Genomic DNA, 235756 nt, shown 5'->3' on the forward strand with positions numbered 1-235756 from the left:
TTTCACATTACGTTATTTTGTGGGGGTAGGAGAATTAACGAAGAGGCAACTCGAATGAACTTTGATAGCTTTTCTTAGAATTTTTACATTGCAAAAAAATACTTTTTCAGGCCATGAGATTTATCCGGCCAAATAAGTTCCGGAACAAAACACTCCAAAACGGAGAGGTGCCGGATCCGGCTCAAATTAAGCACTGGAATGCTGTAGATATAGTTATTTCTCAACTCTCAATAGCAACTATTTTACAACCAAGATATTTGATATGGCTTTGAGATATGGAGCGGCGCTCAAGCGAAATATGCACCGGCCATTGCGAGGACATAGGCCTAATAAGTCTCATGGGTAGTACCCTGCAACTGCAAAGGTTTTTTAGGACATTACATTACTGTTGGATGAATATATAGCTACTACTTCCAGTATCCCGATATTTATTACACGGCAAAAATGAAAACACGAAGCATATCAAACTTTTTGGTCCTTTAAAAACCTGCTGTATGTAACATATTGTGTACTATAGCTTGGAAAATAAATGTGACTCTGGATGACAACATAATGATGTTTGTTTCCAACCATTAGGGCTGTTTTCCTAAATAAGTTAAATCCACTTCATGTTTTGTTTCCTTGCCACGATACTACCGAGTATCTTGATGCTGGTATCATCACGGCCCTAACCAGCAGTGGGTATTATTTAGAGTTAGCATTCTAGTTAATGTGTTTTGAGTTTCCACTTCCTCAGGTGTTGAACTCCAATTAGCCTATGATATTAGTTTGTGCACATAAAGATGTATGTAAAACAAACAAACCTCCAAACGAGCTTCAATGCCATACAACACTCCTTCCGTAGCCTCCAACTGCTCTTAAACACAAGTAAAACTAGATGCATGCTCTTCAACCGAACGCTGCTGGCACCCGCCCACCCGACTAGAATCACTACTCTCGACGGGTCTGACTTAGAGTATGTGGACAACTACAAATAGGCCCTACCTAGGTGTCTGGTTAGACTGTAAACTCTCCTTCCAGACTCACATTAAGCATCTCCAATCCAAAGTAAAATCTAGAATCCGCTTCCTATTTCGCAACAAAGCCTCCTTCACTCATGCTGCCAAACATGCCCTCGTAAAACTGACTATCCTACAGATCCTTGACTTCGGCGATGTCATTTACAAAATAGCCTCCAACACTCTACTCAGCAAATTGGATGTAGTCTATCACAGTGCCATCCGTTTTGTCACCAAAGCCCCATATACTACCCACCACTGTGACCTGTACGCTCTTGTTGGCTGGTCCTCACTACATATTCGTCGCCAAACCCACTGGCTCCAGGCCATCTATAAATCACTGCTAGGCAAATCCCCGCCTTATCTTAGCTCACTGGTCACCATAGCAACACCCACCCGTAGTATGAGCTCCAGCAGGTATATCTCACTGGTCATCCCCAAAGCCAACACCTCCTTTGGCCGCCATTCCTTCCAGTTCTCTGCTGCCAATGACTGGAACAAACTGCAAAAATCTCTGAAGCTGGAGACTCTTATCTCCCTCACTAACTTTAAGCATCAGATGTCAGAGCACCTTACCGATCACTGCACCTGTACACAGCCCATCTGAAATTAGCCCACCCAACTACCTCATCCCCATATTGTTATTTATTTTGCTCATTTGTACCCCAGTATCTCTATTTGCACATCATCTCTTGCACATCTATCATTCCAGTGTTAATACTAATTGTAATTATTTTGCACTATGGCCTATTTATTGCCTTACCTCCATAACTTGCTACATTTGCACACACTGTATATATATCTTCTGTTGTATTTTTTGACTTTATGTTTTGTTTTACCCCATATGTAACTCTGTGTTGTTGTTTTTATCGCACTGCTTTGCTTTACCTTGGCCAGGTCGCAGTTGTAAATGAGAACTTGTTCTCAACTGGCTTACCTGGTTAAATAAAGGTGAAATAAAAAATAAAATAAAAATATGTGTCAGCACTGTTGCATGTGTCTAAGTAGGGTGTGTAGGGTCATTGTGTAGGGTGTATGTTTGAGGATGGGGTGTGTGGGGGGTGAGTTGGCGGCGCGCACAGTGATGTGGGCTGGTGTGGATGAAATGCCAGGGCCAAATTCTTGTCCCAGTCTGCCCCTGCCACCCATTGTTTATGGTCATGCAGTTCGAGGACAGGATCAAAGCAGGAGTTGCCACTATTATATTTCTGTTACATTATTCACATACGGTTCACGGTTGCAAAGACGGAATGAAAGTAACTCATTATTGTATCAGCAGTATTTTAACTGTAACTGTAATAGGGGCATTAGCTCGATGAGACTAAGGCTAAGGAGACATCTATCCATCACTCTATGTTGTATGTATCCTAAAGTGCACTGTCCCCACTGCAGTGAAGGATCGTAGTATGGGACAGTGACCCTTCAAGGTCTCTGATTAGGCACAAAAAGGTCCTTGAATAGGCTCTCTACACATCCGTTTATTATATCCAAGAGGCAGAAAACAAACATTGAGCCCACTGTCAGGACGGAGTGATGAGGAGGAGGATGAGGGCCCGCCGTTGCAGACACCAGGCCAGGCCTCTTGTCAATGAATCACAGAAATATGGCCTATCTAATGTTTTTCTCCAGCACTCTTTTGTTTTGCAAGTGTGCTGTGGCTACAGGTCAATGGTGCCCCAGCATCAGAAGCGCTCTGTCTCTGTCTCAGAGATATATTAGTATAATAAATAAAGAGCAGGATTGGGGCTGGGATATTGTTTTGACTTCAACATTTATATTTTGCTCATTGTGCCCTCTGCAACTATTTTCTGCTAAAACAGCAGAATCTCTGCGATAAAAAATGATAAGAAAACAATTGCTTTATAGGTGAAAGTGCATTCATGTTAATCTGTTTTACATGTAATACATCAAAAAAATGAAGAGTAAATATGTCACAAAAAAAGTTAAAGTATTATTTTTTGAGAACATTTAATTGAATGCATTCATGATATTAGTATGCTATAGAAAAGACATGCTGTCTGATGGTTCAGACAAGGATGGAATTACAGTAGGACAGACTGACTGGATGTACACCCTTTGACTTTTTCCGCATTTTGTTGTGTTACAGCCTAAATTGAAAATGTACTACATTTAGATTTTTTTGTCACTGGACTACACAAAATACCCCATAATGTCAAAGTGGAATTATGTTTTTCGAAATGTTTACAAATTCATAAAAAATGAAATGCTGAAATGTCTTGAGTCATTAAGTATTCAACCCCTTTTTTTATGGCAAGCCTAAATAAGTTCAGGAGTAAACATGTGCTTAACAAGTCACATAATAAGTTGCATGGACTCACTCTGTGTGCAATAATAGTGTTTAACATGATTTTTGAATGACTACTTCATCTCTGTACCCCACACATACAATTATGTGTAAAGTCCCTCAGTCAAGCAGTGAAATTTAAACACAGATTCAACCACAAAGACCAAGGAGGTTTTCCAATGCCTCGCAAAGAAGGGCACTCATTGGTAGATGGGTAAAAATGTAAAAAGCAGACATTAAATATCCCTTTGAGCATGGTGAAATTATTAATTACACTTTGGATGGCGTATCAATACACCCAGTCACTACAAAGATACAGGGGTTATTCCTTACTCAGTTGCCAGAGAGGAAGGTAACCGCTCAGGGATTTCACCATGAGGACAATGGTGACTTTAAACAGTTACAGAGATTTTATTTTAATTTAATTTTTTTAAATCTTTATTTTAACAGGGAAAAACAGACTGAGACCTGGATCTCTTTTACGGCTGTGCCCTGTGTAAACATGTTGACATGTACAGTTTTAGACATACAGACAATAACATTTCAAACATACAAAACAAAAAACACAATTCAACAGAAACAATCACAGACAACATCATATTGATCCTCCATAACATTTTTTAAATGGGCAAGGGACACCAGAGTGTCTAACTTAAGTTGGATCTGCAGTTTATTCCATAAATAAGGTGCAAAGGAACTGAAGGCAGTCCTACCCAACTCTGTGGAGACCACAGAAGTCTCTAATGTAATCCACATCTGTGATCTGGTTTTAAAATTAGTATATCTAGTGGAAATTAATGATGATATATATGGAGGTAGTTTTAAAAGAAGTGCTTTATAAATAAACAAGAGAGCATGTTGCTCTCGCCTCACAGATAGAGAGGCCCAACCCACATGTTGATATAGGATACAGTGATGAGTTTTGTAACTATCACCCGTGATAAACCTGAGTGCACAATGGTAAATAGCATCCAGTGGTTTTAATGTGTTTGCCGATGCATGCATATAGATAATATCACCATAATCTAAAACGGACATAAAAGTAGCCTGCACAATTTGTTTTCTATTTACGGAGGACAGACAAGCCCTGTTTCTGTAAAGGAACCCTATCTTGAATTTGAGCTTTTTTCCCAATTCAGTAACATGTTTTTTAAAAGAAAGCCTATCATCTAACCATACCCCTAAGTTATTTATATGCAGAGACCTGTTTGATTTGAGTACCATCCAAGCTAGTGTTTACAAAAGTGTTTCTAATTGAGAGTTTAGACCTAGAAAAAAACATGACATTTGTTTTCTTAGCGTTTAAAACAAGTTTAAGCTGTAAAAGAGACCCCTGTAGTATCCTAAAATCAGACTCCAACTGCATTAAAGCTTGGTCCGCTATTGGAGCAATAGAGTACATCACTGTGTCATCTGCATATAAATGGAATTTACAATATCTGACATCATCACCAATGTTGTTTATATAAAGTGAGAACAATAGTGGGCCAATTATTGAACCCTGAGGGACCCCTTTAAGTAACTGTAAGGGGTCAGACATGACCCCGTCGACCATGACGGCCTGAGTTCTATCTTTAAAATAGTCATAAAACCATCGACAGGCATCAGTGCCCAGTCCTATAGATGACAGCTTACTCAAAAGGATAGCATGGTCTACAGTGTCAAAAGCTTTTGACAAATCTACAAACAACGCAGCACAGTGCTTTCTATCATCTAAGGCATTTGCAATATCATTTACAACAAGCATAGTGGCCGATGTGGTACTGTGTTTAGATCTAAAACCAGATTGATTGGGGCTAAAAATACTGTTAACAGAAAGAAACGATTGTAACTGTTTGTTGACTATAGATTCTAGGATCTTTGCCAGACAAGGGAGCCTAGAGATGGGTCGATAGTTATCCAAATCACTACCGTCACCTCCCTTATGTAATGGCAGAACAAAAGCTGCTTTCCACACCTTAGGGATATTTCCTGTGCTTAATGTTAGATTAAAAATGTGTGTCACTGAACCAGCAATGACAGGTGCAGCACACTTAAGTAAGTACGGGTCTAAATTGTCAGCGCCTAAGGATTTCTTAGTATCAATGGCACACAGGGCAGCTAGAACCTCTGCTTCAGTTATTTTCTGGAAACTAAAAACAGGGTTACCATTTTTCAGAGTAACAGTTGAAAAGCAAGACGAAAAATCAACTAACTGGCCAGTACCACAATGGCCACTTTTCTTTTCAAATAAAAAACCAGCAGTGATGAAATGCTTATTAAAAGCATCACAAATATCATTTTTTTTCACTTAGAATACAGGAGTCTGAGATAATTTGCTTAGGAAGAGAAACAGCAGAATTCCCCCGTTTCAGTGAATTAACGGTTTTCCAGAATTTTGCAGGATCTCCTGCAGAATCTGTCATAGCATTAAGGAAGTTATTTGATTTTGCCTTTTTGACAGCTGCAGTACATTTATTTCTCAATTGCCTAAAAAACAGCCAATCAGCTGGAGTACCTGTTTTCCTCGCCAAGGCCCAGGCCCGATTCTTTTGCAGAAAAAGACCTGACAATTCAGGAGAGAACCAAGAACTGGTTCGGTTTCTTACTCTGTGCTTCTTAAGCGGGGCATGTTTATCAGACATAGAGGTAACAATAGAAGAGAAAAAAGCAAGGGCTAAAACCAGGTCCAGAAAGCAGCAAGTGGATAAAAGCTCAGAGTGATATAAGTAAAGGATAAAAGCTTGCTGTGAGAAATGTTTATAATTTCTCTTAGAGATTATACAGGGATCAGAGTGTTTCAGCCTGGTATCTCTAATATAAGCAATAGAGCAGTGGTCACTGATATCATTTGAAAAAAAAACACTGGCTGTGTATTTATGGGGGGTATTTGTTAGAATAATGTCTAGTAGAGTAGATTTGACTGGATTCTTAAAGTTGGGACGGGTTGGTTTAGTTATCAGCTGAGTTAGATTTAGCTCAGTACAAATATCTTTTAATTTATCGGATACTGGTGAAAGCCAATCCAGGTTAAAATCTCCCAAAATCAGTAATTCAGAGTTTGCATAGTTAGACAGTATATCAGATAATTTGCATAGAGTACAAGGAGGAGCTGAGGGGGGGGGGCGATATACCCCTGCTAGAGTTAAATGAGCATTATTACCAAGTACCACATTTAAAACTAGACATTCATATTGCTTAGGGACAGAGGTTGATATGGACACAGAAACATTTAAGCAGCATTTTACATAAATCGCGATACCACCACCTCTACCAACTCTATCAGCTCTATAAATATTGTACCCAATCAACTGAACATCTGAATCAGGCACAGAATCACACAGCCACGATTCAGATACAATCAGTACGTCAACATTTGATTGTGAGACCAAGATTTCAATAAAGTCCAACTTTTGGATCAGGCTTCTAGCATTCAAATGAATTATTCCAATGCCATTGCTACGGGAATTCATATCAGATGGAGTATCCAAGGTAGCACCTGAAGCTGCACTGAATGAGCAATAAACCATTTTCGGGCTATTGACAGAGCTCCATTTTATGGGGACAAGATTACTACTAACAATACCTGTGGCTGTGATAGGAGAAAACTGAGGATGGATCAACAATATTGTAGTTACTTCACAATACTAAGCTAATTGACTGAGTGAAAAGAAGGAAGCCTGTACAGAAACGGAATGGAGTTAAGCACAGGCAAATTCCTAGAGGAAAACCTGGTTTAGTCTGCTTTCCACCAGACACTGGGAGATGAATTCACCTTTCAGCAGGACAATAACCTAAAACACAAGGCCAAATCTACACTGGAGTTGCTTACCAAGAAGACAGTGAATGTTCCTGAATGGTCGAGTTACAGTTTTTACTTAAATCTACTAGAAAATCTATGGCCAGACCTGAAAATGGTTGTCTAGCAATGATCAACAACCAATTTGACAGAGCTTGAATAATCTTTTAAAGAATAATGGGCAAATGTTGCACAATCCACTCGTGGAAAGCTCTTAAATACTTAACCAGAAAGACTCACAGCTGTAATCGCTGCCAAAGGTGTTTCTACAAAGTATTGACTCAAACGTGTGAATACTTATGTAAATAAGATATTTCTTTTTTAAATTTTCAATACATTTATTAAAAAATCTAAAAACATGCATTCATTTTGTCATTATGGGGTATTGTGTGTAGATGGGTGATTCTTATATATTTTTTATCAATTTTGAATTCAGCCTGTAACACAACAAAATGTGGAATAAGTCAAGGGGTATGAATACTTTCTGGAGGCACTGTAACATGTAGAACATCAGTCCACGTGTAACCATCTCAACCCATGGTGTAACAACCTTTACAAGTTATTGATTGGATCAATTTTGCCTCAATGAGGAGCTTTTGGAACATTACAGAAGAAAGTGTAAGGAGATTGCTTTCTCAGAAGAAAGTGGAGACTGCATTCGAAGAAGAACATATATGGAGCAACTGCATTTTCTACTTGACAATAACAAATCACAAAGAAAGCATGAACAGTATAGGATAACCTCTGGCTCAATACATATGTCAGTGTCTTCCATCTGTCCTTGGGGTAAGAGTACTGCACAAACAAAACAAAACAAAACACTTGAAGGAGGAAAATAGATGGTTTAACTACAATAGCATCTTAAGAAAGCAAGCGTGCAAGGGGTTTCCCCCAGTGTGCAAGACACAAGGTCAAAGACGAAAACCATACACACTTTTCTAAGAGCTATATTTACTTTGGAACTAAAATAATTGTTTCATATATCAGTATGAATTACATTTAGAATAGACCATGAGGTTTGTTGAAATGTGATGGATTAGATGAATATGTGTATCTGAATTATGCCCTCTGCTGGTCTACTCTATAGTTTGTATTGTGATGCATATATACTACCAAGGACTACAAAACCATACAATCTTTCAGTAATGGTTGAAGCATGGACAGCAGGCCTACGGTAAGCATACAGGATTGTATTAGTTATTTATTATTATTATAAGGTAGTAAGTAAGTAGTAATAATAAGGTAGGAGAAGGTAGAAGGAATAGGCTAATTGTGAGAAACCAATAAAACAATGCAGCGCTTTCAGTATTTGTAAAATGCTTATCCTCATTTATGCTCAGAGCTGGGAGATGTAGGCCTACATCATAGATGGAGGAGCACCACAATACATTACACCATTCCTTGGCCTTGACTTATTCCTGAAATTTAACAGCTGTTTTCCAGTTAGTGCTCTTTTGAGAAGTCAGCTTTGTGTTCAACAACAATAGAAAAATGTTGTTAGACTCTCACAAGGTTATCCTCAATTGCAACCTTGCACGCAATTAAATATATCCCCATTTTTTTTGTATGATAATCCATTATAGCAGTCAAAGTAATTTCACGCAGTAGAAACTTGGTATGCATCAATAGGTCCTATATATACAGTACATTGTAACATCTCTATTCAAAATGTTATTCTTCTGTCACTTCAGTCCAGAAATTCTTCATCCTTCATAAAGAATTGCCACAAATCTTTAGATTATTACAATAACAGTTGTTTGGCAAAACATTCAGTATTAGAGACAGGAGCAGCTCAGTTGCCCAGAACAGTGTATGGAGGTCTGTGGTGGGCCTGTCAATATAGACTCCACTCTCTGGACAGTAAAGCCACTTTAGGGTGGCAGGTAGCCTAGTGGTTAGAGCGTTAGCCAGTAACCGCAAGGTTGCTAGTTAGAATCCCTGAGCCGACAACGGGGAAAATCTGTTGATGTGTCCTTGAGCAAGACACTTAACCCTAAATTCTCCAGTGTTGCCGTTGATAATGGCAGACCCTGGCCGTGACCCCACTCTCCAAGGGTATCTCAGGGAGAGTGGGATATACAAAACATTTATTTCCAATTAAGTCATACATGTGTGAAATAGGACAAGCATAAGCACCCATCTAATTATTATTTTATTATAATATGTACAATACAAATATTACTGTTACTTCCTGGCAAACCTCCTGGAGTTGTCCTTGACCAAATCTCTCCTCTCACAATCTCTTTTGCCTCCAAATTATTATAGACACATAGACAAAACTTTAAACAAATTCTCATTTGTTTTCCCTCAATTTCATTTCCTGGCCCTGAGAATCATGGTTATATCGCTCAATGTTTGATATGAGAATTTATTAAAATGCTGTTGCCATTTATGAGCATGCTTTAGTGAAGGGAATCAGGTTGAAGTGGTCATGTTCTAGAGCAGAAATACCATAATATGTCATGGGTAAATTGTGACTGACTGACCTACAAATATTAATGAGTAGTTATTTATGATGTAAGGTGATTTGTAGATCAGTCAGTTGGCAGCCGCCTGCACTATCAGCTGAAATGTCGAACAAGCCTATTAATTGGACAAGCAGATATTCAAATGTTGGCATCTGCCAGAAACACATTCACATTCAAGGTTACAACAGCCTGGTAGGTAGCCTATTCATTAGGGTGCTGATTCAGACTTAGGAAACGTGTGCCTTTCTTACACCTTTTGATTGAAGCACTTCTCAGTATTTGGTATTCAGACTTACCCTATGCATGTGCTTAACAAGGTTTGCGGTGTGGCTCCCTCAGCAACAACCACACAGACGTGACAGTGATTACAGAGGAAGCAAATGAAGGTAAACAAAACAATGTAAAGAAATGGAATGATGTGAACTGTAGGTTATACTGAAGGGAAGTAACAGTAAATATGGCAGTTAAATATGTGTGTTTATAACTGACGGTCGATACTGATAGTGACTAATATTTAACATATAATATTTAACACACCAACTGACACTCAGAAGTGCCTGATTAACTGACTTTGTTAGCCAAACAATGTTTTATGTCTATCTCCGATAAGCTACCCAGGAAAGGGATAAGAATAGCCCATATTGGGCCTCCCGAGTGGCGCAGCAGTGCTTGAGGCGTCACTACAGATCCGGGTTCGATCCCAGGCTGTGTCGCAGCTGGCCGCGACCGGGAGACCCATGAGGCGACACACAATTGGCCCAGCGTCGTCCGGGTTAGGGGAGGGTTTGGCCGGCCAGGATGTTCTTGTCCCATCGCGCTCTAGCGACTCCTGTGGCGGGCCGGGCACATGCACGCTGACACGGTCGTCAGTTGTACGGTGTTTCCTCCAACACACTGGTGCGGCTGGATTCCGGGTTAAGCGAGCAGTGTGTCAAGAAGCAGTGTGGCTTGGCAGGGTCATGTTTTGGAGGATTCATGGCTCTCGACCTTCGCCTCTCCCGAGTCCGTACGGGACAAGACTGTAACTACCAATTGGATATCACGAAATTGGGGAGAAAAAGGGGTACATTTTTTTATAAAAGAATAGCCCATATTAATATACTGTATGTAGCTTTAGAAATAAGGTTCATGAAATCAATAACTTGCTAACATCGGAAAACATTCATATACTGGCCATCTCTGAAATTCAGATAATTCCTTTGATGATACAGCAGTAGCAATACAAGGATATAACATCTACAGAAAAGACAGGAATGCCTATGGGAGAGGTGTTACTGTATATGTTCAGAGTCATAATGCTGTAAAGCTTAGAGAGGATCTCATGTCAAATGTTGTTGAAGTGTTGTGGTTGCAAGTTCACATGCCTCATCTACCAAGTGCTAACAGCCAGTATTTGGATAATATGTGTGCAATGCTTGATAGTGTGTGTGTGAGGTTAACATAGAGGTCTATTTTCTGGGTGACCTGAACATTGACTGGTTAGCAACTAGCTGCCCTCTCAAGAGGAAGCTTCTAACTGTGGCTAATGTATGTAATATGACCCAGGTTATCACTCAACCAACTATAGTGCATACAAATAGTGTTGGATCTGTGACATCCACTTGTATTGATCATATCTTCACTTATGCTGCAGAGCTTTGCTCTAAATCAATATTAGTTCCCATTGGCTGTAGTGACCATAACATTGTGGCAATAACAAGGAAAGCCAAAGTGCCAATGGTTGGGCTCAAGTAATTTATAAGAGATCATACAAAATGTTTTCTCAGGACTCTTTTGTGCAAAATGTAAAAAATATATGTTGGTATGATGTGTATGAGGAAGTGAATCCAGATGCAGCACTGGAAGTATGTGTACAATTATTCATGTCAATTGTTGACAAGCATGCACCTGTTAACAAATTCACAGTGAGAACTGTTAGAGTCCCCTGGATTGATGATGAATTGAAAAATGTTATGGTTCAAATAAACGATGTAAAAGAGATAGCAAACAAGTAATGCTGCTCAGCTGATTGGTTGACATATTATAAATTGAGACATTTTGTGAATAAACTTAACAAAAAGAAGAAGAAATTATATTACCAAACCAATATAAATGACATAAAACACAATGGAAAAATACTTTGGAGTACCTTCAATAATATCATGGGCAGAAAACCGAATTCACCTCCATCGTTCATTGAAGTTGATCGGTCATTTATAACAAAACCTTTCGATATTGCCAATCATTTCAATTACTATTTTACTAGTAAAGTGGAAAAACTCAGAAGTTAAATGAACATTGAAGAGTGAAACATCATATTTTTGTACAAAATATCTAATAATAAAAGAGAAGGATTGCTGTTTTGAATTTGGTCAATTTAGTGTGAGAGAGGTGGAAAAACGATTGTTAACCATGAATAATGATAAGCCACCGGGTATAGATAACCTTGATGGGAAACTATTGAGAATGTCAGCAGAATGTATTGTCATCCCTATTGGCCATGTCTTTAACCAACCAAAGCCTAAATGACTGTGTGTGTCCACAGGTGTGGAAGGAAGCTACATCTGTTTCTGGTTTGGGTACTGTGAAGAAACCCATAGTGGTGTGTCTGGTGGGGAATGTATGTCTGTTTGAAGTGTATGCAAATAGATTATATAATTGGTTAGGCATTTTCAACACACAAATGTTTCTCAAACAGACTAGAAGAGATGTAATCAATTTCCCCCTCAACCCTCAACCATGAAAGACTATCATGCATATTGTTGATGTTAGTTCTGTGTGTGCAGTTAAGGGCAAGGCGTGCTGCTTTGCGAACAAGAGAACAAGTTAACTACTGACTTTCAGCATGCATATCGAGAAGGGCACTCAACTTGTCCTGCACTGACTCATATGACTGATGAGTGGTTAAAATAAATGGATAATAATATGATAGTTGGAGCTGTATTGTTAGATTTCAGTGCAGCCTTTGATCATAAATTGTTGTAGAAAAACTCACTTGCAATGGCTTTACATCACCTGCCATCACATGGTGGGAGAGTTCCAGACGGCATCCCTAGCCGCATCCTCAGAGCATGCACAGACCAGCTGGCTGGAGTGTTTACGGACATATTCAATCTCTATCCCAGTCTGCTGTCCCCACTTGCTTGAAGATGTCCACCATTGTTCCTGTACCCAAGAAAGCAAAGATAACTGAACTAAATAACTATCGCCCCATAGCACTCACTTCTGTCATCATGAAGTGCTTTGAGAGGCTAGTTAAGGATCCTATCACCTCCACCTTACCTGACATCCTAGACCCACTTCAAATTGCATACCGCCCCAATAGATTCACAGATGATGCACTCGCCATCGCACTGCACACTGCCAAAGCCCATCTGGACAAAAGGAATACCTACAGTATGTAAGAATGCTGTTCATTGACTACAGCTCAGCCTTCAACACCGTAGTACCCTTCAAGCTCATCATTAAGCTCGGGCCCTGGGTCTGAACTCCGCCCTGTACAACTGGGTCCTGGACTTCCTGACGGGCCGCCCCCAGGTGGTGAAGGCAGGAAACAACACCTCCACTACGCTGATCCTCAACACAGGGGCCCCACAAGGGTGCGTGCTTAGCCCCTTCCTGTACTCCCTGTTCACCCATGGCTGCGTGGCCACGCATGCCTCCAACTCAATCATCAAGTGTGCAGACGACACAACAGTAGTAGGCTTGATTACCAACAATGACGAGACAGCCTAAATGGAGGAGGTGAGGGTTCTGGTGGAGGGAAAATAACCTCTCCCTCAATGTCAAAAAAAATGGAAGGAGCTGATCGTGGACTTCAGGAGACAGCAGAGGGAGCACGCCCCCATCCACATTGACAGGGCCGCAGTGGAGAAGGTGAAAAGCTTCAAGTTCCTTGGCGTACACATCACTGACAATCTGAAATGGTCCACCAACACAGACAGTGTGGTGAACAACGCGCAACCTCAGGAGACTGAAGAAATTCCTAATACCCTCACAAACTTTTACAGATGCACCATTGAGAGAATCCTGTCGGGCTGTATCACCGCCTGGTATGGCAACTGCACCACCCACAACCGCAGGGCTCTCCAGAGGGTGATGCGGTCTGCCCAACACATCACTGGGGGCACACTGCCTGCCCTCCAGGACATCTACAGCACCCGATGTCACAGGAAGGCCAAAAAGATAATCAACCACCGGAGCCATGTCCTGTTCACCCCGCTATCATCCAGAAGGCGAGGTCAGTACAGGTGCATCAAAGCTGGGGCCGAGATACTGAAAACAGCTTCTATCTCAAGGCCATCAGACTGTTAAGTAGCCATCACTATCACTATATATATATATATATATATATACAATTGAAGTCGGAAGTTTACATACACCTTAGCCAAATACATTTAAACTCAGTTTGTCACAATTCCTGACATTTAATCCTAGTAAAAATTCCCTGTCTTAGGTCAGTTAGGATCACCACTTTATTTTAAGAATGTGAAATGTCAGAATAATAGTATAGAGAATTATTTATTTAAACTTTTATTTCTTTCATTACATTCCCAGTAGGTCAGAAGTGTACATACACTCAATTAGTATTTGGTAGCATTGCCTTTAAATTGTTTAACTTGGATCAAACATTTCGGGTAGCCTTCCACAAGCTTCCCACAATAAGTTGGGTGAATTTTGGCCCATTCCTCCTGACAGAGCTGGTGTAACTGAATCAGGTTTGTAGGCCTCCTTGCTCGCACATGCTTTTTCAGTTCTGCCCACACATTTTCTGTAGGATTGAGGTCAGGGCTTTGTGATGGCCACTCCAATACCTTGACTTTGTTGTCCTTAAGCCATTTTGCCAGAACTTTGGAAATATACTTGGGGTCATTGTCCATTTGGAAGACCCATTTGCGACCAATCTTTAACTTCCTGACTGATGTCTTGAGATGTTGCTTCAATATATCCACATAATTGTCCTTCCTCATGATGCCATCTATTTTTTGAAGTGCACCAGTCCCTCCTGCAGCAAAGCACCCCCACAGCATGATGCTGCCACCCCCGTGCTTCACGGTTGGGATGGTGTTCTTCGGCTTGCAAGCCACCCCCCTTTTCCTCCAAACATAACGATGGTCATTATGGCCAAACAATTCTATTTCTGTTTCATCAGACCAAAGGACATTTCTCCAAAAAGTATGATCTTTTCTTTTTTTTTTTTTTTTTTTTGTAATTTAGCAGACGCTCTTATCCAGAGCGACTTACAGTTAGTGAATACATATTTTTTTTATACTGGCCCCCCGTGGGAATCGAACCCACAACCCTGGCGTTGCAAATGCCATGCTCTATCAACTGAGCTACATCCCTGCCGGCCATCTTTGTCCCCATGTGCAGTTGCAAACCGTAGTCTGGCTTTTTTATGGCGGTTTTGGAGCAGTGGCTTCTTCCTTGCTGAGCGGCCTTTCAGGTTATGTCGATATAGGACTCATTTTATTGTGGATATAGATACTTTTGTACCTGTTTCCTCCAGCATCTTCACAAGGTATTTTGCTGTTGTTCTGGGATTAATTTGCACTTTTTGCACCAAAGTACGTTCATCTCTAGGAGACAGAACGGGTCTCCTTCCTGAACGGTATGACGGCTGCGTGGTCCCATGGTGTTTATACTATTGTACTATTGTTTGTACAGATGAACGTGGTACCTTCAGGCGTTTGGAAATTGCTCCCAAGGATGAACCAGACTTGTGGAGGTCTACAATTGTTTTTCTGAGGTCTTGTCTGATTTCTTTTGATTATTCTCATGATGTCAAGCAAAGAGGGCCCGAGTTTGAAGGTAGGCCTTGAAATACATCCACAGGTACACCTCCAATTGACTCAAATGATGTCAATTAGCCTATCAGAAGCTTCTAAAGCCATGACATCATTTTCTGGAATTTTCCAAGCTGTTTAAAGGCACAGTCAACTTAGTGTATGTAAACTTCTGATTCACTGGAATTGTGATACAGTGAATTATAAGTGAAATAATCTGTCTGTAAACAATTGTTGGAAAAATTACTTGTGTCATGCACAAAGTAGATGTCCTAACCGACTTGCCAAAACTATAGTTTGTTAACAAGAAATGTGCGGAGTGGTTGAAAAACGAGTTTTAATGACTCCAACCTAAGTGTATGTAAACTTCCGACTTCAACTGTATATATATTTATACTCCGGACACCGACATTGCACGTCCTAATATTTATTCCATTCTTTTACTTTTAGATTTGTTTGTATTGTTGTGAATTGTTATATATTACTGTGCTGTTGGAGCTAGGAACACAAGCATTTCGCTACACCCGCAATAACATCTGCTAAATATGTGAATGTGACCAATAAAATTAGATTTGATATGAGTTGTTTATCCAATATAATCGAGAGAGTGTTCTTCAATGGAAGATTCTCTAACATCATATATGTACAGTGCGGTGTCCCTCAGGGCAGTTGCCTTGGGCCGTTACTCTTCTCTATTTTTACTGATGATTTGCTTCTGGTCATATATGAAGCTAGAATGAGTATGTGTGCCGATGATTCCACACTCTACATGTCAGCACCCAAAGCCAGTGAGCTCACTGAAATTCTAAATAAGGAGTTACAGTCAGTATCAGAATGGGTGATTAATAATAAACTTGTCACATCTAAAACTAAAAGCATTTTATTTGGTTCAAAACATTCTCTAAGACCTAAACCTCAACTGGAGTTGTGTGACGACTGAGCAAGTTGAGAAAGCTAAATTCCTAGGTATAACATTGGAGGGTAAATTATCATAGTCAAGTCATACTGACAAAATTGTTGTGAAGATGCGGAGGGGTATGTTTGTTATAGGTGTGAACTTTTAAGGGATCCTTAACGTTCACAAATATCAAGAGGCTCGAAGTAGAGCAGCAGCTCAAATTTGACTGATGAGGGGAGCAGGGAGGGGAACAGCGATAGCAACCAATTCGACTTGTGCTATTAGACTCAATTAGTGTTAGTTATGTATCATGTCATCTCATTACATAGTACCTGTTACCTTGACTCCATCAAACCGAGAGAAGCTAGTTGAGGTAGCTAGCTAGCCAACTAGCTAGCTAACGTTAGCTAGGCTAATTGAGACTAAATAACTTGAACTGTGCGCTTTCTCTCCTTCTGAATCCTACAGTAAATAACAACAACTCCATTCAGATTATTAAGTAGTAGCCTACCTGTTGGTTCTTGATGTTGTAGCCTGTCCTTCTCATTTAACTTTTAGTTCTATCATTTTAATTCCATCTTCAATTGATTAGCCTACATATCTCCTAATAACTAGCCACACGGAGGCTCTAGCTCTATGACTGTAGCTTAGTGCCGGTTTGATGACTTGTGATTGGACAACAACAACAAGCTACACGCGCCACTCTCGTGAAAAGCAAGAGGGCCAGCAAAATAAATGACACAATTTTCTCTCTCCAAGGGAAGTGTGATGTAGACCATCCATCTGCATTGTGAATTCACGTGGAATTCTAATAATTTTTTGTTATCTGTCTATGAATTTGACAGAGGTTACATTTCTCGAGCCCGATCCCTCAGCCTTTTACCAAAACAGTGTTTCAACTGCAGAATGCCCCTTTAACAACCAGAAGAAAATTATGGAGATGAAAGGATCTTCCAGCCTTGATTGTACAGGCCTATCAGTGTCCACTTGGCTTTATTGGTCTGTGTCCTTTCTGCCACGCTCCTGAATCGTGCCTTCTCCAGGTGTGGTCCTCTCCCCCTCTCTCTCTCGTCTCCCCCCTCTCCACCCCTCTCATTTTGTTCCCCTTGACCCTGGAGCACTCCAGACCCGCTGCCTGCTGATAACAGTCCCACCATTCCTCACCCTCCGCCAACTGACACACTTCCAGAAGGATTTAACCTTGTTCCCTCACATTTCTCTAATGCCTCTGCCATTTCCTACAGTCCATGCCCCATGGTCCTGAAATGATCTCTCTCTCTCGCTCTCTCTCTCTCTCTCTCTCTCTCTCTCTCTCTCTCTCTCTCTCTCGCTCTCTCTCTCTCTCTCTCTCTCGCTCTCTCTCTCTCTCGCTCTCTCTCTCTCTCTCTCTCTCTCTCTCTCTCTCTCTCTCTCTCTCTCTCTCTCTCTCTCTCTAATCTATGTCTTTATCCACAAATAATTTTTTTTACCTCACTTTCTCCACCCACCTCTCTCTCTCTTCGCTTGTATCTCTCACATTTTGACATGTCTCCAAGTGTGAGATAAATGAGCCTAACCTAAAGCACAGGCAGGTGTAATGGGGGTGGTTAAATTAAACACCAACACCACCACTGATACCATCAAATTCATATTACGGTAAAATAATACATCGTCAAGGCATTGAGCTAACAAAATTAACAAATGATAATGCAGTTGCAGAAGGAATAAGTGTGTGGCAAAACAAGTAAAGGTGTGTCATTTGCCCAAGGTTGTCTTTACATCTCAATCAAAGCAGTAACCCTCCCCCTAAGTCTGTGGTACCGAGCTCTTCTATATCAGCTCTAACTCTGTGTTTATCAAACCTCTGGGTGTTATCAAAGAGAGAGGATATTCGACTTTTAATTCTGATAAGAGAACATGTCTCAGAGGGTGGCATTTCTAAAGGGCAGCTTCCGCTACGGTGGGCCAAGCAAAACCTAATTCTGCCAGGGCCTGAAATTAACCCCCCACTCTCTAATTAACATATCTCTCCCCTCTCCTGAATGTTACTATATTATAACTCAGGAGCTGCACAACAAAAATCTAAAACTATATTTGGTTCTGAATATTTTGGTCTTGACATTGTTGATGATTTTGTGGATTTTATAGTGTCATCATAATGCATTGAATTGTGTTTACTGCATTTGTCATGGTATGACCCATTTCTCTATTGTGAGTGGTAGATGCAAATGGTAGTATTGATGAAAGATGTTATTATGTTAGGTATACACTTAATCTCCCCCTCTAAGGGCCTCATTACACTACACTACTTACACGACACATACTAGTCCCAGGAAAGATACTTGTGTAGTATAAAGAGGCAGATCTGTGGTCCTCTGTAGCTCAGCTGGTAGAGCACGGCGCTTGTAACGCCAGGGTAGTGGGTTCGATCCCCTACACAAAAAAATTTATGCACGCATGACTGTAAGTCGCTTTGGATAAAAGTGTCTGCTAAATGGCATATTATCTAGATTAAAATCTCTCTTCAAGAGATGTCTCCCACACTACCTCTGGGTTTTTAGGGTGGATTTACATTAGTAAAATATGTTTAGTAAGATCTATAACCCTCTTCAGATTTGCTACTTTTCTGTTTACACTATCCTTACTTTAGCCTTGGATGTGGTGTGGCCTTTAATCCACATTCCTGCTTCGTGTGTGTGCGCCTTTTAGCCTACCGTAAATACCCTAGTATTTAGACAAACAAAATAAGGATAGCAATTCAAACTATGCAAGAGCTTCTCATCTAAACCATATTGCACATGGAACGATTCACAAATGTGTGGATATTTTAAAAGCCTTTAATTTTCAATTTGGCTAACAGAGCAAAAATGTTGTCTACTGGTATTAAGATCATTAAGGTAATTCTTGCAGGGACGTGGTGTGGGAGACCATTGTCTCTACACTATACCACTAAGAGGGGGTTATGTGGTGTAGATGTCTCCCACATTACCTCCGGAGGTAGAATCTAGATCTGTCTCTTTACACTATAAAAGTATCTTTCCTTGGACTCGTATGAGTCGTCGAAGTAGTGCAGTGTAAAGAGGCCCATAGTGTGGGGGACATCGACACCACATACCTACCTCTGAGTGGTATAGTGTAAAGACAATGGCTCTCCCACACCACATATCCCTGCAAGAATTACATTACATTACATTTTAGTCATTTAGCAGACGCTCTTATCCAGAGCGACTTACAGTTAGTGAGTGCATACATTATTTTCGAACCCACAACCCTGGCGTTGCAAACGTCATGCTCTACCAACTGAGCTACATCCCTGCCGGCCATTCCCTCCCCTACCCTGGACGACGCTGGGCCAATTGTGCGCCGCCCCATGGGTCTCCCGGTCGCGACCGGCTACGACAGAGCCTGGATACGAACCAGGATCTCTAGTGGCACAGCTAGCACTGCGATGCAGTGCCTTAGACCACTGCGCCACTCGGGACAGGGCTGACCTTAATACCAGTAGACAAAATGTTTGCTCTTCCACATGTGCCTGCAATAATTACTTAATTACCTTAACCTGTAGACAGCATTTTTGCTCTGTTAGCCAAATTGAAAATTAAAGGGTAGGAAGCAAGAGTTGGTCAATGCCTTAGTAACTTAGTTGTGGTCATGATCTGGTCACCTATAACTACAATCTGTCACGCTCGTCTAAGGAGGAGGACCAATGCGCAGCGTTGAAGGTGAACATATTTCTATTTATTAGGGTATGATCACACGATCAAAATAACAGACGAAAACGTGATGTCTCTGGTTACATAAACAAACCAAATAAGAACAAGAAACCACAAACACAAAGTGAAAGACAGACAGTTAAATATGGCTCCCAATCAGAGACAACCAGCTGACACTCGTTGCCTCTGATTGGGAGTCACTCAGGCCAACATAGAAATACAAACATAGAATTACACACCCTGGCTCAACATAACAGTGTCCCCAGAGCCAGGGCGTGACAGTACCCCCCCCCTAAAGGCGCGGACTCCGACCGCGCCAACTAAATACCACAGGGGAGGGACCGGGTGGGCACTCCGCCTTGGCGGCGGATGGATCAGGCTCCGGGCCTGATCCCCACTCCCTCTCCAACCCCCCAAAGTACCCCTGGTCCGGTCTGGCCCCGCTGGCCGGAGCTGGACTGCACACTGATGGAGCGGATTGCTCTAGCTCCGGCGTAACGCATCTGACCGGTGCCGGACCAGGCACCAGTGGAACAGGCACGGGCCGTGCCGGACCGACGACGCACACCACTGGCTTGGTGTGGGGAACAGGCACGGGCCGTGCTGGACTGACGACGCACACCACAGGCTTGGTGTGGGGAGCAGGAGCGGGCCGGACAGGGCTGACGAAACGCACCACTGACTTGGTGCGGAGAGCAGGAACGGGCCGAGCCGGGCTGACGAAACGCACCACAGACTTGGTGCGGGGAGCAGGAATGGGCCGGACTGGGCTGGCGACGCGCACCACCGACTTGGTGCGGAGAGCAGGAACGGGCCGGACAGGGCTGACGAAACGCACCACAGACTTGGTGCGGGGAGCAGGAATGGGCCGGACTGGGCTGGCGAAACGCACCACAGACTTGGTGCGGGGAGCAGGAATGGGCCGAGCCGGGCTGACGAAGCGCACCACTGACTTGGTGCGGGGAGCAGGAACGGACCGAGCCGGGCTGACGAAACGCACCACAGACTTGGTGCGGGGAGCAGGAATGGGCCGGACTGGGCTGGCGACGCGCACCACTGACTTGGTGCGGGGAGCAGGAACAGACCGGACCGTACTGGGGACACACACCACTGGCCCTACACCGGGATCTGGAACGGGCCGGACCGGACTGGTAACACACGCCAGTACCTCTCGCCGTGCCTCTACATCCTCCATCCCCTCTTCGACCAGTGGCCCCCGTAACCTGGCGGCCTCATCTGGCAACCCGCTGGGCCGCTCTATCGCGGCCTCCTATTTGTCCGACGTCGTGAGCCCCCCCCCTAAAAAATTTCTGGGAGTCTCTCTTCCCCGTGGGCCAGGCCTCGATAATTCTCACCCAACTCTCGCTCTTCTGCTTCCAATCTCCGCCATTCAGCTCCTCATTCGGCTTGACCCAGTCGAAGCTCTTCCTCCACTGTTGCCAAGTCCACCCACTCTGCTCCTCACTAGGCTGCTTGGTCCAGTTCTGGTGGTTTCTTCTGTCACGCTCGTCTAAGGAGGAGGACCAATGCGCAGCGTTGAAGGTGAACATATTTCTATTTATTAGGGTATGATCACACGATCAAAATAACAGACGAAAACGTGATGTCTCTGGTTACATAAACAAACCAAATAAGAACAAGAAACCACAAACACAAAGTGAAAGACAGACAGTTAAATATGGCTCCCAATCAGAGACAACCAGCTGACACTCGTTGCCTCTGATTGGGAGTCACTCAGGCCAACATAGAAATACAAACATAGAATTACACACCCTGGCTCAACATAACAGTGTCCCCAGAGCCAGGGCGTGACACAAACATAGTTTTGTTTAGGGGTTTTTACATATTTATTAACTTATTTCCGGATATCTTCTAAACTACCCACAATGCTCTATTTCTCAACGTCATATGGAGAATCTACTATGTGTTAACTAGCTCGAGCTGGCTAACGTTAGCCACTAGTCATGCAGACCGAGTGTTGGCAGTGGTGTGCTACAATCCACCAATTACGAGGAGGTGTGATGTAAACAACCAATCAGATTCTCCACACATCAGGGCTCCGTGAAGTAGGCTACCAGCGTTTTTCAACCTTAGCACGCTACAGTAGCTGACTGACTGTGCTGTTGTGATCATTTCCATCTGCCTGGAGCTTCCCTCCGAAGCGCCTCTCTCCTTGGCTTTTCTTTGGTAGCTAACTCAGCCGTCAATCCTGTCAGGGGAGAGAAGAGAGGTTGCTGTTAGAACAGCCTGTCAAAAGCCCCTCATCTCACCTTGCAAGCAGTAGCTCCATTGGCAAATAAGTCTGGCAGCACAACCGACTGGCAAACATACTGCAAATTGAAAACTCATGTGACTAAACTGAATAAAAAGAAGAAGAAACTATACTATGAAACTAAGATAAATGATATAAAGAATGATAGTAAAAAGCTTTGGAGCACCTTAAATGAAAATTGGGGCAAAAAGGCATACTCAGCTCCACCATTCATTGAATTAGATGACTCATTCATCACAAAACCCATTGATATCCAACTACTTCAATGATTTTTTCATTGGCAAGATTAGCAAACTTAGGCATGACATGCCAGCAACAAACGTTGACACTACACATCTAAGGATATCTGATCAAATTATGAAAGACAATCATCGTAATTTTGAATTCCGTAAAGTGAGTGTGGAAGAGGTGAAAAAATGATTGCTGTCTATCAACAATGACAAGCCACCAGGGTCTGACAACTTGGATAGAAAATGACTGAAGATAATAGTGGACGATATTGCCCCTCCTATTTGCCATATCTTCAATTTAAGCCTACTAGAAAGTGTGTGCGCTCAGACCTAGAGGGAAGCAGAAGTCATTCTGCTACCTAAGAATAGTAAAGCCCCCTTTACTGGCTCAAATAGCCGACCAATCAGCCTGTTACCAACCCTTAGTGAACCTTTGGAAAAAATTGTGTTTGACCAGATACAAATCTATTTTAAAGTAAACAAATTGACAACAGACTGTCAGCACGCTTATAGGGAAGGACATTCAACAAGCACAGCACTTACACAAATGACTGATGATTGGCTGAGAGAAATTGATTATGGGCTGTTTTGTTAGACTTCAGTGTGACTTTTGACATTATCGATCATAGTATGCTGCTGGAAAAACATATGTGGTATGGCTTTACACCCCCTGCTATATTGTGGATAACAATACCTGTCTAACAGAACACAGATGGTGTCCTTTAATGGAGGCCTCTCCAATATAATCCAGGTAGAATCAGGAATTCCCCAGTGCAGCTGTCTAGGCCCCTTGCTTTTTTCAATCTTTACCACTGGCATGCCACTGGCTTTTAGTCTATGTATGCAGATGACTCAACACTATACACATCAGCTACTACAGCAACTGAAATGACTGCAACACTTAACAAAGAGCTGCAGATAGTTTCAGAATGGGTGGCAATTAATAAGTTAGTCCTAAATATTTCAGAAACTAAAAGCACTGTATTTGGGACAAATCATTCACTAAACCCTAAACCTCAACTAAACCTTGTAATGAATAATGTGGAAATTGAGCATGTTGAGGTGACTAAACTGCTTGGAGTAACCCTGGATTGTAAACTGTCATGGTCAAAACATATTGACACAACAGTAGCTAAGATGGGGAGAAGTCTGTCCATAATAAAGCACTGCTCTGCATTCTTAACAGCACTATCAACAAGGCAAGTCCTACAGGCCCTAGTTTTGTCGCACCTGGACTACTGTTCAGTCGTGTGGTCAGGTGCCACAAAGAGACATGTCACCAGAAGTCTCTTCACAGTCCCCAAGTCCAGAACAGACTATGGGAGGCGCACAGTACTACATAGAGCCATGACTTCATGGAACTCTATTCCACATTAAGTAACTCATGCAAGCAGTAAAACAGATAAAAATGCATCTTATGGAACAGCGGGGACTGTGAAGAGACACAAACACAGGCACAGACACATGTATACACACAATAACATACGCACTATACACACATGTACACATGGAGTTTGTGTTGTAGATATGTGGTAGTAGAGTAGTGGCCTGAGGGCACACACTTAATGAGTTGTGAACTCTGTTGTGAATGTATTGTAATGTTGTTACAATTGTAGAGCTGCCTTAATTTTGCTGGACCCCCCAGAAAGAGTAGCTGCTGCCAAGGCAGCACCTAATGGGGATCCATAATCCATAATACAAACGCAAACTATCGATCAACATCGTAAACTGGACCATGTTACTGCCGATCATGTGTGTTTCTCCTCTCTCCTCCTCTTCCCTGACTATAGTAAGGACAACTTATACCTATTATAGTAGATATGAATTGCTTAACATTTGAATATGCATTGCATTGTTCCCTATAGCTTTAGCATTTAGGTTCTACTAAAGGTACAGTATACTGTGGCCCTGTCCCTACACTTTAGCTACAACCTAAATGTAGATTATCGTAATTCATGTTGTCTAGATACAAATCTTTCTCTCTCTGATTTGACATGCAGGAACAGTTTGTTTTTGTGTGTGTGAATAATAGGCTTTTTCAGTCGCAAAACAGGATGGATGTTGGGGTATGGATCAGGGACACACAGATTAGGCCCATCCAAAATCTGCTGACTGGCTTCAAATGCCAGAGAGTGTGTGTCACTAAAACCCTACACTATTAGAAAAAAAAGTTCCAAAAGGGTTATTCAGCTGTCACCATAGGAGAACCCTCTGGTTTCAGGTAGAACTCGTTTGTGTTCCATGAAGAACCCTCTGTGTAAATGGTTCTACATGGCACTCAAAAGGGTTCAACCTGGAACCAAAATAGTTATACCTGGAACCAAAAAGGGTTCTCCTATGGGGACAGCCGAATAACCCTTTTAGGTTGTAGATAGCACCTTTTTTTCTAAGAGTGTAGATGTACATGTATTGATAAGATTAGTACCATCAGACAGAATTATCAAATAGCAACTGTTATCTTTTATATCAAGTAAGCATCAAACACATAAGTGAAGCATATCTTGACAATGTTCACTATCAGTTAAATAATGCTTGACATGACAACAATGTCACAGTTGCATAACGTTCACATTTATTTGGTTTCAAATCCTAACACATTCTAAACATGCATTTAACACGTATGGATCACATTCATCACAGGTAGTAACACGAGCAGAGGAGAAAGGTTTTTCAAAAGATTTAAGAAACAAAAAACATGGCAGATAAAAATGTCATGTATTTCATCTGCATATCTAGTGGCATCTTCACATTCAATGGAAATACATTAAAACGTTGTCCCCAGAGATATGCTATGATTATATCTGCTCTTCTAGTTGCCTTGGACATTCCCCATTGTGGGGTCGCTGATGAGTAGCCTCCGTGAATGAATTGTTATAACACTGAATAAGCTCGTTATAACACTGTTATAACACAAAGCTCATTCATCAGTTATTGTTGAGAGGAGTGAGGAAAAACATGTAAACAACAGTAAATGGCAGTTTGGCCAGTTACATTCTAATTGATAATCACTCACAAGCAGCATTATAAATATCAAACATGATACTGATCATTTCACTCTTTACACTTCACAAGTAGATTGTTTGGTACATCATAACACCTATATCAATATAGTAAAGGAACACAATATATTGATTGGAATACAGTACTTAGTAATATGACAGTGTACAAAGAAAACTGATTCAAGTTGAGAATCCAGTCGAAATTCTTTGGTATGGTAATCATGACAAGGTGGTAGATAAGGTCAGTTTTCATTGATCAGTGAGGTATGATGTTGTAAATTACATAATCGATCATGCTGTTGGAAAATACATGATTGATCACAGAAAACCAGTGGTCAGAGTAAATGTAAAGTGGCAAGGTGGTCAAACTAACTCCCACCCACTAAGGCCAAGGCTACAGCTTGTCCTGAGGTAGCACGGAATAGCGTATGAGGCAACATTTACATGCACAATAAGTAACAGTGAGAGGTAACTGGATAAAATAAGAGACACAAAATAAAGAACATTGGTGCAATAACCACGTTTCCATTCAAATTCTTTACGCGAGTAAAGTCATACGGTATAACAAAAAAATCACGACAGCTGTGATGGAAACAGGACATTTCGGTACAATTGTATAAATGCCGACAGATAATTTGTTAGTTCGACATGGTGGGATCTTTTCGTGTCAGTAATATTCATTATGCAAGAAATGGAGGTGGAAACGCCTTTATGCGCAAATATTGATATAATAACCATCATATCGAAGTAAACTTTGAGTCACACGATGATATGATGTATGGTCCTCACACTACGACTCGGGAAAGCATGCAGTTTATTAGCCTACAGATTAAATAACATGATGAACTTCACAGGGTAGTGAATGTTAAAGGTGATGAGCATGATGCTCCTTTCCAATAAATATTGAGGGTCTTATTCTGGTGACATGATGAGCGATGCTTCACTGCCGTTTGACAAATACCATAATAATCTCATCATGTAGACTAGCCTACCCACACAGCCTTCCTACACTGTATGTACGAGCTGTTGGCTTGAGCGCACATGCCAAGGCCAGAGTATGAACATCTGCTATTTAACGCAACAGTATTTGTGACAAAACTATCCGTACTGTTGAAAATGCGATGGAAACACATTGAACATTAGATTTTCATTTGGTACATGAAAACTTAAGCGAAAAATTACATTTTCTTTGCACTACTGTAACAAGTCTGTTTGGTGGAAACACCACTGGTGGGAAAATGTGCATATTGTCTTCATGCAGATTTTTTAATATTTGCATGAAAATCTGTTGCCAATTGGATGGAAACCGAGCTATTGAAACCCATGAATATGATTTTAAAAAGCATTACCTGTGTTAAAGTAAGATACGTGATGACACAAAAAAGAGGTAGTTTCAGTATAGAAATTGCAAATGACATATCCATTATCGGTGAAAACACATTCTAGAAAAAAAGAGTAATAATAATGAGATTGTAATACATGTATTTCAAAACATGAAAGTGGCAAACAGAGGTGGTTGTAAGGTAGCAATGTGATGTTAGATTTTAAAAGCCACTGCAAGTAAGAATCTGTCACTAAGGGTCTCTATATTCACGTATGATAGCCAAAGTGACACTGTAGGGGGGAAGCAGCACTGGGCTAGGGTCTCACACACATGTCCCCTAAGAAGTTCTGATCCCTGAGTTTAGGCGTGCCATGTGTACTGAGTCCCCCAGACCAGTGGCTGGCTGCTCCCCACCATTACTGGAACACCTCAATGTTCTCTGCTTTGTTTACTGATGGTAAACTCAAAGAAAAGTAGGAAGCCACAGTGTGTGACTCCCTTCTAATATCTGAGGTGAAACCTTATCACTTCTGTCCCAAAGGACACTGGGGAATACAGTAAAGTCTTTGCATATGGAAAGATCATGCATAAATATGGATATATATTTACCGGTTTCACAGTTGCCTGCCATCGCTTAATTCACTGTCTGCAGATATCATTCTATTCATCAAATCAGTGTTTTTGGTAGTAGTAAAAGTTATCAATCCGTAAACACTTTAGAATTGTAATATCAATACCATAAACATTATATTCCTTTGGAACTGTGACATCAAGTTGATAGAATCACATCCAACATCCATCAGAAAGATTTCAAAATAAAACAAATGATAGGGGTCTTTTTCACTCCAAAACAAAAAAATACATGAAATGTATAAAAACAAAACATGGAAAGGTGGCTAATTGAAACTACTGAAACAAAGAACACTGCATTGGTGAAAGTATTCAAAGCGTGGTTGAGGGCATGAGATGGTAGTCCTAGTGATGGAGGCAGCGATAGTAAGCCCACCTGTTGGTTGAGGTTATCTTGGTTATGCTCAGAGTGAAAAAGGGACCTCTCTGGCCTTACTGATTTCTGTCCCGTCTCTGACCACCTTCAGCCAAACAAGCTAAACACTGAACTGGGAGCAACAGTTAAATCTGTTCTGCAAGTCTTAAAACATGCCCTTAAACCACATCCACTTTCATAAAACAGAAAAATTGTTGAAAAATAAAACACTTTCTAAAAGGACCTACAATGTCCAGAATCCTATAACTACGAATCCTAGAAGTACATCAGCATGGTGATCACTGAGTAACTCCTGAATGCAATACATAACACTCACTTTACCCTGTTTAAATACCGGTCCACAAGGACCTGAGAGAGAGGAGCATGCGGGGTGGGCACTTTGCCAAGGTCATGGTCAAAGAATGTCTCCTGCCTCACCACAGCATGCATAAAAGAGAGTCATTGCAAGGACTGCATTGCTCCAAAGTTTTAAACAATGGTTGTTATGAAACGGTTAACGGCTGGTTGAAATTATCGTCTCATACTTAAAAAATAAAGAACCTATTTCTCTGTATAGCTTTTTTAAACAATGTGTGCAAGCCAGAAGTAACCTCTAGTCTGTCAACCCAGACCAGATTAATAGACACGCCCCTAATGTCTCCAACTCTCCTGAGCATTCTAAACCCAACACTGTCTACAGACGTAGTAGTAAAAATGAACAAGCCAGCATTTCCTTGTAGCCTAACTGTGCGGATCGGATCACCAACCCAGTGAGCATGTGCAGATGCTCAGGTTTGGGCAAGGAAGTATCAGTGGAGGGCTGAAAGCCAAGATGGGTTGTATGTCTGGAGGAATAGATGGGTGCAACAGGAACTAGGAGAGAAGACAGTGGGGCCCTTGTCTGTGGTGTCTCAGCATTAGGGGTTAGGATGAGAACGAGCTACACTGTCTGTCTGTCTGTCTGGCCAGCAGAAGGTCTCCCCTTCAGCTCCGACACAGATTGATTCATTTCTTATCCTGGTCCTTCATTGATAAGAAATCATTACATTGAGCTATCGGCTTATCACCCTTCTATGGGTGATGCTTGAAAAAGCTTTGCATAACACTTTGGTCAAAAACATTAATCATTAAAGCTAATAAACTTCCCCTACCCCATGGAATTACATTTGCTCCGCAGTCTATGATTGTAGAAAATACCCGTATGCTTGTTTTCTAAGAAGATCCCACAATCCCACTAAATTTCACCTCATTGAAAGACTAGGAATGTTACATTGACCAGCCCATCCCTACACGATGTCTGTTTATGGATTATGTATGAAAGAGTGTACAAAAATACTACAAGAAGTGGGAAAATACACCAGTAGCAGTGGGAAATTCAGGACATTCATTTGTTGATTGCAGGGGTGAATGCTATTCTATCTTTGGTTCAAATTAATATGCAGAAATGCCTTTGGTCAATGTCATGGTAAAGGCCTACTTATCATCTATGATTCAGGAGTTTACAGCATTTACAGGGATTTGATTTAGACTGGGCAACCTCTTCATTTCAAAACAGCGAGAAAAAGGTACCTGAAAATAGCAACAACATCTTCCTGAGGTAGTCTCAAAACACTTGTCAACACATTTATACCCGCCCCCATTCCGAATAAAATACATCTTTAAAATCTAGTTCTAACAATGGCAACACCGACACGTTGAGCAATCGGATACACACTTGTAAACTCCAAAGACCAATGCATCTATGTGCATTTAGTTTGTACAGAAGCATGTGCACAGCGTAAATCAGCATACATTCAGCTCTGTCGTGTAATAAATATATAGAGAACAAAAGTTGCTTGTCACATTCACAGGAAGGAGGACCAGTCCCTTGCCCCACCCCCCAGGCAAGATCCTTGTAAAGGGACGGTCCTGAGGCCAGGGGGGCGGGACTCAGTTCCCGGGGCAGGTACCCATAGTAGTCAGACAGGGGGAACTTCCTGTCCTGTTGCTGATGAAGCTGGATTTGCAGGAGTGCAAGACTGCTTTGAACAAGAGGGGGAGCTGTTCCAGGGGAACGTTCACCAGCTTCCCTGGAAAGAAACACGTTTTACAGGGTGTGAGTACAGAACAATTATCCTATCGCCTACCTTGCTATGGACCTTTATATTAGCATGTCATAATACACCGCCTGCCATGCCAATCCCCATGCCCCAACTTACCTGCCATGAAACGGACCTCTGGCAGACACATCATGATCTCAGGGAAGCGTTTGGGCTGGTGAGGGTACTTGTACTCAGTGTAGTCCTGACACATGTACCAGTAACGCTTGTTCAGCTGCTCCAACTGGGAGACGTTAGTCAGACCGCGGATATCTGCACGACAGACAGGAACACATTGAGGAGAGGACCTTAGCTATATGTACAGTATGTGTGGCATTTTCATACTTTTTATTCAATAAAGCATCTGAGCAGCAGAGCAGTTTTTTAAGTCCTGTTGGAACAGTGCTGTGTCTGGCTGGCTGTGCATGTGTGTGTTACCTTGGTTCAAGAAGTTGATGGCTTTCATGCAGGCGTACTCCTCGTTGCTGACCTTCAACTGGTGGAACTTGCGGAACAGATAGATCAACCTCTCCATCACCTCCATGCTATCCTCACTGAACCTGGCGGGGACGCATACAAAAACATGGTGAGATTGTGAAATGTGACACACACAAAAACATAACACACACGAAACACACAAAATCAACAAGACTACCAGCTCTCATACACACTTGCATACGCTACAGAAGTGGAAGATTTCAAGGAAGAAAAAGTTAAAAGAGAGTAGAATCATGATAATGTGAGAGTTGATTCATGACCATAATAAGTAAATAAGGAAATTAAAGGGGGAGAAGTGGATTATGCCTGATCCACTACAAGTGATTAGGGCCATTCATCTCACTGACTAAACATTTCCTTTAGCTTTAAGCAGGGGCGCAACTTTGGTTTTAGAAGTGGGGGGGACATAATGTGTTATTATTTAATTTTTTATCCAGTCAGATAAACACTCCAAACAGCCTACCCGACTGCTCGGAGGCGTCCACATGGTCCTAAAGCACACCGTTGCCTCGTTTTGTATCACATTCCAATGATAAAACGGGGGGGGGGGGGACAAAAATGCAATTTTAGAATGTGGGGGGACATGTCTCCCTGTCCCCAGTGAAAGTTGCGCCCCTGGCTTTAAGGAGCAGGTACTAAAACATGTCAAACTGAATAACTGAACTCATCAATCTCCATGCCTTTCTCTACACTAAAGCTCCCCTTAGATCTGGGTCTCTTTAACTTATATCTTTAGTACATGTGCCTACACACCGTTTAGCACTTCCATAGTTAATCAGACACCTTCTCCTTGAATGGGCAAACTGCAGGCAAATGGGCTATTGCAACACAACCCAGCTGTAAATTCAATTGAAAATTAGGAGCAAGTGTACCATAAGGTCAGATAACTCTGGTTTGATTTACACACTACTAAGCCCCCACAGTATTATGGCCAATCTAAGACGGACCTGTATTTCATAATGGCCCAGACTGTGCTAGCCACAGTCCAGAGGAGTTTTCTGCTTCACAGGACAGTTCATTTGGCACACGTCCAATGCCAATATACCCGTATGTAATGGTAGAGACATCACAGCCTTTAGAGATAGTGAACTGACAGTGTGGAATGGTGGTCTCTATAGGAGGCTGTTGTTGCAGAAGGAAACACAACTCAACTTTTGACATGATCCCCTCTCTTTAGAGCCATATTCAGCCACCACACCTCCGAAGAATACTACAATAACATAAGCCTAGGTGAGCGAACAATATGGCATTGTAACCTCTGATGCATGAACGCCAATACAAAATAAGAGTAGGGTCTCTCAGCTAAATGGTCTCTTTCCATACATTGATAGCAGAATAAACCTATGAACACATGGCCGGCAGGTTGGTTAACCCTAGTATCAATGTTTAACCCTGACAGTGATCCCACTGCCTGGCAGTACTTACCCCTGCAGCTCCTCATCAGAGGGAGTGTACTTTGCGGTGACGTCGGCCAGGTCTCCAAAGATCTGTGCGCTGTAGATGGTAAGGCAGGACAGCAGGATCAGCTCCTGCCAGGTGGAGCTGAGTAAACAGGTGTAGTCCTCGATGGACAGCTCACAGAAGAATGGCAGCTTCTTGATCCACGAGATCTGACGGAACAGCAGCTCGTCGGCCAGACGACACAGCAGTGCAAACAACTCCACCTGAGTCACCTTGTACCTGACACACATAACAAGGAGACAGAGAGGCCTGGCTATGAATATCAACAGGATTCATAACAGCATGCTGTTCATATTATTGTATTAGGCCAGGAGCTTTGGCTGACCTGGTCACATGGTCAGAAAATTAATATTGTATAATGGAACACACGTTTCTAAAACACATTTCCGAATAGATGTCTGCTGAAATTGTTATGTGAAATACATGCCACAGTTTCATTGCTCAGCAGATATGTCAGGTTAAGCAGGCCTACTCACCCGTCCTCTATCAGCATGGGGGTGGCCAGTGGAGTCAGGTCCTCTGCAGCTACTAGCTGCAGCACCAGGGGGTGTGACTGGGGGTAGAGGCTGCAGGGCTGGGGGGCCAGCAGGCCTGACTGGGCAGCGTAGCTAAAGAGGTGAGGTAGCAGCTGGTAGGGGGTGTTCATGGGGGTGTTGATATACTGGTCCCTGACAGCAGCCGTGTAGCCGCCATTCATCTCTATAGAACGACTGGACAGAGAAAACACAATGGTCAGACACTTCACTCACAATACTCCTTCAAATAAATACTGTACTTACACTAAATGCCATCAATTATGCTCTGGTATCTCATACAGTGGGGAAAAAAAGTATTTAGTCAGCCACCAATTGTGCAAGTTCTCCCACTTAAAAAGATGAGAGAGGCCTGTAATTTTCATCATAGGTACACGTCAACTATGACAGACAAATTGAGAAAACAAATTCCAGAAAATCACATTGTAGGATTTTTAATGAATTTATTTGCAAATTATGGTGGAAAATAAGTATTTGGTCACCTACAAACAAGCAAGATTTCTGGCTCTCATAGACCTGTAACTTCTTCTTTAAGAGGCTCTTCTGTCCTCCACTTGTTACCTGTATTAATGGCACCTGTTTGAACTTGTTATCAGTATAAAAGACACCTGTCCACAACCTCAAACAGTCACACTCCAAACTCCACTATGGCCAAGACCAAAGAGCTGTCAAAGGACACCAGAAACAAAATTGTAGACCTGCACCAGGCTGGGAAGACTGAATCTGCAATAGGTAAGCAGCTTGGTTTGAAGAAATCAACTGTGGGAGCAAATATTAGGAAATGGAAGACATACAAGACCACTGATAATCTCCCTCGATCTGGGGCTCCACGCAAGATCTCACCCCGTGGGGTCAAAATGATCACAAGAACGGTGAGCAAAAATCCCAGAACCACACGGGGGGACCTAGTGAATGACCTGCAGAGAGCTGGGACCAAAGTAACAAAGCCTACCATCAGTAACACACTACGCCGCCAGGGACTCAAATCATGCAGTGCCAGACGTGTCCCCCTGCTTAAGCCAGTACATGTCCAGGCCCGTCTGAAGTTTGCTAGAGTGCATTTGGATGATCCAGAAGAGGATTGGGAGAATGTCATATGAAACCAAAATAGAACTTTTTGGTAAAAACTCAACTCGTCGTGTTTGGAGGACAAAGAATGCTGAGTTGCATCCAAAGAACACCATACCTACTGTGAAGCATGGGGGTGGAAACATCATGCTTTGGGGCTGTTTTTCTGCAAATGGACCAGGACGACTGATTCGTGTAAAGGAAAGAATGAATGGGGCCATGTATCGTGAGATTTTGAGTGAAAACCTCCTTCCATCAGCAAGGGCATTGAAGATGAAACGTGGCTGGGTCTTTCAGCATGACAATGATCCCAAACAAACCGCCCGGGTAACGAAGGAGTGGCTTCGTAAGAAGCATTTCAAGGTCCTGGAGTGGCCTAGCCAGTCTCCAGATCTCAACCCCATAGAAAATCTTTGGAGGGAGTTGAAAGTCTGTGTTGCCCAGCGACAGCCCCAAAACATCACTGCTCTAGAGGAGATCTGCATGGAGGAATGGGCCAAAATACCAGCAACAGTGTATGAAAACCTTGTGAAGACATACAGAAAACATTTGACCTGTGTCATTGCCAACAAAGGGTATATAACAAAGTATTGAGAAACTTTTGTTATTGACCAAATACTTATTTTCCACCATAATTTGCAAATAAATTCATAAAAAATCCTACAATGTGATTTTCTGGATTTTTTTTTCTCATTTTGTCTGTCATAGTTGACGTGTACCTATGATTAAATTTACAGGCCTCTCTCATCTTTTTAAGTGGGAGAACTTGCACAATTGGTGGCTGACTAAATACTTTTTTGCCCCACTGTAAGTGTGCCTCTGTTGTTGAGATTTGATGAGTAATTGTTTCTATGCATTTCTAACATAATCAGAGTACATGGTTGATATAGATAAGTTGATGGTTACACAGAGAGATGTAAATACATACCACTGCACTATGTAGACTATGTTTGGCATGTCTCCAAGAACAGCAGATAATGGGCTGAATTCAATCTACAGATATCGCTGCTAAGTCTGAATAGATTGCATTCAGACATTCTTTTTGTGGCAAACTTGGCCAAAACTTGGCAAAAACTAGGCTATGAGGTGTTACAATGTGAGGGGCAGTTAATTATCTCATTCATGGACTAACTGCTGAAAATGGTTAAGATGCTCCCTCATGTAGACGAGTTGCTAACTCACTTGGATGATAGAGTGGAAGCAGGTGATGGCTGGTTGCCCTCGGAGGCGCCGTTGCTAGGAGAACTGTGGTCACTACTGTCACCGTTGTTGCTCCAGGTGTGCTCCGGGAGACTGGCTTCCTCCTTGAACTCCTGTCCCGACATGATCCGCTCAATCTCTTCATCTGTGATCTGAGAGAGAGAGAATGAGAGGGAGAGAGAGAGAGCAGAGAGAGAGAAGGAGAAAGATAAAGAGAGAGAGAGAGAGAGACATCTGAATGGATTAACATAACACTGTTATCCAGGGTGTAATTATCCTAGGACAAGTTGTTCCACAGAGGCACAAGGAAACACACACACACACACACCACAAACACACACACAAACACACACACACACGTTTGTTTTACTGTTCTTGTGGGAATCCTATTTTCCCTAACCCCTAACCCTAACCCTTAACCTAACCCTAACCTTAACCCCAAATCCTAACCCTAATTGTAACCCTAAACCTAAGCCCTAAGCCTAAAATATAATTTTTCCCTTGTGGGGAGTATCAAAATGTCCCCACTTGTCAGAATGTTCCTTGTTTTACTATTCTTTTGAGGACTTCTCGTCCTCACAAGCATAGTAAAACCAAAAACACACACACACAAGGCTAAAGTACCAACAATAGAGGACCATGGCTGTCCTTACCACCTCATAAACACTATACAGAGAACATCATCTACAAAGCCATTTGCAGAGCATTAGCATATCAAGACTAAGAGCCTCTTCACACTTACTACACTTTTCGTAAAAATACCGTAAGCTACACATATTAGTCAGATGTAAACTTGCGTACTTGCTACGTCTCAACCGCTACCTCTGAATGTAGCGCACAACACTAGCCCAACAGTTGCCCCCCTTAAAGCAGGGCAGTGTAAACACAATTGTCTCGTTGAGCCAAAACTCCTACAGTATAAATGGTAATAGCAGAGCAATGTTTTTGAAACAGCTGAAATGTATAGACATTTTCTTAATGTTTCAGACTTGTTTTATTGAGTTTTTGCCTGAAATTTCAGTAACAGCCTGTTACATTCTGAAATTGTCACAGTAGGTTCCGGCTTCACTGAGCCACGTAAAACTATGGAAGCCTATCCCCACCACCAAAAACATGTAAAATGTAGATCATCCAAATAGGATATGTTTTTTCATTTGTAACATTTGTTTTCCTGGGGCCCAGAGTTTTTCCTGATCTGGTAGTAGGCTAACCTAACCAACTCCGGACCCTAGTTGTAGTGTATTAAAAAGGTACCCATACAGTATGTCATCACTATTGTGGTGATTGATTAATTCCAGTCAATAAATGTGGATTAAAAAGGTAGGTAGGTAGCCTAGCCACCCGAAGTTTGAATATAAACCAAATTTGATCACATTCACATTTTCTCAGAACACAAATAAATGGGCCTATTTTAGGCTATAAATGCATAGCTTAGGCTATAAAAACAGGATAAAAATTAAACCTGGTTTGTTGTAATGTTGTAAGGTAGGCCTACTGTACTTTTATATCCATATGAGAGGGTTAATCGTTCATTTCTAATAGGCTAACGTGACTTGATGAAGACATGCTGTTATACCAACTCTGTGCTTTTGTCTTGAAGCTAAAATGTATTTAGATTAGCCTACCGACAAGAAGATAAACCCTTTCATTGTCTGCACATTGTTGCCTTATTCAACAGTGTAATATGGTTTGGTTGCATTATTCAATAGTGTAACATGTTTTAGAAGAAAAGTTTCTGTCATTGTTAAATAGTTTGTGCTTACTGGCTAGTGGCTACTGTGACATTTGAGGTGAATTTGAGCTGTGGAACAAGAATGTCGCGTTGCCAGCCACAACGAAAGGTAAGGTAAGGATGAAATGTGAATTGAAAAGTAGTATTCTCTTTCGCCACCCCGCTCCTCTCCTTCATATCTCCTTCAAGGCATTTTCCCTGATATGAGATTTGACAATCAACCCACACCAACACGCATTCTTTCACACACTCACTACTTTACATGCATGCATTTCAAAACAATATAATTTAGTCTTAAAGGCAATTACTCTATCTTGGCTATGCCAAAATTACTATTGAAAAGCATGGCTAATTCTCCATCTAATGTTAATAGCATAGATGGAACATTGTAAATAATGACTGGTGCTGCAAGCAATAAGGGATGCTGATTTTCCCAATTACCTTGTTCAAAGCCAGCTAATGAAATTATATGTGAATATGAGCATAAAATCACTGTCAACAATGGGTTCTAAGCAAATTCAATTGAAAAGGAACGGATTCAAATTCTGAAATCTCAAAGGCACTGTTGGAAACTGATAGTTAGCTGTAGTTGAGTGCGCAGTGACTATTTACCTGGACAGGCCCAATGCTTTTGTTTCTCCCTCCTGGCATCCCATCTTCCCTGATTGCTGGAAAACACAAAGAACAGCCATAAGCACCCCAACAAAATATATGGGGAAGAGGTGCAGGGCATACACAACACAAAGTACAATTAAAATAGTATGTTTGGGTTTCAAAACGCAAAGTCCAATTCCTTGGGGGTTGCGATAGCAACGTCGGTACTATGGCTCTCCCTGGTGGTGGCTGCTCTGATTGTGCCACAGGAGAAAATCAGGAAATAGTACAATGAAATTAGAACGTTCACTTACACAGTCAATCCAGCAGAGGGCACTAGCTACATACCTACAGAGCTAATTGAGCGCTGACAGCTGTTGGAGCTCTTATAATGTAATCTGTGGTTCTAGAACAATCTAGGACTCTGCATGTGTGGCTCTCATCTGCTTGTCACTCTGCCTCTTTGGTCTCCCCTTACCTTTGCGGTTCATTCCCATCTGTAGACACTTGAGCAGACGGCAGTATTGGCAGCGGTTGCGTTGCTTGCGCGACATTTCGCAGTTCTTGTCCCGGCTGCAGCGGTACACGCGCTTGTTGCAGATGCTGCGCTTGAAGAAGCCCTTGCAGCCCTCGCAGGAGATGATGCCATAGTGCAGGCCTGTGGCACGGTCTCCACAGATAAGGCAAACACGCGGGTCAGCTGCATCATCTAACAAAAGAGACAGAATGACTGGTTAGAGCAGAAGACAGAACAGATATCTGCCACATACACTACATGAATTGGTCCCCCCTTTGCTGCTATAACAGCCTCCACTCTTCTGGGAAGACTGTCCACTTGATGTTGGAACATTGCTGCGGGGACTTGCTTTCATTCAGCCACAAGAGCATTAGCAAAGTCGGGCACTGATGTTGGGCGATTAGGCCTGGCTCGCAGTCGGCGTTCCAATTCATCCCAAACGTGTTCGATGGGGTTGAGGTCAGGGCTCTGTGCAGGCCAGTCAAGTTCTTCCACACCGACCTCGACAAACCATTTCTGTATGGACCTCGCTTTGTGCATGGGGGCATTGTCATGCTGAAACAGGAAAGGGCCTTTCCCAAACTGTTGCCACAAATTTGGAAGCACAGAATCGTCTAGAATGTAATTGTATGCTGTAGCGTTAAGCTTTCCCTTCACTGGAACTAAGGGAGCCTAGCCCGAATCATGAAAAACAGCTCCAGACCATTATTTACATTTACGTCATTTAGCAGACGCTCTTATCCAGAGCGATTTACAGGAGCAATTAGGGTTAAGTGCCTTGCTCAAGGGCACATCGACAGATTTTTCACCTAGTTGGCTCGGGGTTTAGAACCAGCGACCTTTCAGTTACTGGCACAACGCTCTTAACCACTAAGCTACCTGCCGCCCCATCAAATCTAATCACATTTTATTTGTCACAGGCGCCGAATACAACAGGTGTAGACCTTACCGTGAAATGCTTACTTACAAGCCCTTAACCAACAATGCAGTTCAAGAAATAGAGTTAAGAAAATATTTACTAAATAAAGTAAAGTAAAAAAATACAATTATTCCTCCTCCACCAAACTTTACAGTTGGCACTTTGCATTCGGGCAGGTAGCATTTCCACTTCACAATAACAGCACTTAGATTTGACCGGGGCAGCTCTAACAGGTCAGAAATGTGATGAACTGACTTGTTGGAAAGGTGGCATCCTATGATGGTGCCACGTTGAAAGTCAGTGAGCTCTTCAGTAAGGCCATTCTACTGCCAATGTTTGTCTATGGAAATTGCATGGCTGTGTGCTCGATTTTATACACGTGTCAGCAACAGGTGTGGCTGAAATAGCCAAATCCACTCATTTGAAGGAGTGTCCACATACTTTTGTACAGTCGTGGTCAAAAGTTTTGAGAATGACACAAATATTAATTTTCACAAAGTCTGCTGCCTCAGTTTTTATGATGGCAATTTCCATATACTCCAGAATGTTATGAAGAGTGATCAGATGAATTGCAATTAATTGCAAAGTCCCTCTTTGCCATGAAAATGAACTTAATCCCCCAAAAACATTTCCACTGCATTTCAGCCCTGCCACAAAAGGACCAGCTGTCATCATGTCAGTGATTCTCTCGTTAACACAGGTAAGAGTGTTGACGAGGACAAGGCTGGAGATCACTCTGTCATGCTGATTGAGTTAGAATAACAGACTGGAAGCTTTAAAAGGAGGGTGGTGCTTGAAATCATTGTTCTTCCTCTGTTAACCATGGTTACCTGCAAGGAAACACGTGCCATCATCATTGCTTTGCACAAAAAGTGCTTCACAGGCAAGGATATTGCTGCTAGTAAGATTGCAACTAAATCAACCATTTATCGGATCATCAAGAACTTCAAGGAGAGAGGTTCAATTGTTGTGAAGAAGGCTTCAGGGCGCCAAAGAAAGTCCAGCAAGCGCCAGGACCATCTCCTAAAGTTGATTCAGCTGCGGGATCGGGGCACCACCAGTGCAGAGCTTGCTCAGGAATGGCAGCAGGCAGGTGTGAGTGCATCTGCACGCACAGTGAGGCGAATACTTTTGGAGATGGCCTGGTGTCAAGAAGGGCAGCGAGGAAGCCACTTCTCTCCAGGAAAAACATCAGGGACAGACTGATATTCTGCAAAAGGTACAGGGATTGGACTGCTGAGGACTGGGTTAAAGTCATTTTCTCTGATGAATCCCCTTTCCGATTGTTTGGGGCATCTGGAAAAAAGCTTGTCCGGAGAAGACAAGGTGAGCGCTACCATCAGTCCTGTGTCATGCCAACAGTAAAGCATCCTGACACCATTCATGTGTGGGGTTGCTTCTCAGCCAAGGGAGTGGGCTCACTCACAATGTTGCCTAAGAACACAGCCATGAATAAAGAATGGTACCAACACATCCTCCGAGAGCAACCTCTCCCAACCATCCAAGAACAGTTTAGTGACGAACAATGCCTTTTCCAGCATGTTGGAGCACCTTGCCATGAGGCAAAAGTGATAACTAAGTGGCTCGGGGAACAAAACATCGACATTTTGGTTCCATGGCCAGGACTCCTCAGACCTTAATCCCATTGAGAACTTGTGGTCAATCCTCAAGAGGCGGGTGGACAAACAAAAACCCACAAATTCTGACAAACTCCAAGCATTGATTATGCAAGAATGGGCTGCCATCAGTCAGGATGTGGCCCAGAAGTTAATTGACAGCATGCCAGGGCAGATTGCAGAGGTCTTGAAAAAGAAGGGTCAACACTGCAAATATTGACTCTTTGCATAAACTTAATGTAATTGTCAATAAAAGCCTTTGACACTTATGGAATGCTTGTAATTATACTTCAGTATACCATAGTAACATCTGACAAAAATATCTAAAAACACTGAAGCAGCAAACTTTATAAAGACCAATACTTCTGTCATTCTCAAAACTCTTGACCACAACTGTACATATAGTGTATCATATCCACACATCATCACATTCAAGAACATCAATGACAATTTTGTCTAAATAAAGAGCAATTTCTAAGGAGAAAATGCAGCACGATCAAAATTGTGCTCAGATCTGAAAAGAAAAGCATTGCTATAAATCCTCACCCCTCACCATTTGTCGATAACTTCTTTATTGAGGAAGAATGTACTTCCTACGACTGTGATATGTGGTTGTGGCCTCTTGCTATCTTAAGACGAATGCACTAATAACTAAGTCGCTCTGGATAAGAGTGTCTGCTAAATGACTAAAATGTAAATGTAAAATGTCCTCACAAAGCATATTCAGATGTGTCATATAGCTCTAACCATCATACTGTAACTTAGGGTAGCCAACCAGTGTGTAACCAGCTGAATGTGAGGAAGAATGGGCACAGAGAGTGCAGACATCGTGAATGTTTTATTTAGTTTGTCTGAGAAGAGAAAGGACCAGGCTAAAGTGACACAAGCTGGTCTGCCTGGTGACTACTTTACAGGCTCTCCTTTCCCTCAGATGGACACAGTGACGGCATTCTTTAGAAGACAAACACAGTGCAGACCATTAACAGAGCCTTCACATTTCAGACTTGAACTTGTTTCCTCAAAGGGTAAATGGAGCAGCTTTTTTGCTGAGTGTTTCAAAATGGGAAATGTTGTAAAGACAGGGCCAAGTGAGGGCAGTAATTTGGAACACATGTTGGAGGATATTTGGGGGCTTGGGTAGAGGTTAGAGGGAGAGGCTGCCATCAAGGAAGTAGTGGAACAGGATGTCCCAAATGAAGCACATTCAAAAATAGTAGGTTAAATTACACAGTGCTCTGAGTTTAACGTTAGCCAGCAACTTAACAACATGTGGTGGCCATGAGAGACCCAGATGTGAAAACAGAATAAAGACAATACACCTACACTACATGAACAAAAAGTATGTGGACACCTGCTCGTCAAACATTTCATTCCAAAATCATGGGCACTAATATGGAGTTGGTCCCCTTTGCTGCTATAACAGCCTCCACTCTTCTGGGAAGGCTTTCCACTTGATGTTGGAACATTGCTGCGGGGACTTGCTTCCATTCAGCCACAAGAGCATTAGTGAGGTCGGGCACTGATGTTGGACTATTAGGCCTGGCTCACAGTCGGCGTTCCAATTCATCCCAAAGGTGTTCGATGGGGTTGTGGTCAGGGCTCTGTGCAGGCCAGTCAAGTTCTTCCACACCGATCTCGACAAACCATTTCTGTATTGACCTCGCTTTGTGCACAGAGGCATTGTCATGCTAAAACAGGAAAGGGCCTTCGCCAAACTGTTGCCAAAAAGTTGGAAGCACAGAATCGTCTAGAATGTCATTGTGTGCTGTAGCATTAAGATTTCCCTTCACTGGAACTAAGGGACCTAGCCCGAACCATGAACAACAGCCCCAGACCATTATTCCTCCTCCACCAAACTTTACAGTTGCCACAATGCATTCGGGCAGGTAGCGTTCTCCTGGCATCCACCAAACCCAGATTAGTCCGTAGGACTGCCAGATGGCGAAGCGTGATTAATCACTCCAGAGAACACGTTTCCACTGCTCCAGAGTCCAACGGCAGCGAGCTTTACACCACTCCAGCCGACACTTGGCATTGCGCATGGTGATCTTAGGCTTGTGTGCGGCTGCTCGGCCATGGGAACCCATTTCATGAAGCTCCCGACGAACAGTTATTGTGCTGACAATGCTTCCAGACGCAGTTTGGAACTCGGTAGTGAGTGTTGCAACCGAGGAAAGGTGATTTTTACGCACTACGCGCTTCAGCATTCGACGGTCCCTTGTGTGGCCTACCACTTCGCGGCTATAACAGCACTTACAGTTGACCGGGGCAGCTCTAGCAGGGCAGAAATTTGACGAACTGACTTGTTGGAAAGGTGGCATCCTATGATGGTGCCACGTTGAAAGTCACTGAGCTCTTCAGTAAGGCCATTCTACTGCCAGTGTTTGTCTTTGGAGATTGCATGGCTGCGTGCTCAATTTTATACACCTGTCAGCAACGGGTGTGGCTGAAATAGCCGAATCCACTCATTTGAAGGTGTGTCCACATACTTTTTTATATATAGTGTATCTTACTATAGTAGCCCTTAGCCCCAAATGCCAATACCACTGATGCTAAATAGCTTTTGGCTTCACATTCATCTCTATATAATGACAATAGGTGTGTGTATGTGCATACATGCATGCATTCTTGCTTGCATGTGTCTGTGTGTGCATATGTTCCAGTGGGTGTGTGTGTTGGAGTTTGGATCGTAGAGAGGTATACTTAAAGCTAGAATCCTTAGTTGCTACATCTATTTTTGACCTATAAATTAATGATATATACCCATTGATTCTTGAATAATATAACTTATAAATGCCTCATGAGCTTAGTTCAACTGTCGTACCCTATCAGAACCCATAATATTAGCTTGTTTTACTCCAATGTTTGTAAACAATGTAAATGTAAACAAACACTGTATAGCCTCAAAACATGGTTAAAACTATAATTTTGATATCATGTATGGTCAGTCCTTGCATCCATAGCTCTGTCTATGAATTTTAGTAGTTCCATTTCCCCAGGCCCATCCCTCAGCTTTTTACCAAAACAGAGGCGTCCCCGCTCCTGTTTCGCGAAAAAGCTAAGGGATGGGGCTGGAGAAATGTAACCACTCTCAAATTCATAGACAGAGCTGATGATATCAAAATTCCAAAGAATTATAGAGATTATATACAAATTATAGTTTTAACCATGTTTTGAGGTTATATGCAGTGTTTGATTACATCTACGTTGTTTTCATCTTATGTTTTGGGTTCTGATGGGGAATGACAGTTGAACTAAGCTCATGAGGCATTTAGAAATTAAATTATTCAAGAATCAATGGGTATATATTATTAATTTGTGCTACCCTATCCACCAATACCTGTCCAAAAATTGATGTAGCAACTAAGGATTCTAGCTTTAAATGTAAGACTTACAATCCTCTGGGAACTCCTGACATTCTTAGTTACTTTGCTAATCATCATAGAAACTGCACAATCTGCAGACCAGCACACGTTGAGGACACCAAAAAAGCTGTTTAAAATATTAACTGGCAAAATCCTCATCTACCTCTAGGCTAGATGATGAAACTCACTATGCTGGCAGAGAATAAATTAACCTAAATTCCCTACTCTCTGCTGTCCACATTGTTAGTGCTACCCTAGCCCAATAATGGACTAAAGGAGCCTAATGTTACTCCTTATTGTCCAAGGACCTTACACGTTCTGTTTAGAGGCCAATTGGCTCTGGATGCCAAAACAACAAAATACTCCATCTAAACGTCAATCGATTCTTAGATGCGGTAGGGTTCTAGAAAAATAAAACCACTACTTTCATATTACATCAAAATAATTTCACAAATGCAAAATATACACTTACTGTACACTGCAGCCGACAGTATTTTTCAGTGACAACACGTTTGTGGTGTCAGTCTTCCAAATCAAATCAAATCAAATTGTATTTGTCACATACACGTGTTTAGCAGATGTTATTGCGGGTGTAGCGAAATGCTTGTGCTTCTAGCTCCGACAGTGCAGTAATATCTAACAAGTAATATCTAACAATTTCACAACATATACCCAATACACACAAATCTAGTAAGGAATGGAATTTAAGAATATATAAATATATGGACAAGCAATGACAGAGTGGCATGGACTAAGATACAGTAGAATATTATAGAATATAATACAGTATATACATATGAGATGAGTAGTGCAAGATATGTAAACATTATTAAAGTGACTAGTGTTCCATTTCTTAAAGTGGCCAGTGATTTTAATAGGCAGCAGCAGCCTCTAATGTGCTAGTGATGGCTATTTAACAGTCTGATGGCCTTGAGATAGAAGCTGTTTTTCATTCTCTCGGTCCTAGCTTTGATGCACCTGTACTGACCTCGCCTTCTGGATGATAGCGGGGTGAACAGGCAGTGGCTCGGGTGGTTGATGTCCTTGATGATCTGTTTGGCGTTCCTGTGACATTGGGTGCTGTAAGTGTCTTGGAGGGCGGGTAGTTTGCCCCCAGTAATGCGTTTGGCAGACCGCACCATCCTCTGGAGAGCCCTGCGGTTGCGGGCTGTGCAGTTGCCGTACAAGGCGGAGATACAGCCCGACAGGATGCTCTCAATTGTGCATCTGTAAAAGTTTGTGAGGGTTTTAGGTGCCAAGCCACATTTCTTCAGCCTCCTGAGGTTGAAGAGGCTCTGTTGCGCCTTCTTCACCACACTGTCTGCGTGGGTGGACCATTTCAGTTTGTCAGTGATGTGTACGCCAAGGAACTTGAAGCTTTCCACCTTCTCCACTGCGTTCCCGTCGATGTGGATAGGGGGGTGCACCCTCTGCTGTTTCCTGAAGTCCACGATCATCTCCTTTGTTTTGTTGACATTGAGTGAGAGGTTATTTTCCTGGCACCACACTCCCAGAGCCCTCATCTGCTCCCTGTAGGTGGTCTCGTCATTGTTTGTAATCAAACCTACTACTGTTGTGTCGTCTGCAAACTTGATGATTGTTGGAGGCGTGCGTGGCCACGCATTCATGGGTGAACAGGGAGTACAGGAGGGGGCTGAGCACGCACCCTTGTGGGGCCCCATTGTTGAGGATCAGCGAAGTGGAGATGTTGTTTCCGACCTTCACCACCTGGGGGCGGCCCATCAGGAAGTCCAGGACCCAGTTGCACAGGGCGGGGTTCAGACCCAGGGCATCGAGCTTAATGATGAGCTTGGAGGGTACTATGGTGTTGAATGCTGAGCTATAGTCAATGAACAGCATTCTTACATAGGTATTCCTCTTGTCCAGATGGGATAGGGCAGAGTGCAGTGTGATGGCGATTGCATCGTCTGTGGATCTATTGGGGCGGTAAGCAAATTGAAGTGGGTCTAGGGTGGCAGGTAAGGTAGAGGTGATATGATCATTGACTAGTCTCTTAAAGCACTTCATGACAGAGGTGAGTGCTACGGGGCGATAGTCATTTAGTTCAGTTACCTTTGCTTTCTTGGGTACAGGAACAATGGTGGCCAACGTGAAGCATGTGGGAACAGCAGACTGGGAAAGGGAGAGATTGAATATGTCCGTAAACACACCAGCCAGCTGGTCTGCGCATGGTCTGAGGACACGGCTAGGGATGCCGTCTGGGCCGGCAGCCTTGCGGGGGTTGACATGCTTCAATGTCTTACTCACGTCAGCCATGGAGAAGGAGAGGCCACAGTCCTTGGTAGTGGGCCTTGTCGGTGGCACTGTGTTATCCTCAAAGCGGGCGAAGAAGGTGTTTAACTTGTCTGGAAGCGAGACGTCGGTGTCGGCAACATGGATGTTTTTATTTTTGTAGTCTGTGATTGTCTGTAGACCCTGCCACATACGTCTCGTGTCTGAGCCGTTGAATTGTGACTCCACTTTGTCTCTATACTGATGTTTTGCCAGTTTAATTGCCTTGCGGAGTGAGTAGCTACACTGTTTGTATTCAGCCATATTCCCAGTCACCTTGCCATGGTTAAATGCTTTCAGTTTTGCGCGAATGCTGCCATCTATCCACAGTTTCCGTTTATACACAGGTGTTCGGAGACGCAGATAGCTAATTAGCACAGGTAGTTAACTCTGTTTTTCCATAAACAAGTACTGTAACATGGAAATATGGCTGAGTGGGAACCCTAACCCTATAAAGGTGTGTAGTAATTTAACCTTTTGTTTTTAGAAAATTATTTCTCACTGATATGAAAGATACATTCCTTATGTTTCCAAAACCGCACCACAAGCGACGCGTGTTAACGTTTAGAGCAAGCGTTGGGGCTCTTAACAAAACTCCCCCAGCCAGAAGATACTATCGTCGATAGGCGCTAAAGGTAGTTAACGTCTATGAATGGGTTAGCGCTACCCTATCCACCAACACCCGTCCACCAACACACAACACACCCCTCAACCCCCGCATCATCCCCCCTCATAAAAGCTCTGAACAGATGGGTTGATGCCATGGTTACAGTGAATAGCCCAGCGAAGCAAAGGCTGCCTCCAGTTGGAATGTGTCAATGTGCTGATCTGTAGCATGCCTGGCTGAGCCCACGAGATAACACACAACAACCCCACCCTCACTGGCTTAGCTTCCTAATTATGATATCAGTTAACAAGACAGCCCATCCCAATTTCTGTTGGTCAATTATCAATCACATGGGGGTTTGTTTCAAACAGAATTCCCAAAATAAAGTAACATGAACTGGTTCCATCCTGAAAAACAGATGACCACTACTGGAAAAAATATGAATAGTCAACCTATTAATGTGAATGTTTACAGATCAACGTGGGAGACTGCATTATGACATTTTGTAAGGATATAGAGAGAAACAACCACAACTCTGGTCTTCAGCGCCATTCTCAACTATTACACCATGACTAGCACAGAGTCCATAGTCAGTGAGCATACAGTACTGAGAGAAGACTCTCTAATGCTTTCACTGGTATCTACCAACACTGCACTGAGTGCTGGGTGGTTGGTTGTTGGTCCCATAACCCAGTCCTGAAGGAGCCTGGTGAGACCTCAGCTATAGTGGGCCTGGTTAATGCTACCTCCTCCTGAACCTGAGCTAAGTCTCTTACTGACGGCCTTTGGTCAACCTGCACATCACATAGCCGTGAACTTTGCCCTCATACAGCCTCGTCCAGTTATGGGAAACCTTTGTGAAACGTGGTCAAGACCCTGTCCCTGGACTAACTCATCATATATAAGAGGGAAAATGGGTGCAGTGATCTGGATTATATTAAAGCAACAAGGTCATCAAATCCATGCCAACCCATACAGTGCAATGGCTTCCTTTGCCTTACACATGTTTTTATCATGAAGGTATGACATTGGCCAAAAGCTAATAAAATGCAGATAGTATATGTTAGCCATTTATAGTATAAAGCAAAACCTGTTCTGTCTAAAAGGGCACACCCAATGATTAAACTTTAAACTGACTAATGAGTTCTGACACCTTCATTTGAAAAGGATTCACCTCATCTCCAATGTCACATTACAGCACTGCAACCAGGGATGTGTTCGAGACCACCTAAAGCATTATCGATTCAAGACCAAGACCGGAGCAAATCTAGTCCGAGTCAAGACCGAGACCGGGACAAGGGGTCAGAGATGAGTCAAGACCGAGACCAGAAAAGTCTAATTCAAGACCATGATTGTAATTTTGTCAAATCACCACCATAATAAGAATTCAAAATGTCCAGTATTTCTGTTAGCATATTTCAGAACAACATATGGATTATTTAGACTTACAGAATAGTAAAGAAATGCATGCTGAGGGAAAATAGAACCAAATTATTACTAACCCAAACACAGTGGGGATCAATGGGCCTTCTACACCTTCAGAGAAGGGCTAAAGATTTATAAAATAATGATTCTAATAATATAATAATAATTATAATTATATTATTATTTTCAATTATGTTCTGATTCAATCTCTTCAGTTTTGTTGGAAAGGAAAGGGTTAACACTGAAGCGAAAAAAAGATTATTTGCTGGTCTCTGGGAAGATAAATCTAGCTAGCTATGTCAGCAATTGGCTAGGCCATCAGAAGCTAGATAAAGGCATCTGCCATTCAACTGTATTAGGGTAAAATTTTGGAGTGACAGTGGAATCAACCAGTCACATTTTGGCTTAATGGGTGGGACAACTAATGCTAGCCAGAGCAAGATGAGCTAAAATCGAATGAAGGAACATTAAATAAACCCTCTCAAACTTTTTCAGCTAGATGGCCATCAAAATTGCACTGATAAACGATGGGGAATTGTAGTGTCCTCGTCCTTCTGCGGCTTGCCTGCCAATGCATGCTTGTCCCAACCAAGCATCCAAGCTAACTGGCTAAGGTTGGCTAGCTTGCTAGCTAGCTACTTCCACACATAAATGAGAGAACACCTCACTCTGACCAGAGTTGGTTAGGTTGTTTACATGTTATCTAGAGCGTTCTTGACTAACTATAACTTTTTTTTGCCTATGTTTACTGACACCGGTCATATTCAGCGGGTGTTGCACGTTCGGAAATTAATCAGTGGTTCTGTGCTCTGGCACACTCAAACGAGAGTGCTCTGAAATCGGATAGCCAGAGTGAATTTGCGAACGCAAGAGATATGCTAACTGGATAACAGTCGTTGAAGTTCTTGCTAGCTAACCAAATGACACCTGCATCGAAAAACGATATGAGGGGGAAAAGTAAGTCACTCACCCACTCCTCCAATGGCATGACATTACATCCTCCTAGCAGCTAGCTAGCTAGCTTGCTACATAAATAGATACGCTAGCCTATTAGCCACATTATGACTGATTTGTGGTCATTGCCCTTGCTAGTTTCATTGTATTGACATTCCCAGTGTTAGTTACATTCGTCCGTTCTTGTCCAGAATATTGAGTCATCGAAACTAAAACCGTGCATCCCGAATGGAGGCAGCAACAATGTACCAGACCAGCTGTGATTTACAACCTGATAGCAATATTTTTTGGACTACCAAGAAATGTATTGGTGAATTATATTAATCATGCATTGAACTGCATCCATCTATTCTGCCTACAATACCTTAGTGTAAGTTATGGAATGTTGAGTCAAATAGAACCTATTTTTAAAATATCTTATTAAGTTGGTTTTGTAGCATAAACTGGGAATTTGGTATTTTTGACTGATATTATGATTGTCTGTTTGTTTCATATCTACAAAGTAGTTAAAACGCTGTCATTCCCACTTTAAACTTTAGGTCAAACTTTGTGTGCTAAAGTGAAAAGCTTTTTGCAATGGGAAGTAATAGTTGTACATTTAGATTGGGAAATGCTTAATGGTTGTGTTTTTGTATTCTTATGATTGGGACCTACTTGCTTATTGTGTCTGAGTTTATGGACTGTTTATCCTTTAACATCATGCTGTGTGTAACTGCTGTCTTTCCATCGGCCCTATGCAGTGGTGTAGTGGTGCCTGGAGAAGTGGGTATACTCTAATTTTGCCAAAAAGTTCCCAAACAGCCCGCCCAGCAAAGAAAAGGCACCCTGTGTCAAAAAATCATGTTTTCCTAGGATTCCGCTGAAACTAGGCTATGTGTGCGGCGCGCATGTGAATATATTTCACGTGCTTTGCGATTGTGTAGGCTACTTTGTAAATTATTTCTCTATTTTACTACATAATTGATTTAAAAAATAAAATAATGAAATATCACATTTACATAAGTATTCAGACCCTTTATTCAGTACTTTGTTGAAGCACCTTTGGCAGTGATTACAGCCTTGAGTCTTCTTGGGTATGATGCTACAAACACCTGTATTTGTGGAGTTTCTCCCATTCTTCTCTGCAGATCCTCTCAAGCTCTGTCAGGTTGGATGTGGAGCGTCGCTGCACAGCTATTTTCAGGTCTCTCCAGAGATGTTCGATCGGGTTCAAGTCCGGGCTTTGGCTGGGCCACTCAAGGACATTCAGAGACTTGTCCCGAAGCCTCTCCTGCGTTGTCTTGGCTGTGTGCTTAGGGTCGTTGTCCTGTTGGAAGGTGAACCTTCGCCCCAGTCTGAGGTCCTGAGTGCTCTGGAGCAGGTTTTCATCAAGGATCTCTCTGTACTTTGCTCCGTTAATCTTTCCCTCTATCCTGACTAGTCTCCCAGTCCCTGCTGCTGAAAAACATCCCCACAGCATGATGCTGCCACCACCATGCTTCACCGTAGGGATGGTGCCAGGTTTCCTCCAGACGTGACACTTGGCATTCAGGCCAAAGAGTTCAATCTTGGTTTCATCAGACCAGAGAATCTTGTTTCTCATGGTCTGACAGTCATTGAAGTGCCTTTTGGCAAACTCCAAGCGGGCTGTCATGTGCCTTTTACTGAGGAGTGGCTTCCGTCTGGCCACTCTACCATAAAGGCCTGATTGGTGGAGAGCTGCAGAGATGGCTGTCCTTCTGGAAGGTTCTCCCATCTCCACAGAGGAACTCTGGAGCTCTGCCAGAGTGACCAACGAGTTCTTGGTCACCTCCCTGACTAAGGGCCTTCTCCCCCGATTGCGCAGTTTGGCCGGGCGGCCAGCTCTAGGAAGAGTCTTGGTGGTTCCAAACGTCTTCCATTTAAGAATGATGGAGGCCACTGTGTTCTTGGGGACCTTCAATGCTGCAGACATTTTTTGGCACCATTCCCCAGATCTGTGCCTCGACACAATCCTGTCTCAGAGCTCTACGGACAATTCCTTCGACCTCATGGCTTGGTTTTTGCTCTGACATGCACTACTACTACTACTACTGCTACTACTACTACACTACTTCTTCTTCTTCTTCTTCTTCTTCTTCTTCTTCTATGACATAATGGTGGTCCCCAAACCAACGTTAAAGGTGCATGTTGCCACCTACTGTGCTGGAGTGTGTTTACAACATTTCTAAATCCTTCTACATAACTCAGTACTACTGAAAAAAAAGAGCCCTACTAACTTCTAATAGACCCTCCCCCATTCCCAAAATCCCTTCCAAACTCCCCCAACCCCGTCCAACCTCAATGACCCTACACTTCAATCTTTCCCTCTCTTCAACATACTTACAACAATATAACAACACAAGCTCCACCATTTCATCGACCATACACTCCAGACACAAACCATTCCCATGCTTGCCAACCAGATGTAATGACGAGTTCAATGTACAATGTTCTAAGCGCAATCAAGCAAACACCACCTCTTCCTTCCTAATCTGACCTTTGAATCTTGGTCCACCAACCTTTCTTTGGAGGGCATATAAATGCCGGCCCTTGGACTCAGAGTCCCATCTCTTCTGCAACACATCTATCAAAATGGCTCTGATCTTACATTTGGCCTCACCTCTACCCAGTGGAACATTAATATCAATTATATCTTGTTTCAAAGCTTTTTTGGCTAACTGGTCTACAATTTCCTTTCTGACATGCACTGTCAACTGTGGGACCTTATATAGACAGGTGTGTGCCTTTTCAAATAATGTCCAATCAATTGAATTTACCATAGGTGGACTCCAATCAAGTTGTAGAAACATCTCAAGGATGGTCAATGGAAACAGGATGCACCTGAGCTCAATTTCGAGTCTCATAGCAAAGGGTCTGAATACTTATGTAAATAAGGTATTTCTGTTTTTTATTTTTAATACATTTGCAAAGATTTCTAAAAACCTGTTTTCGCTTTGTCATTATGGGGTATTGTGTGTAGATTGATGAAAAATTATTTAATCCATTTAAGAATAAGGAAAAATGTGGAAAAAGGAAAGGGGTCTGAATACTTTCCGAATGCACTGTACCTGCGTATAGCCGCCACTACACCACTGGCCCTTTGTGTTTTACAAAAAGTGCTCTCTCCTACATGAGTGCGCTGGTGTTACGGTTGCTGTCCTTTCAGAATCACAAACCTGTCACACACTGAAGGCCTATAGGTTCACCACTGCGCAAACATGTCTATAATAGATATAAAGGCTGTTAAGATAATGTTTCAAGAAAGGAGTGTATATGTTTGGCCTGGCGAAGCGGTTTTATGCGCTGACTGAATGGAAGCTGATAATTATTAAGTCCTCACTGTCTAAGACCGAGTCAAGACCGAGTAGAAATGTATCCGACACAAGACCGAGACACTCAATATGTTGTCTCGAGACCAGACTACAACACTGACTGCAACGTAATCAGAATCCAGCTATACAGATGTAGGATCTTAATTTGAGCCAGTTTGCTACAGCAGGAAAATAATTCTGCAGCAACAGGAAATGTGAATTATTATAATAATTAATTGGCATTTTTGTAGGGGTTGATACATTTTTTGGAAGGGTAAATCAAGTCTGAAATGTCAAAGTGGAAATTACAAATTTCAGATGCCTTTTTAAACCTCAAATACACCACAAGTTTTAAATGTCCTGCATTGCATCAAATTAAGATCCTACATACAGTGGGGGAAAAAAGTATTTAGTCAGCCACCAATTGTGCAAGTTCTCCCACTTAAAAAGATGAGAGAGGCATGTAATTTTCATCATATGTACACGTCAACTATGACAGACAAAATGAGATTTTTTTTCTCCAGAAAATCACATTGTAGGATTTTTAATGAATTTATTTGCAAATTATGGTGGAAAATAAGTATTTGGTCAATAACAAAAGTTTCTCAATACTTTGTTATATACCCTTTGTTGGCAATGACACAGGTCAAACGTTTTCTGTAAGTCTTCACAAGGTGTTCACACACTGTTGCTGGTATTTTGGCCCATTCCTCCATGCAGATCTCCTCTAGAGCAGTGATGTTTTGGGGCTGTTGCTGGGCAACACAGACTTTCAACTCCCTCCAAAGATTTTCTATGGGGTTGAGATCTGGAGACTGGCTAGGCCACTCCAGGACCTTGAAATGCTTCTTACGAAGCCACTCCTTCGTTGCCCGGGCGGTGTGTTTGGGATCATTGTCATGCTGAAAGACCCAGCCACGTTTCATCTTCAATGCCCTTGCTGATGGAAGGAGGTTTTCACTCAAAATCTCACGATACATGGCCCCATTCATTCTTTCCTTTACACGGATCAGTCGTCCTGGTCCCTTTGCAGAAAAACAGCCCCAAAGCATGATGTTTCCACCCCCATGCTTCACAGTAGATATGGTGTTCTTTGGATGCAACTCAGCATTCTTTGTCCTCCAAACACGACGAGTTGAGTTTTTACCAAAATGTTATATTTTGGTTTCCTCTGACCATATGACATTCTCCCAATCCTCTTCTGGATCATCCAAATGCACTCTAGCAAACTTCAGACGGGCCTGGACATGTACTGGCTTAAGCAGGGGGACACGTCTTGCACTGCAGGGTTTGAGTCCTTGGCGGCGTAGTGTGTTACTGATGGTAGGCTTTGTTACTTTGGTCCCAGCTCTCTTCAGGTCATTCACTAGGTCCCCCCGTGTGGTTCTGGGATTTTTGCTCACCGTTCTTGTGATCATTTTGACCCCACGTGATGAGATCTTGCGTGGAGCCCCAGATCGAGGGAGATTATCAGTGGTCTTGTATGTCTTCCATTTCCTAATAATTGCTCCCACAGTTGATTTCTTCAAACCAAGCTGCTTACCTATTGCAGATTCAGTCTTCCCAGCCTGGTGCAGGTCTACAATTTTGTTTCTGGTGTCCTTTGACAGCTCTCTTGGCCATAGTGGAGTTTGGAGTGTGACTGTTTGAGGTTGTGGACAGGTGTCTTTTATACTGATAACAAGTTCAAACAGGTGCCATTAATACAGGTAACGAGTGGAGGACAGAGGAGCCTCTTAAAGAAGAAGTTACAGGTCTGTGAGAGCCAGAAATCTTCTTGTTTGTAGGTGACCAAATACGTATTTTCCACCATAATTTGCAAATAAATTCATTAAAAATCCTACAATGTGATTTTCTGGATTTTTTTCTCAATTTGTCTGTCATAGTTGACGTGTACCTATGATGAAAATTACAGGCCTCTCTCGTCTTTTTAAGTGGGAGAACTTGCACAATTGGTGGCTGACTAAATACTTTTTTCCCCCACTGTATGTGTAAGAGGTGCTATCTGTCCAGCTTTGCTCCAAGCCTACTATAAGAAGTAGAGTGGGCTTTCAGAGCCCAGAGTAAGGTTTATGTACTAGAGCTAATTAGCCAGAGCAGGAGGAATGTAAAGGAGGATAAATCATCTCCCAGATCTACTGAATGGTGAATTGAAGACCTCTAAAACCCAGTGGGATTACCATTTACATAGTATGAGGTTTAAATTCTCTCTCCTCAGGAAGCTCTTCTGAGGTTGTCATACTGTACACACACACACACACACAATAGGGTCACTCGGGTCCTGCCAGCAGATTATAATTTAATAATTAGTTAATAACGTGAACACCACCACCCTGAGAACAGTGAGGAGCTCTTACTCAACACAAGCGTTGTTGAAGTGTGCAATTTATTTTTCTGTGACACCACTCCTATTTTAGGTCTTCTACATGGAACTCTCATGTAATGACTGTCTTTCACACTGTCATACAGATAACAATGTAGTACAGAGAGACTCAGTTGGATAAAAAAACAAGTCCTGTCAGAAGTAACTCCAGCAACATAGTCAGCTTGGGGATTCGAACCAGTGACCATTCGGTTACTGGCCCAACTCTCTTAACCACTAGGCTACCTGCATACATTTATGAGGATCATCAAAATGCTTTCACACACTACTACATATTGCAGCATGTAAGCGCTTTATGTCCAGAAAATGTTGATGTCCTATATAATGATTCCATATGAAGTGACTTTAGCCTGATTAAAATGGGCTCTTGGAGCACAATGAGGACAGAAGCCTGTGGCTGAAGGAAGGGTGGAGGTATCAGTGAAGGTTCAGCTTGAGGTCTAAATCAAGAGCCGTTCAGTCATTAAGCCCCTGTGCTGTGTGCTAAATAGAACAAAACTTCCACTAAGCCTGTCAGAAAAGAGGACAGGACCCACATACTTTCCCCCTTTGTTTCAACTGAGAGAGCTCTCTTTATTCTCTTTCTCAAATTGGCCGCCACCAAAAGGTGCTCTTTTTACTGTATAAGGATCTTCCTCTCCATTGTCTTGCTTATAAGTTATAGATTGCCAACACCATGTTCTGTTTTGCTATTTTACTTCAACACAAGCTGTGAGAGCATGTGAAATATTTAATTGCCTTAAAGCATGTCTAAGATCACATAGGTTTACACTATGGATCCTCTCCTCCTCAATAAGCCATTTGTCTGTCTTACTTTAGCACATGAATGCATCAAAACCATATATTTCATTGAGCATCCCATGTGAAATGCCTGACTTCCTTCAATGAGAAAAAACACAATGACCGTTAGTTTCCTTAATTCACGCCAGCAGAGGCTTATTTGCCAGATATGTCACCCTCTCTTTCAAGTGCATGGCCACCATATAAACAGCCTGCTTCACACCTTCACACACTTGATCTCAATGTGTCACGTCAAACTCTGGCTCCGCCTTACACCCGAGTGGCGCAGCGGTCTAAGGCACTGCATCTCAGTGCTTGAGGCGTCACTACAGAGCCCCTGGTTTGATTCCAGGCTGTATCACAACCGGCCGTGATTGGAAGTCCCATAGGGAAGCGCACAATTGGCCTAAGGCACTGCATCTCAGTGCTTCAGGCGTCACTACAGACCCCCTGGTTCGATTCCAGGCTGTATCACAACCGGCCGTGATTGGGAGTCCCATAGGGCAGCGCACAATTGGCCCAGCGTCGTCCGGGTTTGGCCGGTGTAGGCCGTCATTGTAATTAAGAATTTGTTCTTAACTGACTTGCCTAGTTAAATAAAGGTTAAATATTTGTTGTTGTTGAAAAAACACACCCCTGTATGGTAGCAAGTGCTCCAATATGTCAGACTGGTTCCGTCCTGGTTCTGGTCACCCTCCCCTGGCTCCTCCTGGATCATGTGACCGGGTTGATAAATCCACAGTGACGGGACAAGTCGAAGAGTTGTAAAGTCAGGCCTTTGCTTCATCTTGAACTCCACCCTCTCTCTCTGCAGCCTGTGTCCTGGGACCCCTACCTCTCCCTGCCTACCTCCCCTCCCTCACCCAGTCCTCCCGCTGGGCCCATTAAAGCCTGCATTGTTTCCCAGGGGTCAGGCTGGGTTTCCTTTCAAACTTTAACGCAAACCAGGAAATGCAACTCAAGCATTTTAAACCAGAGTCAATGGACAAGAGACATTCCCAAACACCACTCCTGTTTCACACTGATCCAATAATGGTATTGGCCTACTTACAACTATATTAGTGAACTAGATGCACAATATAATGTTTGGCGTTAACCCTTTCAGTAATCTTATTTCAGCAATTAAAACAATACTCCTTATCAACAGGTTTGTTCATCCTGCTGGAATAAAATTGAAATTCAAAAAATGGAACCACCACCATTTGGTCAATTTGTTAATGAACTGAGCCTCTCTTTTGATTTAGCTCCATGGTTTCTCTCCCCATGTCCTATTATCAGTGCCATACTGAGAAAAGAGACATAGTGGCAACATCTTCCTTTTGTCAGATTCCCAGTCAGACAAAGGTCGATGGAGAAGCCTTTGAGTGGGTGACAGTGGGACAAGGCCTGCTGAAGGGTATTTCACTCAGCAGTTTTGTCTTGTGTTTCCATCACAATCATGCCCAGCTGAAAGGGAGCGGGGGTTGAATGGATCTCCTGTACTTTTCCACTGTTCCCTCCCTCCCTCCCTCTTTACATCTCTCTCTACCATACTCACTCCTTTATGTGAGCAAAGGGTGCATACTTTCTCCTAACTAAGTACAGTACACAACGACTCTTTCTCTCTCCAACTCTTTCTCTCTATCTCTATGAGACAGTAAGAAGATATAACAAATATGCACATTTCCAACAGTCAGCCACCATGCTGTTTGGTCTCTCCTGTCTCCATAGTGTTATGTTAATTTATGCAGTTGCAGATTTGGCTCATAGTCATGACAATGGTGGCCTGTTGACATCGCATACTATACTGGATAACATTTAACCCCCCTCACACAGTACTGTCTCAGGGAAGCAGGCTGAGATCTTACCAGGGATTACAGCCTGGGTCATTAGCATTGGGTAATTACACTCTTTTTATTTATTTTACCTTTATTTAACTAGGCAAGTCAGTTAAGAACAAATGTTTATTTACAATGACGGCCTACACCGGCCAAACCTGGACGACACTGGGTCAATTGTGCGCCACCCTTTGGGACTCCCAATCACGGCCGGTTGTGATACAGCCTGGAATCAAACCAGGGGGTCTGTAGTGACGCCTCAAGCACTGAGATGCAGTGCCTTAGACCACTGCGCCACTCGGGAGCTCTAGCCAGATACCATGTTAATTCTATGCTAATTAATACTATATTAGTCAGTAGTTTGTTAGATATTTCAGAGATAACATTCAACATTATTAAAGTGAATCCAGCTCATTCCTAAAATATGGATTAAGTACACAAATGAGCCAAATGTTTAGAGTTTCTGTAACAGCATAAAGGGTAATGTTGTCTTGCATTCTCTTTTGTCCTAAACAGCAACAAGTCTTGAGACAGCAAATACTGAGCTCTGCTGTTCTTATTTCTATGTTTTCTCCTGGCAACTTAGACATACGGCCGTAACACAAACACATTCCATTGAGTTCCTTGATGAATACATCTAAAGGTACATTTAATAATAAAATAAATAACATGTTTTATTATCACATACACCAGATAGGTGCAGTGAAATATATAGTCGTACAGCACCCTTTGAGCAAATTAGGGTTAAGTGTCTGACAGATTTTTTCACCAATATTCATTGACGTGTTTGGTTATTTCTCTGTATAGCTCCTTGGGTTCTCAGAAGTTGCTACAGTTACAAATCCTTCCCTAAAAAACCACCAAGAAAAAGCCACTCATCTAATTTCAAAATTTAACATAACCAGTGACCCAAATCTAATTGATTCTCTTCACAGACTGGGGCACATTATGTCTGAGCGATTATATAATTGCTATAGTGTTCAATAAAAGCAAACGTAGGACATTTTGCATTTTTAAATATCATTGCTTTGTTGTCAAACATGAGCATGCTGGCTGAAGTCCAGTGCAGCAGTTTGATAATGTGCTTGTTAATGTGGAGCCTAAACAGTCAGCACAACCTGATATGAACCAAATGGTGGTATTTAACAACACAGGCGCTTGTAACACTGGGTCATATAAACCCCCTCTTTAATAAAAGCCTGTTTTCCCCAGCACTTCTAGGTATTGCTGGGGGCTTCCCAGAGGCTAACAGGCTCAGCAGGCTAACAGGCTCAGCAGGCTAACAGGCTCAGCAGGCTAACAGCCTCAGCAGGCTAACAGGCTCAGCAGGCTAACAGGCTCAGCAGGCTAACAGGCTCAGCAGGCTAGCAGGCTAACAGGCTCAGAAGGCTAACAGGCTCAGCAAGTTAACAGGCTAACTCCCACCCAATTTCCCTTACTGTGTCAGGAAATACAAACTATAATGCAATCAAGCACTTGCTATTATTTCTATGTGTGTGTAGGGGGGCTTGACTATCTAAATAGACTTGATCTAACAAAAATAATATCCATACTATGCATAGGAACAAATGATTCATCAGAGTGGGATTAAGAACAATCAATAAAGTGATCCGGCCCTTTTTTCATAGGGGGTATCAGATGGTGTTTTGTGTGTGTTAGATTTAAAGTATGTATGCATCGGGGGGTGGGTACTGGCAGTTGAAATAACACTCCCCTTGGAGACAAAGGTATGAGATATGGTGGACTTGATGGTTTGGTTTGGCTGGATCAGAACTCACATAAAGGTTTAAATGAAATGAGGGAAAAGGCCCTAGAAGGCCAGGCGTTGGCTATATTTAGCCTGCATTACAGAAGCCACAGTTCCTGACCTCCCCCACTGTTATTGATCTTCACACACACAGCCTCTATCCCACTACCCCTGCATCCACAGGCACACACATAGGCACACACACTCCCCCCACCCAGAATTTGTAAGAAAAGGGACTTCCTGCTTGGATGAGCCATGGCAGGAGTGACGTGGTGTGTTGAGAGACAGAGAGAGGCATCAGCGGGCTCCTTTACATGATGAAAGACTGAGTGGATTTAACCCTCCTTCAGCTGGAGAAGAAACACAACTTCCAGAGCTGACAGGATAGGATTAGCATGCGGAAAGGGAGTGGATACAGTAACCCCTCCCTTCCCTTAAAAGACAACACAAGAAATGTTCCCAGAGAATTCGTAAACGGAACAACTCAGGTGGAGCTTGCTGATGGCTATGTTATGTTATGGTTAAACCACTAGACAAACGATCACAATGACTATCACATGCTAAGATAACCATTATCAAACAAATAGTGCTCAGCAAAGAGCTCTTGATCTGGTTGTCCATTCAACACTGTGTCTCTAGATAGCAGGGCCGGCTCCAGGCATAAGCAATATAAACGGTCGCTTAGGGCCCCCATCCGCTAGGTGGCCCCCAACCAAACATAAAAACCAAATAAAAAATGTAACTCAGTCAGGGTCTCAACTTACTGTTGAGAGTTAGAATAGTAGAACATAAAAGGTGCAAGTTCGAAATGTGTTTGTGCATCAGCAGTTTTTCTCTTGTTTTGTCAGTCACTGACAGTCACTCAATTAGCCATGTCAGCTAACAATTTTTTGATTGGTAAGTTAGTCTAGCCAGTTATCTAAAATTGTAGTAATCATGGACGAATACTGACCGGGCACGTGCCCAGGGGCCCTGACCTCCAATGATTCTGTTAGTCACTCTCACTCAGATATCATTAACATGGTATAAGTCATGTGTAGAATTGCAGGAAATTAGCAGCTTTAAAACTGACAAAACATTATCGCCACCCCTTGGCAAAATAGGTAGAATTGCATGAAATGTGTTATAACATTTTAAATTTTCTCTCCGCCCCATGGCAAAATCTGTATAACTGCAAAAAACTTGCATTAATACTGCCAAATATTCTCTACACCCATGGCAAAATATGTAAACTTACAAATGTACATTTTTCTATCCGTTGTCAAGAGGGATGCCACTAAAAAATATTGCCCGCTTAGGGCCCTCAAAAGGCTAGATAGAACACTGCCTGGTGGAAACCATGGTAGCACTGAGTGATGAGTCATACAGGTGTAGTATCTTAATCACTATTTTGTTGCTGAGAATTGTCCTACACCACAGGAAATGCAGATGAGCTTCGTGTTTTACATAAATTCAATGAAAACCCACACTAACACATGGTTATATTAACAGTATTGCACTTTTCATGCAGCCTACTTTTGGCCAGCTAATAGCCTAATCACCAATAATGCAACATTATGTACTAAACATTCAAATCCTGTTGCTGCATTATTTTGCTGTGACAATATAGGTCAAATTAAGATCCCACATCTGTATACTACTCATTAATCAAGAGGTTTGGGGTTTCAAAGGAAACTAATAGCGGACCACAATCAGTGTATGGAGGCTTTTGCCGTTGAATGAAGAACAACTGAATTCACATTGAAAAAACATACCATAGCAAAAAAAACTCCCCACTGTGTCCCAAAAAACACTACATTGATTTGTAACTCACCTGGGAAAGAGAAATGTGACTATCCCATTGACTGAGAACATTGCAAAGGTCTGAGTAATCTACAAAGTCCAAGGACATGATAGTTAGTAGGACTGACTGAATGGATTGGTTTGGGTCTGTAAATGAACAACTACAATTTCCTTCACCATTAACTTACATTTCAAAAAAATCTAAAGGGATTTGTATCAAAATGAAACACTGAAGACACTTGCATGGCACATATAATCTCAAATATTAATTGAAAGGAGTACATACTCTGATACGGTACATACTCTGGTATGAATTAAAATGAGGTGAAATCAAATGAAACTGTGTTAGGTTTGGAAAGGTAGTCAAAGCTTGGCTAACCCAGGGGGTTAACACTGCCCAGTGGAGTAATCCTAACCTCTCCTCTATCAGATAAACAATGCTGACTGGAGACAAAACCTTTTCCAGATGGGCCACAGACCCAGACCACAGATCAATACATATGTAACCCCACTCAGCATTACACAACAGCATTCAACTATACATAAAAATTCACACTCTACTACACTCAAATTAACACACATATTGAAATATGTCGAAATACGCTGAAAAGATGTGAACAGTACTCAAATATGTATTCACTAATTAATGAAAATGAATTGATTATTCAACAAAATACACAAACATATTTGCAATAACAAATATAAGCACACAATCCCCTATAACTAGCAAGTCGATTATTTTATCACATACATGTATATCTTGGAAAGTATAGCTTCAACAAAAGTGACAAACTGGTCACAATATCATTACATAATGGGTTTGTAACTTTCTTTCCCAAGAAGAACATACGAAACTAAGAAAATTATTTGACAAAACCATTGATTAGCCCTTCAACTAAATGCTAGTCTGTTCTCTCATTTATACATGCAGATGTAAGGTTGCTTAAAGTATGGGCTATAAAGGCAATAGACCCAACCCCTTTCACTCTCCCATCCCATCTTCCCTTACCTTCCCATTTATCCATTTCATGCTTCTCCCAGTTTGCCGGGACGCCATTCATGCACAGATTCCGCTAAAGAAAAGCCACAGGGCATTGGAGCCTCATGACTCTTGTCTTTCTCTCTCTCTCTGTCTCTCTGTCTCGCTGTCTCGCTGTCTCTCTGTCTCTCTCTCTCTCTGACCGACAACCTCCTCCGTCTACAGCCTGTCCTCTCTCTGAGCATAGACTACTAAGCCAACACCACTGGTCACTTTACTGCCTGGTCACATGACCACATAGTTCAAGCCCTGGGGTCACGGCTTGGCTTGAGGTTCAATGATGGTTAGGGGTTATCTGAGTGGAACTGATGGTCCTATTTTCTCTGCTGTTGAACAATGCGCCCCCTGCCCAAATTAGCCTCCCCTCCCTCTGCCTCTGGCACTTTTCACAGAGGACCAAAGAGCACGTCCAAGCATAAACACAGGTTCAAATTGACAACACACTGACATTAACTAATTGAGTCATTTTGTCAATAGAAGGCAAATCGAGTTAACCAAGGTGTAGTCCCGTGTAGCTCAGTTGGTAGAGCATGGTGTTTGCAACGCCAGGGTTGTGGGTTCGTTTCCCCCGGTGGACCAGTATGGGGGGAAAAAAATACAAATGTATGCACTCACTAACTGTAAGTCGCTCTGGATAAGAGCGTCTGCTAAATAACAAAAATGTGTCAGTGCTAGGTAACGGAACAGTGCACTGGAAAAAAACAAAGCCTCTAGATATGGCTTAACAAGTATAAGATATTAATGATAATTATGTGTCCCTGCAGGCAATCACAATAATGGTCCACCATTTAATGTCACAAAATGAACCCACAGAGCAACATCACAACATACAGCCAATCATACAGTTCACTAATTAATTGCTTGGTATAGTGTACTCCTATAACTAGTTCTTAGTGAATTATTTAGTCATGCCTTACCATCCAATGGATTTTCCTCCTTCATTCCCTCCAGTGTCCTCTCTAGGAAGCCATGTTATGAAGTGTCCAGTTCTGAACCAGTGGACCACGTTCTCTACTGTTACCCTAATGATACTCTATCCTGTACCCTCCGCTCCTGGGGACCTCACACTACCGGTCACCCTTGTCCTGTCCAGTCAGGTCTCACCCCACCCTCCTGAGCTCCACCCTGCTAATGCTGCAGCCACTTGTTCACGCTCCCACAGCCCCACAGGCTCACAGACCCACAGCCCACCCCCAATGTCGATGCTAATGACCTACCTCAGTAAGTCACACATAAGAGGCTTAACACATTCAAATGCCATGGAGGATAGGGAGAGACTGAGAGAGAGAGAGAGAGAGAGAGAGAAGGAGAGAGAGAGAAGACAGGCTATGTGCACACTGCCCACAAAATGAGGTGGAAACTGAGCTGCACTTCCTAACCTCCTGCCAAATGTATGACCATATTAGAGACACATATTTCCCTCAGATTACACAGATCCACAAAGAATTCGAAAACAAACCCAATTTTGATAAACTCCCTTATCTACTGGGTGAACTACCACAGTGTGCCATCACAGCAGAAAGATTTGTGACCTGTTGCCACAAGAAAAGGGCAACCAGTGAAGAACAAACACCATTGTAAATACAACCCATATTTATGTTTATTTATTTTCGCATTTGTACTTTAACTATTTGCACATTGTTACAACACTGTATATTTACATAATATGACATTTGAAATGTCTTTACTCTTTTGGTACTTCTGAGTGTAATGTTTACTGTTAATATTTATTGTTTATTTCACTTTTGTTTACTATCTACTTCACTTGCTTTGGCAAAGTTAACATACGTTTCCCATGCCAATAAAGCCCTTAAATTGAATTGAGAGCGAGCGAGCGAGAGAGAGAGAGAGAGAGAGAGAGAGAGAGAGAGAAAGAGCAATTCAGATGTTATCATGTGTAGGTGGGGTGGTTAGTGACCATTGTTAGTAGTAGTACTAGTATCAGTCATAGTAGTAGTAAAATAGCAGATTGCCGATCCATTGACAGACCTGCTCTAGTAGTGTAGTAGCCAAAGACAAGTCTTGCCGTCTCCCAGATTACAGTAATACCCTAAAGAATCTCATGCCATACTGTATGTCACTGTGTCAAGGTTCCTCCACAGGGACCTTACTAGGTAATACATCTATGGTTTATGTCAGTGGAGGCTCCTCAGAGGAGGAAGGGTAGTACCATCCTACTCAGTAAATTTAATTAAAATGTAAATAGTGAAACATTAAAAAAGTTATCCTTTTTAGATAAAACTATACTAAATATATTCACATGTCACCAAATGAAGGTCTACAGTAGCCTCCACTGCACCCTCTAGGATAGCACCATGGTGTAGCTGGAGGACAGCTATTTTCCGTCCTCCTCTGGGTACATTGACATCAATACAAAACCTAGGAGGCTCATGGTTCTCACCCCCCTTCCATAGACTTACACAGGAATTATGACGACCTCCAACCTAACATCTTGTCTATCCAATCAAAGGATCAGATAATTAATCTAGTACTGAAAGCATAAGCTACAGCTAGCTAGCACTGCAGTGCATAAAGTGTGGTGAGAGAGAGTATGCTGTGTAGCGGTTAGCGGTTATGGTATGAAGGTTTGGCTTGGAGAGGTTTTTGCACCTGGTCATAGACAGCTGTTGTGTTGCGCACTGAAGTCCACAAGCAAAGGGAAAAGGTGAGAGGATGAGAGTGTATAGATGCGAGAAGGAATTATACAACAAGCAAAGTGATGATGCGGCTATGAAAGTGAACTGTGTATGTGTGTGATCAGGTTTGTATTCATTCCGCCGATTCCGTTTCTTAAACGGAAGCAAATGGAACGAAACGGGGAGGGACCTACCAGAATTTGTTTAGTTGCAAAATGGAAGGTTTTGCAACTGTTTGGACTAATGATTACACCCCAGATCAGCTAGATGCAGGCAAGAGTGTGCAAGGCGGTATTGAATGTGTCACTGTCTGTCACCTTGATTACTCCAATTTGTCGCTCGACCTATGTTATAAACTTTCATTTGTAGGCTAGGTTGTAGCAACCTCATAATGAGTCTAGGGCAAATTCGAGAATCATGTAGTAAAAATTGCTCTCCCTAATCTTGAACGGCACCAATCGCCACTAGTTTATATGCACTAATCACAACACAACTCCTATTCAGTAAAATAGTGGTTGTTTGTGTTATTGCACTATTATTTCATATGATAGAAATACAGAGATTGTAAGTCATGCTGTCAGTGCACCATTCTACACTTTAATAGGATATGCACGGGACAGACAGATGCCATACTAATGTTTTAGCAAGTCTGTACCCCTGAAGGAAATGTAATGTTTTGAAGGGCATAACCTCAGTTTGTCAATGCTAATAGGAAACCAAGCCTGATGATGAGGAGTGGGGAGCTCGGCCATGGGATCTGGCCATATGTCACCCTTGACCTTAGCACCTTCATCCCCCCATGCACACGGCGACGATAAACCGCAAAATCTGCCATTTTGCCTTTAACCTTGAAGTCACAGGAGACGATGCTGCCTGAAATGACCTTGGTTAGTTATCAGGGTGATGTGGAGAGGCATTATGGATGTTCTACAACAAACCCTGAGGCCCAGGTCAGGTCAGGTAGAGGCTACCTCTACACGTCTCATGGATATCCCAGGCCTTGTGTAGTTGGTCATCTAAATCCCAAACAACCCTGCTCTATCTGGCTAAACACTGAGGCAGATTATATACAGTGAGATCTACACACTCTACAAACTTGTTGGATGCATTTACTGTTTGTTTTGGTTGTGTTTCAGGTTATTTTGTGCCCAATAGAACTGAATGGTAAATAATGTATTTTGTAATTTGGAGTCACTTTTATTGTAAATAAGAATAGACTATGTTTCTAAACACTCCTACATTAATGTGGATGCCACCATGATTACGGATAAATCTGAATGAATTGTGAATAATGATGAGTGAGAAAGTTACAGATGCACCAATATCATAACCCCAAGACATGCTAACCTCCCCTGTTATTGTATTGGTGAGAGGTTAGCATGTCTGAGGGTATGATGTTGGTGCGTCTGTAACTTTCTCACTCATCATTACTCACGATTCATTCAGGATTATCCGTAATCATGGTAGCATCCACATTAATGTAGAAGTGTTTAGAAACATATTCTATTCTTGGTCCTTTGTAGCTCAGTTGGTAGAGCATGGCGCTTGTAATGCCAGGGTAGTGGGTTCGATTTACGGGACCACCTATACGTAAAATGTACGCATGCATGATTGTAAGTCGCTTTGGATAAAAGCATCTGCTAAATGGCATATATTATTATTATTATTATGAATACAAATAACCATATTTCCCAAAATATATTAAATGTTTCAGGGAATAGAAAGTGGCAAAAGTCAAATCAAGGAGTTGGTAGAGCATGGCGCTTGCAACGCCAGGGTTGTGGGATCGATTCCCACGGGGGACCAGTATGAAAAAAAAAAAAATGTATGCACTCACTAACTGTAAGTCGCTCTGGATAAATGCTAAATGACAAAAAATATATATATATACATATATGAGATACATGTATCAATTTAAGGGTGATACCACTAAACAAAGGTCAAGACACAACAATAGTGATCATCAAGTTGTTTACTGAAATGTTCATTTAAACCAATGTCAATTGGAAAGACCTTATATATATATATATATTTAGCATTTCCCTAAACATTAGAGTAACAAAGGGATGTCATTTGTTTATTGCTCCCCCCCCTCCCTCCCTCCCCTCCCCCTCCCTCCCCTCCCCACTACCCCCCCTCCCTCCCTGCCCCTCCCCCTCCCAAAACAGAGCATCTTTAGAATCCATTCATCATCCATTTAACAAGACTTACACTAATATCTTCAATATATTCTGTTTCATCCCAAGCAAAATATCAAATCAATCATAGAACACATGGCCTTTTACAGAACTTAGTGAGTTTATATACTACTGCAAACAAAACTCTCTTTTCGAGCTGTAAAGTCATAGACAACCATTTGGTGTCACTCAAGTAATGGATGAAGATACACTACCCCTAACTTCCTAGCCAGCTGAACCCTTACAGTAGAAGAAGGCTTGTCTCGTAGACACACACGCACGCACGCACACATTCCACAGTGTCCAGCTGGCAGTCAGTCAATGGTGGTGAAACGCACACATTATTTATCAGCGTAATTCTAGCTAACGCAAGTTAAGTGGTAACACACTGGCTTTGGGAACACTGCAATACTAAACAGTATTGAGTGACAGACACTTATATCCTGTTACAGTAACTAACACATACTGTGTGTCAACAATTATCAATATGTTTCTCATAGAGGAAAATCCATATGCCTATAGCTATGTGGAGATAGGTGTGTAAAAACATAACTGGTTTTTACACACTTACCTCTTAAATAACCAAGAAAATAAAAACCTCCTTTTTCAAATATCCATACTACTAGTCTTCCACAATGTGGGAAACAAAATCTGTATTTGGGTGTTAACCCTAAACACAGTAAAGAAAACAACAACATGATGTCATTTACATAAGCAGAGGAAGAGAGGGAAGGGCCATTTACCGCTGCAGGGAACCCAACACAGTGGGATGGTCTTTACAGCCTCAACATGACCAGACTTCAGAGGATTCACCAGCAGATGGAGACAACAGAAACTAGTGACCCCTCTCAGGTCCACTCACACACTCAGGGGACCAAGAGACAGATAACTCTAACGTGAACCAACTCGCTCTTATACAAACAAAGACGTGCACAGGCACCACCAATATACAATCTCTTCCACCTGTGATCACCTACAGCAGACAGGTATAATTTGCTAGAGAGACAGAACCTATGATCACCTACAGCAGACAGGTATACCTTGCTAGAGAGACAGATGATGACAGGGAATGTGTCCAGCTCACAGACACAGTGTTTGAGGGTTTTAGTCTGGCTTTTACCATAAGCCTTGGATCAAACAACAGACACTGCTTATTTCAGAGAGGAGCATTGCTGTCTCTATTATAGGGAATCACTATAATAGTATCACTAGTATAAAATAATATCACCTCACTAAATGTGTGGTTTTGGAGCTTGATTGGTAAAACTAGATGGAAAGCTATTGGCTTCCCCCATGATGTGATAAACAATCTTCTGATGGTTCAATTTCTATATGTTAAACCAGGATGGACTAGTCTTGATCCTAACCTACACCACATTCAGTAGGGTTAGGCCTATAACACTGTGTTCTGTAAATAAAGCAAGGCCCCCCACCCAAACCACTAAAAGACAGAAATAGTCTCGACATCAAGCGTCTGGGCTGTCTGGGGTTTAGGAGCAAAGGGGTTTGTGTGTTTTTAAGGATGAGACATCAAGACGTTGTATTCTTCTCTCAGCCAACATGATAATGACAGGTTTCACAGACAAAGATCTCTGTCTGCTACTCCTCCTCCTCCAAAAGGAGCCTGCTGTAGACTGTGGTCCTGGAGCCTGCCAAATTACAGTGTGATCCTCCCTCCCTCGCTTCCCTGTCCCTCTCTTCTCTTTTTCTGTCTGTTTTGCTTGCTTTCTTGTTCCTTTTCTCTCACTCTGTCTCTCCCTCACTTGCCATGTCTCTTTTCTCTGTCTCTATAATCCTCATTAGCATTGGGAAGCTGTCTTGCCCCTCTATTCTCAGTCTGTCTATCCCTCACCCATAGTTCTTTCCATTTTCTCTCCATCTTCAGTTTCCAGCCCTACAAGTATTCCCAGCATTCTATGAAATGACCGTGTTCACCTCTGTTAGAAATCTCCTAGCCAGGGGGCCTCCCGAGTGGCGCAGTGGTCTAAGGCACTGCATCGCAGTGCTAGCTGTGCCACTAGAGATCCTGGTTCGAGTCCAGGCTCTGTCGCACCCGGCCGCGACCGGGAGACCCATGGGCACAATTGGCCCAGCATCATCCAGGTTAGGGGAGGGTTTGGCCGGCAGGGATGTTCTTGTCCCATCGCGCACCAGCGACTCCTGTGCCGGGTGCAGTGCACGCTGACACTGTCGCCAGGTGTACGGTATTTCCTCCGACACATTGGTCCGGGTTAAGCGGGCATTGTGTCAAGAGGAGGACGCACAGCTCTCGACCTTCACCTCTCCAGAGTCCGTACGGGAGTTTCAATTGGGGAGAAAAAGGGGTAAAAAAAAAAATACAAATCTCCTAGACTGAACCCACCTGGGGACTTATCATAGGAATCCTCTTAGAGGCTAAATTTCAGAATGACCGGATAGTATTCAATCTGGCCTTAGCTAAATCACACTGGATTTGCTTGACTGTGTGATAAAATGTTGGAATGTCTCAGAGCATTGCAAACATGCCTGTTAAGCCAGCATGCATTGGAGTTCAATTCCAGTCTACCGTTCATGTGTCTTCTTGATAACATCTATAGAGCCCATATGACATTCTTTGTGGAGGTTCCTTCAGTATCTAGTTCATTCCTGCTCCCTCCCCCTCTCTAGCCTATGCCCTCTCTTCCCCCATCTTGCTCATCCCTTATTTCCCTGTCTCCCTCATGTACTCTCCTCCCTTCCCCTTCTCCATCCATCCATCTCTCCTCTATCTCTTCTCACACCCCCTCTCCTCTCCCTTTCCTCCTTTTCCGTCCAGCCCTCCTCTTCTTGCTCCAGAACTGTCAGATGGCATTAGTTCCTTTCACGCTCATCGCCTGTAGGAATAACAGCCGTGAACCTCGCCGAACAGCGCCATTCTCCTGCTCCAGTTAGCTCTATACTCAGCACAGCCTGCCTGCCTCGCAAATACCAACATTATTCATGTTGTAGCCCTTACTTACACAACATGCCCCACTAAAGGGCAAAGTTAAGCTGTCACGAATCTTAGTGGAAGAGGTCATGTTCTTTATATTAAAAAAAGAAACAAATGTAAATTGTACAATCAGGCCCTGCACCTTCATTATTAGCTGGTGTCACCAACTGTAGCGTGGACCTTCAACTAAAGTAAAGCAAATATTGTACGAAATAAGGAGCCATACAGATGTAAAATCTTAATGTGACAGTTTTTTTGTAAAATATTTCTGGATTTTATTATTATTCATTTTTTTAAATACTAAATTTTTTCTAACACGAAATTATATTTTGATAGGCTACAGTAGGCTATAGTTAAGGTGCAGCCTACTGCTGCATTTCGGATACACTTCTACGTCGTAGTGGAGACCAAATCACAAGGCTCATTTGAATTTCCTGCGGCGCAGGAAAATTCTCAGCAACAACAGTGATCAAATTAAGATCATACACCTGTATATTTACTATTATGATAGAAATATTAAGCTACATTTTGAAATAGCTCTTGAAAGCTCCAAGTGTAGCATTGTATTTATGTTCCTCCTATGAAGCCAACAGAGTGAACATATAAAAGGCTATAAAATATACACTATATATACAAAAGTATGTGGACACCCCTTCAAATTAGTGGATTCGGCTATTTCAGGCACACCCATTGCTATTTCAGCCACACCCGCTGATAGGTGTATAAAATCGAGCACACAGCCATGCAATCTCCATAGACAAACATTGGCAGTAGAATGGCCTTACTGAAGAGTTCAGTGAATTTCAACGTGGCACCGTCATAGGATGCCACTTTTCCAACAAGTCAGTTCGTCAAATTTCTGCCCTGCTAGAGCTGCCCTGGCCAACTGTAAATGCTGTTATTGTGAAGTGGAAATGGGTTTTAATGGCCGAGCAGCCGCACACAAGCCTAAGATCACCATGCGCAATGCCAAGCGTTGGCTGGAGTGGTGTAAAGCTCGCCGCCATTGGACTCTGGAGCAGTGGACTATGAAGTGGCAGTCCGACGGACAAATCTGGGTTTGGCGGATGCCAGGTGAACGCTACCTGCCCGAATGCATAGTGCCAACTGTAAAGTTTGGTGGAGGAGGAATAATGGTCTGGGGCTGTTTGTCATGGTTCGGGCTAGGCCCCTTAGTTCCATTGAAGGGAAATCTTACATGACATTGTAGACGATTCTGTGCTTCTAACTTTGTGGCAACAGTTTGGAGAAGGCCCTTTCCTGTTTCAGCATGACAATGCCCACGTGCACAAAGTGAGGTCCATACAGAAATGGTTTTCGAGATCGGTGTGGAAGAACTTGATTGGCCTGCACATAGCCCTGACCTCAACACCTTTGGGATGAATTAGAACGTTGACTGCAAGCCAGGCCTAATCGCCCAACATCAGTGCTCGACCTCACTAATGCTCTTGTGGCTGAATGGAAGCAAGTCCCCACAGCAATGTTCCAACATCTAGTGGAAAGCCTTCCCAGAAGAGTAGAGGCTGTTATAGCAACTAAGGGGGGGCCAACTCCATGTTAATGCCCATGATTTTGGTATGAGATGTTCGACGAGCAGGTGTCGACATGCAGTATATAAAAGGTCCTTTGTGATCAATATGGACTAGAATGTTTGACAACTGCATAGTAGCTTTTGCTATGTGAAGTCCATGAGAGCATACAGCTTTTGCTATGACATAGCCTATGCACATCATTGAAGGAATCCTGCATGTCTGCGACTCATGTGAGGACACAGTTTTGTACCATAGGGAGGATCCAAACCAATGGCAGTGTAATTACTAGTTTGACAAGCAATTCCAAACAAATAAGCAAAACTCTGAGTGGAGAATAGTTTCTCATCACTCAGTCCTTCCTTCCCAATCCTGACGTAGAGGGCTTAGGCTAATCAGAGTAGATTAGTGGGAGCCCTGATGGATGCTGAGCTAGCCTGTTAATCATCCGTGTGATGATAGCCATAAATCATCTAATAATTATTATAATATTATTAGCAATATATTTTTTCCAATCACAGTTAGATGAAATGATCACAGTAGGCCAATATCAGCCAGTATAACAGTTTTGCCTCGTTGACATCTGTTCGCCTCTGTTTCATCAATGTCACAGTAATTCCGCTGTGTTAATACAGTATGTATAAGCTCTGCATATTAAGTGAGCGAGGGGTAGGCGGTTACATGAGCGATTTAGAGTTGCTGTGATCTCCAGAGAGCCCTGTGATTTAGCTGTGAAATGACAGAGCTGCTGCCTCTCATTGGGCTACGAGTGGGGAGCTAATGACATGCTGCGCCAGGCTAGCGTGACTATAAGCCCAGCCGGGGCAGCAGGAAGTGACAAGAACATAATTCTCTCATTACACCCTGGCTGGCTGGGAGAAACCTCTAATCAGGTGGGCAGGGACGCAGGCTTTATCCAAGCCAGGCTGGTCCGACTGGTTTCAGTCCCCCCAAACCCCTCTCCTCGGTGGTGACACACCCCTGGTAGTACATCCCTGACTGGGCCTGGAGGCGGAGGCTGAGGGGCTGATGTGGATGATGTCCCAGACCCAGTCACATTTCTGCGTTCAGCACGTGGAATGGAGGAATGTAAAAAGCCTCCATGCCTGGTTGGTGGTAGGCTATCCCAGAGTCTGTATCACTGTGATAATCACACAGCCTCATCTATACAGGCACATACATACCTGTCTGAAGTGACCTGACTGACTGAGTTACACAACAACCTGAGAGAGAACAACATATGGACTGAGCTGAGTTTACCTGCTGTTTGCACTGAATCACTCTGAGACAAACTGTGCTGGGGTTTACTTTACCAGATGGGAGCTATATCTGATGAGTTGCGTGCAGAAGATGAATCCTGGCAGTTTCTAACATGGATATATCATTCTCATATACTTCTAGTGTGTTCAGTGTTCAGGATGATTACTTGTTCAAATGTCAAGTGCAAATATATTAAATTAAAAAGTGTTTGTGCCACTTACCAAGATTACTGCCATTAACTTCATCTGTAAAACAGACAGAGAAACAGAACACATATTAATATACAGTAATTAGTATCAATACCATCAACTCCAATATAAAGGATCACTAAGCCTATTTTATAACTACAATCAAATCAATAGTCTTTCTTGCCAAGACCCATATACACTTTCATTGTCAAACTCTACATCTCCTGGCCCCCCCAATCCCAGTTGATTGGCCATGTTGTGTCTAGCTACCTCTTGGGCAGACAGGCTGGGGCCTGCATGGTCTGAGAGCACATGTATGCTATGCATGCATTCACAACACACAGGTATGCTATGTCCTGGAGCAGTCAGGACTCAAAAGCACAAATTAGTAATAAGTGTTCTCACGTTTTACACTTTACGACGAAGACGTATCGAAAACCTAGGCTCTACACAGTCTACACAACAGATCCGACGGACATTCGTTTGCGTAGCTCTCTACATAGTTGTATGTTCTTTTGTGCGGCTGAATTTTTGGAACGCGATGCAAACAGATCTTCGTAGCGCCGTTTGCGTTGACTGTGAAATCACTGTGGAGAGCCCTTTACACAGGCCTGCTGTCCCTGCCCTTCCTCCTCCATCAGCAGTCCAGAGAAATGCTACTGACATCTTCACACTGACCACTGAGGACAGGTCAGCCTTACAAGGCAGATATGGTGACATCACCCACCGGAACACAGCACAATAAAATAGGCCACAGCTGTTTAGTTCTTTAGGCTACAAATTAGACTCAATATGTCACAGAGCATCAAATCAGACAAAGAGGCCTATGGAAATGAGAGCTGACTGATCTCCATCGGACTGCACTGACTTCCTCTCTCTTCTTTATGCTTGTTTGGTTTGTTCTGTTTTTGTTGGAGGGACAAAGATGTTTTGCTAATTTGCATGAAAAATAAGGGATTGGGGAAGTATTTCTACAGCTGCACCATTGAGAGCATCTTGAATGGCTGCATCACCGCTTGGTATGACAACTGCTCGGCCTCCGACCGCAAGGCACTACAGAGGGTAGCGCGTACGGCCCAGTACATCACTGGGGCCAAGCTTCCTGCCATCCAGGACATCTATACCAGGCGGTGTCAGAGGAAGGCCCTCAAAATTGTCAGACTCCAGCCATCCTAGTCATAGACTGTTCTCTCTGCTACTGCATGGCAAGCGGTACCGAAGCGCCAAGTCTAGGTCCCAAAAGGCTTCTCAACAGCTTCTACCCCCAAGCCATAAGACTCCTGAACAGCTAATCATGGCTACCCGGACTATTTGCACTGCCCCCCCACCCCCACCCCATCCCCCTCTTTTAAGTGCAAATCAACCCCAGAACAACAGCAAAGGACCTTGTGAAGATGCTGGAGGAAACAGGTACAAAAGTATCTATATCCACAGTAAAACAAGTCCTATATCGACATAACCTGAAAGGCCGCTCAGCAAGGAAAAAGCCACTGCTCCAAAACCGCCATAAAAAAGCCAGACTATGGTTTGCAACTGTACATGGGGACAAAGATCGTACTTTCTGGAGAAATGTCCTCTGGTCTGATGAAACAAAAATAGAACTGTTTGGCCATAATAACCATCGTTATGTTTGGAGGAAAAAGGGGGTTCTTGCAAGCCGAAGAACACCATCCCAACTGTAAAGCACGGGGGTGGCAGCATCATGCTGTGGGGGTGCTTTGCAGAGAGAGAGAAAGAAAGAAAGAAAGAGAGAGAGAGAGAGAGAGAGAGAGAGAGAGAGAGAGAGAGAGAGAGAGAGAGAGAGAGAGAGAGAGAGAGAGAGAGAGAGAGAGAGAGAGAGAGAGAGAGAGAGAGAGAAATACTCTAAAAATTGTACCTAACCACTTCTATTATCCCTTATCAAAGCATCAATGAATTATTCCAAGGGCCTCTTGTGAGCATTTCCATTGCAAGTTTAACAGCTCCTCTTCCATACAAAGAGGCACAGGCAGAATAGGGAGACTCCCAATAATGCTAACGTTATGTATCCATGAGTAGAGAGGAACACCTTGGAGGATTACTGTCACCATTATGATTCAAGGTTTTCAGATTTGAAATATTTCATTGTTTTATAGCTTGAAGAACTCTATTCATTCCACACAAGATGCATATATTCTGATATCAGGGGCGGCAGGTAGCTTAGTGGGTAAGAGCGTTGTGCCAGTAACCGAAAGGTCGCTGGTTCTAATCCCCGAGCCGACTAGGTAAAAAATCTGTTGATGTGCCCTTGAGCAAGGCACTTAACCCTAATTGCTTCTGTAAGTCGCTCTGGATAAGAGCGTCTGCTAAATGACTAAAATGTAAAATGTAAATATCAGAACACCACTTCTTCCATTTGACCCTCTCGTTTGAAACAAATAATAGTTTGAACATTTGAGAAAAGAGAAGAGGAGAGGGAGAAAGAAAGAAAGAATGCCAGAGATGGGAGTACACTCTTAGAAAAAAGGGTTCCAAAAGGGTTCTTCGGCTGTCCCCATAGGAGAACCCTTTTTGGTTCCAGGTAGAACCCTTTTTAGTTCCAGGTAGAACCCTTTTGGGTTCCATGTAGAACCTGGAACCAAGAGGGTTCTACCTGGAACCAAAAATGGTTCTTCAAAAGGGTTATCCTATGGGGACAGCCAAACAACCATTTTAGGTTCTAGATATCACCTTTTTTTGTAAGACTGTAGGGGTAGGAAGAGAATGGGAGGGATGAAAAGAAGAGTGGGGGTGAGTATGGAAGAGAGAATGGAGAGAAAGTGGAGTGTCCCCCCTTAAGACCTCTTTCTCAGACCTCCATTAAGTGACTAGAGGCTAAAAATATACTCCTCATGTTGAGCCACCTTGCTTTCTCAAACCAGCTCAATAATTCACAGGCTGCATGAGGGGAGGATTTCTGTAACACAATACAGTGCAATAACCCTGGGAACAAACAAAGACTTTACACAATGACCAACCATCTAATTACTGAACTTACTGAACTAACAGTGAAGGGAATGCGTATTTCATTTGTTGGGTTGGCTTCCGTTTCTTGGGCCTCTGAATTTGCACGATGGAAGACTTAGCTCAACCACATTAAGCAAGCCCAGCCAGAATATCTCCTCCCATTCTGAAGTCAACCATGCAGTGACTAAATGCGTGCTGCTGAAGGGGTGAAAAATATCTGTTTTATTATTTTCAGCTTTTGGTAGATCTATGGAGAAGGGAAGTGAAGCGCTTATGCTGTGGATCAGCTATGGGGCCAGAGTAAGGCAGGTATGGGGCCAGAGTAAGGCAGGTATAGGGCCAGAGTAAGGCAGGTATAGGGCCAGAGTAAGACAGGTATAGGGCCAGAGTAAGGCAGGTATGGGGCCAGAGTAAGGCAGGTATAGGGCCAGAGTAAGACAGGTATAGGGCCAGAGTAAGGCAGGTATGGGGCCAGAGTAAGGCAGGTATAGGGCCAGAGTAAGGCAGGTATGGTGCCAGAGTAAGGCAGGTATAGGGCCAGAGTAAGGCAGGTATAGGGCCAGAGTAAGACAGGTATAGGGCCAGAATAAGGCAGGTATGGGGCCAGAGTAAGACAGGTATAGGGCCAGAGTAAGACAGGTATAGGGCCAGAGTAAGGCAGGTATAGGGCCAGAGTAAGGCAGGTATAGGGCCAGAGTAAGACTGGTATAGGGCCAGAATAAGGCAGGTATGGGGCCAGAGTAAGACAGGTATAGGGCCAGAGTAAGACAGGTATAGGGCCAGCGTAAAACAGGTATGGGTCCAGATTAGGGATGTTATCTTTTCACAGTCCCCAGGTCCATAACAAATTCAAGGAAACGTACAGTATTATACAGAGCCATGAGTGCATAGAACTCCCTTCCATCTTATATAGCGCAAGTGAACAGCAAACCTGGTTTGAAAAAACAAATAAAGCAATTCCAGGGTTTTTCTTTATATTTACTATTTTCTACATTGTAGAATAATAGTGAAGACATCAAAACTATGAAATAACACATATGGAATCATGTAGTAACCAAAAAAGTGTATATATTTTATATTTGAGAAAGTAGCCACCCTTTGCCTTGATGACAGTTTTGCACACTCTTGGCATTCTCTCAACTAGCTTCATGAGGTAGTCACCTGGAATGCTTTTCCAACTGTCTTGAAGGAGTTCCCACATATGCTGAGCACTTATTGGCTGCTTTTCCTTCACTCTGAGGTCCAACTCATCACAAACCATCTCAATTGGGTTGAGATCGGGTGATTGTGGAGGCCAGGTCATCTGATGCAGCACTCCATCACTCTCCTTGGTCAAATAGCCCTCACACAGCCTGGAGGTGTTATTGGCTTCGGCTAATGGGGATCCTGATAAATCAAATAAAATTACTGCCACACCGGCGGTCACGAGTCATGACCGCAGTCACATTCCATGTGACCGTTTAGTCACGGCAATTAGATATCTCCAAGCTCTGATGCTGCTGATGGTCATTAGTAGCCTACCAAACTTGCTAACTGCCTGGTACTCAGCACTCTATTGTCCCTCTAATCACTCTGACATCAATGCAAATGCAATCAAAAATCAAATCAAACACTTCATCAGCCCATGAGCTCATGTTGCGCAACATTTCTATAGGCTATGCAATTGTGTGAGAAAAGTAAGTTTTGATGGCCTCTATTACAGTGAGGGAAAAAAATATTTGATCCCCTGCTGATTTTGTACGTTTGCCCACTGACAAAGACATGATCAGTCTATAATTTTTATGGTAGGATTATTTGAACAGTGAGAGACAGAATAACGACAAAAAACTCCAGAAAAACGCATGTCAAAAATGTTATAAATTGATTCGCATTTTAATGAGGGAAATAAGTATTTGACCCCTCTGCAAAACATGACTTAGTACTTGGTGGCAAAACCCTTGTTGGCAATCACAGAGGACAGATGTTTCTTGTAGTTGGCCACCAGGATTGCACACATCTCAGGAGGGATTTTGTTCCACTCCTCTTTGCAGATCTTCTCCAAGTCATTAAGGTTTCGAGGCTGACGTTTGGCAACTCGAACCTTGAGCTCCCTCCACAGATTTTCTATGGGATTAAGGTCTGGAGACTGGCTAGGCCACTCCAGGACCTTAATGTGCTTCTTCTTGAGCCACTCCTTTGTTGCCTTGGCCGTGTGTTTTGGGTCATTGTCATGCTGGAATACCCATCCATGACCCATTTTCAATGCCCTGGCTGAGGGAAGGAGGTTCTCACCCAAGATTTGACGGTACATGGCCCCGTCTATCGTCCCTTTGATGCGGTGAAGTTGTCCTGTCCCCTTAGCAGAAAAACACCCCCAAAGCATAATGTTTCCACCTCCATGTTTGACGGTGGGGATGGTGTTCTTGGGGTCATAGGCAGCATTCCTCCTCCTCCAAATCCGGCAAGTTGAGTTGATGCCAAAGAGCTCGATTTTGGTCTCATCTGACCACAACACTTTCACCCAGTTCTCCTCTGAATCATTCAGATGTTCATTGGCAAACTTCAGACAGGCCTGTATATGTCCTTTCTTGAGCAGGGAGACCTTGCGGGCGCTGCAGGATTTCAGTCCTTCACGGCGTAGTGTGTTACCAATTGTTTTCTTGGTGACTATGGTCCCAGCTGCCTTGAAATCATTGACAAGATCCTCCCATGTAGTTCTGGGCTGATTCCTCACCGTTCTCATGATCATTGCAACTCCACGAGGTGAGATCTTGCATGGAGCCCCAGGCCGAGGGAGACTGACAGTTATTTTGAGTTTCTTCCATTTGCGAATAATCGCACCAACTGTTTTCACCTTCTCACCAAGCTGCTTGGCGATGGTCTTGTAGCCCATTTCAGCCTTGTGTAGGTCTACAATCTTGTCCCTGACATCCTTGGAGAGCTCTTTGGTCTTGGCCATGGTGGAGAGTTTGGAATCTGATTGATTGATTGCTTCTGTGGACAGGTGTCTTTTATACAGGTAACAAGCTGAGATTAGGAGCACTCCCTTTAAGAGTGTGCTCCTATTCTCAGCTCGTTACCTGTATAAAAGACACCTGGGAGCCAGAAATCTTTCTGATTGAGAGGGGGTCAAATACTTATTTCCCTCATTAAAATGCAAATCAATTTATAACAATTTTGACATGCGTTTTTTCTGGACTTGTTTGTTGTTATTCTGTCTCTCACTGTTCAAATAAACCTACCATTAAAACTATAGACTGATCATTTCTTTGTCAGTGGGCAAACGTACAAAATCAGCAGGGGATCAAATACTTTTTTCCCTCACTGTAAAAAGAGGAGGATCCCATCAGCTTTCTATAGGCTAGGCCTACTATATTTCTCAACTTTCTTAATATTAAGCATATTGCTTCTCTTTACAACAGGAGAATAGCCTACCTGGCTGGCATGAAAATGAACCACGGGAAAAGTATCCTCCATAGATTGCATGTGCATAGATTACATGTATTCTTTCCCCCCTGACCCTGTTCTGAGACAGCTATTTCAGCCACACCCATTATTGACAGGTGTATAAAATTGAGCACATAGCCATGCAATCTCCATAGACAAACATTTGCAGTAGAATGGCCTTACTGAAGATCTCAGTGATTTTCAACGTAGCACCGTTTCCAACAAGTTAGTGCGTCACATTTCTGCCCTACTAGAGCTGCCCCGGTTAACTGTAAGTGCTGTTATTGTGAAGTGGAAACGTCTAGGAGCAACAACAGCTCAGCCGCGAAGTGGTAGACCACACAAGCTCACAGAATGGGACAGCCGAGTGCTCAAGCACGCAGCACGTAAAAATTGTCTGTGCTCGATTGCAACACTCACTCCCGAATTCCAAACTGCCTCTGGAAGCAACGTCAGCACAAGAACTGTTCGTCGGGAGCTTAATGAAAGCAGCCGCACACAAGCCTAAGATCACCATGCGCAATGCCAAGCGTCGGCTGGAGTGGTGTAAAGCTTGCCGCCATTGGACTCTAGAGCAGTGGAAATGCGTTCTCTGGAGTGATGAATCACACCATCGGACGAATCTGGGTTTGGCGGATGCCAGGAGAACGCTACCTGCCCGAATGCATAGTGCCAACTGTACATTTTGGTGGAGGAGGAATAATGGTCTCTGGCTGTTTTTCATGGTTTGGGCTAGGCCCCTTAGTTCCAGTGAAGGGAAATCTTAATGCTACAGCATACAATGACATTCTAGACAATTCTGTGCTTCCAACCTTGTGGCAACAGTTTGGGGAAGGCCCTTTCCTGTTTCAGCATGACAATGCCCCTGTGCATAAAGCGAGGTCCATACAGAAATGGTTTATCGAGATCGGTGTGGAAGAACTTGACTGGCCTGCACAGAGCCCTGACCTCAACCCCATCGAACACCTTTGGGATGAATTGGAACGCCGACTCCGAGCCAGGCCTAATTGCCCAACCTCACTGATACTCGTGTGGCTGAATGGAAGCAAGTCCCCGCAGCAATGTTCCAAAATCTAGTGGAAAGCCTTCCCAGAAGAGTGGAGGCTGTTATATCAGCAAAAGGGGGACCAACTCCCTATTAATGCCCATGATTTTGGAACGAGATGTTCGACGAGCAGGTGTCCACATACTTTTGGTCATGTAGTGTATATTATTTAGTATGTAAAGACAATATTAAACTAAGAATAGTCTGATGGGTGACAATATTAGCCTATCACTTGTGAATGATGCCCTGCGTGTGCAGTAAGGCAAGAAACAGCGTATGTTTTGATAAGGTTTGTATCACAACTAAAGTGGCCAAATAACGTCTTAAAATGAAGAACATGAATCCGCTTTACAACTGGTGTTTTATTTTAGGTCATTTAGCAGACGCTCTTATCCAGAGCGACTTACAGGAGCAATTAGGGTTAAGTGCCTTGCTCAAGGGCACATCGACAGATTTTTCACCTAGTCGGCTCGGGGATTAGAACCAGCGACCTTTCGGTTACTGGCACAATGCTCTTACCCACTAAGCTACCTGCCGCCCTGGTGTAGAGTCTAACTGGCATACATAGGCAGCGTGTGAGTTTCAAGTTTGGGGAAGATCATTTTCACCATAAAAATACACCTTTGTAATAAAGCCTTACATGCATAATCGCATTTGCGGTCACTTTTGAGAATAGTGATTTCCTGCTAATTGATTGCATTTTGGAACATTCACACTTATAGCCTACTGCCGTGTGCGTATTGCTGCGCTTATAATGTGAAGAAAAAGCTACATTTTCTGATCTGTTGCATCAGCCTCATTGCTTGTAAAAGTTTTTTTGATGCGAGTGGTTGTATTAATTTAGGATCTATCACATCCCACAACTGTCCCAGAGTATGTTTTGAATATTTATTTCTCGCACAGAAGGACAAGTTGACCAATAGAATAGGTCAGCTTTTGTACTGTGGGGGATAGTAGATTGACATAGGCTAGTGCTTTTGCTGTTCGTAAGGCCTACTCATCTTGTTGGCTGACGAAAAGTACATGTGGACAGTTCTTCTATCATCTTCAATATGCACCTCGGAATTCGATAAGAGGGACGCGCGCAGTCACGTCCCCGATGTCGCATCATGCAGCCTTAGAATCTATAAAAAATCTAAACATATAGCCCAACGTTTGTATCACAACTAAAGTTGCATTAATAACTCTAAATTAAGCATATAGGAGGAACTGTTTCTTTGTTAACCACTCAACACAGAATAGCCGCATGTGCGCACTCCCTCGGAAATCGTTTGGAGAAAATATCCTTGTCACGGTTTCGGCCGAGGCTGCTCCTCCACCTTGTTCGGGCAGGTTTCGGCGGTCGTCGTCCCCGGAGTACTAGCTGCCACAGATCTATGTTTCATGTTCGTTTGGTTTTGTCTTGATGTTGTACACCTGTGTCTAGTTAGTCCTCATTAGTGTCCTATTTAGTTCTCGTTGTGTGTGTATGGTGTTGTGTGTGATTGCTCTTCTGTTTTGGTGTTCTGAGCTACGTACTTCCCTCCGTTGTTTGGAGAGGTTTTCGCACATGTTAGTGCGCCTTTTGTTTGACGCCTGTGTGCGCCTTTATTTCGCCTCCGGGCTATTTGTGCTCGTGTACTACGTGAATAATTCACTAAAGTCTTTTGGACTTAGCTTCTGCATCCTGCGCTTGATTCCTGCACCACACCCACCTTCAGCACCCCTGACAGAATCACACACCATATGAATGGAATCAGCAGGAGTAACAGTCACCCCTGAGTCGCTGGAGGAGCATGTCCGCGGCCAGGACGACCAGATCAGACAACTGGGGACCGCTCTACAGGACGTCATCGACACCCTGCACCGATGGGAGTCCAGAGGGGTACCCACACCTCCACCTACCCTGCCACCCCCATCGGCCGGTCCACCAGTCCCAGGTCCGGAACCCAGTGGGATTCGGCTCTCGCTCCCGAGGGCGTATGACGGAACAGCTGCCAGGTGTCAGGGGTTCCTCCTGCAGGTGGAGCTCTACCTGGCCACTGTACACCCGGTGCCCTCGGGACACGAGAGCGTTTCCGCCCTCATCTCCTGTCTCACGGGCAAGGCGTTGGAATGGGCCAACGCCGAGTGGAGGAGGATGGACGCCACCACCATCTCCTACGCCGAGTTCTCCCGTCGCTTCAAGGCCGTGTTCGACCATCCACCTGAGGGCAAAGCGGCGGGGGAGCGTCTATTCCACCTGAGACAGGGGAGGAGGAGCGCACAGGCGTTCGCGCTGGAGTTCCGGACTCTAGCGGCAGACGCAGGGTGGAATGAACGGGCCCTCATCGACCATTTTCGATGTAGCCTACGGGAGGACGTTCAACGTGAGTTGGCCTGCAGGGACACCAATTTCACCTTCGACCAGTTGGTCGATATGTCCATCCGTCTGGACACCCTGCTGGCCACCCGTGGACGTCCCGAGTGGGGTCCGTCCATTCCACCCTCCGGCACCTCCGAGCCGAGCCCTATGGAGCTCGGGGGTGCTGGCGCTAGAGAAAGGAGGAGGAGGAGCCCGAGGGGGCCTGTCCCCTGCACCAAGTGCGGTCGTGGAGGGCACACTGCGGCAGGTGCTGGGGAGGGTTCCCCGAGGGAGGAGACAACAGGCCCCGCACTGGGGAGCCTTCCCAGGTGAGTAGACGCCCCACTTACCCAGAGCTCTCTGTTGCGCACTTTTGTATACCTGTTTGTTTTCCACAGGTTGCACCTCATTCCCAGCATAAGGCGCTAGTAGATTCAGGCGCAGCTGGGAATTTTGTTGATCGGAAGTTTTGTTTAGATTTAGGGATCCCTCTCCTGCCTGTTGACAAGCCTTTTCCCGTTCATGCTTTAGATAGCCGCTCGTTGGGGTCGGGGTTGATTAGGGAAGTCACAGCGCCACTTAGGATGTGTGCGCAGGGGGGTCATGAGGAGACTATACAGTTGTATCTGATCGACTCTCCTGCGTACCCGGTGGTGCTGGGAATTCCCTGGTTAAGCACCCATAACCCTGCTATTTCGTGGCAACAGAGGGCTCTCAATGGGGTGGTCTGCTCAGTGTGAGGGGCGATGTCTGGGTGTTTCCGTAGGGGCGACTTCGGTGGAAAGTCCAAACCAAGTGCCCGCACTGCACATTCCGCCTGAATATGGTGATTTAGCTCTCGTGTTTAGTAAAGCTAGGGCGACGCAGTTGCCTCCTCATAGACAGGGGGATTGTGCGATTGATCTCCAGGAAGGAGCAGCGCTCCCACGGAGCCACGTGTATCCTTTGTCTCAAGAGGAGAGAAAAGCTATGGAAACTTACATAGCCGAATCTTTGAGACAGGGATACATACGGCCCTCCACTTCTCCCGCCGCCTCGAGCTTCTTTTTTGTGAAGAAAAAAGATGGAGGGTTGCGCCCGTGCATAGATTACCGTGGTCTCAATCAGATTACTGTGAAATACAGTTATCCACTCCCTCTGATTGCGACCATGACGGAGTCATTGCATGGAGCGCGGTTTTTCACAAAACTGGATCTCAGGAGCGCGTATAACTTGGTGTGCATTAAGGAGGGCGACGAATGGAAAACAGCGTTTAGTACCACGTCAGGTCATTTCGAGTATCTCGTCATGCCATATGGGTTGATGAATGCTCCATCAGTCTTCCAATCCTTCGTAGATGACATTTTCCGGGATATGCAGGGGCAAGGGGTGGTCGTGTACATTGATGACATTCTAGTGTACTCGTCTACCCGAGCCGAGCATATAGCCCTGGTACGTCGTGTATTGAGGAGGCTGTTGGAGCACGACCTATATGTCAAGGCAGAGAAATGTCTGTTTTTCCAGGAGTCGGTCTCCTTTTTGGGTTATCGGTTGTCCGCGTCAGGGGTGAGAATGGAGGTGGATCGTGTGTCAGCTGTGCGTAACTGGCAAACCCCAACCACTGTCAAAGAGGTGCAGCAGTTCTTGGGCTTTGCGAATTACTACCGGAGGTTTATCCGGGGTTTTGGACAGGTGGCAGCTCCCATCACGTCCCTTCTGAAAGGAGGTCCGGTGCGCCTGCAGTGGTCAGCTGATGCGGACAGGGCCTTTAGGAGACTGAAGGACCTGTTTACGTCGGCTCCGGTGCTGGCGCATCCGGACCCCGCATTACCCTTTCAGGTCGAGGTGGACGCGTCTGAGGCCGGTATAGGGGCCGTACTCTCTCAACGGTCCGGCACGCCACCTAAACTCCGCCCCTGTGCTTTTTACTCTAAAAAGCTCAGCCCGGCGGAGCGAAATTATGACGTCGGGTACAGGGAGCTGTTAGCTGTAGTTCAGGCCCTTAAGGTGTGGAGGCATTGGCTTGAGGGGGCTCAACACCCTTTCCTCATTTTGACTGACCATCGGAACCTGGAGTACATCCGGGCAGCGAGGAGACTGAACCCTCGCCAGGCTCGATGGAGTATGTTTCTCGCCAGGTTCGTATTTAAAATCACGTACATCCCTGGGTCCCAGAATGGTAAGGCAGATGCGCTGTCCCGGCGGTATGACACGGAGGAGAGGTCCGTTGAGCCTACTCCCATACTACCGGAGTCTTGTCTTGTGGCACCGGTGGTGTGGGAGGTCGATGCTGAAATCGAGCGAGCGTTGCGTACCGACCCCAGCCCTCCACAGTGTCCTGAGGGTCGGAAGTACGTTCCACTCGAGATTCGGGATCGACTCATTTACTGGGCTCACACGTCACCCTCCTCTGGACATCCGGGTATTGGCCGGACAGTGCATTGTCTTAGCACTAAATACTGGTGGCCCACGTTAGCCAGGGATGTGAGGGTTTATGTCTCCTCCTGCTCGGTGTGCGCCCAGTGTAAGGCGCCCAGACACCTGCCCAGGGGTAAGTTACAACCCCTGCCAGCTCCACAACGACCATGGTCCCAACTCTCGGTGGATTTTATAACAGACCTTCCCCTCTCTCAGGGGAATACCACCATCCTGGTCGTTGTGGACCGGTTCTCTAAGGCCTGTCGTCTTCTCCCTATGTCGGGTCTTCCTACTGCCCTACAAACCGCAGAGGCACTATTTACCCACGTCTTCCGGCATTACGGGGTACCCGAGGATATAGTGTCTGATCGAGGCCCCCAGTTTACCTCCCGAGTATGGAGAGCGTTCATGGAGCGTTTGGGGGTCTCGGTGAGCCTTACCTCAGGGTACCACCCGGAGAGTAACGGGCAGGTAGAACGAGTCAACCAGGATGTGGGTAGGTTTCTGAGGTCGTATTGCCAGGACCGGCCTGAGGAGTGGGCTCGGTACATTCTGTGGGCCGAGATGGCCCAGAACTCTCTCCGCCACTCCTCTACCAACCTAACCCCCTTCCAATGTGTGTTAGGTTACCAGCCGGTTCTGGCACCTTGGCAGCAGAGCCAGATCGAGGCCCCTGCGGTGGATGATTGGATGAGGCGCTCGGAGGAGACGTGGAACGCTGCACACGTCCACCTGCAGCGGGCCATCCGTCGTCACAAGGCGAGCGCCGATCTCCAACGCAGTGAGGGGCCGGTGTACGCACCCGGAGATCGAGTCTGGCTCTCTACCAGAAACCTACCCGGTCCACTCCAGGACAATGAGATAGGAGAGACTCCTCCGCCCCCACTGGACATCGAGGGGGCTCCGGTGTACACCGTTCGGTCCATCTTGGACTCAAGACGCCGGATGGGGGGTCTCCAGTATCTCGTGGAGTGGGAGGGGTACGGCCCGGAGGAGCGGTGCTGGGTGCCGCGGAGGGACATCCTAGACCCATCTCTCCTGTCGGAGTTCCACCGGGACCATCCCGCGCCCTGCTCCGCGCCCTCCTGGTCGTCCCCGAGGCCGGGGTCGGCGCACGGTCAAGGGGGGGGTACTGTCACGGTTTCGGCCGAGGCTGCTCCTCCTCCTTGTTCGGGCAGGTTTCGGCGGTCGTCGTCCCCGGAGTACTAGCTGCCACAGATCTATGTTTCATGTTCGTTTGGTTTTGTCTTGATGTTGTACACCTGTGTCTAGTTAGTCCTCATTAGTGTCCTATTTAGTTCTCGTTGTGTGTGTATGGTGTTGTGTGTGATTGCTCTTCTGTTTTGGTGTTCTGAGCTACGTACTTCCCTCTGTTGTTTGGAGAGGTTTTCGCACATGTTAGTGCGCCTTTTGTTTGACGCCTGTGTGCGCCTTTATTTCGCCTCCGGGCTATTTGTGCTCGTGTACTACGTGAATAATTCACTAAAGTCTTTTGGACTTAGCTTCTGCGTCCTGCGCTTGATTCCTGCACCACACCCACCTTCAGCACCCCTGACAATCCTTTCTATTTTATTCAGCTATGTTCAATTCTATTCTTCATATTATAAAATAATATAAAATAATGCCACAGAATTCTAAGCAAATCTTGTCTGCTAAACGAACTAGTGTAGCCCACAGCCATATGGCATAGCCAGATCAGGGCCTAACATAAGGACATTTCAGAGTATGCTATTCTGTTCTTCTGAAATAGACTACAGTTTCTTTAGACCTGTGTAAAATAAATAATGCATTTATTGTAATGGTGTAGGCTATATTACCTGGATTTATTATACTTTTTGTATTAAATTAATATGTAGATGTTCCAAAGGTCTACATCAGTGGCTTGTAGGCTATGCTTGGAAGCCAGGAGATGCTAAACATGCTTATGTTAATTAACGGTAAATTATTGTGAGACCAGCAGTTATTTGCTTCACAAAATTTAATCACCACAGCCCTAGGCCAGAGTAAGGCAGGTATAGGGCCAGAGTATTTTGATTTTTGATTTTAAGACAGATTAATTTATTTTATTTTTTAGGCAGGTATGGGGCCAGAGTAAGGCAGCTATTGGGGCCAGAGTAAGGCAGGGGCCGGGTGAGTGAGTGAGTACATGTCCTTGGACAGGCCGAGCATGTTCAAACACCTCTGGGAGGTCTGCAGTGTTTGGTCTGGCGCTGCTCTGTTGCACATCCACAACACCGTGCAACAGGATCTGAGGGCTAAAGGCCTGGCCTGTCACTCCTCAGCCAGCTCCTCAGGGACATCCTGTCACGGTGCTCCCCTCGGGCCCCTGGGGACGTTCAGTCATCTTGACCCCTCTCGTTGGGTCCTGTAGGGTGGGGGGAGGTCCTCTCTCTGTACCCCTTTTCACCCCACTGTGAGTGAACCCACCAGGCCAGGACTCATGGAATAGCTCTATCCTGACACCCAGCCCCAGCCACTCATAAGAAGCCAAGAGCCCAAAGTGAAGTTCAAAGAGCCGAGCAGGACACACCAACACAGCAGATCAAAGGGTTGCACCACCTCGACATCCAGCCCTGCAATTTGAGCCCTGCCTCGTTTTTAACCTCATCAGTCCCAGGGACCCCATCAAAAATAGGTGTGTTTTCACTAATGTCATTTATCTGCATGTTTAGCCTCACAATTAAGTGTTTTACCATTTTCTTTCCAGGACACCCAGAGCTAAAGTAGAACACAAAGCAATTTTACATAAACAGTTGCATTCAGGAGTTTTATTGACAAATGTCAATAAAAAAATAAGGTCCGCCAAGCAAAAACCTGAAAAAAATGCATTTATAAGAATGCTGCAAGTACAGAAATTGTTTGTTCAGTGACAACTGAGTGGAGTTTGGGTTCGTGACAGCAGCAACTATGTGAGCTTATTACAGTATTATAGACACTCTGTCCAGGGACTTCCTATGATCCTCTATGTAGAAGAAACCCTTACCTTCTAACAACTCTTGTGTGGCTTGTCAGTGTCATAGAACAAAACAGATTATGTGTGTGTACCTGAGTCTCATCTTTTCATAGTGGGGTCACAATAGTTTGTACCTTTGGACTTTACAAACGTTTCTGTGAGAATAAACGTTTTTGGGATTCGCCCTTGTCTCACAAACACTGCTCTAGCTCGGCCCCCGTTAACCGCGCAGGCTAATGGTTGGTATCGGTGGATGCAGAAGAAATAGACGAACCAGAGTCGGTAGCTCAAACACACAATGTTTAAGAGGGGTTAGAAGCACTAAATTATACCGGCGTGATTGTGGGGCTCAAATCTGTGAAGGTCCGTCACTGCCCTAACGTCAACATCCCCCAAGACAAGTCTTCTCCTTCAATTCCCATTCCAAGAGAGGGCTAGTGACTGTTACTAAATTGACTGAAAGATTATTACCAAACAAGTGAGAGGTAAGACAAAGTGGGTAGATATTGGGGAAAAAAAGTGAAACTATTCAATCAAACACTATGGCGAAATAGTCAATTGCTGATTACTGTGTGAGACAGAAAAGTGTAAAAGGGATCTATGAAAAAGGACAGATTATGGACTGTGACTTTTCTATGCTATATTTGGACATGGATTCCTATAACTCTGTGCTCATTGTTCTGTTGGTCTCTTTAGATTTACAATGACACACAAATGAATGACACTTCCTGGAAATGAGGGAAAGTTTTCATCTAAAAGAGGTGGAGAGTTTCATATTATTTCTCACATGAAGGTTTTTAATGCCACTGCAATGATAAGAGATGCCCCTTATCAGTGCCCCCTCAAACACTTGGAATTTGAATGGAAAATATACTTCAAAGGCCAGAAGCATCTAATCTCCTCCACTCTCTCTCCACGCTGCACATTCCCTAGGATAATAAGATTCTGCTTTTCTGACATTCTTAGGGATCTCAACCAAGGATGATAATTTCATCTCTCTCTCTCTCATTAGGTTGTTGTACTGCACTGTGAGATAATCTCTGCAACAGCACTACTGTATATCTGTGGAACCCATCCCACTCTTATGTAAAAGCCCTATTTTACGGCATTATACACATACACACACACACACACACACACACACACACACACACACACACACACACACACACACACACACACACACACACACACACACACACACACACACTCACGGCCATAACTGACATCCCAGTGGTCTAGTTTCCATAACTGACATCCCAGTGGCCTAGTTTCCATAACTGACATTCCAGTGGCCTAGTTTCCATAACTGACATCCCAGTGGTCTAGTTTCCATAACTGACATCCCAGTGGTCTAGTTTCCATAACTGACATCCCAGTGGCCTAGTTTCCATAACTGACATCCCAGTGGCCTAGTTTCCATAAATGACATCCCAGTGGCCTAGTTTCCATAACTGACATCCCAGTGGCCTAGTTTCCATAACTGACATCCCAGTGGCCTAGTTTCCATAAATGACATCCCAGTGGCCTAGTTTCCATAAATGACATCCCAGTGGCCTAGTTTCCATAAATGACATCCCAGTGGCCTAGTTTCCATAAATGACATCCCAGTGGCCTAGTTTCCCGGTGGCCCAGAAAGAGCAAGCATGACTCTCTCAGATCTGCTGTGGTCACAAAATCCTGCTGGGACCATCCATTCAGATGGCCAATGGATACACAGAGGACCCGTCCACTATCTGAATCAACAGAGATGTACTGCACCTTTCCCTGAAACACACAACTCAATGTGACGCAACACTAACCCATATCCTCATATGTGTGTGTGTGTGTGTGTGTGTATGTATGTGTGCTAGCGTGTGTGTGTGTGCATACTATAGGTTCCATGTGAGCTGTAGGATGGCGTGTAGCAGTAAGCAGCTAGGGCCAGGCAGCACAGAGAGCCCCTACAGGTAAAGGTCTGTGTTTAGTCTGACGAAGGGCAGGTTGAGGACAGGCCTGTCATCAGAGGCACAGCTGCAGGACATGATCCCCCTCCCCCCATCCTCCCCATCGGCCCCCACACCTCAGCTCTGCACCAGAGGTTATCTGAACATGTGGAGATCATACACTATCTCATCAAAGGAACATAAGAGAAAAACAGATAAATAGCATAGATAGCAAACAACAGAGGTATAATCATATCAATGTAGAGGATGGGATATGTTAATGTGGGTAACAGAAAGAACACTGATGCTCATAAAACCACTGTGCTGAACTATTTCATTATCGTTGGGATGTAGTGCTGTCTCAGAAGTCACTGATGTCAGGCAGGTGCCTTACAGACACACACACACACACTCGCACCCACAAACACACACACACACACAGCCATGAATCCTTTATAGCTTAGCTACCTACACAGTATACATATTCCACTTCAAATTACATGAAATACTGTACAATAATCCCCATTGTAAGATATTCTATCAAATCTTCTCTCAAGCGCACATTCTCCCCTCTCACATCTTTAGACATTTCTACTTTAATATCACCTCCATCTAATTCGGCGTGGATTCGTGCAGACACAGTATTTTCTCAACCCAAAACAAAAGTATTGTGTGCCAGTGTGGCGCAGTGCGTGGAGCAGAGTGATGTTATCGAGGTCACTCTGATCTAATCAGGTGTGAATGAAAGCTCTTGGCAGCGCTCCCGGGCCCAGCCTGTCGTCATCACTGGGAAGGGAGAGGGGGAGAGAGAGGAGAGAGGGGGAGAGAGAGGGAGAAAGAGAGGAGAGAGGGGGAAGGAGTGTGGGGCTGCATCGTAGGGAGACATATAGATGTCCGGCTCTGTGGGACACTAGGGGTTTAGCCAGCCTCTACTCTGCATGACTGGGTGGTGGATGGTAGAGAGAGAAATTGCCATCCGTAGTGAAACTAGACAAAAGCAGAGGAGACTGTCCCCTGTAGCTCAGTTGGTAGAGCATGGCGCTTGCAATGCCAGGGTTGTGGGTTCGTTTCCCACGGGGGACCAGTATGAAAAATGTATGCACTCAATTGTAAGTCGCTCTGGATAAGAGTGTCTGCTAAATGACTAAAATGTAAAATGAGACTCAAATTAATCATTTTTCAACTATTATGAGATCAGAATTTGGCATTTGTATGTACCATCAATGATGCAAAAGATCTTGTATTATTTAAAAAAAAAATAAAGTTGGGTAAGACATTGTGGCTGATATTCTTCATTGTATACTCCTAAGTGTGTCATAAAAAAAGAGATTATATTTCAATTATAAAACTGCATACTGGTGAGAAGATTCCTTTGTTTCACAAATACTAAACATTACACCTCTTCTCTGTATAGGCTGCTCTGGCTGGCAGAGTAGCAGAACTCTCAGGATGTTTTTTTCACAGCCAGCCTGTCACCCAAACACAGCCCCCGCCCACACCAGCAGCCATTCAATAGAGAGGGGCTCTACTTTCAATGGTCTGAACACTGCCCAATCACTGAGCCCTAGCCTCTGGCTCTCAAAGGCTCAGCCAATAACTGCTCTTCCTCTTCCACACATGACTAAATGTGCTCCTGTCCATCAACTGGTTCATATATATATAGTTCATGTAAGAAAATGTGGAGCAGTTCAATAACTTGCGTAGTCAAGCTCCTTTGTGTGTATGTGTGTGTTTGTATGTGTCTGTGTGTATGAGAGGGAGAGAAACAGAGTGAGAGAGAATGGAGGGAGAAAGAGGGAGAGAGAGAGCGAGAGAGAGAGATTGGGGGATTTGTAAGGCATTTATATTAGCTAACTTCTGGCTGAATTCAATTTGGAACAGGCAGAAGATCAGATAGACAGACAGCGTTTGTTAGCGTGTGTGATTGTGTGAATGTGTTTTAGTATGTGTGTTTGTGTGTGTGGGACAGAGACAGGGATAGAGGGACAGAGGGAGGGAGGGAGGGAGAAGAACCCGTTCCCCTCAGTTCCACACTAATCTCGTTCCCAGCAATAGCCTGGGGACGAGGTTAGTTCCACACTAAATGTGTTCACTTGAGGGAAGTTATGGAAGCTTTTTTTCTTTCCTTTTTTCCCACCTATACACTCTTCAACATTCTGCAATAACATTGACGAGACAAGAAGAGAACTGAATAACTTTCCACTATTATTTAGGTGAGTATCCTTTATTTCTCTAACTCTTCCTCTCCCCCCCCAGTGTCTATTCATTTACAATCTATGTTTTGTAATAGTTCACCTCTGGCCAACTGTGCCAGTCTCTCTCCTCTGCATGGTTTCTGCATGGCTCGGAATATAGAACACATTCTCCCCATTATACGCCTGATTCAATCTTTTCTGCTTTAGTTCTAGAAATTCTTTCTGAGTGAAGGCTTTCCTGTATTTGTTCACTGATGGCTTAGTTGAGTGTACTATAACTGCAATTAATGACCCTATTTTCCACCTACCTTTTAGTAAAATGACTGTTTATAAAGAAGATGATAGTATAAATGTAAAAGACAGAGCCTATTTGTGTGGTTATTATGACGTGTGTATATGCGTGTGAGAGTATGCGTGCTAGGCACAGTTTGTCTTAAAGAGAGCATGTGTGCTCTAAACAGAGGGTATGTGTGCTCTAAACAGAGGGTATGTGTGCTCTAAACAGAGGGTATGTGTGCTCTAAACAGAGGGTATGTGTGTGAGACACTTTTTAAAAGGATGAATGTGTGAAAGAGAGAGACAGAGAGATTGTGTACAGTAGACGAAGTATGTGTGTGTGTGCATGTGTGCATCCGTGCACGTTTCCCTGTGTGTGTTTCATAACGCTGGTTCCTGGGAATGTTGGCTGCGCCCAGTAGCAGTAGCAGGAGTAGTTGTTGTTTGACTGGGAGGAACTGAGCCAGACAGTGGACAAAAGCATCCAGCCCCATCCAGACAAAGACAGCCAGGGCAGGTCAGCCATTAGAGCAGTGGCTGGGGAGAGGATAGGTCAACCAGCTGCTGCTCAGTGTGCTGGAGGAGGGGACGCCTGGCCCGGGGTTAGAGGGGACACCTGGCCCGGGGTTAGAGGGGGCGCCTGGCCCGGAGTTAGAGGGGGCCATGGTTCACTTTGAGACCGGCTTCTTAAAGAGCAAACCACTTCTCTCCCTCTCTTCTCCCCCCCTGACTCTAGTTGTACACAGAAAACATGAATGTGCTGTGAAGTAGTAATGTGAAGTAAGAAATGCAGCATAGAAGAAAGAAGATGTATAAACAGCAGTGAAAGAGGAAGAGAGAGAAGAGTTTATTTATGAGAAAGGCTGGTGTTTGTTTTTTCAGCGGCTTGTGTGTGTGTGGGGGGTGGATATGTTGAGTTACAGGAAATACAGCCGGTCCCTAACTATCTTTTTTGTCGTGTCTGCTTTTGACCAAAGCCCTTAATCCACTACAAAAGATGTCTGAGAGAGGGACTAGTAACACCAAAAACATTGCCTAAATCACATGAACAAACCGGCAGTGACACAGAGAAAGGCTTATGACAACAACAACAAAATACCACAACAAGTATTAAAAAAACATCTACAATAATACCTGGACACTACACTGATGACACTAGAAAAGCAGCTTTAAAAACAGCTTTAAAAACAAATGTTATAGCTGCACAGCTGTGAACTACAGACAGGCAGCACACTTTTGACTCCATAGGCATTGTTAAAAACAGCTATGAATTTGGAGAACGTCAACAGAAAAAAAGCATTTGATGTGCATGTGTGTACCACATCCCCAGGATATAGACTCTCTGATTCAGACAGACATGCTGAAAGGCCCAGTACAAGTAGTCCTTTGAGATGCCTTTACATGTAGAGTCTTGTTACTCTGAGTCACATGTCACTTGTTGATCTTTGAGTACTGGCGACTGAGATATGAGTGTATGTTTCGGGTGTCTGGGTGTAGTATGGCCTACCCTGCACAGGAACTAGACTTTGCTCTGAGGCTGGAGCTTAAGCCCGTAGCACCAGCTCCCTCTCGGGCCCCTTTACCTGGATTTGAATAGAAACCAGACAGCGATTCCCCCCTCTCTGTCACCACTCCCGCGCTGGACAATGAGGATTTGTTAGCGCTCAGCCGTGAATCATGCTGAAACAAAGCACATAGCCACGCAGCCCAGCCCAGCATAGCACAGAGCAGAGCAGAGTGGGGCGGGCAGGCAGGGCGCCAGCAGGGGGGCCAGGGGGTTTGCGGGGGTGGGATTAGCAGACGAGGGCTCAGGGTAGGGGGATGGGGGTTGAAATGGACAGGAAATGACTGGCTTTGATGAAGCAGTGGCAGATTCTCGCTCCCTAAAACGGGACACAGAGGCTCTTCCAGGCCCTTTCCACAGCTGTAAAAACCTGTCTGAGCAGAAAATGTCACCACACCTCAAGGCCTCGTCTGTCACCTCCCTCTGGTTAAGACCCTACACAGGTGCTGTACAAACACTCACAAAAATCTCCTATTTAGTGCATCTCTCTCTCTCTCACTCACTCACTCACTCACGCACTCACGCACTCACACACTCACACTCACACTCACACTCACACTCACAATCTCCATCCCTGATCACACCGTTGGAATCCGGTTAGTGTAGATGACCCATTTCCACTTGACATCAGCACCCTGCATAGACATCTTACTGTAGCAAAACCGCAGACTTCACTATTCAAATTTAGAAATTGTGCATAAACATTTTAAAACCAAAAAGACAGTGGAGAATGTTCCGACCAGTACGGTTCTTACATCAAAGTAAAAGGGGCCCAGATGATGAGATAACTCTGAAGTGTGAAATCTGAATTTGGCATGCTTACAGTGAATAGTAATTTGTCGTGGTAAGTGTAACCGAAATTGGCTTTTCAGTTTCCTGAAAGGAACTCTGTGTGGATAAGAAGGGTTACTTGTCATCGCTCTGTGCCTGATCGGAGATCACAGAAGGAAAAGGGAGGATTCTCAACTTCCTATTCTACTCCTACAGGGTTCCAGTCTGTCTACCTACTCTAAAATCCATGTTTTAATGATTATTAGGCTGTTTTACAAGAAATGGATGGGGTCTGGATTATTTCCTTTGAAGTTGAATCATTTTGTTGTTGCACTGAGAATTACTCATCATTGTATTATCAGGAAACATAAATCAGTTAAATAATAGAAATGCTGTATATCACAAACTGAGGCTCCATCCTACAGCCTCCTTCCTCCTCCGCTATGCTGAAGCAGAGAGCAGAGAGCGTAATGTGTGTTTGTGTGTTCAGTGAATATCAGGGTGGATTAGGAGTCCCGTCTGGCTGTGTTAGCGCAGACCAGACAGGGGCAGCAGATACAGGCCGCAGGCTGGTCATCTGCCTCTCAGACCCACATTGCTCTGATGTGCACGTCTCTTCCCATTACAATCAGACGCCACATTACATCAGCTGAGAGGCCAGGGAGCCGCTGTCTGCATATACATTCCCTCTCCACAGACTCTTCTCCCAATAACCTAACACTGTCACACCACCACCATCACCATCCTCCTGGCATCCATCGCCTGGTTCAAGGTAATACTATTCAACTATCACCTTAGGTAACATTCACTGAGGTCAAGTCCCTATATCAAACCATAACTCTTCTATTCCCGGTGTACTGATAAGCTATAACATGTATTTCCGAGCTCTCCATCAGTTTGCAGCTGGCTGACAGACCAGGTCTGTTTGCAGGCCGTCAGGCCAGGCCGGTATATCATTGGCTATGGAGTGAAAAGCAGGCTCAGCAACAGACAAGGGCTGTGGGGAAAGCTCTATAATCAGCATGGATTAGCAGATGATAAATCATGTGTTCACAGAAGTATACTGTCAGTGCTTTGAGGGAGCGAGAGACAGAGAGAGAAAGGGGTGGGAGGGAGGGAGATAGAGGAAGAGAGAGGGGGGAGAGGGAGAGAGAGAGAGAGAGGAAGAGAGAGGGGGGGAGAGGGAGAGAGAGAGGAAGAGAGAGGGGGGGAGAGGGAGAGAAGGATCATGAGAGAGCGAGGGAGAGAGAGAGAGAGAGTGAGAGAGAGATGAGGGAGAGGGGGAGAATGAGAGAGGGAAAACGAAAGGTAGAAAGGGAGAGAAGGATAGAAAAAGTGGAAGAGAAAGACACATTACGGATGTTTTTGCTGTAATTTAAAATGGAAAAATACAATAATGCTGTCTACCACGTCAGCGAAAAGGAGAGAGAAAGGGGAGAGTAAAATTCAAAGCTCTGCCAACACTCTAGTTAATACAATCTTCTGCCTGTCAGATTACCTACTTTAATCCAGAAAGGTTAAACGCCTCTTAGAAATATGAAAGGAGACATGAATTCAGTTGAGATTTCCTCTTGCAGCAAGAGGAGGAAAGTGCCTGGAAGAGGGGTTAAGACTCATGCAACTAACTCACTCTCTGGATCAATGCTGTCAACTCTGCTCCCTTGACTGGTTACACCTCAACAGATAGCTACATGTACTATATGAGCCAAAAGGAGCCTTGCATTTATCTAATGCCTGGCATGGAGGTTTATTAATGGCACAGGACATCAGAGCTGTAATGTGCTATTTTAATTCAATAAAATCAGTGATATTATGAGTGACACTGATTGAGCCTTGGCTTGCCAATAGGCGTGCCAATCCCTGACTATGCATACACTCAGCTATGCATACATAGAATGGTAGAGACTAAGTTATCAGGGCAGAGTGGACTGTGATGAGGCGAGGGCCTCAATGTCATCAGTGTGCTGCTGGGACTGGAGCTCACGTTGTGACACAGAGACAGACTACTGAGGAATAGAGATGCTTAGCTCTCTGAGTGGTCCTTACACTGACTGATGGGTACAGTTTGTCCTCTTAGTTTTACACAGGATGATGTGGCAATTTCTAAGCTCAGACGATAAGATGCCAATGGGTCAGAGCAGAGGCCCACACGTGAACTACTGACATGCAGAGAAGACAAAAGGGTTCCTGGCAACATCTACAGTCATCATGCTCATCCCTGGGCAGCAGATAGCCTAGCGGTTAAGAGCGTTGGGCCAGTAACTGAAAGGTCACTAGTTCAAATCCCTGAGGTGGAAAAATATGGAAAAATATGCCTGGGCAAGACACTTAACCTGAAACAACAACTGCTCCACGGGCGCCGATTACGTTGATTAAGACAGCCCCCCACACCTCTCTGATTCAAAAGGGTTGAGTTAAATGTGGAAGACACATTTCGGTTGAATGCATTCAGTTGTGCAACTGACTAGGTAACTGTGGAATAACCAAGCCCATTCTACTGAGAATGAGGATAGACTTGGCGTGCCAATACCTGCCATGAGGAAACACAGCTCCAAGATTAAAAAAAGTCGATCTATATTCAGGTCATTCCCATGCTGGCTCACCCCACTGGCTCCCAGTGATAACAGAAACATGAAATCAGCAATCCCTCCCTGCTATTTTAAATCTCACTGTGTGAGACATCCCTCCTTGAGCCACCAGCGGGGGGTGGAGAGGCAGGTGGGAGGGGAGGAGGAGAGTAGAGAGGGTGGGGAAGGAGAGATGGCGGGCGGCTGCATGCTTTATTTATTGTGATCCAGAGTGCAGTGAGTGCAAACAGTCAGCAGAGGAAAAATGCTAATCCTCTGGGCTTGGAGATGATGCCATGACTGCACTGCGTCTACACGGCATCTTAAAGATGGATTATGCACCGTAAACAAGTGTTGTGTAACCTTTTGTTTGAGTCAGCCTTGAGGGAAAAAGTAAGAAAAAGTAGTATGAAAATGTATGCACTGACTACTGTAAGTCACTCTTCGATAAGAGCGTCTGCTAATTGACTAAAATGTAAATGTAGGAAACATTTTTCTGTGTTCAGAGAAATAAATCAAATCAAATCAAATTATATTTGCTACATGCGCCGAATACAACAGGTGTAGACATTACAGTGAAATGCTTACTTACAAGCCCTTAACCATTAAAGCATTTATTTATTTTTCAATAAAAAAGTAAAATAAAAAAAGTGTTAAGTAAAAAACTAAAAGCAAATAACTAAAGAGCAGCAGTAAAATAAAATAACAGTAGGGAGGCTATATACAGGGGGTACCGGTGCAGAGTCAATGTGCGGGGGCACCGGCTAGTCGAGGTAATTGAGGTAATATGTACATGTGGGTAGAGTTAAATATGTCTGTTATGCATTCGATAACAACTTAATTAACACATCTTCAAATAAACTGTCCATAAACTGTCCCTTTATGTTAGTAATCTTCAAAACTGCTCAGAGAAAGAGATTCAAATACATATTCATCAGCTTAACCACTCCTGATTAACACGAGCCAGTGCTGCTTCACATCTGAAAGTGGACAGTGACATATTCTGAACTCTACTCAGTGGATCACTCTAGCAGAGCCAGTCTGAGGTGACAGGACCTATCCAGTAGATCACTGTGGGGTCAAAGGTGAACAGATGATATGAGATGAAAGACAGTGGGAGTGATCAAATCAAATCAAACTTTATTTGTCACATGCACTGAATACAACAGGTGCAGACCTTACCATGAAATGCTTACTTACAAGCCCTTAACCAACAATGCAGTTCAAGAAAGAGTTAAGAAAATATTTACCAAATAAACTAAAGTAAAAAATAATCAAAAGTATCACAATAAAATAACAATAACAAGGCTATATACAGGGGGTACCGGTACCGAGTCAATGTGCGGGGGTACAGGTTAGTCGAGGTAATTTGTACATGTAGGTAGGGGTAAAGTGAATATGTATAGATAATAGACAGTGGGTAGCAGCAGTGTAAAAACAAATGGAGGGGGGGGGTCAATGTAAATAGTCCGGGTGGCCATTTGATTAATTGTTCAGCAGTCTTATGGCTTGGGGGTAGAAGCTGTTAAGGAGCCTTTTGGTACCGCTTGCCGTGCGGTAGCAGAGAGAACAGCCTATGACTTGGGTGACTGGAGTCTTTGACAATTTTTTGGGCCTTCCTCTGACACCGCCTAGTATATAGGTCCTGGATGGCAGGAAGCTTGACCCCAGTGATGTACTGGGCCGTACGCACTACCCTCTGTAGCGCCTTACGGTCAGATGCCGAGCAGTTGCCATACCAAGCGGTGATGCAACCGGTCAGGATGCTCTCGATGGTGCAGCTGTATAACTTTTTGAGGATCTGGGGACCCATGCCAAATCTTTTCAGTCACCTGAGGGGGAAAAGGTGTTGTCGTTCCCTCTTTACGACTGTCTTGGTGTGTTTGGACCATGATAGTTTGTTGGTGATGTGGACACCAAGGAACTTGAAACTCTCGACCCGCTCCAATACAGCCCCGTCCTGTAGTCCACGATCAGCTCCTTTGTCTTGCTCACATTGAGGGAGAGGTTGTTGTCCTGGCACCACACTGACAGGTCTCTGACCTCCTCCCTATAGGCTGTCTCATCGTTGTCGGTGATCAGGCCTACCAATGTTGTGTCGTCAGCAAACTTCTGGTTGGGATATGTACATACGGTCACTGTGGGGTCGATGCCGTCGATGCACTTATTGATGAAGCCGATGACTGAAGTGGTATACTCCTCAATGCCATTGGATGAATCCCGGAACATATTCCAGTCTGTGCTAGCAAAACAGTCCTGTAGCGTAGCATCCGCGTCATCTAACCACTTCCGTATTGAGCGAGTCACTGGTACTTCCTTCTTTAGTTTTTGTTTGTAAGCAGGAATCAGGAGGATAGAATTATGGTCAGATTTGGCAAATGGAGGGCGAGGGAGAGCTTTGTATGCGTCTCTGTGTGTGGCGTAAAGGTGGTCTAGAGTTTTTTTTCCTCTGGTTGCACATGTGACATGCTGGTATAAATGAAGTAAAATGGATGTAAGTTTGCCTGCATTAAAGTCCCCAGCCACTAAGAGCGCTGCTTCTGGATGAGCATTTTCTTGTTTGCTTATGGCCTTCTACAGCCATTATCTCACTAGATCAGTAGAGAGAAAGGTAGAGAGAGAGAGAGAGAGAGAGAGAGAGAGAGAGATGATGATGATGTCCGATCCCAACACATTGACAACTGCTTTTACACAATAGAGCATTCCAGTCTGTGAGAAGGGAGAATGATAGCCAGCTGCAGTGGATGTGTGAGGAGAGAGAAATTGAACCGTAAAAGAAACAGCCCAGTATACGGACTGAGGGAAGTGATCTAGTACCATTTTATAAAACTAAGACACTCTCTCTGTAAATAGTTATGTCTTCTTACAGTACTAGCTAAGCTCTTCCCTTTGTGTGAAGGAAGAGGTTAACTGTGACAGCATGAAGTGTTAAATAGCGCTGCCTGAGAACGTTGAGGGTTAACTCTAAGTATGCTTTTTGGCATTAAAGATAAAAAATTTCTCTGGCTGGCACGCTTAGCGATGGAAATGAAACACCCAGAGCCTTGGCAGCGTCAGTGGTGGCACGTGGAGGGTTCTGGAGGCTTGGCGTGGCGGACTGGGGCTTGGCGCTCTGCCTGGGAGAGATCTCCAAGTAGTAGTCCCTCAGCGCTGGGGGTGGTCCTTCCTTCCACCTGAGCCTCAGAGTATCACACCATATCATATAATACTACACCCAGTTGCTACAACTGTGCAGCTAGCTAGCCACTAGCTACTCCACTACGAAACTATAACAGACATCAAGTATCACTACACCATAGCGTGACACTTAACATGATACTACCCCACTTCACCACTAAATCAAATTAAAAATATGTAATTTAGAAGAGGGATGTCCAATTCTGCAAGTTAATAACTTGTTAGATCTGACTGAAGAGCACAAGCTCTGACTGGCATGGCAATTAAGGCATATTTGTTGGATTTTATTTGAGTTTTCTAACAAAATTCAGACCACTTCATTAAATGTGTCTTTAAGAAGCTATAAAATTAAATGACAGTGTCCAAGGTCATTGTGTAATGCTGACAGACAGTCAGAGATGTAGTGGGATGTGTATGTCAGAGCATGTCGTAGGCCGGTAGAGACTCAGGAGAGGATTTTTGAACTGGCATGTAAACAGTGTCAGATTAAAGGGATACTTCGGGATTTTGACAATGAGGCCCTTTATCTACCCCAGAGTCAGATACCCATAGACTTCCAGTCATTGCGCTAACGCTAGTTAGCATTGGCTCGCAAAACTACCTCTAACTTCCTTCATACTGGACAGAGACATAAAAATGGTATCCATGAGCTCATCTGACTCTGGGGAAGTAGATAAAATCCTGAATTATCCCGTTAAAAGCAGGTAGAGTATGTGACAAAGTGCTCTCACACATTCCCACTGTCAAATATATGTGTTTAAATGCAGTCTCCTCATGTCTACTGTAGATTGTTTTAGATCAAATGTTAATAAGACACAGATTGCCTGGCCTTGTTTCTTAGTGTCAGATAGGTAGAATCCAGGATCCTGTTTATGGACTTGAGCACCATGACGTCAGCCAGTCAGAGAGTACACTGTGTGCCATTCTCATTGTCTGACCTCTGGAATGTGCTGACAGTGCAGGGTTCACGTTGGTTCAGTGAGTGTTACAGATAAATCCAGTTCACTCTGTGACTGTGGCTCTCTCTCTCTCTCTCTCTCTCTCTCTCTCTCTCTCTCTCTCTCTCTCTCTCTCTCTCTCTCTCTCTCTCTCTCTCTCTCTCTCTCTCTCTCTCTCTCTCTCTCTCTCTCTCTCTCTCTCTCTCTCTCTCTCTCTCTCTCTCTCTCTCTATTTATAAGTAAGTATGTGTGGATTTTGGGATTCTGTGTTCTGTATGCAAACAGGACAGGTCAGTCAAATGAAAAGAGAGGAAAGAGATATTCCTAAATGAAAAGCCCCTGTGTGTCTGGGGCAAACAGCCAACGTGTACAAGTGCATAGGAAGGTAGGGAACCACAGCCAACCCAAAGCCAGGATCATTTTGGGAGTGGGCCTCAATCTCTGACCAGGCTGAAAAACAATCACTGCTTATTTTGAAACTCAAGATCCTCTCTAGGAAATGAGGATGACATGAGAGAAAAATGCTTTTCCAACCATTTTTGGTTAATCATCAAAATTGCTACAGAAAATAACTTTCATGGGATATATGAAATTAGATTGAATGACAACATAATACTGTAAAGTGATAGTGAAGTCTCAGTGAATTGTGTCAGAATGCTAAATATTAATAGTCTATTAATTCAACCAACTGAGCACTTCATTCTTTCTGCACAGTATGGGTGATGGTGGGTCTCTTAAAGCAGCCTGAAGGTGTAGAGACAAGGCTACTGTATCAAACCCTGAGGTCTGGAGAACCAATCAATTATATCATTATTTTATGTTTGATAGAACGAACAGAGACAGGAAGCCTGTAATCCACTGCTCTATACCGAGACATATTCTAAAACCAAAAATATCCCTCTAATTAGTTGCATTATATTCCATCATTTTTGTATTTCCCACCCATCCTAAATACCAGATGTGTGTGCCAAAAGAATAGAAAAAAAATACAAATGCAAGAGAAGTGTCTCAAATCCCTGCTGCATGTTACACAGTTAAGAGGAGCAGCCCAATGGGAGAGTCCGTTAAGAAAACATGACTGCATGAGTCTCCAACCTCAAAGAGGCTAACACAGTAAGATGCTGCGTTCCCTTTGCAGTGCAGAGCAGGGGCTGGGGTTAGGAGCAGGGTAGCGGGAACAGCCGTCAAACTACTAACAACGCTGCAGTGCAATGGTTTAGGCTGTAAAGGATTTTTCTTCAAATAACCATCATGCTATAATCCCATTTCTCCAAGTAATTTTTTGAGGATTGATTGGCTTGATGTATTGGATTTTATATTCATGCTCTTTCTTCTTCTCTGTCTGTTTTCCCCACATCACAGCTGACTGGGATGTGTGAGGAGGAGAGGTGTGTGAGGAGGAGAGGAGTGTGAGGATGGAAGATGCTGGGGGAGAGAGGAGCGCTGCTCTGGGCTCAGTGAGAGTGAGAGGTGAGAGTCTTGTTCACAGCAGAAGAGGAAGATGATAATAGAATTCTCCACAGCTGCAGGAACGAGGAAACCCAACACCATGACTCTCCACTCCTCTCCTGCTGGCACCCTATCAACACCAGCATGGGTGGTAACAAACTGGGAATCCACATTGTAATGAGCAGCCTCCTACAGTGGGGGGAAAAGTATTTAGTCAGCCACCAATTGTGCAAGTTCTCCCACTTAAAAAGATGAGAGAGGCCTGTAATTTTCATCAGAAAATCCAGAAAATCACATTGTAGGATTTTAATGAATTTATTTGCAAATTATGGTGGAAAATAAGTATTTGGTCAATAACAAAAGTTTCTCAATACTTTGTTATATACCCTTTGTTGGCAATGACACAGGTCAAACGTTTTCTGTAAGTCTTCACAAGGTTTTCACACACTGTTGCTGGTATTTTGGCCCATTCCTCCATGCAGATCTCCTCTAGAGCAGTGATGTTTTGGGGCTGTCGCTGGGCAACACGGACTTTCAACTCCCTCCAAAGATTTTCTATGGGGTTGAGATCTGGAGACTGGCTAGGCCACTCCAGGACCTTGAAATGCTTCTTACGAAGCCACTCCTTCGTTGCCCGGGCGGTGTGTTTGGGATCATTGTCAAGCTGAAAGACCCAGCCATGTTTCATCTTCAATGCCCTTGCTGATGGAAGGAGGTTTTCACTCAAAATCTCACGATACATGGCCCCATTCATTCTTTCCTTTACATGGATCAGTCGTCCTGGTCCCTTTGCAGAAAAACAGCCCCAAAGCATGATGTTTCCACCCCCATGCTTCACAGTAGGTATGGTGTTCTTTGGATGCAACTCAGCATTCTTTGTCCTCCAAACACGACGAGTTGAGTTTTTACCAAAAAGTTATATTTTGGTTTCATCTGACCATATGACATTCTCCCAATCCTCTTCTGGATCATCCAAATGCACTCTAGCAAACTTCAGACGGGCCTGGACATGTACTGGCTTAAGCAGGGGGACATGTCTGGCACTGCAGGATTTGAGTCCCTGGCGGCGTAGTGTGTTACTGATGGTAGGCTTTGTTACTTTGGTCCCAGCTCTCTGCAGGTCATTCACTAGGCCCCCCCGTGTGGTTCTGGGATTTTTGCTCACCGTTCTTGTGATCATTTTGACCCCACGGGGTGAGATCTTGCGTGGAGCCCCAGATCGAGGGAGATTATCAGTGGTCTTGTATGTCTTCCATTTCCTAATAATTGCTCCCACAGTAGATTTCTTCAAACCAAGCTGCTTACCTATTGCAGATTCAGTCTTCCCAGCCTGGTGCAGGTCTACAATTTTGTTTCTGGTGTTCTTTGACAGCTCTTTGGTCTTGGCCATAGTGGAGTTTGGAGTGTGACTGTTTGAGGTTGTGGACAGGTGTCTTTTATACTGATAACAAGTTCAAACAGGTGCCATTAATACAGGTAACGAGTGGAGGACAGAGGAGCCTCTTAAAGAAGAAGTTACAGGTCTGTGAGAGCCAGAAATCTTGCTTGTTTGTAGGTGACCAAATACTTATTTTCCACCATTATTTGCAAATAAATTCATTAAAAATCCTACAATGTGATTTTCTGGATTTTTGATGAAAATTACAGGCCTCTCTCATCTTTTTAAGTGGGAGAACTTGCACAATTGTGGCTGACTAAATACTTTTTTTCCCCACTGTATATCTGCTGGGCTGGAAACAGCAGCCTATATTGTGTGATGTAGTGGTTGCTGATCTAAGGACATGAGAGTGAAAACTAAAGGATGAGAACTTTCTCCTGGTGCCCTCGGTAAACATTCAACGCTGTCGGTGAGTTTGAGCATCTGTCCAAAACCATCGACCGTTAAATGTACCCTGAGGGCCACCGTTAAAGAGACACCTGGCAAGAAGAGAGAGATGAAGACACTTCCTTTAAATCTTCCCTGCTCCCATGGTGAACAGAATCTTCAGTTACTTCCCATACTGGACTAGTTAAGAGGCCCAACTCTTAAGGCTGCAATAAACATTCATTGCTGTCGGTGGGTTTACATGAGAACAACTCACTGATCAATGAATGCAGACTGCGGTACAAACACCTCGAGGCCTTTATTTCAGCAGCGAGTGATGGGATAGCAGAACGGATAACATGTACAGTGCCTTCAGAAAGTATTAGCCCTTGACTTATTTCACATTTTGTTGTGTTACGGCCCGAATTCAAAATGGATTAAATACTTTTTTTCTCTCACCCATTTCTACACAATACCCTATAATGACAAAGTGAAAACATGTTTTTAGAAATGTTTGCACATTTATTGAAAATGAAATACAGAAATATCTCATTTCACAATACTTGGTAGAAGCAACTTTGACAGCAATTACAGCTGTGAGTCTTTGTGGGTAAATCTCTAAGAGCTTTCCACACCTTGATTGTGCAACATTTGCCCATTATTCTTTTCAAAATTATTCAAGCTCTGTCAAATTCGTTGTTGATCATTGCTACACAACCATTTCCAGGTCTTGCCGTAGATTTAAGTCAAAACTGTAACTCGGACACTAAGGAACATTCACTGTCTTCTTCGTAAGCAACTCCAGTGTAGATTTGGCCTTGTGTTTTAGGTTATTGTCCTGCTGAAAGGTGAATTCATCTCCCAGTGTCTGGTGGAAAGCAGACTGAACCAGGTTTACCTCTAGGATATTACCTGTGCTTAGGTTCAGTTTATTTTTTATCATGAAGAACTCCCCAGTCCTTAACGATTACAAGCATACCCATAACATAATGCAGCCACCACTATGCTTGAAAATATGGAGAGTGGTATTCAGTAATGTGTATCGTATTGGATTTGCCCCCAAACATAACATTTTGTGTGAATTGCTTTGCCACATGTTTTGCAGTATTACTTTAGTGCCTTGTTGCAAACAGGATGCATGTTTTGGAATATGTTTTATTCTGTACAGGCTTCGTTCTTTTCACTCTGTCAATTAGGTTAGTAATGTGGAGTAACTACAATGTTGTTGATCCATCCTCAGTTTTCTACTATCACAGCCATTAAACTCTGTAACTGTTTTAAAGTCACCATTTATAGAATAACTATTTTAAAAGTAATGATGTTGGTTATAAGATGAAAGCTTATTTTTATCAAATCAAATCAAATCTTATTTGTCACATACACGTGTTTAGCAGATGTTATTGCGGGTGTAGCGAAATGCTTGTGCTTCTAGCTCCGACAATGCAGTAATATCTAACAAGTAATATCTAACAATTTCACAACATATACCCAATAGACAAAAATCTAGTAAGGAATGGAATTTAAGAATATATACACACAGCTGAAGTCGGAAGTTTACATACACCTTAGCCATATACGTTTAAACAGTTTTTCACAATTCCTGGTCTTAGGTCAGTTAGAGTCACCACTTTATTTTAAGAATGTGAAATGTCAGAATAACAGCAGAGAGAATGATTATTTCAGCTTTTATTTCTTTCATCACATTCCCAGTGGGTCAGAAGTTTACATACACTCAATTAGTATTTGGTAGCATTGCCTTTAAAAAATTTTTACTTGGGTCAAACGTTTCGGGTAGCCATCCACAAGCTTCCCACAATAAGTTGGGTGAATTTTGGCCCATTCCTCCTGACAGAGCTGGTATAACTGAGTCAGGTATTGTAGGCCTCCTTGCTCTCACACGCTTTTTTAGTTCTGCCCACAAATGTTCTATAGGATTGAGGTCAGGGCTTTGTGATGGCCACTCCAATACCTTGACTTTGTTGTCCTTAAGCTATTTTGCCACAACTTTGGAAGTGTGCTTGGGGTCATTGTCCATTTGGAAGACCCATTTGTGATCAAGCTTTAACTTCCTGACTGATGTCTTGAGATGTTGCTTCAATATATCCACATAATTTTCCTTCCTCATCATGCCATCTATTTTGTGAAGTGCACCAGTCCCTCCTGCAGCAAAGCACCCCCACAGCATGATGCTGCCACCCCCGTGCTTCACAATTGGGATGGTGTTCTTCGGCTTGCAAGTCCCCCCTTTTTCCTCCAAACATAACGATGGTCATTATGGCCAAACAGTTATATTTCTGTTTCATCAGACCAGAGGGCATTTCTCCAAAACGTACGATCTTTGTCCCCATGTGCAGTTGCAAACCGTAGTCTGCTTTTTTATGGCGCTTTTGGAGCAGTGGCTTCTTCCTTGCTGAGCGGCCTTTCAGGTTATGTCGATATAGGACTCGTTTTACTGTGGATATAGATACTTTTGTACCCGTTTCCTCCAGCATCTTCACAAGGTCCTTTGCTGTTGTTCTGGGATTGATTTGCACTTTTCGCACCTAAGTACATTCATCTCTAGGAGACAGAACGCGTCTCCTTCCTGAGCGGTATGACGGCTGCGTGGTCCCATGGTGTTAATACTTGCGTACTATTGTTTGTACAGATGAACGTGGTACCGTCAGGCATTTGGAAATTGCTCCCAAGGATGAACCAGACTTGTGGAGGTCTACAATTCTTTTTCTGAGGTCTTTGCTGATTTCGTTTGATTTTCCCATGATGTCAAGCAAAGAGGCACTGAGTTTGAAGGTAGGCCTTGAAATACATCCACAGGTACACCTCCAATTGACTCAAATGATGTCAATTAGCCTATCAGAAGCTTCTAAAGCCATGACATCATTTTCTGGAATTTTCCAAACTGTTTAAAGGCACAGTCAACTTAGTGTATGTAAACTTCTGACCCACTGGAATTGTGATACAGTGAATTATAAAGTGAAATAATCTGTCTGTAAACAATTGTTGGAAAAATTACTTGTGTCATGCACAAAGTAAATGTCCTAATCGACTTGCCAAAACTATAGTTTGTTAACAAGAAATTTGTGGAATGGTTGAAAAACAAATTTTAATGACTCCAACCTAAGTGTATGTAAACTTCCGACTTCAACTGTATATGGACAAGCAATGACAGAGCGGCATGGACTAAGATACAGTATAATATTATAGAATAGAATACAGTATATACATATGAGATGAGTAGTGCAAAGATATGTAAACATTATTAAAGTGGCTAGTGATTTCAATAGGCAGCAGCAGCCTCTAATGTGCTAGTGATGGCTATTTAACAGTCTGATGGCCTTGAGATAGAAGCTGTTTTTCATTCTCTCAGTCCCAGCTTTGATGCACCTGTACTGACCTCGCCTTCTGGATGATAGCGGGGTGAACAGGCAGTGGCTCGGGTGGTTGATGTCCTTGATGATCTTTTTGGCCTTCCTGTGACATCGGGTGCTGTAGGTGTCTTGGAGGGCGGGTAGGTTGCCCCCGGTAATGCGTTCGGCAGACCGCACCCTGCGGAGCCCTGCGGACCGCACCCTGCAGAGCCCTGCGGTTGCGGGTGGTGCAGTTGCCGTACCAGGCAGTGATACAGCCCGACAGGATGCTCTCAATTGTGCATCTGTAAAAGTTAGTGAGGGTTTTAGGTGCTAAGCCAAATTTCTTCACCCTCCTGAGGTTGAAGAGAGGCTCTGTTGCGCCTTCTTCTCCACACTGTCTGCGTGGGTGGACCATTTCAGTTTGTCAGTGATGTGTACGCCAAGGAACTTGAAGCTTTCCACCTTCTCCACTGCGGTCCCTTCGATGTGGATGGGGGGGGGGGGTGCACCCTCTGCTGTTTCCTGAAGTCCACGATCATCTCCTTTTGTTTTGCTGACGTTGAGTGAGAGGTTATTTTCCTGGCACCACACTCCCAGAGCCCTCACTTCCTCCCTGTAGGCGGTCTCGTCATTGTTGGTAATCAAGCCTACTACTGTTGTGTCATTTGCAAACTTGATGATTGAGTTGGAGGCATGCGTGGCCACACAGTCATGGGTGAACAGGGAGTACAGGAGGGGGCTGAGCACGCACACTTGTGGGGCCCCAGTGTTGAGGATCAGCGAAGTGGAGATGTTGTTTCGTACCTTCACCACCTGGGGGCGGCCCATCAGGAAGTCCAGGACCCAGTTGCACAGGGCGGGGTTCAGACCCAGGACCTCGAGCTTAATGATGAGCTTGGAGGGTACTATGGTGTTGAATGCTGAGCTATAGTCAATGAACAGCATTCTTACATAGGTATTCCTCTTGTCCAGATGGGATAGGGCAGTGTGCAGTGTGATGGCAATTGCATCGTCTGTGGATCTATTGGGGCGGTAAGCAAATTGAAGTGGGTCTAGGGTGACAGGTAAGGTAGAGGTGATATGATCCTTTACTAGTCTCTCAAAGCACTTCATGATGACAGTTGTGGGTGCTACGGGGCGATAGTCATTTAGTTCAGTTACCTTTGCTTTCTTGGGTACAGGAACAATGGTGGCCATCTTGAAGCATGTGGGAACAGCAGACTGGGAAAGGGAGAGATTGAATATGTCCGTAAACACACCAGCCAGCTGGTCTGCGCATGCTCTGAGGACATGGCTAGGGATGCCGTCTGGGCCGGCAGCCTTGCGGGGGTTGACATGCTTCAATGTCTTACTCACGTCAGCCACGGAGAAGGAGAGGCCACAGTCCTTGGTAGTGGGCCTCGTCGGTGGCGCTGTGTTATCCTCAAAGCAGGCGAAGAAGGTGTTTAGCTTGTCTGGAAGCGAGACGTCAGTGTCGGCGACGTGGCTGGTTTTCCTTTTGTAGTCCGATATTGTCTGTAGACCCTGCCACATACGTCTCGTGTCTGAGCCGTTGAATTGCGACTTTGTCTCTATACTGATGTTTTGCCAGTTTAATTGCCTTGCGGAGTGAGTAGCTACACTGTTTGTATTCTGCCATATTCCCAGTCACCTTGCCCTGTATAAGAGCGTCTGCTAAATGACTGAAATGTAAATGTAAATGTTAAATGCAGTGGTTCACGCTTTCAGTTTCGCGCGAATGCTGCCATCTATCCACAGTTTCTGGTTAGTAAAGGTTTTAATAGTCACAGCTGGCACAACATCACCTATACACTTCCTGATAAACTCAGTCACCGTATCCGTGTATTCGTCGATGTTATTCTCGGAGGCGACCCGAAACATATCTCAGTCCGTGTGATCAAAACAATCTTGAAGCATGGATTCCGATTGGTCAGACCAGTGTTGAATAGTCCTTAGCATGGGTACTTCCTGTTTGAGTTTCTGCCTATAGGAAGGAAGGAGCAAAATGGAGTCGTGGTCAGATTTGCCGAAAGGAGGGCGGGGGAGGGCCTTATAACCATCCCGGAAGTTCGAATAGCAATGGTCGAGGATTTTAGCAGCGCGGGTACAACGGTCGATATGTTGATATGACTTCGGCAGCCTAGTCCTTAAATTTGCTTTGTTAAAATCCCCGGCTACAGTAAATGCAGCCTCAGGATATGTGGTTTCCAGTTTGCATAAAGTCCAGTGAAGTTCTTTGAGGGCCGTCGCGGTATCGGCTTGAGGGGGGATATACACGGCCATGACTATAACCGAAGACAATTCTCTTGGGAGATAATATGGTCGGCATTTGATTGTGAGGTATTCTAGCTTGGGTGAACAGAAGGACTCAAGTTCCTGTATGTTACTACAATTACACCATGAGTCGTTAATCATGAAACACACACCTCCACCCGTCTGCTTCCCGGAGAGATATTTATTCCTGTCTGCGCGATGAACTGAGAACCCATCTGGCTGGACCGATTTCGACAGAATATCCTCAGAGAGCCATGTTTCCGTGAAACAAAGTATGTTACAGGCCTTGGTGTCTCTCTGGAAATAAATCCTTGCCCGGAGCTCGTCGAGCTTGTTAACCAGAGCAAACAAAGGATCTGCTTCGGGAAAGTCGTATTCCTGGTCATAATGCTGGTGAATTACCGCCAATCTGATATCCAATAGTTTTTCCCAGCTGTATGTAATGATACAAAACACTTTCTGAGCTAATAATGTAAAAAATAATACATAAAAAAACAAAATACCACAAAGTTTCGTAAGAGCTAGTCGCGAGGCCGCCATCATCGTCGGCGCCAGACTCTTATAGTAATAATATAATAATAATAATAATAATATGCCATTTAGCAGACGCTTTTATCCAAAGCGACTTACAGTGATGCGTGCATACATTTTTGTGTATGGGTGGTCCCGGGGATCGAACCCACTACCTTGGCGTTACAAGCGCCGTGCTCTACCAGCTGAGCTAGAGGACCACATAGTAATAATACTTGTTCACGTTAAATTTTACCACTTCAGATTCTACAAAATAATTAAAGAAAGTTTCTAGCAAAAGCCAGGATAATCACTTCTCACCTGTACATAACTGGAACGTTCTCGTTCGTTTGTTCTTACTTCCTGTTGCAAGGCATTTTGGTACTTGTAGTCAATAGTCAATAGCGTAATCCAATACTAACCAATTCAACAGAAATATGTACTTAGTTCTCTCAATCTTCATCACATGAATTCTAATACAATTACACTACCGGTCAAAGGTTTTAGAACACCTACTCATTCAAGGGTTTTTCTTTATTTTTACTATTTTCTACATTGTAAAATAATAGTGAAGACATCAATATTATGAAATCACACATATGGAATCATGTAGTAACACAAAAAGTGTTAAACAAATCAAAATATATTTTATATTTGAGATTCTTCAAATAGCCACCCTTTGACTTGATGACAGCTTTGCACACTCTTGGCATTCTCTCAACCAGCTTCATGAGGTAGTCACCTGGAATGCATTTCAATTAACAGGTGTGCCTTCTTAAAAGTTAATTTGTGGAATTTCTTTCCTTCTTTATGTGTTTGAGACAATCAGTTGTGTTGTGACAAGGTAGGGGGGTATACAGAAGATAGCCCTATTTGGTAAAAGACCAAGTCCATATTATGGCAAGAACAGCTCAAATAAGCAAAGAGAAATGACAGTCCATCATTACCTTAAGACATGAAGGTCAGTCAATACGGAACATTTCAAAAACTTTGAAAGTTTCTTCAAGTGCAGTCGCAAAAACCATCAAGCGCTATGATGAAACTGGCACTCATGAGGACCGCCACAGGAATGGAAGACCCAGAGTTACCTCTGCTGCAGGGGATAAGTTCATTAGAGCTACCAGCCTCAGAAATTAAAGCCCAAATAAATGCTTCACAGAGTTCAAGTAAAAAACACATCTCAACATCAACTGTTCAGAGGAGACTGTGTGAATCAGGCCTTCATGGTCAAATTGCTGCAAAGACACCACTACTAAAGGACACCAATAAGAAGAAGAGACTTTCTTGGGTCAAGAAACACGAGCAATGGACATTAGACCGGTGGAAATGTGTCCTTTGGTCTGATGAGTCCAAATTTGAGATTTCTGGTTCCAACCGCCGTGTCTTTTTGAGACGCCGAGTAGGTGAACAGATGATATCCGCATGTGTGGTTCCCACTGTGAAGCATGGAGGAGATGGTGTGATGGTGTGGGGGTGCTTTGCTGGTGACACTGTCTGTGATCTATTTAGAATTCAAGGCACACTTAACCAGCATGGCTACCACAGCATTCTGCAACGATACGCCATCCCATCTGGTTTGCGGTTAGTGGGACTATAATTTGTTTTTCAACAGGACAATGACCCAAAACACACCTCCAGGCTGTGTAAGGGCTATTTGACCAAGAAGGAGAGTGATGGAGTGCTGCATCAGATGACCTGGCCTCCACATCCCCCGACCTCAACCAAATTGAGATGGTTTGGGATGAGTTGGACCGCAAAGTGAAGGAAAAGCAGCCAACAAGTGCTCAGCATATGTGGGAACTCCTTCAAGACTGTTGGAAAAGCATTCCAGGTGAAGCTGGTTGAGGGAATGCCAAGAGTGTGCAAACCTGTCATCAAGGCAAAGGGTGGCTACTTTGAAGAATCTCAAATATAACATATATTTTGATTTGTTTACACTTTTTTGGTCACATAAAAAACTGAGGGAGATTTTACTGAAATTCTGTTACCAAACTTTGCAACTGCACAATTCTTCCAGTTAGGGCTGACCCCATTTAGTCGACTGGTCGATTGTTTGGTCGATAGGCTGTTGGTCGACTGAGATTTCTTTAGTCAAGCAGTAGCAAAGAAATGTATAATAATCATGGTGTCCAAGACACCTGTCTGAGTGGACTGATCCATTGTGGAGGCCGTGGGGATGGTACAGTCCATCACTCTAAGACATGTGCTACTGAAACTGTATATGGTTATAATACATAAGAAGGAATGGTGCAGCACGTATAAAAAATAATATTATTTCATAACAAATGCGCTTTCTTCCGCGTTGGATAGCAGTCGCTGTCCGCGGTTCTGAAACATCAGCGCGCTGTCGATTTGGCACCTTTTCCTAGACCATGTTGCTATGTGCATAATAGCAAAGTTACCCAGCATATTGGTGTTGAGAACAATGCAGCGGAGGCAGCAGTGGAGTCAGGAGACGAGAAAACAGCCCTGCACTTAATTGTCTAAGAAAAGTGAGGAGAGAGGAAACCCCAACTTAATTAGGTCTATCATTAACAGCCTAACTGTCAAATGTGCCTGCCTTTTTAGCCTACTTTAATAGCCTACTGATTCCATGGGCACCAAGCCTCACGCAACCACAACATGTCAGATAAATTATTTCACAAATTCGGCTGTTTTTAATCTTTGCTATGATGGCTTTACACTTTTTTGTCATTAGAACATTCTCTCTGGTATTACTTATAACTTATTTAGGGTTGAGTTCAGGTGGGCCCTGGTGCTTCAGCAAACAAAGGAAAGGAGGGCTGCTCAACAACAATGACAAAAATCATGAGAAGGGATAACCAAGAAAAATGTCCAAAATGACTAATTCGAGGTAAAAAGAAGTTGGACCACTCAACAAAAAAGATTGATTTCTTATTGCTCACTTTAATCCATTGTACAGGATGCGGACAGGTGACTGTCAAGGACAGGTGACTGACGCTTGACGTCTTTCTCAGAGTGACCTGACCATTGCACTTAGCTCATATTTATAGCCTATTGGCTCATCGTGAGACAACAATATAAGAAAATTATAATATGTTTTAAGGTAAATGGTAAATTATAGGACAAAATAAAAAGAGAAATAGTGTGTCTCGTTAATCAATAGGCCATGTAAAAATATACATAGGTGATATTTGGGTGTCTGTGAATCCGGAGACACAGAGACCCAAAACATCAAGGCAACAACAATATAGAAACCATGACAGTAAAAATAAATCATAGTTTAGCCCCTACGGATCCACAGTGTCTAAGGCAGGGGTGTCAAACTCATTTTAGCTCAGGGGCCACATGGAGGAAAATCTATTCCCAAGTGGGCCGGACCGGTAAAATCATGGTATATATAACTTAAAAACAACAACTTCAGATTGTTTTCTTTGTTTTAATACTATCAACATAAAACATAAAGCTGGAGCCTGAGGACAGTGTGTCCAAAATAGTACAAGCACAACATCACTATTAATCATAAAACACCTGAAGTTTATTTGAAAATTCTAAAGAAAAAGAACACACAAACACACAATGCCTCAGTGATTCACATAACTGTTTCACAGATCACAGAACTATATCAGGGTGTCATTTCTCAGGCAGAAATGTAGATACAAATAATGAAATCCTGTTCCCCAAACAAGTGCAAGAACCACAGAGTCAAGAATAGGTTAAATATACAAATAAAATAAAATCAATTAAAAACAATAGCACATCAACATAAAAACATATAACCATAAAGCTGGAGCCTGAGGACAGTGTGTCCAAAAGCACAACATCACTATTAATCATAAAACACCTCAAGTTATTTGAAATTCTGAGGACAAACAACACACACACACACAATGCCTCAGTGATTCACAGAAGTATATCACAGATCACAGAACTATATCAGGGTGTCTCATGCAGTACTTTAAGTGGGGTTGCATAGTTTATTTGACTCCTGATACCTGGCATCTTTTAGCTTTCACCAGCGCATCAATATCAGGCGTCACATCCTGAGTGGCAGCCAACTTCAGGATGTGATTCAAGTGCTTGTGCGTGAGCCTTGAGCGCAGCTTTGTTTTATTTATGCTCATTACAGAGAACTTGCTCACAAAGATATGTGGTTCCAAACATACACAACAGTTTTGCAGCGAGGGCTGTCAAGTTGGGGTAACCTGGCAAGAGATTCTGATAAAATGTGTCCAAGCCAGCTGCGGCAAATTTGCCCTTCAAATCCGAGTCACACTGCAAGTCTATTATTTCAAGTTGGATGCTGACGGGCAGATGAGAGGGATTCACGGTGAATGGCGAACAAAAAACTTTGAAGTCTTTCTCCAGTTCACCAAAAATCTGAAAGCGTTGCTCAAACTCCCTTAACAGTCCCGTTATTTTATCTTTGAACCGCTTCATGTCTGCCACATGTTGGGTCGCGCACACATTTTTCAGACAGGGGAAGTGAGCTGCATCACCACCGGCGAGTTGCGTCTCCGACAATGACAGCTTCAACTTGAAAGAACGTATGCTGTCATAATACTGCGTGGCAACTTTGTTGCGCCCTTGCAGCTGTTTGTTCAAGTTATTCAGGTGCTCTGTAACATCCACCATAAATGCAAGGTCCTGCATCCATTCTGCGGAATTAAATTCTAACACTGGTTTGCCCTTTTCTTCCATGAACTGTTCAATTTATTCTCGTAAATCAAAGAAACGCCTCAGCACAGCACCTCGGCTTAACCATCTTACCTCAGTGTGGTATGGCAGGCCATAGATGTGGTCTTTCTCTCTGAGAAGGCTGTCAAACTGACGGTGATTCAGGCTTCTGGATCGGATGAAATTAACAGTTTGGATGACCACCTTCATGACGTTATCCATCTTTAATGACTTGCAACACAAAGCCTCCTGGTGCAAAATACAGTGAAAAGTCCAAAAATCACGTCCTCCATTTGCAGATTGCACTTTCTCTCTGAACTTTGTCACAACGCCTGCTTTTTTCCCGATAATTGAGGGCGCACCATCTGTAGCCAGGCTGACAGCGCGGGACCAGTCCACTACGACCCTGTCCAGCGCGCCGACGAGTGCAGTGAAAATATCAGCTGCTGTCGTTGTATCTGTCATCGGCACCAACTCCACGAACTCCTCGGTGACGGTCAATGTGTCATCAACTCCGCGGATGAAAATGGCCAGTTGTGCAACATCTGTAATGTCCGTGCTTTCATCAATTGCAACCGAAAACGCAATAAATGACTTTACTTTTTGCTTCAACTGGCTGTCCAAATCCACTGAAAGATCGGAAATCCTGTCTGCAACTGTGTTTCTTGTCAGGCTGATATTTGCAAAAGCCTGGTGCTTTTCAGGGCACACAATCTCTGCTGCCTTCATCATGCATGTTTTTACAAATTCACCCTCACTAAATGGTTTTGAAGCCACTGCGATTTCATTAGCAATGAGGTAGCTAGCTTTCACTGCAGCGTCACTGATGTCTCGGCTGTGAGTAAACACAGACTGCTGTTTCTTCAGACCCACCAACAGTTCATTCACCTTCTCTCTTCTCCGCTGTCCTTGAAAGTTGTCATATTTGTCGGCATGAAGACTCACATAGTGCCGACGAAGGTTATATTCTTTCAGCACTGCAACATGCTGTGAACACACCAAACATACAGCTTTCCCATTCAATTCCGTGAATAAATAGAAGGATGACAATTTTTCTTGGAACACTCTGCTCTCTGCGTCCACTTTTCTCTTTTTTGACAGAGACATATTGGGGCAATGAGGGTGCCAAAGCACATAATTTTAAAAGTAGAAGCCGTAATAAATATCGCGGGCAAAACAAAGTAGCTCATCCGGACTGGCTGCACTTGCTTGACCTATTTGCTCTGCCCCGGTATAAACAGCTTGCTTGCTTAACACAATTGCTATTGCGCCATCCAGTGGACACAATTGGAACAGCAGTTTCTTTTATTGAAAAATTGCAGCTCATTTTTATACTTTACAAAATGATCTCGCGGGCCGGATTAAACCCGTTTGCGGGCCTAATCCGGCCCGCGGGCCGGACGTTTGACACCCCTGGTCTAAGGAGTACTGCCAGAATGCCTCTCTTTGGTTTAGTTTACATACAATATCACCTCCTCTTGGTGAAATGTGGACGTGTTCTATGGCTACAAAGAGCAGGGAGGAAGGTGAGTAATGGTTGGCTTCGATGCAGTGCCGCTCAATAGCATAGTCTGTGTTTTTATTTCAAATAGCAGCCTTATGTTCTGCAATGTGAAGTTCCAATGCTTGTTTATTTTGACCAATATAAGCAGCACTGCATCTGCATTTGAGCATGTATATGACATTTGTGGTGCTACAATTAATGAAGCTTTGGATTTTGTATTCTTTACCTGTTCTTGTGTGGTAAAAAACATTAGTATTGGTCGCGGTGTCACAATGTACACAGTGGCCACACTTGTAACTGCCATTGGGCGGGCCTGGGAGCCAAGTGTCACGCTTCTTGGGTAGCTGCATGCTGTGTGTAATGGAATCGGCTAGATTGCGCACACGGCGAAAACAAATGCGAGGGGGCAATATTGTGAACTCTTGTGATGCGACCGGCACATGGGCTGTACTCCGTGGAAAAACACAAATGTGGGGGCGTTTTGTCCTGGTTTCTAATTAGCGCCAGTGAGTAGGCTTTGACATTCAGTCTCTCTAGCACGAGTATAGGCCTGTTTAATGACAACCTTATCATATCCGTGTTGAAGTAACCTGGTGTGAATATCATTAACTTTGCACTTGTAATCTATGTCTGTACTACAGTTATGTCAGAGTCATAAGAATTGACCCACCGGTATGTTCCACTTAAGGTGTACTTGTTTTCATTATTTTTGTGGATTGTAAGATCCAAGAAGTCTACTTTCTCCCGACTTCTCTCTGCTGTGAATTTGAGATTGGTGTCAGATAAATTAATATAAGAAATTAACTCTGAGAGGAGAGTGTCAGTACCGTTCCATACAAGTAGATGTCGTCTATGTATCTTTTCCAAAGGGCGACATTCTGGAAATATAGTGTCACGACTTCCTCCGAAGCTGCCACCTCTCCTTGTTCGGGCAGGCTTCGGCGTTCGTCGTCACCAGCCTTCTAGCCACTGCCGCTCTTCATCTCATCATTCCATTTGTTTTGTCTTGTTTATTACACACACCTGGTTCATATCCCCACATCGGTGCCTGTATAAGTGTTCCCTCTGCCCCCTTGTCTTTGTGTGTGATTGTTTATTATGGAGGATAGCTAAGCTCTGTGGAGCTCCGTGTATTTTGTGTCGCCGGGATATTTCCCCGTGTGCCTTGTATTTTCCAGGGCGCCTGTTTTGCGCACTAGAGTGTTTTACGCATTTCTGCGTAACTCTGTATTTGCGGAATAAAGACTGTTATTCTGTGATTTACCCTCCTGCGCCTGACTCCTTCGACATTCCCTCATCACATATAGGTTTTTCTGGACATCATAAATGAAGGTCTCCTCCCAGTGTCCCATAAATACATTTGCATAGATAGGAGTGAATGCAGCTCCCGTCACTGTACGCCGAATCTGTTTGTAGAAATTGCCCGCATATTGGAAGTAATTTCTTGTGAGGGCTTTTTCAGTGAGACAGAATAAAGTTAGACAGAGGTAAGATACCCTCTGGTCTAGTGTTGAGATAGCGAGAGAGGGCTCGTAGACCTGCGTCATGCGGGATATTAGTGTAGAGAGACTGAACGTCAAGTGTAACCAACATGCTTTCGGTGTGGCATCTATAGGTTTTGATGATCTTAAGCACATCCCTGGTATCTCCTAAAAAGGCTGGCAATGCTGGCACAAATTTAGAGATGAAGAAATCAACATACTGAGATAGGGGTTCAATAGGGCTACTGTTACCTGATACTATGGGACGTAAAGGAGGTTTATCCACGTTTTTATGTATTTTCGGTAAGCCATAATAAACTGGACAGGCTAGGTGTGGCGTAATAAGAAAGTCCTTCTTTGTTTCCGTTATCCAACCCACTGTCACGGTCGTTGAAGAACGGGTCAGACCAAGGCGCAGCGTGAAATGCATACATGTTTATTAAACTGAATAAACATACAAAAACAACAAAAGGCAACGAAACTTGACGTCGGAAGGCTATACACTAACAAGCCAAACTCACCGAGCACAAACAAGATCCCACAACCCAGGCAGGAAAACTGGCTGCCTAAGTATGATCCCCAATCAGAGACAACGAGCGACAGCTGCCTCTGATTGGGAATCACACCCGGCCAAACATAGAAATACAACCATAGACTGTCCACATAGAAAAACACACACATGATATTCACACCCTGACCAAACTAACTAGAGTTCTATAGGTCAGGGCGTGACACCCTCTGAAAGAGCGTCATCAATGAAGCTATTTATATCCTTTTTTATTCTACCTGTGGGGTTGAAACGGAGAGGGACATAGAACTTAATGTCAGAGAGTTGAGCATAGACCTCACTCCCTTATCAGCATTTTTTATCACAATATCTGGATTGTCTTTCAGTTCCTTCAAAGCATTTTGTTCACCATTACTGAGATTAGCTGCTTGTTTAGGGGTGTTGCGGGCCTATTTAGCAAAATCATGTTCTATCAGCCTACTGTAGGGACTGAAATTAGCATAAGGCACAAAATTTGACATTACACAATGGTTGCCTATTAGCACAGAATAAATTATTTAAATGTCATTGGCGAACAAATCTGAAAGTGTCAACTTTTCATGCAAAAGGTGCCATCCTATTAGAAGGTGAGAAAGAGAGTCCTTCACTCAGGTCTGACACTTGGGCATCCGTGAGAGGCCATGGTGATATGTTGATCACCGAAAGTTATTGTTGCGGTTCCGACTGGACCTCCTCAGGTGGGCTGTGGGCGGATGTCTTCCCCCTCGAGCCCCGCCTCGTCTTCCTGCAGGTTGGCGCTGGTTGCCTCGCGCCCCTAAAACAGCGGGGTTGGTTCGAGAGGTATCAGAGTCACTATGCTTTGAAGCTTCTTGCTCACTGGCAGAGGACAGGTGAGCGTCATCTCATCTGGTCACAGGGGGGCGGAACCTGGAGTTGAATCTCACTCGTCTGCCTTGACAGTCATAGATGGTGACATCTCGGTAGTCCCTTGTGTCTCATCGGTATTTCTGTAGCTTGTGTCGCTTTAGGTGAGAGATGTGAATATCTCATTGGAGAATGTGTTGTTTACACTGTTCCAAATTGTAATAATAATAATAATAATAACCCTCCTTTTTCTTGATCTCCTTCTTATTGTTATTATTACTATTATTATTATGATCATCATTATAATAAGTAACGTCATTATCATTAGAATGCTTAGTAGCCTATAGCAGCCTTGTATAACCACCATTGAGTTGTAGGCCTATGAGCGCATCCTGTTTATTCTTAATACAGTAACTTACTTAGGCCTATATTTCAATACTTACTGTATACAGGCTACTGTGTCAATCAATCAATCATTCATTCGTTCATGTCATCAAACAGCATAGGAGTCATTCATGATTTGAAATGCAATCAAGCATTTTAGTTTTAAAATAAAATAACAAAGTGACCCTTGAATAATTAGCATAAACAATAAATAAACCGGTCCATGTTGGCAATTGCATTCACAAATGCATGTGACCATTTTTAGTCTTTGCTGTAATAAAGGCTTTCCAAAAAAAATTAAATAAAGTTACAACAGACTCTCTGGTACGCTTATAATTTATTTAGTGTTGTTTACATTGTTCCAAACGGTCAGAAAAATTATATTCTAATCTAACAGCACCTGTTTGGCACACAGGCTTGCTCCTTATCTTATTTTTCTTGATCTCCAGTATTTTCCACAACTAGTGACATTTATTCCACACATCTGACTTCCCGTTTACCTCCTGATTAACCAGTAAACATTCCCCCGTTTCAAGTTTATTTGTCACGTCATCTGCATCCATTTTGCTGTCACGTGTTACGGTGTTTGGAGTTTGTTAACCAATTTATTAATGTGATTATGATATGCTATAGGTCAGGCCCTATTGGTCATGTGCATGTGATGCATACGTAAAGAGAGCAAGGGTTGAGGGAATAGGGAATGTTTTTTCTAAACAAATGAGGGATTTCGGTAACATAACTTCTCTGTCAGAAATGGCTGTAATTATGTTGCAGATTCAGCCACACAGACAGAGCAATAAACACTGTTGATGTACTGTGGTGGTCGCTGCAGCAGGGAGGAGAGAGACAACGGGTGCTAGTCACACAGTCACTCACTGTAATTTTTTTTAACACAATCAAATCAATTGCGGTCAAACTCCCTCTAGTCATCTGTGTGTTTTTAATTATTTAATCAAACAGTGCACTTAAAGCATCAGACAAGCTCAGTGCATATAGTTGATTTGATTAAAACACATAGGATGTGTCTATGTATAGAAAGATACGTTTTAAAATGTAAACCAATCGATTGGTCGAAAGAATAGATGACTCTTGGTCGACCAAGATTTCTTTTTAGTCGGGGACGGCTAAACAGTTAATGTGTTTTTGTAAAATGTTCAGTGTAAATTGTTAAAAGTTGTCATTGTGCATAGAGTTGTATGGTTAGTTAAACTTTTAAATGAATTTTTTTTGTTTGGCATACTTTTTAATTGACAAATCTCAGCGCAATTCTGTTTCCGTAGAATTGGCCAGTACTTTTATTTCATAATGATTTCACCTTCTGTAAAAAGAAGCTGAGGACCGTGAGACCCTATTTCACAGGATTGACTGTTTAATGGACACTTTTGTTCCATTTTTAATGTAACCTTTATTTAAACCAGGAAGTTCCTTTGAGATAAAGAATCTCTTTTTCAGAGACCTGTGGCCAAGAAGAGAGCTCCAGTATTGGAAGGCCGGCTGCAGCACTCACCAAACAGTTGGGAGTGTTCACGCTTTCATTATGCCAAAACAAAAGAGCCTGATATAGAGTTTAAACTCAGCAGATTCACTGTGGCAAGAACAATCACAGGGCTGAAACAGAGCAACACTTTTTCACGTTTTTCAGTTTCGGTTCAATTCGACCTTCTCAAATAAAAAATGAAACAATCAGCATGCTTGATTCTTGGAAAGTTAATTTCCCCTTTTCTTTCTGTAATTAGAGGAGATACAGACATATGAAAATAATATGCCAGTAATTGCCCTGTAAGGTTATGTTAACGTGCTGGTAAATCTCAAACACATTGATGTTTTCCAGCCAGGCCCAATGCATATTTGATAATTTATTTACACTGGGAAAATGTCTGGAGAACAATGGAAACCAGCCTGAGTTTCTTCTGTCTCTCAACTGGCTTTTTAAAACACATAGCACACCACTATGGCAACTCTATAGTACATTATTTCACTCTGTCCACCTTTCATGTACTCTAATAACAGTGTGGCAAATTATTTATTGAAAATAAAATGCCTCTCACTGTTTTAAAATATGGGATACACATTACAAACATAAATGACAGTAAATGCACTGTCATCAGAGGCTGGTGTCCTTTAAGTAGAGTAGACTGTCTCTACTCAGAAGGGACAGTTTGTGACATACATTAGTCACCCACACAAAGGCCTGCCTGTTTATCCCGCTGGAGTTGGGCTTTGTCATCACACACAGTGAAGTTATAGGGACTGACACTGGGAACAGCATGACCCACTTCTGGGTGACCTGGAAACACTCCGCAGGCTTGACCCCCCAGTCTCACGCCAACGCAAGTTGCATCAAGCAAAGGCTAAACGAAATTGGGAATGAATCAAATCTGGGCTGATCATAAGTTATTAAATGTGAAAATTAAGAGATGGAACAGAGGTCCGCACTCAGGTGCTTTACACATTCACACCAAGACTGCTGAGTAAAATGGCTGGCACAAACATACATTACATTGACAAAGATACATTATTTCAATTACGGTGCACTTGTAAAAGACTTCTAACACAAACTGTTTTAAAGATAACATGAGCTCACTGTGTGAGAGGAAAAAAAGACGCTCAACAACCAAATGCAAAAAGAATCTCACAAAAGTAAAGAAAGTGAAATTCACAGAGCTACATTTACTTTCACTTCCTCTTTCAGTCTGTTCTTCAGCACACAGATTTCACATACGAATACCTCACTTCCAAATACACTGCTCAGGGATCAGTCTTTTCTCACTGTAAATCAACTCCATTTCATGAAGGGATAAAATTCAAAGGAATAAAGGAATGAATCTGAAACAACAGTAAGGGTTGGGCTGTATTCTGATATGAAGTAAAGGTATGGAAATGAAAAACGTCTGTTCTTAAATTACTTTTGGAAAAGAACATCAAACTTTAGCCCAGTTATGTGAGGACAAAGGAAAAGCATGTTTTGGGACAAGGCCAAGTATTTCCATAGGAGTTTTGAGCTCACCGAGTCATAGATCCTTTGAAAACAATATGATGTGACTCCTACCCCCTTGTGGATAGAACTCCACATTACACAATGATGGACAGGCCGTGTAATGCACTGAACACAATGCACTATAAATCAATAAAATAACGTGTTTTTTATGCCCACCTAAACATATAATGGAAATGGTATTTTCCAAAATATCAAATCATAAGTTAAACATATAGTATTATTATGTTATTAAATATATTTTGGCTGTTCCTGCACTGTGATGTCACATCAAACCATTGAGGGGTTGATGAGTGACAAAAGCCATCAATGTAACAATACAACCATGAAATGGACACAAAACCCCAGTTGCAGCTCCTGAGGTAAGCAGAGCACCCTGCTCAGAGAGTAGAACAACCAGTCAGGTCTAAGCTGTAACACTAGGCTTCATCCCACTTGCTGACACCTCTCACTCATAATCCAACTGGTCACGCCAGTACTGGGGGCTGACATTACCATACAAACACAGGTATCCGTGGAAACCGCTGGAATGGCACAGTGAGCTGACAGAACAGGCAACTCAGATTAAGTGGAGACATAAATAGGTAGGTCTTACTTAAATACACTGTCAGGATGGCACCTAAATCCTCAGGGACGCTGTCTCAAAGTCTTAAAACTAAGAACATCTGTCCCTGTGAGATTCAGGGATCTTTCATAATCTTTCCTCGTATTCAGGGAGGACAAGTACTTAAAGCCACTACTGATCCTACATAGCACACTTCAATATTCTGCTTCTACAGCTATAAAATGAATTCTACAATGTATTTCATCCTTATCATGGATATTGCCAATATTAAATACCTATCTGTTCAGTCATCTCTAAGCTGTATTGAAGTAGCTACAATGAGTGGTAGTGTAATGATCAATGCGACCAACTGACAAATCAGTGGCACCCTTTCAGGGCAAAGTTAAACAATGAAAGTCCTCCTGGCCAGATTTCATTGTAATGAATGGACACCTGGTAATGATTGACCATAGGACAGAGGGAGACACTCTAAGCCACTGATAACCTCGGAAATGGCTGAATCAGCTGTGATTGGTCAATTGTGTCCATTGGGCCGAGTACGGAGGGTGAGGGGTCTGACCCTTGGACCCTTGGACAGAGGCAGGTCAGAGTAGAGGTGACCAGGGGGTGGAGCCATCCCTGCTGCTTTGAGTGACACGCGAGGTACCCACCCATAGACAAGCTCATGGTTGTAAACACTTTCCCATCAGAAAGGGACAACCACATTTCCACCTTTTCAATAAAACGTCTAACAAATTGAGGCAATATGACTACACAATTCCACATTCCACAATATGACTACACAATTCCACATATACAGTAATTATCTACAAGAAAGCTTGACACCACCTTTTACAGGTTCACATAGATGATGACGGCAGCTTTTACAAGGAAATAGAGAGATCACAGCTTCTAAATTCCTCAATTTACATTCTAATTCTCTGCTGTTTTAGGGGACTTTGAGCGGTGGCAAGATTAGGACTTCATCTACTGCATAGTGTTGAAAACAGCTGTTGTCAACTCAGCTATTTGCCCCCTGACCTGTGTTTTGGTCCCTGAATGGGGGTCTCTGGATTCCCATCCCTGTCACAGCATTTACAAGCTCTGGATTCCCACCCCCCCCGCCCTCCCTCCCTCCACAGCCCCTTGACCCCACATTACCCCTGCCCACTCCATGCACGAGGCATCCTGGGACTTGAATAGGCCAAGGGAGGGTAGTGTTGTCCATGGGTACTCTCTGATCCCGCCTCCTCAAGTTTACAACCCAATCAGGTTTTGCCTCATAAATCCATGCCTCCTCCCTTAGTGGGGGCGACAATGCCAGTCTTTCTCTGTGCACTGGTTTAATAGTTCCCCCAAGCTTCCTTCCACTTATTACTGACTCCCACAGGTTTATAGAGGCCAGGACACAGAGGATGCTGAGAAAGTCCAGTCCAGAGGAGAGCTGCAACAATCAGGCCAGCATGGAGTCACAACGAGGTCAGGAGTTTCTGAACTGAGTCTAACCTCTGACATCTGGATGGTGCCACCAGCCTGTTGCCCCACGGTGAGAGGCGAGAGGGCCTGCAACCACGTGGTACCACAGCAGCCAACAACCACACAAACACAGTCATAGGGGGGACTGAGAAATGCCTGACTAGATCCCTTACAAAACTGGGCGGATGTTTAATTTACTGTATGTGTGTAAGTGTGAGTGGATCATTAACATGTATCTGTTCAACAGACACATTGAGACTATTCTCTGCAAATATTATATTCCATCCCATATCTTGCTGTCTCTGTGAGACAGAGGCTGTACACAAACAGTGATCATGTTGTGGGCCAGCTTCTGTTCTATTTTCAGTTGAACATGTCCCCCTGGTGGAGATGGAAGGAGTCACATGCTACATTGAAGACATGGTTATTATGCCATTCCAAGTAATGGGAAAGGCAAGAGGAACAGCAAAACCTGTATCAATTATTTTCTCCTGAACTTTGAATGATGGAGAGCTGGACATAGGCTGACATTTTACATTTCAGGGGGAACTGGGATGCCAGCAAATGGAGATATTTGCACTAGTAAAAAAATGGCCATATGAACCATAAAGCTTTTTTCTCATTTTTCAGAATGTTTTTTTTCTTTTCATATAAATATATTTTTCTTCATTGTATTTTTTATTTTATTGATTAACTCCATGTACAACCTTATACATAGGAACAACAACTTACAGACGCACACAAACAATGACTACATCTCATCTTCCCAGACCCGCATGCTCACACCCCCATCCCTAGTACCTGCATTATTGTTTGCCACTTGGCCTTAAATTGTATCAATTTGTTTTTCTCGGCCACCCATGCCATTTCAATATTTCAATAATAAATCATTAGATGTTTTCATTGTGTTAATGATGGCGGATTGATTGATTTCCACGTTTTTAATAGATGTTTTTCCAAGATGAGTGATGAGAAGAGAATCGTCCAGCACATTTGGGTATCTCACTACACCCCCATATGCAGACAGACGGATTAAAATTACGTTTACATTGTAATACTTCTGACAGCCAATTTTCTAGCTCCGTAGAATTTGTGAATTTTGTCTCTTGTATAATACATTCTATACATTAGTTTATACTGGATTAAGCGTACATTTTCGTTAACTGTAATTTTGTTAGTTTTGCTCCAACTTTCCCTCCATCTTGTGCCAACATCAGTTCTTTTTAAGTCTTGGTTCCAATAGTTTATATATTTTTTCTACGAGATTGCCAGTTAGATATGTCTCTGTAAGTTTTTGTATACTGTATCCTATCATATGAACATCCTTTTCTGATTCAAATAACATTCCCTCAAGGTTGCTCTGATGTTCAAAAGATGTCAAATCTAAATGTTGTGATATATAACTTTTAAGTTGCATGTATTTGAAACTATCTACATTGGTCAGTCCAAAATTACTTTCTAATTCTGTCATGGAAATAAATGTACTTCCTGTTACCAAGTCATTTACAGTTTCTATGCCTTTAGTTTTCCACGTGGACCAATTTATTGGTGAATTCTGAAAAGCTATCCAAGGATTGTTCCATAAGGTTGTGTATTAGGGAGTGATATTGGTTCTTGTTGAAAGCATTTCATTTTCTTCCATATTGTTATAGTGGTCTTAACTATGAAGTTGTTAATGTTCTTAGCTTTATCCTTTGAAAATAGACACGTAAAAATATTCTGTGGATGAGCATGTGCATCTTCAATATGTACCCATTGTTCCTCTTTAGTGCATTTAACTATATTTCGCAAGTAAAAGCCTTGGGTAGCAAATTTATACAATTCCAAGTCTCAAAGGTTAAACCACCCTCAGACCTAGGAAGATATAAACTTTCCTTTTTATTCTATGAATGTTATTTGTCCAAATAAAGTCTGTTATGACCGAGTATACTTTTTTAAAGAATGTCTTCAGTTGGGTAATTGGTATTACCGAATATAAATACAAAAACTTTGGCAGCCATGCTATTCTAAAGAGGTAAGATTTATGGGAAGATTATTCAATTTAATCAGATCTGCTTTCATATAGTTGAGTAATGGAATCATCTTTATATATTTGTTGTTTGTTGTCACTTATTAAGCATCCTAAGTATTTAATATTTTTTATGGTCCAGTTAAAGGATTGCTGTAGATCGTAAGTTATTCTTTTTATTTTTCCTATTGCCATTATAAATAAAAAAGTCCACGTACATTTTATATCCTGAGATTTTTGAGTGGTCTGAAAATATTTTAAGCAAAGGGGGCATTGAGTTTTCAATATTTATCATGTACACTACCGTTCAAAAGTTTGGGGTCACTTAGAAATGTCCTTGTTTTCTAAAGAAAAGCAATTTTTCTGTCCATTAAAATAACATCAAATTGATCAGAAATACCGTGTTTTGCAGGTATTTTTTAAATGTATTTTTATCCATTTGCAAAAAAATCAAAAAATCTGTTTTTACTTTGACATTATGGGTTATTTTGTGTAGATTCAGTAGATAGTACCCGCAAAACACCAGTCTCAACGTCAACAGTGAAGAGGCGACTCCGGGATGCTGACCTAGGCAGAGTTGTAAAGAAAAAGCCATATCTCAGACTGGCCAATAAAAATAAAAAATTAAGATGGACAAAAGAACACTGGACTTTTTCTTTGCAACTCTGCCTAGGTCAGCATCCCGGAGTCGCCTCTTCACTGTTGACGTTGAGACTGGTGTTTTGCGGGTACTATTTAATGAAGCTGCCAGTTGAGGACCTGTGAGGCGTCTGTTTCTCAAACTAGACACTCTAATGTATTTGTCCTCTTGCTCAGGTGGGGGGAGAGGGGACATCCCTGTCTTGTGCCCCTTTCTAAAGCAATTTCATCAGATAATGTATTATTTGTGTATATTTTTGCTTTAGGAAATGTACAGTGCATTCTGAAAGTATTCAGACCCCTTGACTTTTTCCACATTTTGTTACGTTACAGCCTTATTCTAAAATGGATTAAATAAATAAATAAATCCTCAATCTACACACAATACCCCATAATGACAAAGCGAAAACAGGTTTTTTGATTATTTTGCAAATGGATAAAAATACATTTAAAAAATACCTTATTTACATAAAAGTATTCAGACCCTTCGCTATGAGACTCGAAATTGAGCTCAGGTGCATCCTGTTTCCATTTATCATCCTTGAGATGTTTCTACAACTTGATTGGAGTCCACCTGTGGTAAATTCAATTGATTGGACATTATTTGGAAAGGCACACACCTGTCTACATAAGGTCCCACCGTTGACAGTGCATGTCAGAGAAAAAACCAAGCCATGAGGTCAAAGGAATTGTCCGTAGACATGATTGTGTCGAGGCACAGATCTGGGGAAGGGTACCAAAAAATGTCTGCAGCATTGAAGGTCCCCAAGAACACAGTGGCCTCCATCATTCTTAAATAAAAGAAGTTTGGAACCACCAAGACTCTTCCTAGAGCTGGCCGCCTGGCCAAACTGAGCAATCAGGGGAGAAGGGCCCTGGTCAGGGAGGTGACCAAGAACCCGATGGTCACTCTGACAGAGCTCCAGAGTTCCTCTGTGGAAATGGGAGAACCTTCCAGAAGGACATCCATCTCTGCAAAACTCCACCAATCAGCCCTTTATGGTAGAGTGGCCAAACGGAAGCCACTCCTCAGTAAAAGGAGTTTGCCAAAAGGCACCCAAAGGACTCAGACCATGAGAAACAAGATTCTCTGGTCTGATGAATCCAAGATGTAACTATTGGCCTGAATGCCAAGCGTCACATCTGGAGGAAACCTGGCAACATCCCTACAGTGAAGCATGGTGGTGGCAGCATCATGCTGTGGGGGTGTTTTTCAGCGGCAGGGACTGGGAGACTAGTCAGGATCGAAGGAAAGATGAACGGAGCAAAATACAGTGAGATCCTTGATGAAAACCTGCTGCAGAGATCTCAGGACCTCAGACTGGGGGAAAGGTTCACCTTCCAACAGGACAATGACCCTAAGCACACAGCCAAGACAACGCAGAAGTGGCTTCAGAACAAGTCTCTGAATGTCCTTGAGTGGCCCAGCCAGAGATTGGACTTGAACCTGATCGAACCTGAAAATAGCTGTGCAGCGACGCTCCCCATACAACCTGACAGAGCTTGAGAGGATCTGCAGAGAAGAATGGGAGAAACTTCCCAAATACAGGTGTGCCAAGCTTGTAGCGTCATACAAAAGAAGATTTGAGTCTGTAATCATGGCCAAAGGTGCTTCAACAAAGTTTTTTTGTTTGTTCGTTTTTAAAAATTATTTTCTTATTTTTTTTACTTTTATTTAACAAGGTAAGCCAGTTGAGAACAAGTTCTCATTTACAAATGTGACCTGGCCAAGATAAAGCAAAGCAGTGCGATAAAAACAACAACAACACAGAGTTACACATGGGATAAACAAAATGTACAGTCAATAACACAATTGAAAATCTATATACAGTGTGTGCAAATAGGCCATAGTGCAAAATAATTACAATTTAGTAATAACACTGGAATGATACATGTGCAGAAGATGATGTGCAAATAGAGATACTGGGGTGCAAATGAACAAAATAAATAACAATATGGGGATGAGGTAGTTGGGTGGGCTAATTACAGATGGGCTGTGTACAGGTGCAGTGATCGGTAAGATGCTCTGACAACCGATGCTTAAAGTTAGTGAGGGAGATAAGAGTCTCCAGCTTCAGAGATTTTTGCAGTTCATTCCAGTCATTGGCAGCAGAGAACTGGAAGGAATGGCGGCCAAAGGAGGTGTTGGCTTTGGGGATGACCATTGAGATATACCTGCTGGAGCACATGCTACGGGTGGATGTTGCTATGGTGACCAATGAGCTAAGATAAGGCGGGGATTTGCCTAGCAGTGATTTATAGATGACCTGGAGCCAGTGGGTTTGGCAACGAATATGTAGTGAGGGCCAGCCAACGAGAGCGTACAGGTCACAATGGTGGGTAGTATATGGGGCTTTGGTGACAAAACGGATGGCACTGTGATAGACTACATCCAATTTGCTGAGTAGAGTGTTGGAGGCTATTTTGTAAATGACATCGCCGAAGGATCGGTAGGATAGTCCGTTTTACGAGGGCATGTTTGGCAGCATGAGTGAAGGAGGCTTTGTTGCGAAATAGGAAGCCGATTCTAGATTTAACTTTGGATTGGAGATGCTTAATGTGAGTCTGGAAGGAGAGTTTACGGTCTAACCAGACACCTAGGTATTTGTAGTTGTCCACATATTCTAAGTCAGACCCGCCGGGAGTAGTGATTCTAGTCGGGCGGGCGGGTGCAAGCAGCGTTCGAAGAGCATGCATTTAGTTTTACTAGCGTTTAAGAGCAGTTAGAGGTTACGGAAGGAGTGCTGTATGGCATTGAAGCTCGTTTGGAGGTTTGTTAACACAGTGTCCAATGAAGGGCCAAATGTATACAAAATGGTGACGTCTGCGTAGAGGTGTATCTGAGAGTCACCAGCAGCAAGAGCGACATCATTGATATACACAGAGAATAGAGTCGGCCCGAGAATTGAACCCTGTGGCACCCCCATAGAGACTGCCACAGGTCCAGATAACAGGCCCTCCGATTTTAAACATTGAACTCTTTCTGAGAAGTAGTTGGTGAACCAGGCGAGGCAGTCATTTGAGAAACCAAGGCTATTTAGTCTGCCAATAAGAATGCGGTGATTGACGGAGTCGAAAGCCTTGGCCAGGTCGATGAAGATGGCTGCACAGTACTGTCTTTTATCGATCGCGATTATAATATTGTTTAGGACCTTGAGCGTGGCTGAGGTGCACCCATGACCAGCTCGGAAACCAGATTGCATAGCGGAGAAGGTACGGTGGGATTCGAAATGGTCGGTGATCTGTTTGTTAACTTGGCATTCAAATACTTTCGAAAGGCAGGGCAGGATGGATATAGGTCTGTAACAGTTTGGATCTAGAGTGTCACCCCCTTTGAAGAGGGGGATGACCGCGGCAGCTTTCCAATCTCTGGGGATCTCAGACGATACGAAAGAGAGGTTGAACAGGCTGGTAATAGGGGTTGCGACAATTTTGGCGGCAAATTTTAGAAAGGGTCCAGATTTTGCAGCTCTTTCAGAACATCAGCTATCTGAATTTGGGTGAAGTGGGGCATGGGCAAGTTGCAGCGGAGGGTGCAGAGCTGGTGGCCGGGGTAGGGGTAGCCAGGTGGAAAGCATGGCCAGCCGTAGCAAAATGCTTGTTGAAATCTTCGATTATCGTAGATTTATCGGTAGTGACAGTGTTTCCTAGCTTCAGTGCAGTGGGCAGCTGGGAGGAGGTGCTCTTATTCTCCATGAACTTACAGTGTCCCACAACTTTTTGGAGTTAGTGCTACAGGATGCAAATTTCTGTTTGAAAAAGTTAGCCTTTGCTTTCCTAACTGATTGTGTATATTGGTTCCTGACTTCCCTGAAAAGTTGCATATCGCGGGGCTGTTCGATGCTAATGCAGTACACCACAGGATGTTTTTGTGCTGGTCAAGGGTAGTCAAGTCTGGGGTGAACCAGGGGCTATATCTGTTCTTAGTTCTGAATTTTTTGAATGGGGCATGCTTATTTAAGATGGAGAGGAAAGCACTTTTAAAGAACAACCAGGCATCCTCTACTGACGGAATGAGGTCAATATCCATCCAGGACACCCAGGCCAGGTCAATTAGAAAGGCCTGCTTGCTGAAGTGTTTTAGGGAGCGTTTGACAGTGATGAGGGGTGGTCATTTGACCGCGGACTCATTACGGATGCAGGCAATGAGGCAGTGTTCGCTGAGATCCTGGTTGAAGACAGCGGAGGTGTCAATTCAATTCACATTTGGTGTCCAGGGCACAGCTGGGGGCTGAGGGGGGTCTGTAGCAAGCGGCAACAGTGAGAAACTTATTTCTGGAAAGGTGAATTTTTTGAAGTAGAAGCTCAAACTGTTTGGGCACAGACCTGGATAGTATGATAGAGCTCTGCAGGCTATCTCTACAGTAGATTGCAACTCCGCCCCCTTTGGCAGTTTTATCTAGACGGAAAATGTTGTAGTTGGGAATGGCAATTTCTGAATCTTCAATTTCTGAATCTTTGGTGGCCTTCCTAAGCCAGGATTCAGACACTGCTAGAACATCAGGGTTGGCGGATTGTGCTAACGCAGTGAATAACTCAAATTTAGGGAGGAGGCTTCTGATGTTAACATGCAAAAAACCAAGGCTTTTGCGGTTACAGAAGTCAACAAATGATAGCGCCTGGGGAGTAGGAGTGATACTGGGGGCTACAGGGCCTGGGTTAACCTCTACATCACCAGAGGAACAGAGGAGGAATAGAATAAGGATACGGCTAAAGGCTTTAAGAACTGGTCTTCTAGTGCGTTGGGTACAGAGAATAAAAGGGGCAGATTTCCAGCCGTTGTAGAATAGATTCAGGGCATTATGTACAGACAAGGATATGGAAGGATATGAGTACAGTGGAGGTAAACCTAAGCGTTGGGTAACGATGAAAGAGATAGCATCACTGGAGGCACCGATTGAGCCGGTCTCCGCGTGTGTGGGGGGTGGGACAAAGGAGCTATCTGAGGCAGGTTGAGCGGGACTGGGGGCTCTACAGTGAAAAAGAACAGTAAGAACTAACCGAAACAGCAATAGGCAAGGCATATTGACATGGGAGAGAGGCATTAAGCAATCACAGGTGTTATTCTAGAGAGCTAAGACAACAGCTGGTAATGGAGGAGGCACGGCTGTTGATTGTGTGTGCTAGCGGGCCGGGGCTAGCAGATGGATCTTCATGGTCGTCGCAACAGGAAGCCTGTTGAAACCACATCAGACGATTACGTCGGCAGACCAGTCGTAATGGATCGGCGGGGCTCCGTGTCAACACTAGGAGGTCCCGTCCGGTTGACAGAGAGGTAGATAGCCGGGAGATGGGCCTGGCTCGAGGCTAGCTCAAGGCTAACTGGGGCTTGCATTCGGGACAGTGGTGATTGGCCAACAACAACAACAGCCATTCGGTTGCAGCTAGCTAGTTGCGATGATCCGGTGTTAAGGTCCAGTGATTCAGTGATTCCAGCAGAAAATCCGATATGCTCTGGCTCGATAGCGCGATGTGCAGACTGTGCAGACTGGCCGATAATTGTCCAGGCTAGAGCTGGCTGGTAGGTAGTGCAGGCCACGGACAATGGTGAAGACCGCTAACGGTGGCTAATAGCAAGTAGCTAGTTAGCTGGCTAGCTGGCTAGTTTCAGCCAGAGGTTTTAGATAAAATAATAGAATCCGTTCCACATTGGGTGAGGCGGGTTGCAGGAAAGAATATTTAGTTATAGGATGAAAAGTGAGATTGAGAAATATATAAAAATAAAAAATAAAAAATAAAAAAAAATAAAAAAAAGCTGGCTATTTACATGAGGACACTACAGAAAACACGACCGCACTGCTACGCCATCTTGGAAAGTACTGAGTAAAGGGTCTGAATGCTTATGTAAATGTCATATTTAAGTTTTTTATTTTCAATACATTTGCACAAAAATTTAAAAACAGTTTTTGCTTTGTCATCATTGGGTATTGTGTCTAGATTGATGAGGCAAAAAACTATTTCATCCAAGGCTGTGACGTAACAAAAGTTATTGTATTTGTTTGTAAGTGTCTATTTTTAAGAAACCCTGTTTGACCCTGGTAAGACTTTTGCCATTGTATTGCTTATAAGCTTTGTTATTATTTTATTGTCACAATTTCTTAAACTTATGAGTCTATAATCAGCATGGGACTCACCAGATTTTTCTGGTTTTAATATAACTGAAATAACTGTTTTATACATGGAACTAGGAAGTGCTGAATTGAGTGACATGTATGTTGTCATTTGTGTAAATAGTGGGGCTACTTTGTCCCAAAATGTTAAATAGAATTCTATGGGAAAGCCATCCATTCCTGGTGCTTTTCTCCGTGCTAATGTTTTAACAGTGTCTAATATTTATTCTTGGGTGATCTCTGTTTTTAGTGATCATTTTTGGTCTGCTGATAATTGCTTCAAGAGTTGTTGAGTCTAAGAACGCTATAGGATCCGTCCCAACTGTTGTTTAATTCTGATTGATATACATTTTCATAGAACCATGTTTTTTAAGCAGGCACTGTGTACTGACAGAGTGTTGTATAAAGGCAAACATTTAAAAAGAGATCCACCAGGGCCAAAATCAATGAGGTCAAAGGATGTCGTGATGTAAGGCAGCAACAGAACATTGCTCCCAATCAGTTCCAGTTTATAGGTCTAATACAGTGTTGTTGTCTTTTTAAATCCACATATCCTAAACTATGGGTTAGATTTAACACAATATTGACAGTGATTCATGTTTATTCAGAAACTGGGGGAATAGTGGCATCCTGGCCAGGTAACTCCGTACACAACATGTGTCAAACTCATTCCACCAAGGGCCGAGTGTCTACGGGTTTTTGCTCCTCCCTTGTACTTGATTGATGAATTAAGGTCACTAATTAGTAACAACCTCACCTGGTTGTCTATGTCTTAATTAAAAGAAAAAACCCAAACCCTGCATACACTAGACCAGGGGTGTCAAACTCATTCCATGGAGGGCCTAGTGTCTGCAGGTTTTTGGTTTTTCCTTTCAATTAAGCCCTAGACAACCAGGTGTGGGGAGTTCTTTACTAATTAGTGACCTTAATTCATCAATCAAGGACAAGGGAGGAGTGAAAACCCGCAGCCACTAGGCCCTCCGTGGAATGAGTTTGACACATGTGCACTAGACCCTCCATGGAACGAGTTTGACACCCCTGCCCTACACCTAGGACCAGTGGATGTACTATTCTATCTCACCACTAGAGAGCATTATTAAGCCAATTTTCACTGCCATCCCCACTGTATTGCTGCTGGGTGAATGTTGCAGGCCTGACATAAGATGATGTGTGGAATTAATATCACCACTCACAATTAGACATTAACGTTGCACTATCACAAACAAATTGTTCACGATAAACTCAAAACTCAAATCTTCAACTGAAAATTAACAGAAGAACAGGAAAATACATGAATGACTTTATCACTAATAATAGTGGTTAGACGTGTATTTGTCCTAGCATGATGTATAAATACATAACAAGTAAACTCACCTATGCCATCATTCTGTTCAACTTCCAAGGGATGGTCACCATAGAAGCCTGAAAAACAAAGGAGACATGTGAAGACAGAAGGACAATCATAGAACTATATATACAAAAGTATGTGGACAACCCTTCAAATTAGTGGATTCGGCTATTTCAGCAACACCCGTTGCTGACAGGTGTATAAAATCAAGCACACCGCCATGCAATCTCCATAGACAAACATTGGCAGTAGAATAGCCTTACTGAAGAGCTCAGTGACTTTCAACGTGGCACTTTCATAGGATGTCACCTTTCCAAAAAGCCAGTTTGTCAAATTTCTGCCCTGCTAGAGCTGCCCCAGTCAACTGTTAGTGCTGTTATTGTAAAGTGGAAATGTCTAGGAGCAACAGCGGCTCAGCCGTGAAGTGGTAGGCCACACAAGTTCACAGAACGGGACCGGCGAGCGCTGAAGCACGTAGCGTGTACAAATCGTCTGTCCTCGGGTTGCAACACTCACTACCGAGTTCCAAACTGCCTCTGGAAGCAACGTCAACACAATAACTGTTCGTCGGGAACTTCATGAAATGGGTTTCCATGGCCGAGCTGCCGCACACAAGCTTAAGATCACCATGCACAATGCTAAGCGCCGGCTGGAGTGGTGTAAAGCTCGTCGCCATTGGACTCTGGAGCAGTGGAAACGTGTTCTCTGGAGTGATGAATCACGCTTCCCCATCTGGCAGTCCGACTGACAAATCTGGGTTTGGCGGATGCCAGAAGAACGCTACCTGCCCGAATGCATAGTGCCAACTGTAAAGTTTGGTGGAGAAGGAATAATGGTCCGGGGCTGTTTTTCATGGTTTGGGCTAGGCCCCTTAGTTCCAGTGAACTCTTAACGCTACAGCATACAATAACATTCTAGACGATTCTGTGCTTCCAACTTTGTGGCAACAATTTGGGGAAGGCCCTTTCCTGTTTCAGCATGACAATTCCCATGTGCACAAAGCGAGGTCCAGACAGAAATGATTTGTCGAGATCAGTGTGGAAGAACTTGACTGGCCTGCACAGAGCCCTGACCTCAACCCCATCGAACACCTTTGGGATGAATTGGAACACCGACTGCGAGCCAGGCCTAATTGCCCAACATCAGTGCCCGACATCAGTAATGATCTTGTGGCTGAATGGAAGCAAGTCCCCACAGCAATGTTCCAACATCTAGTGAAAAGCCTTCCCAGAAGAGTGGAGGCTGTTATAGCAGCAAAGGGGGGACCAACTCCAGATTAATGCCCATGATTTTGGAATGAGATGTTCGACGAGCAGGTGTCCACATACTTTTGGTCATGTAGTGGAGCTTTTGCTGTAGCCACTAATTCCTCATGTGGACTATGAAGTGAGACCCTTTCTGAGTCCATCAGTGCCATACCAGGGGCCAGGGTTCCAGTCTAGAAGCACGGTTTCTACAGTTTTGCTTCGCACCTCTCTGATTCAGAGGGGTTGGGTTAAATGCGGAAGACACATTTCAATTGAATGCATTTAGTTGTGCAACTGACTAGGTATCTCCTTTCCCTTTAACTGACGCCCGGCACAGAGAGACAATTTCCATAGACGGCCACATAGAGAAGTCAGATTAGAACATTCCTAATAAGACACTTTGGTCATCATCTTTGTGCACATAACATCCATAGAATTATTCAAATAAATGTCACTCAGTCCGATTTTTATCCATAGCCAAAGATATTCAAATGTTATATTCATCCAATGTCTGCCATGTTTTTGGATTACGTGATGACGTCGTTGCTGCTCACGCTGCTCCCTGTGCGCATTGAGCATTAGTGCGCATGTGATGTTGGTCCGTATAAACCAGATGCAACCCGAATATACAGCCCATGAATCGGCGTATGCAAACATGAGTAGATTACCTTGGAAACAACGGTCGGACATCTTGGACAGTCTCCAGTTCTTATTACACCTCAGTGGTCTAGACCAATGATTGACAATGAGAGGGGGCAGTCATTCTTCCCTGGTCTAGACGCCAGTCCACTTCTCACTTACACACTCTATGACAAGCCATCATTCAAACACAGCACAGTAGTGCCCTGTCAGTATACTATATAAACCACCCCACCATTATAGTACACCCCAACCCCGCTCGTGTCAGCACACCGCCCTGCTATCAACAGCTGTAGACCCCTGACCCGACACACGCCAGTCGCCCCCTGTACCCTCCACTGAACACACTGGCATATGGTGTCCCTTGAGCAAACACACTGCACCAACACAGACACACACACATGCCCAGCTCAGACTCACAGACACACAGTCACATATGCCAGGCTCAGACACACAAACACTCTCTCTCACACACAAACACACACACACACACACACACACACACAGCACTGAATTACAGAATTAACTCATTCAAACTCATTCTCACTCCATACATTGCCAACAGTTAATAGAATTAATAATAATAATAATATTAATACTATATTGCATTTGTAGAGCGCTTTTCATTTACATACATAAATCACAAAGCTCTTTACATTGTGAGCATTAAAAGAAAAAAGCTTCAATAAAAAGGGCTAAAAACATAATATAAGAAAAAGATTGGCTAAAACTTCAATGACAAATTCTAAAACACTTCTGTTTTAGCTAAGAATGGGATAGTCCCAGAGAATAGAAAAGAATGGAGCTCCAGTGTGTGGTCCCTTTGCTAATCCTCCTGACACCCGATTGACCGCTATAGCCTGGGGCTGTGAGGGCTTCAGCAGCAGCATATACTATGCAGCTTGAGCCTCCTCCACTGCAGCCCATTGTGTGTTGACAAAGAAGGGCCACATCTTTAACCTCTAAAACCTCTGCAACCTTGGCACAATCAGCACACAATCAAAATAACATACTGGCTCTTGTGCTTTCTCTTCCCTCCACAAGGATAAGAGCTCTCAAACCAGTAATCGAAATACTGTAAAAATCTTTCAGTACTTCTTTAGGGACCTTAGCTCCGAAATAACTCATAAGAACAGCATGCTGTAGTCCAGAGGGTGTACCTGTGCATATTACCGTGACCAAGTCAATTTATGATTCCTACTGTAGTTTATACATTATAATAAACATGTCCTCCTATAGAGAGAGATAACTACTTATTCCACAAATCTTTCACCTCTAGCTCTAGTATTCCTGTGAGTTCAGGGATTAAAGGATCCCCTCCAGGGCATGTTTTGTCTACCACCATCAGTACACATGCTGATTGGCTGCTCAGCTCTGGCAACCAGCTCCATGACTCCAGCAGGGCCAATGCTAAAGTTAATCACATTAACCAAGCTACAGGCTACAGGCTACAGGCTACAGGCTACAGGCTACAGGCTACAGGCTACAGGCTACAGGCTACAGGCTACAGGCTACAGGCTACAGGCTACAGGCTACAGGCTACAGGCTACAGGCTACAGGCTACAGGCTACAGGCTACAGGCTACAGGCTGGGGAACAAAAGCTAACCCATGGCTTCAGTCCCCACTAAAGGAAATATAGTACAACCTTTTGAACAACCTCTTGGTACCATACTCAACTCAAAAACGTAAACAATGACAATTGGGAATATGTGCAATAAAAACATTATGATATTACCTCTCCACCTACTGTAAATCAAATTTGAAACAAATTTGAGAGACCTTACATTCCTTTTCAACAGGAGCCATATGGTGAGGGTAAGTGTGTGAGGCCATGGTGGTGCAGAGGTAATATGATAATGTACATGCAACAGAGTGTAACAGTAAGTGTCACGCAGCAATTCCCCCTTCTACCCCCACCCATTAGTATGGCCCCCATGTCAGTCCATCCCATCTCAGCACCCTGCCTCTCCCCACTAACATCCACCTAACCCCCATGTCAGTCCATCACTGTCCCATCTCAGCACCCTGCCTCTCCCCACTAACATCCACCTAGCCCCTAGATCACTCCATCACTGTCCCAGATCGTCTGTCCCAGATGGCCAGTGTTCCGCTTGGCCAGTGGAGGGGCACGCCACCCTGTCATCTGAGTAGAGTGGCCTGGCCCCTACCTACCTGTCAGCCTGGCCCTGGTTATCTCACCAACACACACAATCACATCTATCACATGTCACACTGGGAGCCCTGACACAGAGGGAGGGAGGGAGGGAGGGAGGGAGGGAGGGAGGGAGGGAGGGAGGGAGGGAGGGAGGGAGGGTGGGAGGGAGGGAGGGAGGGAGGGAGGGAGGGAGGGAGGGAGGGAGGGAGGGAGGGATAGGAAGAAAGGATGGAGGAAGTGAAAGAGTGATTGACTGATCATGTCAGTTGCAAAATGAGGGAGGTAGGCCTAGATTTGACTAAGCAAATTCAGTCATGAACACATTATTTAAAACCCCTTACAAATTGTTTGGCGCGATCATGTTTTCCCCTAACCCATTCATAGACACTAACTTTAATGCCTATTGATGATAGTATCTTCTGGTCGGGGGAGTTTTGTTAAGAACCCTGATGCTCGGTCTGAACATTAAAACGCATCGCTTGCGGTACGGTTTTGGAAACATAAGGAACGTATCTTTCATATCAGTGAGAAATAATTTTCAAAAAACAAAAAGGTTCAATTACAACACACCTTTATAGGGTTAGGGTTGGTGTTCCCACACGGCCATATAGTCATGTTACATTGCTAGCATGCTCCAAACACCTTTGTGTAAGCGTAACCGGAGAGGAAGTGTAGTTCGTCAACTGGAGGCACACACAGCTTGTGGATCTGTGCAAAACTGCTACATTAAGTGTATATTTTTATTTAAAATATTATTTCTCGCTGATATGAAAGATAAGCGGCATATCAGCATATGTTTCGAAAACCGGTTTGAAAGCGTTGATTATTGACGTTTTTAAGCGTTAAAGTAGTGTCGGAATTTTAGTTCACATGGAGCCAACCATGGGCGAAGCTAACTGCTGAAAACCCTACATACAGAGAAGAAGGGTTTTCGAGTGCTAGTTTTCCCCATATACAGTATTTTGTCATTCATTTCTCCTCAATTTATATATTATTGTTCTTAACCTATTTTGCCAGGATCATGAATAGGGCCATTTTACTGTGCACAAGGTTAAGCATCTATCAAGGACATTTTTGGTCAAGTTATTGATGCATTTCGGTTTCATTCAATTGAGTAATTTACCCGTTTGCAATCCTTCAAGTGGATGCGATGTTCAGGTGCACATGAACACTTGCTGTTTATAGTAATGTTTCGTTTGTTTGTAATTCACGTGTCTCGGAGCTCCATGTCACTGCGTGTCTGTCATGTCTGTGCGTAATGGCTCCATGCACACGTTCCATTTAGCAATATGTTTTGCCACCTATTGGCCTGCAATATTATTAGGAAATGTAGCCTACATTCATTCATTAAAACTGTTTCCACTTTGAATTTAAGCCAGTAATATTTCAGATGTCTTTTTAAACTGAATATGTAAATTTGGGTATAGCCCAATGAAGATAATTGTTTAGTTTTTTATGAAGATGCCAGTTTTTGGAATAAGAGAGCACAGTTAATGGTATGGTCCATAGGAACGGCCATTTGTATAAAGGCATCTGTTTTTCTTGTGAGCCTCACTGTGGGGAGGCTGTCACTGGCCTAGTATACAGTTGTGGTCAAAAGTTTTGAGAATGACAAGTATTGGTCTTCACAAAGTTTTCTGCTTCAGTGTTTTTAGATATTTTTGTCAGATGTTACTTTGGTATACTGAAGTATAATTACAAGCATTCCATGCGTGTCAAAGGCTTTTATTGACAATACATTAAGTTTATGCAAAGAGTCAATATTTGCAGTGTTGACCCTTATTTTTCAAGACCTCTGCAATCCGCCCTGGCATGCTGTCAATTAACTTCTGGGCCACATCCTGACTGATGGCAGCCCATTCTTGCATAATCAATGCTTGGAGTTTGTCAGAATTTGTGGGGTTTTGTTTGTCCACCCACCTCTTGAGGATTGACCACAAGTTCTCAATGGGATTAAGGTCTGGGGAGTTTCCTGGCCATGGACCCAAAATGTCGATGTTTTGTTCCCCGAGCCACTTAGTTATCACTTTTGCCTTATGGCAAGGTGCTCCATCATGCTGAAAAAGGCATTGTTCATCACCAAACTGTTCTTGGATGGTTGGGAGAAGTTTCTCTCGGAGGATGTGTTAGTACCATTCTTTATTCATGGCTGTGTTCTTAGGCAGAATTGTGAGTGAGCCCACTCCCTTGGCTGAGAAGCAACCCCACACATGAATGGTCTCAGGATGCTTTACTGTTGGCATGACACAGGACTGATGGTAGCGTTCACCTTGTCTTCTCCGGACAAGCTTTTTTCCGGATGCCCCAAACAATCGGAAAGGGAATTCATCAGAGATAAATGACTTTACCCCAGTCCTCAGCAGTCCAATCCCTGTACCTTTTGCAGAATATCAGTCTGTCCCTGATGTTTTTCCTGGAGAGAAGTGGCTTCCTCGCTGCCCTTCTTGACACCAGGCCATCCTCCAAAAGTCTTCGCCTCACTGTGCATGCAGATGCATTCACGCCTGCCTGATGCCATTCCTGAGCAAGCTCTGCACTGGTGGTGCCCTGATCCCGCAGCTGAATCAACTTTAGGAGACGGTTCTGGCGCTTGCTGGACTTTCTTGGGCGCCCTGAAGCCTTCTTCACAACAATTGAACCTCTCTCCTTGAAGTTCTTGATGATCCGATAAATGGTTGATTTAGGTGCAATCTTACTAGCAGCAATATCCTTGCCTGTGAAGCCCTTTTTGTGCAAAGCAATGATGACGGCACGTGTTTCCTTGCAGGTAACCATGGTTAACAGAGGAAGAACAATGATTTCAAGCACCACCCTCCTTTTAAAGCTTCCAGTCTGTTATTCTAACTCAATCAGCATGACAGAGTGATCTCCAGCCTTGTCCTCGTCAACACTCTCACCTGTGTTAATAAGAGAATCACTGACATGATGTCAGCTGGTCCTTTTGTGTCAGGGCTCAAATGCAGTGGAAATGTTTTTTTGGGATTAAGTTCATTTTCATGGCAAAGAGGGACTTTGCAATTAATTACAATTCATCTGATCACTCTTCATAACATTCTGGAGTATATGCAAATTGCCATGATAAAAACTGAGGCAGCAGACTTTGTGGAAATTAATATTTGTGTCATTCTCAAAACTTCTGACCACGACTGTACATGCTATAGTAACTATAACATGTTAGGTTATACCAGGCTAGTGACAGCCTCCCCACAGCTCACATTCCTGAGCTAAAACAGAAGTGAGGCTCACATGAAAAACAGATACCTTCTACTAAAATTCGACTTAAATTCTACCAACTATAGTACAGTTGGTAGAATTACGATTGGTAGAATTTAAGTCGAATTTGGTAGAATTTATTTATTTATGTCTTTATTTATTTAGTAGAATTGAACCTAATTTAATTCCTATCAAATAAGTTGCCTACAAATAGTTGTGTGCTTTAGTTACATGGCCAACTTGGAATGCTAGAAAGGGATGGAGAATAAATATTTCCCTATGTACAGTAAAATGTCTTGAGTTTCTAACAAATTATCTTCCTCAAGCTGAATGTTTGATATGAGTGATATCCGTCGGCCCACAGTGACAGGAGAATGATGGGAGGAAGCAGCCACAGATCATTGTTTCCACTACATTACAGGTGCAAATGAATCACCTGCTATGTGTAGTGTCACAGACCAATAGCCTGTATGCAGTGTTCAATTAATCCTGTTCCTAGAGACAGAGAAGCATGTATTTAAGGAGAGTTTCAGTTTGCCCTCAGCTCCCTGCTATAGAAAGCCTTGAAGAAGCAGATGGGTAACTGTATAGGGGAAGCGTGATACACTGTTACCTGATATTAGTAGTCTCTGTCTGTATTACATGACATTAAATTAAGAGGGTCAGTGCTTCCTAAATTGGGGTGGGTCACAGAGAGTAATTTGGCTGAGGTGGGTCGTTATTACCAATGTTACTTGACTGGGGCTGTTACATGACTATAGTGCTTCCAAAATCTACGAGGAGTACTACCCAACACTTAGTCTGAGACTGCAACGGGTCCCCAAATTACTATCCCCACTCATAAGCACTTATTTCTGCCTTCTCCTCAGGGAGTCACAACACAATCATTTACTGTGGACTTGGCATAGAGCCAGATTAGCACCCTCACCTTCATCTCCAACACGGTAAAGAGGCTAAGAACATTCACCAGACCACAGTGGATATATGTGACAGATTGTGGAGGAACTCCAGTGTAAGATCCACAGGCTGCGCTGCGGTCATCCCTATGACCTCTACACCTGACCTCTGACCCCTGTATGTAACACCACACAGCACAATGTCTACTCTGTCCTCCCCTCTGCTCCCTCCGGACTAACAATGCATACTGCCCCACTCTCGGACGGACGGCTCACTCCCTCCAACAGGGACTCAAGTTCAGAGCAGCATCCTCCACTAAGTCACGCTGCCAGTCTAAAATAGATCCTAAAGTTCAATAACCTTTGTAGCTCAGTTGGTAGAGCATGGTGCTAGTAACGCCAGGGTATTAAGTTCGATTCCTGGGACCACCCATATGCAAAACGTATGCACTCATTAATGTAAGTCGCTTTGGATAAAAGCGTCTGCTAAATGGCATGTATTATTATTAAAGTATGAGACAGTCTTCAGTGGATATGATATTCTAAAACCTATATAACTGGAATAAAAATGCCCCCCCAAAAGCGATGCAAGCCCCGTTCTCTCATTTCTACATGATTTTTTCTGTCCTCTAGCCATGTATGTTGTGAGAGAAGGTTATTTAGTTGAAAGTGCTGAGTGTATGTCTTTATCTGCCCTAATCCTGCCAGCCCCCTCAGCTCAGCTCTCAGGTCAAGCCCTGGTCAGAGCCACAGAGGGTCTGGGGGGGGGGGTCATTCAGCACTGGGCGACCAACACGCTCAAAGGATCAACTTCCCTTTCATCATAACAGGGGTCAGAGTTTTACTACCACGCGCTGGGCTGGATAGCGTAGTACACACACACACACACACACACACACACACACACACACACACAAACAAACAAACACACACACACACTGATGGCTCAGAGGTATCTGATAATAACCATCTTATTACATGAGTGCCAACAACTAAGGTAAAAGTTATGGCATCAGTCATGTGACACTATAAGGAACATGTTATCCTCTTGATCTTTCTTTTGAGCCTCTCTGAGTCCTCCAGGTCTTAAAGAGAGTTTGAGAATGTCCACTGGCCAACCATGTACTGTAGAAGAGTGTGTGGGGATTGTGAAATGATGAGAAAAGCTGAGGACGAAAGTTTAGAAAGTCCAGATTGTTAACAGATTCATTGGGAATGTGACTATGTGTCTGCTGTTGATTGTGAAATGACTGTGGCGTTCGAGTCAGTAATTTACTGTGCTGTCCTAAATCAGTGCAGATGGTTCAGGTAACAGAAGCATGTATCTCTTTCCAAACAAATGAATGAGTGAGAGACCAGACATATCTTTATCAACAGAGATTTATATCAAACATCCGTCACTACTCTATTGTTGATTCCACTTAGTTTGAGGGGCTAATAAGAAAAAATGTATCAGTCAGGTGAAGCTGCTCTTTTATCGCCCGTAACAACTGTTTCCTGTAGCATTACCCTGGCTCTGATTGTGCGATCCACAGGAAAGGCATTCCTACTCTACATACCAAGTTCAGTGTTTTACAGCTCCCTGTAAACTCATCCTCCACCCAAATTCAAACTCAAATTGAAGATGTTTATGGCTCCTGGCTGGCCAACGTGTTGAATATCACAGAGCCCTGACAAAAGCCTGGCCCTAGACTCACGCATCTGCGGTGTCACTGTACCAACTGCCTTGATGCACTTACTGTACTGCCTCCTCCCCAAAAAGCCTTTATGACCCCCCAACACCAGCCCCCCTGCATCTCAATACCAGCTGTTAGTTCCCTGTACATCCCCTAAGGGTTCTGCTTTGTTTTCTGTTGGGCTGCTAGCTGGATGAATGAACAAAACATCTCTGCCTGCCTGCCAGTAACCAGCCTCGTTATTCCTCCTGGCCGGCTCAGTGGCTCTCCTCTAGCTCATGGCTCAAGTGAAGGTTGTAAATACTTTCCTGGGTTGTTTTGGGGTCAACAGAGACTTGGTCATTATTACCTCAAGATCTCTCAAGATCTCCATAAATCTCTCCATAAAGATCTCCATCTCCATAAACTCAAGTACTGTGTCTGCCCATAGGCGCAAATACTTTAGCTTTCCAGTGTGTTGACCGCAATACAGACACAGATCACACAAAATGATACTTGATTGTGTCCTGTGATTTACATTTGATACTATGGTGTGTCCTGTGATTTCAGTATGATATGTGTAAGTCGGGTGAGGTCTGCATTAACTAGTGTGTGGTGTTGATACCTGAGGGCTGCTGGTTGATGCATGAGGACCTATCCTCTGCTCTCTGCATCATTACAGGGATGACCAGAGGAATGTGTTGCCTGGTAACGGCACTACTGTCAGTGCACAGGGCCAGGAGGAGTACCCAAGAGAGCAGGATTACATTGTGTCCTTCCTAACAGCTCTGCTGACGTGGTACATGGTCATCATTGGGTCACTGTCATTGTTTAGTTATCTCCTGCCAAAGCATCCTCTTTAAAGAAAATGAGGAATCAGCAGATTGTGATGCTCATATCATGATCAGTATTATGTAATACTGAAACAAAAAATATATTTCTAGGTATTTGTAAAATATCTGTAAAATCTCAAAGATTTGCTGAGAATATTTATGGTGGTGTTTGTTCATTCCAGAAGGTAAATTGCTCACACATTTATGCACAAATCTATTTTAGATGTGTATTGTGTCGTCTAAAATAATCTTCTACATAGTACATCACATGAATCTCATTTAACAGTATAATAAAGCACTGACGTTGCTGATCTCCCTTAGAGCAAATACCTCTTGATATGCCTGCACATTATTTTCATAAAGATCTGTTTCTCTAATTACTTCTATCCTTTTGTTTTGTTCTACTATACCCAACAACGTGACACACTCTGTCATTCCTTTCCTATGATTCTGCCCTAAACATAGATTTTTTCAGATCTCTGTAAAGACTAACTCTAATATCAAGAAATTACTCAGATTACTTAATCTGAGTAATTTCTTAATCACTTCATGATATTGACTCATAGCCAAATCTATTGTTGTATTAAATGAACTAAAAGGGAGAGGGAGTTTCAGCATCTTGTGTCTTGTGATAGTGGCGTTGACACAGATTGGGAGATTGGAGATGAAGTTAAAACATGGGAGTCGAGTTAAAAATCTCTCTGGTAAAAAGGACTGATGGATCACATCTGCCTGCTGTGCCCCTCTCCCCCCTCCTCTACTGTACTCTTTAATCATCATTCAGCAGCACCACAGGGGTCGTATCCTGCCCTTCCTCCATCTCCACCCACAACACAGCTTGACCCCCAGAGAAAAGAAAGCCGCATGGTCCCTTGCCCACCACCCCCGGCCTCTACCACAGTGGAGGGCTGACAAAGCACTCTCTTTCACTTCATCGGAAAAAAGCTACCAGGCTCTCTCACCACCCTGAGGCTAAACCACATCAGATCCACACAAACATATTTTCCTATTTAACTTAATGTGAAGACAATTACATTAAAATAGACCTGTTCCATTGATTAGAGGCAAAAGTAGAAGTCCTGACACTTGGTCAATACAGATCAATGGAAATTGAGTTTCTCATGGAATGCATTTAGAGATAAGCCAAGCTATTAGATAAGCAGTAAATTAGTATATTTTCACATTCTTCACTTCACGTCAGTGGTGACTGGTAATACTGTAGTATAGCATGTAGTGCAACAGGGTTCTTCACCAGAGGGATATACACTATAATTAAGAGGTGCAGCATAGCCAGCACAGTACGGACCTGATATACAGTGCCTTCAGAAAGTATTCATACCGCTTGACTTATTCCACATTTTGTTTTGTTACAGCCTGAATTCTAAATGGATTAAATCGATTTTTTTGATACACACAATACCCCATAATGACAAAGTGAAAACATGTTTTTAGAAAATGTTGCTATTTTACTGAAAATGAAATACAGAAAAATCTAATTTACATAAGTATTCACACCCCTGAGTCAATACTTTGTAGAAGCACCTTTGGCAGCGATTACAGCTGTGAGTCTTTCTGGGTAATTTAATTTGATTTATTTAACTAGGCAAGTTAGCTAAGAACAAATTCTTATTTACAATGACGGCCTACACCGGCCAAACCCGGACGACGCTGGGCCAATTGTGCGCCGCCCTATGGGACTCCCAATCACGGCCGGTTGTGATACAGCCTGGAATCGAACCAGGTGGTCTGTAGTGACGCCTCAAGCACTGAGATGCAGTGCCTTAGACCGCTGCGCCACTCGGGAAGTCTCTAAGAGCTTTCCACACCTGGATTGTGCAACATTTGCCCATTATTATTTTAAAAATTCTTCAAGCTCTGTCAAATTGGTTGTTGATCATTGCTAGCCAACCATTTTCAGGTCTTGCCATAGATTTTCAAGTAGATTTAAGTAAAAACTGTAACTCGGACACTCAGGAACATTCACTGATTTATTAGTAAGCAACTCCAGTATAGATTTGGCCTTCTGTTTTAGGTTATTGTCCTGCTGAAAGGTGAATTCATCTCCTAGTCTGGTGGAAAGCAGACTGAGCCATGTTTTACTCTAGGATTGTGGCTGTGCTTAGCTCCATTCCATTTCTTTTTTATCCTGAAAAACTCCCCAGCCTTTAATGATTACAAGCATACCCATAACATGATGCAGCCACCACTATGCTTGAAAATATGGAGAGTGGTACTCAGTAATGTGTTGTATTGGATTTGCCACAAACATAACACTTTGTATTCAGGACAAAAAGTGAATTTCTTTGCCAAATGTTTTGCAGTATTACTTTAGTGCCTTGTTGCAAGCAGGATGCATGTTTTGGAATATTTGTATTCTGTACAGGCTTCCATCTTTTCACTCTGTCAATTAGGTTAGTATTGTGCAGTAACTACAATGTTGTTGATCCATCCTCAGTTTTCTCCTATCACAGCCATTAAACTATGTAATGGTTTTAAAGTCACCATTGGCCTCATGGTGAAATCACTGAACGGTTTCCTTCCTATAGGTGCCTTTCTTTGCGAGGCATTGGAAAACATCCCTGTTCTTTGTGGTTGAATCTGTGTTTGAAATTCACTGATCAACTGAGGGACCTTACAGAAAATTGTATGTGTGGGGACAGAGATGAGGTAGTCCGTCAAAAATCATGTTAAACATTATTATTGCACACAGAGTGAGTCCATGCAACTTTTTATGTGACTTGTTAAGCACATTTTTACTACTGAACTTATTTAGGCTTGCCATAACAAAGGGGTTGAAGACTTATTGACTCAAGACATTTCAGCTTTTCATTTTTAATTAATTTGCAAAAGTCTCGAAAAACATAATTACACTTTGATCTTATGGGGGTATTGTGTGTAGGCCAGTAAATTTTAAATTCAGGCTGTAACACCACAAAGTGTGGTAAAAGTCAAGGGGTGTGAATACTTTCTGAAAGCACTGTAGCTCTATACTGGATAGTACATTTTAGTTATTTAGCAAACGCTCTTATCCAGAGCGATTTACAGGAGCAATTAGGGTTAAGTGCCTTGCTCAAGGGCACGTCGACAGATTTTCATCTAGTTGGCTCGGGGATTAGAACCAGCGACCTTTCGGTTACTGGCACATCGCTCTTAACCACTAAGCTACCTGCCGCCCATAGTAGGCTAATATTGTGTTAGTGTGAAATTGTCAAATAAACAATGAGAGGGGATTACAAAATGTGGTCTTCATAATAATCTAGATGTTTATTTATTTTAAAGTATTTATAGTAATTATGGTCATGGGAAATGTATGCAATTGAATAGTATCTCAAAAGTATTTAATTTTCTCTATTTTCATTTGAGAAGAAAATGTTCATGGAATATAACATATACTTTCTCTAGACATGTATTTCTTTAAAGTAATAGAACATAAAATGTGAGGTTCCTTTAGGGTAATTTCAAATACTCTGATGAGGAAACCAAAAACCTTGAAGAAAATAACTATTTGAGGGGGGGACAAACTATTCTTCAGGAACATGTCAGGAACACTAATGTATTTTTGGAGACCATGTTTATATTTCCCTTTTCGGGGTATAGGATATACTTATTTAAAAGTATGCTTACATTTGCATAATTTAAAAAAGAATTCAACATTGGCAAACTATTTTTAAATCACTTGTAAAAATGTTAATGTATTTCTATTACTAATGTATTTATTACGAAGTGTGGGCCTAGGCCTAATCAAATAAACATGAGCTATTTGATTATACTTCAAACTATGTAATAATGTTTATGATCAGTTTATAAGCACAAGTTCTAATAACGTATAATAACTTTTCTTATAATAAAGTTAAATCCTTAAATTTAACATTTGTAAATGAATGTAAATCAAAGTGCCACTGAACCCGCCCTAAATGAGCTGTTAATCCCTTATTGTAGGCTATTTGGTGAGTCTCCACATTTGTCATTGAAATGTTTGCACACACAAAAAAATGATCATAATCTTATAGAAATGTCACTGATTAAATCTTAAGTACTCGGTTTAACATGCATTAGGCTAAACCATACATTAATGCACATTGGCCTTATGCTTGCCAAAATAAAAGTAATATATTAACTAACGGTCCACTGTGATATAAACTTTAATTTCGATCAGTCATTTTCAATTACTATTCCTCGTCATGGCGTAAGGAATTGTAATCCTTGAAATCACAATAAATCTTCACACCCACACAGGGGCACGATACATGGCCCTAGTCCCTGGATGAGACAGTAATGTCCCTCCCCTGAAACAACGTGTCGATATATTGTAATTTGTCAACACGCTCGTATTGCCTTCGTGCATGAGAGAAATCATTATTAAAACTAAATATAACCAAATGTATGATGTATAGCCTTATAAGGAAGACTGAATTGTGTCCCCAACATGTACGACATGAGATCACACATGTGGCGCAATTATAGATGCCATTTTCTCAATATATCAAACAATATAGGCCTATAGCTACTCTTTAATAGCCTCGAAATAAATTGATGTATTAGATTTAAAACAATGCCGCATAGCCTGTCTATCTCTCTTCTGAGAACTGGTCTAAAAACAGATCTAAGCCATTTTGCCAAATAGTCATTCCAATCAATTGGATTACTTTAATAGTTAAAGCCCAATGCTTTTTCTCTCTTTCTCTCGCCCTTGCTGCGGCCACCACAAAACATTTCCATGTTTTGTGGTGGCCAACACAGGATTTTGTGACTAAACCTAATAGCTTAAGGGCGTTCTCCAAGTTCAAAAGTTCACCTTTTACGATCTCCAAAATACCACTGACTTCTCACGTCCAAATAAAAACATTCCTACCTTGGTTCTCAGCAAACGACACTCAAACCCATCACAGTGTGAAATATGCAACAATCAAGACTGACAAACAAAATAAAGTTGGCAGGGAGCACACATGATCAGATCATTCCCATAGGTAAGACACATTTTGAAAGGCAATTGACAGCCCATGCACAGGGTAGCTACTGTATTTTTTCACCTTATCAAACCCCACTTAGAATAAGTACAATATTAAGTAGCCTATAAACAGCATTATTAACTATGTTAAAATAATTGTATAAAAACGTATAAAAAATGTAAGGAAATTGATATGCATGTTTGTGTTTTTCCCAATGACTGTAAATGTTTTTCCCACATGAATAGATTCGCATGCACAAAACCTGATGAAAAAAAACGTCATCAAATGTAGCCTTTAGACTAGGAGGCCTATACTACTGTAGTCAAATCTAATGCTGATGTTTACAACCACTACATTCCCAATAGAATTGGAACAAGGATAGCACGGACGGCACGTACCGTTAACGGGCTTCGCATTGTTTCTCTCTGGGTAATCGAACCCATTCGTCCTTTTCTCTATCTCCATCCTCCTTCATGAAAACTGCATGCGCGCCGTTCTATCAGCCGGGCGCCTATTACCACTATTTTCAATTCGATACTGCAATTAGCTGTCTTCGTTGTGTTGAGACGCTCCTGTCTTCACTGGACGGACTGTAGCCCCATGCCTGCTGGTGTCAGTAAGAAAAACAGTTCTTCCACACCCCCATACCTACACAAATAATTTACCCTGAGCATTACGCAATGACGCACGCGCTGCAGTATGCATTCTGGGTTATGTAGGGTTTGGCCGTCGTGTTTGTAGTTGGTGGTGGTGGTGGTGGTGGTGGTGGTGCATCATTCCCCTGAGTTGGCAATCAGTTGGCAACAAGATTTGTGCAACAGCGCACAATTCCGCTTCAGGTTTTGTGATGTGTTTATTAACATACAGTAGGATTTAATAACACGGTATTGTTATTAGTGTTATGCAAAGTTTACTTGGATAACGTAAAATGGTCTTCAAGGTTTATAACAAATAATGGCCAAATTAATCAAACAGTGATTGATCATTGTGATTGACCAGGGTGATTCTGGGGGGAAAGTCTACAAAATGTTGTTGTCACTCGTCTGTCACCATTGTATTTCTGATATCCATTTAGATTATTTGGCCAAAACAGACCATTGTCAATTAAACTTCATAGCTTAAAGGGCAACTCTGCCACTTTTCAACCTCATATTCATTATTTCCAGCACCAAACCAGTTTCTACATATGTGAAAACGACGCATTTCTACGTTTTGTAGAAGAAAAAAAAGTATGATGTAAAAAAGTTCTACCCGATGACATCATCAAAAGTTTTAACATTTTAAAAACATTTTCATTTACATTTACGTCATTTAGCAGACGCTCTTATCCAGAGCGACTTACAAATTGGTGCATTCACCCTATAGCCAGTGGGATAACCACTTTACATAAAAAAAATAAAAAAAAAATATTACTTTTTTATAATTTTATTTTTTATCTTTTTTTAATTTTATAATTTTTTCTTATTTATTTTTTATAATTTTTATATATATATATATATTTTTTGATTTTCAAACACTAGGAGATTCGTGGTGATGTGGGGAGCAAGAAAACACCCTCCCTCTGGCTAGAAACTCATTGCAGGTTTTGAAAATCACTGTTTTTCTTACTTTTAATCCTACCCTGTGATTTTTGAAGACCTTATCTTTTTAACCCCAGATCAAAGAAACATGCTGTTTTCACATATGTAGACCCTGGTTTGTTGCTGGAGATAATGAATATGAGGTTGAAAAGTGGCAGAGTTGCCCTTTAAATGGTTTGTGCCTTGTCATCTAACTCTAATCCTAATGCTACTAATGGAGCCTTAAAAAAAAACAATTTATGTTGTTGTTGATGTCTACTGTATAAGTCTGTATATCCAAGATACGTGGGACTAGTGGGTTTATAGTATCCTTTCTACCCAAACCCATGTGCTATGATCATGGAGAAAACATCTAACCTTCTACTGCAATGGGGGTTTGATTGAATTGAGCCCCCTGGTACAAGACGACCTCAAGGAACACTAATGTGACTGTAGGCTTTACAAATAACCAGGAGATGGTGGTGCTACCCTTTCACATTCCATTGCACGTGTCCAGTCTCCCCTGATCATGTCTTGTTGCGAGTAGCAGTGTGACAACTCTGAAACTTGGGCATAGGCATACATTTGATATGTGCCACTAAATTATCAAATGGAATGCTAAAATGGTATAGAAGAACTGAAGCTTTTACGCGTAATTCATATCCACTGTGCGCCATGCGTAAATTATCATTGTCAGATTTGTAGCAATAAAGGTTAAAAAAGTGTTATTGAATATTGGAAAACTATTGAAACACGTCTGAAATGACTCCAAAGATAAGATTGAATAATAAATATAATGTTAAAGTTAATGTCTAGTGTGTGTGAAAATTGCGCCTCCCATGTGTGTAGAAGAGAAGATGGGTGGATGATGTTTAGTTTTACCGCTGATGCGCAGAGCTAAGGACTAGTGTGCTGACAGTGCCTGATCAACTTGGAAAACCGCTTCCTGCGCATATTACAGCAACAACATACACGACGTGGGTCTATGGCAATGGAGCCCTAATATCTCGTGCGAATGTCTTACCACATGGATTGAATAATACAGTAACCGATCTTCTTGTCATTCCGACATCAAAGGTTGTTATTGCAGGGATTCTTTATCTGTTATCAGGCACCTGGGAGAAAATGTGGAGATTTACGCATTTATTAGCTTGCCTACTGGTGGTGTGTAAAGATGTCACTGCGCAGAGTAAGGTAAGTTATAGGCATGACTCAGTAATAGACGGAAAACACCTGTATGATACTGCAATGGCACAGGTAAGGAACTCCACCATGCGTAATGGAACTGGGATTCCTTGTGATAAAATATGAAGAAGAATTTGTCATCCCTGTCCTGCAGTTCTGCTACAGTAGGCTATATGGATTATTGCTGTTCAGATTATATCTGAAAAGCAATGATTTATGCATTCTGAAAAAACAAACATATTATCCCACTTTAAAATTAACATACAGTATTTCCATGAAATGATTGCACAATTTGCACAAAATAGCTCATTAATTCACGTGGGTGTGAAGGCTCAACGCTGTTGTGGCACGAGGTTGTTGAAAGGGAGGAGCAGTTTGCATGACAAACAGTATGCCTACACATCATGTTATCCCAATAATCCATAGGATTTCCAAATTAGAATGCTCATTCCCAATATCAACCATTGCTTCATATGGCCAGGTGTCCAGTCAGAGATCAATCATTTTGCCTCTCCATGGACACCAATGAGAAATGGGAGCCCTGACTCTCTCTACTCTCAATCTTGAGGGGACTGGGCAAAATGCCTACTACACACCAGCCTTCTAATGGAATTCCACACATTTGTTGCTATGATGAATAGATGTCATTAATGAAAAATCACATCAGCCTGCTTGGCTTATAAGCATAGGCTTTGAATCACCTTATTGCTCGTCATCAGACTAAGTAACCATTACATTAGGTTTCCCCAGTGAGTCTTCATGTGTAGGGCCTGATGCCAGATGAAATGTGGGAAGAGATCGCAGTGGCACCAAGTCGGGTAACAGTAATATCTGCCTTGCCTTGTTTGAACAGCTGCTGGACTTCCATAACCCCTCTCTCATAGAACTGCATTGCCTTGAGGAGAGTCTAATCCCTGCTCCCCCATGGTTCTGTGTGGATGACTACTTCCCCCTTGTTCTAGAAAACAAAATGGGTACAAGACAAGAGGCACACAAGCCCATGAAGGCTGTCTAGCAGATTTTCTTCTACTTTGTGCGTGAGAGGGAGTGTGGAACAGTTAGAACAATGAGCACAGGTGTCATGTGTTCACATCATGGTATTTGTTTTCTCTCAAGAACAGTGGAATGTAGTGTAAAATTGCATTAGCAGGACTCTAAAAATGATATAATCCCTTATTATTACCCTGATCATCAAATGTATTGAGGGTGACTTGGAGGAAAGCCCAGTAGGATCACTAACAAACTTGTGATTGATTTTAGCATGGTTCTCTCTGTTCTCTGTGAGACGTCTAATGTGCCGGTCTTGTGTGCTGCCTGGCTGCCCTCTTCCCCACCCCGTCCCATTTGACACGTCCTGCCCAGCCTACAGTGTCATGGCCCACTGGTAGCACTGAGATGATTGTGAGACAAAGCCAGCTCAGAGGAGGACACAGAGAGTACGGTGCAGTGGCGTGGGAACAGGCGTGTGCACCTGCCCCTTGTTTTGGTTGTAAACAAGGCCAGGAATACTGCCGAGAGGTCAATGAGAGGGCGGAGAGAGAGACGGAGAGAGAGAGATGTAGGGAGGAGACCCACAGGATGCCCCTCTGTCACAGTAATGAACTAACGAGGCTCAGTGTGTCACTGGGACTTAATTAATAAATGAGACTCAATGTGTTAGACAGTCCCATGGCCTCACTGCAGCTGGAAGAGGGCTCTGATTCTGAACAACAGCAAACAAAAAGTTATCTCCCCTTTTCCTCTGTGTGATGTAATGTAAGAGAAATCTAACACAAACATAAAGCTGAAAGCTTAATTAGAAACTCCATTTGTCTGATCCCTTTATCTAAGGATGCTCCATACAGAAAATGGCAGCCAGAGGACCACATGGTCAAAGGGAAGTATATTTCACCCATCCTCTGCACCACCTGTATTCCACCTGCTTTCCCAATGTGCATTACTGTATGCCTCCTTGTGGCTGACTGCTATGATGTGAATCTGTGCCCAGTGAGGAGCCAGCAGGGTCTTCCTGTTAGTTCCACAAAGGAAAGAGAGGATGTCTCCTTCAGCTGGCACTTTCTCCCAAGTAGCATCCATCACATCCATGGCCCATGACTGTGATAAGGGGGAAAAACGTCCAAATTAAGGGAAGGTTCAATTGTACAATCATGTGGAATATTAGACAATGATCTATGGTTTTTCCTAAAAACAATAATTCAGTTCCATCTATCTATCTATCTATCAGTTCCATCTATCTATTTACATTTGAGTCATTTAGCAGACGCTCTTATCCAGAGCGACACACAGGAGCAATTAGGGTTAAGTGCCTTGCTTAAGGGCACATCGACAGATTTTTCACCTAGTCGGCTCGGGGATTAGAACCAGCGACCTTTCGGTTACTGGCACAACGCTCTTAACAACTAAGCTACCAGTTCCATCTATCTATCTATCTATCTATCTATCTATCTATCTATCTGTTCCATCTATCTATCTGTTCCATCTATATATCTGTTCCATCTATATATCAGTTCCATCTATCTGTCTATCTATCTATCAGTTCCATCCATCTATCTATCTATCAATCTATTTACATTTAAATTTGAGTCATTTAGCAGACACTCTTATCCAGAGCGACTTACAGGAGCAATTAGGGTTAAGTGCCTTGCTTAAGGGCACATCGACAGATTTTTCACCTAGTCGGCTCGGGGATTAGAACCAGCGACCTTTCGGTTACTGGCACAACGCTCTTAACAACTAAGCTACCAGTTCCATCTATCTATCTATCTATCTATCTATCTATCTATCTATCTATCAGTTCCATCTATCTATCAATCTATTTACATTTAAATCATTTAGCAGACACTCTTATCCAGAGCGACTTACAGGAGCAATTAGGGTTAAGTGCCTTGCTTAAGGGCACATCGACAGATTTTTCACCTAGTCGGCTCGGGGATTAGAACCAGCGACCTTTCGGTTACTGGCACAACGCTCTTAACAACTAAGCTACCAGTTCCATCTATCAGTTATCTATCTATCTATCTATCTATCTATCTATCTATCTATCTATCAGTTATATATCTATCAGTTCCATCTATCTATCTATTCCATCTATCAGTTCCATCTATCTATCAGTTCCATCTATCTATCTATCTATTTGCATTTAAATTTGAGTCATTTAGCAGACACTCTTATCCAAAGCGACTTACAGGAGCAATTAGGGTTAAGTGCCTTGCTTAAGGGCACATCGACAGATTTTTCACCTAGTCGGCTCGGGGATTAGAACCAGCGACCTTTCAGTTACTGGCACAACGCTCTTAACAACTAAGCTACCAGTTCCATCTATCTATCTATCTGTTCCATCTATCTATCTATCTGTTCCATCTATCTATCTATCTGTTCCATCTATCTATCTATCTGTTCCATCTATCTATCTATCTGTTCCATCTATCTATCTGTTCCATCTATCTATCTGTTCCATCTATCTATCAGTTCCATCTATCTATCTATCAGTTCCATCTATCTATCAGTTCCATCTATCTATCTATCTATCTATCTATCTATCTATCTATCTATCTATCTATCTATCTATCTATCTATCTATCTATCTATCTATCTATCTATCTATCTATCTATCTATCTATCTATCTATCTATCTATCTATCTATCTATCTATCTATCTATCTATCTATCCACACATTACCTGTATTAACTGCACCTGTTTGAACTCGTTACCTGTATAAAAGACACCTGTCCACACACTCAATCAAACAGACTCCAACCTCTCCACAATGGCCAAGACCAGAGAGCTGTGTAAGGACATCAGGGATAAAATTGTAGACCTGCACAAGGCTGGGATGGGCTACAGGACAATAGGCAAGCAGCTTGGTGAGAAGGCAACAACTGTTGGCGCAATTATTAGAAAATGGAAGAAGTTCAAGATGACGGTCAATCACCCTCGGTCTGGGGCTCCATGCAAGATCTCACCTCGTGGGGCATCAATGATCATGAGGAAGGTGAGGGATCAGCCCAGAACTACACGGCAGGACCTGGTCAATGACCTGAAGAGAGCTGGGACCACAGTCTTAAAGAAAACCATTAGTAACACACTACGCCGTCATGGATTAAAATCCTGCAGCGCACACAAGGTCCCCCTGCTCAAGCCAGCGCATGTCCAGGCCCGTCTGAAGTTTGCCAATGACCATCTGGATGATCCAGAGGAGGAATGGGAGAAAGTCATGTGGTCTGATGAGACAAAAATAGAGCTTTTTGGTCTAAACTCCACTCGCCGTGTTTGGAGGAAGAAGAAGGATGAGTACAACCCCAAGAACACCATCCCAACCGTGAAGCATGGAGGTGGAAACATCATTCTTTGGGGATGCTTTTCTGCAAAGGGGACAGGACGACTGCACCGTATTGAGGGGAGGATGGATGGGGCCATGTATCGCGAGATCTTGGCCAACAACCTCCTTCCCTCAGTAAGAGCATTGAAGATGTGTCGTGGCTGGGTCTTCCAGCATGACAACGACCCGAAACACACAGCCAGGGCAACTAAGGAGTGGCTCCATAAGAAGCATCTCAAGGTCCTGGAGTGGCCTAGCCAGTCTCCAGACCTGAACCCCATAGAAAATCTTTGGAGGGAGCTGAAAGTCCGTATTGCCCAGCGACAGCCCCGAAACCTGAAGGATCTGGAGAAGGTCTGTATGGAGAAGTGGGCCAAAATCTCTGCTGCAGTGTGTGCAAACCTGGTCAAGACCTACAGGAAACGTATGATCTCTGTAATTGCAAACAATGGTTTCTGTACCAAATATTAAGTTCTGCTTTTCTGATGTATCAAATCAAAGTCATGCAATAAAATGCAAATTAATTACTTAAAAATCATACAATGTGATTTTTCGGGATTTTTGTTTTAGATTCCGTCTCTCACAGTTGAAGTGTACCTATGATAAAAATTACAGACCTCTACATGCTTTGTAAGTAGGAAAACCTGCAGAATCGGCAGTGTATCAAATACTTGTTCTCCCCACTGTATCCATCTATCTATTTGCATTTAAATTTGAGTCATTTAGCAGACGCTCTTATCCAGAGCGACTTACGGGAGCAATTAGGGTTAAGTGCCTTGCTTAAGGGCACATCGACAGATTTTTCACCTAGTCGGCTCGGGGATAAGAACCAGCGACCTTTCGGTTACTGGCACAACACTCTTAACAACTAAGCTACCAGTTCCATCAGTTCCATCTATCTATCTATCTATTTACATTTGAGTCATTTAGCAGACGCTCTTAACCAGAGCGACTTACAGGAGCAATTAGGGTTAAGTGCCTTGCTTAAGGGCACATCGACAGATTTTTCACCTAGTCGGCTCGGGGATTAGAACCAGCGACCTTTCAGTTACTGGCACAACGCTCTTAACAACTAAGCTACCAGTTCCATCTATCTATCTATCTATCTATCTATCTATCTATCTATCTATCTATCTATCTATCTATCTATCTATCTATCTATCTATCTATCTATCTATCTATCTATCTATCTATCTATCTATCTATCTATCTATCTATCTATCTATCTATCTATCTATCTATCCATCCATCCATTTATCCATCCATCCATCCATCCATCCATCCATCCATCCGGCAGTCATTTGTATACGTATCCCTTTTAAACACCTGGCTCCCAAAACAACAGCATCTGGGGAGGAAAGCAATGACAACCAGCCAATTCCATTCATGACTGAGGTTCCAGACATGCCCTGATAATTACGAGATAACTGTTCACAGATAAATAATCTTACTGTTACACAGATTGGCTAACTATCCCCCCCATCTCTCGCTTTCTCTCTCTCTCTCCTCTCATCTGGATCATTCAATAGTAGCCACTGAGGATAACCAAAAGGTTCAGAGTGTGCTTGGTCGGACACATAAACAGCTCTAGATGGAATGTGGATGTGTACCCCCAAAAGCAACAAGTGCTCAGTAAGCTTGTGTCCAGCTAATTAACGTGCCAGTGCTAATGCCAGTTTCTGTTCAGGTTAGGGACAGCAATTTCATGGTTCATCTCCAGGCTGAAGGCTTAAGTTTCCCCCTGTAGTCCAGGTTCAGATTTACAGTGGCACAGTAAGACTGTTTATCATAAGCACTACTAATTAGATTAGGAATCAGGTGGACTTTCTGGACAAGAATTTGGACTCCAGTTTTGTCTGTAATGTTTAGACTGGAGAGAAAGGTGATAAGTCAGAGAATTTAAAGGGATAGTTCAAGGGTCTTCATGTGTGAAAGATTATCTTAAAGTCAAGATGAGTCAATATTCCTTTATCTGTTGTGAAGACCCCAATTGATGCATTAGGGTAATACAATTCCATCTTATTAGATGGTGATTTTGGGGTGAACTTCTCTTTAACCTTTTTCCAACCCTGAAATATCATCGCTTTGATTTAGTTAACAGAAAAACTATTTCCAGACATGTAAATACTGTGTGGAAGCATTTCGCTACACCCGCAATAACATCTGCTAAATATGTGTATGTGACCGATACAGTTTGATTTGATTTGATTTGGATTCAGCACTATCACTCTAATAGTCATACATCTACTTACTTATGGAGTAGTTTTATTTACCAGCTTACCTCAGAAACAGCTTACTGAGTTGAGTGTCTTTGAAATGGACAACTGACCTGGAACAGGGTCTGTTCTTGATCTATCTTTGTACTTGTTAAACAAAATCTCTGTATCTGCGCAATTGTATTCGTATAAAATAATATAATTTCCCCTTTTTTTGCAAACAATATAGCTCAGTATGTCTATTATTGATTTTCTACAGTATTTTTGCTCATCTTAATCAAGGGTGGCAATCATTCTGGACCTGACTGTGTATTAATAAAAGTTTGTGGAAAGTAGCCTACATAAATTATCTTGTGTGTTAAAGCTACAGTGCCATTGGTCCACATGCCGTAGGCCTAGTAACAACATGCAGCTGGCCTGAACAATTAGACAAAACCTACGGTCTGAAACGGACATCCTTGTTTATACGCACCAAGGTTAGTGTTTCAGTAACAGTGTTAAGGCCATCATAGAATAACATTGGTTTTCTGTGTTTAAAGATAAGGCTAACAAGCTCCTGGAATGTGCCAGCCATTGTGTGTAATGAATCTTGTTTTTAGCAATTGTGGACACAATTGAGGTTTCACTTAGTCATTGTCACTGTAAGAGTGGCCGCAGCCTTCAGTGAGTTAGTGATCTAATATTGTACTGTGGTCTGTGGAATGTGTGTGAATGTGAAGCCATGCAGTTGCGTCCCTTCCCCCTATTGTACAGACAAGAGTTTGTGTTTGTGTCCTATTCTTTTGACCTGAAACTTGACCGCTCTCAGAGGTCAAAGCCAAAGGCTCCAAACTCAAAGCATGCATTAAGCTCTTAGCAGTCTTAATTATGAATGATCTGAGGTCTGTTGTCTGCTCTCATGCTGGAAGTTCGCATAGCCAATATCATTTAGCTTTCTTTATAATTGCTCCAGGCTGTGTGTACAGTTGACAGGGTTGAGAGGGAAGAGCCTATAAATTAATGGTGTGTTCTAACTCTTCCCTCTTAATCAATACACACTATCACAAACCCAGGTGTCTAGGAGGCAACCCAGTCAAGCTGGCAGGAATTTCACTAGGTTTGCCATAGTACTTGAAGCATCTTAAGCTGATGTTGCTAAGGAGCAGCCTGGGTTTGGCTCGCCTGGGTCTTGGGTGGAACAATAAGGCTCAGCAGGGCTGTGGGCACAACCCCTCCAAGGGAACTTGAATCTGCTAATCCACTCTGTTTTCATGTGGTTGTAGCATTTGCCAACTCAACCCACTGCCTTTTTCACTTGACATGGGTCAGGAATGGCCAGCCACTACGCACACAGGGGTCTTGCCCCATAATCAAAGACCCCTCTGAGTGTAAGTCTGCAGTAATGGAGGGTACTGCCCCCCAACCCACTCATGTCACTCAGGCTGCATTCCTCCACTAATGAGCCCACCCCCTCCCTCCACTCCCCTCCTCTCCCTACCCTCACCAGCCTGCAGGGTCTGGCCTCCATAAACATCCTCACTCTCAGAGACCCCTCAGTCACTGGACATGTACGCACTGTTACTTAGTGTTGATGCTCTAAGCTTGGGTTTAGGTTACTCTTTACTCACATAGGCAAGCAGACTTGCTCTCCACAGATATCTCCCCAGATCTACAGTTGACTTGCCCAGTGCGGGTTTGGTGCAGGAGGAAGCAGACAATTCTACCCATAATACCTTGATTGAGTGCACAGTTGAGACGTTTATCCTGTCTAGATACAACGTGGCAGAGTAAGGGCTCAGACAGACAGAACAACGTTTCTTTTCAAAGAGATAGAGACAGACAGAGAATTCTTTAATGAAGAATCTCTGTAATGCTGTATTCTTGTGCTGCTGTAAGTGGTACCACGTGTGGGTCTGCCTGCCCCAGGGTTTATAGAGATTCCTAAATCTCATTGGAGGAAGATGACAGGTTAAGCCCCTGGAACGAGGGTCTGAGATGTAGCCGGGGCCCCAGAAGGTGCTGGAAGATGAGCTTAGCATCAATAGAGTGCAGCAACCCTCTACATGGGGAGATGACCAGAGAGAGCAGTGCCAGTCACAGACACAGGCAGAGAGACAGACAGAGAGAAAGACACTTAAGAACTACTGTGACATTAAGTTCTCTGTGAAATGAAGGTTTTGCACATCATCGACCTCCTGTCAACAACAAACAAACGTTAAATCAGATATGCAATAAATCTATGGTATAGAAATGTCCCATTGAGCCTAATATGAAACCCATAAACACTTAACTTTGATGACTGTCTATAATAAAACATGGATTGTTTATTCAATGTTTGTTGTTTGTTATTTATCTGGAGTGATTCTGAGGATGATGTCAGTAGAATAATCGTGCACATGGTTGGCCAGAGTTCTCTCATTTCACTGCCTGCCTGGGGAGTGCTAGCGTCCGACACAGCTGGTGATAAGAGTTTATATTAATGGCATTGCGTTGGTCTCAATGGCTTTCATGTGCTTCATGACGGCTAGTGTTCAAAGGCGAGGAAGCATGTGGTTAATGTCCCAGGATCACTTTCTTTCCCCCTGCTTTTGTTTCCTCCAAAGAAAATGGATGTATTATTCATAGAATGTCCACCTGGGAGGGAGTCATTCAGAACATTGGAACAGCTCTCCATAGACTGCTGTGAGAAGAAAACCCAAGCTCAGCATACATTTTTATGAATCATAATGTTCACGGGGTGAATTGATACAAAGTGAAATCCTGACCATTGATCACTATGAGTTGCTTTCTCAGAATGTCAGTCAGAATTTGAATTAGTGATAACTGATCAGTCTCCAGACTAGCTCTTTTACATTCAACCCCACGCGGTGACATCAACCCAGGCTGTGATTGCCTCCTGTAGTTGAGGGACATGAACCATGTCCAGTTCTTTTATGTCAGGAATGCTGTTTTTCAATCACTCCTATAGAACATTTCAAACCAGTGCAATCAGTCCATTTCAACCCCTCTCTTCAACTCTGTCTCTGCTGTCAGATCTTTGGGGAGACAGAGCCGGTGCGGATGACGTCGGAGGGCTCAGACTGTCGCTGTAAGTGCATCATGAGGCCGCTGAGCAAGGATGCATGCCAGCGTCTGCGGAGTGGCAGCGTGCGCGTGGAGGACTTCTACACGGTGGAGACCGTCAGCTCTGGATCGGACTGCAAGTGTTCCTGCACGGCCCCCCCCTCCTCCCTCAACCCCTGTGAGAATGAGTGGAAGATGGAGAAGCTGAAGAAACAGGCCCCTGAACTGCTCAAGGTGAGTTGCATCAGTAACAGACACAACTGTAACTTGGTGGTAAAATAACCTTAGAACTGTAAATGTTGGTAGTAAAATCAGTTAATTGTCTGTGTAAAGATTGTGACAGAGACCCTGATTGCATGTGTGTGGTTTGGTCCTGAAGATATACTGTACGTAACCATGGGAGAAGCAGAAACAGGATATCCTTATAATTGTTCAAATTAAAGCTTTAAAGTATCCCAGGTTGTTACACAGACAATTTACCATGAGGTCACTGGATTCTCTATCTGTTGATAACATCTCGGCACCTCTCAGGATGCACGTATCTGAAGCACACATACATTTTTCACTGGCAGTGAGAGGAGAGGAGATGAGGCATGCTATGCGCCACATGAAGAGAAGAACCAGAACCAGATGTGTGATCTGACTCGGTTTAGACGTAGCCATAGATTAAGCCTGATTGTCAAGGTGCTCCATATCTTAGAAATAATCAATTGAAGGAAGGCTCAAAATAACTTTTTGGGGAGGGCTTTTAATGCAATATGAGAGCCAAATTGCTGAAACAGTGGATTTGGAGTTGGCAGGTGTCTGATTCATGACAGAGATCAGGATAGTAGAAAGCAGCACCCATTGTTAAGTCAATACTTTTAAATCAAAATAGGCGTGGGTGGTTTTAGGTGTTATTGAATTCACTCAATTAAACGTAAACTTGTCAAACATGTCAACATAGTTTTTCGCTCCTTTATTATGTTTTATGCTAATACTCTGTGCTGTGTGTGGGTGTACAGCTGCATTCCATGGTGGACCTACTGGAGGGGACGCTGTACAGTCTGGACCTCATGAAGGTCCACTCCTACATCAATAAGGTGGTCTCCCAGATGAACACACTAGAGGAGGTAAGGACAAAAGACCAACCTCCTTGTAGAGTACAACAAGTAACACAATAACAAGGACATAAAACAAAAACCAGGGAACACTAGGTTTGCATGCCTTCCTATATACTGTATTTGAGTGTATTTGGGTTCTTGCCAAGCTGTTATAGCTGTATATGGTCCTTATGCAGGACAGAGAGCTGATTAAATGGTTTGTGATTGGATACCAGTGACCCCCCCCCCCCCCTCTAAACGGCATGGTTACAGTATCCACAGAGTTTTCTTTAACCCCCACAGCTATTCACTAGTCAAACAGGAGAAGATGGACTACAGGGGGGAGAGAGAGATTTGTGTGACTGGTTCTCCCAGGTTTTGTGTTTATAATGTTTTTACAAAAGGGGTCTGTTTTCGTTAGCAAGGTTATTTGCCTTTGGTTGGTACAATGGACTGGCCTGAGTCTTAGAACACATCTGTTTCCCCAGACAATCAAGACCAACCTGACTCGGGACAATGAGTTTGTAAGGGACAGCATGATCACTCTGACCAACCAGTTTAAGAGGTATGAGAACTACTCCAACATCATGATGAGCATCAAGAAGCAGATCTCCAGTTTGGGCCTGCAGCTACTGCAGAAAGACCAAACAGAGACCAACGCTCAGGTAAGTGTGTCTCTCAAACACACACACACACACACACAAAAGCTTGCTCACAAATTACACATCAAACACACAAATCAACGTTCACATGTCCGCTGATGCACCGTAACTCACAGGCTTTAATTGAGTGTCAATGTTTACAGGAAACCAATAATGAGAAAACCAAGGACGCCATAAAAAACCCTAACAAAAAGCCCCCTGCATCCAAGCCCCCTCCCAAGCCGCCCAAGGAAAAGGTCGTAAAACCCAAGAAAGAGGGCACCAAGCCTGGGAAACCTGTCAAGCCTGACCCCACAGCCAAGGCCAAGGTGGCAGGGCACCAGCCGGGGGTAGTGAGGGGCATCACCTACTACAAAGCAGCCAAGGTGGACGGGGACGAGCACGGCACAGTTGGTAAAGGTGAGAGAACAGGTGGTAAAGGTGAGAGAACAGGGGGTAAAGGTGAGAGAACAGGTGGTAAAGGTGAGAGAACAGGTGGTAAAGGTGAGAGAACAGGGGGTAAAGGTGAGAGAACAGGGGGTAAAGGTGAGAGAACAGGTGGTAAAGGTGAGAGAACAGGTGGTAAAGGTGAGAGAACAGGTGGTAAAGGTGAGAGAATAGGTAGTAAAGGTGAGAGAACAGGTGGTAAAGGTGAGAGAACAGGTGGTAAAGGTGAGAGAACAGGTGGTAAAGGGTGGTAAAGGTGAGAGAACAGGTGGTAAAGGTGAGAGAACAGGGGCCGATACACATGGTCGCCCTGTTCATGACTAAATTTTGCACAAGCATTTCGCTACACCCGCAATAACATCTGCTAAGTATGTGTATGCGACCAATACAATTTTATTTTATTTTATTTGATACAGGGGGAGAGTTGGACCACTCTCTCTCCCAGCCCAGTGTGTGCATGTGTATGGAGCCCCCTCACCCCTAAAGTCAACATTGGGCTGTGACTTCAGCTGAGTTAGCAGCACAGCCTGTATGAGATCATCTGTGTGCTGTTCTAATGTGCTCAGACCCTATTGTGATTGTTCTAAACTAAACCAACTCAAATTACTAAATTATACTCTTGGATCTGATCTACATTACATTATGCTGGATCAGCATTATACCAGACTGTATTTCAGATTCCCAACAGAAACAGATATTGTACGTCTCTATCGCATATTCTCTTTTTTTGTGTAGAGCAAGCCATTAAGATTTGAATGAAATATGTTGTTCTTACACAAGTGTGATAAAAGTGTGTAAATCTTCGTACTATACTCTTGGCATCTTGGAAACGAAACAGTGAAACAGTGAAACAGTGAATCCTTCACCGTGTAGATCACCAGATCCACAGTACAAGATTTATCCTGCTGTTGTTTCCAACAAAGCAGGGCTTGGGCCATCAGAGGATTGAATTGCTTGTGTGCATTCAGCGAGCAGGAAATCCAAATGCTTAAATAATACATAGACATAATGGAATGTCATTTCAATGGAACATTGCCACATCTATGACATGCCTCAGCTTCACTCCTCGCACACAATGTGTGGAGAACCCTCATCAGTGTGCCGATGAAAGCTGACAAACATTTCCTGACTCCTTACAATCCTAGTTGAATAGATACTGTAGGTATGCTAGATTTTCTCAGGGCACACACGCACATATGCTGTCAGGTCATTTGTTCTGCCATGCCTAGCCGTTTAGCCATACTTTGTTGAGTGCATCCACACTTGTCAACCCAGTGAAGCGATTCAGCTTCGTTTCCATAATCTCTCACAAAGAGCAGTTAGCCTTTATTCAAAGGCAAATGTTAATCAGAAGTCTTGCATCTATTAGATAAAGGACAATGTGGCTTTTGAAGTATCAAGCAACACTGCTTTTCTTTCACCACATACTTTAGAGACCTACAGCACATTCTCCTATCTATGCTGCCTGACTGACTCCTAAGGCTGTCCCTGGCTGTCCCTCTTGTTGTTAGGCCTTCAGTAGATACATGTGGTCAAGTGGTGTTGCACGGCTAGCACCCTGAGGTTCAGAGTGCGCGTGTCGTGCAGATGCGCTGCTTACGTAGCAGGCAGAGACGTTTTATCTCACACATCTGTCTGGCAGCACAGGAAGTGAGAGTATGAGTAACAGAGGGGAGCAGCCTCAGGCTGGCCCACTCCTCCTGACACTATCCTCTGTTCTGCTATACTCTCTCTATGGCCAGGGATAAGAAAATGCCATGTGAGGGCTGTGGAATTCGGAATACAAACAGAGACGCAGAGACAGCGGGACAGACTTGGTAACAGAGGAGGGGACAGAGAAAGTTAGAGGAAGCTGGCATGCTCTGTGTGCTACATAACTAATGCATTCTTCTTTGATGTGGCCCCGGGAAATCTGTGGTACTGTATAGTGTCTGTCTCTCTGACAGAGGTCTCAAAAGCAGCTCATACCGGGCCTGTTTGACTAATTTAGCAAGCTAATTCTAATGAAAACTAGTGAAGACAAGGCCCCTCCAGAATTTGAATCTTCCTCCTCAGGGTAACTAAATCCCAACACTTGTCTTTATCCTCAGACAACGCTGCCAAGACTCACACCGTCCACCATGTCAAAGAGACACACTCTGAGGACAGAGGTGCTGAAATTGTCCTGGAAACCATTGAGGGAACCACAGCTGAGCCGACAACTACCAAAGAAACTGCTGCCACTACCGCAACCACCACCACTACCACGAGCACGACAACAACGGCAGCAACAACAACAGCCAGTACCACAATGCCATCCACTACCACCACCACCACCACCACCACCACCAGTGTAGCAAGAGTTGAAAGGCTAGACAGACCAGCCCCCACCATCATGCTGTTCCTAGACAACTCTGACAACAACAGCCGGCCAATCTTACACAGAGCAGGTATCCTGACCTACACAATTGCCTACTGTAGTGTACATTATACTACACCATATAACAACTAAATGTGCTCATTGACAGCAATAGAGACAGTCAGTGCTATGACTCTGTCCAGTTCAGTAACGGATAAACATGTAACGCTTAGCTACCAGAATATGTGTGACCGTGAAATTGGATGATTGAAAACTCATGCAGGCCATTCTTTATCCAGTTTTCGTGTTGACTGTATTGTACTGTACTTGGCAGGGAAGATCCTGGACTGTGAGGGGACCCTGGCCTCTATCGAGCTCCCAGAGAAGCAGCACAGCTACGGGCGGAACGAAGGAGCCTGGATGAAGGATCCCCTGGCCAAGGACTCCAAGATCTACGTCACCAACTATTACTACGGCAACAACCTGGTGGAGTTCCGAAACCTGGACAACTTCAAACAAGGTGGGCATGGCATGGAGATTGAGTACTGTTATATCATTATAATTGTTGTATTTTGTCATTCAATTTCTATGGAGCATGGGGTTTCAACTGTACATCTGTGGAATGAGATCAGTGTGACAGTATTATGGTCTCTATTGATCTGTAGTGACCCATTAAATGTAGTGAGAATAAAGTGACCCATGAAATGTAGTGAGAATAAAGTGACCCATGAAATGTACTGAGAATAAAGTGACCAATGAAATGTACTGAGTATACACTATAGTAGCTTGAGACTCAAACATGCAGGTTTTAGTTGTAATACTGTGCTTTTTATTTCACACACAAAGTTTCTAACCCCCCCTTCTTGCACTAGTACTTGGCGAGAGAAATAGGATTACTCCTCTTAACTGACTGGTTAAAATGATCTCTCTCACAGGACTACTAGTCTGGTTGATTTAGAGGTGTTTGGACAGAAGCTTTTTTTAACTCACATCTTACAAAGCGTACAGAGATTTTGCTATGATATCCAGTAGGGTGGTGAGTTCACAGCAGTGTGCGGATGACTAGGTATCTCTGTGAGTGGCTGTGATCCCTGCCTAGGCTGACATGTGCCTCTCCTTTGAACTGGCCAGAGCTGAGAGGGATTAGAGGCATGGGCTGGGGGAAGGGGGGGGGGGGGGGGGGGATACTGCACTACGGGTTGTTTTTGTCCTTCACTGCAGCTTCATTCATTATCTAAATCCCACTTCCTGAGGTGGAAATGTTAGAGAGCGATGTGACCAGATATGATCATGACACTAATAACAGGACATCTGTGTGGACAGTGGGAGTGGGACAGTCAAACAGAAACTAACCAGTCTCTCATGTGAAACCATTATACATTTATGGTATAACTATTAAACACCTCAATGGTGCCCAGAATGACTTGACAGTACATGTGTATATATAAGATGGCATGATGTTAGCATACTATAAGGGGGGTAACATGATATGCAGTTAGTGCTCACTAAACATCCCTATTTTTGGTCCTGTTAGGTCGCTGGAGCAACCTCTTCAAACTGCCTTACAACTGGATCGGCACGGGTCATGTGGTGTACAACGGAGCCTTCTACTACAACAGAGCTTTCACCAAGAACATCATCAAGTACGACCTGAGGATACGTTACGTGGCCGCCTGGACCCTTCTGCATGACGTGGTTTATGAGGACACCACCCCCTGGAAGTGGAGAGGTCACTCGGACATTGACTTTGCCGTGGACGAGAGTGGGTTGTGGGTGATCTACCCTTCCATGGACTACGACTACTCCCAGCAGGAGGTGATTGTAATCAGTAAGCTGGATCCTGGGGACCTGTCCATGAAGAAGGAGACCACCTGGAGGACGGGCCTGAAGAGGAACTCCTACGGGAACTGCTTCATCATCTGTGGGGTGCTGTACGCTGTGGACGTCTATAACCAGAAGGAAGGGGAGGTGAACTATGCCTACGACACCCACACCAGCTCAGAGGCTATCCCTCGCCTGTCCTTCACCAACGAGTACGCCTACACCACCCAGATAGACTACAACCCCAAGGAGAAAGTCCTGTACGCCTGGGACAATGGACACCAGCTCACATATAACATACACTTTGTTGACCAATGAGCACAGGTGTTTTGTGCTCAGGTAAAGTATCATCAGCATCATGGCAGGGTCGCCATCCCCATAGCGATAAGAGAGATGCTCAGTAATGGACAGTCCAGCAGCACCCATATTGGATTCAGCAGCCAACATTCCTCTTTCAATGCATGCTAACCAAGACACTTGACAGCATACCAGAGTGGTCCTCTGTAGCTCAATCGGTAGAGAATGGCGCTTGTAACGCCAGGGTAGTGGGTTCGATCCCCGGGACCACCTATATGTAAAAATGTATGCACGCATGACTGTAAGTCGCTTTGGATAAAAGCGTCTGCTAAATGGCATATTATTACTATATTATTACCATGCGTCCCATACACAACAATGCTCCTCGTCAATGTGGACACTGTGTTGGTATGTTATTGTAAATCACAGACTGCTCATTTATTCCACCCATTTGATTTTTATGGCCCATCAAGCTCCATCCTATCACTTAGCACTTTGATCATCTGTCATTGTCATTTCAGGCCTATTGATGCTTTAGTTTTTTTTTACATGTATAAATATTGTTGGGTACTGTAGTGTAGTGTGAAATTGTTTATTTTAGTGAGGATGAGGGATGTTTTGAATATACATGAACTGACAAACACAATATACATGAGTTTCTAAACTTAAAATGTTGTACTCGTTTGTAATTTACCAGAAATGTATGCTTAATATCTACATTGATGTTGCTTTACATACATTTTTTATAAAGTCATATGTTCATTTTTGTTTTAATGAAGAGTTACAGTTGTTGCTGCTTGCAAAATGTACAAGTTCACGACATGTGTTATAATCATTTTGGCGTATTTATAAACCACCACCCCTTAGGAAATTAACTGTCATGGAGGTCAATTGTGTAAATGCATACAGATGTACAGTATTGTCTTTTAAAGGAAATATAATCCATGAACCTCTATGACAGTTTCAGCTTTATGGTAAGTCAGAAATGATTATACCTGTATGTAGTGCATGTACTGCCGTTATGGAGAGTTATGAAGACAGCTAATTCAAGTAAAGCTTTGCCTAAATATCTTTTGAGCATTTTACTATCATATTTGATTTATAAAAATACAAAAAACTTTAATTACATACTTATTCTGAATATATTTTGATAGTTCTGTTAATAAGTTTACACAGAAATGTGCACGGCTAATTACAGCACTGCAATTTATTCATATGTAATGTCATGGTGTTTGATTAAATCCTTTCTGTAAGAAATGGTGTAAGTGGAAATCTTATACGACACACACAACCCGTTGTGCTTGTCTCTGTGCTATGGATGAAATAAACAATTCCAGTTTTAAATATCTGCTGTGAGAAGTCCAAATCCATGTGCACAGACAGACCTAGTGGAAGCCATGGGGGAGCAGGTCTTCCATGCCCAGTGTTATGTGTTGACAGGATGCAGAATGACTCAATGATTCCTCTTGAGTTTTTTGTGTGTGCTTATCGCTCTCCCTGACTTGTGTTCTGTTCCAGGACAAAGGTCACTCAGCACAGCTTGATTGGGAGTCCAAGTGCACAAAAGGAGCCGGCCTGTCCTGAGGTCATGGTAACAAGGGCAGGGCAGGATGAATGGCTGGCTCGGGGATTTGAAACTGTTCAACTTTAGCTCTGAGCTCCAAGCCAGGCAATGCTGGAGGGAGGAGTGGAAATGTAGCATGAGATGAATGTATAAAGGGTGTGGTCCTCTCATGTGGTCCTCATTTGGGAACACAACCACCACCACCCCCTCAACAACGCTTTTTTAAAGTACAGCTTGGCACACAATGTTGGAGTTTTCATTGCCTAATATAGCCAATACTTTCCATTGCATGATTGAGAGGCACGAATTTGAGTGTAATGATTACTGTTTTATGTTTTTGTTATTGTCTGATTGCTAGCTAACTCTACCGGTACAGTGAGATGCTAACATGTTGTTGTCATGCAACATGGGACATTGATGGCCACCAGGGCTGGCTCTAGCCTTTTGTGGGGCCTAAGCGAGATTTGGTTGGGGGGCCCCCAACCTCGCGGCAAAACATTTTAGTGGCCCCCCTCTTGCCGGTGGAGAGAATTAATTTTGTTTTCAAGTTAATTTCCTGCAATTCTACACATTTTGCTATGGGGCCCAGTGCAGTCAAAAATGTGATTTTCCTGTGTATATTTCCACACTATGAGGTTGGAATAATACTTAGAAATTGTGAACATGATGATAACGCCTTTTTAGTGTAAGAGCTGTTAGAAAAGACCGCCTGAAATTTTTGCCTGTTTTGGTGGGATGGAGTTTGTGCCTTCCATGGTGACATCACCATGTAGTAAATTAGTTAATAGACCAATAAGAAAGAGAGTTCCAAACCTCTCTGCCAATAACAGCTAATTTTCAGTTTTCCCCTTCCCACTCAGACCACTCCCAGACTCCCAGACAGTCCTAGCTAAATTCTTGCTTAAGAAATTGCTCTTTGCTAAGAAGCTATTTTTGTATATTTTTGACCATTTTAATTGAAATAATCACAGTAAGGTACTTAATTGTTACCCAGAAATGATTTGATATTGAAATAAAAACGTTTGCATTGGACCTTTAAAGCAAGTTTTCTGCAATTCTAAACATTTTGCGATAGGGCGGAGAGAAAGCTTTGCAATTTTATATCACATTTCATGCAATTCTACACATTTTGCCATGGGTCAGAGATAACAAATAATTCTGTTTAACAGCTAATTTCCTGCAATTCTACCAATTTTGCCATGGGGTGGAGAGATATTTTTACAGTTTTAAAGCACATTTCCTACAATTTTACACATTTTGTAATGACATGCCATTTTAATATGATATCTGAGTGAAAATGACTAACAAAATTAATGGGAGCCCCCTGGAGGTCAGGAACCCTGGTCACATACCCTGCGTGCCAAGTCGGTATTCTGCCATGATTACTACATGTTTAGATTGCTGGCTAGACTAACTACAAATCTAAAAATTGTTAGCTGACATGGATAATTGAGTGACTATCAGTGACTGACATAACAAGAGAAAAACTGCTGATGCACAACCACATTTTGAAATTGCACCTTGTGTATTCTACTATTCTAATTCTTTTGTTTGTTTTTTTTGGTCGGGGGGGCCCTTAGCGGCCAGGGTCCCTAAGCGACCGCTTATGTCGCTTATGCCTGGAACTGGCCCTGATGGCCACAGTTTTGTAATGAAGAACAGTGACAATTCAGATGAACCAGGGTGCTAATGTCCCCTTGTCTAACACAAAGACTCTCCTGTTACTCAAAGTGATCCTGTTCACAGGGCCTCCTGCTCTGGTGATGACCCTGTTCACAATCTCACTCCAAATTGACCGTGTTTAATTAGGCTCAAATATGCAGGTCACTGTATTTTTTTAAAAATTTTATTTCACCTTTATTTAACCAGGTAAGCCAGTTGAGAACAGGTTCTCATTTACAACTGCGACCTGGCCAAGATAAAGCAAAGTAGTGCAATAAAAACAACAGAGTTACATAAGGGGTAAAAAAAAAACATAAAGTCAGAAATACAACAGAAAATATATATACAGTGTGTGCAAATGTAGCAAGTTATGGAGGTAAGGCAATAAATAGGCTATAGTGCAGAATAATTACAATAGTATTAACACTGGAATGCTAGATGTGCAAGAGATTATGTGCAAATAGAGATACTGGGGTGCAAAAGAGCAAAATAAATAACAATATAGGGATGAGGTAGTTGGGTGGGCTAATTTCGGATGGGCTGTGTACAGGTGCAGTGATCGGTAAGGTGCTCTGACAACTGATGCTTAAAGTTATTGAGGGAGATAAGAGTCTCCAGCTTCAGAGATTTTTGCAATTCGTTCCAGTCATTGGCAGCAGAGAACTGGAAGGAATGGCGGCCAAAGGAGGTGTTGGCTTTGGGAATGACCAGTGAGATATACCTGCTGGAGCGCAGACTACGGGTGGGTGCTGCTATGGTGACCAATGAGCTAAGATAAGGCGGGGATTTGCCTAGCAGTGATTTATAGATGGCCTGGAGCCAGTGGGTTTGACGACGAACATGTAGTGAGGACCAGCCAACAAGAGCGTACAGGTCACAGTGGTGGGTAGTGTATGGGGCTTTGGAGACAAAACGGATGGCACTGTGATAGACTACATCCAATTTGCTGAGTAGAGTGTTGGAGGCTATTTTGTAAATTACATCGCCGAAGTCAAGGATCGGTAGGATAGTCAGTTTTACGAGGGCATGTTTGGCAGCATGAGTGAAGGAGGCTTTATTGCGAAATAGGAAGCCGATTCTAGATTTAACTTTGGATTGGAGATTCTTTATGTGAGTCTGGAAGTTGAGTTTACAGTCTAACCAGACACCTAGGTATTTGTAGTTGTCCACATACTCTAGGTCAGACCCGTCGAGAGTGGTGATTCTAGTCGGGTGGGCGGGTGCCAGCAGCGTTCGATTGAAAAGCATGCATTTAGTTTTACTAGTGTTTAAGAGCAGTTGGAGGCTACTGAAGGATTGTTGTATGGCATTGAAGCTCGTTTGGAGGTTTGTTAACACAGTGTCCAATGAAGGGCCAGATGTATACAAAATGGTGTCGTCTGCGTAGAGGTGGATCTGAGAGTCACCAGCAGCAAGAGCGACATCATTGATATACACGGAGAAAAGTGTCGGCCCATGAATTGAACCCTGTGGCACCCCCATAGAGACTGCCATAGGTCCAGACAACAGGCCCTCCGATTTGACACACTGAACTCTATCTGAGAAGTAGTTGGTGAACCAGGCGAGGCAGTCATTTGAGAAACCAAGGCTATTTAGTCTGCCAATAAGAATGCGGTGGTTGACAGAGTCGAAAGCCTTGGCCAGGTCGATGAAGACGGCTGCACAGTACTGTCTATTATCAATCGCGGTTATAATATCGTTTAGGACCTTGAGCGTGGCTGAAGTGCACCCGTGACCAGCTCGGAAACCGGATTGCATAGCGGAGAAGGTACGGTGGTATTCGAAATGGTCGATGATCTGTTTGTTAACTTGGCTTTCGAATACTTTCGAAAGGCAGGGCAGGATGGATATAGGTCTGTAGCAGTTTGGATCTAGAGTGTCACCCCCTTTGAAGAGGGGGATGACCGCGGCAGCTTTCCAATCTCTGGGGATCTCAGACGTTATGAAAGAGAGGTTAAACAGACTAGTAATAGGGGTAGCGACAATTTCAGCGGCTAGTTTTAGAAAGAAAGGGTCCAGATTGTCTAGCCCAGCTGATTTGTAGGGGTCCAGATTTTGCAGCGCTTTCAAAACATCAGCTGTCTGAATTTGTGTGAAGGAGAAGCGGGGGGGGCATGGGCAAGTTGCAGCAGAGGGTGCAGAGTTGGTGGCCGGGTTAGTGGTAGCCAGATGGAAAGCATGGCCAGCTGTAGCAAAATGCTTGTTGAAATTCTCGATTATTGTAGATTTATCGGTGGTGATAGTGTTTCCTAGCCTCAGTGCAGTGGGCAGCTGGGAGGAAGTGCTCTTATTCTCCATGGACTTTACAGTGTCCCAAAACTTTTTGGAGTTAGTGCTACAGGATGCAAATTTCTGTTTGAAAAAGTTAGCCTTTGCTTTCCTGACTGCTTGTGTATATTGGTTCCTAACTTCCCTGAAAAGTTGCATATCGCGGGGGCTATTTGATGCTAATGCTGTACGCCACAGGATGTTTTTGTGCTGGTCAAGGGCAGTCAAGTCTGAGGAGAACCAGGGGCTATATCGGTTCTTAGTTCTGTATTTTTTGAATGGGGCATGTTTATTTAAGATTGAGAGGAAATTACTTTTAAGGAACAACCAGGCATCCTCTACTGACGGAATGAGATCTATATCCATCCAGGATACCTGGGCCAGGTCAATTAGGAAGGCCTCCTCGCTAAAGTGTTTTAGGGAGCGTTTGACAGTGATGAGGGGTGGTCGTTTGACCGCGGACCCGTTACGGACGCAGGCAATAAGGCAGTGATCGCTGAGATCCTGGTTGAAGACAGCTGAGGTGTATTTAGAGGGTATGTTAGTCAGGATGATATCTATGAGGGTACCCATGTTTACGGATTTAGGGTTGTACCTGGTAGGTTCGTTGATAATTTGCGTGAGGTTGAGGGCATCTAGCTTGGATTGTAGGATGGCTGGGGTATTAAGCATATCCCAATTTAGGTCACCAAGCAGTACAAACTCTGAGGATAAATGGGGGGCAATCAATTCACATATGGTGTCCAGGGCACAGCTGGGGGCTGAGGGGGGTCTGTAGCAAGCGGCAACAGTGAGAGACTTATTTCTGGAAAGGTGGATTTTTAGAAGTAGAAGCTCAAACTGTTTGGGCACAGACCTGGATAGTATGATAGAGCTCTGCAGGCTATCTCTACAGTAGATTGCAACTCCACCCCCTTTGGCAGTTCTATCTAGACGGAAAATGTTATAGTTGGGGATGGAAATTTCAGAATTTTTGGTGGCCTTCCTGAGCCAGGATTCAGACACTGCTAGAACATCAGGGTTGGCAGAGTGTGCTAACGCAGTGAATAACTCAAACTTAGGAAGTAGACTTCTGATATTTATGTGCAAGAAACCAAGACTTTTGCGATTACAGAAGTCATCAAATGATAGCGCCTGGGGAGTAGGAGTGATACTGAGGGCTGCAGGGCCTGGGTTAGCCTCTACATCACCAGAGGAACAGAGGAGGACTAGAATAAGGATACGGCTAAAGGCTTTAAGAACTGGTCTTCTAGTGCGTTGGGTACATAGAATAAAGGGGGCAGATTTCCGGGTGTTATAGAAAAGATTCAGGGCATTATGTACAGACAAGGATATGGAAGGATATGAGTAAAGTGGAGGTAAACCTGAGCGTTGGGTAACAATGAAAGAGATAGTATCTCTAGAGGCATAAATTGAGTCGGTCTGTGAGTGTATGGGGGGAGGGACAAAATAGCTATCTAAGGCAGGTTTAGCTAGGCTGGGGGGTCTACAGTGATATAGTACAATTAGAAATAACCGAAACAACAATAAACTAACCATGTTTGGGCTGAGGCTAAACATAAACAGGATGTAGTACCGTAAAAAGGAACAGTCCAGCAGATATCAGCTGTATAGCTGAGTTATCATAAGGTCCGGTGGTGAAGTACTAGTGAGTAAGAGGCTACAGCTAGCGGGCCAGGGCTAGCAGATGGATGGAATCTTCGTGGTTAACGTCGTAACCACATCAGACGATTTCGTCGGCAGACCAGTCGTGTAGGATCGGCGGGGCTCCATGTCAATACTAGGTGTTCCCGTCCGGTTGACAGAGAGGTAGATAGCCGGGAGATGGGCCTAGCTCAGGATAATTAGCCAGACCACAGCGTCCGTTTTGTTGTAGCTAGCTGGTAGCGACGAATCCGGAGTTAAAGGTCCAGTGAATTCAGTGATTCCAGCGGAAAAACTGATATGTTCTGGGTCGATAACGCGCTGTGCAGACTGGCCGAATATCCGGTGATCAATGTCCAGTGATTAAAATTAATCCCGCAGAAAAAAATCCAATGTTCTGGGTGAAACACCGCTAGCTAAGGCTAATAGCAAGTAGCTAGTTAGCTGGCTAGCTGGCTAGCTAGTTTCACTGGAGATTCTAGATAAAAGGTAAGTCAATAATAGAATCCGTTCCACATTGAGTGAGGCGGGTTGCAGGAAAGTATATTTTGTAGAAGGATGAAAAGTCTGATAGGGAAATAGGTACGAAAAATACAAAAAAACAAGGTATTTACAGGCTATTTACAGACACACGACAATAACAGGACTGCACTACTTCGCCATCTTGGATTACACATGAGTATCCTTAGTGTCACAGGACTGGAGATCACCTGAGTCTGTTGATAAAAGCAGCGGATGTGTAGCTATATGGATTGGGTTAATGTTGAGCAATCTTGTCCTTCAAGACCCTCTACAAGGCCTTTTCCAACTATGATGTCATACACAACCACTGTAGAGACCTTTGCATGTTCTACCAACATCTCCAGCTCCACACCCTGCTTTAAACGACTACACTGAGACCTGTCAGTATATTAGTCTCACTGTGGACATAAAGGAAAAGCACATATCCAGCTAAGAAAACCCCAGGTTCACTGAGCTCTGGAACATAAGAAGAGAAATGACATGATGATTTACGGGCAGATAGTTTGTGATCTGTTGCAAATCATAAGGCCAGAGACTTTTCTGGCACATAAACTTTAAGTGAGGTTGACAAGAACAATTAATATCTTGTTTAAAAACATAAGTTGGGAGAGTTAAGCAACGATTGACAATTGAATCTGAGGCTGAGCTCATCCAATAGTGCTCACCAGCTTGTAGTCCTAAAAAACAGAAATTAGGTACCTCTGGTTTGTTCAGCCATTCCTATGGGGAAAATTAACTGGAAAAGAATAGGTTTTGGTGAAAATAAGGTCTGAGGTTAACACAGGCTTAGGAGATCTTATACAAAACATTACCGAAAGTATGTGGACACCTGCTTGACGAACATCTAATTTCAAAATCATGGGCATTCATATGGAGTCATGGGCTGCAATAACAGCCTCCACTCTTCTGGGAAGGCTTTCCACTAGATGTTGGAACATTGCGGTCGGGGACGTGCTTCCATTCAGCCACAAGAGCATTAGTGAGGTCGGGCACTGATATTGGGCGATTAGGCCTGGCTCGCAGTTGCAGTTCCAATTCATCCCAAAGTTGTTCGATGGGGTTGAGGTCAGGGCTCTGTGCAGACCAGTCAAGTTCTTCCACACCGATCTCAACAAACCATTTCTGTATGGACCTCGCTTTGTGCACGGGGGCATGGTCATGCTGAAACAGGAAAGGGCCTTCCCCAAACTGTTGCCACAAAGTTGGAAGCACAGAATCGTCTAGAATGTCATAGTATGCTGTAGCGTTAAGATTTCCCTTCACTGGAACTAAGGGGCCTAGCCCGAACCATGAAAAATAGCCCCAGACCATTATTCCTCCTCCACCAAACTTTACAGTTGACACTATGCATTCGGGCAGGTAGCGTTCTCCTGGCATCTGCCGAACCCAGATTCGTCCGTTGGATTGCCAGATGGTGAAGCGCAATTCATCACTCCAGAGAACGCGTTTCCACTACTCCAGAGTCCAATGGCGGCGAGCTTTACACCACTCCAGCCGACACTTTGCATTGCGCATGGTGATCTTCCAGAGGCAGTTTGGAACTCGGTAGTGAGTGTGGCAACCGAGTACAGAGGATTTTTAAGCACTACGAGCTTCAGCATAATTTTGGCCATGTAGAGTATGTTTTGTTCTGTGAGATAATATCAGTCAGTTAACATGACCTTTATGAGCATTTATGTGTTTTTTTTTAAATTACATAAATGCTTTACAATTCAAAGAAAGTGACGCTTGCTTATGAAAATTATCTCATAGAACAAAACGTATAAGATCTCATAAGCCTGTGTTTACCACAGACCTTATTGTATGCGTTTGAATTTCTGATAGCATATTGCTATCACATTCCGCCAGTACTGACTAAATGAAATGTGTTGAGGAAACTGAGTTCATGAAAGCTTATGCTAGTCCAGAGCAATATGTTCAGCCTCAGCATGACTTGAATGAATATCCTGTAGGCTATTTCCTGCAGCCAGCCAGTCAGTCACTTGAAAAGGAGTTGATTGAGCAGGATGTGGGGAGCAGGACTAGGACAGTGAACTAACTATGAGCGCAGGGCAAAGCCTTTCATAATCAGGAAGGTGAATGGCACCCATGATTAGCTGTCTTGTGGTAAAACCTGTAGGCTTTATAAGCTCTAATGTGCAAGACATGGCCCAGGGGTCTCATAGTCAATAACTATCCAATTAAAGGTATTAAGTGCTTTCCTCTTTGCTTGTCTGTGGGAGTTGGCACACATTCAATTATGTCCCATGCTCGTTATAGAAGGGGGCTTTCCTGCAGTCTAGCCTAGTGGTCTGAAGAGAGCACTAAGGGAAGCCTTTGTATCAGACACAATTGACTCTTTGGAGATTATAGAGGAGGAGTGGTTGTGTTTGGACATCGGCTACACATATTGTAGCAGAGTATCGGACTCAGGCACAGAGACTCCTACTCAGGCTGGTATGTGATTACTGCTATGCACTGCAGTTGTGGAAAGAAATCTTTCAAATACAGCCATAAATATCAATGTTTAGGTGTTGGATCAGAGGTTCATAGATGAAGTGTTTGCTTTGGAGAATTGCAAAGAAAATACCTGGCTGAAAAATGTGAGGTTTTGAGTAGGTGTTTGTGGCACCTTAAAAGGGATATGTATGGAGCGAAATGTATGTGCGTAATGATTTTATTTACTATGCATTCCAAATTTTAGCCAGTGCTGGTTTATACTTTTTTTTATTTTTACTAATGGTGAAATTACTACACACCTTTAGAAGGTTAGGGTTCTCACACTGCCATATTTCCATGTTACAGTCCTCTGTAGCTCAGCTGGTAGAGCACGGTGCTTGTAACGCAAAAGTAGTGGGTTCGATCCCCGGGACCACCCATACACAAAAAGAAATGTATGCACGCATGACTGTAAGTCGCTTTGGATAAAAGCGTCTGCTAAATGGCAAATTATTATATTGTTTATGGAAGACATAGGCGTACCTGTGCTAATTAACTCCCCCAATTCTACACTGTTTCTTAACAGGGGGAACCCATATTTATGAACAGAACACACCTATTATTCTTAGGTTTTGCCACAATAAATTATATAGAAAAAGTGTTTTATTGACTAGATTACTAATCCCACCCCCAATAATTAATCGACAGTTATGAAACCCTGTGACTCACAAACATCCTGCCCCCTGCCCCCTTCCCCGAAAAACCCACCCACAGTGATCGATTGACAGGCCAAACTGTTCTAGCCGTTTGTTACTATTCAGATCCTGTTGTCGCTGTTTTCCTCTCCGCTACAGTTCTGCCCGCTCTGACTCTGGTCCCTGTCTCCAGTCCCACGTCTCGTCATCCTGCTACTCTGTCCTGGATTCCCCACTCTACTATACCCTTGGATTCCCCTCCGGACCTGCTCACCCTGTCTCAACCCCGCTTGCTCCAGCTGCAGCCTCCGCACCTGGTTTCCAGCAGTTTCCCCTGACCTGCACTCCATCTCCCCCCTGTGTCTCAATAAATACCTTGGTTACTTCATCACAGTCTTGTCGTCTGAGTCTGCTCTTGGGTTCCCCTGTTCCACTCCGCGTAACAAGCTGCAAAATCATGTTGCAGCTGCTCCGTTTGCTCCATTGCTCTGGCGACTATGCTCATGGATGATTAAGCATAGCCTATGCATTTTGCTCTCTTTGTGTTCTTTCCCTTGTGGATTATACATTACAGCATTGTAGAAAAATCTGAATAAAATAGCAATAGAGCCATTTAGAAACATAGATAGCAGGTAGGCCAAGCAATGAAAAAGTAAGCCCAAATAAAAACCAATATGCCTGAAGCCCTTCTTCCAAAACACTAAAAATATTTCCAATATATTTTCAGCACTTGGCAAAGATATGGCACCATCTGGTCACTATGGTGACAGAGGATACATCTGTCAGCAAACAGGCACAAAAGACATGTGGTGGTGTGATTGCTGATATGCCTCTCCAGACTCGGACCTTCTTGTAGTTATCATCTGAAACCGCTGTTTCTTTATTGTCACATTACCTGATTATTATTCTTGTTTTTCCAGTGTATGTGTAGTAGACTAACATTTGGGATGCTGTCAGTCATCCTAAGGTTTTTCATTACAAATGTTGCAGTTTTCTACATTCTACTGCACTACAACACATACTGTAAACACAAATGACATTGTATTGACTGTAACAAGATCAAACCGCATCAGTGTAATGACATCATCTCCCACAGTATTTCTCGGTCTCTCCGTACTACTGAGTGACTCCACTGAAGTCATGCTGATCATCATGTTCCAACAGGAACCCTCAGAAGAACCCTCAGAGAAAAAGAAAGATTGAGTGAAGGAGAGAAATCCTACAAATCACTTCCAGACTGCATTTACACTGGCAACACCCTCTTTTCTTATCTTTGAGAAACAAAATAACAAATAAAACAAAGATCCTAATATTTATCTGGGCCCAGTTTGAGAGGGGAGAGCTGCATGTGAAAGGAAGGGAAGGGGAATGCAGTGCTCTGCTGGGTGTTGGGGAGTGGAGCAGAGAGACTGGCCTAATGGGCTGGGACTGGGCCAAGAACAATGTACTGCAATGCTAAGAGAGTCACACCTCTAATGCCATCAGCCCAGGGCCCAGCATGATATCCCAACAGCTGGTCTGGCCTGGCACACTGGAATACCACCAAGAGGGCTAGGCTAGCTACCTCACCCTCACTCAGCTATGCCATCAGTCAGACTACTCTCTGCCTTAACATGTAGTGCCAGGAAAGACATCAACAGTACAGAGCAGCTGTCGAACTGGAGGCAGGCAGGCAGGTGGTGGAACATCGATGGGTTAGTTTAAAATGTCATGGCAATTCCTCATGTCATTGATGTACAGTACCAGCACCTACTCATTCAAGGGTTTGTCTTTATTTTTACTATTTTCTACATTGTAGAATAATAGTGAAGACATCAAAACTATGCAATAACACATATGGAATCATGTAGTAACCAACAAAGTGTTAAACAAATCAAAATATATTTTATATTTGAGATTCTTCAAAGTAGCCACCCTTTGCCTTGATGACAGCGTTGCACACTCTTGGCATTCTCTCAACCAGCTTCACCTGGAATGCTTTTCCAACAGTCTTGAAGGAGTTCCCACATTTGCTGATCACTTGTTGGCTGCTTTTCCTTCACTCTGCGGTCCAACTCATCCCAAACCATCTCAATTGGGTTGAGGTTGTGTGATTGTGGAGGCCAGGTCATCTGATGCAGCACTCCATCATTCTCCTTCTTGGTCAAATAGCCCTTACACAGCCTGGAGGTGTGTTGGGTCATTGTCCTGTTGAAAAACAAATGATAGTCCCACTAAGCCCAAACCAGATGGGATGGCGTATCGCTGCAGAACGCTGTGGTAGCCATGCTGGTTAAGTGTGCCTTGATAAATCACAGACAGTGTCACCAGCAAAGAACCTTCACAGCATAACACCTCCTCCTCCATACTTCATGGTGGGAACTATACATGCGGAGATCATCCGTTCACCCACACCGCGTCTCACAAAGACACTGCGGTTGGAACCAAAAATCTCAAATTTGGACTCCAGACCAAAGGACACATTTCCACTGGTCTAATGTCCATTGCTTGTGTTTCTTGGCCCAAGCAAGTCTCTTTTTTTTATTGGTGTCCTTTAGTAGTGGTTTCTTTGCAGCAATTCGACCATGAAGGCCTGATTCACACAGTCTCCTCTGAACAGTTGATGTTGAGATGTGTCTGTTACTTCAACTCTGTGAAGCATTTATTTGGGCTGCAATTTCTGAGGCTGGTAACTCTAATGAACGTATCCTCTGCAGCAGAGGTAACTCTGGGTCTTCCTTTCCTGTGGCAGTCCTCATGAGAGCCAGTTTCATCATAGCGCTTGATGTTTTTTGCAACTGCACTTGAATAAACTTTTAAAGTTCTTGAAATGTTCCATATTGACTGACCTTCATGTCTTAAAGTAATGATGGACTGTCATTTCTCTTTGCTTATTTGAGCTGTTGTTGCCATAATATGGACTTGGTCTTTTACCAAATAGGGCTATCTTCTGTATACCACCCCTACCTTGTCACGACACAACTGATTGGCTCAAACGCATTAAGAAGGAAAGAAATTCCACAAATTAACTTTTAAGAAGGCACACCTGTTATTTGAAATGCATTCCAGGTGACTACCTCATGAAGCTGGTTGAGAGAATGCCAAGAGTGTGCAAAGCTGTCATCAAGGCAAAGGTGGCTACTTTGAAGAAACTCAAATATAAAATATATATTGATTTGTTTAACACTATTTTGAATACTACATGATTCCATGTGTTATTTCATCGTTTTGATGTCTTCACTACTATTGCACCATCTAGAAAATTGTAAAAATAAAGAAAAACCCTTGGATGAGTAGGTGTGTCCAAACTTTTGACTGGTAGTGTATATCTATTGACATTGACATTTAATTTACTGATGGATGTTTTTTTTAAGCAAAATCAATATTGAATTTATGATATGGGTGGGCAGGTCATTCTTTAAAAGCTTTTTGAGTTGTGCAGCGCATTGTGAATACACATTTCAGGGTGGAATGCAATCATTTCAGGGTGGAATGCAAAATGTGCAGTTCATAATATATTGTTCTTTCACTGAAGAAATGAACGTCTTCATCAAAATCAAAATATGTTTCTTAATGGTTTGAACAGTGCAACTAATTGCATTAATCGGAACGTGCACAGGGCCCATGTTAGTTCTACACAGTGCAGAGATTGAAATATCAGCCTCCATCTTCTTCCTTCCAGTTGTGATCAAAAGTAATTTCTGATGGGTCCACAAAAATCCCAGAGGTCGCTGACATTCAGCACTAAGCCAATGGCTCTGCTGGCCTTTTGGCTGGAATGCTGGCTTGGCGACAGCAAACAGAATCTAAGCTAATGAAGAATGTGACCATTGTACCATCCTTCAGATCCCCCTCTTCCATTTACCACATCACAGACAGCTGTTGTTCGCAGCTAATCTGAAGCTAAATGCTATGAGCCTCTCTATGGAATCCACTCACACAGCCCTTATTCATAACATAAGACAATACAACAAGGGGCTCTGGAAATGGTCTGGTCAGCAGTTGAAACATCGTCAGGAGAGCAGAGGTTTTTAGGATAATAAATTATGTTTTCTCTTAAGGTGCCTCAGTGCTGGGGCTGCAGACGGTAGTTGTTCTGTCTAAACAGATGTGTTGCCTCCACTGGTCATGATCCCTGTCACCCCTTCACTAATCATCCACTTCCTCCTCCAGTTCTACATTGCTGTCTTATATCATATAATGACAGCACCACTGGAGATGAGCAGTGGAGTAATCCAAATATTTCTAATCTATCTTATCTTGTGGATGCAGTCATTCAGACACACCGTTTAATAGAGCACTTTCAGCTGATAAACCAGGCAGTAAACCAAGCCCTTCCTCCCCAGCCTGGCTCCCATTAGGGAGAGACCAATATGGGGAGAGTCATGTGTCAGCTCCACCTCAGAACTAATCCCTATAGGAACAATAATACACATTCCCATGAGCATGACCTGTGGAGTTAACCAAGTACATAGCTCTGAGCATCGGTAAAGGTGGGGCTAAAATACTGCAGCCATGGTTGACCCCATTGCATGTGAAGACACTTACATAACAAATAATGTACAGTCAAGTGACAATTAACAAATGTTTACTTCTTGCTTCTCTCTACTGTATATAGAACTCCAATTACATTGTTTGACGTTGTAACTCAATACAATCCAGTTCCTCCATAGGAGACAGACAAGCCAGTGAGCTTCTTCTCACCAGACGTGATGCATAGGGCCCAACTGCTGCTTAAATCAATTTCACACGGGTGAAGAAGAGAGAACCTCCATGTAATCTCCTCTGGCTTGCACACATTGTGACACTATGGCCATAGATATTCAGTTTCATGAGTGGATGTGTTGAGACTAGATGTTTTCTAATGCTACTAATGCCTAGTGTTCCATGGAGACATGCAGAATATTCTTCATATATTACTATGTGATATGAAGTCTCTCACAGATCAAATTACCAGTCTTCAGAATGCAGCGCTGAGAACAGGCAGGACACAGGACAGGTGACCAATGATGTTGTGAAACAAGATAACACATTTAGACTGGATGTTGAATTTGCCTTTGTAATGTATTAGTATAAGTTGACAGATAAAATGAAAGTTGACAGTGTTTTTGTCTTGTTTTTAGAATGATCATATCTAGTTCCAAAAGTAAATGCTCTTTATACACCAATGATCTGCAGCCAGTTTGATCATCCAGATAGCGTACACGGCACATATGTCGGCCATTCTTACAGAAAACCCATTTGTAAAAGTTTGATAGAAAAATACAATCCTGGGGTCCCACATTGAGGGGGCTTACATGATGATGATCTAAGACAACAGGCATCCAGAATGGCCAGGCTAAAAGGTCAGACATGTTGTGAGGTCTCAGATCCTCTGAAGAGTTCATAAACACTAAATATCCCTTTAACTATATCTCATGCTGAGCAGAGTTAAAATGGTCCTCTCATAAACCAGGGGATGAAAGTGAGCAGTAACTCTTCCAGTAAAGGAAAAGTGGGACTGGAACAGTAAAGCTGCAGACTTCCGGTGTAATGGTGATTTCACCCTTAAGGGTGGCAATGCCACGGATATCAACCCAAAGAATCCAATATCTGTATCCTGTTGTCCTGAGAGGCGCAGGCCAGCACTCCAAATGATCAAAAGTCAAATATAAAAGTGGATTTACAGGATTCTTGCTCTGGCCAGATGTTGGCAGACCTGCTCTTCATTTCACTTGTAAAACAGAGAAGGAAGTAAGTGAGCATGAAAAGTATGAATAATTCCAACATTCTTTCTGAGGAATTGTCAGAGCATTCTTACGAAGAAAATGGAAGGATCTGTGAATACAGAGAGCACTCTGCAGAAGATGGAATCCCACTGATAAAGCTATAGATGGACTATCACATCTCAGAGGACTTCCTCCACAGACCAGTTCTGAAGCTCTCTCAAGATAAATTCACTGCGGTGCATGGACGCAATTATCAGGCAAGAAATCATAAGACAAATATTGACCTTACATCCCATCGTTTGTTTGTATCTTACAGAGGATTTACAACATGTTGGGGGCAGGACAAGTGGGATAAACCCTCTTTTTATTGCTTTATTCCCCCATACACAGTAAGATCTAATGTATATTTTATTTGGTACTTTTGGGCAAGCCAGTATCCAGTGGTGATGTTTATAGTGATACCCATAGGCTACATGTTCCAGGACAAGGGACTGTCCTATGAGAGTGGTTGGTATGCCAGAGGCTGAGCGAGCGAGCGAGAGAGAGAGAGAGAGAGAGAGAGAGAGAGAGAGAGAGAGAGAGAGAGAGAGAGAGAGAGAGAGAGAGAGAGAGAGAGAGAGAGAGAGAGAGAGAGAGAGAGAGAGAGAGAGAGAGAGAGCTCTCACTTGGAGAGAGTGTGTGTGAGAGTTTGGGATAGCCAGACAGACTGACAGAAAAGTCCCAGCGAGCCAGTGTCTGGACAGCTGGGAGAACAGAATAGAACTGCACCCAGCACACAATCACCACATGACACCAGATGCTTTTCACTGATCAGCAAGGTGACTTTTTCTCATCGTGAAAATGAAAGCTTGTAGGGAAAACGTCAAACCTGTTCTTTCCAAAGACGAGCTTTGGGAATCAAGCCCATGTCACTGTTCATTTCAACACTGGAGGTTCACTGTCTGAGAGACACCAGACACTAATCACTGTTCAACACAGGAGACTTATTTATCTGGATTCTCTCTCAATGACACCCGGCAAAATTAGGACCAAATGACCACCTGGTCCAGACCCCCTTCCTCCTTCCCACCATCCTAGGGCTGTGTTAACGAGGAGACAGCGGCCTGCACCATCTCCCTCTACCAGTACAGCCAGTCACCAACACTAACTCTAACACACACCAGCTGCTGCTCACTGCTCTCTCTATGTCCATGTGGATTCAGGTTCAGTGGAAATCCCTCCCTCTCTTTCTTTCTTTCTTTCTTTCTTTCTTTCTTTCTTTCTTTCTTTCTTTCTTTCTTTCTTTCTTTCTTTCTTTCTTTCTTTCTTTCTTTCTTTCTTTCTTTCTTTCTCTGTCTCTGTCTCTGTCTCTCTCTCTCTCCATGTGTGTCTCTCTCTCCCTCTTTCTATCTTTCTCTCCAGTCCTACACCTATCATGATTGGAATAAATACTGTACAGATCTGGGGAGCAGCAGTCAAGGCGAGGGGGAGAGAGACAATTTTGATGTGTAATGTAAATAATCATGCATAAAACCTTTCCATGATGCGGAAATTTACCTCATGTTTGATTACTATACCTATCTGTTATGAGACCATGAGTAGATTATCCCAGACATTCAAGTGCAATGAATAATTGATTACAGTTGTGGCCACAGAATATGTGTGGATGTTTGAAATGTACTCCAGTAATAACTATCTTGTTAATTAGCCAACAAATTAGTTAACAAATGTGTGGGAAGGGACCAGATGACCTCCATAAAGGTTTAAATGGGGCCTATTTCACAGTCAACATCCCCAACTCTCTCTCACCCCCCATGGCTCTCCCACTAAACACAACACAGACACAGCCAAAGCAGTCAACAGTGACATTTTATGGGGAGTATTTTGACAGACCCATTCCTTCATAGAGGACGGGAGGGTAGAGGGGAGGATGAGTATCACCTCTCTCCCTTTTTTCTCTTTAAAAGTGGAATTGTATCATACATGTGCAGCATATATATTGCATAGTTTTGACTTGTGGCACACTCAAAGCTGATTCTTTTATTTATTTTTGTTTGTTTGTTTATTTTATTTTTAAATGTGGGGGGGGGGTTACTGCTTACATAAGCAAAGGGATAAGTGTATGGCAAAGGTCAGTGTGGTTGCAGGAGTAGGGAGATAGAACAGGACTTAAGTCTAAAATTACATGCCCAGGGATAGAAGCTTTTGCGCTGGGCAGCCAAGGTATCTAATATAGGGGGTTTACTCTAGGCTGTTGACTACTAGCCTGACGACTCATACTAAATTCTTCCGCTGCTCTGTCGTTCACTACATAGTTTAGTCTGAGACTGCCATCATTGAAGTAGTTTGTGGTGACGAGGGGCACGAGGGGTGTTGTACAAAACAAAGTAATCAGCCGATTGGATTGTCTCTAACCAATCACAATATCAATACCACTGCTTTACCCACGTGTGTTGTGGCTCTGACCCAACCCATCTGGACCAACCCATCGGTTTCTGGACCAATCAGACGGCCCCGAATGTGTTCGCATTCGGTGAAGGGTCAAAGAGGTACTCAGGTCCAGACTCATTGCGGAGAAGAAACTAACGTCCGTGGGCATATTCTGTATTCAGACCCTTTGCTATAAGACTCGAAATTGAGCTCAGGTGCATAGTGTTTCAATTTATCACCCTTGAGATGTTTCTACAACTTGATTGGAGTCCAATTGTGGTAAATTCAATTGATTGGACATGATTTGGAAAGGCACACACCTGTCTATATAAGGTCCCACAGTTGACAGTGCATGTCAGAGCAAAAACCAAGCCATGGGGTCGAAGGAATTGTCCGTGGAGCTCCAAGACAGGATTGTGTCGAGGCACAGATCTGGGGAAGGGTACCCAAAAATGTCTGCAGCATTGAAGGTCCCCAAGAAGACAGTGGCCTCCATCATTCTTAAATGGAAGAAGTTTGGAACCACCAAGACTCTTCCTAGAGCTGGCCGCCCGGCCAAACTGAGTAATCGGGGGAGGAGGGCCTTGGTCAGGGAGGTGACTAAGAACCCGATGGTCACTCTGACAGAGCTCCAGAGTTCCTCTGTGGAGATGGGAGAACCTTCCAGAAGGACAACCATCTCTGCAGCTCTCCACCAATCAGGCCTTTATGGTAGCGTGGCCAGACGGAAGCCACTCCTCAGGCCGGACTTGAACCCAATCGAACATCTCTGGAGAGACCTGAAAATAGCTGTGCCGCGACACTCCCCATCCAACCTGAGCTTGAGAGGATCTGCAGAGAAGAATGGGAGAAACTTCCCAAATACAGGTGTGCCAAGCTTGTAGCATCAAATCCAAGAAGACTCAAGGCTGTAATCGCTGCCAAAAGGTGCTTCAACAAAGTCTGAATACTTACACTACCGATCAAACGTTTTAGAACACCTACTCATTCAAGAGTTTTTCTTAATTTTTTCTATTTTCTACATTGTAGAATAATAGTGAAGACAACAAAACTATGAAATAACACATATGGAATCATGTAGTAACCAATGTCAATGTTGCTGATGTCAACATTGTGAACAGAGTGCCCCATAGCTGCAGTGGAATTATGGTATGGGCAGGCATAAGCTACGGACAACGATAAGCTACGGACAACAAACACAATTGCATTTTATCGATGCAATTTAAAGGCACAGAGATAACATGACGAGATCCTGAAGCCCATTGTCGTGCCATTCACCCGCCGCCATCACCTTATGTTTCAGAATGAAAATGCACGGCACCATAACGCAAGGATCTGTACACAATTCCTGGAAGCTGAAAATGTCCCAGTTATTCCATGGCCTGCATACTCACCAGACATGTCACCCATTGAGCTTGTTTGGGAGGCTCTGGATCGACGTGTACGACAGCATGTTCAAGTTCCTGCCAATATCCAGCAACTTCGCACAGCCATTGAAAAGGAGTGGGACAACATTCCACAGACCACAGTCAACAGCCTGATCAACTCTATGCAAAGGAGATGTGTCGCGCTGCATGAGGCAAATGGTGTTCACACCAGATTCTGACTGGTTTTCCGATCCACGCCCCTATCTTTTTTTAAAGGTATCTGTGACCAACAGATGGATATCTGTATTCCCAGTCATGTGAAATCAATAGATTAGGGCCTAATACAATTATTTCAATTGACTGATTTCTTTATATGAACTGTAACTCAGTCAAATCTTTGAAATTGTTGCATATTGCATTTATATTTTTGTTCACTATAGATTTCTTTATGTTGGATTCCATGTATGGTGTGTGTGTGCATGTATGTGTACTGAATGTGTGTGTTTATGTTTTAGTGCATTCAATTCTGTGCAGAAACTGTCACATTTGTTTTGTTGCCACACTCTGTGGTTCAGTAGAGGAGTATTTATTTGTTTATATTGGATTCTGTTGAGGATTAACTACGATTTTCTCACCGCCCAAAACAAATTCCACTGGTGTCATCACCACTAGCCTCCTGGCTTCCAGCCAAACAACATGGCCTCTTGTCTCCCATCCCATTATAAGTGACCTTAAAATGTGAAATAAACAAGGCAAAAAAAAATCCACATTCAGACATCTCATCTCTTATTATAGCATGGCTATGGGTTTGGGGACCAGGGACTGGGTGACTCTTCCGAATGGGTAACTAGGGAAGAACTGTGACAAGGAGGCCAAAGACTGAGATGAGGTAATTGGGGATGTATTGGGATTCAGTGACTTCTGTTTCTTTACTGACATTGTTGTTGGAATAAAGAACAGAACGGTAAGCCCAAGTATGAATGATAGAGAAAACTATTAAAGAATGAATGATTTAAAACGTTTAGTGTCCAAAGCAATCAACCAAATAACTGGGTTTCCGGGATATGTCAAGAGCCCATGTTTAGGTTAATGTCAGGTAAACAAGGTCTGAATAGACCATGGGGAATACCCATTTAGATGATCTTCCAATTTTAACCTCTGAACTTTCACAGGCCTTCCAATCATACATGGGGAGAAACAACTATAGCACACTTACTGTGACTGGGAACTTAAGCAAAAAAAAGGCTAACAGGTTTTTAACTTAACATTTTCTCCATATGAGCTAAGACTAGGATCCACTGTCGGTTTTACAATGGGTGGATACACAATCAAAATAACAGACTGAAGAGACACTGGTCTCATCTGCCAGGAACTTCTATTTCAGGGGTGTCACGATCGTTTACGGACGAGAAGGACCAAGGCGCAGCGTGATATGCATTTATATTTATTTACGTACTGAACACACGACAAAACAACAAACGAAACGTGAAGTCCAAGGTAGACAAAAAACATACCTCACACGGAACAAGATCCCACAACCCACTAGTGCCAACAGGCTACCTAAGTATGGTCCCCAATCAGAGACAACGAGCTACAGCTGCCTCTGATTGGGAACCACCCTGGCCAACATAGATCTAAACGATCTAGAAACTAACATAGACAAACCCAACACAGAAAATATACACCCTGACTCAAAAAATACAAGTCCCTTGAGTCAGGGCGTGACAGTACCCCCCCCCCCCCACCCCCCCAAAGGTGCGGACTCCGACCGCGCCACATAAACCTAACAGGGTAGGGGCCGGGTGGGCATTCCACCTTGGAGGCGGATCCGGCTCCGGGTGTGACCACCACTTACTCTCCACCTCCCCGTTGCGCCCCTGGTCTGGACCTTGGCGCGCTGCTTCCTCTCTCCTTCCTCCCACGAAGTACCACGCCCTGTCTGGACCCTGGTGTGGGAGACCCCGAACCTGGAGAGGGGCTGACGTCTGGGTCTGGACTGGAACCGCTGACTGGAGCTGGACCCGACGACGGTGGATCGAACTGCTCTGGCTCCGGGGTGGAGCCGCTGACCGGAACTGGATCAGGCACCGGTGGAGCGGACTGCTCTGGCTCCGGAGTGGAGCCGCTGACCGGAGCTGGACTGGACCCCGGTGGAGCGGATTGCTCTGGCTCCGGAGTGGAGCAGCTAACAGGTACGGGCCGTGCCGGACTCGACACACGCACCACTGGCTTGGTGCGGGGAGCAGGAACGGGCCGGACTGGGCTGACGACGCGCACCCCTGGCTTGGTGCGGGGAGCAGGAACGGGCCGGACTGGGCTGACGACGCGCACCACTGGCTTGGTGCGGGGAGCAGGAACGGGCCGTACCGGACTGGCGACGCGCACCACTGGCCTGGTGCGGGCAGCAGGAACGGGCCGGACTGGGCTGACGACGCGCACCACTGGCTTGGTGCGGGGAGCAGGTACGGGCCGTACCGGACTGGCGACGCGCACCACTGGCCTGGTGCGGGGAGCAGGAACAGGCCGGGCCGGGCTGGCGACGCGCACCACTGGCTTGGTGTGAGGGACAGGAAGAGGCCGGACCGGGCTGGCGATGCGCACCAATGGCTTGATGCGAGGAGCAGGAACGGGCCGAACCATACTGGGAACACCCACCACTGGCTTAGTGCGGGAATCAGGAACGGGCCGGACCGGACTGGCAACACGCACCACTCGATTGGTGCGAGGAGCGGGACTGGGTTCCTTCATTAACCCCCGCTCCTTCTGCTGCCGAACCAGCTCCTCTCGCCGTGCCTCTACACTCTCCTTCTGCTCCCTCTGAACCAATGACTCCCTTAATCTGGCGGCCTCCTCTGCTAAACGGCTGAACCGCTCTATCGCGGCCTCCTGCTGCCTCGTCGTCCACAGCGTGAGCCCCCCCCTAAAAATGTTTTGGGCTTGTCTCTCCCCCGTGATCATGGCCTCCCCCGTGATCATGGCCTCCCTCTTGCCAGACTCTCGCTCATCTCCTCCCAAGTCCATCCTCTCTCCTTGTCACGCTGCTTGATCCAGGATTGGTGGGATCTTCTGTCAGGTGGTGATGTGTACGCGGCGAGTGAAGTCAGACGCAGGACACAGAGAATCAGGTTGACTACTTTACTGAACGTTATGCACAAAACAAACGTCTCCAACACTGGAGGGAAAAACACCATATGCGTAATCAGGAGAAGTAGCTAGGCCGGACATCAACTGGACATACAACAATAACACACAAAACCCAAACGTGAAACAAGGGAAATTATAGGCTAAACAATCAAAACTAATAGGCAACAGGTGTACTAATCTAGACAAAACAAGACAAACACCGAAAACATCGATCGGCAGTAGCTAGTACTCCGGGGACGACGAACGCCGAAGCCTGCCCGAGCAAGGAGGAGGAGCAGCCTTGGCAGAATCCGTGACAAGGGGTCAGGACACACTATGGATATGGAAAAGGGGGCATCTCAAACTCACCTCTTGCTGCAATATTGCATATATAATATATTTTTTATTCCCCCGCATACAGTAAGGGAAAAAAGTATTTGATCCCCTGCTGATTTTGTACGTTTGCCCACTGACAAAGAAATGATCAGTCTATAATTTTAATGCTAGGTTTATTTGAACAGTGAGAGACAGAATAACAACAAAAAAATCCAGAAAAACGCATGTCAAAAATATTATAAATTGATTTGCATTTTAATGAGGGAAATAAGTATTTGACCCCCTCTCAATCAGAAAGATTTCTGGCTCCCAGGCGTCTTTTATACAGGTAACGAGCTGAGATTAGGAGCACACTCTTAAAGGGAGTGCTCCTAATCTCAGCTTGTTACCTGTATAAAAGACACCTGTCCACAGAAGCAATCAATCAATCAGATTCCAAACTCTTCACCATGGCCAAGACCAAAGTGCTCTCCAAGGATGTCAGGGACAAGATTGTAGACCTACACAAGGCTGGAATGGGCTACAAGACCATCGCCAAGCAGCTTGGTGAGAAGGTGACAACAGTTGGTGCGATTATTCGCAAATGGAAGAAACACAAAATAACTGTCAATCTCCCTCGGCCTGGGGCTCCATGCAAGATCTCACCTCGTGGAGTTGCAATGATCATGAGAACGATGAGGAATCAGCCCAGAACTACACGGGAGGATCTTGTCAATGATCTCAAGGCAGCTGGGACCATAGTCACCAAGAAAACAATTGGTAACACACTACGCCGTGAAGGACTGAAATCCTGCAGCGCCCGCAAGGTCCCCCTGCTCAAGAAAGCACATATACAGGGCCGTCTGAAGTTTGCCAATGAACATCTGAATGATTCAGAGGAGAACTGGGTGAAAGTGTTGTGGTCAGATGAGACCAAAATTGAGCTCTTTGGCATCAACTCAACTCGTGTTTGGAGGAGGAGGAATGCTGCCTATGACCCCAAGAACACCATCCACACCGTCAGACATGGAGGTGGAAACATTATGCTTTGGGGGTGTTTTTCTGCTAAGGGGACAGGACAACTTCACCGTATCAAAGGGATGATGGACGGGGTCATATACCGTCAAATCTTGGGTGAGAACCTCCTTCCCTCAGCCAGGGCACTGAAAATGGGTCGTGGATGGGTATTCCAGCATGACAATGACCCAAAACACACGGCCAAGGCAACAAAGGAGTGGCTCAAGAAGAAGCACATTAAGGTCCTGGAGTGGCCTTGCCAGTCTCCAGACTTTAATCCCATAGAAAATCTGTGGAGGGAGCTGAAGGTTCAAGTTGCCAAACGTCAGCCTCAAAACCTTAATGACTTGGAGAAGATCTGCGAAGAGGAGTGGGACAAAAAACCTGGTGGCCAACTACAAGAAACGTCTGACCTCTGTGATTGCCAACAAGGGTTTTGCCACCAAGTACTAAGTCATGTATTGCAGAGGGGTGAAATACTTATTTCCCTCATTAAATTGAAAATCAATTTATAACATTTTTGACATGCGTTTTTCTGGATTTTTTTGTTGTTATTCTGTCTCTCAATGTTCAAATAAATCTACCATTAAAATTATAGACTGATCATTTCATTGTCAGTGGGCATACGTACAAAATCAGCAGGGGATCAAATACTTTTTTCCCTCACTGTATGTGTATATACAGTACATTATAATACATTAGTTTTCCGTATGGGATAACACTGAGAAACACTTCTTACTATAGGGTGACAATAGTTTCCTCTCTCACATTACTACCTATATGGGGTGATTTGATTTATATTTACCATTTTAGTCATTTAGCAGAAGCTCTTATCTAGAGCGTTCTGGCCCAATGCTCTTAACCACTAGGCTACCTGCCACCCCTTTTCACAGTTGGAGAACACATCATTGCATAGGGCTAAGGCAGTGTAGCCGTCAGTAGAAAGACTGTGGTGTCTGTACTATACTGCAGCTTCTAGCTGCTTCTGTTCAGCAGCAGTCTTCACCTGGCCAACATCAAAGACATGGATGGCGACAGGTGTGTAAGTGAAACCAGACAACAGGAGCTCTACCACGAGGCCTCCTTTGCTGGAATCAGTCCAACATGCTGTTCACTGGGTGGAAAGCGGAGACAGATGAAATCCAGATATATGAATTCCTTCTCCACCTTTCCTCCTTAAAGTCCTCAAATTAGGAGCATCACCAAGGAGCCCCAAATCCACTCAATAATGTTAAGCTTCCTTCTCACTCACACGCATGACCTTTAACATTATCTTGGAGGACAATTTAATTATTACCATAGGCTGCAAGACCAATGCATATACATGCAATGGTTTATTTTTGCTCTGCAGAGAATTAATGCATTATTTTGCTCTCAACTGAGAAACTGTTCATAGACTATTAACCAGGATGTCTGTGAATCATATACACTTAGTTAGTATGTTTATTCTTTGTTACGATGACAATATTGACACCTCACCAACCACAAACAAACCACAAACAAATCCTGCAACTTAGCTCATTGTGCCCTTGGCAACAGTAAAGTGGATCTAACCGTCAGCCCTGTAAATCCCTAGCTGTGGATAAAGACTCAGAGAAACACATTATAAAATGTGCTGACAATCAGAACACCACAGAAACATTCCCTCAAGGTCTAGGATGGTGGTCAAAATCTTGGACATCTTGGGAGAGCAGGTAAGAAGGGTTTGGAAAACGTTGTTGTGGTGGAAATGCTGAAAGGCTCTGTGTTAGAAATCGTCCCTAAAGGCTCATGTGAGAAACATTCACATACGGTCTCTCTTAGATTGTTGACAGAGACGGTTCTTTCCCAATGCACTGAAACAAAATATCATTACTGAATCCATTCCAGAATTACAAGCCTTGTATATTCATAATAATGTCTTGAGTTGGAAGTTAGGTTGCGAGAGAGCAGTTCAAGGGATTTGGGGGATGAATTGGTCCCAGATTAAACTGTACCTCCTGCATTAAGATATTCCCATCTAGTTAGATTGACACCAGACCTCTAATCAAAGTGACAATCCAGTTCCATCCACTGTGATCCTCTAATCAGGGCCTGCTCTGTAAACTCAACTCGCAACTGCTTATGATCATCACTGAAACCTTAGCCAAACATTTACCCTTCAGGTTTTAGGCCTGATTATTGCCCACTGTCATTCTTACAAACATTTAGTACACCACAGTGTATACAGTACTGCTTCCAGTGACAGGTTGTATGAACCATCAGTTGTGTTGTATGATTAAATGTATATGCATATAAATGTGTCAATTGATCTTTGATATATAAGTGTTGGATTGTTTCTATTATGATATTGCATTGATGCATGTTTTTACTGTTGTGTGTGTGTGTGTGTGCCTCTACAAAACTAAAAAGCTAAACATATTGAAGTAGCAAGGGTAATCGAAATTGTTAAAAGGTTTTAAAAACACTTCTAATAAATGCAGCAGTTGGACAATGGATAAAGATAATAGAATTCATGGAATTCAAGTTATTGTCAATTTTCACTTTTTTTTGTGTGAATGCACTCATACATAAATGTTCTTATTGTATCAGGTATTTTTAACAAAATATTTTGCGTTAAAATAAAGAAAATGATATGTGCCTCATTTGCATAATACAATTGGTGTATTTGCATATATGAAATAATTAACATAAAGGGGTTGAACAGGGCTGCAACCACCAAACACTTGCTCTGTCTACCATACCTGCACTCACCTGTGCAGTCTAGACTGCCTCATTAGTTACTGTTGTTGTCACATTCTGTTGCATAAGTGTGCCAATTGCAGGATACCCTCGGATTAAAAATCAACACGCTTCTCTAGATTACACCTATTTAAACATACTTTACATTGTTTGCGAGATCTGACATAATATCACTATAATCCTACTGCTGTTTTCGAAAGTTGCTTTCATTTCAGCGCATCTAATTTGTAAATAATAGTAAACTGTATTAAATGATTACTTTTTTCAATTCCACAAACATTCACACCCATCTTATAGATTCAAGGAAATAATGTATTCTATTGAGCCCATATCAGCCATTACCGGGGTGTGTTTGATGGGTCATTACAAACATTTCCGTGGTCATAACTTTAACGGGAAAAAACGACAGGCACAAGCAAGAGTATGAAATAGTTGCAGGAGTAAAATTAAAGCAATCAATCCAGCGAGATTTAAGTGACAAGTGGATTTTGCACCCGTCAAACACTAGAAATAGATGGCAGAAAAAGACAGATCCTCAGGTGGGCGGGGCATGCACATTGCTAATTCCAGTTTCAAAAGCAGCATTCAATCATATTGAATTATTAGGCAGTTGACAAGATTAAATGATGAGGCTGTGAATGAGGAATGTGTGATACCCTAATGAAGGACTAATGATGATTCACTTATCGCCTGCACTGCTGCTGCTGCCTAAACTCAATGTTCCGTGAGTCCATAGAAAAACATTTTCATCAAGACATAGCTATGCATCTGCAATCAACATCAAACACATGTAGTATATACCAACATTTACATTTACATTTTCGTCATTTAGCAGACGCTCTTATCCAGAGCGACTTACAAATTGGTGCATTCACCTTATGATAGCCAGTGGGACAATCACTTAAAATTATTATTATTATTTTTTTTTATTATTATTATTATTATTATTTTCTTCTTCGGGGTGGGGTAAAGGGGGGTAGAAGGATTACTTTATCCTATCCCAGGTATTCCTTAAAGAGGTGGGGTTTCAAGTGTCTCCGGAAGGTGGTGAGTGACTCCGCTGTCCTGGCGTCATGAGGGAGCTTGTTCCACCATTGGGGTGCCAGAGCAGCAAACAGTTTTGACTGGGCTGAGCGGGAAATGTGCTTCCGCAGAGGTAGGGGGGCCAGCAGGCCAGAGGTGGATGAACGCAATGCCCTCGTTTGGGTGTAGGGACTGATCAGAGCCTGAAGGTACGGAGGTGCAGTTCCCCTCACAGCTCCGTAGGCAAGCACCATGGTCTTGTAGCAGATGCGAGCTTCAACTGGAAGCCAGTGGAGTGTGCGGAGGAGCGGGGTGACGTGAGAGAACTTGGGAAGGTTGAACACCAGACGGGCTGCAGCGTTCTGGATAAGTTGTAGGGGTTTAATGGCATAGGCAGGGAACCCAGCCAACAGCCAGTTGCAGTAATCCAGACGGGAGATGACAAGTGCCTGGATTAGGACCTGTGCCGCGTCCTGTGTAAGGCAGGTTCGTACTCTGCGAATGTTGTAGAGCATGAACCTACAGGATCGGGTCACCGCCTTGATGTTAGCGGAGAACAACAGGGTGTTGTCCAGGGTCACGGCAAGGCTCTTTGCACTCTGGGAGGAGGACACAACGGAGTTGTCAACCGTGATGGCGAGATCATGGAACGGGCAGTCCTTCCCCGGGAGGAAGAGCAGCTCTGTCTTGCCGAGGTTCAGCTTGAGGTGGTGATCCGTCATCCACACTGATATGTCTGCCAGACATGCAGAGATGCGATTCGCCACCTGGTTATCAGAAGGGGGAAAGGAGAAGATTAATTGTGTGTCGTCTGCGTAGCAATGATAGGAGAGGCCATGTGAGGATATGACAGAGCCAAGTGACTTGGTGTATAGCGAGAATAGGAGAGGGCCTAGAACTGAGCCCTGGGGGACACCAGTGGTGAGAGCACATGGTGCGGAGACAGATTCTCGCCACGCCACCTGGTAGGAGCGACCTGTCAGGTAGGACGCAATCCAAGAGTGAGCCGCGCCGGAGATGCCCAACTCGGAGAGGGTGGAGAGGAGAATCTGATGGTTCATAGTATCAAAGGCAGCAGATAGGTCTAGAAGGACGAGAGCAGAGGAGAGAGAGTTAGCTTTAGCAGTGCGGAGAGCCTCCGTGACACAGAGAAGAGCAGTCTCAGTTGAATGACCAGTCTTGAAACCTGACTGGTTTGGATCAAGAAGGTCATTCTGAGAGAGATAGCAAGAGAGTTGGCTAAAGAGTTTTGGAGAGAAAAGAAAGAAGGGATACTGGTCTGTAGTTGTTGACATCGGAGGGATTGAGTGTAGGTATTTTGAGAAGGGGTGCAACTCTCGCTCTCTTGAAGACGGAAGGGACATAGCCAGCAGTCAAGGATGAGTTGATGAGCGAGGTGTGGTAAGGGAGAAGGTCTCCGGAAATGGTCTGGAGAAGAGAGGAGGGGATAGGGTCAAGCGGGCAGGTTGTTGGGCGGCCGGCCGTCACAAGTCGCAAGATTTCATCTGGAGAGAGAGGGGAGAAAGAAGTCAAAGCATAGGGTAGGGCAGTGTGAGCAGGACCAGCGGTGTCATTTGACTTAACAAACGAGGATCGGATGTCGTCAACCTTCTTTTCAAAATGTTTGACGAAGTCATCCACAGAGAGGGAGGAGGGGGGGATGGGGGTGGACGGGGGTGGACGGGGGTGGACGGGGGTGGGGGGGGTGGGGGTGGACGGGGGTGGAGGATTCAGCAGGGAGGAGAAGGTGGCAAAGAGCTTCCTAGGGTTAGAGGCAGATGCTTGGAATTTAGAGTGGTAGAAAGTGGCTTTAGCAGCAGAAACAGAGGAAGAAAATGTAGAGAGGAGGGAGTGAAAAGATGCCAGGTCCGCAGGGAGTCTAGTTTTCCTCCATTTCCGCCCAGAGCCCTGTTCTGTGAGCTCGCAATGAGTCGTCAAGCCACGGAGCAGGAGGGGAGGACCGGGCCGGCCGGGAGGATAGGGGACATAGAGAGTCAAAGGATGCAGAAAGGGAGGAGAGGAGGGTTGAGGAGGCAGAATCAGGAGATTGGAGGGAGAAGGATTGAGCAGAGGGAAGAGATGATAGGATGGAAGAGGATAGAGTAGCGGGAGAGAGAGAGCGAAGGTTGCGACGGCACATTACCATCTGAGTAGGGGCAGAGTGAGTAGTGTTGGAGGAGAGCAAGAGAGAAAAGGATACAAAGTAGTGGTCGGAGACTTGGAGGGGAGTTGCAGTGAGATTAGTAGAAGAACAGCATCTAGTAAAGATGAGGTCAAGCGTATTGCCTGCCTTGTGAGTAGGGGGGGACGGTGAGAGGGTGAGGTCAAAAGAGGAGAGGAGTGGAAAGAAGGAGGCAGAGAGAAATGAGTCAAAGGTAGACGTAGGGAGGTTAAAGTCACCCAGAACTGTGAGGGGTGAGCCATCCTCAGGAAAGAAACTTATCAAGGCATCAAGCTCATTGATGAACTCTCCAAGGGAACCTGGAGGGCGATAAATGATAAGGATGTTAAGCTTGAATGGGCTAGTGACTGTGACAGCATGGAATTCAAATGAGGAGATAGACAGATGGGTCAGGGGAGAAAGAGAGAATGTCCACTTGGGAGAGATGAGGATTCCTGTGCCACCACCCCGCTGACCAGATGCTCTCGGGGTATGCGAGAACACATGGTCAGACGAGGAGAGAGCAGTAGGAGTAGCAGTGTTTTCTGTGGTAATCCATGTTTCCGTCAGCGCCAAGAAGTCGAGGGACTGGAGGGTAGCATAGGCTGAGATGAACTCTGCCTTGTTGGCCGCAGAACGGCAGTTCCAGAGGCTGCCGGAGACCTGGAACTCCACGTGGGTCGTGCGTGCAGGGACCACCAGGTTAGAGTGGCAGCAGCCACGCGGTGTGAGGCTTTTGTATAGCCTGTGCGGAGAGGAGAGAACAGGGATAGACAGACACATAGTTGACAGGCTACAGAAAATGGCTACAATAATGCAAAGGAGATCGGAATGAAATGAATTAAACATCTGGGAAAGCGAGAGAGCGGGGCCTCCCTCACTTACGTTTCACTGAAACACTCTCCATAGATACACAGTGTTAGTGTTCAGTCTGTGTATGTATTGATAGTGTCCTGACAGATATGTTCAAACATCACTGTACTCAAACATCTGCATTTCCTATGTGTTTACAGGCATGTTTGTGCAATGCTCCATAATGAAGTTTCATCTTCTTTAGCAGATGTTGTGTCCTTGGTGATTCAGGTTTAAGGATTGTGCTGCACCTACTGTACCATGAGTCACAGCCAGCTGCACTCTAACTGTATGCATTCGATTTTAATAAGGATTTTTTATGAAAAGAGCCAAAGAGAAAAGTTTAATATACTTAAGAGACCAAAGTCTGTTTCTATCAACCAATAGGGGGCACTCTGCATGGTTACCAAGGCCAACATCCTAGTTACAAAGACCAACATCCTGTTTCCAGAGGGGATCCCTCAGTGCATCAGCAGACCCCACCTCTTCAGATGATGTCTACACCAGTTGCCTTTACGGTGATACTCCAGTAATACCTTCATATCCACAGCCACAAAATCAGAACACTGCATTCCTTCTGATTCAGAACTCACACATGGGTGGGGTGGAAGTGAGTATGGTGCATTAAAGCAATATCAAAACTCTGTTGGCGTTAGTTTCATTGTAAGAGCCTGTTCTACCTCTGCCTGTGTTCTCTCAGCCCAGGGCTACCGCTGCACTCTGCAGCAGAGGCCCAGCAGCAACAGAGCTAGGGTGACTCCCAGGAGCAATGCCAGCGAAGCGGGCGGGAGAGTGAGGCCACAGAGCAGTTCTCTGGGTAGAATGAAGAACAGCCTGTTACTGCACCCGGGGGAGAAGGAGGGCGCAAAGGTCCGAGCCATGGAGCTGAAGTCAGGTACAGGACTGGTAAACACCCTCGCCTTAGTGAAAAAAATATTGAATATGTTCCAACTGTCACATATTTTCTAACATGCAAATCATATGATCTTCTAATAAATTACAGGATGTTGAACTCTTTCTAGCATAGACCTGCCATGCCTCCTCTCCTCTTACCTCCCCACCCATGTAAACATTGCTATCCACTTCAGATCTAGATCTCCTCATTTTTCATCTCCTGTTTCTATTTCGCTTGCTTACACAGTCCCTTAATCCACAAAGCTAACTTGGAAGGCACACTAGCTTTGCGTGTAACAAATCAAACACAAATCAAAAGCCCAATTACTACTGCTTAAGTGGCTAACCTGACCCAGACTGCAGAATCTGCAGCTAATGTGTAATCATCACTGCCATAATAGGCAACTGAGGCTGCTGTTAACCCTCAGTGCTAACCACTTAAAATGCCCTTTGATCAGAGGGCTGTCTTAAGAGTCAACACTGGGGCTACACACACAGGCTTCCATCTACCTCACAAATCCCCACAAACATAACCAAACAATTAACATTTCTGACTTCAGGCAAAACAGCTGTGGTTCAGTTGTGGTTGCCCTAACAAATAATCCACCAATTTTATTACACTCGCATGAAGTTGTCTGTGTGTGTATTAGCTGTGCAGTGGTGTGGGTTTTTGAGCTGCAGCTTTTGTTAATGACCTTTGAATCCTCGTTCGATAATGGTCACACTGTCTTAATGTAACCGGTGTGAAATGGCTAGCTAGTTAGCGGTGCGCGCTAGTAGCATTTCAATCGGTGACGTCACTCGCTCTGAGACCTTTAAGTAGTTGTTTCCCTTACTCTGCAAGGGCCGTGGCTTTTGTGGAGCGACGGATAACGGTGCTTCGAGGGTGACTGTTGTCGATGTGTGCAGAGGGTCCCTGGTTCAAGCCCAGGTAGGGGCGAGGAGAGGGACAGAAGCAACACTGTTACATTAACACTGCTTCAGATATAGTCATGCTCAATCTCTCATACACTGACCATGCTAATTTCAAGATGTTGTATTTGGGACATCAGCCAGAAGTGAATTTCATCAAACATCTGCAGACATAGTTTCATAGAGTAGCTGCTGACACTCCAAAACCACATCCCACACATTCAAACTGATTGACTTTGAAACACATTTCTTGTAAGAATGTCCCAGAGTGCCCTGCAACGCCAAACATGACAACACTCATGGACAGCAGCAGGACACGTGGCGGGGAGAAGGCCTTTCTCAACATCACCCACACTGCATCTTTATCTGCCCTCTTCATCGTAGTATGAGGATAAAGAGCAGGAGACGGAGATAGGGATAGTTGGAGAATAAGCAGGATGTGAGGTATGGTTTCAGTTATGAATGTTACATGGGTGTTATGTCATACATACACAATATACGAAAGGGTCTGACCATCTGCATTGTTATTATGAGTTGTTCCTCAGATAATATATTTCACGTCATAGCTGTGCTTTTGCCCTCCTTACAGAAATAACACAGCCCAGAAATAGATCTCATTAGTGATGTCACTGGGTGGGTGGAGAGACAAAAAAGCTTTTGATAGAAACATGCAGAGAACACCACATGAACAAGTTTGCCCAAAGGCTCTCAGAGGGAATTCATGAGAATGTCTCATATCTCCCATGGAATCTTGTGTAGAAATACGATAGCCACTGATCAAATTATGGCAGAGGAACACATATGGGGCGAAGTTTTGCAGTACATGTGAACGTATTGTGGCCAAAGTCAACATTTGTCATCCATTTACATTCTAATCATCTGTTTACCACAGGCCTACAGTAGAAAACAACAGCCTACAAGACACCACAAAGTTCATCATCAGAATGCTGACCACCTCAAAAGAGTTTACTATGCAGAACCCTACTAACAACACCCCTCTACAACAGGATCATACTGAAACCATCCAAATACAGGAGGCCCCTACATTAAATAAACCCCAGTCTACAGGGGCCCTCAGAGGACATCACCAGGTCCCTACAGAAAACATCAGCTGTATGGATCTCACTGACAACCCAGGATAAGATAATACATTGCAGAACAACTGGCTTCGTGGTCCCAAAGCAGAGAGCACTTGGACATGACATGGAGCAGGAACAGAAATGCATCCCTCTCCAGATAATGCCTGCAGCTGTTCATAAAGAGAGGGCCCCTACGTCTGTTAGGCAGCATGTGGTCAGACTCCCCAAAATAAAAACCACCAAGACCTATTGTATGGGGCCTCTCTGGACCCCCGGAGATTAAGAGTGTGTCTGTTCTGCAGAGCCGTATTGGGAGATACACAACAAATCAGACATGATAACATTCACATCAAATTCCTTGTCAATCCATATCTTGGGTTTGTTGGAATTCTTACCTGCCAGTGAGACCAAACTGATTCATATCCAAACATAAGAATTAGTCAGCTGAAAGGTTGGACCTTACATACAGAGGAAGCTGTGACTGCGTAAAAACAAAATCTCACATAACCTGACCCAAGGGAATGCCAGAGGCAAAGAAGATAGTGTGATCTTACTTCCAATTCAAGAAAAGGCAAATATTTGTGTTGGTCTCTTTTTTGAGTGAAAGAGGGTGTAGGTTCCCTGATGATAAAGCATGTAAACATACATGCATATTACATGCTTAGCTTTGGGCTAAACAGAGACCTGGCTCATGTTATCATATGAGATATCGTCAAAGTATGCAAATAGATCACAAACAAAAGAGCATTGTGTCCATGTCATGACTGGGTTCTTAAATTGTCCAGATCCCTTTAGACACAATAGAAATAACATTAAACTAATGGTGCAGTGAATACAGAACTGAAACGAGAGACGTAGGAAAATACAAACAGGAAGTGGATGGGAATTACATTGTATTGTGTTCAGTCTCACTGTTTCTGTGTGCAATGGCCAGCAGCTGAGACATTTCCCATCGTTGTATAAGCAGGGCAGTGGAGAATTCTGGCGAGTCAAATTCCTTAAGCTACAGACTGAGTAATGCCTATCCCCAGAACCCCTTATTTCAGCATTCCTTATCCAAATGTCAAACTGGCACCAATAACATTACTTACTACATTACTTTGGTTGATACCTTACAGTAGAGTAGGCCCTAAGGCCTAGTTATGTCAAAGGATATTTTCTCACTGTGTGGATATATTCTGCCCCCTTGTGGTGGACTATGTACATGCATCCGAGAGAGCATCTTCCACTGGAGCCATTCCATTTCAGTACTAATAATATAATTTCCCTTTTTGTGTGTGCATACAATATAGCTCAATATTTAAAATAATGTATTATTGCTCATCTTTATCAACAGTGTCAAAAAAATGTCAGACCCCTTCTGAAAGTATTCACACCCCTTGACTTTTTCCACATTTGATTGTGTTACAGCCTGAATTTAAAATGGATTACACTGAGATTTGTGTCACTGACCTACACAGAATACCCCATAATGTCAAAGTGGAATGATGATTTCCACATTTTTCCAAATTAATTAAAAATGAAAAGCTGAAATGTCTTGTGTTAATAAGTACACAACCCCTTTGTTACGGCAAGCCTAAATAAGTTCAGGAGTAAAAAACTGCTTAACAAGTCACATAATAAGTTGCATGGACTAACTCTGTTCGCCATAATAGTGTTTAACATGATTTTGGAATGACTACCTCATCTCTGTACCCCACACACACAATTATCTGTAAGGTCCCTCAGTCGAGCAGTGAATTTCAAAAACAAATTTAACCACAAAGACCAGGGAGGTTTTCCAATGCATCACAAAGAAGGGCACCTATTGGTAGATGGGAAAACATTAAAAAAATAAAGCAGACATTGAATATCCCTTTGAGCATGGTGAAGTTATTAATTACAATTTGGATGGTGTATAAATACACCCAGTCACTACGAAGATACAGGTGTCCTTCCTAACTCAGTTGCCGGAGAGGAAGGACACCGCTCAGGGATTTCACCATGAGGACAATGGTGACATTAAAATAGTTACAGAGTTTAATAGGATAGGAGAAAACTAAGGATTGGATCAACAACATTGTAGTTTCTACACAATACTAACCTAATTGACAGAGTGAAAAGACGGAAGCTTGTACAGAATAAAAATATTCCAAAACATGCATTCTGTTTGCAACATGGCACTAAAGTAATACTGCAAAACATGTGTCAAAGCAATTCACTTTTTGTCCTGAATACAAAGTGTTATGTTCGGGGAAAATCCAATGCAACACTATATTGAGTACCACTCTGCATATTTTCAAGCATAGTGGTGGCTGCATCATGTTATGGGTATGCTTGTTATCGTTAAGGACTGGGGAGTTTTTCAGGATGAAATAGAAACGGAATGGAGCTAAGCACAGGCAAATTCCAAAAGGAAAACCTGGTTCGGTCTGCTTTCCACCAGACACTGGTAGATAAATTCACCTTTTAGCAGGACAATAACCTAAAACACAAGGCCATATCTACACTGGAGTTGCTTATCAAGAAGACAGTGAATGTTCCTGAGTGGCCAAGTTACAGTTTACTTAAATCTGCTTGAAAATCTATGGAAAGACCTGAAAATGGTTGTCTAGCAATGATCAACAACCAATTTGACAGAGATTGAATAATTATTTAAAGAATAATGGGCAAATGTTGCACAATCCAGGTGTGGAAGGCTCTTAGAGACTGCCAAATGTGATTCTAGCATGTATTGACTCAGGGGGTTGAATACTTATCTAATCAAGATACAGTTGAAGTCGAAGTTTACATACACCTTAGCCAAATACATTTAAACTCAGTTTTTCACAATTCCTGACTTTAAACCTAGTAAAACTTCCCTGTCTTAGGTCAGTTAGGATCACCACTTTATTTTAAGAATGTGAAATGTCAGAATAATAGTAGAGAGAGATTTATTTCAGCTTTTATTTCTTTCATCACATTCCCTGTGGGTCAGAAGTTTACATACACTCAATTAGTATTTGGTGGCATTGCCTTTAAATTGTTTAACTTGGGTCAAACATTTCGGGTAGCCTTCCACAAGCTTCCCACAATAAGTTGGGTGAATTTTGGCGCATTCCTCCTGACAGAGCTGGTGTAACTGAGTCAGGTTTGTAGGTCTCCTTGCTCGCACACGCTTTTTCAGTTCTGCCCACACATTTTCTATAGGATTGAGGTCAGGGCTTTGTGATGGCCAATCCAATACCTTTACTTTGTTGTCCTTAAGCCATTTTGCCACAACTTTGGAAGTATGCTTGGGGTCATTGTTCATTTGGAAGACCCATTTGCGACCAAGCTTTAACTTCCTGACTGATGTCTTGAGATGTTGCTTCAATATATCCACATCATTTTCCTTCCTCATGATGCCATCTATTTTGTGAAGTGCACCAGTCCCTCCTGCAGCAAAGCACCCCCACAGCATGATGCTGCCACCCCCGTGCTTCACGGTTGGGATGGTGTTCTTCGGCTTGCAAGAACCCCCTTTTTCCTCCAAACATAACGATGGTCATTATGGCCAAACAGTTCTATTTTTGTTTCATCAGACCAGAGGACATTTCTCCAAAAAGTACAATCTTTGTCCCCATGTGCAGTTGCAAACTGTAGTCTGGATTTTTTTATGGCGGTTTTGGAGCAGTGGCTTCTTCCTTGCTGAGCCGCTGGATATAGATACATTTGTACAGTGGTTTGCGAAAATATTCACCCACCATGGCATTTTTCCTATTTTGTTGCCTTACAACCTGGAATTAAAATTGATTTGTTGGGGGTTTGTATAATTTGATTTACACAACATGCCTACCACTTTGAAGATGCAAAATATTTTTTGGGGTGAAACAAACAAGAAATAAGACAATAAAACAGAAAACTGCTCCAGTTCCTTCAAGTTGGATGGGTTCCGCTGGTGTTCAGCAATCTTTAAGTCATACCATAGATTCTCAATTGGATTGAGGTCTGTGCTTTGACTAGGCCATTCCAAGACATTTAAATGTTTCCCCTTAAACCACTCAAGTGTTGCTTTAGCAGTTTGCTTAGGGTCATTGTCCTGCTGGAAGGTGAACCTCCGTCCCAGTCTCAAATCTCTGGAAGGCTGAAACAGGTTTCCCTCAAGAATTTCCCTGTATTTAGCACCATCCATCATTCCTTCAATTCTGACCAGTTTCCCAGTCCCTGCCAATGAAAAACATCCCCACAGCATGATGCTGCCACCACCATGCTTCACTGTGGGATGGTGTCCTCGGGGTGATGAGAGGTGTTGGGTTTGCGCCAGACATAGCGTTTTCCTTGATGGCTAAAAAGCTCAATTTTAGTCTCATCTGACCAGAGTACCTCCTTCCATATGATTGGGGAGTCTCCCACATACCTTTGGCGAACACCAAACATGTTTGCTTATTTTTTTCTTTAAGCAATGGCTTTTTTCTGGCCACTCTTCCATAAAGCCCAGCTCTGTGGAGTGTACGGCTTAAAGTGGTCCTATGGACAGATCCTCCTATCTCTGCTGTGGAGCTTTGCAGCTCCTTCAGGGTTATCTTTGGTCTTTTTGTTGCCTCTCTGATTAATGTCCTCCTTGCCTGGTCTGTGAGTTTTGGTGGGCGGCCCTCTCTTGGCAGGTTTGTTGTGGTGCCATATTCTTTCAATTTTTTTATAATGGATTTAGTCGTGCTCCGTGGGATGTTCAAAGTGTTTTATATTTTATTTATAACCCAACCCTGATCTGTACTTCTCCACAACTTTGTCCCTGACCTGTTTGGAGAGCTCCTTGGTCTTCATGGTGCCACTTGCTTGGTGGTGCCCCTTGCTTAGTGGTGTTTCAGACTCTGGGGCCTTTCAGAACAGGTGTATATATACTGAGATCATGTGACAGATCATATGACATTTAGATTTCACACAGGGGGACTTTATTTAACTAATTATGTGACTTCTGAAGGTAATTGATTGCACCAGATCTTATTTAGGGGCTTCATACCAAAGGGGGTGAATACATATGCACGCACCACTTGTAGAATTTTATGAAACAAGTTATTTTTGTTCATTTCACTTCACCAATTTGGATTATTTTGTGTATGTCCATTACATGAAATCCAAATAAAAATCAATTTAAATTACAGGTTGTAATGCAACAAAATAGGAAAAATGCCAAGGGGGATGAATACTTTTGCAAGGCACTGTACCTGTTTCCTCCAGTATCTTCACAAGGTCCTTTGCTGTTGTTCTGGGATTGATTTGCACTTTTCGCACCAAAGTACATTCATCTCTAGGAGACAGAATGCGTCTCCATCCTGAGCGGTATGACGGCTGCGTGGTCCCATGGTGTTTATACTTGCGTACTATTGTTTGTATAGATGAACGTGGTACCTTCAGGCATTTGGAAATTGCTCCCAAGGATGAACCAGACTTGTGGAGGTCTACAAAAAAATTTCTGAGGTCTTGGCTGATTTCTTTTGATTTTCCCATGATGTCAAGCAAAGAGGCACTGAGTTTGAAGGTAGGCCTTGAAATACATCCACAGGTACACCTCCAATTGACTCAAATGATGTCAATTAGCCTATCAGAAGCTTCTAAAGCCTTGACATCATTTTCTGGAATTTTACAAGCTGTTTAAAGGCACAGTCAACTTAGTGTATGTAAACTTCTGACCCACTGGAATTGTGATACAGTGAATTATAAGTGAAATGAACTGTCTGTAAACAATTGTTGGAAAAATTACTTGTGTCATGCACAAAGTAGATGTCCTAACCGACTTGCCAAAACTATAGTTTGTTAACAAGACATTTGTGGAGTGGTTTTAATGACTCCAACCTATGTGTATGTAAACTTCCGACTTCAACTGTATATTAGTGTTTTATTTTTCATCGATTTTGTACAAATGTTAGAATTTTTCTTCCACTTTGACATTACAGAATATTTGGTGTAGATCGTTGTCCAAAAATTACAACTAAATCCCTTGTAATCCCACTTTGTAACAGAACAAAATGTGGAAAAAGTCAAGGGATGTAAATTCTTTCTGTAGTCACTGTATGTGTGTAGAGCTGTGCTACGTCCCTCATAACCAACGCTTCATAGTTGTAGTCTAAGACCTACACTCTAAGCTGCATCTGCTAAGTGCCTGCACCCAACTGTTGTAGAAATGGAAACTGATCACCACACTGCCCTGAATACCTTGCCCATCATACAGGAATGATACTGCCCTTGTCACCGCAGCTTGCCCAGAATGACCAGTTTAGCTGTGCAACCTGTTCAGGCTCCAGAACTACAATCACTACTGGTTACTTTGTCTCCTCACCCTGTCAGGACACACTCATGTCCTGTCATCTCAAAGACTTTGAATCAACATTGCACACTTAGTTTTAGTGGGGAAAAGAGGGGAGATGTTAGAGCTGTACATACTGCATACGCTACTAGAGTAGCTGACTGTTGTATTACAGGTTGCTTTCCTGTAACTTGGTCTTCAAAAACATGAACACACATTGAAAAGTAGTTGGCTTCAGCTATTCAAACACAACTGAGGCATGCTAGTGCCACTCATAGCCCTAGTTATACCAAGAGCCGTATGAAACCCTTTTAAAGACAGAAAAACGCAGTACAAAATAAATCAGGGCAATTTATATGTATTTTAGTGTATTCAGAATAAAATTGATTTACACCAAAACAGTCTTTATGGGCATGTTTGGGGAGTCTCCCACATACCTTTGGCGAACACCAAACATGTTTGCTTATTTTTTTCTTTAAGCAATGGCTTTTTTCTGGCCACTCTTCCATAAAGCCCAGCTCTGTGGAGTGTACGGCTTAAAGTGGTCCTATGGACAGATCCTCCTATCTCTGCACACAATTCTGAAAAATGCCTCTCATCTACAACATTCATATTTACACGTGATTTGACCACCATCACATGGTATTATGGCAGCCATATTAGATTTTGGATGCCATATTTTATACTAAATTGCAAGAGTAGAGGCAAAGCTACAAAATCATTCACCTTGGACTCCAAAAAATGTAATTTAGATGTCTGAGCCCACTTGTTTTCCTTAGTGCAGATTACAATATCCACAACATCAAAAGACATGTAACTGTATAACAGGAGGTTGGTGGCTTCTTATTGGGGAGGACGGGCTCGTGGTAAGGGCTGGAGTGGAATCAGTGGAATGGTATCAAATAAATCAAACACATGGTTTGATGCCATTCCATTTGTTCTGTTCCAGCCATTATAATGAGCCATCCTCCCCTCAGCAGCCTCCACTGAACTGTATCTATTTTTGTTATGCAGGACCATACAGCACTCAATGAGAGCAAATTAGACTTGGAAAGTTGTATATTACCGTTTTTTTTATCGTACTTTCACAAATATGGGGTAAAATTTCACAACTCTTAGTACAAAACTCAAAACAGATTATCAAAAAGGTTGTTTTTTCAAAACTTTAAGCACATTTTCAATTGACTAAGTACAACACACAAAATCACACAGTACCTTTTTCACCAAACCTAATCAGTGTTTCATCTAGAAATACCTTTCATATAAAGTAATTGCCTTTCACAATGCAATGCTCATAATACTTTTCATATGATTCTCTTCTCATTTGTTTAAATGCATTTGACCATCACTTAATCCAACTGTGCTTAGTGGTTCATCACTTAACCGTTTGGTAAACCTATAGATTTTAAACTGGTTTGTCTGCTATATATGGATTCTGAGAACTGTTTGTAAAGTATAAACATCTAAATTACATGTACATAATGACTACTTGTTATTGCTAATTGATTTCACTTAGAGTTAACCACAATTGGTCACCATATAACAGGGTGTGTGTGAACATGGAGCAGGATAGACAGCAAGGGGGAGGAAGAAATCAAAGAGCTCGTGGACAATGGGCCCATCAGAGAGGTGGGTATGGGCCCTGTCAGAGAGGTGGGTATGGGCCCTGTCAGAGAGGTGGGTATGGGCCCCCAAAGAGGTGGACATCAAAGAGAGGCAGGCAGATGGTAGGAAACTGTTGTCTAATGAAGTCCGGGCCATCGTCGTTGACCATGTGGTACGCAGAGGCCTTACCATGGCAGAGGCTGCCAGATTAGTTCCCCAATCTGAAAAGATAATCTGTCAATTCGATCATGAGAACATTTCGCCAAGAAAACTGTTAAGTCTGTAGGATATTCACCATGCTTTACCATTACATTTACAGTAAATTACATATTGTAATGCATCTAAATTCACAAAACATGTTAGTATTCTTACAGTATGATCTATTGACAGTATACTCTGTTCTACTCTCAGAATTGACATAAGACCCCATGGTGTTGGCCGTGGCCGTGTGCTGACCGACCAACAGGACTGGGCAGTGGTGGAAATCGTGAGGGCCAGGAATGACATACGGCTGTCCGAAATAAAGCAGGCCATTGAGGAGAACGATGACACCTTTGCCAATGTGGCATCCATCAGCCTACCAACAATCACCTGCCTTTTGAAGAGGCACCAATTATCTATGAAACACATTTACCTGGTGCTTGCGGGCCGAGTATGTTCAGGTACAGCACTATATACTGTTTACTGTTACTATTTGATGCACATGCTACTTCACAATATCATATTGGAACTATACTGTAAAAAATAACTAACCAAAATATATTTGTAGAGGGTGATAGTGCTTAATGCTGCTGTGAACCATCACAAGTATATCTTTGTTGATGAAGTTGGCTTCAACCTGGCCAAAACTCGACACCGTGGGCAGAATCTCATCGGCCAACGGGCGACCATCTAAGTGCCTGAACAACATGGGGGAAACATCTCCATGTGCGCAGTTATCTCTGAAGATGGTGTGGTAGGACGTAGGCCAGTACTTAGATCCTACCACGCTGCACACCTCAATGTGTTTCTCAATGAAATTGAGCAGGTCTGTCAAGGTGAAGGGGTCACCTATGTCATTGTGTGGGACAATGTCAGGTTCCACCATGCAGAGGTGGTTCAGGCATGGTTTCAGGCCCATCCCCGGTTCGTGACCCTATATCTGCCCCCATACTCTCCTTTCCTCAACCCTATTGAGGAATGTTTTCCAGCATGGAGTTGGAAGGTGTACGATCGCCATCCCCATGAGCGTGCCACCCTCCTTCTGGCCATGGATGGTGCCTGCAACGACATCAGTGCAGACCAATGTCAAGCTTGGATTCGCCATGCCAAAAGGTTTTTCCCGTGGTGCATGAACAATGAGGACATTCACTGTGATGAGGATGAGAATTTATGGCCAAATGCATTTAATTTCTTACATTTGATACAGACAGTACACCTATGTTGCAATTTTATCTGAAAAATAAGTTTTTTTTGCATGAATGATTGTAGAGGATGTCTTCATTGATCACACCTTTGATTACACATTGGATAGATATTGTGGAAATTTTAGATTTTTTGTCAATTTTGTTGGTTAATGTAAGTGTATTGCCTAATGTGAAAACTGCAATCTACTGTCATTTACAGTACTGTAGCCTATTACTTTCAGCACTTCTAAGGGCGATTTGAAACACATATCTTGCATTGTTTGCTATTGGATTAACTGGTAGTTAAAACAACTAAATTGCAAAGACATCGTGTTTTGGTGATTAAACCAATGTTCTCATTACATTTCACAATACTTACATTCATCATAAATATTCATAGTTTATATTTCTGCCTATTGTATCTCTGCGTTTAGGGGTCTATATTTCCAAAATGCATTAAGATATCTTAATGTTGTTTATTTGTGTATGTAGTGCAGACAACTGACTTATGTGGCCCATCCTCCCTCCAGCCATTATTCTGCACTATTTGAGTTTAGGGGGTTTCACAATATCTATCAATTTAACTACTTTTGCACCAAAATATTTTTTGCATAAATGGAAGACATTATAGATTTGAAAACATGGTTTTGTTTTGTTCTACCTCGGGTAAGGGCATCTTAGAACTGTGGAGGCCTTGCCACTAGCCCAATAGGCCCTGTGTTAAACCAGCTCCCATTACAAACCAGTGCAATGATTAGGGTCAAGAACTGGTATTTCCCAACTGAATTTGGCATTGTGCTTAGAGATTTAAATGTGTGGAGCTGCAAACAAATACTTTTTCCTGAACACATGAAATTAGTTCTGTGTTCCCGGAGCTGGCCAGATGACGTGTTAAGTTACATTTTATGGTCAGCTGTAATTTCTGCTGTGTGGTCTTTATTGGACGACCGACAGGACACATTGCTCAAGAGACTTACCGAAGTCAAAATGGAAAACAGTACACACTGTAAAAATGACAGGTGTGGGATGCAAGTTGTCCTTGCAGACAAAAAAGGTTCTGACGTTTCCCTAACTACCTTCCAAATTACGTTTCCTGGTCCCAGAAACTGCATCCATATCCATCAAGTGCAGCCCCATAGTTACTTTTGAGGTGTTGGGCTAATTTAGACTTTCCCACAAGTACATTAAGATCCAGCCTACAGTATACTCTGAAGCCTGCACATCATAGAGTATGGGCAGGGGTGGATTTAAGTGAGAATCATGGAAATGTTGTTCATTATTTACTGACATCCAATTGTTTAACTTCCCTGCGTTTTACAGGTTTTTTTTCCTACTTCCATCTGAGTATTATGAGGATGTTGCACATACAATACACAGAAAGTATGGCCATGCTTGTTCATATAGCCCTGATTCCTTTAGTCATCACTTTGTACCTCAAGTACACAAAATCAGTATATGCAGGATCACAACTGTCACTGGGGACATGTCCCCACCACATTCTGAAATTGCATTTGTCCCCCAGTTTTATCATTGGAATGTGATACAAAACGAGGCAATGGTGTGCTTTAGGACCATGCGGACGCCTCCGAATGGTCGGGTAGGCTGTTTGGAGTGTATATCCGACTGGATTAAATATATATAGACACAGTGGGGAGAACAAGTATTTGATACACTGCCGATTTTGCAGGTTTTCCTACTTACAAAGCATGTAGAGGTTTGTAATTTTTATCATAGGTACACTTCAACTGTGAGAGACGGGATCTAAAACAAAAATCCAGAAAATCACATTGTATGATTTTTAAGTAATTAATTTGCATTTTATTGCATGACATAAGTATTTGATACATCAGAAAAGCAGAACTTAATATTTGGTACAGAAACCTTTGTTTGCAATTACAGAGATCATACGTTTCCTGTAGGTCTTGACCAGGTTTGCACACACAGCAGCAGGGATTTTGGCCCACTCCTCCATACAGACCTTCTCCAGATCCTTCAGGTTTCGGGACTTTCAGCTCCCTCCAAAGATGTTCTATTGGGTTCAGGTCTGGAGACTGGCTAGGCCACTCCAGGACCTTGAGATGCTTCTTACCACTCCTTAGTTGCCCTGGTTGTGTGTTTCGGGTCGTTGTCATGCTGGAAGACCCAGCCACGACCCATCTTCAATGCTCTTACTGAGGGAAGGAGGTTGTTGGCCAAGATCTCGCGATACATGGCCCCATCCATCCTCCCCTCAATACGGTGCAGTCGTCCTGTCCCCTTTGCAGAAAAGCATCCCCAAAGAATGATGTTTCCACCTCCATGCTTCACGGTTGGGATGGTGTTCTTGGGGTTGTACTCATCCTTCTTCTTCCTCCAAACACGGCGAGTGGAGTTTAGACCAAAAAGCTCTATTTTTGTCTCATCAGACCACATGACCTTCTCCCATTCCTCCTCTGGATCATCCAGATGGTCATTGGTAAACTTCAGACGGGCCTGGACATGCGATGGCTTGAACAGGGGGACCTTGCGTGATCTGCAGGATTTTAATCCATGACGGTGTAGTGTGTTACTAATGGTTTTCTTTGAGACTGTGGTCCCAGCTCTCTTCAGGTCATTGACCAGGTCCTGCCGTGTAGTTCTGGGCTGATCCCTCACCTTCCTCATGATCATTGATGCCCCACGAGGTGAGATATTGCATGGAGCCCCAGACCGAGGGTGATTGACCGTCATCTTGAACTTCTTCCATTTTCTAATAATTGTGCCAACAGTTGTTGCCTTCTCACCAAGCTGCTTGCCTATTGTCCTGTAGCCCATCCCAGCCTTGTGCAGGTCTACAATTTTATCCCTGATGTCCTTACACAGCTCTCTGGTCTTGGCCATTGTGGAGAGGTTGGAGTCTGTTTGATTGAGTGTGTGGACAGGTGTCTTTTATACAGGTAACGAGTTCAAACAGGTGCAGTTAATACAGGTAATGAGTGGAGAACAGGAGGGCTTCTTAAAGAAAAACTAACAGGTCTGTGAGAGCCGGAATTCTTATTGGTTGGTAGGTGATCAAATACTTATGTCATGCAATAAAATGCAAATTACTTAAAAATCATACAATGTGATTTTCTGGATTTTTGTTTTAGATTCCGTCTCTCACAATTTAAGTGTACCTATGATAAAAATTACAGACCTCTACATGCTTTGTAAGTAGGAAAACCTGCAAAATCGGCAGGGTATCAAATACTTGTTCTCCCCACTGTGTGTGTGTGTATATATATATATATATATATCTATATATATATATAGTCCCTCCAGTTCTAAAACAAAAGTTGCACCCCTGTCAATAACACTCCACAAGTCTTTACTGTCCTGCTATGAAATACAACATTCTTCTGAACAGTATTTTAGCAAAGGCTGTCCCAATTCCAACTAAGAGTATTTTCTAGCACAACATAATCCTCTTCAGCATACATAACATCCATTATCAGTGCATATTAAGATTGCAAAGTGGATGTAAAATGTCTCACCAAATAATTGCTGAAAATGTTTGCAATCCATATTCCAGCTGCTCACTGAGGCATATATATTACCAAACTAAACATTCACAATTTGGAGTACCATCCCTTTACAGAAGACAACATACTTCTCTTTTTAGTCAATTTATTTGTACAAGAGAAACGGCCTTAAGCCTTGACAGCGAATTTGCGAATGGAATAGAGGCGGTCCTTCCTCTGCATCTTCTTGGTTCTGAGAGACTCCTCATGCTTGTTAAGTCTCCTGCGGATGGCACGGGTCTTCCTGGGTCTCAGATCCAGGGGCTTGTACTTCTTACCCTGAAATATGACATTAACAATCAAATTACAAAACACTACATGGGCATTTAAACCAATACTAAAAATTATCCGAACTATTGCTGCTATTGCATTTTGTTCAATTATGGTCTTCAGCATTTAGCTGGTCTGAATAATCAGGGTTGGCATTCATCCTAGTTCTCAAATATTGAGGTTACATGGGTTACTTTACAAACTAATCTGCAGCATGTTTAACATGTGGTCAAGGTTGACAAGACACCATAACTCACACTGTGTGCAGTAGATCACCTGTTGGGTATTGATGACCAGTGGCGAGTCAACATGTAGAATCATCGGGAAATTAACAGAAAATGACAGCCGATCTTGTGCGGTCAGACCCCTGCCCGTTGCTTTTGACCGTTCATCAGCAGGGTCTGTTTTGTCTAACGGATTTGTTAAATACATGTGTGTATGGCTGGCATTGCTCTTACCTTGTAGAACTTCCTCAGGTTCTCCTTCTGCGTCTGGTTGATGACAGTCAGAACGCGGGCGATGGATTTGCGGACGACACAGCTAGAGGAAACATAAAAAAAATAAGGGTTTATTAAAATGCAAGGATAAGAAGCCTCAACTTAAAGGGTGTTTGAGATTTGAGCAAAAAGAGAAGCACATTTTATTGCCCTACTGAACCTCAACCTTGACTAATAAATACAAATTAGATACCAATTCTTGGTATACTGTCAAAACACTGCAAAATCGTGGTCATTTTAATTACAAGCCTGAATATTGAATCTAATTACATTTGAACGTGCTCTACCGGTTTGTCTGTGTGCGGTGGTACTTTAGTTGCTCAAATTTGAGACAATATCCAGAGGAATATCTATCACCTGGCACATGTACAAAACCATGTTAGTATGCATGCATCGAATGCATGTACTTCAGTCTTGTGCATGTCTCTTCAGTAATGAGCAAAGGTCTCGATTGCCACAGACCAGTGTTTGAAGTCTATAATAATACTTTCCTGTGGATACTTTGCATCAAATTTTCACGGACAATCGCAGAATAAGTTCAAATATAATTGTATTCAACATTCGTGACACACAAGGGACGTGTCGTTTTTTTTCTATGTAAATGTGCGTGGCGTTGCCAACACAATTGAAGGCACGCCATATTCGGTGACTAAAATCCCTGCATACCAAAGCAATATAACCATGACCTTTATCAGATTACAACTGAGAAGCCACTTATTTCTCCACCCTGATGTAGCAATAAATTGTGACCGTGAGAACTACAGCCAACTCAAAACCCAGGCAAGCTCAGACTATCATTTCTGCAGTCCAAATAATACTCACATCTTGGAGAGTTTGGAGGCAGCTCCACCAGTAACCTTGGCTACGCGGAGCTGGGACAGCTCTACCTTCAGGTCATCTAGCTGCTTGAGCAGCTCCTCCTTCTTCTTGCCCCGCAGATCTCTAGCCTTGATCTTGCCCTGTGAAGATTGACAATCGGCAGAGTAAATTCGGGAATACATTTAAATATATTAAGTTATTTTGCCAGCGAACTACCCATTTTGTCCACAAATAACGTAAACGTGGCCTGATAATGAATATAACTATTCTAAGTGGCAACATACGTTAACTACATCGAAAGCATTGTTCTGAAATGTTTGATTGCTAACCGACATAACTAGTTAGTTAGCCAACAACCATTTCATTTGCAAGTAGTATAAACATGTTTGATAGTTAGCCGACGTAGCTAACTAGACATCCACGCATTTGCTAGTAGCAGTAGCTTTTAGCTTACTCGCGTATGGTTATTATGATGGCAAGTGACAAATGAAGGACCGCTCTCGAAAAGTCACAACCATAAGTGGCAAGATAAGATGTTTATGCTTATGGATGTTATCAACTGTGGTCGTTTTATGTGGAATAAACCGCGCAATTTTACTGAATTGAAGGAAAGCCGCGAGCCTCTCACCATGATCCTCGTTGCTGTCACAGGAAAAGAAAGAACGACAACGTGTTCGCGCAGAAGCTATCTTCCGGTCTGAGGCGTTCCTTTTGTTGCGAATCGGTGAAATGCCCACAGCGCTCCTTAGTGGATTATGTTGAGAATTACTGTTGCTTACTTTGTTCTGCTGCATCTCTGCTCAGAATCACGAGGATAGTACCAAAAAACCTGCAATGTCCCCATGAAAAAGTTATGAAAACAAACCTTTATGTTTACAATAAAAACAAAATATTAAAAAGAAATGAAGACAAAACAAAATAACTTGTAGTGGTAGCGCTTGATAAAATGAGAATTAAGAGAATCTGTTGTCATTGATTAGATGTTTTGTTAAAAACCAGAGTTGAACACATAGCGGAATCAAACAGAACTGAAAAACTAAATGGAAAAAAAAGTGTGAATAAGGTTTTTTATGTTGACCTTGCAGTAGAGTAGTAGTCCCCTGTATCTCAGTTGGTAGAGCATGTCGCTTGCAACGCCAGGGTTGTGGGTTCGTTTCCCACAGGGTGCCAGTATGAAAATGTATGCACTAACTGTAAGTCACTTTGAATACGAGCGTCTGCTAAATGACTAAAATGTAGAGTAAATTGATCTAAACTTGTGATACCAGAAACTATTCAATAACAGGTCACTGTAAATACAGTGTGGTGTTTTGACATCCAATGTAGACAGTGTCCATTTTATGAAGAAAGTTTAAAGGGGAGGACCTAGTTCACACAATGCATCATCCCCTTCGACCTCCCAGCCCCAGGGTTGACTGACCACACAAACCTGATGAATGTGACATCAAATGCTACAGTATTGTAACGCAACCAGACACATGGAGATTTCTCACATGATATGGGAGTAGAATTCAGAGTGCAGACTGGTGTGTTCCTGCCTCATACCATAGCCATTAAGATGGTTCACATTCTATTCATAATGTAGAGCGACAGGTTTTCCTCTCTGCAGAGATCCAATGCATTCTGGTATAAGGCATGCATACTGTATTAACTGGTCTTTCCTCCAGTACATTGTTAATGCCCTCACATTGTACGCTTACAAAAAGGGTCACTTAGTTCTGACAGGATGCCAATGAACAGTGAGACAGAACATCAAGCCAAGACTGGCTACATGGACAGACAGGTACAACATGGTGTAAAATACTGCAAGAGGTCAAACACACCCAGTGATTTATAAAGTTCTCAATGCATACAGTGGCTTGCGAAAGTATTCACCCCCCTTGGCATTTTGTTGCCTTACAACCTGGAATTTAAATGGTTTTGGGGGGGTTTGTATCATTTGATTTACACAACATGCCTACCACTATGAAGATGCAAAATTTGTATTATTGTGAAGCAAACAAGAAATAAGACAAAAAAACAGAAAACTTGAGCGTGCATAACTATTCACCCCACCAAAGTCAATACTTTGTAGAGCCACCTTTTGCAGCAATTACAGCTGCAAGTCTCTTGGGGTATGTCTCTATAAGCTTGGCACATCTAGCCACTGGGATTTTTGCCCATTCTTCAAGGCAAAACTGCTCCAGCTCCTTCAAGTTGGATGGGTTCTGCTGGTGTACAGCAATCTTTAAGTCATTCCACAGATTCTCAATTGGATTGAGGTCTGGGCTTTGACTAGGCCATTCCAAGACATTTAAATGTTTCCCCTTAAATCACTCGAGTGTTGCTTTAGCAGTATGCTTAGGGTCATTGTCCTGCTGGAAGGTGAACCTCCATCCCAGTCTCAAATCTCTGGAAGACTGAAACAGGTTTCCCTCAAGAATTTCCCTGTATTTAGCGCCATCCATCATTCCTTCAATTCTGACCAGTTTCCCAGCCGATGAAAAACATGGGATGGTGTTCTCCGTGGGATGTTGAACGTTTCTGATATTTTTTTATAACCCAACCCTGATCTGTACTTCTCCACAACTTTGTCCCTGACCTGTTTGGCGAGCTCCTTGGTCTTCATGGTGCCGCTTGCTTAGTGGTGTTGCAGACTCTGGGGCCTTTTAGAACAGGTGTATAAATACTGCGATCATGTGACAGATCTTGTGACACTTAGATTGCACACAGGTGGACTTTATTTAACTAATTATGTGACTTCTGAAGGTAATTGGTTGCATCAGATCTTATTTAGGGGCTTCATAGCAAAGGGAGTGAATACATATGCACGCACCACTTTTCCGTTATTTATTTTTTATAATTTTTTGAAACAAGTTATTTTTTTCATTTCACTTCACCAATTTAAACTATTTTGTGGATGTCCATTACATGAAATCCAATTAAAAATCAATTTAAATTACAGGTTGTAATGCAACAAAATAGGAAAAACACCAAGGGGATGAATATGTTTGCAAGGCACGGTATGTACAGTTTTCATATATAAATAGACATATGGAATGTACTGTTATTTACACAAACACAAGGCAGGTAAAGGTAGAGCACATCCTCCGATAATTCCGATTTAGATAGCTTTCAATAATTATTTAACATATTTAAAATTATATTTAAAAAGTACTCCTCTCCTTTTTACATGACATATATTTTCTCCATTGATATCAAAGACATTGATATATGACTCTCACCTCCCCTTCAGAGAACAGCAAACCTGCATCACAAGTTCTAATTTTAACATGGAATTTTCCTACATTAGCCCTCTGAATTAATATTTTTATAGAAAAAAAAACAAATGAAAGACTGTTGTGAAGGGTCCTTCAGAAATCTTGGGGCGTTCCATTCAACTGAAAAGGGGTTGATTGGGGCGGTAGCATTTTCAAGGTAATTATTTTCATGCACTCACAATCCAACAATATCCCTTTCCCAACCATAGAGAAGGGATCATCAACTAGATCCAGCCGCGGCCCAATTTTTTCTTGAGGGGGGGGGGGGGGGGGGGGGGGGGGGGGGGGTCGGAACATAATTACAAATATTTGTAGACTGCAAATTCACCGCAAGAATCCCAAACAGATCTAATATTTGACTAAAACATTTCAAACCTTGCTTACATTTGTACATTTGTGTCCCTTGTGTATATTTGGGAACAGATTTCCAAAATTAAAATCACTTGGAGCAGATTTCCTGGTGTTTTTACAGTCATGTCCAACAATGACATTTTTTAAATATTTTGTTTTTGTCAGAAAACTTTGGGCCAAATAAAACCACACGTGAGCCAGATTCGGTCCACGGGCCACCAGTTGGGGAACCCTGCCATAGGTAGTCATTGGCAGTAAATACCGTTTCCTATGTCTAAATTAAAGAAAAAACAGACATTGGAGCACAGAGACATAAATAATATTCTCTGTCAAACAGAGTCGTGACAGTCTGGTAGGCCTGACCCATCCCACACTTAACACCTGGAGAATAAGACATACACTATACATACAAAAGTATGTGGACACCCCTTCAAATTAGTGGATTTGTTATTGTGAAGTGGAAACATCTAGGAGCAGCAACGGCTCAGCCGCAAAATGGTAGGCCACACAAACTCACAGAATGGGACCACCGAGAGCCAGGCCTAATTGCCCAACATCAGTGCCGACCTCACTAATGCTCTTGTGGCTGAATGGAAGCAAGTCCCCGCAGCAATGTTCCAACATCTAGTGGAAAGCCTTCCCAGAAGAGTGGAGGCTGTTATAGCAGCAAAGGAGGGACCAACTCCATATTAATGCCCATGATTTTGGAATGAGATGTTTGACGAGCAGGTGTCCACATACTTTTGGTCATGTAGTGTACTTCTACTGAGTCCATCACAGAGCTAGATCTAATGTTAACCTCATTCCAAAGGGAGGGAGGAGGGTTTCTCTTATGGTGTTGACCCATTTGATAAGTGTTCACCTTGTCTGCTTTAACCATTTTACTTGTAAATAAAATCACCCACCCAGAAAATGAACAGACCATAAAACAAGACTTTGCCCCTCTAAGTCATTGTGGAGCCTTTCTCTGTTCTCTTGAAGAGCTACATGGGAATCTGTGTCATGTCAGAAACCATTTTAAAGCTTGGGTTGTGTCCTCTTTACAATGTTCATTTGGTTGCCACAGTGATGGGAGAAGTCATGCAAGAACATGATAAAAGTCATGTGTGTGTGTCTCTGTCCTCTCCACATCTCTTCCTCTCTCTGTCCCCTCAGCTCCAGTGAGTAGGTGCCCCTGAAACTGATGGCCGAACAATACCCTTTGGAGAAGGCTTGGATCCAAACCAGGACATCTGAAAAACACAGCGATAGTTATGATTATATTAAATATCACTGGACTATTAAAACTAGTATTACAACTGGTGAAGGGTCTATAGGTAGCAAAACATGGGTTTGAATGTTATAGTATCCTCTATAAAATAACAGTTTCCCTCCAGATGCAGCTTAAGTCATTCTAAAATAAACAACAGATAGCTAGTACATTTAAGAAATTGAGGACAAAATAGTGTCATGGTCTATTTAATTTGATACACACTGGCTGTGGTATACAGGCCATAACACCCATTCATTTGACACGAGTTTCAGGGAAACAAGGTGTGAAAGGAGAAAGCCACCTTGTACTCCAGAGTCTGCTTCAACATGTCCTCTTCCTCACCAGTGAAGTTCAGCAACACAGACACCGCTTTGATCAGCTGATAGGCCTAAGATACAGAGAGGGGGACACAGAGCGAGAGAGAGATTTAGACTTCAGCCATGACCATAGACATCAGATACACTCACCGGTCAGTTTATTAGGTACACCCATCTAGTACCAGGTCGGACCCCTCTTTGCCTCCAGAACAGCCTGAATTCTTCGGTAAATTCTACAAGGTGTTGGAAACATTCCACAGGGATGTTGGTCCATGCTTGGCAGTATATTCATGCTGCGAACAGCCTGTTCCATCTCATCCCAAAGATGCTCTATTAGGTTAAGGTCTGGGGACTGCGCAGGCCACTCAAGCAAACTGAACTCGCTGTCATGTTCCAGGTGAGGTTTTTCCACTCCTCAGTTGTCCAGTGTTGGTGATCGCGTGCCCACACGCTTCTTCTTGTTTTTAGCTGATCGGAGTGGAACCCGGTGTGGTTGTCTGCTGCAATAGCCCATCCGTGACAAGGATCGATGAGTTGTGCATTCCAAGATGCCGTTCTGCACACCAATGTTGTACTGCGCTGTTATTTGTCTGTTTGTGGCCCGCCTGTTTGCGTGCATGATTCTTGCCATTCTCATTAACGATCTGTTTTCGCCCACAGGACTGCTGCACCATTCCCGATAAACCCTAGACACTGTAGTGTGTGAAAAGCCTAGGAGGGCGGCCGTTTCTGAGATGCTGGATCCGGCGCGCCTGGCACCGACGATCATACCACTCTCAAAGTCGCTTAGGTCACTAATTTTGCCCATTCTAACGTTCAATCGAACAGTAACTGAATGTCTCGATGCCTGTCTGCCTGCTTTATATAGCAAGCCACGGCAACGTGACTCACTGTCTGTAGGAGCGATCCATTTTCGTGAACGGGGTGGTGTACCTAATAAACATTAGGAGCACCATCCTAATATTGAGTTGTACCCCCTTTTGCCCTCAGAAAAGCCTCAATTCATCAGGGCATGGACTCTACAAGGTGTTGAAAGCGTTCCACAGGGATGCTGGCCCATGTTGACTCCAATGCTTCCCACAGTTGTGTCAAGTTGGCTGGATGTCCTTTGGGTGGTGGACCATTTTTGATACACACAGGAAACTGTTGAGCGTGAAAAACCCAGCAGCGTTGCAGTTCTTGACTCAAACTGGTACACCTGGCACCTACTACAATACCCCGTTCAAAGGCACTTAAATCTTTTGTCTTGCTCATTCACCCTCTGAATGGCACACATACACAATCCATGTCTCAATTGTCTCAAGCCTTTACAATCCTTTAACCTGTCTCCTCCCCTTCATCTACGCTGATTGAAGTGGATTTAACAAGTGACATCAATAAGGGATCATAGCTTTCACCTGGATTCACCTGGTCAGTCTGTCATGGAAAAAGCAGGTGTTCTTAATGTTTTGTACACTCAGTGTATATGGCCTAGCTGTGTATATGGCCTAGCTATTACAAGGACCAGGTGGACTGCTCTCACCTCAGCCTCTCTGGATGACATGAATTTTAGCACCACGTGTTTGAGGTACTCAAAGTTGATCTCTCGTGAGTCATTGAGATCAGAGGTGTTGGTGACAGTAGTGTTTGGGCCTGGGGCCGGGCCTGGAGTGGGCTCTGTAAAGGTTCTGTCTGGCCTCTCTTGCCTCTCTCCTCTCCCTTCCTGGGCCCTCTCTTTCCCATCTGACTCTGTTTCAGGTTTCAGCTTCTGCACCAGAAACACAGACACAAACAGAACTCAGCACATGGACAATATTTAATGAACTGAAAAAAATATTAGATTTAAATACAATACAATACCCATACTAAGGTATCTAAATGTCTCACCAGCTCCTTCTGCAAGGTCCTCTTTAGCTCTGCTAGCCTCTGCTGCAGCTGCTTAATGGTCTGTAAAGCAACAGGCATCCAATCAATAACAGCACACAAAACACACAGGAATAATGAAATGGTCCTGCTCCAGTTATTTCAGACAAGCAGTGATTATCTGACCATGCCTGTGTGGTGATCATGGTTTCTGGTTCGTCCAGTACCGACCTTGTTCTTGTCACTGAGCTGCTGCTCCAGGTCTCGGTTGGCCTTCTGCATGTGGTCCAGGTCGTCCACAGTCACGGTCCCATTCTGGTCCAGTTCACACAGCTCTGGAGTCTGCTGCTGCAACGTCAGGGTCTCCACCTCTACCTCCAGCTCCGATACCTGGGAGGGACACAGACAGAAGCACAGTCAGACAACACAGACAAAGTCCAATCAACAACAGACATGCAGACCTAACTTGATATGTAATGACAGACTTTTGACTTATGTACAGTATGTGAGTTAAAAGCTTAATGGCTGTGCTCCCTGTGTGTGTTCTGACCCGTGACTGGCAAGAGTCCAACTGCTCGTTCTGAGTTAGGAGCTCCTGCCTCAGGCTGACCAGCTGGCTGTCCTTCTCCTCCTCCCTCTCCTGGGCTGCCTCCTGCAGCCTCTCCGCCTCCTCCTGCAGCTGGGACAGGGAGCTCTGGGCACTCTGCAGCTCTGCAACACAAACACCATGGAAGGGAACATCAGACAAACACTACAACTTCTGAATTCACATAGCATGGGAGACAGAGGAAAAGTGCTCCTGTGGACAGAGAATGTGTTTACCATTGCTAAGTGTTTGGAGTTCCTCTTCTTTATGCTTCAGCTGCTCAGTGACGTGGGCCAGTTCTTGCGATGTTGTTTGAAGTGACGCTGTCATCTCTCCTACCTGGAAAAGGAGACAGTAACATTATCATCTATTTATGAGCACATAATCAACACAAGCCGAATTCATGGCCTTGTAACAGATCACTCCCATACAGCCTGAGTATGATTAAGGCAGATGCAATTGCATATGCAATTTTTTAAAACCTTGTTCCAACACAGTGTAAAGAATGTTGTTTGTTATTTCAAAGAGTACAGTAAAAATGTAAGATGTGATAGTAAGTATGTATGATGTGTCTCCAGACCTGTAGTTGGAGCTCCACCTTCTGTCTCCTGGTGTCCTCCAGAGCCATGGCTATCTCCACACTCACTGTCTGCCTGCTACTCAGCTCCGACTGGGGACACATATAGGGACACCATTACCCAGTTTGGATGGGCAACAGGACCATTTTTTGGGAGTTTTAATGTAGTAGCTATTGTCATAAAAATGGTGTGGCACAGCATGCAAAACATCTGGAGTGACTCAAGAATGCAATTTCATTGAAAGAATATATCTTGTTTATCAGGAAATCTGTGACTTCCTGCTTTCAACTGACTGCCTAATATTAAGCAGGAAGTGTGTCTGACCCTGGCCTCCTCCAGCTCCTCTGCCCGACTCCTCAGAGCCACATCAGCTTCATCCCTCCCCCTCAGCAGAGATGCTCTCTCTTCCTCCAACTCACTCTGGGAAATACAACACAGCGATGGGTGGGGGAGAGGTGGGTGAGGTAGCGAGAGAGACAGAGAGAGAGAGGTGGGTGGGGTAGCGAGAGAGAGAGGTGGGTGAGGGAGAGAGAGAGAGAGACAGAGAAAGAGGTGGGTGAGGGAGAGAGAGAGAGAGAGAGACAGAGAAAGAGGTGGGTGAGGGAGAGAGAGAGAAAGAAAGAGAGAGGTGGGTGAGGGAGAGGCAGAGAGAGAGAGAGAGAGAGAGAGAGAGAGAGAGAGCGCGGTGGGTGAGGGAGAGAAAGAGACAGAGAGGTGGGTGAGGGAGAGAGAGAGGTGGGTGAGGTAGCGAGAGAGACAGAGAGAGAGAGAGGTGGATGAGGGAGAGAGAGAGAGAGACAGAGAGAGGTGGGTGAGAGAGAGAGAAGTGGGTGAGAGAGAGAGAGAGAGGTGGGTGAGGGAGAGAGAAGTGGGTGAGAGAGAGAGAGAGAGGTGGGTGAGGGAGAGAGAGACAGAGAGAGAGAGAGGTGGATGAGGGAGAGAGAGAGAGACAGAGAGAGGTGGGTGAGAGAGAGAGAAGTGGGTGAGAGAGAGAGAGAGAGGTGGGTGAGGGAGAGAGAGAGAGAGAAGTGGGTGAGAGAGAGAGAGAGGTGGGTGAGAGAGAGAGAGAGAAGTGGGTGAGAGAGAGAGAGAGAGGTGGGTGAGGGAGAGAGAGAGAGACAGAGAGAGGTGGGTGAGAGAGAGAGAGAGAGAGAAGTGGGTGAGAGAGAGAGAGAGAGGTGGGTGAGGGAGAGAGAGACAGAGAGAGAGGTGGGTGAGGGAGAGAGAGACAGAGAGAGAGGTGGGTGAGGGAGAGAGAAGTGGGTGAGAGAGAGAGAGAGAGAGAGGTGGGTGAGGGAGAGAGAGACAGAGAGAGAGGTGGGTGAGGGAGAGAGAAGTGGGTGAGAGAGAGAGAGAGGTGGGTGAGGGAGAGAGAAGCAGAGAAAAAGGGATGTTAGAGAAATAAAAGCAGAAATTAGTCCAATATCAACAGATAAATATTTGATGGCCTTGTTTGAGAGTCCAGTTTCATGCCCTGTTGCAGAGATCAAATTACATGGCAACCGATAATGGACAATTAACAATCCACAGAGACCAATGGATAAGCTGATCAGAGTCTGCATCGAAACTCTATCAAATACCAAAGTGACAATTTACCTTAACATTCGGGTTATAAAACTATGCAGCACATGTCACTAAGAACAGTTTTGTGAATTAAAATGTACAGAGCAAGTGAGAGCAGAGAACTGTAACTCACAATCCTGGCTTGGGCAGAGGTGTGTTCTGTGTCTCTCTCTGTCTGCAGTGCAGAGAGCTGCTCCTCCAGCCGGTCTGCCCTCTCCTGGCCCTGCTGCCGCTCTGCAGACACCTGCTGCTGCAGACTGTCCCTCTCCACACTCCACTCTGCCTGCTGGGGTCACAGGGGAAAGGGCAGTCTCAGCATCACACATACTCATATTAACTGTCTCTGCCATAGGAGACATGAAAAAGTCTTATCAGCCTAAAGAAAAAGAAAAAACTTCAACTGCATTTGCTCCAGCCTCAGGTTCAACGTTATTTATGAACAGTGGTGGTAGAGCATCTTCCACCGTAATCTGACATTTATTTACCAGTTTGTCCAGACGTGCTTGTTTGTCAGTGATCTGCTGCTCAGTGTTCTTGAGCCTCTCGTTGCTCTCCTGCACCTGCTGTTCCAGACCTGCAATCTGAGACCGAGACATGGGGCTGTGTGTGAGAGACTGAAGGTAGAGAGAGCACAGGTCTTAAATGCTTACATTGTTCTCTCCCACCAGTGTGTCTGTTCTCTTACCTGCGCGTCCGTTCTCTCTCTGTAGTTCTTGGAAGAGTCGTCTTTGTGTCGTAGCAGGGTCTGTAGTTCAGTCACATTGTTGTTGAGTCTGGATATCTGGGGGAGTAGAGATATAGTATGCTTACCAGAGGCTTACCAGACGAGTTCATACAGTTTTTCACATATTACTGTTAACTAATGGACCATCTAACCCAGTAGCATGTGAAGAAGTATATCATGCTGATGAAGAGGTAGAGAGAGGGCTGTTTACCTGAGTCTCCAGAGAGCTAACCGTGTCTGCATGGTTGGTGCGTGCCTCCAGCAGCTCAACTCTCGTGTCCTCCAGCCTCTGCTCCAGAGTCGACTTCTACACAACAACACACAGGAAAAAGGAGCTAAGAAATGCATCACCATTCTCTATGGTATTTTCTTTAAACTAATTCCACAGGAGTCCCTCTGTCTTTAGGATTAGCTGTTGTAGTTACCTCTTTGAGCAGCTCCTGGAGGAGCTCGTCTTCACTCAGGTTGCCATGCAGACGTCTCTCCAGAGAGGAGATCTTCTCCTGCAGGTCCAACAGCACACGCTCCTTGTCCTCATCAGTCACTGTAGCCTGGGGACCACAGCAAGGAGAGAGAGGATTGGGTCAATACACAGCATACTGTACCTCCCTCCACAGGGCAGGGTGAGGAGGAGGAATAGGGGGTAGATATAGGGAGTTGCATGGTGTTCTGGTCTTACTTTGTGTTGCTGCAGCTTCAGGGCATTGTGTTCCGTTTGTAACGTATGGAGAGACTTCTCTACAGCTGCTGCCGCGCTCCGCGACTGAGAACATACACAATTAGATCACTACAATCTGAAATGTTTTATTAAATATTATCACATTTAGCTTGCTGTCATTACAGATCCGTACCATTTCAATACAGTGAAATGATTTTGGTAAAGGATTTATCTCTGGGTTAGAGGGCTCACCTTCTGGAAGTCCTCAGATACCTGTTGGATGACCTTCTGCAGGTTCTGGCCTCTGCCCTCCAGCTCAGTAATCTTCTTCTCAGCCTCCTCCCTGACCTCCAGCAGCTCCTCTCTAAAAGGAGACCACACACACCCTGTACTGTTAGACAAACACCAAAACCTCAGACAACCCAGAAGAAAACAGGCAGAATTCATCAAGAGAATTGGCATACTAACTCTGAGGGGAGCAAGCTCTACAATGAGTAAGGTCATTACTTTCAGTCATCAAGACAAGCATCTGTCCAACTACTGAATTCATGGCATTATCAAGGCAATCTCTGTGTCCTGTCCTTACCTTTCGATCTCCAGCTCCGTATTGAGCCTGCAACTTTCCTGATGCACCTCTCCCAGAGCCCGCAGCTTCTCCTGGGCTTCGGCCAGACCCTTCTTGGCCGTCTGCAGCTCAGCCTCCTTCTGCTGGAGCACTCGCTCCCGCTGGCCCAGCTGCTCCTCCTTCCTCAGTAACTACCATAACAAAACAGAACCAACCACAAAAAGGACTTCACTATAACAAATGTTTAACTACAATTATTGTCTAGGGTAATAGGAAAACGTTTGATCCCACCAAAGTGGTGTTTAACCAAGATGGATCATTACTGACACAGCTACAGCTTGGATCAGAATAGACAGACAGATAAAGCACAAACTGACAAGTGTATGTTTGACTTTCCTCATACATGCAATGTGGTGGGTTAGAGTTAAGACAGTGGGATCTTGTTGTCCGTATTGCATACCATGTGTTTGACTTTGGCGAGCTCCTGCTGCTGGAAGCCCTCCAGCTCGTCCAGGTCATCCCTCTTCTGGAACAGAGTAAGGCTCTGCTCCATCATATCATCTAGCCTCACAGACAGAGACTCTTTCTCCTGAGGAACAGACAAGATGACCCCAGTTAGATCTCTTGTCTACACAGACAAAGACTGACTGGCTGGCTGAATGAGAACCTAGAATTTTTGTTCCATGTTAGAATGCAGTTTAGACGTTAGCATACCTGCTCCAGCGTAGACATCCTTTCTATCCATTCCTACAGACAAAAACTGGAATTAATCTAACTATAAACACACACAAACATATGCCTTGTGGTGCAAAGGATATGATGCTCACCTGATCCTTCTTGTCCAGGGCCAAAGCCATGCCTTCGGCCATTTTGGCTCTATTGGCGAGGTGAGTCTCATTCTGGTCCTGCAGTTTCCTCATGGAGGCTGGGTAGTGAGTGAAAGAAAGAAAGAAAGAAAAAGAAAAAAAAAGAAAGAAAGACAAATAAAAAAAGAAAGAAAGAAAGAAAGAAAGAGGATGAACACAACAGGCTAGCCAAAGATGGCTTGGTTCAAACAGCTGGTTGTGGAATTGTCAGTGGTTAGTAGCTGCTAGCAGTGAAAGGGTGATACAATTGACCATAGAATGTGTCCAGTAAGCCAAGCTAAGTGTTCCCCAGAAGCAAAGGCAAGCAGTGCGTCTAAGCATGGCCAACACAGACATCCCATATGGACTTACACTGAGTATACAAAACATTAAGAACACTTGCTATTTTCAGACTGACCAGGTGAAAGCTATGATCCCTTATTGATGTCACTTGTTAAATCCACTTAAATTAGTGTAGATGAAGGGGAGGAAACAGGTTAAAGATGGATTTTTTAGGCTTGAGACAATTGAGACATGGATTGTGTATGTGTGCATTTCAGAGGCTGGATGGAAGAGACAAAATATTTAAGTGCCTTTGAACAGGGTATGGTAGTAGGTGCCAGGCCCACCGGTTTGTGTCAAGAACTGCAATGCTGCTTGGGGACCACAAACATTTCTAAACAATTCTATGTGAACAAGCATGTAAGTCCTTGGTTTCATCAACAAAAATGATATGGAAATCTATAGAAGTGACAGCATGATTCTCAACCCCACCGTGAGCGACTGATTGTGCTTAGGGTGACCATTACCCCAGCCAGCAGACAAACAAACGAGACAGAAAGGAAGCAAAATGGGAGGAGAATAAAGGTACGTACAATCCTGATGTTTTTCTAATGCAATTTCAAGCTTGTCCTTGGTCTTCTGCATAAGTCGGAGCTGCTCAGCGTAGTCTATTGGCAGGAGGTGGGGTGATGGGATACCAACATCACAGAAACACACAAGTACACACACACCCAGGAAAGGGGGATAGGTGGATGAGGGTAAAAGGGACAGGGAGGAGGAATAAAATAAATGAAGAGAGGCATACAAAAGGAAAGAAAAAAATGATTTTCTTAGATGAGAAAACCATCCTGGTTAAGAGGCTACATGAGGATGTGAGACTTTTAACCTCTTCTAATGGGTCACACACACCACGTCTGAGGGAGGAGTAGCTATCACACTAATCTGGGAGAGAAGACACACAGAACCCACAAAGGTAGACTAAAAGCCATGGCATTTGCTCTTAACGTTCACCAGATGGGTATGTGGTAAAGAATAAAGAAACTTTGTAAAAGTTACCCCAATCATACCTTATGAGGGTCAGTGTTGAGAACAAAAACCTTGAGGTCTGAAACCAGACATCACCCGTTGGTTATGTGACCTTTGACCTGAGTGAACCTGAGATCTAGAATCAGCTTACCCACTGCCAAACCTAACCTTAACTATTGAATGGGGAAACGCAAAACTAATCTTAGATCAGTGTCTAGGCCTAGGTGCACCCACCTCATCCTACTCTGATTAAACTGGCTCCATACAGACATGTCTTACCTGATAGTTTGGCCTCTAGCTTGCGAATCTGATCATTCCTTCTGAGGATCTGGGAGGAGAGGTCGTCCCTGGAGCTACTGCCATCAGAGGCCTGGAGGTCAACACAAACACACAGAACATAGGGCTCCTCATCAGCACAGCAGGTCACATTGGAGCTTCCATAGTAATGGGTCAGCAGGTATTAGAAACATCTATGTTGTGGGTGTTGTAGAGTCTATGAAATATCACACTGACAAGATCTACACTGAGTATACCAAACATTAGAAACACATTCCTAATATTGAGTTGCACCCCCCCCTTTTGCCCTCAAATCAGCCTCAATTCGTCGGGGCATGGACTCTACAAGGTGTCGAAAGCGTTCCACAGGGATGCTGGCCCTTGTTGACACCAATGCTTCCCACAGTTGTGTCAAGTTGGCTGGATGTCCTTTGGGTGGTGGACTATTCTTGATACACACAGGAAACTGTTGAGAGTGAAAAACCCAGCAGCATTGCAGTTTTTGACACAAACTGCTATGCCTGGCACCTACTACCATACCCCATTCAAAGGCACTTACATTTTTTGTCTTTCCTATTCACCCTCTGAATGGCACACATACACAATCCATGTCCCAATTTTCTCAAGGCTTAACAATCCTTCTTTAACCTGTCTCCTCCCCTTCATCTACACTGATTGAAGTGAATTTAACAAGTGACATCAATAAGGGATAATAGCTTTCACCTGGTCAGTCTATGACATAGAAAGAGCAGGTGTTCTTAATGTTTAGTATACTCAGTGTATATACAATATGATATACTTTATTGTCCCCGAAAGGAAATTTGACTTGGACAATTAAAGAGTGCTGCTGCTTCCACATAAATACATAAAATCAATTGACACAACATACATAGAATAACACTCCATCATACACCCACCTCCCACCCACACAAAAGTGAATTGTTCATGCCAGCCAATGCTATGACTTAGGTGGCACATGATGTAAGGCCTACAGGCCAGGCTCCAGTCCATTATTGCTATAATAACTACATTTCATATCAGTGGTACCTCACTCAGTGTGTTTACTTTAACTTGATGTCATCCTGATTTTAGCTTACTACAAATTTGACAAGGGATAGTCTACCAGGTGATTTGACCTTCTTGCCAGTCTATGACTTAAATACACATCAGCCCCAGAAGACTGGATCTGGGTAACCCTGTACCACAGTGCAATGTGGTATAACACCATCACATTGATTACTGATTAGCCTAATCAAAATGTAACCTGAACTGTCTCAACATATAGTATGTTAAGCTACCTTCTCCAAAAGAGAAAATAAATGTTGTGTGTGTGTGTTATAGTGCCTATGTGTCATGTTTGGTCAAGTGAACAGAGCATTGCAGAGCCGACACCCAAGCAGGGCTTCAGGTTGTACAGGTTTGCGCCTTAATGTTACACAGGTTACACAGGTTTGCGCCTACAATTTTTAAATTAATGTCATCATTGACAAAAGAGCCATCGTATTGTACTCGTACATTTACACTAAACCATGGCATCCACTGGCTTCTGGACGCCAATCTCCAGACACACCCAACCATATAACAATAAGCTAGCTGACTCACAGACCCAACTCATAATCCAAAAGGCAATGTCAAAAAATATAGGCAGGCATACTAGTTAATAAAGGACAATTACACCAAACTTAAAAATGCAGAAAATCACTTTACTGCTCTTTCCCTGGCTCTGCATACTGTAAATCTTGTACATTAGGCCTACTATTTTGCTGATATTCATAAAGCCATTATTAGATATCCATCTCATAAAATAATCTCTAAACACTGAGAAAACTGTAATATAATAATACAATAGCCTATGTTGAATTGAGCGTGTACAGGATAAAAATTATCATTGTTTGCGTTTTCGTAAGTGCAAAGTGTAAGCTTATTCAAATTAGAGGCCAAAAGTAATAATTTCAAAGAAACCTCCCTTCTCTTCTTCCATGATGTCCCCCTTGTAGAATAGTGTGGGAAAACTTCTTAGGCGAACAGGATTGTGTGTGACTGTGTTTTGTGTCATGTGACCAACTACTCTTGGTGGGTTCAAAAGATGACTGGCATGGACAGAGTGACAGTCAGGAAACAATATTGGTACTTACAAAATCATCCCCTGAGTCTGCCCCCACTGACGTAATGGACTCTTTGCTGTAGGAGCGAGGCATGCGGACTCCGGTCCGGGGGGCTGTGGCTGCCTCCTCAGCAATCTTCTTTTTCAGTTTGGCAAACATCTCCACCTTGCCTTAGTGTTTCTTTACCCAAGTGTACTGCCTGTTACTCTCCCCAAAAGCTCCACAATGCAAGTCCTCTGTCGCACAGGCTGTGGTCCTTCAGGGTCCCTTGTTTTGGTCACAGAAAAGCTGTATTCCAGTGTAGCCTCCTCTCACGGGCAAGGGAACTGTCATTGTCATTCCACTTTCAATCTGAAATAGACAACAGAGAGTGTCACGGTGATCAGCATGAAGACTATTACTATTAGAGATGCAGAATGAGGATATTATGAGTGATGCATGTTTCCTGGTAGTTGGAAAAACTTGTAGTTGCTAAGGATATGGACTGCTGTCAATGTCAATAGACTACACAGTTCAGGTGCCTTGAATTTTATACTATAGCTACCTGATAGTCCTTTTGTGCCGCATGATTTGTCATGTCACCAGATCACTTGACAGCTGGTTTAACAAGTAAATTTACTAAGAGATACATCTAAAAGAGGCTACTGATATTTCAGCTGGATGATAAGATGAGAGACGATGTAGCTAGCTACAATAGCTAGCTACTTACAGTATTGGCAATGGCTGCTCGCTTCAAGTTAGCTATGGTTAGCAGTTTGCCAACTAGCTAGCTAGCTCAATAGTTCATTATCATTCTGTAAATATCCCAACATTTCGAGATTTAAGAAATCGGTCGGTCCCAGTTTAGTTAACTGTTCACGACTGTTTGATCATGAAAAGACAGATGATTTCAACAATGAAGATGGCTAGCTAGCTAGTATAGTTAACGCTGTTATGGTTACTGTTATCCTCTAGCTAACAGTAACGTTAGCTAGCTAATCAACGGTACCTCCTCTTACCGTATGAACTCCGAGAAAGTAAAAAAATCCAAGTGAAGTCCATTGTGTTTAAGGTATTCTCTGCAACGAATAGAAACTACCGTTTCCCAATGTAATAACTCTACAAATATACTGCTTTACGACAAATGTCTTCCTATCTTTGTCTGGACTGTATTTTACTAGGCTAGCTCGCTAACATCAACACGTAATCTGCAACTACACTCACTGTGCTGACGTTTCATATGGGTCCATGTTCATTTGACATATCCGATAAGAGAGATGTGGAGGAGAGGTGTGTTCGTGTTCTTCTTCTTCTTTGGTGGGGTTTATCGGTGGTTGGCATCCAACGTTATGGTGCATTACCGCCACCTACTGTACTGGAGTGGAGGCCAGAGACAGGGATAAACTAAATCCTACCTTTTATTTATTTTTTATTTTTTTATTTAACCTTTATTTAACCAGGTAAGCCAGTTGAGAACAAGTTCTCATTTACAACTGCGATCTGGCCAAGATAAAGCAAAGCAGTGCGATAAAAACAACAACACAGAGTTACATATGGGGTAAAACAAAACACAAAGTCAAAAAATACAACAGAAAATATATATACAGTGTGTGCAAATGTAGCAAGTTATGGAGGTAAGGCAATAAATAGGCCATAGAGCAAAATAATTACAATTAGTATTAACACTGGAATGATAGATGTGCAAGAGATGATGTGCAAATAGAGATACTGGGGTGCAAATGAGCAAAATAAATAACAATAT

The 235756-nt window shown here is 43.3% G+C and overlaps 4 protein-coding genes across 5 annotated transcripts; 1 reads left to right on the top strand and 3 right to left on the bottom strand.

Annotated features, from left to right (window-relative positions):
• Positions 1-24955: 24955 nt before the first annotated feature.
• Positions 24956-150757, bottom strand: LOC311141600 (nuclear receptor subfamily 6 group A member 1-A-like). The gene is made up of 11 exons (XM_084176976.1): positions 150566-150757; positions 134606-134653; positions 72206-72229; positions 37357-37587; positions 36897-36952; positions 34535-34704; positions 32228-32461; positions 31716-31970; positions 30231-30352; positions 29913-30065; positions 24956-29783 (listed from the first exon to the last, which is right to left on the bottom strand). The coding sequence occupies exons 1-11, from the start codon at positions 150630-150632 to the stop codon at positions 29644-29646; spliced, it is 1500 nt and encodes a 499-aa protein (XP_084033102.1). The 5' UTR covers positions 150633-150757; the 3' UTR covers positions 24956-29643.
• A 1973-nt stretch (positions 150758-152730) lies between these two features.
• On the top strand, positions 152731-170460 carry LOC311141506 (olfactomedin-like protein 2A). Its single transcript, XM_084176853.1, has 8 exons — positions 152731-152920; positions 162459-162722; positions 163493-163600; positions 164059-164235; positions 164376-164631; positions 166749-167087; positions 167331-167516; positions 168531-170460. The coding sequence occupies exons 1-8, from the start codon at positions 152852-152854 to the stop codon at positions 169133-169135; spliced, it is 2004 nt and encodes a 667-aa protein (XP_084032979.1). The 5' UTR covers positions 152731-152851; the 3' UTR covers positions 169136-170460.
• Positions 170461-216288: 45828 nt separating this feature from the next.
• Positions 216289-218494, bottom strand: LOC311141321 (large ribosomal subunit protein uL29). The gene is made up of 4 exons (XM_084176617.1): positions 218414-218494; positions 217789-217925; positions 216928-217009; positions 216289-216478 (listed from the first exon to the last, which is right to left on the bottom strand). Exons 1-4 carry the CDS (start codon positions 218414-218416, stop codon positions 216329-216331), a joined length of 372 nt encoding a protein of 123 aa, XP_084032743.1. The 5' UTR covers positions 218417-218494; the 3' UTR covers positions 216289-216328.
• A 3062-nt stretch (positions 218495-221556) lies between these two features.
• Positions 221557-235252, bottom strand: LOC311141794 (golgin subfamily A member 1-like). 2 transcript variants are annotated; one of them, XR_014614244.1, is made up of 25 exons: positions 235014-235236; positions 234046-234366; positions 231914-232004; positions 231202-231276; positions 230309-230406; positions 230196-230228; positions 229942-230070; positions 229503-229672; positions 229169-229280; positions 228938-229021; positions 228684-228809; positions 228470-228565; positions 228220-228315; positions 228020-228115; positions 227668-227820; positions 226296-226391; positions 225974-226063; positions 225630-225732; positions 225358-225518; positions 225039-225197; positions 224832-224891; positions 224488-224712; positions 222950-223036; positions 222157-222628; positions 221557-221824 (listed from the first exon to the last, which is right to left on the bottom strand). XR_014614244.1 is itself a non-coding variant. In XM_084177256.1 (24 exons), exons 2-24 carry the CDS (start codon positions 234172-234174, stop codon positions 222548-222550), a joined length of 2550 nt encoding a protein of 849 aa, XP_084033382.1. In that variant the 5' UTR covers positions 234175-234366; positions 235014-235252; the 3' UTR covers positions 221557-222547. The 2 variants fall into 2 exon arrangements, 1 of the variants encoding a protein (XP_084033382.1); XM_084177256.1 differs by having other exon boundaries at positions 221557-222628; positions 235014-235252.
• Positions 235253-235756: the final 504 nt, after the last annotated feature.

Source organism: Coregonus lavaretus (assembly GCF_964263955.1).
Source record: "Coregonus lavaretus genome assembly, chromosome: 14".
Classification (NCBI taxonomy): Eukaryota; Metazoa; Chordata; class Actinopteri; order Salmoniformes; family Salmonidae; genus Coregonus; species Coregonus lavaretus.

What these genes read in the sequence shown, in the direction of transcription:
- LOC311141600 (XM_084176976.1), bottom strand. Translation starts at nt 150,632, where the DNA reads ATGGAGATAGAGAAAAGGACGAATGGGTTCGATTACCCAGAGAGAAAC. An exon ending in TGAACAGAATGATGGCATAG is followed by an intron (nt 72,230 to 134,605) that starts GTGAGTTTACTT and finishes TCTGTTTTACAG; the next exon opens with ATGAAGTTAATGGCAGTAAT. An exon ending in AGTTAATGGCAGTAATCTTG is followed by an intron (nt 37,588 to 72,205) that starts GTAAGTGGCACA and finishes CTCTTTTGTTAG; the next exon opens with ATGATGCAGCTGACCCGCGT.
- LOC311141506 (XM_084176853.1), top strand. Translation starts at nt 152,852, where the DNA reads ATGTGGAGATTTACGCATTTATTAGCTTGCCTACTGGTGGTGTGTAAA. An exon ending in ATGTCACTGCGCAGAGTAAG is followed by an intron (nt 152,921 to 162,458) that starts GTAAGTTATAGG and finishes CTCTGCTGTCAG; the next exon opens with ATCTTTGGGGAGACAGAGCC. An exon ending in CCTGGACAACTTCAAACAAG is followed by an intron (nt 167,517 to 168,530) that starts GTGGGCATGGCA and finishes TGGTCCTGTTAG; the next exon opens with GTCGCTGGAGCAACCTCTTC.
- LOC311141321 (XM_084176617.1), bottom strand. An exon ending in GCCTCCAAACTCTCCAAGAT is followed by an intron (nt 217,010 to 217,788) that starts GTGAGTATTATT and finishes TGTTTCCTCTAG; the next exon opens with CTGTGTCGTCCGCAAATCCA. An exon ending in ACCTGAGGAAGTTCTACAAG is followed by an intron (nt 216,479 to 216,927) that starts GTAAGAGCAATG and finishes GTCATATTTCAG; the next exon opens with GGTAAGAAGTACAAGCCCCT.
- LOC311141794 (XM_084177256.1), bottom strand. Translation starts at nt 234,174, where the DNA reads ATGTTTGCCAAACTGAAAAAGAAGATTGCTGAGGAGGCAGCCACAGCC. An exon ending in AGGTGGAGCTCCAACTACAG is followed by an intron (nt 225,733 to 225,973) that starts GTCTGGAGACAC and finishes CTCCTTTTCCAG; the next exon opens with GTAGGAGAGATGACAGCGTC. An exon ending in AGCAGACTCTGGAGTACAAG is followed by an intron (nt 222,629 to 222,949) that starts GTGGCTTTCTCC and finishes TGTGTTTTTCAG; the next exon opens with ATGTCCTGGTTTGGATCCAA.